The sequence below is a fragment of the Neofelis nebulosa genome, chromosome 4 (genome assembly GCF_028018385.1).
Source record: "Neofelis nebulosa isolate mNeoNeb1 chromosome 4, mNeoNeb1.pri, whole genome shotgun sequence".
Classification (NCBI taxonomy): Eukaryota; Metazoa; Chordata; class Mammalia; order Carnivora; family Felidae; genus Neofelis; species Neofelis nebulosa.
Window position 1 is genome coordinate 56,426,885 of NC_080785.1, and position 288,358 is coordinate 56,715,242.

A 288,358-nucleotide genomic window follows, 5' to 3' on the forward strand; every position below is an offset into this window, starting at 1 on the left:
ATCCACCAGGAGATCCAGTGCAACTAGATGTAGAGTCACTATTGCTTCACTGTGGTCAGCAAATACATCCAATTAAGCAGTATCAGGAAAGTAAGGACTCAGCTGTAAATGTGGCCGGACAGTTTGAAACCGAATAACCTCACTAATAGGGGCTATTGTTCAGCGTGAAAGTTCCCATTTTCCAATCAGGAAAATACAGCCCTCTCTGGGCTCTGGACGACTGATCCCTTCCCACCTACGGTTCAACAATCTGCCACCAGCAAGGGGCTTTTATTGCCTCCCTTCCCAGGAAATGTTAGGCAACTTCCTAGTAAAGCCGCCCTAAAGCAGGAGTGGACAGCAAAAGGGCACCCCTCAGGAATCCACAGGTTCACGCCTGGCCAGGTTTTCTGTGCAGCAGGAAAGTAACTTTGACCAGAGAGCTCCCGACCTAGAGATACCCCCCAACCTGGCCCAGCCCGCTCCTCCCTGCAGCCGGCGGCGGCGCTCGGCTGCCTCACCATCCCTCTTCACGCTTTATTTAGTAGCCAGCATGTCCGCGCGTAAGGTCCCCTCACAGTGGCCAGGGATTGGGGGCTGCCTTCCCGTTTCGGAAGCGCCTGCCAGGGACTCGCGGCGGGCTCGGCGTTCACTCGGTCTGCAGCGGGCACCGGCAGGTCAGCTTCCCGAGCTTGCGCATCCCTGCCAACGCTCCGGAAACCGAGATGCGAAGAGCCCGCTTTAAACGTACCCAACGGAGGTACGCGCCTACATACAATAGTTCATGTGCATTTTTTCCCCCTATTAGCCTTTTTCAGCGCTTTGTGTATACTGGACCACACTTACGTCCCCAAACAGTATTTGGTGTAGATGTGTTGCCGGACACTTGAAAGCCTGGATAACTTTGATGTTTTCGACTATAAATCCCTAATTGTACTTAATGGTTACAAATGGTTTTATTTACTTGTCGTTGTATCTACACATTTTAATCTACTTAACCAAACAGCGGAGGCATATTTCACTCCCCACTCCCTGAAAAGGAAAAAGCAAAGATCGAGGCCTCTAATTTGCTTTTAGGACCTTTTATTTCTTTGGTTGTGAAAGCGTGAGAGCTCCAAATCACAGCATTGATTAGTCTTCAAACCCGCCTGCAAAAAAAAGCCCCCGTTCTTCTCTCCATCTAAGGAGATGTTGATGTATATTGTAGCTGCAAGGTGTTAGATATACTCGAGCAAGTTGTTCCCAGGATGTAAATTAGGTCCCAAAAGCTGTTGTCCAAATCGAAGAAACAGAGAAATTAATCTGGGAGACTATCCATCATCACCGGTAATAAAGAGAGCGACATGGATGAGACAGATGATATGATTAAGGGGCTGTGGTCGTTTTAATTAACTTTTTGCTGTCCTGTAATGATCAAACTGGTCACCAGACCCGGTCAATAAGCATGTTAATATCAAACAAATAAAACCAGGGATGATTAAAAACCTCCTGGTTTATTAAATTTGAAATTCAAATGAAATTTATGCTGCAGATGCATACAGAATGCTAATAGATTTTAGCTTTATTGAAAGTGGATCCCACAGGTTTGCAAGAAACAGCAGAATATCTGTCTACTCTCCTTGCCAGCAGGTTAAACTTCACATGGGGTGGGGGAAACTTTTAATGTTAGGAAGTCTGCACTTCCCACCTTTCTTCCTCCTTCCCTTCAAAACCTCTATATTGTCATAGCATAATACCCAAGAGTAATGATCAAAATCACAGAGGGTAAACTGAACAGTACACGTTTAGGAATGCTTTGCAGGACAGGCTGTATCTACCATGGATTACAGATGTTCCTTCCTGTTGGGGGGTTTCAAGAATGATTGAGTCACTTCTCTAAAGTGGAGAAAGGGCTGCCATTAAGACCCACTCCCCTTAAACCAGAAGTAAGATTATTGCTGTTTTAATTTTTAGTCAATTATAGATTTTTTTTTGTTTTTACTTTTTAACTCTGTGGTCTTATGCCTTATGACAAACACTTCTTTTGGGGAGGGGTAGTAGAAGGAGCGTAGTATGAGAAAAAATGACCTTTGACCAATACTAATATGAAATAAACACCTAACTTTTGTAATGGGAGTAAGTGGAATATACATGTACGTACATATATGTGTGTCTATACACATCTATATCTCTGTGTATCTTCTAATGAAGAAAGATGCACATACAATCCTTTGTGAAAATCCCCAAATGCTGCAAACAACCTTATACAAATTGAGGAATCCAGTATGTTCATTAAATCCACACCAATGTTGTCACCCATTGTCATGGGAAGAATTACATATGATTCTAAAGTGAATTTATACAAATAAAAAAATTTTTAGAAGTAGGGAGCTCAAAATTGTAATCACATGATGCTAAGTTGTTCTTATTCCTAGCATTTTTTGAGGAAACAGTGGTTAATGCTTCTATTTACTCTCAGAATCAGCACTTATTTAACTTTTTAATAGTCTTGCCTCACTTCTTTCTAGAAGATAGGAGATAAAATAAATAACTACTTAAAGAAGGGAGTCTTCTTTCAAAGCTTTTTTTCCCTCCACCTTTGAGGATGATGGCATTGATTAGAATTAACCCCCAAATTTAAACAACTGTGTATTAGGTCCTTAAAATGAATATCATTATAGAAAGAGACCAAAGCAATGAAGTTAATTCTCTTTTATTTGTTAAACGGAGTTCCCTCCTTCCCCCACCCCTTCCTCCTTCTGGGCTGGCCTGTCACGCCTTCTCAACACGCTAAAATCATTCAGAGTGGCTTGCAGGGAGAAACACGACATTTATGGTAAGCGTCAGCCTTCAGAGAAAGAAAGCAGTTCATTAATTTACTTCACACTTACTTCAAAGTATGAGAATGTACCTTACCCCCTTAATCAATAGATATGATGTACAGTCAATATCCCAACACTGTTAAAAAGGGGTCAGAAACACACACTCTCACAGGACAAACATCAGCCTCAACCATGCTCAGTGAAACTTACACAAATGATACAACCTGACTTTGGAGTTTAGTAAACCCAAGAAGAATTTTTTTTCTTTTTTAAACATCTCCAGACGCTCTTGATGCACTTGAGGAGGGTCCAAAAACAATACAATAGTTTCCCCAGTCAAAAAAGACATTTCTTCCAGCTGGGAACATTTTAATCAATTCTGCCTTAAAAATTAGATTTCTTAGAGCATTGCTAAACTGCTTAAAACTATGAATTACTTTTCAAAAAGCACAAATATTCAGTGGTGCTCAAAAGGCTGTGAACTCCCTTGCTACAGTGTTGTGGTATTTACGTGGTTTAAGTTGTTCCCTCGTGGTGGCAGTAAAATTGTAATGATATTTCTGAAGGCAACTAATAACACAAATGGAAAGCAGGTTCTAAAACCCACCAAATTCGACTTAAGTGTATCTATTAACATGCACACATACTCATAGCTCTCAGACCCAAACGCCATTAGACACAGACCTCTCCATACATGTGGTAGATTTGCGAAAAGGGTTCTCTATGCTCTAATAAATAAAACCCAGAAATTTCAGTCAAAATCTTAATTTTTTTCTCAGATAGTGTCAGCGAGGTTTCCTGTAAAAATTTCTAAATTCCATAAAACGTTCCTCATTTTTTCACCCAAAGGAAAAAAACAATACTCTCCCATTCCCATCTCTATCTAATCCTTTTGTATTGAAATTTACTCTTCCTCGCGGGACAAACACGCCCTTTCCCTAGAGTGAAACTTGCACTTCCAAAGCAGATTCCCCTCTCAGGAGATTTAAAAAAAAAAAAAAAAAAAAAAAGCCACCGAATCAAAGTAACAACGCAGGCGCACACAAGCCCTAACTCACCCCTAAAAATACTCCTTAGTTACCCTAAGATTCTACCCTTCCGTTGTAGGGCTGTGAAAGTATAAAGATAGGTAGTCATATAATTTCCTTCAAAAATGTGGTGACAGTGTCCAAGAAGAAAAAAAAAATCACTCAAGACTTTAGGTACAAGGAATCAGAGGCAGTTGGCGACAAGATAGCGTTTGTTGAGTATTTATTTACTCAGTCTCACTCAACTTCGCGGTCAGTTTCACTCTTCAGATCGTCAATCTCTTTCTGTGTAGGTACACTTTCCTGCACCGTTCCTATTCTCCACCCCAGCTTTGTTGCACACACACGCACACACACCACCCTCTTCTCTCTCTCGCACACATTCACACAGCCTTCTCCCTCACTTCCTCTCCCGCACACATACTCATCCACCCTCCCTCCTCTTTCACACGCGCAAACCACATATTAATATTCCTCCCTTTACCCCTACACCGAGCACACTCACACCACCTTCTCCCCACACTTTACTGCCCTGTCCTTCACTCACAGTTACACAAGAGTACACTCACACCCTTCCCCAACACTTTACTGATCTGTCCCTCTACCCTCCTGTCACACATGGTTATATTGTCACCCATAACACCCTCTCTCTTCTCAGCACTGTCTGCCCTCCTCCCCCTCCGCCACAGTGTCCCTGCTACACTCACATCCACTACCCCTTACCCCCGCCCCCGGTCTGCACTGTCTTCTCCCTCTCAGCTTGGTCACACAGTTACATTGTTACACACTCACACACACGCCTTGTAACACGCGCAGCCACTCGCGCCCCTCCCGCTCTCGCTCCCCACCCCCCCGCGGCGGCCCGCGGCGGCGCCGATGACCTCACGGCGCGCGCGCGGCGCGGCCCGGCGAGGCCGCAGATTGGCTGGCCGCGCCTCCGCGGCACTTCAAAGCCGGAGAGGGAGCTACAATTGTGGTGGAATGGGCGGAACTGATCATTGTATTGCACACCTCTAAAAAAAACACTGCCTCTGATTTATCAATATAAAAAAGATCCTCTGAGAGGAGGAGGGCACTTTTGTGTGATGGCAACTTCACTTCTAGGGGTGAGTCTCAGGATTTTCTCTTGCTGGTTTAATTAGTTTCCTTTTATTGCCGATCGGAGGGGGTTAAAGTCGCCCCGGCCAGGCCACGGGCTATCAGTCTCTATTGAGAGCTTTTTTTTTTTTTTTCCTTTAAATACAAGTGAGTTTGGAGAAAAGAAAGAGGGGGAGAGGGGGGCAGAGTCACTTTTTTTCAGCGCAGGAAAAGGTTCGAAGGGCATTTAGACAAGCCACCTCGCAGCGCCCGGCCGCTCCCTGCCCCTCGGAGACGTGCGCCCGGCCCATTTTATACGCGACGATTTCGGGGGTAAAGAGAGCAAGTTTTTCCTCCTTGAGCAAACTGCAGATTTTCCCTCTTCCCCTTAAAAAATACCGCAGCCCGCCTTGTCTTGCAGGTACGTTGAACCCGTCTCTCTCTCTCTCTCTTTACTATTGTAGTTTTTTTTAAAATTTTTTTTTTTTTAAGCAAATAAAAAGGAAAGCAGGACAAGCGAGCAAGCCCTCTAGTTTGACCTCTTTTGGCCTGGGAGAAGCGACCCAGCATGGGTTTCTGGGGACCGGAACAGGATTTTCAAAGGTCTCTCTGGATTACAGGGGGAGCCCTCTTAAAAGCAATCCAATGGTTTTCCCCCAGGCTTCTCGGCAGAGGAAACTTCCTTTCTCCCCAATCTGGACTTTTTGCTTGCTTGTTTGTTTCGAGGTGACTGGGGCCTTGTGTGCACGAGTGTTGTTTTAGGTGAGAATACTTGTCAAACTCTTCTTTAGCATGGCGCTTTGCTCCCGAATCGGATGCCGGCAGCCAAACTTGTCCCCTCCCGTAGAGTAGGAAGCAGCCGGGCGCCAGGGCTGTTGGGGGAGCCAGGTGAGTTGGTGGCGGCGCGCCGCAATGAGAGATGGGGTGCCGTGGGGCGTTTTGGAGGCTTCCGGAGGACTGATGCACATTTCTTTCCTCCCTCCCCCACCGGCCTTTTGCCCACTTCCCCCTCCCCCACCCATTCTCCTCTCCTCCTTCTCGCAGGAAGAACCGAGGTTGGGATCCACTCCTCTGGCCATGCTTGCTGCTACCTGTAATAAGATCGGCAGCCCCAGCCCGTCTCCCTCCTCCCTCTCGGACAGCTCTTCTTCCTTCGGCAAAGGCTTCCACCCGTGGAAACGTTCCTCGTCCTCCTCCTCCGGCAGCTGCAACGTAGTGGGTTCCAGTCTCTCGAGTTTCGGCGTGTCGGGGGCCTCCCGGAACGGCGGTACGTCCTCGGCGGCGGCGGCAGCCGCGGCGGCCGCGGCGGCGGCCGCGGCCCTGGTGTCCGACTCGTTCAGCTGCGGCGGCTCGCCGGGCTCCAGCGCCTTCTCACTAACCTCCAGCAGTGCCGCGGCCGCGGCCGCCGCCGCCGCCGCCGCCGCCTCTAGCTCGCCCTTCGCAAACGACTACTCGGTGTTCCAGGCCCCTGGTGTATCAGGGGGTAGCGGCGGAGGGGGCGGCGGCGGCGGCGGCGGCTCCTCGGCGCACTCGCAGGACGGCTCCCATCAGCCTGTGTTCATTTCCAAGGTGCACACCTCGGTGGACGGGCTGCAGGGCATCTACCCGCGCGTGGGCATGGCGCACCCATACGAGTCGTGGTTCAAGCCCTCGCACCCGGGCCTGGGAGCCGCCGGCGACGTGGGCTCGGCCGGCGCCTCCAGCTGGTGGGACGTGGGCGCCGGCTGGATCGACGTGCAGAACCCGAATGGCGCGGCGGCGCTGCCCGGCTCGCTGCACCCTGCCGCCGGGGGGCTCCAAACCTCGCTGCACTCGCCGCTCGGAGGCTACAACTCGGATTACTCGGGCCTGAGCCACTCAGCCTTCAGCAGCGGCGCCTCCTCGCACCTGCTTAGCCCCGCCGGGCAGCACCTCATGGACGGCTTCAAGCCAGTGCTGCCTGGCTCCTACCCGGACTCGGCCCCGTCGCCGCTGGCCGGCGCTGGGAGCTCTATGCTGAGCGCTGGGCCGTCGGCGCCGCTGGGGGGCTCTCCGCGCTCCTCCGCACGCCGCTACTCGGGTCGCGCCACCTGCGACTGCCCCAATTGCCAGGAGGCGGAGCGGCTGGGCCCGGCCGGTGCCAGCCTGCGGCGCAAGGGCCTGCACAGCTGCCACATACCAGGCTGCGGGAAGGTGTACGGCAAGACGTCGCACCTCAAGGCGCACCTGCGCTGGCACACGGGCGAGCGGCCCTTCGTGTGCAACTGGCTCTTCTGCGGCAAGCGCTTCACGCGCTCCGATGAGCTGCAGCGGCACCTGAGGACCCATACCGGTGAGAAGCGCTTCGCCTGTCCTGTCTGCAACAAACGCTTCATGCGCAGCGACCACCTCAGCAAGCACGTGAAGACGCACAGCGGCGGTGGCGGCGGCGGCTCGGCCGGTTCGGGTAGCGGCGGCAAGAAAGGCAGCGACACCGACAGCGAGCACAGTGCCGCTGGCAGCCCGCCCTGCCACTCCCCGGAGTTGCTGCAGCCCCCGGAGCCCGGGCACCGCAATGGCCTAGAGTGACGCCCATTCCGTGGCTGCCCATCTCCTCGACCCCCTCCCGTCCCGGTCCGCTTGGGCCCCGTCTGCCCCAGCCTCTGTTCCAGCCTCTCTCCACTGCATCCTGCTCGCACTTTCTGTCTCTTTCTCTCTCACTTAACTCATTCTGTGACTTTACTTTGTAAAGGGCATATGGACATGTAAGTAACACGCTCTCCTGGGCCCTGGCTTTCCCACTCCACCAGGTAACACTGTCAGAACCCCGTGAAGCCGTAACCGCCGGGTCTTTATTTCTCATCCTCTCCTCGTCCTCTCTCTGCCATCCCCAGGTTGTGACGGGCATATCTTTTAGAGGGAAACGGCCGCTGGAGGTAGAGCTGGACGAGCATAGTGCCTGGGAGACCGGGGGCCTATGCACGAGCGGGAACAACTCCGCTGAGCACGGTGGAGCGACGCCGTGGGGAGGGCAAGGCAGGAGGCCCGGACAGGGCATTCCCACTGGGGCAGCCGCTCACTGTGTTCCGGAACCTCAGTATCAGGGGGCTCGGCATCTGAGAGTCCAGCCTGGCCGCTGCGTGCCGCTGCCCTCCTTGCGCAGAGCTGTTGCAACTGCGTCGGGGTGCCGATCTGGCGGCACCAAGACCCGAAGTTTGCGGAGTTAGCTCTCCCAACGTCAGCTCTGCCTCCTTTCCTTTGTTCCCTGAGGTGGAACCGATTCAAGTTTCAGCTAAGGGCAGTCTTGGCGAATCGCTGCAGCAGCCTTCTTTCATCTTTATAACATTTTTTTTTTTTAACTAAAAAACTAAAGAAAAAAATGACAGCATTCTTCCACTTCGTTTCCCTTCTAGATAGTTTTTCCTCTAAGCAGTGAGCAAGTCTTTCTCTCGAAACTGCTAATATCGATCCCAAAGTTATTTTGATTGCATTAACTTAACTTATGGGGTGGGGGTGGGGTGAGGGTAGGTGTCTTTTTCTTATGCAAAAATACCCCTTTCCGGTGAGACCAGATTAACTATCTCCGTGTTTGTCCTTTTCTACCTCGTTTTTCACCGCTCCTGAGCATAATCTCCCAATCTTTTTTTGGTAGTCCAGCCATCAATTTGTATTGTACCCATTTCTGTAAATTCTTGGAATTCATTCAAGATTCTTAGGGTTAAACTTTTTTGTGTGTGATTTAAACTTATAAACACGTGAAGAAGCTATCGTTTATTTAAGACGAGGCTGTAGTTTAAATGCCAAAAGAGGGAAAATAGGAAAAAAAAAAACCTTTGTAAAATATATCTGAACCTAATGGTTTGTACAACTGGAGAATCGTTCTAGATTAGTTACCAATTAATTATAACTCCACCAGTGTATGGGTGTGAGGTGCAGCTGTCCAGGAGACGATTTTGTATAGTATTTTTCTTGTACATTACTTCCAGTAAATATTTGAAAATATATTGAAGTAAAGTTGATTTTGTCACAAAAAATATTAAGAGTTATTGTGGCAGTGCTGAAGAGCTGCAGGTATTTTGAACTCACTTCTGGAGGTGCAGAGCCACAAACGCACTTTCGGGGCTTAGTTTTGCTCGAATATGAATTTAGATAGGTATCAAACTGTAACTACGACAATATTTGATAAATGTGGGATGACATTTAATTTAATGGAGCATGTACTTATTTGCATTTGCTGGCAGTTCAGGCATAGTTAAAGTGAGAGTTCTCCTATATTTCATAATAACTGGGTCTGCCAAAACCCATGTATTAAATAAATTGTCCAAGTGAAACTCAACTAACTTTGGCCTTTGTGTATTTCCTGAAGGTAATATTGTTAACTGTTAATAAACACTCCTGACACTACATTTAAATGTTTGCAGATTTTGCAAACTAATTGCTCATTGTAATGTTGAAATAATTTGGATATTTCACATTGAAATGAAAAGCCTTTCTCTGGAACATTTTAGACTTGCATTTTAAATGCATGAGATGTAATTGATTTATTTGTAATATTTTAAATGGTATTAATAAACTCAGATAAAAGACTAGGCCAGTTAATTTGTATTTTTTTTCTTTTAAAAATATGGACATTTGCATTTTATCTCAGTTAAATGTCTAATTTAAGCAAAGTATAACCCTGTTTTTGTAGGAATATTTAAATAATTGCCTTTAAGATATTACTTAGATGGAATGATCTATTTGGCAAAGCTGTGTTTCTCTATTTACCAAGATTAAGATTATAGTGTCTAAGAAATGTCATTAATTATTTACCAGTAGATTTAGCTCAAAGCATCAGGATTTACTGACCTCTTAAAATTTGTACTAAGTCACCAAACAATTCAAAGAAATTTCCCTGTTCTGCTTTCTTCTTTCCAGAAGGAGTCAGGTTATTGGCCATTGATTGTATTTGGTATTTAAAAGGCCAAGCCTTACATTGGAAGATCAATACATCTAAAATAAAAACATGGGTTTGGGGATAACTTTTGTTGTTAGGGGGTGGAGGAGGTCAAGCGAACAAAAGCTTGTTTTTGGCATTCCATGTCTTAGCTAAAGATTATGTAGAAGTAAATATCAGTAGTAGATTCCTGCTGAAATGAGTTATCTGTTCTTTTAAAGTCTCTAAACAGCCACCAAAGAAAAGGAAGGTTAAACCTTAATCTATTTACTAGGCTATTGTTCATAGGTGTCAATGATGCCAATAAAAAAATATTGTCTTGTTATGTCTAAGTGCATTTAAGCAATGAGTGTTCCTTGAGCCATACTTTGAAACATAAAATACTTTAAATGTTGACTGATGTTATATCAAACTATTTCATTATTAGATTAATATTATTATTTTGAATCAAATTGAATAAAAAGTTAGTGTGTTCAGATTCTTCTAAGTTTAGCTTCTTTCTTTCTCTTTGCATTCTCTCCCCGCCAAGTTCAGTCTTGGTGTACATCTGGACCTGAAAATTTTCCAATGAAATTTCTGTAAAGTCATTATTATCCATAGAAACTGAAGTGAAAATACAGAATACTATGAATATTGTAAATCCAGAAGAAAAAACAATTAGGGGTACAATATTTTAGAATAATGCAATTTGTTCCTAAGGAGAAGACTGCCTTAATCCTGTTTTCTATGTAGGTACTTGAGCCATCCATTCCCTATGGTTTTAGGCAAGCAAGTTAGCCCTATTTTTTGGTATGCTATAGCTCTAAATAATGGTTTTGAAAAGTAAAATAGTCTCTTTCTGTCACTTTCTTCCTAGGAATAATATGCAGAACACAGTTTAAGTGTTGTTTCTTTTTTATTGAAAGTTGCAATGCTGAGGGATTCGGAGAAAACGGTTCTGAAGGAGTTAAATGTAGTGGCAGGTAAGAGGAAAGCTGCTTGGTACATTTGTAATATAACTTGCATTGCATACAGAATCCCATTTGATTTAAGAAGTGGTTAATGACAAGAAGAGATATTTCTGAAAGGTTTCTTTGGGTTAGTTGAGGGGGGACAGATTACAAACTTTCACTTTTCTTCATCCCCTCCTCGTCCCCCTTCTAGCTCTGGTTTATTTTGTTTTGATGGTTACTGAGAGTATTTCTAGATTTACTTTGTGGAGGGTGGGCAGTATTCCTTTTGGGAGATGAACATCCTCTTCAGAGGACAGAAGATAAGGTGCAAAACTGTGATTTCTCTCTGCTTTGTCTGTGGTAAAGAACGTTTTAACCGTGCCTGAAGGCTCACTCAAATAAAGCCAAAGGCTGGATCTCACTTTGAACCAAGGGACAAGCTTCCAGGCTTGCAGATCAAGGTAGAGTTAAACTAGTTGTTGACCCAGAGGTCAGGCCAGTTTATATCAGTCCACCCTCTAGAGACCGGAACAGGGCTATGGCTGAACCCAGCCTTTCAGTTGATCTGCTTTATCTCTTCCCCAAACTATCTTTCCTCCCTTGCTTTATCCTTTGCTGGTTCAATTTCTCTCTCTCTCTCTCTCTCTCTCTGTCTCTCTGTCTCTCTGTCTCTCTCTCTCTCTCTCTCTCTCTCTCTCTCTGTGCTCTTCATCTTAGGGACATGACTGTGACTTGTTGATGTTGGACTATCAACAAAAATATTTTACGCTGGAAACTTAAGCCGATGTGATACTCTCCCTTATCAAATGATACTCGAAAAAGTTCTTAGATGGTTTTGCCTTCCATAGACTTTCCTCTTACCCCAGTTTTGATATAACTTCACAACTGGGCTTCCCTTGGGGAGAGAATGCTGAAATTAAAAATTAAAAAACAAACAGGTGATGAGACTGGACTCCTGAGTGGTCAGATCGATAATCCTGCCATCAACATTTTCATCTCCCAATGGATCTTTTGGTGAGATTGCTGAATGGAATGTTACAGAAGGCCTGTGAAGGAATTTCTTTAAAATAAATATTTTATTTTATAGGATTAGCTTTCAAAGGTTAAATGATATTTTAGGTTGGTAAATTAAGGCAGGAAATTTAAAGAAACAAAATAGTAGATATGACTATTCTCTGGTTGCCTAAAATGGTAGAGAGAGATATTATGAAGAAAGAAGTTCTACATTTTGTTCAATTTTTCTTATGAGTAGCCTCAAAGAGAGGTTAATTTGATGTAGGTATTTTGAATAAACTGGGTTTTTATATTCCTGCTGATTTTTGCTGCTTCTGTCCAAACAGGCATTATTATTTCTCCCTACATCTGTAAGAAAAACTAAGGTATGATCAATGCTTTTTGTTAAAAAAATATATATGATTTCCACAGTCGTCTTTCTTTCTTTCTTTCTTTCTTTCTTTCTTTCTTTCTTTCTTTCTTTCTTTCTTTCTTTCTTTCTTTCTTTCTTTCTTTCTTTCTTTCTTACATAGGCCAGCAGATTAATTCTATCACTGTATTTAAAGAAAATCGTGTTAAGTAAGGAATCAAAAGGAGTGGGGTGTGGAGTAATGGTGTACTCATTTTCAAGTTAGGACTATGGTTCTGGGCGGCATTTTTTGAGGACTTTGCTTGTTATACAATTGTTGCTGTTGTTTAAAAATAAGATTCAGAATTTCCTTACGCCCTATTTATTCCCTACTTCCGGATTAAAGGAAAGCCGGTAATTCCTTGCTGTCCGGGCTCCAATCGCAGCGGTTTAAGGGGATGCGCGTCAGTGGCCATCTCTTTAGGTTCGCTGCATTCCCGGTGCGCAAAAGTGTTGATTTGCTGTAGCGTGGGGGAGGGGGGAAATCTATTTTCTTTGGTCCCTAGGCGCGTGTTTAATTTAATTTAATTTTCTGCGGAGTCTCCTGGCAGTGAGGAAGCAGCCTTATATATTTAGCTTTGGTTCCTAAGGACAGTCGGGGCTTCCAGAGCTCTAGGGGCAGCGAGGAGAGCCTGCAGTGACTGAGAGCCAGGAATAAAGCGCCCGCTCAAAGCTGCCGCTTTTCACTGCTGTTCTAAAGCAATTCTTTCGAGCCCATCTAGGGGGGCTTCCTTTAAGCCCACTCCCTAACTATGCTTCTCAGGCAAGCACTTCTTGCTGCGCGGGAGGGAACGGCGGAGGCGCCCTGTGCTTCCCTTGCAGGGCTCTTAGCTGAGGTCTGGGCTGCCCAAAGTTTCCCTAATACTCATATTCGGTGAATTCACGGGGAGGTTTGAGCCCCGGAGAATTTCTCAGCCTTTCTAAACTCTACTTCCTCTTTCCTCTCTCTGCTGCTTGACGTGCCGGCTGCTCCTCAGAAAGACACTCCGAGACCTCCAGGGAAGAATTCCGATCGGGCGGGCCACGTCTTCCACTCGGGGACTGCAGCGAAGGGTGGGGCCGCGGTCTGGGATCTTCCCGCGAGCCCGGGCGCCCGCCCGCTGTCCCCCTAAGTGCTGCCTGCCGGAGCCGCCCACCTAGCGTCGGGGCACACAAAGGCGTCGCGGGCGCCTCCGCTGGCTGCGCGGACAGCTAGCGCCACCATGCGCCCGCGCTCGCTCTGCAGCGCGCCTGGCGCCTGCGTTGCGGGCGGGACCGGGCCTGAGCTTCCTAGAGACTCCGGCCCTGCTCGAGCCTGTGGGGATCGCGGTGGTGAGGCTTCCCGGAGCTCACCTCCTGGCTCTCCAAAGACACAGGGCCGGAGAGGGTTGGGGGTTTCCCTTCTTTCCTTGCTCTCCAAACTCTCAGCATCCTCGAGCGCCTGGACCTCTCTGTCCCCTCGAGCGCCTGGACCTCGGGCCTCTCTGTCCCACCCTGTCCCGGAGTGGCACGCCCTGCACTGCATCCTGCCAGTGCCACCCGCGCCTTCCCCGGCATGGACGCGACTAGGTCGTTCTCCCCAAACTTGTTTGGATTTCTCTTAGCGACGACTCCCTGCCCTCCTTCACCCCCGGTATTCTTTTCTGGCCAGACTGCTGCATTCACTCGCGCCCGCCCCCATCCCTCGCGGCGTTCCACAAAGTACAGCGTCCTCCGTCGGCGGGAAGTTTTAGTCTTGTCATTTTATTATTGGTTTGCCACACTCAAATCAGGGAACTTCCGCACCTTTAACCACACTGCTGTCATCAAGGAAGCAAAAATCAAGTCTGATTGGCTGTGAAAAAACTGCTCTTTTTGATTTTGGGAATCAAAGAACAGTATAGCCACCTCAGTGACTACTTAGGGGAGCATTTTACAGATGGGGAGAGAGAGAGGGAGAGAACGAAGGTGTGTGTGTGTGTGTGTGTGTGTGTGTGTGAGAGAGAGAGAGAGAGAGAGAGAGAGAGAGAGAGAGAGAAAGAGAGAGAGAGAGAGAGAGAGAGAGAGAGAGAGAGAGAATATGAATCATTGTACCTGTTGAACAATACTCAACTTTTCCTTACCTCCTTGTGCTAAAAACCCAGCAACTTCTCTTGGGCTTTCTTCTCCCACCTTGCCTCTTGACCCTTTGGCACCTAGGTATTTGGGGAGCGCTAGCAACATTCTCCCGGGCCCATATTTGGGTGACACTTGAAGTAAGGGGAGGACAAGGGCACCCTTTAAAAGGTCTTTACTGGAGAATGTTCCTGCCTCTCCCTGGGCAGCCTGAGGAGCTGGCTCGTAAGCGTCTTTCCCGCTGCTCTCCTAGGCTTCTCTAGGACTTAGTCCCTCTCGTCTTGGAAGTTCATTGTACAGGTTTGGATTCATGGGCTACGCTTTGTACTATGGAGGTATGCCAAGGATTAAATTTGGTGCTTATTGATGGTTATGCGTGCACCGTCTATCTGCGTTTGAGGCACCCTGTGATGCTGCTGCACCACGCTTGCGTCCAGGGAGTTCTCAGGGCAGCACACCTGCGCACGATAGGGCTCCATCCTCGTTGCGCCAGCGGCTAAATCCAGGAGCTCTATTGACGCCTATCCCCGTAGCGAGTCGAGTAAGGCAGGGGAATGACCTATCAGGTCTGCCGTGAGGGCCTCGAGTGCCAAGCCCCTGCAGCCCCCCGAAATAAAAATTCTGATAGCCAGAAGCTCCAGGATATACTTGCCGCGACCACCTCTGTATCCGCCACCACCCTCCTCCCTCAGAGTAGCCCGTGACTCGAGCCCCCGCCCCCCACCCCTCTCTCCGGGGTCCGGAAAGCCGGGAAGCGCTGGAATGCCGTGTTCTCTCACCCTATTGTGCCTAGGTGTTGCAAACCACTGGAGGACAGAGCTTCGCGCTTTGATCTCACGTCCCAGTCATTCTTTAGCACAGAGGGGTGAGTTTAAATTAAATTTCTTTCTTTACTGATAAGTTCTACTGGGCCTCAGAAGGTGAATAATTATGCAGTAACATTTCATGGGTTGTTGGAGTGGGGATTCCCACTGCGCTGCCACCAGGAACAGAATGTCCCCGGTACGCTCTCTGCTAAATGAAGCTTCTCAAGTAAGCTACAAGTGTCTTTCAGATCTCGGTGCAGATGATAGTTCTTCCCTGCTCTCACCTTTCTTCCTCCTGCAAAGCAGTTTGTCGTTACATTTTTCCATTTAAGTTTGTGGTTTAAAAATAATTTAAAACACTTTTCTAAAGATTTTATATTTGAGGGTTAGAAAATATTGCTTTGTTGATTAAATATGCATTCCTATTGAGACAGCATACACATTACTGAAAGCTGGGGCCACATTGTCCTGGAAAAAGGGAAGAGGCACCACCTGGGATTTGTCTCTGAATATCTGAACTTAGTTTTGCCTTTTCTCTTCGCTTATTTTAGTGAATTAGGCTTTTTTTGCTTCAATCCTGAGAAAAAGGGTCAAGACTGGGAGCTGCCACAATCAGTTTTCTGAACCTACCTAGTTTGCAAATTCAGAAATGGAGTTTTCACAGAGGGGTAGGTTAAAAGAGAAAAATACCTTTGCTGCTTTATTCAAAAATAGCCATCTACTATTAGAAAATGTGGACTTAATTTTTTAAGATTTTTAATCTCCCCCCAAGGTATTATGAAACAGCATTAACACTTGAATATTTAAATGGTGATGACGTTTTGGTGCTCAAAGGGAAATTAGACTCAACCTAAATCAAAGAAATCTAAATTTGTAATTTAAAAGCACAATGGAACTCTTTATTGTTTTTTTTTTCCAGAAAAGACTTTATGCCCCATTCTCATCAGTGTTTCATTGCATAGCATTTTCCTTGTTTACTTTTCTTCCCTTTACATTTCTTTCTTTAAATGAATTAAGCTCCCACAAGCTTTAAGATTTCTAAATCAACACATAGAAATTGGAGCCTGCTTATCAAGTTTTCACTTTTCTTTTGGCAACTAATTTGAAAGGGCCCAAACAATGAGTTGATTTACATTATGCTCATTTCACTCTGTACTCTATGTGAATGTTGAAAAAAAAAGAAAACTCAATAATTCACCCAGGGTTATCTTTATATCTTTGAGGCAACTGATCCTTCAAGCTTTAAGTTTTTAGCCACTCCATTTTAAGCAATGACATAGAAGGAAGAAAGTAGATGTTTTCCCCCCTAGAGTTCAGATGATTGTGTAGTTCAACTGAAAGTAAAGGATTTGTACTGTGCAATTTTGCACCCAATTTAATGTCCCTAATTATGCAGGTACCCTATCATCAGGTTTCCTATCATTTCAGGAAGTTTTGTGCTCATTCTTCTACACTGATCAATGCTTCATTTCTCTCCTACATACCTATCCTTTATTTTGGCTTTTTTTTTCTTTGCATAAGTAGTTTCTTTCCCCTTTCAATTTAACAAACAATGGCCTTTGTAAGGGAGGGGAACCTGGTGGCAGGTGGAAATGCATTTAAAAGATAATCACATTAATTTAGTGATGTTTTAAAAATATTAAGTTATAAATATACTCTTTAACAGAATTTGTCTAGAGATATATAGAGTTTCTATTTTAAAAAGTAAAGTTTCTATTTTAGGGAAGATAATCATTTTAGTAACATTAAATTATATCTTTCCCAAAACTTTTAAGAAAATAAAGTTCTTGTGGGTGACAATTCAGTACTTTTTATACTGTGATGCAGATTAAATTTTGTTCTTTCTCCTAATAAATAACTATTTTGCTTAAAACTGTAGTAGTTTTGAGTAAGGTACACATATATTTTATTTCCTATGCCTTTACTAGTGACAGATTTTAGTTCATTATCACAATGAAATGTTGTGATAGTAATGAAGAGAGAGCAGTAAAACAACCTTGTAAATATTTTGGCAACACAACATCATATATTCTTCAGTTGCATGCACTTTGTAGAAAGCATATGATATAATTTATTTAATATATGGGGTAATTATTAAACGTGAATATACTTTGCTTAGTGACATGTTCACTTGAGTGTTTTAAGTATGTATATCCAGGAAAATCAGAATCGGTGAAGTGTTCCATTCTTAAAATTCCATCTGTTGTTTTGCAGAGAAAATTTTAGTTTCATAAGAGGGGTATGCTAGTGGTCTCTGTTGCAAAGAAATGGGATTTATATCTGTGAAGCTGTTTTGGAACTACCTTTATTATAGTCCAAAAGCAGTGCATCATTCTTTTAACTTCATTTTTTAAAGTAAACTTTTCATTTTGAAATAGTTTTACATTTATATAAAAATTGTAAAAATAGTACAGTGAGTTCTGGTAGTTTTCCCTATTGTTAGCATTTTACATTACTATGGTATATTTGTCAAACCTAAGAAATCAATATTGGTATGTAATTTTTTAAAAATGAAGAATGAAAGGCAACATATGTTTCATTGCACGTCAGTCAGTGGCAGATTGTAGCTTAGAAAAATGCTGACCTCATAATCGTAAGTTATATAGAAAGCTGTTCCTCAGGAATATCCCTTTAAAGTATAGTTTCTTAGAATGAAAGTTTTTATTTCTTTCATAGTTAATTAAAATCGAAGAAAACATATCTAGCTCAATTTTTTTTCACATATAGAAGCATCAGATTAAATTTTGAAAGTTTGACAGTTTCACTTCAAATTATCAAAAATTTATTCTTAGCAATGTTTTATTTGCAGCCTAGACCTATTTTTTAGTTCTTCAATTTAAAATGATGTATTTATTCATTATTATTGTCCTTAATGTAGTAACTACAAAATACAAATAATTTAATAATTTTATTTATTCCCACCGTATTTTTCAAGTTAAATTTTAGGGTTATTTTTACGAAGGAACTAGTTTGTCAGTATAGAAAGCTTTAAAACCTAATGATTGTCTGTTTTTCTTTTTTTAAGCACAGATAAATGTATGTCCTGTAGGAGTAATACATTTGCATGGGTTTTTGTCCTAAGGAAGATTATAAGGAGTTTCATTAAAAAAAGGAAAGCATTCTTTATTTAGAATGTATTTTTACTATACCTAGGGTTGCCAGAGGAATAGAGAATACACAGTTAAATTTGAATTTTAGACAAACAACAAATGATTTCTTAATGAATATAATTTATTGTCAAATTGGCTTATATACAACACCCGGTGCTCATCCCAACAAGTGCTCTCCTCAGTGCCCATCACCCATTTCCCCCTCTCCCCCAGCCCCCCATCTACCCTCAGTTTGTTCTCTGTAACAAATGATTTTTTGAATAAGTATGCCCAATGCAATATTGGCAACATACTTACACTAAACAGGATTTGTTGTGTTTGTTTTTGAAATCCAACTTTAACTGGATATCCTGATTTTTAATTCTCTTCTTTTCAAATGAAATTTATATATCCATAAAGACAAAATAACCTGTGCCTATTCATGAAAATGCTATGGACATAATGAAATTAAGATTTACTTGTTACCTGAAGGGTGAAAATATAAATTTGATTTTCCTATTGCTTTTTTGTGTTTCTTATTTTTCAGCTCATTTGGCTTCATTCTGAGTTATCCTTACACATTTACAATACTAGTGCTATCCTGTGCACCAAGATAGTATGTTTAGCTAGCATTTCAAGCAAGTATTATTATGCTGATGTTTGCTGGTCAGTATCTCCACACTTCTTTGTAATATTAATGCTGTAAAAAAGGAAGTATCTGTAAAAAATCCTAATTTCTGGGGCACCTGGGCGGCTCAGTTGGTTGAGTGTCTGACTTCGGCTCAGGTCATGATCTCTCGGTCAGTGAGTTCAAGCCCCGTATAGGGCTTTGTGCTGACAGCTCAGAGCCTGGAGCCTGCTTCAGATTCTGTCTTCCTATCTCTCTGCCCACCCCCCCACCTCCCTGCCCCGAGACTCTGTTATCTCTGTCTCTCAAAAATGAATTAACATTAAAAAAAATCCTAATTTCTACTCTTTAGATTCATGCAGTTGAGACGCTAGCTATACTGAAGTTTATTCATATAAATTCTATTCCGCAGGTATTTTACACCCATCTCCTGGTTTCACTCTTATTTCATTGAACTGCACAAACATGGACACCTGTATTTCTAAAAGTCATGTATAAGTTGTAACAGCAGTACTGTATATAAAATTCACTTGCTAGAAGTGCCTGGGTGGATGAGTCAATTAGGTGTCCAACTTCGGTTCAGGTCATGATCTCATGGTTGATGAGTTCGAGCCCCACATCAGGCTCTCTGCTGTCAGCATGGAGCCTGCTTCAGATCCTCTGTCCTCCTCACTCTCTGCCCCTCCCCAACTCCCTTGCTTGCAGGTGCGCTCTTTCTCTCTCTCTCAAAATTAACATTAAAAAAATAAATAAAATTGACTTGCTAGGCATTCCATAAATTATAACTAAATAATAAGATGTTAGAGTTCTCTATCCTAGGAGAGTTTGTTTTTCCTTCTGTGGAAGCATTGCTATAGGAAATGGAGGTAATATTTACTCATTTATGACATTTTCTCTTAATATAATAGTTTTCTTCTTGTGGTTCATCTTGCTGTTAATTTTTCTAATGCTTTCTTATCTTTTGATAATTATTGTTTGTGATTATCCTCAGAAATAATGGGTAAAAGTCTGTGTGGCTTATATACAATACAGGCTAATAAGGGGTGAGGGGGAGAATGAACCTGGCATCTAAGGTTTATCCATCTTGCCTTCACGCAGCTCAGAAACTGAAAACAGTATTAACCCGGGCCATGTATACCAATCAGATAAATCATTAGAAATAGTGTATGCAGTTTTTTTTTATCCACAAACAGGAAATTTATCAAGGACCAGGTGTAAAGAGTAACCGCCTCTTCGGTTCTGCTTTCACTAGGCAACACAGTTATTACTGTGAGGCTTCAGAGAAACTGGTAAGTGGGAAGTTTAGGAAGTTTTGGAGGCTGGCTTGATGAGTATTCCCTGGCAAATTAAATTGTAAGTAGGTTCCCACAAACCGTTCTACTTTTTTTCCCTCTTATTTTATAAAACCAATTCATTTGGATTAATAAATATTTTTTAAATTATAATTATCCCTCCAAATTCTAAGAGAGGCATTCACATACAAGTGCAAATTTGTCAAATCATATTATATGCATTCTAATCCAAATACTTTCCATTTCAATAGAAGTTTTAAAAATCATTTGTTTTTGGAGATAATTAGATGCTCACTGAAGATATTCTAGAAAGTACAAGAAATTGTGAAGCAGAGGAAACAAATTATCTTAACCCTACTTCTGAGATGTAATAATTGTGTCTTTATGTGTTTTTTTTTCTTATATATATGTACAAGGGTATAACCCTTTTTCCCATTAATATTAAAATAAATTTCCCTATTAAAAATTATAAGCAAACATAATATTAAATGAGTATAAAATACTGTATTGACCATATATATCAAAATTTTACCTGCTTCCCTAATACTGGTCATTGAGTCGTTTCCAAATTATTGAACGTCCTTATGCACATTTTGTTCTAATTTCTGATTATTTCCTTAGATGCTAGAGGAGAAAGGAATTCTTGAAGAATAAGAACATATTAAAGGCTCTAGATAAAGGGCTGCCTGCCTGGGTCTGTCGGAAGAACATACGACTCTTGATCTGGGGGTCATGAGTTCAAGCCCCATTTAGGTGTAGAAATTACTGAAAGAAATAAATACAAACTTAAAAAATAAAGGTTCTAGATAGAGATGACCAGAATACTGTCCTGGAACTATGTAGACGTTTATACTCCAGGAAACGGATTGAGAGAACCAGCTTTAAATGCACTGAATTATTACTTTTTAAATGTTTATTTATTTATTTTGATGGGGGGAGGGCCAAGAGAGAGGGAAAGAGAGAATTCCAAGCAGGTTCCATGCCCAGCACAGAGTCCAAGGTGGCGCTCCATCTCACAAACTCTGAGATCATGACCTGAGCTGAAATGAAGAATTAGACACTTAACCAACTGAGTCATTAAGGTGCCCCTATATGCACTGAATTCTTGATCTTTGTTGAATTAATAAGGAAGAAATAAATTTCATTACTGTTTTTTTTTAATTTAAAAAAGTTTTATTTATTTATTTTGAGAGAGACAAAGACAGTGTGAGCAGGGGATGGGTAGAGAGAGAGGGAGAGAGAGAATCCCAAGCAGGCTCTACACCATCAGTATAGAGTCCAACATGGGGCTCAAACTCATGAAACCATGAGATCATGATCTGAGCTAAACCTGAGAGTCAGATGCTCAACCGACTGAGCCACCCAGGCTCCCCTGAATTTCATTACTGTTGTAAGCTTCAAATTTTAGATTCCTAAACTTTTTTCCCATTTATTTGCCATTTTAATTTCCTCTTTTGTGAATTGTCCTACTGTGGTTATGTGCTTTTTAAAATAATATTTTTGTTAAGATTTAATTTTAACTAATTTCTACCCACAACCCCAAGATCAGGAGTCACATGCTCCACTGACTGAGCCAGCCAGGCACCCCAGTTATGCCCTTTTTTGAATGAGAGTCCAGTTGATTGCAAAATGAAACAGATGATCTGGGCCAATAGAAAACATTTTGGGGAAAGAGTGCTGCCTCTGGAAGCAGAAATTCTTTTCAAGCCTTCGTACCATACAGTTTCCTTAAATTGGAATTTGAAAATTGTTTTCCTTTTATTAGTTACTGGATTAGCAACAGGAAGTGGGCAGAATAGAACCTTATTTATGCTATCATTTTACAGAAGAATTTTGAGAAAACAACCTGTTCTATTTCCCAAAGAATGGACATTGTTTTGTACTGTCATATGGTACAGAAATATAGATTCAGATGAACATGTTAGCTGTAACTGGTTGAAAAGTAAAAAAAAAAAAAAAAAAGAATCAATAGGTTTATAGAATAACCAAAAAAATAAATTAAGGTTTTTGTAATTTGTTAACTGAGTTAGCCAGGTGTTTTGGCATCTGGCTGCACAGAGCCACAGAACTGACGTTTAAAGAAAATTCATTTTTCATGGTAATCATAGATAACTCTGATTTGAAGGAGCCATGATAGCTGTACAAAAAGATCTATTTTAAAACTTTAATCTTTTATGGCTATTGGAGAAATAGTGTCTAAGAGTACAGTCTGTTCTACTCAATTACTAATTAATTCTAAGTTTTTTAAGTTTCTTACATAATTCTATATGAGAGTTATTCTTTAGAAAGCTTGAAGTTTTGTAATACCTAGGTGACATATACAACCACTGAAGAGTCTTAAACTCTTGAGTCGCAGGAAGGAAGGGAAGAAGAAGATGAGTAGACTGGATGTATATATCTCTAATATAGCTTCAACTTATAGGACAGACAACTGTATCTTATAGTGACGCTTTATTTATTTATTTAAAAAAAATTTTTTTTTAACGTTTATTTATTTTTGAGACAGAGAGAGACAGAGCATGAACAGGGGAGGAGCAGAGAGAGAGGGAGACACAGAATCCGAAACAGGCTCCAGGCTCTGAGCTGTCAGCACAGAGCCTGACGCGGGGCTCGAACCCACGGACCGTGAGATCATGACCTGAGCCGAAGTCGGATGCTTAACCGACCAAGCCACCCAGGCGCCCCTATAGTGATGCTTTAAATGATATATTTGCTTTTGTTCAAAAATTTTAAAAATCAAATCAACAAATATTAAATGCCAACTTTGTGTGCAGTACTTTGGGTTAAAAATATGCCTTGAGCATGATCATGAATCACAGTCATAATTTGAGAACTTACTTATAATTGTAAAACAAAAGTAAAATATTTCTTGAGTTAAGGGAAAAATTATGATTTGAAAAAAATAATCACCCCCTCTTCCTGCCCTTATGACTCTAAAATTAACTACTTAAAAATTTAAAAATACGCAGGCATTATAGTGTTATAATTTTAACATGCTCAGAGTGTATTAAAATAACTTAAACCTTGGAATATGAACGTATATGTATTTACCAGGAATTAAGCCAATCTATTTTCATCCTCACATTGTTACAAGGGGACAAAGATTAATTTTGTTTGTACTCCAAATAAAGTTACTTGATTATTAAGTAAATTTAAATATTCTGCTGTGTATAACAAACTAAGAGAGCTCACTGATGGTGCTAAGTAGATTTAGAAAAGTAACAGCTCTTTCTTTTCACTCTATACAGAAAATTCTAAACACACTAAAAAGAGACCAAAACATGAGGACAACAGCCTGTGCCTTTTTAAAACTGTAGTGCAACAGAGAAAATCAGTTAATACTTATCTGACTTCTTTAATAGTTCTATCCATGCTCAAGCTTATAACTAGTATTCATAAATTCTGTATATAAAGTGATTGGTTTTGGAGACTTTTTTTTCTTTGTCTAGAACAGTATTTTTCAACTTTTTTTTTTTTTTTTTTGGTTGTTTTTTTGGTTAACAAACTCCTTTGAGACTCTGATGCAGGCTGTGGATCTTATCTTTAAAAAGTGCTCATCTCAACACTTCTCTGATGACTATAAATGGACCTTAAATTTAGAGGTAGAGGTGTACTCTTGAGTCCTTTGTATGCTCGACTAGCATGTTACACATTTTAGCAGAATTTCACTTGAGTAAATCAAAGAAAGTGTCTTTCTTTTATCTTTGGTTCTGTCATCTACCTTGGTAAAAATTAACATGGAGAAAGGAGAAGGGTTAAGTCTTGGCTATCAGAATGTGGAGTTTCTGTGAAGATTCCAATTTTACTGGAGGAGCAACTTGAAATACATGAGAAAAACTGTGGGGGTGTTGTCCCACACATTTCACAAGTATCTGATCAAAATTTTGTGATGTTTGCATTTCTCTTGCTTGTTTGGCATATGCTAGGTTTGTGGTATAATTTAGTACTGGTTGCTCCAAATGTTTGAACTTTTTTCTAGGTTAATGTCACAAGGCCTTCTGCAAATATGAAAATATATATAGAATTTTACAGTTTATAATTAAATTTAAAAACTCCAGTTTTAAAACAATTTCATCACTTGAAGCAGTATTTATTTTAGAATATTTGGGAAGTCATTTGTATGAATGGGAGCCTGGGTTAAGCATACCTGAATGACTTTTAATGACTCCACATTAGCCAGCACATTACCCAATACATATGTTACTCCTTTTTTCAGTTACAACATTTGTAAATCTGTCTTGGTTTCTGCATGATACAGCTGTCAAGATCTTTTTTTATCTTAACCAAAGAAAGGAATGATGCATCAGTAAGTGGGTTGCAAATGGAACAAACGAGTTATGATAAACACCCTGAAAATAAAGATAGCAGGGATGATTCAACAATGAGAGACAATCTGTGTAGATACCAGCCAGGGTCTAATCTTCCCATATACTGTGTGTGTGTGTGGTGTGAAGGGGAAGACTCAAGGGCTGTGGGGAAAATGTGCTATTGCTGGAGCAGCTGTATTTCTAACTCTTTCAAGTTGTAACTGGGCTGTGTACAAGAACTTTTGAGTGTGGGTGGGCAGAAAAAACCCAGCTTCATATCAGAATGTTAACGAGGAACCATGTACCTATGTATTTTTGTAGTGTTAGGAGGAGGCAAATAGCAAGTTGTGTCCTATGTGAACAGCTCAAAAGTATCTTAACCATTTCCAGTTCCAGTTCCAGTTCCATCTTAGCAGGATAATAGGTTAGCCGAGTGTGGGCTATGGAATCAAACAGATTGATTTCTGTTGTTTCATTGGTGTTTGACCTTGGGAAGTTTCTTTAATTACTCTGTGCCTCACTTACCTCATTCAGTAAAATCTGAATAATAATAGAATGTATCCTAATGTCAGTAAGTAAGTTAACACCTATGAGGCTCAACCACAGTGCCTGATAGGTGAGTGCTCATTGAGTGTGAACTTCTTTTTAGTAGTTCTAGCTTTCTTTTTATTCTTGATCATATTATTGTTACTGCTGCTAACAGGAGCATTCCATTTTATTTTATTTTATTTTATTTTATTTTATTTTATTTATTTTTTAATCTTTATTTATTTTTGAGAAAGGGAGAGACAGAGAGCGGGGGAGGGGCAGAGAGCAAGGGAGACACAGAATCCGAAACAGGCTCCAGGCTCTGAGCTGTCAGCACAGAGCCCGATGTGGGGCTCGAACTCAGGGACTTTGAGATCATGACCTGAGCCGAAGTCTGATGACCAACTGACAGAGCCACCCAGGCGCCCCATTCCATTTTATAATGGAAGACATTTACCTTCTCTTTGTTATTTTGGAGGTTTTCTCCTTTCCCTATACTTGGGAATCCTGATGACCTTGTTGTTATTCTTGATGACTTTACTTTTGCTCCTGCCTTCCTTTGGTGTCCTGTACGAACCATCTGTGAGGGTCAGGCTTTTTCTTTTTGGCTACCATGTCTCATTAACCCTTTTCTCCTCAGGACACTTAGCTCTAGGAAACTGGGGACTACAGGAATTTAAGAAACTAATGTAGGCAAAAATATAATTCTGCCCGAATCGGGCCAAGGAACTAGGAATTTAAATTTGTATCTCTTTTTGAGGTTTTCTGAGGATATGATGGTGGAATATTTTTTCCTTCCATCCTAAACTGTTTGCTAAGGGCATATTACATTCTTTATTGTTTGAGTGTTTTCCAATATTTTTTTCTTCTTTTTTCTTTTTCTTTCTCTCTGTTTTCATTTCTGCTTCACAGTTGTCCAGAATGTGCTAGGAGTTTAACAACTTCAACCTTTTTCTCAGAATCTTTTCTTGACTTTCAACTGGGCAGAAAATATTTTAGTCATGTATTATATTACTGTGATGTAGGTAAAGTTGATGATCAAACAAAGTACCTCCATTCAATAACAAATTTTACTTGGCATGTAAAGAATAGCATTCCATCATTCTGTCACTTACATCTACAAAAATACAAATGAGTTTACTAGATCATATTTTTCCCTCAGTCTAATATGTAACAATAATTGCATTCATTATAATTTTTCACACCTACTTGTCTAACTTTTGCTTTTCTGAAATCTCAGTAAACTTCTTTAAGTAGAACCTCAAGTTGAGACACTGGGTGGCTCAGTCGGTTAAGTGTCCCACTTGATTTTGGCTCAGGTCATGATCTGTCCTGAGATTGAGCCCCGTGTGGGACTGTGTGTTGGGCGTGGAGCCTGCTCAAGATCTTCTCTCCCTGTCCCCCTCCCCTGCTCTCTCTCTCTCTCTCAAAAATACCTACCTACATACATGAATGAATAAATAAAATCTTAAAAAAATAGATCCTCAAGCAGTTTAAAAAGAAAAACATTTTAGTATGATTAAACTGAACCTTGATAATTAAGTACAAATCATTAATAAAATATGCCCAACAAACTCAGTTACATTGGTGATGCTTTTTGGCATATTTCCACAGACATTTTAATCAAAGATACTATGCTTTTGTCCAAGAAGTGTGTCTCTTAAAAACATTTTTTTTTCGCTTGGAATATTTCTGTAATTTTGCCCATGAAAAAGCATCCAAATCCACCATACTTGTATATATGAGTAAACACTAAAGGAAAAACAGATCCCCTACCTTGGGCTGAATTCAGTGTTCTTCCAGTGGTGTGGATGTAGAAAATATTTTTAGAGTGTGGCTAGTTTTACTAGACTAGGTAACTGCTGCCAAAACTTTGGTTTGATCCTCACAATGACCCAATGTACTTCTGTGAGCAGTGACTGCAACTCAATTCAGCTAGTCATTTTCCTGAATAAACTGTGGACAGAGGTCCTCGGGGCAATGATGGAGACTGGAGTTAGACAAGGGTATGAACCCTAGAGCTCAGGTCTCAACAAATTACTGAATTTCTTTATGCTTTAGTTTTCTTTGTTTTAAAGAGAGATAATATTAATAATAAATGTCATTATAATGTTGATATGAGGACTAATGAGATAATATACATAAAGTGCTTATCTCACACCTACATGGAAAATTTCAAAAAAAAGTCAGCTCACTAGAAGCAGTGGTTTAAAATGGTTTTAGGCAAATCCAAAGTACACTGGGTCAGAAGTGTGTGAAAGCTCATATATTTGCAGTATTAAGGATGCTGTTTTTACTTTCTGGCACATAAAGTTATTCAGTGGAAAGAGAATAAGGTTAAGAAAGTAGAACTTAGTATAAACTTCTATTTAATAAATCTAGTCTTAGAATAAAAGGAAATAGCAGCAATAGCAGAATCCCAGTAGCAAAAGTAAAGAGTGAAGGGCAAATATATCCCAAATCCTGGACTAGCAATGAGGATACGTAACTGTTACAATGGGCAAAGCACAGTGCTTGGAGGCAAGATATGTGAGTGTTTGCTCTCTCATCAACATATAATGATGTTGGGCTGGGTGTTTTCAGGGTTCTCTTTGGGGTGTTACTTACTGCAAATCTGAAGAATTGTCTTCTATGTGGAATAAATGTTTAAATAGTATTTAAATATTTAAATGGGTAGTTTAAGTAGTAGGCTGAGTAATGGCCTCCCAAAGATGTCCGTGTCCTCATTCCTGTAACCTGTGAATATGCTGCCTTACTTATCACAAGAGACTGTAGATGTGACTAAGAATCTTGAGATGGGAAGATTATCCTGGATTTTCTATGTGAGCCCAATGTAATCACAAGGGACCTTATAAGGGGAAGAGAGGAAGGTCAAAGGCAAAGAGAGATGTGCCAAAGGAAGGCAGAGGTCAGATAGATGTAGGCCAAAGAACATAGGAAGCTTCCAGAAGATGGAAAAGAACAAGGGACAGATTTGTCTCCAGAGCCCATAGAAACTGATTTTAAACTTTTGACCTCCAGAACTGTAAGGTAGTAAATCCATGTTGTTTAATCCACTAAGTTTCTGGTAGTTTGTTTGTTACAACAGCAGTAGAAAAGTAATACAAACTTTATCAGTGTGGTTTTGCTAAAAGGAGGCAAATTGTGTCACTTGTACTATATAGAGACATTTGGTGATCCACGATTTATATATCTATCTATCTATATATATCTACATATATATACACATATATATATCTACATATATATACACACACATATATATATATATATACACACACACACACACATATATATATATATATATATATATATATAATTTTGGCTTTTAAATGAACTTTGAAGTTTCTGCTAATTCTTACTAATGGTAGAAAAATTAATAAAGGCTTGAAAACTACTGTCTCCCAACACCTCTTGGCCTTTATTCTTTCACTTCCAATTCTTCCAGCTTCCTCCCTTCACTAGTTCTTATGAGTGAGCTTTCTAATTAACCTATGATTCCACCTCACAAATGTTTTAGAGTAAGAGCTCAGAATTAAAACAATGAATACATAGGTGGACACTAATGGGAAATATTTTCATACAATAGGTAATACCCAAAGAACTTTGTGTATATTATGAAACCACAGACTAAAAACCAGGTTAGTAGCTATGACCTAAGTTGACTTAACATAGAAACACACTACAGCCTATTTTAAAATAGTAGGATATAAAGTAGATTGGTTGGGTTATACAACAGACGTAAATGGCATTTTTTTTTTTTCTTTTCACTAACATTTGTGCCATACCTTATCCTTGTTAAATTGCTTGTATTCCATGGGTACCCTCATTAGTATCTCAATTATTTGAAGACTCAATTTTAAACTTTTAAATTGTGGCAGTCCCAAAGCAGCTAGTCTCTACTTACTTTCTGCCTTTATTAGCTGAAAAGCCCACAGATTCTTACAAACTGTTTGAGACACCAGTTCTCAGCATGGTTGCTTGTTCTGGTGAGCAGTGAGTTTAAGAGAATGCTGCCTGAGGAGCATCCTTTAAAATCTTTCATAATAAAATGCAAATAAAAATTAGGCGGCACTATTAATTAGAAAGGAAAGTGTTCTATTGACATCTGTAGGTATGACCATAAGATTGGTGTTGATAGGTTCAAGGGGAAAGTGGGCATTGCAGGTATAGGTATAGGTATACCTTGGAGATATTGTGAGTTTGGTGCCAGACTACTGCAATAAAGCAAATATCATGATAAAGTAAGTCAAATGAATTTTTTAAATATATACTGGCTTCACAGTACATATAAAAGTTATGTTTACACTATACTGTCGTCTATTAAATGTGTAATAGCATTATTTCCAAAAAATGTATGTACCTTAATTAAAAAAATACTTTATTCCTAAAAAATGCTAGCCATCATCTGAGCTCTCAGCAGGCACAATCTTTTTGCTGGTGGAGGTTCATGCCTTGATGTTGATGGCTGCTGACTGATCAGGGGGGTGGGTGGTTGTTGAAGTTGGGGTGGCTGTGGCAATTTCTTAAAATAAGATAATTTTGCCGAATAGATGGATTCTTCCTTTTATGAACGATTTTTCTGTAGCATTTTACCCATAGTAGAACTTTCTTCAAAATTGGAGTCAGGGGCACCTGGGTGGCTCAATCGGTTGAGCGTCTAACTCTTGATTTTGACACGGGTCATGATCCAGGGGTTGTGGGATCGAACCCCACATAAGGCTACAACCATGTTGTAGATAGATGTTCTTGTCATCCAGGCTTTGCCGTTCTACTTACAGAGCACAAGCAGAGTAGATTTAACATAATTCTTAAGGGCCCTAGGATTTTCAGAATGCGAAATGAACATTCACCTTAAAACTTAGTCACCTATTAGCTTCATTAGCTCTAATAAGAGTCAGTCTGTGAAGCCAGACACTGACTTCTCTCTAGCTATGAAAGTCCTAGATGGCATCTTCTTTCAATATAAGGCTGTTTCATCTACATTGAAAATCTTTTGTTTAGTAGACCTTGTCATTAATGAACTTGGCTACATCTTCTGGAGAATTTGCTGCACCTTCTACATCAGCACTTGCTGCTTCACCTTGCACTTTTATGTTATGGAGATGGCTTCTTTCCTTAAACCTCATGAACCGATCTCTGCTAGCTTCAGACCTTTCTTCTGCAGCTTCCTCACCTCTCAGACTTCACAGAATTGAAGAGAGTTAGTAACTTGCTCTGGATTAGGCTTTGGTTTAAGGGAATGTTGTAGCTGGTGTGATCTTCTATCCAGGACACTAAAATTTCCTCCCGAAGGCTATTTTACTCTCTTATCATTTGTGTGTTCATTGGAGTAGCACTTTTAATTTCCTTTGAGGACTTTTCCTTTACATTCCTAACTTGACTTTGTGGTGCAAGAGGCCTAGCTTTTGGCCTCTGTTAGCTTTCGACATGTCTTCTTCACTAGGCTTAATTTTTTCTAGCTTTTGGTTTAAAGTAAGACACGTGTGACTTTTCCTTTCACTTGAACACTTATGGCCATTGTGGGGTTACTGGCCTAATTTCAATATTGTGTCTCAGGGAATAGGGAGGCCAGAGGAGAGGGAAAATGATGGGGGAATGGCTAGTAGGTGAAGCAGTGAGAACACACACACACCACTTATCAAATAAATTCACCGTCTTAATGGGTGCAGTTTGTGGTGACCTGAAACAATTGCAATGGCAACATCAAAGATCAGTGATCACAGATTACCATAACAAATACAAGAATAATAATGAGAAAGTTTGGAATGTTGTGAGAATTAAAAAGATGTGACCCAGAGACATGAAGTGAGTAAATGCTATTCACAAAATAGCACTGATAGACTTACTAAATGCCGGGGTTGCCACAGATCTTCATTTGGTAAAAAATGCAGTATCGAGGGGTGCCTGGCTAGCTTAGCCAGTACAGCATATTCTTGATATCAGGGTTGTGGGTTCAGGCCCCATGCTGGGCGTGGAGCATAGTTTAGAAAAATACAATATTGAAGTGCAATAAAGCAAAACACTATAAAATGAGGTATGCCCATATTTGCTAATCTAGGAGGGATTACGGAATTAGAGCCTGAGGTTCTCCTGCTCTGAGGCTTTTAAGCATATCCATATGGTACTGCCCTTTTCCTCCTGCCCACTCTACTCTGGAAACAGAAACCACTAAGAGTTCTATATCCATGTATAATAGCAAAGTAGCCACAAGGCTTTCAGTGCTAATGCTTCTAAACAATACATCTGTCCCCAACCCCCCACTCCTATTTTTATTTTCCACTTAAAACAAAGAGGCATAATACACAAATGGTTTCAGTTTTTTTTTTTTATAATACTTCTGATCATTGGCATTGTGTACTTTAGAGAAGGTGGCTGTGTCAATAAATGGAAGAAAATACAATTAAAAATAGAGATAAAATCACTAGATGAAATTACATATTTAAGTAAAGAGAAAATGTGACTCAGTTTACCAATACTGTTATTTACACTTAACTTTTAGATAATACATACATTACATAAAATGAAGTACATATAAAATTTAAATTACTTGATTGAATAGAAAATGGCTTTTAAATTTTTCACCCATAATAAAACTAGCTTTTATTTTAATAAGTGGTCATACACTGGTATGCCTATAATTTATTCTGCAAAACTCAAAGCTTGGAATAATGAAATCTTCAGAATGGATCATGTGAAGCATTTCACTTACTGGCAAACTAGAAGATAACTACCTAATCCTGCTGGGAATTTTACATTGTAGTCCTTCTTATCCCCCTAACAAAGGGATATAATGGAGTTTTGGGAAACAGTGGATATTCATTAAGAGAAACATTGAGAGAGAGATTATGAGAGAAAGTCCTATGGTTTGGAGAACAGGACTCACTCAAAGTACTTTGATATGTGCTGCAAAATGCTGAAAGTTCCAAATTATAATCATTCTCTCTACAATGTCTGGCCCAATGACATCTTTCTCTTTACTAAAATCTTTCAATTTAAGTTAACTGGATAATTTTTTCCTTCTTGGAATATATTCCCAGTTTTATAGTAGAAGTTGATAGGAAAATAGGTTGATTTTGCAGAAAACTGTTTTATAAGCAAATGTGACAGAACATTTTTATAAAGGAGGGTTGCAGGCGTTATCTCACTTACGTGAGTTTAGCAAATTTTTGTTTCCTTTAAAAAATCTGAAGAGAAGATGGTGTGTACACAGAACATGTCTGTACTTGAATAACATGATTCTAGTTATTGATACATGTAATAAAAGAGATCAAAGCATGCCAAATAATTACTAAGTATTCTTTCTTTGCATTACACAAAGATCAAAATATATGCTAATTCTAACAGTATCACTGCACTGACTGTGCATTTACTAATTTAAAATATATATCTCGATTTCTCAGGAGCTCTTGATGAGTTCCCTGTTCCTTTATTTTTCCATTTTGCAGAACTACTATCAAATCTGCATTCTGTATTGTGGACAGTCTGTGAGCAACCACTAGGCAAGTCCTCCCCTGGCTGGCCTTATCAAGGGCGTGCTGAACCACCTAGAAGAGAAAAGGGCCCATGATTGCTAGCTTGAGTTAGATGCTAATATACTTATCCAAATCAAATTGATAAAGGTAATCTAATAACATTCTTTCTGTATTTGCTTATCCCCAAGGAAAACTGCCCAGCTCTGTGAAATATTCACCGTATTCAATAGGAATCTAGCAAAAGTAACCACAGACACATTAAGACTTTTAACTAGAAAAGCTTTTGTGATAATGAATAAAAATGAGATGGTTGTTTATATATATGTAAGCAGTTCTAAACTCAGAGTCAGAAAGTAGTATTTCTAAACCTAAGCAGAATGCCTAACTTACTTCATTTCTTCTCATAGCATTCATTTATTTTAGTAGAATTTAGCTAGAAAACTGTCCTAGCAAAAATCTCAGATGCAATGGGTTATAATGTTGTATAGAGGAAATAGGAGTGGAGGGTGAAAACCAAAATTTGTTGAACAAATTAAACAAATTTGTTCAAAATTTGTTGAACATACAAAATGTTCATTCCAGTGATGGATATCTCACTTAAATCCTTGCAATAACTCTATAAGGTGGGTTATTTATTTATTTTTTTTCATTTTTCTGATAAATAAACTGAGATTCCAAAAGTCCAGGTCACTTGACCAAGGTTACACTGCTAGTAACTGATAAATCCAGGATTACAACTCAGGCATGTCTGATTCTAAAAATCATGTTTTTCTCTTTCATAACAGACTGTTTCCTTAGAAATCAAGGATAATCATTTGTAAATAGCAATCATGTGGTGGTCAACCACATGAGCTCTTAGATCAGACATCCTCTCTTAAAATTCAGAGAAGTTACTTAACTTTTCTAAGCCTTACTGAGCTAGCCTATCAAATGAGCATGCTAATAAAATAAGCTAATTCATTAAGTTGTGAGGATTGAGATAATAGCATATAATGGACACTTGGTAAATATTAAAGATTGTCATTCATTCAACCAGTGTTCATTTAACAAGTAAGTGCCTAGTATGTGCAAGAAACTACTAGAGGACAAGGACATAGCAAAATTAAACATCTGAAGGAGCCTGCAGTGTAGGTCTATTGTCACGTGTCTCTTGGCTTTCTTGTTTCCTTCTCAAATGTAACTAATAGTCTATTAAAGATGGACTAACTATAGGTTCTGACACTGCAGTGTAGATTACTCTTTTATGCATGCAGATTGCCTTATGAATTTGTTTGGTATCATAAGAATAATAATAATAAAATAGGAAGATTATTTTTCTTGGGCTTTTACCTTGACTGGAGAAACATTTCAAGAATTGGGCCTTTTTGCTAAACCAATTCAAGTGAGAAAACCTTTGTAGAACATGAGCTGCCCTATGTCCCAACTCTTTCCCACCTCCCCACCAGCGTCTAACTTTTTTTTAAAGGCCAAAACCTTAATTAGAATTCGTGACCTATGACTACAGTTCTCTCCAGGTTTTTCTCTCCTCAAGCTGACCTTGATTTCTTCCACAGTACTCCACTCTCTTATTTGATATTATACTCTGAGATGAAATAAAGAGAATGTTACCTTTGCACTCTCATTATCAAGGGCTGAAGTGGCCTCGTCCAACAATAAAATTTTTGGTTTCCGGAGAAGAGCCCTTGCAATAGCTAGCCTTTGTTTCTGGCCTCCAGAAAGCTGTGTTCCTTTTAGTCCAATGTGTGTGTTGTATTTCTATTACAGGAACATGCAATTAAGAAAGCAAGGCTTGGTTGTTTAAATTAGCATGGCGACTGTGGGCGAGAACCATCTAAATATTTCAAATTTTGCTTCTCTTAAAAATTTGTGTCCCAACAAGTTCTGAAATCTATTCTTGGCCTTTGTTGCAAATAAATGCTAAACCAGCAGTAAGCACTACCATCTCATTTACATATCTAATCTGATCGCAAACAGCAGACCTTTGCCATCATGCTTCTACAAAGGAATTGTTCGAATTAAAGCATAAGAAAAAAATTATTGGCAAAAAAAGTTCTCAGTAAACACAAATCTTTTCCATTAAATTACATTACCTTCTATTTTCAGGTCAAAACAATTAAAGGAAATCACTGGGTTTCCTCACACTGCCTCTTGCCAAACATCTATGGGCACATCTCTCCAGGTACTGGGATGCTGTTCTCAATGGTACAGGTAACTTCCTGACAATAAATAAAGCTGATGTCTGGAGACAGTCTGTTCACCTTTTCAGGCCATAATAGTGACATCTGGCACTCCCAATGTTTCTACAGCCCTCCTATTTACTAATGTCCTCTTCTCCAGTGTTTTCCTCCATAGAAGGATAAAGAAACTAGGGGAGGAGTATCCTGAGGCTGTTGTAGTCTGCTAAATGATGACTGGCAGTTCAGTTGGTGCAAGCAGGCTCCCGATTGCTTTTTAGATTGTCTCATTGACTCTACTTCCCTCCGAGGTTTCACACTGCTTTCTACTAGCTCTTGCTAGTTGTCTAACAAATATATACTACTGGTATCCAGGCAAAAATGTGTGGATGGATCTGCCCTACTGGAAAAGCAAGGCTAATTATACAACTTTCTTTTTTTTTTTTAATTTTTTAAAAGTTTATTTATTTTGAGAGACACAGAGATGGAGTAAGTGGGAGAGGAGCAGAGAGAGGGGGAGAGATAGAATCCCAAGCATGCTCTGCACTGTCAGCATAGAGCCCCATGTGGGGCTTGAATTCAGGAAACTGTGAGATCATGACCTGAGCCAAAACCACTGGATGCTTAACCAACTGAACCACCCTGGCGCCCCTAATTATACAACCTTCTAAAGGTGGATCCTGTAGCAGCATCATTGAAAACATGCAGCATGTGATTAATATGCTATTCATTTTGTCTTAGTGCCTTAGAGAAGCTTGGATTAACTGCCTTTCCCTCCATATCTGACTGCCTTCAAGGGGTACCATTTGGGCGGAGTGGGTATTGGGAGAGCCTGTGACACAGCTTTATGATAAATGTGTCTACTTCACCTCAAAGTTCATTTTTCAATTTAAAATGTGATTTTTTGCTTCATATAAAACAATGGGTGTCTCAATTACCACAGCCCAGTAAAAGTGTCTTTTCTGAAGTGAATGCTGCCCAAAGAAAACAGACTTTATCATTTCTGTAATTTTATTTAGGACTGTCAGCAGGCTGGGACTCTTCCCTCTAAAATGCATTTTAGGGCCGCCTGGGTGGTTCAGTTGGTTATGCGTCCGACTCTCTATCTCAGCTCAGGTCATGATCTCATGGTTCCTGAGATTGAGCCCTGTATTGGACAGTGTGGAGCCTGCTTAGGATTCTCTTTCACTCTCTCCCTCTCTGCCCCTTCCCCACTCACATGCATACACACACTCTCTCAAAATAAATGAATAAATATTAAAAATTCACTTTATGAAATTTGGAACCATAGGGCAGGATAACAGATAAATCTATGTCATTCATTTCCATACACCACATAGTTCCCATCCAAATTAGAGAATCCAATCCTAAACCAAAAACGGAGAGAGGATTGGGTGGGAATGATAATGGTTTGTAGCTCTTTCTGCCAGTCTCGCTTAAATTGTACATAGATTCTTCTTGTGTAGCTAAAGAAGACACAATACTAGCTTAGAGGTCACTTTGCATTTCTTGGCCTTCTCTGGATTGCAGGAAGATATTAGTCTCAAGAATGAATTGGATTAAAATTAAATTCAGATGGTTTTGTCCATCTTTAAGTAGAACAGATTATAAATGGGGGTATACACATGGTCTCACTACCAACCTAAAAACATTTTCAGATACTTAAAGTGGAGGTTTTTATTTTTTAATGAAGAACTATAGACTTCTATTCTCCCGTTTAAACTGAAAATCTCAATCAATTTTTTGGCAATCAGTGGGATGAATGGTGAGTGTCCTGGAATATTCAACCTGTTTATGAGATGCTCAAGGAACAATGGCTCCTTCATAAGAACCTGGGGCTAAAAGCCAGTTGGATCCCGGAGAGAATATCCAAAAGGAGTCTGACCCTAAACCAACTACATTCTAGAGAATCCCTGCAGGCTCTTGGGAGGAACTTCAGGGTGATTTCAGTGGTTGAAATCTTACCCAAGGAGTCACGATGTGATTTGACTGAGAGCTGCAGCTACACTCGGTGTGTTTCTCAGAGGATCCCTAAGACCAAGGTGGGGTTGCTTCAACTCCCCTCCTAGGCCAATATTTCCAAATTTCTGTAGGTCATCTCCATGGCATATAGAATAGACGTGTTACCCTTAGCACACTCCAAACTGACTTGCTGTTTGCCCTCCTAGGTTGAGTTGCCAGACAGGTCCACAATCCTTTACTAGAACTTTCTCTCTCTCTCTCTCTCTCCCCACCCAATGTGGCGCTCAAACTCACAACCCTGAAATCAAGAGTCACATGCTCTACCAACTGAGCCATCCAGCCCCTGTTTGTTTAACATTAGAAAAAAATATACCATAAATTGTATATACTATGTATTATATATATTTAACACGTGACATGTATTAACACCCCCAGAAATGTCTGGGGAAGCAAGTGGTAATCAAATATATGAGTATTTATGCAGAAATATTGGATTATTCATTCTAAGTAGGATTAATAAAGGCTACATATAGCCTCACATCATTTTGGCCATCAAATATGCAAAATTTGTGTGTCAGGCATGGAGTTTAAGAGCTTTTGGAAATTGGAACTGGGGAAAAGAAAATGTGGACTTGCATTGTTCTCATCCAGAATGTTGTAAAGCACCAGGACTTGTACTTTTAATGCCAGTCTCTGCCATACCTCAAAGGCCACAATGGCTTCTGGATGAGCAAACAAAAGGCTGAGATCAGCAGCAATTTTTTTTTTTCTTTAAAATCTGATCATGGGGGCACCCGGGTGGCTCAGTCGGTTGAGCGTCCGACTTCAGCCCGGGTCATGATCTCGCGGTCCGTGAGTTTGAGCCCCGCGTGGGGCTCTGGGCTGATGGCTCAGAGCCTGGAGCCTGCTTCCGATTCTGTCTCCCTCTCTCTCTGCCCCTCCCCCGTTCACGCTCTGTCTCTCTCTGTCTCAAAAATAAATACACGTTAAAAAATAAATAAGTAAATAAAATCTGATCATGTTATTTCTTTGCCTAAAAATGTCTAGTGGTTTCCTATTTCCAATAAGACAGAGTCCAAACTTCTTAGCTTGGTATATCAGATTTTAAATTTCTTTCCCTCCAAACACCTAAAACTGTTTTATGTGTATATGTTTCCACGAGCTTATTCTGTCTTCTAAGAATGCATTTGTCCCTTCTCAGCCTGGTGAATTCCTCTCATTCTTCAAAACCCAGTTTGTTTGTTTGTTTTTAATGTTTATTTATTTTTGAGAGAAAGAGCACGAGTGGGGGAGGGGTGGGGGCGGGGAGTGGGGGGAGACACAGAATCCGAAGCAGGCTTCAGGCTTTGAGCTGTCAGCCCAGAGTCTGACACAGGGCTTGGAACCTATGAACCGTGAGATCGTGACCTGAGCCAAAGTCAGATGCTTCACCGACTGAGCCACCCAGGCACCCTTTCAAAAACCAGTTAAAAAAATTTTTTTTCAACGTTTTTTATTTATTTTTGGGACAGAAAGAGACAGAGCATGAACGGGGGAGGGGCAGAGAGAGAGGGAGACACAGAATCGGAAACAGGCTCCAGCCTCCGAGCCATCAGCCCAGAGCCTGACGCGGGGCTCGAACTCACAGACCGCGAGATCGTGACCTGGCTGAAGTCGGATGCTTAACCGACTGCGCCACCCAGGCGCCCCTCAAAACCCAGTTTAAAACAGCATCTTCTGTATGGTTTTCTCTGAGCTCCTAGAGACTCTGTCATTCCTTCTTTTGTACTCTCATCATATGCTCTGTTTTTATTCCAGCAGGCTGTCCAGTGTATCATACATTTTCTCACCCAGTTTCCACAATCCTCAGCCAAGTCTTGGCAATTCTACCCTTACAGTATCTTTTAAATCCTGTTCCTTGCTTTATTTCACTTTATAATTACTAATTCAGGCATTCATAACACTGGAAATAGCTCCTACGTGGTCTCCCAACTCCCTGTATTTTCTTCACTACAAATGATCATTTACATTACTGCTGGATATAATGTCCAATGCCCTATCTCAAAAAGATATTTTGGTACCATGGCTCTACTTTTTTTTTTTTGGAGTAACAGTGATAAGTAAAGTTAAAATTAAAAACACTGAGGGGTGCCTAGGTGGGTCAGTTAAGTGTCTGACTTTTGATTTTGGCTCAGGTCATGATCTCATGTTCATGGAATTGTGTCCTGTGTTGGGCTCCACACTGACAGTGCAGAGCCTGCTTGGAATTCTCTCTCTTCCTCTCCCTCTGTCCGCTGCTTGCATTCTCTCTCTCTCTCAAAACAAATAAATAAACATAAAAAAAACCCAAAACAGTGAGAAACTAGTTATTCTTTCTTTTAGGAAATAATATCATCTTGGTTCTCAAAGTTTTTTACTGTAAAAAGTTAGCACACTGAATCTCTGAAATATGTAGTTTTGGGTAAATGTGGGAACTAACACAACAAAAATAATGAAAGATAATAAACAGTTTAAGAATAAAAGTCAAATGGTTTAAATATAAAATGGTTAACATTTTACCACACATAAATTTAAGAAACAAACCTATCAGGATTATGGGGATAACAATCTGACCACAAATTGACAATACAGCGAATGCCTTGGTTAAAAAGGAGAATTACCACAGAAAGATACTCATAGGGTCACAATATTTATAAAAATACATCAATCCTTTCATTATAGTTAGTACTGTAGAATCTTACTGGAGCAGGAGAAATTGTATTATTTATGGCCCCTTTCTAGTTATAGGCACCATTTAGTGTGGACAGGAGATGGTGAGGGAAGATCTACTTTTCCTCATCCTCAGAGAGTATGGTGACCATTACCCTTCCCCAAAGAACAGGATACTAGATTGTTTAATGTTTATTAAACTTAGGCATTCCCTTTTAAGGTGAGCTAGAAAATAACGTTGTAGAAGTTTGTTTCTAGTTAAAAGAAGGTATGTATATTTTAATTTAATTTTGTTTTTGTAAGCATGTATGCAGGTATAAACATTCAGATATTGTAAGCACTTTAAGTTACAATTACTCATCTCTATTCACGACTTCTGGATTTGTATTAATGCTTGCCATACTAAAGCTCTCTCTACAGTTAGCCAAGATTTTAACTTTCCTGTGTCAGCTGTCACAGAGAAGTGACATTGTGTTTGTCATTTCAGAGAAGTGACAAAAATGGCAGGCAAGGACTTAACATTCTAGTGGGGAAAGAGGACACTAAAATAAGTCTATAATCCCTCAGGGTAACTTTAGATTGTGATAAGCACCCTGAAGACTATATGGTATGTGATGGGAGTGGTGGGGACACTTTTCATAAGGTGGCCAGGGAGAGTCTCTGCAAAGATGGCATTTCAGAGAGCTTGAAAGTTAAGGAGAGAGCTCTGCAAAGAGCCAGAGGAAGGGAGGTTACAGCAAGTACAAATGTCCTGAGGTAGGGAAAAACTTGGTGTGCTTCTGAGACAGAAAAGAGGACAGTGTGCCTGGAGCACAATGAACACGTGGAAGGAGATGGAGAGGCGAGCAGGACCACGTCACAGAAGGCCTTGCCAGCTACGTAAGAAATTTGGACTTTATTCTAAGTGCAAAGGGATGCCATTAGGAAGTTTTAAACAGGAAGGGACAGAATCTGATTTATGTTTTTAAAGGGTCCCCCTAGGTACTATGAGGAAGAAGAATTATGATGCGGCAGACTGGAAGCAGGAAGACAGATTAAGATGCTGCATAATCAGAGTGGGGGGATGATGGTGGTGTAGACCTAAGTAGAGTGTATATGGATAGAAGGTAAGCAATCAAAATAAGAAAACGAATTCGGTGAATATTAATACAGTTTGGTCTTGGAAAACTTGGTCACAGAAAAATCTCAATCTTCACTTTTTATGCATAATTTGATTAGATACTGGCAATAAATAAATTGTATAATTCAAGGAGCACATAAAGACAACCACTTAGGCTTACTTGGCAGTTTTGTAATTCAAGATTTCAGATATTTTTCTTACCGCAGGGAGACCCTCAATAAAAGAGTGGATATTTGCTGCATTTGCTACTTCTTTTATTTCATCGAATGGCACAACACGGCTGTTATCACCATAGGCAATGTTCTCAGCAATGCTACGGTTGAAGAGTACGGGCTCTTGAGACACAATGGCTATTTGGGAACGGAGCCACTGTACACTCAGTTCCTTTGCATCCACACCATCAAATAGCTGCCAAAAGCAGAATGGAGAGTGGCATGTGAAGATCCAACAACTGTATTCTGTTGCAGTTCACTGTATTCAGACAAGTACAAATTATAACAAGAAAAATAGGAATTCAAGGTATTTCACAGTAAAATGCTACCCAAGGACGGATCATAAATCATATGCTGTATAGAAGCATAGTGTAACTGCCTAAAATGCCAGCTCCTAAACTTATTTGACATTGCTGTGAATGGCCACATATTCTAGAGACTTGCCTGGAGTCTAGAGTCAAGGCTGGTGCTCTGTGCTGAAGTCTGATGGAAAACGAGCAACCTCCACTGTAATAGGACCCCACTTTATTAAAGCCCAGAGAGAGAAGGTAGGGACCTATACAGTAGTTTGCATGTAGGTGTATGTCATTTTGTACATAGCTGTACTTATTCACATGAACATATAATAACACTCAACCGACATTTGATAAGCATATCTACTAGCTGATGTGGACTCTTCAAGTGCCAGGGAAATAGTGGTAAGCAAGACAAAGCTCTTGCCCTCCTGCAGCTTACATTCTAGTGGAGACAGACAGACAGACAATAAACATACTAAAAAATAATCAACTCAGAAAAAGAAAGTGTCATGAAAACTGAATAATGGGATAGGGACTGACTGAGGATGTGGGGACAGTGTGGGAAGCAGGTGGGTGGATGCATTATTTTCTACAGAGTAATCTAAGAAGGCTTACCTAGGGAAGTAGCATTTAGATTGAGACATGAGTGATAAGAAGGAGTCCACAAAGAGGTTAAAGCAAGAAAATTCCAAGCAGGGGAACAGCGAGAACAAAGGCTGTAAGTGAGTTTAATTTTTTTTTTTTTAATGTTTATTTATTTTTGAGACAGAGAGAGACAGAGCGTGAGTGCAGGAAGGGCAGAGAGAGAGGGAGACACAGAATCTGAAGCAGGCTCCAGGCTCTAAGTCGTCAGCACAGAGCCCAGTGCAGGGCTCAAACCCACAAACTGTGAGATCATGGCCTGAGCTGAAGTTGGATGCTCAGCCAACTGAGCCACCCAGGTGCCCCACTAAGTGAGTTTAAAGAACACTAAGAAGCCAGTGAGACTGACACATAGTATACAATGAGGTGGGGAGTGATAGGGGAGTTTAGTGAGAGAGGGAGGGGCCAGATCATGGGATGGACTCCATTTTATACAAACCGCAGGAGGAAATCATTGGAGGGTTTAAAGGAGAGGGTGTGCTATGCTATGTGCAAATAGATGACTGTTACCTATTGTGGGACTCACTGTTAACTCATTGTTATCACTGGTAATAGGGAGCCATTCTGGACCATTTTATTTTGCAAATTGTTATTAAGAATCTGTGATGGGAAAAAAAACCCAACCCTGTAAATTGGAGGAGAATGAGGACTAATATGACATCCTTTGACTTTTGGGGATTAGAAGAGGAGGCAGAACAGGAAGTCTGTGTGTGTGTGTGTGTGTGTGTGTGTGTGTGTGTGTGGCGGGGGATGGGGGGTGGATGTGGTGGTTGTTGTGTTGCTGGGAAAGGATAATTGAAAACCTGAAAATATGGAGAGTAAGAAAGGCACTAGTGAGAATAAGTCACCGAATGCTAAGGATGAAGAGGTTGCATTTTTTTGAAAACAGGACGCAGGACTTAATGGAACTGATTCAGATAAGCCCTAACCATGCATAAAGTTTTGAGAGGTGGGCGGTAGAAAAGGCCGGTGGGAATAGCAGGAAGCCTGAATCAGCTGGCAGAGGAAACTTATCTCTGTTTTAAACCAGAATGGTATAAAAAGAGCCCAGGTATGGATATTAGACCCCTCCTCCAACACCTGTATTCTAGAAGAATTCTATGCCTTGTAAGATCAAAATTCCTGTTTTCTTTTTTAAAAATTTCTAATTTGTAAACTTTTAATTTTTTAATTTTCATTTTAATGTTTATTTATTTATTTTGGGAGAGAGAGAGAGAGAGAGATGGAGAGGGGCAGAGAGAGAGGGAGAGAGAGAGAATCCCAAGCAGGCTTTGCACTGTTAGCGCAGACACGGGGCAGAAACGCACAGTGAGATTGTGACCTGAGCTGAATAGACTTTTAAAAAATTTTTTTGAGTATTAGTTTCAGGTGTACAGCATAGTGATTTAACTTCTCATACATTATGCTATGCTCACCACAAGTGTTACTACCATCTGTCACCATTCAAGGCTATTGCAGTATTTCTGGCCATATTCCCTACGCTGTGCCCCTTATTCTTATGACTTACTCATTCTACAACTGGAAGCATCTCCCACTCCCCCCTTTATGCATTCTTCCCATCCCCCCTTTCCCTCTGGCTACCACCAGTTTGTTCCTCTGTATTTATAAGTCTAATTCTGCTTTATTTTGTTTATTCATTTGTTTTGTTTTTTAGATTCCACATATTCCACATATGTATTTATCTTTTACAGTCTGACTTATTTCATTTAGCATATTATCTTTTAGGTCCATCCATGTTGTCACAAATGGCAAGACCTCATCCTTTTTTATGGTTCAGTAATATTCCATCACATATATATATCTTTCATATACATATATTCCATTATATATATATATATATATATCACATATATATTCCTTATACATTTGTCTATCAGTAGACACTTGGGTTGCTTCCATATCTTGGTGCTGTAAATAATGCAGCAATAAACATAGGGGTGCATATATTTTTTGAATCAGTGTTTTCATTTTCTTTGGGTAAATTTCAGTAATGGAATTATTGGACCATATGGTATTTGTATATATAATTTTTTGAGGAACCTCCCTACTGTTTTCCACAGCTGCTATATCAATTTAAATCCCTACCAATAGGTCATGAGGGTTCATTTTTCTCCACATCCTTGCCAACATTTGTTATTTCTTATCTTTTTTTAAATGTTTATTTATTTTTGAGAGAGAGAGAGAGAGAGAGAGCATGAGCGGGAGAGAGCATGAGGGGGACAGGGACAGAGGATGCAAAGTGGGCTCTGCACTGACAGAAGAGAGCCCAACACAGGACCTGAATTCATGAACCATGAAATCATGACCTGAGCTGAAGTCGGACGCTCAGCTGACTGAGCCACCCAGGTACCCCTAATTCTTGTCTTTTTGATTCAGGTCATTCTGACAGGTATAAGGTAATATCTCATTGTGGTTTTGATTTGCATTTCCCTAATGATTAGTGATGCTGAGCATCTGTCCATGTGTCTCCTGGCCATCTGTATGTCTTCTTTGGGAAAATATCTCTTTAGGTCCTCTGCCCATTTTTAAATTGATTTTTTTTTTTTTTTGGTGTTGAATTGTAGAGTTTCTTTCTACATTTTGAATATTAACCCTTTATCAGATATATCATTTGAAAGTATCTTCTCTCACTTAGTAGATTTCTTTTTTGTTTTGTTGATGTTTCCCTTCACTATGAAAAAGGTTATTTTGATATAGTCCCAATAGCTTATTTTTGCTTTTGTTTCCTTTACCTTAGGAGACCTACTTAGAAAAATGTTGCTATAGCCAATGTCAGAGAAATTACTGCCTGTGTTCTCTTCTAGGACTGCTAGGTTTCAGGTCTCATGTGTATGTCTTTAATCTATTTTAAGTTGTTTTGTGTATGATGTTAGAAAGTAGTCCAATTTCATCCTTTTACATGTAACTGTCCAGTTTTCCTAGCACTAGTAATTGAAGAGACTGTCTTTACCCTATTATATATTCTTGCCTCCTTCATCAAAAATTGACTGTATAAGTGTGGCTTTATTTCCGTACTCTGTATTATGTTCCATTGGGCAATGTGTCTGTTTTTGTGCCAGTACCATACTGTTTTGATTACTACAGCTTTGTAATATAACTTGAAGTCTGGAATTGTGATGTCTCCAGCTTTGCTTTTCTTTTTCAAGATTGTTTTGGCTATTCAGGGTCTTTTGTGGTTCCATAAAAATTTTAGAATTGTTTGTTCTAGTTCTGTGAAAAATGCTGTTGGTATTTTGATAGGGACTGAATTAAATCTGTAGATTGTGGAGTTCCTGGGTGGCTCAACTGGTTAAGCGTCCAACTTTGGCCCAGGTCATGGTTCCATGCTTTGTGGGTTTGAGCCCCATGTTGGGCTCTGTGCTGACAGCTTGGGGCCTGGAGCCTGCTTCACATTTTGTGTCTTCTTCTCTCTCTGCCTCTCCCCTGCTTGTGCTCTATCTTACTGTCTCCCAAAAAATAAAATAAACATTAAAAAAATGAAAAAAAATTTGTAGATTGTTCTGGGTAGTGTAGACATTTTAACAATATGTGTTCTTCCAATCCATGAGCGTGGAATATCTTTCCATTTGTATCATCTTCAGTTTAAGATCAAAATTTCTGCCACTATCACGACAGAAGAATCTTTGAGTCTTTATATTTTCTATTTAGCCTCAAAGTCTTATCCATCATTTTTGTTACTGGCTTGCTTGTCTGATTAGTTAAGGGAGAGATTTTTTTTTTTTTAAACTACTGTCCTGTTTGCCCTATTCAAACCAGTAAGGATGATTAAGCCCAAGGGAATGTTTAAGAATAGCACCACCAAAAACGAAATAAGCTGTATTTAAAATCAGTCTTACCACTTGTCCTTTCATAGGGTCATAAAATCTCTGCAGAAGGTGGACAGAAGTGCTTTTTCCACAGCCACTGCTTCCAACAAATGCTACTGTCTTTCCTTTCTCAATACTTAGGGATAAGCCACAAAGGATGAGAACATCCTGGCGACATGGATAGGAAAAAGAGACCTCTCGAAACTCTATATTCCCTTCACATGTATCCTGGAAAAGAAAGTTAGCAGGGTTTAGAATGATGACTTAAAAAGATTGTAACACATTATAGCACACTGGCCGAGTGTTTTCTGAAAATTATGCATGTTTCCACATCATTTTATTTTAAATGGTATTCCTATTGAAGAGCTACTGACTGCATGATTGTTTCTTTCACTTTTGTATGGATCTTTATATCTGTACTTCTTGTCTTCATTACCGGACTTCACCAGCTTCCTAAAAAGCACTGGTTTCCTCTGGCTTCACTACCTAGACATAGTCTAATCTGCAGATTCACTGTTTGACAAAATAATTACATATGTATACATAATATATACATATATGTATATGTATATACATATATGTATATATATGTATGTATATATATATATATATACACATATATTTATATTTATATATGTATATATGTATATATGTATATATTTATATATACATAAATTTAGTTTGTGTTTTACAGACCTTTATCACTTAATTCATAATAGCTGGGATCCTCATAAACTATATGTACAAATGTTATTTTTGTAAGTTGGACCATGTTTTACAGTTAATATACATTATACTTTGAATTGGGTTTTTGTTTTTGACTGGTTATTATTTGACAGTGATGCCTAAAAGCTTATTTATTTTTCTCTATATGCTTTGATATTTTAGGGGTTGATAATTTGTAAACCAATACTTCTATATACCAGGGATGTTTATAAAAGACTTTCCAGAACTATCACTAAATGATTAACTTTCCCTTTATATATTTGGTTCATAGAATCTAGGTTCTTTTTGAACTTTATGTTTGCCCTAAATCAATTACATTTTAAATAGGTTTAATAGTCATGCTCAGCATATTCTGAGTGCAGCATACAGGTAGAAGGCAGAGGTAGGTGGAGGACAGGGGCATCAAAAAATGTTTGAAAATGATATTCTATTGTCAAAGAACTGTTAGGAGATATGGCAAAAAGTTAAGTGCAGTAGTAGTAATAGCTTATTTTTAGCTTATTCAGTGCTTTCTGTTTTGCCCCAAAATGAATATTGTTTATGCAATAATGTTTGACAAAATAAACCCAGAAATTGAGAATAATGAAGAGTGTATTATTTTGTGTATGTTCTGTGCCTTTGGGAAAGGCATAGAGATATTCTACACTTCTAGACTTTAATACATTTTAAAATTTATTCTTACTATTTTAAACACTTTATTATGGAAAATTTCAAACAACTGAAAAAGTAGAGGGAATAATGTAATGAATGTAATGAACTGTCTCCCAGCTTCAATAATTTCTGACATTTGCCAGTTTTGTTTTAGTAGGCTTTAATTTTTAAAAGCACAGTGAGTGAAATTTAGAAGTATCTGTATATTAAATAAAATGAAGATTAAGTAAATTAATTTTACAGTCTTTATTAGAAACGTTTCCATATTCCATGCCATGTAATGTAGTTCTAGGAAGACATTTATCAGTGAGATACTCAAATCCTCTACTGTAAGGTTCTGAAAGAAATGAGTAACAATGTTATTATCCATCTAAATCCTAAAATTAAAAAGAAGTTTTCTACAACCTTTACTTTCCAAAAGACAAGTATGAAATCTTATTTTGACTGTGATGCATCGTTGAGCATTCTATTTTGAGAATTTCAAGATCTTTTTATTTCTTTAGCTAATGACTGGCATTGGCATCCCTTTTAATAATTATGTAGCTTTAGTAGTAATGTACTATTTTAAGCTATCATATGTAAAATCGACTGTTAAAATTCGAGTGGGAAATATTTTTAAATGAAAAATTTCTTTTAAGTATATACCTAATGGCTATTCTTACTTTTAAATTTAAAATGTCTAGGGGGTGCGTGGGTGGCTCAGTCAGTTAAGCGTCCAACTTCAGCTCAGGTCAGGATCTCACTGTGGGTTCGAGCCCCGCGTCGGACTCAGTGCTGACAGCTCAAAGCCTGGAGCCTGCTTCAGATTCTGTGTCCCCCTCTCTCTCTGCCCCTCCCCTAGTCGTGCTCACTCCCTCTCTCAAAAATAAATGTTAAAAAAATTAAAATGTCTAGAAAAATCTTAAAGTTGAATTATATAAATATATGATATGTATTTAATATATAAGATACTATTAAGAGGCTTGTTTTGAAATTATATAATCTCACTATTATTTCTCTTTTAATATTCATGGTCTTTTAAAGTTTGTGGCTAAATATGTGTGTCTGTGTATATATGAATTTAATAAATATACTTCCTTTATTTCCCTCTTCTGTTTGCATATGTAAACTATAAAATATGGGGTCTGAACCAGGAGGCATTGTTCACTTTGTATATATTATCAGAGAAAAAAACGAATTAACTCTACTGCAAATCTTCATCCAAGACTAAAGCTTCTGTTGTCTAAATAAAATTAAATATATGTTAATTCTTTGTTCAAGAACATTCTCAAGGCATCAAGCAAATAAACCAGAAGTATGTATTTTTCAATATAAAATATGTAGAGGTTTCAGTAGCAGAGGTAAAAATTTGCTTAAGACAAAACCCCCTTTTTCCCTTTGTAGCTATAACAGTTACTTTATACAAGTTTTTAATTCTTTATAGCACGATCTTTTGAAAAGTTATCACATAATGCCTTCATTTAAGTCTCTAGAGAGCATGCATACAGATAATTAATAATGTAGATATTTAAAATCATAGTTGTGCTTACTGGTGTTTTCCCTTCTTGACTATAGCTGTCTATAGTTGGTTTCTTTTCCAACAAAGCAAACAGATGTGCAGCCCCAGATTTGGCTCTTGAATATTCAGGTACCAAAACAAGTGTTTCTCCAATGGCCATAGCTCCATATGCAATTGCAGTAAAAACTCTGTCAAAAGATAAAACATTTGAATCTTAGGTCCATTTTCAAACAATAGGACTCTAAAAAATAAAGGAAAAATTAGGCACAGGAATATAACCTTTTGGTCCAGACAATACCACTAATGCTAGAGCCCCAACCATGATATGTCTTTTATAATTTTCTACCAGACAGTGATCATCTGTAGCGTACATCAAAATAACCTTTGGAGCTCAGGTAATCTTAAAAATTTCTCTTCCTATTAGAGACCACGATCAAAGGCCCTAACAAGTAAATATAAAACTTTCTAGTCACTTTGATACAAGGCTTACTTGCTTGGAGATTTGACAGAGAATTCAACTGACAATGGGAAGAATGAGTCTGCAGTAATGAGATCTGAATTATATGAATGTTTTTTTCCCTTTTTTTTTCTTTTTTTGCATATAATGTAGTTAGAACAGATAATTGATGTCAGATGATTGGTTATCTGCCTGAAGTACTACATGGTTTAAAGAGAGCAAAGAATGGAGACTGCACTTTTTAAGGTCCTCAAAACAAAATAGGACTAAAATATACCTTAGCAAACCTGGATGAAGAGCTTTGATCTTTTAGGTATGCTATACAGATTATGATCTGTTTTAATTATAAAATAGCAAGTATGAAAATGATGTCTGGAAGCATACAGAATACTCACAGATATGTGGCATATCATGTGGCCATGGTTAAATATTTTTCTATGTTCATTTTAGCCATGAAAACATTTTACTATAATAAAAAATAACGTATCTCCATAGCAGAACTAAAGGTATAATTCAGCTAAGACTGGACAAGTTCTAGTGGCTTTATTTATTTATTTATTTATTTATTTATTTATTATTGAAGGGTAGTTAACATATTATTATATGTTACATTAGTTAGGTGTACAGCATAGTGATTCAACATTTATATACATTATAAAATGATCAGTATGTTATCTGTCACCATATAAAGTTATTATGTTATTGACTTTATTCCTTATGCTGTACTTTACATCTCTGTGACTCATTTATATTATAATAACTAGAAGGGTATATCTCATAATCACCTTCCACTTCTTTTGCCCATCCCCCTACCCCTCTCCCCTCACTGGTAAGTAAAAGGACATCACGGAACCCACTTGCTTATTTGCTATGCTGGATCATAGCAAGGTAAACATGTTCTGATCTCCTTGTGAATTTCTCTGGTGGATGTTGATGAACTTTCTTCAGTGACCTAGAACTCAGATCCTGAATCTTGTTGCCTTTGAAAGGTCAAGCACAGTATAAAATATAAAAACAACCAGTTTACTTGGATGCTTATTGTTCTGTGATGTCAAGGCATTTCTAGTACTAATGTTTACAGAAATTGTTTAAAGCTCAAAATGCCATTCAAAATACTCACTAAATATCAGAAGTGATTACTGAGTTTAGGTAACCCATCAGAGTTTTTGTTTTTGTTTTTTGTTTTTTTAATTTTGAGAGAGAGAGAGAGAGAGAAAATGCCTGTGTGTGTGAGTGGGGGAGGGGCAGAGAGCGATAGGGAGAGAGAGAATCCTAAGCAGTCTCCGCACCATCAGCATGGAGCCCGACTCAGAGGCCATTCCTATGAACTGTGAAATCACAACCTGATCTGAAATCAACAAGAATCTGACATTTAACCAACTCAACCACCACTCAACCTCCCCCACATTTAGACTTTCTAATGGGAGCTGATCCCACTGTCTCAAAATACATCCCTAAGGGGTGTCTTTGGGGATGAGGTGAAATTTTCCATTGTCTTCAGGGAGAGAGTTGACTCCAATGAAGAGAGTTGCTCAACACACCCTGACCTCCTCCTGGCTGGCTCACCAAAAAGGTGTTACAGGGTGGAGTGGGGAGACCTGGGCCCTGAGGCCTCCACCCAGCCTGTTCCAAGGATGTTCCTGGCAACTCTGGGTCTCATTGCAAGAAAGAATTCAAGGTCGGACCAGACACAGTGGATGCGTGGTAGAAGCAGGAACATTTATTAAAGTGAAAATACGCTCTGTGAGAGTGGGATGGCTCAAGGGAGAGCTGCACCTTGTTTTTGTTTTTTTAATGCAAGGAAAAATCTGAGTCAGACTTAAGTCTTAATCTGATGCAAGAGTCAGCAGGTGAGATGGAAAGATCATTGGATTGAGTCAGGAGACCTGGATTCTAATCCCAAAGAGATAGAGGCTTCTCAGAACAATACAGAAAATATTTCAGACATGGCAAAATATCTACCTGTCCTAAAATTTCCACCAAAAAAGTCACTTTAAGCATTAGGGATAAATATAAACAGGGCAATGTCTTTGTTACATCCCTCTTACAATGGAAGTTACTGAGATGGGGAGAAGGGCATTCCATTCAGAACTTTTATCTGTGAGAGATATACGACCTGAGGGATGCGCAGTAGAGGAAGGAAAATTTCAGTCGAAAAGGGAGGGAGAGTACCAGCTAAAAGCCCTGATGCTGTCTTTCTTAATGGAGGGGAGGATAACTCCAGATAGGGGTTGATGTTAATGAGGATTATACAGAGGAACCTAATTTTGTGGTGATGGAACTCTTACCATCAATCAGGGTGAGTCAGGGACATTCATCTATTTTTTCCCCAGGTGGGTTCTGTATAAAGATAGGCCAATGCTGGTCTGCCACAGAAGATGCCTTAGCTGACTATGGCCCAATTAGCTAGAATGAACTAACCTGCAGTTCAACTCTACTCAAAATGTATTTATTGCACAACTTTTTGCACAATTTATTGTAACTCTCTGGGTTGGCTAGGGTTGAGTGAGAAGAATATTGAGCAGGAAGAGGTCTGGGAAGGATTTTCAGGGGCTGGGCTTCTGCTTCCTTAGTTTTATGGGTTCTCCTGGGTTCATGGGGCCAGTGACACTACATCCTCACTATAATGATTCTTTTAAGCATGTCCAAACAGTGGTGAAATCCCCTTGCCCATCATGGCTGCTGAAATCAAATTGGAATTTTACAAAGATCCTTTGTCTAGGAATAACACAAAAAAGTATAGAAATGATTAATCCTAATTTTAACACAACTGATCCAAATAGGAATACCCTGCATAGTTACTAGCTCTAATCTGTTTCCCCTTAATCTTGCTTCCATACCCAGTTTGTATACCTTTGGTGACTTACTCTAATAGGAAGTATACTAGGAGGTTCAGAGCCTGGGCTCTGAAGTCAGACCAGCAGGACTGCATCCAAACTCTACTGTTTATTTATTAGCTGTGACCTTGGGCATGTTCTCTGTGCTTCTGTTTCCTTATTGGCAAACAGGAGATAATAGGGCTAGCTACATCTTACAGCATTGTTGTGAGAATTAAATACATTAATAATATAAGATGCTTAGTGAAGTGCTCAACAAATGTTTAAATCATTATTATTCCTCTCACAGAATTGAAAGTTAATGGGACACTTTCGGTTGAAAATCAGCTCTCACACTTCTATAGAGATACATTAGCACACCAGCACAACTTCTAAAGTCCTCGCTCAGTAAGTTTCTTCTTTTTTACTGGAAAGCAGAGTATTTTTCCTCACAGATGTGGCCATTATCATTATACCCACACTCATAACTCTTTTCCCCTAACATCCATATAACACTCCAAAGATCCTTTTCTTCTGACCCTAAATCCCTTCTTCAACACATGGGAGATAGAAAAATACACAACTTATATTCATTTGGCACTCTGGGTTTTAGAAAATGTTTTCATATACTTGTTACCACTTCATCACCTAGGAGATAAATAGGGCAGGAACTCTTATCACTTCTTAACAAATGAGGAGACTCTCGCTCAGAGAAATTAAACAATTTGTCCAGGATCACTTAGTTATAAAACTGTAGGGCTGGGACTGGAACCTCCTTATTCACTGTACTTTCCCTTACCTGGTGTTTGTTCCAGTGGAAAGCTGGCCCGAACTGTCTTTCCCTGCATATTGGGGCTCGTTACCACTTGTATCCCATTTCAGAATCTTCAGAGGGTCCTAGATATCAAACCTGCCTTGATTTGTCTCCTTTAGATACCTTCAGTGGTTGATCCCTCTATCTACTCTCCTTATCTTGTCTTCTTCTCTTCTGGATAATCCCTGGGGAGGAGCCTGGTACAAGTTGGGTGGCTGCCACAGCAATAACACTGAGAGAAGACTTTCCTGTTTTCCTTGTTTTGGTTAATTAAGGCTGCTCTCCTACCCAATTATAATGATGACACACACAGTTCTTCCATGGCTATTTGGTCTACCTGAGTAAAGATGGTGGTGGAGGTCTGGCTTGCTTCCTTCTATCCCTTAGTATTTCAAGATATCAACTAACTACTAATATTCATTGAAAACCCATCTATGTTGCTCTTTTGGCCAATAGTCACATTTAATATTCAAAGTTCAAAGGATTACTTGTCAAAAACTTTATTTGGCCTTTTGGAGGATTAGGCCACAACACAAAAAATACCTGGCTCTGCTTCTCAGCAAGTTTTCAAAGCTGTGGTTTTTATTATCACTGTACTTAAAGTTACCATGCCCATCTGCTTCCTGCTAATATGTAGAGCAAAGAAGGAGGAAACAGATATAGAGGGAAGTTCTGAAGTGAAGGTATGGAAAGTTACAGAAACCCTCTGCTGGACACTAAAAGTTTCTGAGCTATATTGCAAAGGGCAAGTCAGCTAGAAACAAACCTAAAGGTGCTAATGGAAAGTCAGACAGGAGAAAATAAACTTATTTTGTATTTCTCAAAATGTACACATTTATAGTGAAGTAAATTTAAAGTGTTGCCATGGTTAACAGGCAGAAGGGGAGAATTTTACTACACATATGTGTGTGAAAACCTAAACAAGAGATTTTCCAAATGCCTACACAGTGCTACAAGGCAGCAGAATGAAAATGCTCTCACCTTTTTAAAAATGCTTATCGGGCGCCTGGGTGGCGCAGTCGGTTAAGCGTCCGACTTCAGCCAGGTCACGATCTCGCGGTCCGTGAGTTCGAGCCCCGCGTCAGGCTCTGGGCTGATGGCTCGGAGCCTGGAGCCTGTTTCCGATTCTGTGTCTCCCTCTCTCTCTGCCCCTCCCCCGTTCATGCTCTGTCTCTCTCTGTCCCAAAAATAAAAAAAAAAAAAAAAAAAACGTTGAAAAAAAAATGCTTATCTCAGAGAAACGTTTACAGTAACCGAGATGGAGGAAGACAGCTTCTACCATAAGAATTGTATGTTGCCTTCTTTTAAGAGGAAAAAGCTAACGCTTATAGTAGCCTTGCTGATAGACTAATATTATGAGCACATCAAAAGGATTTTGCTGTTAACAATTATCCATTTTCCTTTAAAGGGCTCACTGTCATTTCTGACAGAGACAGCTCACCCATTCCTGTAGCTATAAATCATGAAGATACATTCACATTTATTGGCTGAATAACATATCTTTATTTTTTAAACAATAAACTAAAATATGACTTCACTAACTTTTATATAATTCTAGAAAAGTTTCTGGTAGTGGCCAATAGAAAACCCCATGGTTTTAAGCAGGTAAGGAGAGCAGCCTGGGATTTAGTCCCTATGCTCGTATTTCTTAAAGTGTGGTCCTCAACTTCTGTGCCTCAGAATAATCTGGGATGTTTCCTAAAATGTAGTTTCCTGGCCCTATATCAAATCTACAAATCTCTGGGTTAAGTTTGTGAGGGGAGATGCGGGTATCTGCATTTTTAACCAGCTTCTTGACTGGTGAGCTAGGAAACCACTGATTACAGAACACACAAAGTTCTTTTCACCTAAGGAGGTTCTAGGAGGAGGAGGTTTTCTTTGTAAACTTCTTCCATTCAGTTAGTTGATTAGATAGAAAGCTGTCTGTCACCCTAGATTCTGAAAGGCATAGAGTCTACTAGGCCAGGTATAATTCAGTGTGTCTAAAGGACACTTGTCACATATTCATGGTAGTTGGGGGCCACAATGGGTCTTTAAGAAGGCTGGAGACTTTGGTGTTGATGGCAAATCTCATCTATTCACATTTTGCATTGACCGGTATCCATATTTCCCAGATGCTCTCCTTTGTCCATACTATAAAAGTATGGATATCCCTACTTTGCCTGTAGTCTGGTTGAATGAAACTGAAATGAAAAATGATACCAGTGACCCTAGCTCAGATAGCTCCCTATTTCTTCCTTTCCTCAGGAAGAGAGGAATACCAATTCGATACTGTTCATTAACCACTGCCCTTATGTTAATAGTCCAACATAAGTTCTGACAGCTAAAAATGTCTCCATGGTTCCAGAAATGACCGTTTTTAATGAATTTAATGAAAAGAGATTCAGGAAGTGTGATAGGTTAGTAGTAGGAGGAGTTTTTGTATTGGAGCCTTTTGATTCCCCTCTATTTCAGAGTCATAAAATAACATTAAGCAAGTTACTTGTTCCATTTACGTTAGGAAACAGCCCAGCTCTGGGTATTCACATGTTGGAAAACTAAAGAAGAATAAAAAAAAAAGTTTATAGGAGATTCTACGAACTTTTCCTACAGAATTAGTAATAATAATGATCATAATGAGAATAACAATAAAAAATGTCTGCTAAGTAAAGCCTGTGGCATCTTGAATTGTGATTTTGGGCATGTTAGCTAACTGTTGTCTTGAGGCTTAATGTTCCCCATCTGTAAACTGGGAATCATACTGTACATAGTAGTTGAGAGGATTAAGCAGTTAATATATGACAAATCACTAATATTGAGTAAGGACTCAGTCAAGATTTGCTGTTATAGTGATTATTGTATGAAACAGAATGATGTCAATTGCAGGCATGACTATATTTAACATGATTTTGAGGCTGCATCATTCTTCAGCTAAGAAAATTCTTTGCTTATTTTTAACCTAAACAAATCTCAGTAAAGAAGTGGACTCCCAATTACAACCATCCTATTTTTATATAAAAGGTTGTCCTTGACTTAGACCCAGTCCTTCTGCCAAAGCAGCTGGTATTAGATGTATCAATGTAGAAGGGAAGAAAAATAGAAAAATCTGTGAAAAACAGGAGTAATATATTGACTCTGGAAGCACATTTCCAGGAAAACCTGGACTGCCTAATTATGCACCAATCCAAATTTTCCTCTTTATTTTTTTATTTGTATTTTTTTAATGTTTATTTATTTTTGAGAGAGAGAGGGAGAGACAGAGCATGAGTGGGGGAGGGGCAGAGCATAAAGGAGACACAGAATCTGAAGCAGGCTCCAGGCTCTGAGCTGTCAGCACAGAGCCCAACGCAGGGCTCGAACCCATGAACCACGAGATCATGACCTGAGCTGAAGTTGGACCCTTAACTGACTGAACCACCCAGGCACCCCCTCTTTATTTTTGATTCATTTATTTATTCAATAAATATTTACTGCATGCCTACGACATGCCAAGCTCTTGTTTTTGGCTCTAGGGAAATATTAATGACCAAAACAGGCTAAGCCCTGCCCCACAGAGCTTACAGTCTGTGCACTCAATACAGCAACAGAAAAGATCAATTCATGTAGTGATAAGTGCTATCACTAAATAAAACATGGTAATGGGATATAGAGTGATAAGGCAGATGGGTAAAGAGACTACTTAACAAAAGTCTCTCCAGGGAGTGGACTTACCAGCAGAGGGCAGGGTGGTGACAAAGAGGCAGCCTGGCAAAGACCTGGGGAATGAACATTTCAGGAAGAGGGAAAACCAAGTACACACACTGAGATGGGAGTTCTAGGGGCAGAAATGGCAAGTGTGTGCCATTTGCAACGATGTGGATGGAACTGGAATATATTGTGCTAAGCAAAATAAGTCAATCAGAGAAAGACAAATACTATATGATTTCATTCATATGTGGAATTTGAGAAACAAAACAGATGAACATATGCGGGGGGGGGGAGAAAAAAGAAAAAAGAGAGAGGGAAAGAAACCACAAGAGAATCTTAAAGATTGTTAAGAATTCTTAAAGAACAAACTGAGGGTTGATCGCAGTAGGGAGGTGGGGGATGGGCTAGATGGATAATGGGCTAGATGGATGGAGGGCACTTGTGGGTTTTTTTTTTTTTTTTTTACGTTTATTTATTTTTGAGACAGAGACAGAGCATGAATGGGGGAGGGTCACAGAGAGAGGGAGACACAGAATCTGAAATAGGCTCCAGACTCCAAGCCATCAGCACAGATCCCAACATGTGGCTCGAACTCACGGACCGCGAGATCATGACCTGAGCTGAAGTCTGACGCTTAACCGACTGAGCTACCCAGGTGCCCCAAAGGAGGGCACTTGTTATGATAAGGCTGGGTGTTGTATGTAAGTGATGAATCACTGAATTCTACTCCTGAAGCCAATATTGCACTGTATGTTAACTAATTAGAATTTAAATAAAAATTTGAAAAGAGAAAAAGACATTAAAAAAAAAAAAACTTTGGCAAATTAATGCAGGGACATCTTCTAACTGTATTTATGGTTGTGGATGTGTGATATAGTTAGTGTTCAGTTATTTGAATTTAAAATTAAACCAGAATACTTTTGAATTTTCATGAAAAAAAAAGGCAAGTATGGGGCTGACAGTTCACAAAAAAGAATGGCGATTGAGGTTAGACAAGAAGTCAGAGGCCTGATCTGTAGGACTTTCGGGTTAAAGTAAGGAATTTGGCCTTATTTAAATTTCAATGGGAAGTCATTACAATATTTCAATAAATTGATGGAATTAGATTTGTGTTTTAAAAGATAAGCCTAGCTACTGTGCCAATAATGGATTACAGGGAAGCAAGAATAAACACAGGGACATTAGTGAGCAGGTTGTTGGAGTGAACCAGTCACGAGGTTAGGAGGTAAGGATGAGGGTGACATGGGCAGACATGGTGAGGAGTATTTTGGAGTTAGAGCTCTCAGGACTTGCTGCCATATGTGGTAGGTAAAAGCGAGAGAAGCAACAAATATGACCCCAATATTTGGGCTGAGCAAATGCAATGGTGGTGCTATTTACTTAACATAGGGAAATCTTGGGGAAGAGAACTCTTGAGAAGAAAAAACCTAGAGTTCTGTTTTAGACATAATAAGATATTATTAGACATCTAAGTGGGATGTCCAACAGATAGCTGGATAAGCATGTGGTGTTCAGGGAGCTGGAAATAAACAGAAGGGAGTCCTCAGGACACAAGTGATACTATCAGACTGGATGAAATCAGTAATGAGAGTGGGTAGATGAAGAATGCTGAGAGCTCTAAAGCCCGCCAACATGTGGAGGCCTGGCAGAAAAATAGGAGCCAATCAAGGAGCAGAGGAGGAAGGGTCAGTGAAAAAGGAGAAAAGCCTAGAGAAGAAAATGTTTCAGGAAGGAGAGTGTCAAATGCTGCTGAGGGGGTCAAATTAGGTAGATGGGAGAATGACCACTGGATGACTGTCTGGGTGGGTGAGATGGGGGTCAGTGGTAACTTTGATAAATCTTTCTAGTGGCATGGTGGGAACCAAGGCTTGACTGGAATGAATTTAAAAGATACTGGAGATGAGAAGGTGTAGAGAACAAAAATAGGCAACTCTTTGGAATTTGTTTTGCTGCAAAGGAGACCAGAGAGTCACTAGAAGTAGGTAGAAGGGAACTTAGGGTCATGAGAGAGATTTCTTTTTCTCAAGACAGATGATTATAAAGCAAAAACAAAAAAAAAATAGTAGTGACAGAAAAACTAGTGTGAAGAGATGATTGCAGAACCTCATCATAAGCAGGGACAGTTATTTCTTCCATGGAGATGGCTGGCATGGTGGACCACATGGTAGTGGTGAGTTCGGTGATGGAAAGATGAGGTAGTTCTCCCTTGACTGCTTTGTTATAGTACCTTCAGGTAAACCCACTGGAAATCAATTAGGGTTACAATGTTTTTCAAATATTACATTTCTTCTGTGAGAATTGGTAAAACCATCAGACATCCTACATTAGTATGGATATACTTAACTGGCTTGTCTCTACTAATACTAAGGACCAGTAACCCTGAAGAAATGAGACCCTGTGAATTTAAAGATGGCTGCAGAAAGTTCAGAGCAAAACGAAGAAAATATGTTCAAACACTTGGCTTGCAAACAAACTTCTGGAATACAACCAACTTTTAAGCTTGTGATTGCTTGTATCACATTAGAACCAACGGAAAAATGCTAATTTAACAGGCTGGCAAGCTGAATAAATTACTGTAAGTGATTCTACATTTAGTTTCTTGTTAATCTAAGTAAATTAGTCTGTGTAATCAGAATGAAGTCCAATACTAAATGTTATACTGTGGTTTATATGTTTATACAGGCAATACTGTACACTGTTTTAAAGTGTAGGAAAACACAGAACAAGGAGCCTACACTTTCTATTGAAATTTTAAATATAGATATTCCATTTTACCAGGAGATCTGCTTCCAGGAAACTGCTAAGTGGACTTATAGTCAGTTAAGATTCAGGAATACTGGGTTGATGAACTGTGGACTATTTTCTTCTGAGTGCCAAGCAAAAAAGCTTCCTGGGAACTCAGTTAATATTTGATAAATAAATACATACACAATCATATGAATGGAAACCAAATATTGTAACTTATTCTGAAATTATTTGGCTTCAAATGATTTTTTGTCATCTCCTCATATTGAATATATTCTCAAAATACAAATATGTGCCATCACTGAGGAATTCAAAAGAATGTGCCTGAGTCTTGGGAGGTTACCCCCAAAGAGGAGTTCCCAACATATTTTGCCAAATGGCAGCATGTTTTGTACAGGTGTCATCTCCCAAGTCAGTGTTCTGAAGAGGCTGATCCTTGCTTTGATGTGTATATTTTGGGAGGCTTGTAAAAAAACATAACATTACATTTGGAGTCAAATATTGTATAGATTTCTCTAGCTCTAAATATTTAGCAGTGACATTTATTTTTCCTTTCTTTGTAGTTCCTTTTTTTCTCCATTTTTTTCTTACTATATTTATGTTTTCCTTTATATCCTTGAACATTTTTATAGTAACTTATTTAATGTGCTTGCCCCCTATTTTCATCATCTCTGTCATTAATAGATCTATTTTTATAACTGTTTTTTTTTCTATTTATGGATCACATTTTCCCTTTGCTGTGAATGTCTATAGTAATTTGTGTTGCAAAGTGGATGTTATAAATATTATATTGGTAAGTGTCTGCATACTGCTGTCCCTCTTTAAAGAACAGTGAATTTGTTTTGGCAGCCATTAGGTTTATTGTGGAGCAGCTTTATCAGTTGTAGGTTTTTAAGCTTTGCTAAGGTCGATCTAGAGTAGTTATTACTACAGCTATATTTTAGCTCTCTTCTGAGGTTTTATCCTTCCTGGATCACTACTGAATACTCTGTATTCAGGGAAGCTTTTTCACTTTGGCTGCTTTTTAAAATTTTATTTTATTTTTTCTTTTTAGAGAGACAGAGAGAGAGAGTATGGAAGCAGGGGAGAGGGGCAGAGGAAGAGAGAGAGAGAGAGAGAGAGAGAGAGAGAGAGAGAGAGAGAGAGAGAGAGAAAGAGAGAGAGAATCTTCAGCAGGCCCCATGCTCAGCATGGAGCCCGATGCAGGACTTGATCCCATGACCTTGGGATCATGACCTGCGCCGAAATCAGAGTTGACACTCAACTGACTGAGGCACCCAGGTGCCCCTGGCAGTGGCATTTATGATACAACTTAGCAATGTTTTGTTATTTTACAGAGTCTTAAGAAGTTCAGAATTAACATTCAAAATTAATTTTTCTGATTTCAGAGGTTGAAGTTAGGTGTTCCTAGAAAGTAAAGCAACTCATAACTGTGTGAACAGAATTCCAAAATGGAAGCTCCAACAAGTGCTTTGGGAAGAGGCAGCCTCAATGGGATGCCATGATTAATTCCAAATGTGATTTTTCTAAAGGGAAATATTTATGTGTATTTCTTCTGGAGCAATTTGCTTAGCAAAGAACTCAACCTTTACATCACATTTGATAATGCCATCTCCATCCTGGGAGTTCCATGAAGGCTTACAAATTCTCAAAGGAATGGATGACAAGAAGGCATATTTTACCCCTACATTCCCACATTCAGTAAACTGAAGTAGGGAGAAATTTATTTGGGTGTTTAACTTAGACTGCCTGTACTATATCAATATCAGTATTTTACCAGGTAGACTGCACTTAGAGATATTAAGTAACAAAAAACATTTAAAAATTTTCCCAGCATGTCTTTCCCACCATGTGATTTAGATGAGAATGCACTATAAACTAGGCATCTTTCTGGCTAATTTAAGTACATAACCCATTTACAGGGTTTAAATATTTGCACAACTTACATGAACATGCCCTCTGGGGTCATTCGTCCAGCTTGAATTAAATAGACTCCAAATCGAAACCCCACTGCATAGGCAAAATATACAAAAGCATGGCTGAATGCATAACAGCTTCCAACGATCTGTGCTTTCTTCAAAGTATTTCTGAAAAGCATAAAATTTACTAAATAATGGGACATGAGGTATAGCAAGGTAATTTAAATAAATGTAGAGTAATGAATACAGAAGATTAGCCATATTATCATTTAAGGCCATGTTATATATCATTAAGCCATGTTATACATTTTTCTAAGAATGAGAGAGAAAGTGAGTTTTTTAAAATAATAATTATTATAGAGAAAACAGAAAACATAATGATTCTCTCTATAGCTATACACTCTATAGCTCATTGTAACAGTTGCCTCTGTATACTTTCAAATGAGAGGACAAGTCTGTGAATGAACAGCTAATGAGACTTGAAGAGATTTGGTTTTGAAGCATTTAGAAATATTTTCTATTGTAATCTTTCACTAGCACAATAAATAGTGGAAATTAAAAGGTGGTATCAATCACAAGCATGAGTGTAAAATAAAATAGTACAAAGCTATCTCTCTGATAAAGTAATACAAATAGTATCATTAAGTAAATGTGATAAGGAGGACTAGTTTAAGATTAAAAGGAGTGATCACATTTGTTATGTATACATTCATTTTCAAATATGAACTATTTTGGAGATTCAGTATAAAGGGCTGAGCAATCTTATTTTCTTTGTTGAATATGTTATTTCCTCAATTTTGTTTCAGGAAAATAATAAAAATGTGCATAGTTCATAGCAATGTGGGAGGACCTAAAATTTTCTACTTGTGCTTGTTCTCAGTTCTCCTCTTGATGAAGTCATATGAGAAATTCTGATATGCCATTATTAGGAAAGATTCCAGAGCAAATGAATTGGCAGGCAAACCACTGCAGTCATCCAGGAAGGCTGCCTTCACAGGGACAACTATAGTTAGTGAATGGACTCAGTATGAATCTACAATCACCTGTGTTGTGTCTGAAGCATCTCCTCGTATGTTCGCTCAAAGGCTTTTTCTCTTGTTAATGACACTATAGTCCGAATATTTCCCACAGCTTCAGTTGCTACCTTATAAAATAGGACAATAAGATAGAGAAATAAAATTAGTAATGGTTAACTTCTCTGTCTGTGAATTCCAGTCACTTATACTGGGGGCATATTAAATAAAGCATTAAGTCAATTAAGTTTTCCTGACAAGTTTTCTTAGCTTCTTTTTTTCTTTCCCAAAAACATTACAGGAAAATAACATTTTAGGATAACAGGCTCAAGGAAAATTTTTAAAAAGATTTAGTCGGTTGATCTAAATTCAGTCCCCTTCAGGTCTTCACTGAATTTCTATTTAAACTGGTTCCAAGGGTGCCTGTGTGGCCTAGTCGGTTAAGCGTCTGACTTTGGCTCAGGTCATGATCTCGCAGTTCGTGGGTTTGGGCCATGCATCGAGCTCTGTGCTGATAGCTCAGAACCTGGAGCCTGTGTCTCCTTCTCTCTTTGCCCCTCCCCTGCTCACACTCTGTCTCTGTGTTTCTGTCTCTCTCTCAGAAATAATAAATGTTAAAAACAATTTTTTAAAACTGGTTCCATAGTCAGAGAGATCAAACATTAGCATTATGTCATTTGCAATTGTGCAAAGGAATTATGAGATAATTCAAGAAGACAGTAAAAAGAATCAAATACTTACTTGTAATTATTTGAGAAATTGTCTGACTCTAGCACAGAAATGCGAATAGCAACCCCCCAAAAAACTCAGAAACACTGCAGTAAAGTAATATGGGTATGACTATTAAATGCTGCATAAGATACAGCCATTTCTCATTTTGATGTTTGTGAACTTAAAAAGATATTTAATTCATATATAATTAATGATTTTCCATATTTATATAATTTTTGAAAAGAAGATTCCTTCTTTTAATCACATGGGATCCAAAATGGAAGAGACTTTTGGCTTAGAATAGCTTGTTGGACATGAGAACACATGTTGACTTGAAAGAGAAACTTCCTGCTTTCACATTGTTTCTAGAATGGCAGAGTGGATTGAGGGACAGAGGAAGACCTGGATGGACGCCCAGTGTTATTTAAAGAATAGCTTGGGTTACAGGAGAGAATCAGATTTCTGGAGGTGGGCAGGACATCCAGATTCTGCTCTCAATTTTGACTTTGAGTTGTTCTAAATTCTCATTAATTTCAAAGTAAACTCAAAGAAACCTCCATTTATAAAATACTATATAGTATGCAAGAAAAATAGGTGAAAGGGCTGAAACCTTGAGGAAAAAAAAATGAACAAAAAAATCTTTAAGTCTGAAAAGTAAAACATTTGATGATTTGTCCAAATCTACATATGCAGCTGAAGAAGGACCAATGTGCTTTATTTGGTATTTGGTAAATAGATTAAAAGCTACTGAGGAAGACACAGACTGTTTGATTAGAGTTACTGACTGTGTAGTCTGAAGTTATTCTAATAATATGAAAAGGAAAAATTAAGGATACATATACAATTAAAGCTCATGACATAAAAATTAAGATGAGTAAAATACAATCAATTAGGGCCCCATTAATTTTGGAATTTGTGATAATTTTCACCACAGGGAGGGCCAAACAACTTTTCACTGTCTCTGAGGGAAACATATGCTAAATAATTCAGTCTCTACTGCCCAGACATCCCAAGTGTCCTCATTTAAGTCAAGAAAGGTAGAAAGGTCCAAGGGTCACACAAGCCGAATTTTGATGAGTCATGTGCTTGGCATCCCTATTCATGAATATTCATGCTATTTATAGTGTGCCAATGGTGATAGTCACTATGATATAGACCATAACTGGTATTAAAATCATTTCTATAATCAGAGGATGTTCACCCAAGTGATAAAGCTCTTTGAAACTATATCATGAGAAGAATAGCTTAAAGACCTGGGGATGGGTGACTAAGAGGAGACTTGGCATTTAACGATGTGGCTTCCTAAAAGCTGCCACAAGAAACATGCTTTGGACCTCTACTGAGATGAAAGCCAAGCAATGTAGAAGGCCACCAAAAACAAATAAGTAAACAAACAACCTCCTCCAAAAAACCCCCCAAAACAACCCCAAACTGCCTACGAGCCAAAGGATATTCAAAGGTAGGCAGCTTGAGAAAGTAATGCACTGCCTACCACTGGAAGGAAAGGACAGGTAAAAGACAGACAAGGGATTCCTTCTTTAGGTAAGTGGTTGGATTAAATGATATTTCTTTTAATTCTTACATGTTATGATATGATAATACTAATGTTTCCCTAAATCTCCAATAGAATGATTTATTTTTATAAATAATGATTGATCCTGAGAAGCTTAAATATGACAAAGCATTTTCCCAGTATTTAAATTATTGTTCATTTTGATTGGTATAAAGATGGTCCTTGTTTCTAAAGCCTTATTTTAGGCACTATCAATAGTAGCAAATTGCCTTATTTTCAGTAACTGTTATATTTCCTCCTCATTTTGAAAAATAAAATAACTAAAATTATTTAAGAAAATTTAATTACCCAACAATCAGAGAATGGGGAATCATGATGTTAGCAAATTCCCCCATGATATGGTAATATGGCTGACACCACTGAGTGCTTACTGTCTTCCAGACACTATCCTAAAATGTCTTACATAGAATAATGCTAAATGTTATATGTACTACTTACAAAAATCTGAAAATGGTATTATTATTATTACCACTTTACAGAGGAATAAATTGAAGTTCAGAAAGGTTGACATAACTTGCTCATATCATACATTTGTTAGTGATAGAATCTGAATTCTAATTCAGCCAATTTGACTCTAGGGACTACGCTCTAAATCATGAATCCTACTACTATAGCATATCTACACCCCATCCTAAACTAGTCTGTATGCATTTCAATGAATGTACTTTACAGATTCCTAAGAAAGAAAGTTAACATACTGTAAAAATGGGAACTCTCATTGTTTTCCTCTTAAAATGTTATGATGGTAACAAGTCTTTATTTTACCTTCCCAGCACGCTTAAGTTCTTGCTTATCCTTATTGGCAAATCCAGTCATAGCTGTGGCTTCAATCACTCCTGTCAGAGCAAGTATTGGAGCAATACTCAGAATCAAGAGTGTCATCTCCCATCCATATATGAAGGAAATGATAACTGACAGTCCCATGTTAGTTGCATTTTGTGTTAAGACACCAATCCTTGAACCTGTTACCTATAATCAGACAGATTTGGGGGGAAAAAGTCAATTAATTTTATATTTACAAGAATTTCTATTATAGTTTCTTACAAAACAAGACAGACTTTCTTTTTTAGGATTTATACTTACATGTTTATTTTGAGCTTGTACTTAGAAATTAAATAATACCCATACTTTAAAAACTGTCCTCTACGAAGGAGTGATTATGCTTTGTTTACTTTATGTTGGATATTGTTGTCCTTTGACATGTCCCTGTCATTTTCTGAATATGTCCTTACTTTCTGACACAAAAAGGTTCTCCAGACTCTATCCCTGGAATCTAACATTTCTTCAAGATGTCCTAGTTTCTTTCGGTGGACAAAGTTATTTAGAAGTAAATATATGGTGTTAGTTGTGCTAATTATTAATGGAGTATCAGTGGACAGAACTGGGGAGTGTGTGTGTGTGTGTGTGTGTGTGTGTGTGTGTACAGATGTATGCACAAACTGAAATCTGTATTTCTCTGTTTATGTATCTTGAAGTCCATGAATTCACATCAGTATCTCCAATACCAATCCAACACCACAGTGTTATTTTCAGTTTTGTGCCTTCTTATATTTGGTACCCCCATCTGCAACAGTGATAAACCTGGCTCCCATTTTTAATAGATTTATGTGATCAAGCTCTCTGTAGATAACCAATCTGACATCACAGCCCCTATTTATCTCCTGTAGGGATACCCTTCTCATTCTGCTCTGGTGTGGCTTTCCCACACCAGGCTGCCACCACACAAGGAAGCGTAACTCACAATATGTGGACTCCAAAACCCAACATTCCCCTTTCTCCTACAATGATGGAGGGGCTGGCACTCTTGGTCACTATACCACAGTAGTGCTGAATTGAATGATTGATACTATATATTAAGAGGTATGCTTTGGATGTTGTATCTTGTATTCCATTTTGAGCATTTTATAATTTGATTTCCTTGAGAAAAAGTCTAAAGCAGCATTATCAAGATAGAAAAGGAGTTGGAAACATCATGGTAAAAGGTAACTTAAAGAAATTCTAAAAGAAAATCTCTAAGTAGAAATATCTTTATAACTATTTTACAAGAACTAAATGTCTTATGAAGCAACTTTCAGTGGGACACATGATAAGTAATAAACTGAAATGTTAAATTCCTTTAGTGCTAGGATGAAAAAATGAGAACCCCATTTACCTAGAAAAACAGGCATAATCAACAAAGATATCAATTCATATTTTAAAAGATTTATTTTATTATGATCATGAAAATATGACCATTGGAAAAGGTTTGGATTATGTTAAAATTTACATCCTTTCAAACAAATACACAAACATATTCAGATTGGATTATTGTGTATATGTAGCTTTGTATCCTGCTTTTATCCCTTTACATTATACTATAAGCTTTTTCCTAGGTCACTGAATAGTCTTCAAAAAATATTTAGATTGCTTCCAACTTTACTAAAACAGAGACGTAATGAGCACCTTTGTGCATAATTTTTATGCTCATTTTTTATTTCCTAATGTTGAAAACCTAGACTAGAGGTATATGTTAAAGGGTATACATTGTTACATTCTTGATAGATATTGTCAAATTTCTTCTCTAGAAGATTATACCAGTTTTTACTAAAGTACCCCCAAATTAGTATCATCATTACAAATAACAACAATAAAAAGCCCTACCTCCCTAAAGGCTCTGCCTTATTCCTAAAAAAATTTTTTCTGGCTTCAGCTTCAAGACTGTATTTGGTAATCTGTTATTTCCCTTTTTCTCGATAAACTATTAAAGTGAAAATGAAGCTGACACCAAAGTAAGTTTCTGAGTGGCTCATTCATTAGTTAAGCAAAGAAAATCAGTTATGGATAATGAGTTAATTAAATCATGTTTAATTGCAGCAGAGGAAGAAATGTGTTTAGTGAGCTTAAACCTATTATCAGATGATGATTAACCTTTTGGTAAGAACAGTTGCTCAAAAAGTGGACAACATTGCAGCAACACCAACAGCAATAAAAAACCAGGTAGCTTTTTTGAATAGTTTTCCCTGGCTCTTGATGAGTTGACATATGTTACTGGTACTGGTACTGGTAAATCAGGAGCCAATTCTGAGTTTGAAGTGACTAAAAAATTTGTTACTATGAATGGTCTGTGTGGAGCAACTACAGGTGATAATATTTTCAAAGAAGTTAAGAAAAAATGAAGTCAGTATAAACTGAAGTGGAATCTACTAAGATATATTACAACTGATGGTGGTAAGATTTATAGAGTAGGAAAAAAAGCTTAGTTGGACAAATTTACAAACTGTGAAAATGTAAGATGTTTAAAGCCTAAGTTTATTTCCTGTATTGTTTATCAGCAGGTATTTTGTGGAAAATAACATCACACTTTATTGGACCAGTATGGTCAATGGTGAAGTTCATTTACTCTTATAGATTTAACTATTTTTATTTCTATTTTTGTGAAATATGGAAGCTGAATATCTTGACTTGTCTTACCACACAACAGTTTGAGGGTTTAGCAGTGATAAGGTTTCACTGAAATATTTTGAGTTCAGGGTTGAGACTGAAATTTTCCTTTACAAGAACTACCTTTAACCACTCTGGCTTTGGATATTAGCTTTTGCTGTCGACTTGGTAATGTTTCTTAATGAATTCAACCTAGAATGGTAAGGCAAAACAACAATTACTTGCGAATGTTATACTATGGTAAAGTCATTTTGATGATTGCTAACATTTTTTTGAATCACAAAAAATATCAAACTGTTTTTATATACTTCCTATGTCAAAAAGTTAAATCAGGAAATGAGGTCATCCCTGTCCAGGTAATGATATTCTAGTTCTACCTAATCAATTCATCTGGTTCTTGGAATTAATAAATGAAGTTTTTATGATTTCTTGGGGCTATATAATTATAGTTCTGATGAGAAGAATTCTTGGAACTAACATTGTATCTGTCAGTGATGTATCAAGTGCACATTGTGGCATGAATAACACACTTTCTTGTGGACAAAAATGAGTTAACACTTTTGGGTGATGAAAAGGGGTTGCTAAAATATACAGAAATAATACCTTGTAATTTTGTGGAACCTAGATTCCCAAGGAATCTAAAACGGCTTTGTACCTTTAATAACACTATATGTTACACAGAAAATAGTCTGTTGACAGATGTATGGCAATAAGCCATAACCTTGGGCTGAAATAATATCAGTTAAATTGGTTGTATTCAGTAAACTATTTCAGGAATCATGTTGTTCCATGACTTTATTTTACTAACATGTTTTTCTCATGACTCTCAAAGTACCAGAGTTTCTAAAAATGGCTAAGGGTGTATATATTTTTGGCCATTAGTAAAGGTTACAAAATAATATTTACTATTATTAAGGAGCTAGTTTGTGAACACTTATGCTAATATGTATGATAAAATAAAATTTAACTGAAATTACATGATGAAGAAACTGAAATGGAATATGCCTTAAATTGATACAATAGGAAATATGACCCCAAATAATTATTTCCTAATTCATCTCTAGTCTAGTGTGTGTTTGTGAGAAAATACATAGTAGATAAACAGGATTGGTAAATAATTCTTCCTTCTGCAGAAAGAGTATCCATTCAAGTTAGATATGAACCTACCTTTATACTGCAAAGCAAGTGTTTGTGTAAATTAATTACATGGTAGTAGACATAGACTTACTCTTAAAAAACTTCTTTTCTTATTCTGCTTTCTAAATTCAACAGCTTTAAAATCTGCCATCAGTAATTCAATCATTTATTCTTTAGCTACTACTTTTTATTCAATGCAAATGGTCTTACTTGCCCAGAAATTATTATGAGACCAACATTTACAAATTGGAACAAGAAAGTTTCCAGTGATCAAACAGAATTAGTCAGATGCTTGTAAGCAATCAGGCTGACAAATGTTTTCATTAATTTTTCTCAATGAAAGACAACACTATTTGTTAAAAACAACTAATGAATGTAAGGAAAGTAATGTTGGTCTTTCAGTTCTAATTTGTTCTTTTGGCTGAAGCAAATACTTGCTAAAAGAGATGATATAATATATATAAAATATGGCTGCTAGCAGAATTTCACTGGGATTGTAAAAATGTTGAATGATAGATAGTAAGAAAAAAAGAGCACAGTAAAGAAAAAGAAAAAAAAATGGCAAATTTTGTGGAATGGGGATTCAACTGGAATTATAGGGATATTTCTGCCTAGTATGTGAACCCTATAATTCCTAAACATAGAAATTGTGATTCTATTATGCTATGTAAGATTAATGCTACGCTTCTTACTTAACTATTAAGTGAATATTATTCATGATTTTTTCCACTTACGCGAGTAAAATTGATTCCTTAGCCTTATTTAAAAAAATTAAATTTTTTTTTAACGTTTATTTATTTTTGAGAGACAGAGAACGACAGAGAACGAGCAGGGGAGGGGCAGAGAGAGAGGGAGACATAGAATCTGAAGCAGACTCCAGGCTCTGCGCTGTCACACAGGGCCCCATGCAGGGCTCGAACCCACGAACCAGGAGATCATGACCTGAGCCACCCAGGTGATTAACCGACTGAGCCACCCAGGCGCGCCTATTTTAAAATTTAAATTCTATCTAATAAATTTAGGGCATTGTCTTCCAAATAATGAAAAAGAGTTCAGAAAAAAAAAAAGATGATGCCACTTTTCCTCTTGAACCCTTTCTACATCAAAACATTAGTTTTGCAAACCATTATGGATGCACATGAATATTAACAACTGTAACCAACTTGTTCTATTATTTGGTAACACAAATCTACCCTTAGAAGGAAAAATTACACTTTCTTCTTTTATTAAAACTTCTAAATTGTGTGTGTGTGTTTTCATTTTGTTACTTTTTCTAGTCTTACTATTTAATTCGGAGCTCTTTTCTCTAACTCATTTGTAGTATCTTCTTTAGTCCTCTGGTTATCCTATTACAATTGCTAAATCTTTTTTTCCCCTTTTTTCCCTATTTTTTATATGAATATATATAGTTGACATACAATGTTATTATTAGTTTCAGGTATACAATGTAGTGATTCAATGAAATCTTTTTTTTGTTTTGTTTTGTTAAAAATATCCAGAACTGAAAGGTTTCCCTCTTTCCTTTATTGAGAGCTCCCAGTTAGTCTTGAGACTTGCCTGGTCCCCTTAAAGATGTGGGTAATCTTAGTATTGCTCACAAATATGCACTGACACATGTGTGTGTACAGGTATGTATGTGTCTACACATACACACAGAATACACACTCCATTTAAAAATAAAAACAATGTACATACTCCTTGGATTTGTGCTATATCCATGGCTAATATTGTTGTCAAGGCTCCTGTGCTGTTTTCCTTATCATCAAACCAGGAAATATCCTAGAGAAAAAGGAGAATTAATATACGGTTATCAGAAACAAGACAAAAGAAAACAAAACAAACATTGTTATCAAAAAGATTGTTCTCTGATTTATGATTCTGCTCTAAGTCAGAAGGCATTTACCTTCTCCCTCACTCACAGGTATTTAATTCTTATAAATAGTATGGATCAAATGACTTTTGTTTCTTACTTCACAAAGATCTATACTTAGATACAAAATGAAGAATGTAAGCCCAATATCTTGGAACCATTACCAATGCTACAGTACTGTATAATAATCAACATCAAAAATGGTCATTTTGAACCACTAAGTAAGTTGTAATTTCAGTGAAGAGCAGACTACTTAAAAAGGTAATGCACAACATGATTTAGAAATATTTCCAAAACTCTCTATCTAAACTGATTAATGATAAAAAGTCTATCTCCTCTTTAGGACCCACTTAGGCAAGATTTTCCCTGATACTTCATATTACTCCTGAGATCCTATAACCACTGGGCATTGTGAGAGGCTAAAGAGGCAAAGAGGCTGATGTAAAACCCCTGTGGCCAAGAAGCATGCAATCTGAAGGAGATAGGTCAAAAATACAAGCAATAAAAGCATAACATTATAGCCAATTTCATTTTCAACAGCAAATAGAGATAGCACTTCTTAGCAGTTCTCAACCTGAGGCATTCTGATTTCCTTTTATTAGCTATTGAATGTTTCCTCCCACTTACTCAAACCACTTAGATCTCTTGTGGATTAAAATCATATGGAGCCTGTCTCTGAAAAATGACTTATTTTTAGTAAGTGAAAAGCCAAAGAATTGTTGGCTTACACCTCAGCCAGAGCCCTGACACCCAGGTTACATGTTTCAGGCAACTAAGGAAAAAGAAGCATAACAGATAGAGGGCTGTGCATTAATCATACAGTTATGTGAGAAGAAAGTTCCCATGGAGGAATATGACAAGAGCAAGGGTGGGCACAACCCCAGCATGACAGCACTACTCTGTAAGCCCTTGCATTGGGAAGGTGTCCCAAAGAGTTGAGGGTCCAAGATGCCCAAAAGGGCATCCTACAGAAATCACAATCTGCACTACAAATTGTCCCTTTGAAAACACAGCCCCACTCATGAGCCTAACATATTGTGAACATACATCAGCAATGATAATAACTATAGCATTCTTGAACTGGACGGCATTACCTGTTTTTTTTTTATTGTTATACTAAAAAAAATTAAGATAAACTTTACATATTCTAATTATTTCTTTATTTAAACACGGTATGGAACACACAAAGAATTTTTAGATACAATATAAAGTAAAAATGTAGAAAGATAATTTATTATGGAATATTACATTCTTGATTCTAGAGTATCTTCCTATAACACACTAGGTATAGTATATATATATGACTAGTCTTAGTCATTATCTGATCTTCAATCAGCAAAATGTCCAAAATTACTTTCCAACAAGTCAGTATTGTGTACTCTAGGCACTGTATTCCAGCATATGCCATATGTGCTAAAACATTTAAGAGTTTCTGGAACATAGCTGGTGTCAAATAAAATTTGGCTTGCTTTCTCTTTTTCTGATGGTAAAATGATTGTAAGTAAGGCTATCAGGTTTTTTGATAGTAGTAAATCCATTTTTTTTCCCTGTCAGTAATACGCTAGAAGTGAAAAATACAATAACACTATGATGCCTACACATTTGGTATGTATTTTCTCAATCAATCATCATAACTGTATGAGGTAGATACTATGAATATCCATATTTTATAAATGAGGAAACCGAGGTACTGAGAGATTAAATAACTTGCCCAAGGCCACATAGCTGGCAAGTGCTAAGGCCAGGATTTGAACCTATGCAACCAAATGCCAGAGGTTTTATTCAACTATCCTGTTCTATCTCCCATTGAACTGAAGCATTACAGTTGAGTTTCATTACCTGTTTCTCCTGTGTCAGGACTTAATACCTCAAAAGCTTTTGGAAGTAGCTTTTTGAGATCCCTTAGTGCTTACCATTAATTCTATCATCTCATGATTTAAAGACCCCCCAAAGAAGCCCTAGCCAATCTAATGTAAAGAGAAATAGGCAAAAATACGTATCTGTTCACAAACCCAACAGATCTACAGGTCAATATTTATCATTAGGAAATATAAATTTAGCTTTGAACAATGAATTATTTACAACCATTGAAGTCAGCAACACTTAGAACATTCTTTTCAAGTGGAAGGATGTCAACTAATCAAATAAAATACAGATTTTATACCTATAAAAAGACCACACCTGATTCCATAAATACTTCTACCTCAAATGAGGTTCCAAACTAGTTATAAAAACAACACAAGTCTCAGCATGCCTTTTAAGCCTTAGAAAGCCTTAGGACAACAACACAGGTAATAAGAGTTAGGCTAAACTGCACATTGGGAGCACCCCTTACTATAGACAAAACTGAAATGGGGAAGATATTTATAAAGAAAAGGCCAAATACCCTATTGTTCCCCCTCCATTTTAAGAAAGCAAAGACAAGAAACAAAAAAGAATGCTGAAGGATACAGAGGGAAAACAAACAATCAGCTGGAAGGGGCTGAGTTGAATTTATGGAGGAATATAATAACATCTGATGAATAGTGCAGAGTTTCTGTGTGTGTCTTTGTGTGTATTTTTGCAGGACCAGAGTTTTTGGCTTAAAAACTGGGGGCTTCTTATGGGCAGAAGCTACTTTAGCCTAGAGTGTTACTATCCAGCTATTCACATGACTAATGTTAAGAAGAGGATTAATGTCTAGTATTAACCATCAAGATACTGGATTAACAATAACCACTAGTTAAACTGGGTGCTAGACTTGAGATTCTTCTACCAAAAGCACACTGAATCTCTAGAAAGGCAGTTCAAAGTAATGTTTGGTTAAGTTATATATTCTTTTGTTCAAAACATTCAGACATTCAGAGAACACTGTCAAAAATCCCTAGAAATTAAAAATAAATTTCCTTGAATATGGAAACATATAAACTCATAAAGAAAAACAAAAATAAGCAGAAACTGTCAATAAGTATGGAATTTTAATTAGTTAATTAAAATTCCACCTTATTTCAAAGATTTGAGGTAAAGACATAAAATGTTCAGAAGTAAAAAAAAAAAATTAAAGTACAAGTTTAGCTTGAGTGAGTTGTGCAGGCATTCACTGGTTTCATAATCCCTCAAATAGATTTTTTTCTGGCTTAAGGAGAGTCTCCAATTATCTCTGATAGGCCTTTGACCAGAATGTCAGGCACCAACCTCTTCAGAGCATCAAGTTGCTATGGGAAACCTTGCACTAGTGGGGTTGAATTTTGTATCTTGTAGTTTCCCAAGAGCACAAAGGCCTGGGCATTTTGTTACGCGGCAGTCCTCTGAGCGCTACTGCTAAAAGTCACAAGAGGTAAAAACTAGTTTTGACAACTCAGCTGGTGTGACAGTAATTCTATTTCTGACAAGAAATGAACTTAGCAGGAAGCTATTTGCTCTTGCACAGGGAGCTCTGGTGACAGAAAGTATGATGAAGGGCTCCAAATGATTACCGGCTTTCAGGGAACCCAATACATCTCAGCCTCCTGAAAGAATTTTAGAAGTGCCAATCTGAGACATTCCTGCCATTTGCCCCTAAGACTCACTTCTCAAGATTACTACTTGATCTACCTATTTTTAGTTATTTCACAGGTATGACTGATCATCTATATATGGCAGGCCAACCCGCCAGCTGGACTGCTACCTGAATTCAGGACTCTTCTGATGAGGACAGAGAGACTGACTGCTTTCAGAAGTGGGGAGTGAGGAAACTTAAGCAGTGCACATGGATGATAGCTAGAGGAATTAACTCCTCCTTTTAAAAGATGTTCCCCAATATACTGTAGCTCTTAATTCTTCTTTTCACTTTTTATTTGGTCTTTCAATCTGATCCTAGTACACTACATTATCCATTTAAAAAAAAAAAGATTTGTCAAGATAAATGCAAGGAAAAAGGAATGGACTCTAAATATTGTTTTCTGTAAGTTGTATTTTCAAACATAACAATTTTGGACTTGCTTCTATTAGAAAAATAAACTAAGAATTCTAATGTCAGGTGTTGATGGGAACACAAAAAGCACGCTTTCAAAGGATCAAAGGAAAGATTATGTGAAGAAATTGACTTGAAAAACTACTAGAATATTTAAGAACACATTTTAAATAAAATAAGAAAAAGATAAATGAAACACTGACCTGATATAACATGGCTTTAAATGCCAAATGTCTTAATCTCATGGTTAAAATTTCCCCTGCTCTGCCATAAAATAATCCCTGGAAAACAAAAGAAAGGTATATTTATTCTTAACTCTTTTTTCTATTTCTTTGTAACAGTTAATTACTATATTTACTTATTTATACTTTATTATATTTTGTTGTTATTTTCAACTCAGAGAGGATGACATAAAAAGTAATCATGTTCAAACTTGTTTAATTCATTAAAAGCTTACCTGAATGAAATAACTGACAAAGCAAATAACACCCAAAATGACAAATATCATGGAATAAATCTCTGAATCATGCTTTAATGTAGTTTTATCATCATTTTCAAACATCTGAGAAAAAAGAGATTTTTTATTCAGGTTATTGGAAGAAAATACAAAAGAAAGAGAAAAAACTAAAACGTCTATCCATCAGGAATTTTTGACTGGATTTCAACATAAGAAAAAGATTATATATACATTTTCTGGGGAAAAGAACTGCACCATTATTCTATTCACTACATTCATTACATATGATAAAAAAATGATTTGCTGTCAATTTTCTCACTTAGGCTATGTAAATATGAGATCAGACAATGAGTCTTCTATCTGTGATTATCACAGTATATTTTCAAAGAAACTACCAGTTTGTTTGAATTACTATTTCTATTAACTGCTAATAACTTAGGTTTCTTAATATTATTTTATTTAAGGTATTAACCTGTAGCATGAGGTCTTTATACATGTCCCTAGAAATTGTTCCTATAATTAGTAATTATACATATATTGCCATCTATGTTGACACAGCATAGCTGTGCAAATCTGGGACTGAAGACTTAACGTGGCTCAGTCCTTGAATCCAGCAACTCTCCTGAGTCCCTCAGCACAATCTCAAGCTCTTGTTATTTCCTCTCCCTCGTGAGCTGACTGGTAATAAAAAATGGCCATTGTTTGGACTAGTTGAAAGAAGAGTAGTCGTCTTTGTCTATCTTATTGCTTCAGTGCTTTGGAATGCTGATACAGCAGTGGAGTCAAAATTAGAAAACAAAGTAATTTCTTTACTGATTGCCCAGTCAACAAGGCCCAGCCAAGACTTCACAATAGAGGCTGGCTTATCCCCTGAGAACATTAGTTAACCTTCCTATCATGGATCCCACACTATGGGTGACCCACCACAAGTCCCAATTTCCCCATTGCTGAGTCAAAGTACATCAGGTCTGTTCTCTCAGGCTACACTTTGTTTAAAATTGTTAAAAATGGGGCGCCTGGGTGGCTCAGTCAGTTAAGCGTCCGACTTCGGCTCAGGTCACGATCTCGCGGTCCGTGAGTTCGAGCCCCACGTCGGGCTCTGGGCTGACCACTCAGAGCCTGGAGCCTGTTTCAGATTCTGTGTCTCCCTCTTTCTCTGACCCTCCCCCATTCATGCTCTGTCTCTCTCTGTCTCAAAAATAAATAAACGTTAAAAAAAATTTAAAATTGTTAAAAATATTAGCAAATTAGCTTTACTTACAGTTATGATTTTTGCAAAGATGATGGAAAATACTGGATGAACAGCTCCATTTAGAATAGAAGCCAATGTCCCCAGGACCACAGAAAGCCATTCAGACTTGTTTAATTTAAAAATTTTTAACATAGAAACTTCAGGAAGACTTGTCTATGAATAAAATACTTTGGTTAAAACCTCAGTTTGAGAGCGTAATGGAACCTAGAGAAGTTAACCAATCTTAAACAGAACCAATAATGTAAAATATCAAATATAATTAGGAGACAAGAGTAAGAGTAGAATATATCTTAAAAAAATTTCACCACCAATATTACCTGATGTCCTCAACACATACAGGAATCTTATCCCAAAGTGACTCTCTGAGCAATTTATCCTTTTGGTATTTCACTGTTACTATCATTTAAAAATTACAGATTAACTCACAAGTTCTGACAGCTAAGACTCACTGAAGAAATGACAGTCATATTTTCTTTATTCTTGTTAAACTAGATGGAATATTATACCCTAAGATAAGACAAAAATCTAGGTAGAAATGAAGCAAGACAGAAAGTAAGAATTTTACTAGCTAGCATTTCAAGCTTGAAAGTTTTCTAGTTTCATGACTTATTGACAGAAACATTATCTTAATTTAAAGCTTGTTTTGGGGTTCCCATTTGTAAATAAAATGCTGCAATATCTGAGCATATCACTTAAACTTACCAAGCCTCAGTTTCCTCATCTTTCCAAGGGGGATGATATCATTTCCTATCTTCTTGGATTGTTTTTAGAATTAAGCTTAACTCAGTATTATTACAGAAGAAGGATTATATGATGCAAAATCCTAGGTTTTATACAGAGAAAGCACAATGCAAGTAACCATTCTGTCAGCCCTCCCAGTGGAGAGGTAGCAGTCACAATGATCAGAGGATAAATAATATGATAATGATTTCTCCTTACTCTTGTCCAGCATGCATAGGGGATTTATTTCAGAAATCTAAAATATCTTACGGTTTTGTAGTGAGTAATTATTTTGAATAGCAAAGTAGACAGAAAACTACTAGGCATTTCTTTTTTATTTTAATTAAAAAAATGTTTTTATGTTTACTTATTTTTGAGACACCTAATGAGAGAGCACAAATTGGGGAGGGGCAGAGAGAAGAAGACAGAGAATCTAAAGCTGTGCTGTCAGCGCAGAACCCGATGCAGGACTTGAACTCACGAACCGTGAGATCATGACCTGAGCTGAAGTTGGACAATTACCTGACTGAGCCACCCAGGTGTCCCTAGGCATTTCATATGTTAAAATTGTCTCTTGGCATTCACTCTAGAAGTAATGACATTTGTGAACCTAATAACAGGAGAATTCTTCAGGAATGATTATAAAATAGTCTGTAATTCTTGTGTTAATCTTAGTCTGGCAACTATAATGAAAACTCTTTTGTTTGAACAATAGAACTTTTAAAGTTCTAAGGTATTTATGGTCTATTTTTAGGATGGGTAAACCACAATTATATTGGGTTACTGAATAATCTATTTCCTTTCTGAAGTTTTCTGAAGATCATCATCATAAAAAGCCTCACTTTTCAGTTAGGTGACTGTCCAATATACAGAAATTTATTTCATTTTTTATTTTTTGAAAATTTTTATTAAAAAAAATTTAATGTTTATTTTTGAGAGAGAGAGACAGAGTGTGAGCAGGGGAGTGGCAGAAAGAGAGGAAGACACAGAATTTGAAGCAGGCTCTAGGCTCCAGCTATCAGCACAGAGCCTGATGGGGGGCTTGAACTTATAAACCGTGAGATCATGACCTGAGCTGAAGTTGGATGCTTACTCAACTGAGCCCCCCAGGTGCCTCAGAATATACAGAAATTTAAAAAGTTGCATACCAACTCTGTCAAGCACTGAGCACAGATTTTCTGTCAAATTCGTTATAAAATTGCCTCATTTTGCAATGAAACTAAGACTTAGTGTGTGCCAGAACATAATACCAGTAAATTAGAGACAGTAAATGTAGGAGGGCTATCTCACTCCTACAGAATAATGTATCTTTTACCTTTTGAAAAATATACAATAACAGGTTAAATGAGTATTACTGAAATAATGTTATAAAGATAGAAAAGAATAAAGATAAGAACAAAATGAAAGTAAGATCATGAGTTTCTATGTTATGTAAATATGTTATAGGTTATTACATGTTTTAAGAGAATCTGATATAAAAATATATGAAATTATAGGCATTTTGTAAAGAGATACAAAAGGGCTTTAAAAAGTTAAACCTTCCTAAAGAATTTTAAATTTCATACATTTTATTTTATTTTATTTTTTATAAGTTCATTTATTTATCTTAAGACAGAGAGAGAGAGAGAGAGAGAGAGAGAGAGAAGCCCAAGGAGGTTCTGCACTGTCACTACAGAGCCCAACATGGGGCTCAAATCCACAAACTGTAAGATCATGACCAGAGCCAAGATCAAGAGTTGGATGCTCAACCAAAGGAGCCACCTAGGCACCCCCTAATTTCATGTATTTTAGAGCTATAATGAGCTATTATAGTCTTCATATAACAGGCTGTATATGTTTAAAATGTAGAACTTGGTAAGTTTAGACATAACTACACACCCATGAAACCATTACCACAGTCAAGATAATGAACATATCCACTACCTCTAGAAGTTTCCTACAGCCTTTTGTAATCCCCCTCTCCCACACCTCTCAGCTGCCAACCCTCTTCTCCTATAATCACGGACATGCTGTTACTACATATTATTTTTCATTTCCTAAAATTTTATGTAAATGAAATCATACAGTATGTACTCTTTTTTCCTCTGGCTTCTTTTGCTCAACATAATTGCTTTGAGATTTATTCATAATACTGAATAAATTAACATTTCATTATTTTTATTAGTGAATGGTATTCCATTGTATGAATATACCACAATTTATATATTCAGTCACCTCTTGATATGAATTTAGGTCATTCCCAGTTTTGGGCTATTACAAGTAAAACTGCTATGAATATTCACATTCAAGACTTTGTGTGGACACAAAGAAATGAGTTCATTTCTTTCAGGTAAATACCTAGAAGAGGAATGCTTGGATCAGATAGATGTATGTTTAATTCTTTAAGAAATTGCCAAACTGTTTTCCAAAGTGAGTTTGCCATTTTGTATTCCCACTAGCAAAATATGGAATGCTTCTGGCTTCATATCACTGCCAACACTTGCTAGAGTCAGTCTTTTTAGTTTCCACCATTGTAATGGTGTGTCATGATATCTCAATTATGAGTTTAATTTGCACTTCTCTAATTACTAATGATGTTTGGCATCTTTTTGTGTGCTTGTTTGCCATATGCACATCTTCTTTGGTAAAATGTCTATTCAAATATTTTGCCCATTTTTCTTTTTCTTTTCTCTTTTTTATTTTTTTTTAAGAGACAGAGAGGGAAAAAGTGAGCAGGGGAGATGGGCAGCAGGAGAGAGAGAGAATCTCAAGCAGGCTCCACACTCAGCACGAAGCCTTAATGTGGAGCCTGATGCAGGGCTCGATCCTATGACCCTGGGATCATGACCAGAGCTGAAATCAAGAGTCAGACGCCCAACTGACTAAACCACCCAAGTGCTCTTTTTGCCCATTTTTTCAATTGGGTTGTTGATATTCTTATTATTGTGCTTTGGGAGTTTTTGTATATTTTGGACACAAGTCCTTTATTAGATATGTGACTTATAAATATTTTCTCTCAGATTATGGCCTATCTTTTCATCTCTTAAAAGCATTTTACAAATAGCAAAGGTCTTGATTTTGGTGAAGTCTAATTTATCATATTTTTTTTTCTCTTTTATGAATTGTGCTTCTGGTGTTGCATCTAGGAAATTTTTGCTAAGGTTTTCTTACTGGATTTTCTTATGGAAGTTTTTGAATTTTAGGTTTTATAGTAAATTCTGTAATCCATTTTGAGTTAATTTTAATCTGTGATCTGAGACATGGATTGAAGATGATTATTTTGTATATTGTTGATACAGCTATAGCATCATTTCTTGAAAAGACCATACATTCATTATTCAATTGCCTTTACTGTACTTTTGTCTAAATACAATTAACCATCTGTGTGTGGGTGTATTTCTTAACTCTATTCCGCTCTATTGATCTATTTTAATATAGCTGTATATTAAGAATTGGAATTAGGTAGTACAAATTCTCCAACTTTGTTCTTTTTCAAAGTTGTTTTGATTATTTTGTCCTTTTGAATTTTCATTTATAATCAGTTTGTCGAATTCTACAAAAAAGCCTGCTGAAATATTGATTGGTATTGCCTTGAACCTATAGATCAATTTGGAGAGAACAGACGCCTCAATGATATTGACTCTTCTTATTTATGTACATAGTATATTCCTCAACTTATTTAGGTCTCCTTTCATTTTTCTTAGTAATATTTTATATATTTCAGTGCATGGATCTTATAATCTTTTATCAAATTTATCCCTAAGTATTTCATATTTTTGACAATATTGTACATGAAATTATTTTTAAAATTTCAATTCCTATTTTTTGATTTTTGTACTTTCTTTTTGGTGCATTCTATAGGATTATTTATATAGATAGTCATGTTGTCTATGAAGAAAGACAGTTTTCTTTCTTTCCTATTTGGATGCCTTTTATTTTCTGGCCTTATTGCACAGGCTGGAACTTGTGGCACAATGTTGAATAGAAGTGGTGAGAGTGTACATCCTTGTCTTGTTCTTGATTTTAGTTCCCTCACTATTGAGAGTGATGTTAGCTATAGATTTGTTGTTTATGCCTTTTATCAGGTTGAGAAAATTTCTTTTAATTCCTGGTTTGCTGAGAATTATCAGGAATAGACAGTGCATTTTGTCAACTGAATTTTATACATTGATTGAGATGATTATTTTTTTCTTAATAAGAGGTATCACATTAATTTCTTAATGTTAGGCCATACTTGTACTCCTTAGATAAATCCTAGTTGGTGATGATATAGCATTCTTTTTATACATTGTTGATTAGACTTACTAAAATTTTGTTAGTAAGTTTTCCATCTATGTTCATTAAGTAAATTTATCTATAAACTTATTTTCTTGTAACATCTTTGTCTAATTTTGATATCAGAGTAATATTGGTCTCATAGAATTGGTCTCATAGAAGAGAGAATCTCTTAGAATCTCATAGAAGATTGGTCTCATAGAATATTTGTCTCTTCAATTTTCTATTTGGTAGAATTCACCAGTTAAGACAATTAGCCCTGAAGTTTTCTTTAAGGAAAGGTTTTCACTACAAATTTAATTTCTTTTTAATAGATATAAGATTAAGTTATTAATTTGTTCTTGAGCGGGCTTTGGTAGTTTGTGTCTTTTAACGAATTTGACAATTTCATCTGAGTTGTAAGATTTATTTTCATAAATGTTTTCATAAGATCATCTTATTCTTTAGAGGAGGGAGAGAGAGAGAGAGCATGCATGTAAGTTGGGGAGGGGCAGAAGGAGAGGGAAAGAGAATCTTTCTCCTTTTTTTTTTTTTCTAATTTTTTTTTATGTTTATTTACTTTTGAGAGAAAGAGAGAGAGAGACAGAGGTGTGAACAGGGGAGGGGCAGACGCAGAGTCTGAAGCAGGGTCGAGGCTCTGAGCTGTCAGCACAGAACCCAATGCAGGGCTTGAACTCACAGACTGTGAGATCATGACCTGAGCTGAAGTTGGATGCTTAACCAACTGAGCCACCCGGGCTCCATGGGAAAGGGAGAATCTTAAGCAGGCTCCATGATCAGAGAGGAACTCTCACAACCCTACGATCATGACCTGAGCTGAAATCAAGAGTCAGATGCTTAAATGACTGAGCCACCCAGACACCCCTATTATTCTTTTAATATAGGTAGAACTTGTAGTGATGTTACCATGCTCATTCTTGATATTGGTAATTTGTATCTTCTTTCTTAAATTGTTCAGTCAGTCCAGTGGTTTTTCAGTTTACTGAGGCTCTCAAAGAACCAGTTTTGGATTTCACTGATTTTTTTTTCTTATTTTAAAAAAAAGTTAATTTATTTATTTTGAGAGAGAGAGAGTGAGAGCACATGCAAGTGGGGTAAGGGGCAGAAAGAAAGGGGGAGAGAAAATTCAAAACAGACTCTATGCTCAGAGCAGAGCCCAACTTGGGGCTCAGTCTCATGACCATGACATCATGATCTGAGCTGAGATCAAGAGTGGGATGCTTAGCCAACTGAGCCACCCAGGTGCCCCAACTTTTTTCTTTATAATTACCTTCTTCCTTATAGTTTCTTAAGGCGTAAGTTTATTAATTTGAGATCTTTCTTTTTATGTATAAATTTCTTTCTCAGTGATACTTTAAGCCTCATCTCACATTTTTTTTAAACTGGAGTTATTTTTATTTTTTTAAAGTTTTTATTTAAATTTCAGTTAGTTAATATATAGTGTAATATTAGTTTCAGGTGTACATTATAGTGACTCAACACTTCCATACATCACCTGGTGCTCATCATGACAAGTGCACGCCTTAATCCCCATCACCTATTTAATCCACCTCCCATCCATCTCCTGTCTGGTAACCATCACTTTGTTTCTATAGTTAAGAGTCTGTTTTTTGGTTTGCCTTTCTTTATCTTGCTTTCCTTCCCCCCCCCACCCCCCCCGCCTTTACTCATTTGTTTTGTTTCTTAAATCATACGGGAATTTGTCTTTCTCTGACTTATTTTACTTGGCATAATAGTCTCTAGCTCCATCCATGACATTGCAAAAGGCAGATTGCATTCTTTTTTTATAGATGAGTCATATTCCATTGTATGTATATGTATGTATTCATAGTAGTATTCATTTACTAATGTACAATTGTAGTGTTTTCATAAATTGGCAATTGTAGACAATGCAGCTATAAACATTGGGGTGCATATATTCCTTTGAATTAGTATTTTTGTATTCCTTGGGTAAATACCCAGTAGTACAATTGCTGGATTATAGGGTACATTTTAATTATGTTTGGTATCATTTTCATTCAGCTCAAAATACTTTGGAATTTCTCTTTTGATTTCTTCTTTGATCCATGCATTATTTAGAAGTGAGTTGCTTAGCTTCCAAATATTTCAAGATTTCCAGGCCACTTCTGTGCTTGATCCCTTCTCTTCTCTTCTCTTCTCTTCTCTTCTCTTCTCTTCTCTTCTCTTCTCTTCTCTTCTCTTCTCTTCAGATTTTACTTTTAAGTAATGTCTACATCCAAAGTGGAGCCTGAACCTACAATTCCAAGATCAAGAGTCGCATGCTCTACCAACTGAGCCAGCCAGGTGTCCCTCTGCTCTTGATTTCTGATATAATTCCACTTTGGTGAAGTAATATACATTGCATTACTTGAATTTTTAAAAACATATTGAGACCTGTGTTATGGCTTAGAATATGGTCTGTCTTGATAAATGTTTCAGACACATTTGAGAAGAATGTGTATTCTTCTGTTGATAGGTGGAGTCTTCCATAAATGTCTATTAGTTCAAGCTGGTTGAGAGTGCTATTAAAGTCATCTATACCCCTGCTGAATTTTAGTCTACTTGTTTCGTCAATATTTAAGAGAAGTATTGAAATCTCTGGTAAAACTGTAAATTTTTATTCTCTTTTTGGTTCTTTTATATATTGATCCTTTAATATAATTATGAAAAAAAACCCACTTTATCCCTGGTAATATTTTATTGCTTTGAAATATACTTTGACAACTATTAACATCACAGTCTATCTTCAAGTAATATTACATACCACTTAGGAGCCTTAAAATAGAATATTTCCATTTCTCCCTCCTAATCTTTTGGATACTGTTTTTACAAATTTTTACTTATACTTCTGTAACAAACCCTATAATGCAATGTTATTTTTTTCTTAAAAAAGTAAATTATTTTCGAAATACACTTACAAAAGTATTATTGGGGTGCCTGGCTGGCTCATTCAGTAAAGGATGTGACTTTTTTTTAAGTTTATTTATTTTGAGAGACAGTGTGCGTGTGCATGCATGCAAGTGGAGGTGGGACAGAGAGAGAGGGAGAGAGAGGATCCCAAGCAGGTCTGCACTGTCTGCACAGAGCCAATGCAGGGCTCTGTCCCACAAACCATGAGATTATGACCTGAGCCGAAATCAAGAGTTGGACGCTTAACCGACTGAGCCGCCCAGGTGCCCCAAGCATGTGACTCTTGAACTCAGGGTCATGAATTCAAGTCTCATGTTGGGCATGGAGACTACTTAAAAAAATTATTAATCACTGTTGACTAACTACTCCTGGTCCTTTATAAGCCTTTGTGAAAGGACTGTTCTCCTTCCTCCTTTCCGGCACATCTTTCCTCTGCCGTTGGCAGTTTTCTTAATGTGCTGATCAGTACTCAGATGAAGACTCAGTGGAGAACCTATGAAGATCTCTGGAACTCTGAGAAACTCTCTTCTTTTAGTTCTTTGTTCTAAGGATGCTGCCTAATTTGGCTTCCTGGGCTCTGCATGGGTTTCCCCTTCTAGCTCTGAGGCTTGGAAACTATCCAGGCAGTAACCTGGATCAGTGATAAGATTTATTTCATTTGTTTCTTCTTCCTCAGGGATCACCACATCCAATGTTAGAAAATTGTTCCACATGTTTTGTTCTGTTTCTTAGGTGTTTCAAGCAGAAAGGTAAACACAGTTCCTGTTAACCTATCTTGGCTGAAAGCAGAAATCTCTAATTTCATCTGGTTTTCATAGCATTTGACACAAATGATCTCTTCCTCTTTTGTGACACTTTCCTTTGTTGGCTTCTATGATACCATACTCTCCTGGCTTTCTTTTTATTTTCTAGCCATTCTCTAGATTCCTTTGTTGGCGACTGCTTTTCTACCTGAATTTAAATTTTGCTGGGTCCTGCTTCTCAATATCCTGTCCTAGTTGCTTCTCCATCTATAATTTGTTTCTAATTAGACAGCTTTAATCAGGTCCATCAGGTCTATTACTTAACCACTGTCATCTCTTCCCTGTCTTGTTCTCCCTGATCCCACTCTGGTTCCCAAACACCATTCTCCACACAGCAGCCAAATCAAACAGATTGGTTCATGCACTTTTCTGAATAAGACCCTCTCATGCAACAGTTCTTAACCTGCTTTGTGTCAGGGACTCCTCTGGAAGACTGATGAAATCTGAGGACTCCTTACCAGAAGGATTTATAACAATGTGCTAAATAACCCATGGGTCTCAAAGAAAACCAATAAATTGAAATATAGTATTCAAAATATTTAACAAAAAATTCAAAGTTGTGATACAGTTATGGTTGTGTTTCATTATTAGCATATTAAATAACAAGATATAATAGTGATGAGTGTAAAGATATTCTAACATGTCTATAACAACTGTAATGAGATATCAAAATTTCTGTGATTTTCATTGGTGATGTTATAGGCCCTGGTCATAATACTGTAGTTTGTTGTTCATATTCATAATTAAATTAATTTTTCATCAAGGATAGGTGTGAAAAATTTATGATATTTTTTTCTAATTCAGGTTAATTGCCTCTGAATTCCGTCCAGATTTTCCTTGTGGGTCACGGACCACTGGTTAAAAACCTCTGATGGCTTTCTGACAGAGTAAGGAAAGAATCTAAAAGACAAGATCAAAATCTTACTATGGTCTACAAGGTGCTGCCTGATCCAGCCCGAGTATCTCACACAACTCTTTGCTCCTTAGTCACTGTGACCCCAACTCCAGGCCCTTATATTAGCTGTTCCCCCTATTTAAAATAATACCACCTCTGTCCTGGCTACTGATTTATTACCTTTTGGGTCCAAATGCACCCTTTTGCCTGATAAATATTTTTCCTTTATCAGATAGTAAGATGTCAAGCTGTGTCAGTTGAGGGTACTGGAAAAACACCACAGGGGGGAGTTTTTCTTTCTGGTGGCTTACTGGGAAGGCTCCTGCAGGATGAGTTTTTCTCTCTGCTACTCTCCTTGCACAGTTTTTTTTCAGAGTTAATTGAGTGCAGTTTTCTCTTGTGTTTGGCCACCAAGTGCTTTGTCCAGCTCTTGGCTTGTCCAGGAGAGGCCTAACCATGGGACGCAGATAGCACTGGCCTGTGATTCAGCCAGGTCACTAACGCATGCACCTTACTACACGTGGGGCTGTACTTGACTCTTGCATAGGGCAACCTGTCCAGTTCCTGGTTCCAACAGTGCCCTGTAGCTTCTCCTGGCACCTAGGGGTTCTGGCATGCCACAGGACAGATTTCCAGCAAACCCCACCAGTGAGGTATCTTATCAACTTCTCTGCCATCCAGTGAACAAAAGCTGTGCCCTTTGAAGTAAGGCATGAATCTCAACCTTGGCTGGGGAAGAATCAGGGCTCTTCTTTGGGTCTCTATTTCAACCTCACTAGTGGTTGCTACTTTTGTCTGCTACCTCTGCATTCTTTAGAATTCTCTTAATTTTCACTAGCCAAATACTGCTACGTCTAAAGTAACTAGAAAAAGAAGAGCAAAGCCCATTCTTAAGAGATTTCTTGCCTCCAAAATGACCTGTGACATAAATGCAGTCTTATTTGAGGACCTCTTTCTTAGAGCATTACTGTAATACTACAGTGAAGTTTGGGAAAGATTTGCTTTATACACTTAGTGCTAAAGTAATATTTTATCATATATTCTAAATATTATAAGAATTAAATGAAAATTAATTGGAGAACATGCGGGTAAAACTTGTTGATATTTGTTAAACCATTACCTCTTTATATTGGATGGATTCCTCAGACTTGCCAGTAAAGTCTGACTTGATGTTACTCATAGAGCACAGAGAAAGTGAGCTGGTATTTTTTTCAGTAGAATATGCCATTGGTCCCATCTGTTCATCAGCTTTTTTAATGTCCTTAAATGAAGAATATACATGTCACCATTAGAATAATGCCTTCAAAATTCAAAAGAATTTTATTAAGCATCCCTCTAAAACTGTATTGCATCTGATACTGAAAGTGATATATTCTTGTGCAGTTCTTGCTAAAGTTTTCAGGCTTGATAGAGGACTAGTAAGTCCAACTTATACTAAAATGTTAGTGGGTGACAATAGCTTATTGTGCTTTCTTTTCCAAAGACCTGTATAATTAACTGGAGAGAACAATGCCTTAGTTGAAAACAACTATTCCACTAGAAGGGACAGATTTTAGTAAAAAGAACTTTGTGAGGGAGAAGACTTCAAAGATACTCTTTCTGATTCCTTATTCCTAGCCTTTCATGAAACTTATAAATTTATAACATATAGCTAGGCACTTAAATGTGATGCTGGCTCTAGGCTTGAGAGAAATGTCAGGAGACAATAACACTTGCTAGGCCTGCAACTGCTGCCCCTTCTAAACTGATTGGAAAGCAACTCAATGGGCCAGCTCCTAGAGAATAAGAAATCGCAGAGACATCAAGTTAACTTTAAAGACACTGTTTAAATGATAGGGCAAGGAGGAAGTTCTAAACCAGACTGCTCTAAGTCTAGTTTTTGGGCTTTTTGGCTACTCAGAGAAATGAGATCAGATTTAGTGAAATAAAGAAAAACTACACGTTCTCTGCTCAACTGAATATGGTGTGAGTAAATTTGTGACTTCCCCACGAAGAGATGAAGAGGGAGACAAGACAGAAATGAGGAGCCCAGTTTGGATGATGGTGTCCCAGACCAGGTTGGAGCAGAGACAGACAGCCTTAGGTGGATTTAGGTGCAAAAGAGCATATGCATATGGAAGGCTTTCCAGACACTGTGCTTCTTTGACAAGCTTAACAACTGTTAATCAGTCATTTCAAAGTATGGTAAGCTTTAACCAGCTTTATAGTATCTTAACATCTTTAATCAGACATTCTTTTATACTATCACTTTATTTATTTATTTATTTTTATTTATTTATTTATTTATTTTTCTATAAATTTCTCTACCAAGAAAGAAATCATTTACTTGGATTTTTTCAGGAGCTATTTATTTTGTGGCAGGCTTAAAATGAAATTTTGACCTCTTCTCATAATAAATTTTTCTAAGAAGGTGTTTAACAGGTCAAAGGCAATTTCTTTTCCTGAGAAGCCTGCTAGACAAAATACTTATGATAGGAAGTTTTGGTATGTATCTATCTACCAGTTTTTATTTCATTTCATGTGACAAAATCACTAAAGGAATATGTCTGTAAGTAATCATATATGTTTAAGATAAATAATTACAGCATTACTCTTCCTGGTTTGAACTTTTCTAAAAAGTTTGATTGGATAATACTAACAATAGTAATATAATAAAATTTAGTATGACAACAATAACTCTAAATACTTCACATGAATGACTCATTTAATACTTACAGTAATTCATAAATAAGTTACTTTTATTTTCTCCATGTTAAAGATTAGAAAACTGAGGCACAGGGAATTTAAATAACTTACCTAAGGGCCTAAAACTATTAAGTGGCATAGTCAGAATTTCAAATTACGGTGTCTCCAGAGCTCATAACCCTAACCACTGCTATGCTGCTTCTTGTGATTGATTCTCTTAACAACAGTAACTTTACAACACTTTTGAGCATCATGAATTCTAACAAACTGATTCATTTGGACATTACAGGTATAGTGGGAAATAAGCACTTTCAGAGTTTCAGAAATGCGTTACTGTTTAGGTAGATACCACACATGTTATGTTTGCTATGCAGTACCCAGAATATTGTAGTTGTTCACTGAGTATTAAAAATGGTATTGTTTTATTAGAATGAATCTTATTTTTGGTAATCAGAGACTACTAATCCATTTTGAATAAGGTGTTTTAAATACTTATACATTTATACCACAAACATTCAATTTTTGTTTTCCTTACATTGTGAAACTCTTTAACATAAGACCTAATAATGGAGTTTTAGTTTAGTTATAATGAAAAATAAAGGCACGTTACTTCAAAGAAAGATACGAGTGTAGTAGTTTTAAAAAACATCAAAATAGGGTTAATTTAACCATAGCTATTTGCTTTTATTGGTATCCTTATTAGTTTGAAAATATGGAACTTAATAATTTCATAAGTTATCAAGTCTACTCTGGAATGAAAATCATACAGATTCAACTGTCATATAATGGCTAATTTTATTTTTAAAGAAAAATATGGCCTAATATGAAATAAAATTGAAACTGGCAGGTTTTGAATCTATATAAGATTACATTTTCAAACTTTTTTTTTTTTTTTTTTTTTTTACTATGACTGCTTTATAGGAGGTGTTTAAAAATAATTCATTCTAGCATTGTGGAGAAAGCTAGGGTTCAGAATGTGAAGTTTTAAGTGTGAGGAGGACACGGAGGCTCATAACTTTCTAAATTTCATAATTTGTGAAATAATATTTTTAATTAAGTTTTCCATTATAATTCCAGTACAGTTAACATACAGTGTTATATTAGTTCCACGCATACAATATAGTGATTCAACAATTCCATACATCTTGACCTGCGTACTGACCTATTTTCACTGAGCATTACACTCTCTAGCTCTGTCCATGTCATTTCAAATGGTAAGATTTCATAATTTTTTATGGCTGAATAATATTCCACTGTATATATACACCACATCTTCTTTACCCATTTATCAATCAAAGGACACTTGGGCTGTTTCTATAATTTGGCTATTGTAAATAAAGTTGCAATAAATACAGGGGTACATGTATCCCTTTGAATTAGTGTTTTTGTATTTTTTGGGTGAATACCAAGTAGTGCAACTACTGGATAATAGGACAGTTTTACTTTCAACTTTTTGAGGACCCTCTATTCTGTTTTCCACAGTGGCTTAATCAGTTTACATTCCCACCAATAGTGCATGAGGGTTTTTCTTCACACCCTCACTAACACTTGTTGTTTCTTTTTTCTTTTCTTTTTTTAATTTATTTTGAGAGAAAGAAAGAGAGAAAGAGAGTGCGTGTGCAGGTGTGGGGCAGAGAGAGAGAGGGCTCTCAGTGTAGAGTCCGATGTGGGGCTTGACCCCATGTACCATGAGACCATGATCTGAGCCAAAATCTGGAGTTGGATGCTTAACCAAGTGAGCCATACAGGCATCCATTTCTTGTGTTTTTGATTTTCACCATTTTGATAGGTGTGAGGTGATATCTCACTGTAGTTTTGATTTGAATTTCCCTGATGATGAGTGATGTTGAGCATTTTTTCATGTTGGTCATCTGGATGTCTTCTTTGGAAGCCTGTTTGCAGTGTGCCTGGCAAATATTAGGTGCTAGGTACCCATTAATTCTTTAATTTTCATCATATTATCTAGCAAAATGCTGGGGATATTAGTCACATTGCATTTATTCACAGAGGAATTATAAATAAGCCTTGGTTGCTTTGTGAAATCTACTAAGATTATGATTCAGGACCTCTGTGGTATGATCTCTGAAAGGTTAAAAAAAAACCAACCCTGCTAACATAGCATTATGTTACATAAACATTACCTGTGACATTACAAGCGAATAATATAGACCTTGTTTTGCCATTAATTCAGCATGTATTCCTTTTTCTGCCACCATCCCATCTTGTATGGTCACAATCAGATCTGCACTTCGAATAGTGGAAAGTCGGTGTGCTATGACAATTGTAGTTCGACCTTTGCTTGCCTACAAAACAGTAAGTATAGAAAACAAATATGAAATTAATAGAAATAACAAACTTTGCAATATTCAAAAAAGCTTATTATTTTAAATATTAAGGAATCCTTGAATCTAGAAATTTGGACTTAAATGGATTAGGAAGACCAATAAAAATAATTTGGTAATTTAAAATGTAAACATACTCCTATCATAAGATTCATCCATTTAAATCCCAGATATTTATTCAAGGGAAATAAAAGTGCATATCCACAGAAAGGCTTACATATGAATGTTCAGAGCAACCTTATGTGTAATATCCCAAAACTACAAACAAACTTAATAACTTAAATGGGCATTGATACCAACAAGCTCAAACAGCGGTACAACCATACAATGGAATACTATTTACCAATAAAAAGGAACTATTGATACATTCCACAATACGGACAGGTCTGAAAACAAGTATGCTGAGTGCAAGAAGTCAGAGAGTATAGAATACATAATGTATGATTCTATATACATAAAGTTCTAGAAAATACATACTAATTTATACTGGCAGTAAACAAACCAGGGGTGGTCAAGAGCCAGGCAGAAGAAAGAGGGTTGGGATGGAGTATTTACAAAACGCATGTAAAAGTTTTGAGGAATGACTGGTTGGCTATGTTGATTGTGGTGGTTTCACAGGTGTACATTTATGCCCAAACTTTTCTAAGTGTATACTTTTATATGTGCAGTGTAAGTCAATTAAACCTCAAAAAAAGCTGTTAGGAAAAAGAATCTCAAACAAAAGAACCAGCTTATTTATACCACCCAAGGTGGCCATTCTTGAAGTTCTGTAAGAATCCTGAATGGGACTGAGGCATTTTAATGAAGGTTATGCAAATGTAATGATAAAGTAGATTGAGGAGCAACTAACTATTGTAGGTAGAAAGATTTATTTTTCTTAATTTTGGCAAAGTCTGATGAAGCACACATAATTATATTGTTAATTGGCAATTACTAGAATATGTGAGTTTCTCTAGGCGATATTTATGTGATATAGTCTGAAGAAGACAAGTCTAAACACTAAAATGCGTAGTGCTCCCTTTATTTTTCATAGTGCAAATATAGACTTCTTTTCCTTCCAAGATTTTATTTAAATTTGTTAGTTAACACATAGTGTAGTATTGGTTTCAGGAGTAGAATTTAGTGATTCCAAACCTATATATAACACCCAGGACTCATCACAAGTGCCCTCCTTAATGCCCATCACCCATTTAGCCCATTCCAATAAACAGTGGAGCTCATGCATCCCTTCAAATCAGTATTTCTGTATCCTTTGGGTAAATACCTAGTAGTGCAATTGTGGGGGTAGTCCTATTTTTAACTTTTTTGAGGAAATCTCCATACTGTTTTCCAGAATAGCTGCACCAGTTTGCATTCCCATCAACAGCGTAAGAGAATTCCCCTTTCTCTGCATCTTTGCCAACACCTGTTATTTCCTGTGTTGTTAATTTTAGCTATTCTGACAGATGTGAGGTGATATCTCATTGTGGTTTTGATTTGCATTTCCCTGATGATGAGTGATGTTGAGCATTTTTTCATGTGTCTGTTAGCCATTTGTATATCTTCTTTAGACAAATGTCTGTTCATGTCTTCTGCCCATTTCTTAACTGGATTACTTATTTTTTTGATGTTGAGTTTGATAAGTTCTTTATAGATTTTGAATACTAGCCCTTTAACCAATATGTCATTTGCAAATATCTTTTCCCATTCTGTTGGTTGCCTTTTAGTTTTGTTGATTGTTTCCTTTGCTGTGCAGAAGCTTTTTATCTTGGTGAAGTCCCAATAGTTCATTTTTGCTTTTGTTTCCCTTGCCTCCAGAGACGTGTCTAGTAAGAAGTTGCTGCAGCTGAGGTTAAAGAGGTTGTTGCCTGTGTTCTCCTCTAGGATTCTGATGGTTTCCTGTCTCACATTTAGGTTTTTCACCCATTTTGAATATATTTTTGTGTATGGTGTAAGAAAGTGGTCCTATATAAACATGGGTGAATGATAATTGGGAAGAGAGTTTTTATTGTTTGTTTTTTGTTTTCCTCAGTCTATTATTTTTATGTGGTAATTCTAAGTCTTGCTTATGAATGGTATAATACAATAGGCAAATTTTTTTGGTTTTATTTTTTCTTAAAAATTTTTTTTCAGTTTATTTATTTTGAGAGAGACAGAAGCAGCACACGTGCATGTGAGTAGGGGAAGGGCAGAAAGAGTGGGAGAGAGAGAGACAGAGAGAGAGAGAGAGAGAGAGAGAGAGAATATGAGAATCCCCAGCAGGCTCTGCACTATCAGCACAGAGCCTAATGTGGGGCTCAAACTCGTGAACCATGAGATCATGACCTGAGCCAAAACCAAGAATCAGACGCTTAACCAACTGAGCCATCCAGGCACCCCTAGTTTAGTTTTTTAAAATCAACTTTATTTTAGGATGGTTTCAATTTAGGGAAAATTTGCAAAGATACTACGGTATTCATGTACCCTGCACACAGTATCCCCCAGTGTCAATATCTGACATTTCTATGGTGCATTTTTTACAACAAATGAACCAGTATCAATATCTTATCAACTAAATTCTATACTTTATTCATATTTCCTTAATATTTACCTATTATCTTTTTTCTGCTCCCAGATCCCCTTCAAAATACATTGCCATTTAGGCATCATGTCTCCTCAGGCTCCTCTAGTTGTGACAATTTCTCAGATATTCCTTATTTTGTACAAACTTGGTATTTTTGAGGAATACCAGTCAGATACTCTGTAAAATGTCTCTCAATTTGCATTTGTCTGATGTGCCTAAGTTTCAGAGGTAAGACATTCAGCCTATACTAAATCCCACTTTTCTCATTTCAACTTCAAGTCTGAATTGTATTCTGGATCTTGGAGACCTGAGACTCGCCTACAGCACCTTAAAGGGGAATGAATGTAAGAATGCTGTTGTTGAGTGGGCATTCATTAGGACTACCAGTGCAAAGGTGAAAACACTCAAGACACCCAGGTTCCTGACCCATATCTCTCTCATTTATTCAATTACATTTCCTTGAGGTGACAAATGTTATTTCTTAAAAGCAACCACATCTCAAAACTTACTGATGAAGCTATAAGATGTTTCCAATTAGCTCAATGATTTCACAATACTATTAAATATTTCTCATAGCAAATTCATATGTATGAAATTTACTTAAAAATATAAAAGGGCACATATAACACATATACTCTATGGAGAATGTAGGACAGAAGGAGATGTAAAATCAAACAATGGGGAGACTGCAATTAGAAAAGGTTTGAGAAGAGTATGCAGTCTCGTGACATAATCAGAATTATAAGGTTTCCTGAAGCAGGTTGTATTGTTCTAGACCTTCTTTTCTTCATGGGAGACTCACTTTGCAGGCATTTTTACAGACCTATCTACTAATATTTCTTCACTTCTTAGGCATTACTTATGGAACAAGTTTACTTATTTTGCAAAAGTTCATGCTGTTGTCTGACATCTGAAAACAGACAGTAAGGGATGACATTTCTGCAGCTGTGCCTCAGTGAGCACTGATGTTCCCTCAGACTGGAATGGCCTGCACTTACTCATCTCTACCATCTTTACTCGGCTAAGCTCATGGTCTAAACTCTAAACATTTGATTAACTTATTATAGAATGATTAATGTCTGAGTGTATCAAATAAATTACAGAAATGCCTAATACTTTAAAAGGGAAAAATGCTCTATACTCTAAAAGCCTATAAAATGGGCCTAAAAGTATTGTACATACTCAAGGTACTATAAAGTACACTACAAAAATACCGCTCCACTACATCATACATGTGACCTTAAAACACAGAAGAAATTATGGAAGCCAAGCCCTCTTAGAAAACAGGTCAAAGAAATTTGAGCTGATGCTTTGTTTTCTAGCAAGAATTACTGTAAAAATAAGGGAGGTGCAATCCATTTTTCAGATGTCTCAGAGTAGATGTGGTAGTACCAATTTGAAAGAATTTCCTAATATCTTCTGTCCTTTATAGTTTAAACACAGCTAAGAGCCAAACAATTAGGTATTTGACCAAAAAAAGGTCAACAGGAAGGTAGGTCTCTATTTGACACTTTGCTGGCATTTTTCAGATTACTTTGCAATTCCATACACAACAATAAATCACCAAGCAATTAGTTTGCACTTTGAAAGAGAGGGTGCTTTAAAACATCCCTCATAGAATTGCTAGGGCAGAGATAAGGGCCTGAGGAAGGTAGCTATCATCTCACCAGTGGTGGTCATGTGCTTTGAATAAAGGTGGGCAAAAGGAAAAGAAAGAATAATGTAAAGCTGTGAGCATTTGAGAAGGCCTGAATTTGACTGATGGGTCAGTTAGCAGGGGTAATATACTCTCTGGAGAAGCCTGTAAACAGAGTTCTCATGTCTCACAGCAAGCATGGGATGGGAAACCAATGAGAATGCAAGTTCCCACTGACTGCCTGCTAGCAGGTAGGCTTAGGCGAACTTGGTCCTCACTGATGACACATACTCCATGATGCAATGCAGTCTTGTGGTCTTCAAATACTTTTTTTCTTAAGTGGCAAAATCCTTTTATCAAAAGACAGCACATATGGGAACTTAACAGATTTAAATAAACCATACAGGTTAATGGTTAGTTGGTATTTGAATTTTTGGGGGTGGTGGTGCACAGCCCTACTTGCTCATCCACCCCATCTCTCTACCCTCCTTCACTCTTCACCAGACACCTAAAAAACTCTAGAACACTAGTACTCCAAGAATACAGTCTGAAAAGCCTCTCACTACTATTTTACAAATTTTCACTTCTTTTAGCTACCGAATTTTAATTGACCATCTGCTATAAGAAGGTCTTTATGGTAGTTTTATGGGAAACACAGGAGTTTTGGTGTCTTTACTTTATTATGATGTTGAAAGCCAACTGGCTTGCCATTCCTGTGGGACAACACTGGTTCCATAGCTAAACAATGAAGAATTACTGTCAGGTCACTTCACCTGTTTGAAAATGCTTTGTCAGGGGTCCCTGGGTGGCTCAGTCAGTTAAACATCTGACTCTTGATTTTGGCTCAGGTCATGATCTCACAGTGCATGGGACCAAGCCCTGTGTTGGGCTCTGAGTAGACAGCCCAAGTCTGCTTGGGATTCTGTCTCCCTCTCTCTCTGCCTCTCCCCTGCTTGTACTGTCTTGCTTTTTCTCAAAATAAATAAATAAAATAACAAAAAAAGAAAATGCTTTCTCTTTTGTAAAATGGAGTGACAAATAGCAAAATGTCAGGTCCTTAGAAGCCATATTTAATAAGTGACTCACATCCTACTTGACCTCTTCTTTTCAACTTTCAGGGATCTACTCACATGAGTACACACACACACACACACACACACACACACACACCTAAGTTAAGACTCTTTAGAGAGTAAAGCATATTCAAAATCTAAACTCTTTGCTGAGATGAGGACACATGTAATACCTAATTAGGAATATGGAATAAGACCCTATAGTACAATGTTTTCTTTTTATAACCTGAAACATCTTCATTCTTACTTTTAAATAAGCTAACAAACAAGCTAACAGTTGTTAGTAATAAAATTATTTCTAGTCATTTAATACCTTTCTCCTTCACTGTGGAGAAATTATAACAAGTAAATGATGAAGTCAATGGTGGGCAAGAAGAGAAAAGCCTATAATAATTAGCTCATCTTTCTTCCAAGAGGGAATAATAGCTTATCTAGCCCAGATAAGACAGTAAGGGATGACATTTCTGCAGCTGTGCCTCAGTGAGCACTGATGTTCCCTCAGACTGGAATGGCCTGCACTTACTCATCTCTACCATCTTTACTCGGCTAAGCTCATGGTCTAAACTCTAAACATTTGATTAACTTATTATAGAATGATTAATGTTTGAATGTATCAAATAAATCACATTGCCAATTAGAAAATTAGCAATTAGAAAAATCGATATATAGAAGGTTTTCTTATTTTGGGGGAGGACAAGGCTTAGGAATAATTTAAATTTACAGAAACCACTCTTGTCTTGAGGGGAAGATGGCAGCGTAGGAAGACTCTGAGCTCACTGCGTCCTGCTGATCACTTGGATTCCACCTACACCTGCCTAAATAACCCAGCAAACCGCCAGAAGACTAGCAGAACGGAGTCTCCGGAGCCAAGTGCAGATGAGAGGTCCACGCAAGAGGGTAGGAAGGGCAGTGAGGCGGTGCGCGCTCCACAGACTGGTGGGAGGGAGCCAGGGCAGAGGGGCAGCCCACAGGCCAAGCAGAGCCCCTGAGTCTGGCTTGCAAAAGCGGAGGGGCCAGACGGAGTGTGTTCCGACAGCAAGCGGGACTTAACATCTGGAAGGTTATAAACTAACAGCTCTGCTCAGAGAATGGGAGGGCTGGAGGACAACCAGAGGGAGAGTTGTTGAGCCCCGGACGACAGAGCACAGCTTGGTGGGGAACAAAGGCGCTCGCCAGTGCCATCTCCCTCGCCCATCCCCCAGCCAAAATCCCAAAGAGAACCAGTTCCTGCCAGGGAACTTGCTTGCTCTGAGCAAACACCCAACGCTGTGCTTCTGCGGATCCATCCCTCCGGCGGGTCTGACTCCCTCTCGGTGCCACAGGGCCCCTCCTGAAGTGGATCACTGAAGGAAAAGCGAGCTGAGCCTGCCCCTCCCGCCCCTGTGCACCTTGCTGATCCACCCCAGCTAATACGCCAGATCCCCAGCACCACAAGCCTGGCACTGTGCAAGTAGCCCAGATGGGCCACGCCACCCCACAGTGAATCCCACCCCCAGGAGAGGGGAAGATAAGGTACACACCAGTCTGACTATGGCCCCAGCGGTGGGCTGGGGGCAGACATCAGGTCTGACTGTGGCCCCGCCCACCAACGCAAGTTATTCAAGACAGCACAGGGGAAGTGCCCCGCAGTCCCGCACCACTGCAGGGACTATCCAAAATGACCAAATGGAAGAATTCCTCTCAAAAGAATCTCCAGGAAATAACGACAGCTAATGAACTGATCAAAAACGATTTAAACAATATAACAGAAAGTGAATTTAGAATAATAGTCATAAAATTAATCCCTGGGCTTGAAAACAGTATAGAGGACAGCAGAGAATCTATTGCTACAGAGATCAAGGGACTAAGGAACAGTCAGGAGGAGCTAAAAAATGCTATCAATGAGCTGCAAAATAAAATGGAGACAGCCACGGTTCGGATTGAAGAGGCAGAGGAGAGAATAGGTGAACTAGAAGATAAAATTATGGAAAAAGAAGAAGCTGAGAAAAAGAGAGATAAAAAAATCCAAGAGTATCAGGGGAAAATTAGAGAACTAAGTGATGCACTAAAGAGAAATAATATACACATAATTGGTATTCCAGATGAGGAAGAGAGAGGGAAAGGTGCTGAAGGTGTACTTGAAGAAATAATAGCTGAGAACTTCCCTGATCTGGGGAAGGAAAAAGGCATTGAAATCCAAGAGGCACAGAGAACTCCCTTCAGACATAACTTGAATCGATCTTCTGCACGACATATCATAGTGAAACTGGCAAAATACAAGGAGAAAGAGAAAATTCTGAAAGCAGCTAGAGATTAACGTGCTCTAACATATAAAGGGAGACCTATAAGACTCGTGACCAATCTCTCTACCGAAACTTGGCAGGCCAGAAAGGAATGACAGAAGATCTTCAATGTGATGAACAGAAAAAAAATATGCAGCCGAGAATCCTTTACCCAGCAAGTTTGTCATTTAGAATAGAAGAAGAGATAAAGGTCTTCCCAAACAAACAAAAACTGAAGGAATTTGTCACCACTAAACCAGCCCTACAAGAGATCCTAAGGGGGATCCTGTGAGACAAAGTACCAGAGACATCGCTACAAGCAAGAAACCTACAGACATCACAATGACTCTAAACCCATATATTTCTATAATAACACTGAATGTAAATGGACTAAATGCGCCAACCAAAAGACATAGGGTATCAGAATGGATAAAAAAACAAGACCCATCTATTTGCTGTCTACAGGAGACTCATTTTAGACCTGAGGACACCTTCAGATTGAGAGTGAGGGGATGGAGAACTATTTATCATGTTACTGGAAGTCAAAAGAAAGCTGGAGTAGCCATACTTATATCAGACAAACTAGACTTTAAATTAAAGGCTGTAACAAGAGATGAAGAAGGGCATTATATAATAATCACAGGGTCTATCCATCAGGAAGAGCTAACAATTATAAATGTCTATGCGCCGAATACAGGAGCCCCCAAATATATAAAACAATTACTCACAAACATAAGCAACCTTATTGATAAGAATGTGGTAATTGCAGGGGACTTTAACACCCCACTTACAGAAATGGTAGATCATCTAGACACATGGTCAATAAAGAAACAAGGGCCCTGAATGATACATTGGATCAAATGGACTTGACACATATATTTAGAATTCTGCATCCCAAAGCAACAGAATATACTTTCTTCTCGAGTAGACATGGAACATTCTCCAAGATAGATCACAAAACAGCCCTTCATAAGTATACAAGAATTGAAATCATACCATGCATACTTTCAGACCACAATGTTATGAAGCTTGAAATCAACCACAGGAAAAAGTCTGGAAAACCTCCAAAAGCATGGAGGTTAAAGAACACCCTACTAAAGAATGAATGGGTCAACCAGGCAATTAGAGAAGAAGTTAAAAAAATATATGGAAACAACGAAAATGAAAATACAAAAATCCAAACGCTTTGGGATGCAGCGAAGACAGTCCTGAGAGGAAAGTATATTGCAATCCAGGCCTATCTCAAGAAACAAGAAAAATCCCAAATACAAAATCTAACAGCACACCTAAAGGAAATAGAAGCAGAACAGCAAAGGCAGCCTAAACCCAGCAGAAGAAGAGAAATAATAAAGATCAGAGCAGAAATAAACAATATAGAATCTAAAAAAACTGTAGAGCAGATCAATGAAACCAAGAGTTGGTTTTTTGAAAAGATAAACAAAATTGACAAACCTCTAGCCAGGCTTCTCAAAAAAAAAAAGGGAGATGACCCAAATAGATAAAATCATGAATGAAAATGGAATTATTACAACCAATCCCTCAGAGGTACAAGCAATTATCAGGGAATACTATGAAAAATTATATGCCAACAAACTGGACAACCTGGAAGAAATGGACAAATTCCTAAACACCCACACACTTCCAAAACTCAATCAGGAGGAAATAGAAAGCTTGTACAAACCCATAACCAGCGAAGAAATTGAATCAGTCATCAAAAATCTCCCAACAAATAAGAGTCCAGGACCAGATGGCTTCCCAGGGGAGTTCTACCAGACGTTTAAAGCAGAGATAATACCTATCCTTCTCAAGGTATTCCAAAAAATAGAAAGGGAAGGAAAACTTCCAGACTCATTCTATGAAGCCAGAATTACTTTGATTCCTAAACCAGACAGAGACCCAGTAAAAAAAGGGAACTACAGGCCAATATCCCTGATGAATATGGATGCAAAAATTCTCAATAAGATACTAGCAAATCAAATTCAACAGCATATAAAAAGAATTATTCACCATGATCAAGTGGGATTCATTCCTGGGATGCAGGGCTGGTTCAACATTCACAAATCAATCAACGTGATACATCACATTAATAAAAGAAAAGAACCATATGACCCTGTCAATCGATGCAGAAAAGGCCTTTGACAAAATTCAGCAAACTTTCTTAATAAAAACCCTCGAGAAAGTCGGGATAGAAGGAACATACTTAAACATCATAAAAGCCATTTATGAAAAGCCCACAGCTAACATCATCCTCAATGGGGAAAAACTGAGCTTTTTCCCTGAGATCAGGAACACGACAGGGATGCCCACTCTCACCGCTGTTGTTTAACATAGTGTTGGAAGTTCTAGCATCAGCAATCAGACAACAAAAGGAAATCAAAGGCATCAAAATTGGCAAAGATGAAGTTAAGCTTTCACTTTTTTAGATGACATGATATTATACATGGAAAATCCGATAGACTCCACCAAAAGTCTGCTAGAACTGATGCATGAATTTAGCAAAGTTCCAGGGTACAAAATCAGTGTACCGAAATCAGTTGCATTCTTATACACTAACAATGAAGCAACAGAAAGACAAATAAAGAAACTGTTCCCATTCACAATTGCACCAAGAAGCGTAAAATACCTAGGAATAAATCTAACCAAAGATGTAAAAGATCTGTATGCTGAAAACTATAGAAAGCTCATGAAGGAAATTGAAGAAGATATAAAGAAATGGAAAGACATTCCCTACTCATGGATTGGAAGAATAAATATTGTCAAAATGTCAATACTACCCAAAGCTATCTACACATTCAATGCAATCCCAATCAAAATTGCACCAGCATTCTTCTCGAAACTAGAACAAGCAATCCTAAAATTCATATGGAACCACAAAAGCCCTGAATAGCCAAAGTAATTTTGAAGAAGAAGACCAAAGCAGGAGGCATCACAATCCCAGACTTTAGCCTCTACTACAAAGCTGTCATCATCAAGACAGCATGGTATTGGCACAAAAACAGACACGTAGACCAATGGAATAGAATAGAAACCCCAGAACTAGACCCACAAATGTATGGCCAGCTCATCTTTGACAAAGCAGGAAAGAACATCCAATGGAAAAAAGACAGTCTCTTTAACAAATGGTGCTGGGAGAACTGGACAGCAACATGCAGAAGAATGAAACTAGACCACTTTCTCATACCATTCACAAAAATAAACTCAAAATGGATAAAGGACCTGAATGTGAGACAGGAAACCATCAACACCCTAGAGGAGAAAGCAGGAAAAGGCCTCTCTGACCTCAGCCGTAGCAATGTCTTACTTGACCCATCCCCAAAGGCAAGGGAATTAAAAGCAAAAATGAACTACTGGGACCTTATGAAGATAAAAAGCTTCTGCACAGCAAAGGAAACAACCAACAAAACTAAAAGGCAACCAACGGAATGGGAAAAGATATTTGCAAATGACATATTGGACAAAGGGCTAGTATCCAAAATCTATAAAGAACACACCAAATTCCACACCCGAAAAACAAATAACCCAGTGAAGAAATGGGCGGAAAACATGAATAGACACTTCTCTAAAGAAGACATCCGGGTGGCCAACAGGCACATGAAAAGATGCTCAACGTCACTCCTTATCAGGGAAACACAAATCAAAACCACACTCAGATATCACCTCACGCCAGTCAGAGTGGCCAAAATGAACAAATCAGGAGACTATAGATGCTGGAGAGGATGTGGAGAAACAGGAACCCTCTTGCACTGTTGGTGGGAATGCAAATTGGTGCAGCCACTCTGGAAAGCAGTGTGGAGGTTCCTCAAAAAATTGAAGATAGACTTACCCTATGACCCAGCAATAGCACTGCTAGGAATTTACCTGAGGGATACAGGAGTGCTGATGCATAGGGGCAGTTGTACCCCAATGTTTATAGCAGCAATCTCAACAATAGCCAAATCATGGAAAGAGCCTAAATGTCCATCAAGTGATGAATGGATAAAGAAATTGTGGTTTATATACACAATGGAGTACTACGTGGCAATGAGAAAGAATGAAATATGGCCCTTTGTAGCAACATGGATGGAACTGGAGAGTGTTATGCTAAGTGAAACAAGCCATACAGAGGAAGACAGATACCATATGGTTTCACTCTTATGTGGATCCTGAGAAACTTAACAGAAACCCATGGGGGAGGGGAAGGAAAAAAAAAAGGAGGTTAGAGTGGGACAGAGCCAAAGCATAAGAGACTCTTAAAAACTGAGAACAAACTGAGGGTTGATGGGGGGTGGGAGGGAGGGGAGGGTGGGTGATGGGTATTGAGGAGGGCACCTTTTGGGATGAGCACTGGGTGTTGTATGGAAACCAATTTGACAATAAATTTCTTATATTGAAAAAAAAAAGAAACCACCCTTGTATAATGGAAAAATATTTTACCATATGTTTGAGGCTTTTCTTGTATTGTTTTAAGACTCTGAAATTTCCTGCTAACTAATAATGTTTAAATCCATTCGTGAAAGAAAAACCCACTAGCTACAAATACAATAGGATCAAAATAAGTGGCTTAAGGGACAAAAGTGAGTCTATTACAAGCCTACGTGGGATCCTCAATTTCAGTGGGGTATGGTTTGAGTTTCTTTCCCAACGAGGCAATATAGTTTTAGAAAAAGGATAGTGTTTTTTATTCTTTTAATTCTGGTAAAATATACATAACATGAGATTTATCATTCTAGTCATTTTTAAGGGTAGGGTTCTCCTGGATCGGAGAGGCCAATTCCTTCTGTGTCACTATTATTTTATACTCAGACTTACACTGCTATTCTTTTTTTTTAGTGGTAAAATATTCATAACATAAACTTTTAACCAGTTTGAACCATTTTAAAGTGTAAAATTTAGTGGCATTAAGTACATTCATATTTTTGTGCAACCATCACTACTATCTAACTCCAGAACTTTTTCTTCATCCTGTGCTGAAATTCTATACCACTCTGAACCATAACTTCCCATTTCCCCTTTTCCTTAGCCCCGGTAACATCCAATATACTTTCTGTCTATGAATATGACTATTCTAGGTATCTCATATAAGTGTAATCACATAATATTTGTCCTTTTGCATCTGTCTTATTTTAGTTAGTATAATATCTCTAAGGTTTTCCATGTAGCACGTGTCAGAATTTCCTTCCTTTTTAATATTGAACACTATGACACTGTACACACATATAATGTGTTTATCTGTCAAAGAACATTTGGGTTGTTTCTAACTTTTGGCTATTGTGAATGATGCTGCTGTGAACTCTAGTATACAAATATCTGTTTGAGTTCCTTCTTGCAATTTTGTTTGGTATATACCCAGAAGTGGAATTGCTGGATCATATGGTAATACTATCCTTAAGAAGATGCTATGTTTTGAAGAATGATCCAGTTTCAGATTTAGCTTAAATCCCTAGCAGATGCATAATCTTGGGGAATATAGCATGGTGGTTATGTGAATAAGCTCAAGAAATGTGTCTGGGTCCACATCCTGGCTTCACTGTTGCCTAGCTGTTATTCGGCCTGTCTGTGCTTCAGTGTGCAAATCTGTGTAATAGGAAAATAAGTGTTCTGATCTCACTGGGTTCGTATAAGGATTAGCTATTATCACCCATTTGTTCCTTTATTATGCCTACAATAATGACTCATGAATGGCTTTAGAGGGGATCCATGAACCTCTCAATGTTTTAGGTAAATTTTTGTGTACAAGAGCATTTGTAGATTTTTCTGAAAAAGTTAGTGGTTTATTTTTCCCTTTCTTAGATTCTTAGATGGGGCCCTGATCCATCAAAGGGGAAGAAGCACTGCCCTAAAATAAATTAGTGGTCTATAATTTAACACCAAGCCTAACAAATGTGAGCTTGATTAGGCAGGCTTATAAAATGTTCCATGATGCTTTTAGGATGAGATAGTCTCTATGCTACCTTTGTTCTTCTGGCTAAATTCCAGCCAAGGAAATCCCCTTGCAGAAATTCCCTTTCTGTTCTCAACTATTATCATGTTGCTACACATGGTTTTGAAAAGAAAGAAAAAAAAACAAAAGAAAGAAAAAGAGAAAGGAAAAGAAAGAAGAAAAAAATGAATAAATCCCTAATTTCATATATAAAAAGTAAAATATTTAATTGTCATAGACGCACCAAAATGTGTAATAATTAACCTAACTTTGGATAACCACTTGTTTGGGCTTAACTTAATAAAGTAGCCCACAGCTTAATGCAGCATACCAATTTTCTTATTGTTCAATTTTTCAAGTTATATAAGTATGTTAAGATCCTCTGAGGAAGATCAACAGGATGCATCATAGTGAGAAAGAGCAGTAATGATAAAGAAAAGCCCATGAAGCCTGCAACAAAGCAGCTCTATCTCTTTAAAGAATAAAACTGTGATGGAAACCCTTCCCTCATAATTAGCAAAGGGTCTTTTTAAAGGTTCTCCATTGATGTGGTGTAGCTGAACCTCCCTTAATAATAATTATGCCTAGATTAGCATACCACTTTTAACATCTCAGAGTGTTCACAGGCTTTATCCCAAAGTCAGTGTGGGCTTCCTCTGCTTCCACAGGGGCCTACAGGTCTTTACTGCCATGCCTTCTGTACTGGGACAGAATAGAAACCTGCTGCATTGGCATGCTGGGTCCAAACCAGTAGCAGAGTGGTACCACATAGTCTGTGGCATAAATCTTTATCCACTGACACTTGATCCTCCTCATGAATAAGATAAGTGAAGCAAAACTAGTTTGCAGTAAGTCTAACTTAAGAATTCCAGAAAAGAGAACTTTAGACCTTGGAACTATTCTGTATCAAACTCATCCAAAATGCATTTAACAAATGCTTACTGGCTGTCTAAGGACCAGGCCTCATTCTAGTGCTGGGGACACTGCAGTTAACCAATCAAAGCCTTTGCCACTAGTGAGTTTACATTCCAGTAGGGGAACAGAGACAATAAAATAATCAAATACATACACAGTATGAGAGCTGATAAGAAGTACTATGGCATGTTTAAGGAGGAGCAAATGTGGAGGAGAATGATGGGGTGTGAGGTTCCAGGAGCTTAGAGACTGATTCCATAGAACCTTGTCACTTACTGTAAAGATTTTTTTTTTAAGCTTATTTGTTTGTTTGTTTAGAGAGTGAGTGTGAGCACACTTGCATGCATGCAGGGCAGGGGCAGAGAGAGAATCCCAAGCAGGCTCCTGACGCAGACCCATGCAGGGCTCAATCTCACCATGAAATCCTGACCTGAGCTGAAATCAAGAGTTGGACGCTTAACCCACTGAGACACCTAGGTGCCTGGTAAGGAATTTGGTATTTACTTAGAGTGAAGATTGAGTTAAAAAGCCACTGGAGGATCAGATTTACATTTTAGTGGCATCACTTGACTGATGTGATAAAAACAGATTGATTGGGCATGGGCTGAAGCAGGGAGTAACTGTTGCAATATTCCAAGTGAGGAGGGGAGCCTGGGGGGCTCAGTCAGTTGAGCGTCCGACTTTGGCTCAGGTCATGATCTCATGGTTCCTGAGTTTAAGCCCCGCATTGGGCTGACTGCTGTGCGCAGAGCCTGCTTCAGAAGCTCTGTGCCCTCTCTCTCTGTCCCTCCCTCTCTTGTGCTCTCTCTCTCAAAAATAAATAAATGTTAAAAAAAAATCCAACTGAGGACAAGAGTGATAGTTCCCTTATGCTCATTTTAGTCAAAACCTACCTTCTGCTCCAGGAAACTACTGATTTGATTTCTTTTTAAAAATCACTATAGCTTAGTTTTAGTGGTTCTAGAACTCAATATAAGTAGAAGACAATGGGGGTAATGGAGAGGAGGGGTGGGAAGGAACAAGTGAAGGCTGGGCATGGAGGGGGTGGATACAGCATTCACCAATAAGAAGAGATATATTTTATTGTTCCCTCTTTGTTCATTTTGTAGTTTGGAAGATATTTTGAGCTGGAACTGTTAACTGCTGTGGGTTAGGCCATATCATGCAGCAGGTCTGAGAGTTCTTAGACGAGCAGAAATGAGATGTGCTGTGTGCCCTACCCTCCTTAGGTAGGAACCTCTCCAAAGGTTTGATTCCACAATCGCCCTCTGTGTGGAATGTACAGAGGACTCTCAGGGCACTGGAGCTTTCATTACCTGGCCTTTTTTGAACTCTCCTCTTTGCTATGAGTCACTTTCCAATAAACTGATGCATATATAATTAATTCCGTTTATTGTGCTACTTGTCACCCCTTTGTTACCATTTACCTTCATCCCATAAAAGACCAGCAAACCAAACTTAAAGCAGTTTCACACCTATATGTCTCTACAATGTCAATAATTCTCTCACCTTTAAAAAGTGAAAAATAATAAGAGTAAGTACATTTTTAAAAACTTAAATTCCCTCATAATTCTGCCACACAACTGCTGGTATTTTCATATATGTTGTCTTCATTTTTGTGCACATGCACACCTATTATATATAATTGTAATCATAGTTTACAAACGATTTGTGTTCTGTTTTTATCATGATACAGATTTAATTTTAACCATTAGTAAAAAAAAAAAACTTTTATTAGTTTATTATGTCACTAAGCAACTACTTTAAAAGTCTGAACAATTTCTGATCACCTGAAGTGATTAACACATTGGTTGAAAAGATAATGGACACTTAAACTTTAACAACTCTGGAACCTATTACAATGTTTTTAAATATCTTATATATGTCAATTGTATCTCAAGAAAATGAAAGAAAAATCTTATGTAAGTTAAAAGATGGTTGGTTATATTAAGTGTAATAATTTTTTGGTACATTCAAGCCCTAAGTAACTAAGCATCACCATTACCGAATACAATTTGAGTGCATTCTGTAGAGCCCAGTCCCAGTTACTAAATTTAAAAAAATGAAAAAAGCATCAGCCATACCCTTGAGGGAATCATTGTTTCTTTTCCACTAAAATTAACCAAACTGGTAAAGTACCTACAATAAACATGGACTTTCATATCACTTCCTTACTTTATGGAAATAAGAAATATCATGAACAACAGGTGGCACTCTCATTGTGGGATGAAAACAAGGGTAAAAACATATACAATTTAATTTGAAAGTTTATAATAGTAACTAACAGATTATTCAATAAGCAGTGGGCACTCTGGCTGCCAGTATCCATTTCTGGTTGCACAAAGTTAGTATTTAACAAGAAAAGTCTGTAATTTTCTTAGACACAAAAACACAACACGTTTTCAAACAAGTTCAAAGTAATTTGTGTCATTAAGCCTTCTGAAAGGTCTGAAGGCCATGACTGATTGACTGATTTTTTAAAGAGAGAGAAAGAGGGGCGCCTGGGTGGCGCAGTCGGTTAAGCGTCCGACTTCAGCCAGGTCACGATCTCGCGGTCCGTGAGTTCGAGCCCCGCGTCAGGCTCTGGGCCGATGGCTCGGAGCCTGGAGCCTGTTTCCGATTCTGTGTCTCCCTCTCTCTCTGCCCCTCCCCCGTTCATGCTCTGTCTCTCTCTGTACCAAAAATAAATAAAAAGCGTTGAAAAAAAAAAAAATTTAAAAAAAATAAAAAAAAAAAAAAAAATAAAGAGAGAGAAAGAGAGAGAGAGAGAGAGAATGTATGCAAGTGGAGCAGAGGGGCAGAGGGAGAAAGAGAGAGAATCTCAAGCAGGCTCCATGCTCAGTGCAGAGCCCAACACAGGGCTTGATCTCATGACCATGGGATCATGACCTGAGCCAAAATCAAGAGTTAGATGCTTAACCTACTGAGCCAGCCAGGCATCCCTGAAGGCCATGATTTAAAAGAGGCGTTGGCTGGGGCGCCTGGATGGCGCAGTCGGTTGAGCGTCCGACTTCAGCCAGGTCACGATCTCGCGGTCCGTGAGTTCGAGCCCCGCGTCAGGCTCTGGGCTGATGGCTCGGAGCCTGGAGCCTGTTTCCGACTCTGTGTCTCCCTCTCTCTCTGCCCCTCCCCCGTTCATGCTCTGTCTCTCTCTGTCCCAGAAATAAATTAAAAAAAAACGTTGAAAAAAAAAAAAAGAGGCGTTGGCCATTGAAAAAAATATTCATGGTTTTTCATGTCACTGCCACCAACTACTGTCCCAAATGCAATGCAGTTTCATAAAGGACCATCACTGTATTGAAGTCCTGAAGCAAGTCAGTAGCATGCAGTAAGCAGGAGGTTAGTATGAAGTTAGAGGGCCAAGGGCTCTTACAGGAGAATGATTCAAGGGTAGGGCAAACCACACTGTATGCTTCCACCCTGGAGGTGAAATTAAGTTAAAATGATTACTTTGGGGTTGCCCTAAAGAGGAAAAGTGGTCAGAGAAGAGAATCCTACAGGTGTGTATGCAAGAGGCTAAGAATGGATGTGGTTATAACTGTGATAGTGGTAGTGGTATGGGGTTACTATGGGGAGGTGTAAAGTGTAGACCATTGGAAAGGAAGTATATATGGGATGACTGCGTGGATATCAGCCCTGTATGTTTTTAGCACCAACTATAGCATCTTCTTCTTTCATCCAAATCACTTCCTATAACTATCCTGTATAAGTTTTTACAAGGGTGAACATTCTGCATCAATACCTTAAAGAGGGCTCTGAACTCAAGAAATAATCCAGTGCAGAGCCATACTTTCTTGTATTTAAAAACAATGTTGAGCCAGGAATATGGAAATAAGAAATGATCTGCTCACTTACCTTCTCCAATGCAGCTTGAACAACTGATTCACTTTCTGTATCTAGGGCAGATGTAGCCTCATCTAAGATCAGGATCTTTGGGTTTCTAACTAAAGCTCGAGCAATTGCGATTCTCTGTTTCTGTCCTCCACTCATTTGTGCTCCTTTTTCTCCTACCAAGGTATTAAATTTCTAATGAAAAATAGGAAAGAGCACAGAAACAGAAGGCAGCATGATCAAATTATTAGAATAGGCAATGGCAGGCAATAACAGTTGTGTTTTAATACCACCTTAACCACTACTTCAGCCTGGCTGCTTTTGACCTTTGAGTTGTCCTTTGTGAAAACAAACAACTGTTGGAAAAAAAAAAAGAGTTCAATAAAGAGACGACCAAAGGAAAATTTGGCTAGGACTAAAAGAAATGAGAATGTATGATAGTCAAGGATTTTTAGGGAGATTAATAATATTTGAACCAATCTTGAAAGTTTTTAAAGACAATTTAAAATGTACCGGTATCTTTAAAAGAACTGCTGTAATACAAATACATTCTTAACTATCCGAAATGTTTAACAGCAATTTAATATATTATTCACAATTTCCTTCCTGGATATTCTGAAAAAAGGTATGAAAAGATTAATGCAAAACAAACTTCTCAAAATTTTTTTCAGTCTTGGGACACTTTTGGACCTTTTATTTCTTTTACTTTTTATTTTTTGGGATATACCTCTTTAACAAATGAGATATTTGAGGTTGGAGGTAATTTCTAGAACTAATGAAGCATAGTTGTAATATTGTATTGGGTTAGGTCCATGACCCAAAGCTCATTTCTTCAAGGATATAAATTTAAATAGTTTTCTAAACCTTTGATTTCTAGAGTTTGACCTTTACATTAAAAAAAAAAAAAACACATGGGGCACCTGGGTGGCTCAGTCGGTAAGCCTCCAACTTCGGCTCAGGTCATGATCTCATGGTTCATGAGTTTGAGCCCTGCATTGGGCTCTGTGCTGACAGCTGTTTCAGATTCTGTGTCTGCCTCTCTCTCTGACCCTCCCCTGCTCGTGTTCTGTCTCTCTTTCTTTTTCTCTTTCTTTCTCAAAAATAAATAAACATTAAAAAAATTAAAAAAAAAAAAATAATTGGTTTGTTGATATCCACAAAATAGCTTTCTGAGATTTTGATTGGAACTGCACTGAATCTATAGATCAAGTTTGGAAGAACTAACATCTGGCAATACTGAGTTTTTCTTTCCATGAACATGGAATAGCACTGCATTTTAAAAATTCTTCTTTGATTTCATTCTTAATATAGATCTTGTACATATTCTGTTAGATTTATACCTAAGTAATTCATTTTTTGGATGTTAATGTAAATGGCATTGTGCTTTTAATGTCAGATTCCACTTGTTCATTGCATATATATAGGAAAATGATTGATTTTTGTATATTAACTGTGTATCCTGGAGCTTTGCTATAATTGCAGTGGGTATTTTTTGGTCTGTCTTCTTTTATTTAGCATAATAGTTTTCAGATTCATTCATATTGTGTGTATCAGCAATTCACTCCTATTTATTTCTGAGTAGTGCTTCACACAATGTGAATCTACCTTAAGCTACCAACTTCAGCAAAAACAAATAAAAACACAAAAAAACCAAAGAGCTCAGTTAATTCTGATTTTCAGTTAACAGTGAATACTTTTCTTAGTGCAAGTATATTTCATACAATATTTGGGATATACTTATGATAAAATTATTCATTGTTTATCTGAAATTCAAAATGAACTGAAATCTTGTATTTTATCCAACAACTTTATATCAGTTGCAATTTATCTATTCAGCTGCTGCTGAACATTTGCATTATTTCCAATTTTTGAATATTATGAATAAAGCTGCTATGAACATTCATGTACAGAATGTTCTTGTGGTCACATTTTCATTTCTTTTGGAAAAATATGTGGGAATAGAATGCTGAGTCATAAATGTATTATAAGGTTATTATGTTAACACTATAATAAAGTGTCAAATTTCTTTCTAAAATGGCTGTACCAATTTCACTTTATTCAGAATGAATAAGAGATCTAATTGATTTACATTCTCATCAGAAGTTATTATTGCTTTTATTTTTAATTTTGGCCATTCTAACAAGTATGAAATGGTATCTCATTGTGGTTTTACTTCACATTTGCCTGGTGACTAATAATGCTGAATATTTTTCATTGGTATATTGTCCATTTCTTTGTGTGTGTGAAATGAAATGTCTGTTCAAGTTTTTGTCCATTTTTCTGTTTTATTATTGTGTTTGTTATAAGAGTTCTGTATATATTCTGAGTGCATGTCCTTTGTCAGACCTGTGTATTGTAAATATTTTCTTTCATTCTGTGTTTGGCCTTTTTACTTTCTAAATAGTGTCTTTTAAAAGGTTTTGATTTCAGTAAGGTTCAGTTTATCATTTTTTAAATAGTAAATGCTTTTCTACCTAAGAAAAGCTACCTTGGCTTGGTTAAATCAAGGTCACAAATGTTTTTCACTTAAGTTTTTGTTTTTGAAGTTTGATAGTTTCAGTTTTTATATTTGATTTAAGATCCATGCCACATTAATATGCATGCATGGTATGAGGGAAGGGTCACATTTTATTTGTTTTTCCAGAAGGATATCCAATTTTCCCAGCACCATTTGTTGAAAAGACTTTCCTTTCTCCCAACAAATTAACAATGGCCTTGTCAAAAATCATTTCACTAGATATGTGTGGGTCTATTTCTGGACTCTATTTTTTCCACTGATCTACATTGTGCCATTTCCACTTTCTTAATGCTGTCTTAAAATTATATATTGTAGGTCTTCCAGCTTTGCTGGGTTTTTTTCGTAACTGTTTTGTCTATTTTTAGTCCTTTAAATTTTCAAACAAATTTTGGAATTAGCAGGTTGATTCCTAGACACAAAAAAGACTTCTGGGATTTTGATTGATATAGCATCAAATTTATCAATTTTGGAAAAACATGTATCTTTAAAAATACTGAATTTCTAAATCAATGAATAAGTTACACTCTATTTAGATCTTTAATTTCTTTCAGCAATGTTTCATAATTTTTATACAGAAGATTTACACCTTACATAACATTTAGCCTATTTTAATATTTTTTGATGCTATTGTAAATGCCACTTTTTGAGAGAGAGAGAGAGAGAGAGAGAGAGAGAGAGAGAGAGAGAGAGAGAGTAGGGGAAGGGCAGAGGGAGAGAGAGAATATTAAGCAGGCCCCATGCTCAGTGCAGAGCCTGACATGGGGCTTGATACCATGACCCTGGGATCATGACCTGAGCCGAAATGAGGAGTGGATACTCAACTAACTAAGCCACCCAGGTGCTCTGTAGATGACACTTTTAATTTTGTTGCTATGATTTAGAGATCTAGTTGACTTTTTTTATAGTTATAGGTCTTACTAAGATTATTTCTTTTTTAAAAAATTTTTAATGTTTATTTTTGAGAGAGAGAGAGAGAGAGAGAGAGAGAGAGACAGAGAGATTGGGGGGGAGGGGCAGAGAGAGGGAGACAGAGAACTCAAAGCAGGCTCCAGGCTCTGAGTTGTCAGCACAGAGTCCCATATGGGGTTTCAACTCACGAGCAGTGAGATCATGACCTGAGCTGAAACTGGATGCTTAACTGATTAAGCCACCCAGGTGCTCCTAATATTACTTCTTTTTGAGTGACTTTTGGTAGTTTGTGTCTTTCAATGAACTGACCCACAGCTAAGTTGTCAAATTTATATAAAGGCATAGCCTTGTTCATAGTATTCCTACAACATTTTAATGTCTTTAAGATTAATAGTGATGTACTATCTTTCATTCTTCACATCGGTAATTTCTCTTCTGCTTTCAGATTCTTCATCAGCCTTGCTACCATGTATTGATTTTATTAATCTTTTCAAGGAAACAGCTTTTGATTTTAACGATTATTTCTAATATTTTTCTTTTTTTCTTTCACTAATTTTTGTTCTAATCTCGATTATTTCCCTTCTTCTGCTTGCTTCGGGTTTAACTTGCTCTTCTTACCCTAGTTTCTCAAGTTGGAAAGTTAGTTGATAGATTTTAGGTCTTTTTTTCTTTTCTAAAAGAAGAATTTAGTGCCATAAGTTTCTCTCAAAGCAGTTCTTTAACTGTATTCCGCAAATACTGATACATAGCAGTTTCATTTTTATTTAGTTAAAAAAGTCACTAATTTTCCTTGAAACTTCCTCTTTCAGCCAGAGATTATTTAGAAGTGAGTTATTTAATTTTCAAATATTTGTGGATTTTCCAGATATATTTCTCGTAGTGATTTCTATACTTTAATTCTATTATGGTTTGAGAACATATATTTATTGTATGTTTTCTTTGAAATTGCAAAGTTGTTTTTTTAATGGCCCAGAATATTGTTTACTTCTGTTAACATTCCATGTGTACTTGAGTAGAATATATTCTGCTGCTACTGGGCAGTGTTCCATAAGTGTCAGTGAGATCTAGATGGTCAGTAGTATTGTTCAGGTCATCAATAGCTGTACTGATTTTCTGCCTACTTGTTCTATCAAGTACTGAAGGTTTCAACTAAAATAGTGTGTTTGTCTGGTTCTCCTTTCAGGAGCAGCAGTTTTTGCTTCATGCATTTTGAAGATTTTCTTAAGTGCTTAAGCATTTAGATTATAATTTCTGGCTTATGGATCACAGTTTCCTATTTCTTTGTATATCTAATTATTGCAGAATGTACACTGAATTCTGTGAATGTTACGTTGCAGAAACTCTGAATTCTGTTTTCTTCTGAAAACAAAGTTAATTTTTGTTTTAGTAAGCAATTCAAATATTGCCTGATCATCTTGAACTTGTGTAATTCTGGTTTTACACTTTGTTAGGGGAATCTGTTGAAAGTCTCAAAATTTGGCAGCACCCAACCGGTAAGTTCTGTCTCCTCTGGGGATCTTGTCATGGCTTGATTTTGTTAGGGTAGGTCTAGAGTCAGCCTACTCTAAGGTATGGCTTTACTTTTAAGGTGTGTTTTTTTTGGTGGCTCAGCTATATGTCTGGGGTATTAAAAATGTTAATGTAATCTCTCCATTCTGGCTGGGCTGTGCTTTCAACAGACTTCCAGTATCTTTATTCTACTCTCAGCTTTGTAGCAGCTGCTCTCTAGTAAGCCTTGGGAAGTCTTATCTTCAGACAAGGATTTCCAAGTGGTGCTCACAGGGACTTCTACCCCCACACCTCACTCCACAGGTCTCTCATTGCCTCTCCAGTTGCTTACACTGTCCTGAAACTCTATCTCTGTCTTTCAGTTTAGTGAAGTGCCATGTTCTGTCTAGATTCTAGTTCACAGAGATGGGGGTCAGAGGTGTGTTCCTCTGCAGAATTGCTGCAAATTCATGCAGTTTCCTCATGAGTTTCCTTTCTCTCTGGAATCACAATTTTGTGCTACCTCTTGTCCAATGCTTGGAAACATACATCCTATGCTTTTCTGGTTGTTGATGGGAAAACGCTAGCAAGTATCAGTTAATCCTAATATATTAATTTTAAAATATGTGTATATCATAGAAATAATGGCATTTATTTAAACACATATTTCCCCAATTTTTCCACTGGGGATGTCTGGAACTTTTATTTATTCCTGTGCTTACTATTATTTCTCTGCTCAACCATGGCTGTGAAATTTAGTTTCCATCATGAGCCAGTATCTTTAATTTGTTCTTTGGATTATGTTTTTAAGATTTATTATTAATTATATAGCAAGGGGCATCTCTGTATAAATACTGGACTTTTAGTAAGGCAAGTAGTAACTTACAGAGTGTGATTTAAGATGTCCCAGAAAATTCCTAATTCCAAGTGGGAAACTAAAGATCTTTGGTGTTTGACGAAGGGAAGTCATTCAAAGTGCCAAAAGAAAGGTCAAAGAAGTTTGTTTTCGCAAACTACAAGGCAAAGGATGATCTTAAGCCATTAATGAGTTTGCTATTCCAATTATGACCATAAATAATGGAGATAAAAGGTAATTACTGATATAACAAAAGTTTTTATTAAAAGAAAAAGAAAGAGCAAAAATTATTATGACCCATGGAGTATGGTTTATAAAACATATACACTAAAATAAAGTTTTTTGTTATTGTTGCTTTTTGATATAGTAGAATTTTATTCTGTACTTTAATTTCAAATCTCATCCTTTCATATTTTACAGGGTGCTCCCCACAATAGTTTCACGTGATACTGAGGAATGAATACTTTGGGAAATGTAAATAAATGGCTTTATAGCTATCAATTTTAAATACCTTTTAGGATCTGATATGTCCTAATATCAAGAATCTTAGTTTACTATATCTCTTTCCAAGTATGATAATACATTTCTTGTCCAATATTGGATCTATGTGCTTCGAAAAATGGTCATAGTTTTCCTTTTGCCTTACCATTGTCTGTGACAGTCCCACTCTTAGCCACAAGATGGCCTTGCAAATCAACATTTGGCAGACATCAATTCTCAGCTTGGACTGATGAATTTGTTTCATATTTCTTTGTTATATTTTAATATATCCTTCATTTATTTTTCTTTTCCATTTGCAGTGAGAGCCAGTAAGAACTAAATATGGCTTTAAAAAACTGACCTTCAATGATGCATTTCTTCTTTTGGTTGCTGTCATGCTTTCTCATTCATAGATGTTTCATCTAGGACAATTCAGCAGTTATTCACACTCCTCCTACTCTGTAGAAGTTATTGTTTTGTTACCTTATTTTGGAACATTGAACTGCTTTAGCTCTAAATAAGGACACAGGTTACATAGTGTACTTACATTGGGAAACTCCATTATAAAATCATAAGCATTTGCTTCCTTTGCTGCTTTCTCAATCTCTTCATCGGTCACACCATCTCGTCCATATTTAATATTATTATTAATGGTGGTCCCAAACAAAACAGGCTCTTGGCTGACCACTCCAATATGTTCTCGATAATACTGAACATTTAAAGTTCTGATGTCATTCCCATCTACTGTGATCTGCCAATCCAAAGGAATAAATCATGTGGTGATACCTTACACTGCACTGGGTTTAGAGTCTTGTTCTTTAGTTCAAAGTTTAAGCTGAGAAGCAGGGTATTTCAGGAATCAACGATTGGCTTCTTTTGATAAAATATTTATAGCATGTGTACTGTCAACAGCCTTTTCTGGTAGATGTGAACCAATAAAACCTCAAAAAAAACACTGGCTTAAAATATTGCCAAACCACTTGAATATCCTTATTTTAAGATCCACAAATTAGGTGCTACATAGATCCCTGGCTATAGGAGCCACAAATGTTGTCATGTAGACACATGTAACAAACTTCAGTTTTGTTAACTTAAGACTGATGTGAACTTTGCATTTTTTTTTCTAGGAAATACCCTTTCTTCAACACCTCACTCTGCTGCAAAAGTCAAAAGTGTCTTCTATTCTTTCATATAAATAATAGTAAAAGAATACTGTCTTCTCCATAAATAGTGCCATTACCCATTACCCCACATATACCAATGACAGAAGCCAAGGTTTGATAATTATAACTCCCAGAGCTTCTCTTTATCACCAACTCTGGAATTCTCTCTGGGCATGAGTATTCTATGCAACTGCTTTATATATGGAATGCTTAACCATAATTTATTTATTTAATATTAACATGGGTACATGAATCTAGTATACTCCAAATGAAAACTTAGGAAGTCAAATTTAAATGAACCAGGCTCTAGGAGAATAGATTTTCTTTTAAAAATAACAGTTGAAAATTTGAATAGAAGCATTAAGATTTATGCTTCTGTGACTATCATAGTCTTGTTCTCTATGATATTTACAAGGGTAACAAAGTCAAGTGCAACATTATGGATGACAGAAAAAAATGAGAGAGCATATTTTCTGCAGATATTCTGCTGGGATGTTTTGAGAAATGGAAAAACTTGTAAATTCTGGGTACTACAAATTATGTCATTTTCCTCCACAGCTTTCATCACCTTCTAAAATACTATATAATTTACTTATTTGTGGTTCTCTACTTATTACAATGTAAACTCAATGAGGGTAGAGGTTTTTATGCTTTGCTCATCTATGTTCCCTAGTACCCAGAACAGTGCCTAGCAATAGGTGCTCAATAAATATTTGGTGGATGAATGAATATGCAGGAAAGAAAATGATATGGCTTCTCTCAGGTCCACTGTTAAATCAAAGTTGAGATAGCTGTAAGTTCCCTATAGTAGGTGGTATTTCCTAATTTCATCATGTGGGCTATGCACGATTTTGCTAGGTACACTTACAAAGCCGTTGTCAGGATCATATAACCTCTGAAGAAGCTGGACTGCAGTACTCTTCCCACTGCCGTTGGGGCCAACCAAGGCTACTGTCTCTCCAGACTTAATTTTGAGATTCAGACCTTTTAGGATCTATTGGGATGTAGGGGGAAAAATTCTATATAACTAGGATAAGTGAGAATATGATCCACATATTTTCAGAAATTTAATGTAGAATTATAAACAGAAAAAGAATTCTGTGACACTTAAAAACAAATTTAGACCTTGTTTTGTTTCATGTTCATGTATAATAAAAATCTACATAATTTTGGAAAATAATATTTAAAAATGTCTTACCATCTCTCTCTATAAAGAGGAGATCTAGATTAAAAGTACACAAAAAATATTAACTAGCCATAGCAAACTGTTCACATTTTCGGCTGAAATACTTTATATCAATTTCATGACTACTAAGTTAGTAAAAGTTTTTTTCTTTTAATTTGCAACAATTGAATGAAATCTTGCCAGATATCTTCATGAGCTATTTAAGGAAGTTCTTTCTTAAAAAAATATATATTTAACATTATTGAAAAATACAGTAAAACCTTGGCTTGTGAGCATAATTCATTTCAGAAACATGCCTGTAATCCAAAGTACTTGTTTATCAAAGCTAATTTCCCCATAAGAAATACTGGAAACTCAGATGATTCGTTCCACACCCCAAAGATATTTATATGAAAATGATTACAATACTGTACTATAATATAAAATAACAAAGTAAATACAAAATAGAAAGAAAAATAAACAAATTAAGCTGCACTTACCTGGCTGGTGTGGGGGAGATGAGAGAGAGGAGGCTTATTGTGCAGGACGACCTTCACTATCACTAATGGAATCACTGCTATCTATTGACTCAATGGAATCTTTTTCTGCATGGGGGTCACTGTTACACTTACACGGATGTCGACTACAGTAAAGTATTAATAAACTCTTGTCATACTGTATTTAATGTAACTGGCAATAAGGCAGCAGAGGAAAGGGTCTGTATCTGCAGGCAGCCTGACCTAGAATGAAGCAAAGCATTTCTAAGCTTACTCTTGTATGGACAAGCAAAGGGCTATCCATAGGGGCTTTGAGGTGACAAAAAAATACACTAGTGCCAGTTGTGAGTACCTTCCAATGTTCTGAAAAATCACTGATTTCTGCCAAACACTACAGCCTGACACTCAGCATCCAAGCATGGAAGATGATCACCCACAATCCCGCATCCCGCACGAGAAAGAGAGAGAGAGAGAGAGAGAGAGAGAGAGAGAGAGAGAGAGAGAGAGGAAACCATTGGCTCCATTGTGATCATGTGACATTTGGCCTCACATACTATTCGTATTGCAAGACACTGCTCATTTACCAAGTTAAAATTTATTACAAAGGTTTGCTTGTCTTGCGACATACTCATAGAACAAGTTACTTGCAATCCAAGGTTTTCCTGTTGAAAAGTAAGACAACTAGCAAGACTCCTTAGGTGCTCCCATGAATGAATTCCACTATTAGAAACCCTCCTTTTCTAGTGCTGGATCTCATGGGGACATTGAAACTCAGGGTAGCACTTTAAAATATTTCTCAATGCCTGGAGGTTGCTACCAGCTTTTAGTGTCCTAGGGACTTGCAGTGTGAGAGAAGCCTGACAAATAATGACAGAATGGCAGAAGCCCTACCAAAATGACAACAGCAATCTCGTTGAGAAACTCTCATCTATCTTTGCTTGCATTTATTATGTACTCAGCTTAAAAACATGGGAATCTCTCTTTGGGCTCTCACTTTGATCTCCCTGTTTGTAAATAAACAGACCCTTTAAATAACTTAAACATAAAACTTGCAAAGGGTCAAGCAGAGAAGAATTCTTTGAAGGAGGTGAGAAATTCAGGAATCCTGGTGGGAGTACCTCCTCTGTCATCTCCACTTTTACCCTGGAGTTGGTTTCTGTACTTTGGTTGGAAGAATATGTGTTTTATTTATTTAAAGTGGTAACGAATTTCTTTGTTTGAAATTATTCACTCTTTAGCTTAATAAAAAGGGATATATTTCAAATGTTCACTTAAAAATAGTTTTAAACCCAGAGAACCCTTTACCATGCAATATAATGGCACAATTGGTACTTAAATCTCTAAGAGCCAACCCAAATGTAGTTGCAAATGTGTGTTTCTGTTAAGAAAAATGGTAGAAGGCAACACTATGTCAATAATGGTGATTAAGTAACAAAGATTTCAAAAAAGAGCTTTGAAAAGAGAATTTCAAAGACATAGAGAAAAATAAAGAAGTAGGAGTAGGCAGATCTTTTCTGAATGCAAATTATGCAGGGACATTTGGGCACTTTTATAGGCATTAAAGGTTGATGGCAAGAGTAATTTTTATCAATTTCATTTAAAATAATATTGTCCTTTTTGGATAAAATAAGTGTTTTATTAGTAATCACTCTTTGCAATTTTTAACTGTAACTACTTTTTTTGGATAAATATACTAATAACATGAAAAGAGGAGGACAGAAGAGACAAACGTTTTCACAAGAACTTGTCAAAGACTGAACAATGGAGGGTAATAAACTGGGCTGCATGTGCACCTGTGCACACGTGTGATTGTCTGCATGTATCTAAAAGTGAGAAAGAAAGTACCTGAGACACAAATGCTGGTCCAGTAAAGCTCTTAGGAAAAGGAGAAGGAAAAGGCACAACACATGCATAATTCCTCAGGTTAGAGACTCCGAGGTTAAAATGAGTTACCTTTGTTGAGTGGGATAATATTTGGGGACCACCAATAGGTGATGCCATCAATCCAAGACATTTTGGTGTGCTCCCAAATGCAGTGAAGGAATTTCAGGGAGTTGAAAATGTTTTAGTAAGTTGAATGTAAAAAAGAGGCTGTGAAATGTAATTAGCTCTTCCAGAGTTATTTGTCCATTACTGATCTATCTTTCCTTCCTTCCCTCCTTCTTTCCCTCCCTCCCTACATTTCTCTTACTTTCTCCTCTCTCTTTTCAAAGAAGAGCAGCAAAATCTTGGTCAAAATAATCCTAAATACTCTCTTAAGAAGAGATCTTAGCCAATAAAAGACAATATCAGAGTACTGTACAATTCTGTAATTAAATTAACCTACCTTGATAGATGGTCTTGATGGATAACTGAAAGAAACATTTTTAAATTCCACAGTTCCTTCTATGCATTCTGGTTTATATCCTGTTGTTGAAAAATTATCTATAGCAGGTTTCTTAGAAAAACAAAGAGAATGTTACAAATCTTCAAGGGAGTAAGTTGACATTCTAGATCCTAAAAACAATTTAAAGATGGTTTACTTTTACAATGCTTTCTTTTCTGCTTCCAAACTACATTGAGTTAGACATAAAGGTTTCAATAAAACACAATGCCCTTGTAGAAGAGTTAAAACAATCTCTTTGCATATCTAATTATCCAACGTGGATTTTGCCCATCTTTTGTTTTAATGAAATGAATGTATGTATTTTTTTGGTTTCTTTCTTGCAGTAAGTGTATTTATCTTTCAAAGCAATGTGAAGTCTTACCTTGTCAATAACCTGGAAAATATTAAAGGCGGCTCCCCTGGCTATAGTGAAGGTTTCAAAGCTAGGGGCTGCTGTTCCAATGCAGTAGCTACTATGGATTACACTAAAAAAAACCTATAGGAACAAGAAAATAATATTTAATCTTCCTCAAATATATAAGAGACACAATAGAATAAAGTGTATATTTGGTTGGCACTCAGAGAGATATATTAGAGAAATTAGGTAGGAAAGAATGGAAGCTGCTGCCAAACATAAAGGAAACACAAGTTAATCCAATTTTACATGGCTTTTTCTTAATGTGGAACAACTTTTGATTGTCTCACAGTCTCATGATCACCTGCTGGGAAGCTTGAGCACGAAAATCTGTTTACTGAGGAAGGCTCACTGGTTGAGTGAGGAGGTAAGCTGCACTCTCTCCCTGCTGGTCAGTCAATTCCTTAAACTTTACAGAGAAAGATGGGATAGATTTCACTTACATAGAGACATTGTACTATTTCTGTCCAAACTTCTGAATTCTTATATTACTGGACATCTTTCAGTTTCAGACACATGTATCTCTGCAAAAAGTCAAATAAATAAACTATCCCATAAGCCAGGTGCTTTTTCCTTATTTTTACAAACGAGCAAGCTAAGGCTTAGTGAGTCATTGGCCCAAAGTCACATATAAATTGAGGAGTAAGGATGTGCCCCAAATTCTCATGCTCAAATTTCATTTATATAAAAGTCTTAATTATGAAAGTCTCAAATCTAAAAGATGACTTTAGTTGACAGAAATCTCCATAAAATGGGAAGGCCAAATGAGAACTGAAGTATATAGACCAGACCAATTCAGTTCAGCAAGACAAACGGTCTTTAATCCTGAACTGAATTGTTTATTGTTGAAGTTTGGGAGGATGACAGAATAAACTCAAATTCAATGCATTAACCCTAAGAGTTAAAAAAAATCTAAATTGTGATGTTGGAGAGAGCTGTAGATGATAATTCTGTTTTTAACATTAGTATATGCTGAAAGGACAGAGGAAGGTCAGGAGAGTTTTATCTACAGAATATTACCAGAGGAAGCCATTCAGTAAGGTGAATGTAGAGTCTTGTCTTACCTCAGCAAGCTTGGAAGGAGAAAGTCTCATTAGAGAATGGCCTTTTTGATTGCTGGATTAAGAAAACTCTATATCCCAGGGGAGAATTCAGTTATGATTCTTCTAAAAGTATGATGCTTTTAAAGATATGCTGGATGACTAAATCCTGCCAGTTCATAGATATAATTTAAAGATATACCCAGATAATTTGAAGGAAACAAGTATTTGTTTGTTAAAAACATCCATCTTTGAATATTCATAATTATTCAAAGACAGATTTTGTCTAAACTCTAGATAAGAAGAGATTATATAGGCAAGTTACCTTTGTTCTTAAATAAGACTTACAGCAAGAACAGTTCCGATGGTATAACCAGGTTCTCCACTAAGAATCAAGGAGGTGCCATACCAAAAAGCAAGTCCATAGGTTCCATTCATAAAGAAGTACACTGCACCAAGAGAGAGTTTTGAAGCTATAGCCTTTCTTATGCCAACATCCTTTGCATCTTTTAGATTCTGTGTATACCTTAAAAAGACAAGACACAATGTAATAGACTTTGGGGAAAATAAAACCAAGAAAATATTATCATAATTAAAGGAACAGACCTTTGAATTTCTTTTTCCTGGGCTCCAAAGGCTACAACTGTTCGGATGGATGACAAGACTTCTTCTGCCACAGCCCCAGCTTTGGAATAGGCATTTAATTCCTTACTGGACAATGAGATCATTATCTGTAACAAACCATGACCACAGTTAACCAAAAGATGACCCTGAGGCAGTAACAATGTGCAGAGAACTTAATTCAGGTGGAATCTAGAATAGCAGAATTTTATTATTGAAAAGGTACTTAGTATCATTTAATCTAATTTTCTCAGTTTGCAAACGGGGAAAGCAATGGCCAGAGATATTAAGTGACTTTTTAAAGTCTCACAGCAGTGAAAGAACATAGTGTGACATAATCTTCAATCTAAATCTTTACTCTGTCTTCTACAAGCAGAGCTTCCCTGTTTTCTCTCTGTATTTTTAAAAATTTAGAATATGGGTACTTATGCTAACACAATTGGGAAAGACGATTTGGAGATGGGTTTTAGGGACATAGTCCTTTTCAGGTGTACTATGGAAACTGGTGAGCCTGATTTGACTTGATTTATTATCATGTAAAAAGCAAGTCTTCCAGAGGCTATGGGTCACAGTACCAGGCAGAGGAAGATAATCCTGCATATGTCTGGAGTGTGACCCCTGAAACTATTATTGCATAACACAGCCTACCTAGTAAGTGCTATATCTCCAGCACTTAAGAGGTGAGATTTCAGAGACAGAGAGGAAGGAGAATATCATTCTTATCATTATTAGGCAGGTTTTAAAATTTTTCAAAATTTTAAAATCAGAATGTGGCTTTTACTCTATTATACATTCCACTTACTACTCCTTTAATTAGTAACAGATTTCATTTAGTAATTAGCACAATGGTTCAATGAAATGGAATAGGAGGAAAATTGTCCACTGAGCTGTGAGTCTTAAACTATTGCCTACTCACATAACAAATCTAGCCATTTTCAAAACACATTCCAAATAATTGGAGATGATTTTACGTAAGCCATGCTTGGACAGTTGTTAAAGTCAGAAGGTAGCATAAACTGAATAATACTTATTTTCTGAATTCACTTAAAGATAATTATTCCTATGTCATTGGAGAGGAAGCAGCACCTAGCAATAACCACTGTACATAGTGAGTGTTTAATAAATGTTTGCCAAATTAAATTAAACCAAAGGAAGCTGGAAACCACCCAGCCTGGCTTCTTTAGTCATTTGAATAACTTTGACCTTATTTGCTTCTTCCTTACAACCAGTTCATACAGTAGCAGAACTGTATTTCCCACTGTTGTTCCTTTGAAATTTCTTGTCCACGTTGCTTCCCTGAGCAATTTTAAGTTTAGGCTCTGATCTTAGTAACACATAGTGGGTAATCTTCCTACTGAGTGGGTCCTAATTTCAAATATGCTGGGGATGAAGATTTTGACAAGGGTTACAAGGTCAATCCTAAAAGCCATACTAAATAAAGATTTCTTGTCTAAACACTGAAGTCTATCAAGAAATCATTCAACTATAGAATATTTTTATTGCTGAAAATTCTTGTTTGATTGGATCTGTATATTGCTACCAAATAAACTCTGAATTTTATGACTTTGATTTCCATAAAGAACAATTGGCTTTGCAAAATTAAAAACCCCATCTATCCCTAAGAATACACGGTGCCTCCAATCTAGGAGATGGATATATACATTGGTCGAATTGTCAGGCTTGATTTAGAGAAAGATATTAGGGACATATTTGTTGCTTTTGGACTTCACAAAGAGCATTGCTTTCAAATACAGGCTATACATGGATTAATATCTTGTGCTATGCTCACACCAGCACTAGAAATATAATTTAACATGAAAATGCATAATTTATTTTAAAAATTGTATCAGATTTATATAGTACATAAAAGTAGACATTAAGCAGACATTTTCAATGTAATTCAAGTCTTATAAAAATATGAACTTGAAATGGCTGACATAAAAAAATGTTTACAGTTTTAGCAGTTTCTTATTCTGTTTTAATGAAATGAATTGCACACATTTATCTGGAAATTTAGAACACATAAGGCTCTTCCAAAATCCAATGTATAATGGCGTAATTCTTTATCCATGCTATCATTTGAAGTTGCACTAGGCTACCAAATGAAGAGGAATGCTTTTGTTTTGTTTTGTTTTGTTTTGTAAGTAGGCTCCACACCCCATGCATAGTCCAATGTGGGGCTTCAACTCACGACCCTGAGATCAAGACCTGAGCTGAGATCAAGAGTCAGACACTCAACCAATTGAGCCACCCAGGTTCCCGAAGAGGAATGTTTTTTAATGTTAGTAACCTCTTTAATGTTAGTAACTAACCTCATTGTAGCCAAATAACTTGAAGACAAAAGGGTGATTAATAGTGAACAAAATCAAAAGTATTTGTGATGCATAACATCCCTATTTTTAGACATAGGAAGTGAATAGAAATGACTTTTTTGACAAACTTGATAAAAAACCTAGTTCATATTCTTGCTTCCAGTCAACACTGCATTAGCCATCTTGCCTACCCTAGAAAACATGGCTGCTGAAGCAATTATAAGAGGTGATGTGGAGAGAGTCACCACGGTGAGTTTCCAGCCCTTGACCAAACCAATCGCCAGGCCAATAGAAAAAGTAGACATGTTTTGAAACAACAGAGCAATCTTGTCTCCAATACCATCATTGATTTTGTTGATGTCACTGAAACAAATAAATAAATGCATTTAAGTCATTGATATATCATATATGGAAACAAAGTTGATATACTACAAATCCATCCTCTTACTCAGTCATACGAGTGTTAAGTTCACCAATGTCACAACCATCAAACCAGCTCATGTCCTGTGCCAAAATTGAATGGAAAAACTGTTTTCGAATTCTTTTGGTCTGTCGTGCTGCAGTCATAACCCAAAAGGAAATCTGCATGTAGCCAAAAACCAAGGCAGCAACTCCAATTCCAATATAATATAGGGTCAACCTGAAAAAAGATTATTGGAAACATTAGTGAGACTCAAGTACAGTTTTTTCCCTTTGTTATCAACAACAACAACAAAAGAAATCTACCATAATATTTGATTGAGAGAATTTGTGCTTTAGCCTATAAAATAACTAAAAATAAACCTCCATAAGAAGAAATAAAATACACTGAATATAAAAATTTAGGTTTCCCTAGTCTAGAATATGTCTTTCTTACATTACTAGTAGAAATTAGTATTTTAAAACATTTGTTATTTATATCTTCTTTCGTAATTTTTAAAATTTTCATTTGAAAAGTTACATTGACATAATTAAGATAGTTGTATGTGGAACAGGTGGATAAAGAAATGAAAGTAGTCAAAAAACAGTGTATAAAATATTTTATATATATATATATATATATATATTATTATTAAATATAAAATTCAACTTCAGGAATTTACCATAAAATTCAACTTCAGGAATTTATCATAAGGAAATATATAAAAAAGGTTAATCTAGATGGATGGTCATGTTAGCATTAACAACAATAAAGAAAAGTTGAAAACGATCTAGCACTAGACCAAATAAATGCAGTCATTTAAAAAATGTATACTGGGTACCTTCTGTATGTGAGGTTTTAGAGATATAGTCATGAGCAAGATGATAAGGCCCTATTCATGAAAAATTTACATTCTGGTGGGAGGAGACAGACAATACACATAGAAAAATAATTTCAGGTGGTTCTATGAGGGAAATAAACAGGGTGATAAGTCACAGACTAACGAATGGGTAAAGGTGAGTCGGGAGAGCTGGTGCAAATAGAGTGGTTAAGAAAACATTTTTTGAGGAAGTGATATTAGAGCTGGGATACAAAAGGTAAAATGGAGCCACACATAAAAATAGCAAGAAGAGTGTATTCTAGGGAAAAGAAGAACAATAAGGTCTGAGGCAGAAAAAAGCTTAGCATGTTCCAGGAATAAAAGAACTCCAAAGTGGTATGAAATGATTAGGCCAGAGAATTTAGCAAATATTGTAGGGTGACCATGGTGCATTGCACAAATTTTATTTTAAGAGAAGAAGTAGACCATTGGAGGATCTAAGCATGGGATGACCTTATCAGTTCAACTTTTAAAAAGATCAGCTGGACCCTCTATGGAGAATGAATGGAAATGAATGCAATGGAAGCAGGCAGTTTAGTTAGGAGGGTATTGCAATGGCCAACGTGAGAAGGATAGGGCCTTGGATAAAGATGCAGCTTAAGTATAAAGAAGTGGAAAGATTCTAGTTATATTTTTGAAATACAACAAACTGGAATTGCCAATGTATTGGATGCGAGGAATGTAGGAAGGGGAGAAATTAAGGATAACTACTTAGATTTTGATTTGAGCAACTGGGTGAAAGGTGTGCCATGTACAGCCATTGATGGCTGGGGATGGAACAGATCTGTAGGAGATATCAAGGGTTTTGATTTAGATATTTTAAGACTGAGATGCTTAGTAAACATCAAAGTGGAGATCAAGTAAGAAGCTGAAAATGAGAGTTAGGAGTACTTGGAACAGGGTCTAGGCTAGAGATGTAAATTTGAAAGGCATTAGCTTACAAGTGGTAATTAAAGGATTGACTGAGACCACCCACAGAGGGAGAGAGAGAAAGTGTGTGTGTGCACGAGTTAAATGCAGATAAAAAAGATAAGAGGACCAAGGAATGAGCTCAGGTACTCTCCAAACATGGTAGTTTGGGGTGAAGAGAAAGAACCTGCAAAGAAAGCTGAGGAGTGGCCAAGGAGGTAGGTGGAAAGCCAGGAAAGTGAAGTACTAAGGAAAACAGAGAGAAACATTCAACTGATCCCCATTATTCCCAGATTCTGTGTTGGCAAATCTGTGTGCTCACTAAGGCTTATTTTTAACCCTGAAATGAATACTCAGATGTTTTCATTGTTACTCATGGACATGCATAGAGTGCCAAAAAATTTGAGTTGCTCAACAAAGATGATCCCAGCTGAAGTTGAACAAGGCAACACTCTGCCTGCTTGTTTTAGTTCTCACATTGTAAACAAGTATCATTTTTTGTGGCATATGTAGTACCACGTTTTTCTAATTTTTGTATTTTTTCTCGATGATTTCACTATTTAAAATGACTCTTAAGCAGCATGCTGAAGGGCTATCTAGTGTTTCTAAGTGTAAGAAGGCTGTGGTGTGTCCTATGGAGAAAATATATGTGTTAGATAAGTGTCGGGAGGTTCCGGAAGATGGCGGCGTAGGAGGACGCTGGGCTCACCGCGTGTCCTGCTGATCACTTAGATTCCACCTACACCTGCCTAAAGAACCCAGAAAACTGCCAGAGGATTAGCAGAACGGAGTCTCCGGAGCCAAGCGCAGACGAGAGGTCCACGGAAGAGGGTAGGAAGGGCGGGGAGGCGGTGCGCGCTCCACGGACTGGCGGGAGGGAGCCGGGGCGGAGGGGCGGCTCGCCGGCCAAGCTGAGCCCCCGAGTCTGGCTGGCAAAAGCGGAGGGGCCGGACGGACTGTGTTCCGACAGCAAGCGCGACTTAGCGTCTGGGAGGTCATAAGTTAACAGCTCTGCTCAGAAAGCGGGAAGGCTGGAGGACAAAGGGAGGGAGAGCTGCTGAGGCTCTGGACGGCAGAGCTCAGCTTGGCGGGGAACAAAGGCGCTCGCCAGCGCCATCTCCCCCGCCCATCCCCCAGCCAAAATCCCAAAGAGAACCAGTTCCTGCCAGGGAACTTGCTCGCTCCGCGCAAACACCCAACTCTGTGCTTCTGCGGAGCCAAACCTCCGGCAGCGGATCTGACTCCCTCCCGCTGCCACAGGGCCCCTCCTGAAGTGGATCACCTAAGGAGAAGCGAGCTAAGCCTGCCCCTCCCGCCCCCGTGCACCTTGCCTACCCACCCCAGCTAATACGCCAGATCCCCAGCACCACAAGCCTGGCAGTGTGCAAGTAGACCAGACGGGCCACACCACCCCACAGTGAATCCCGCCCCTAGGAGAGGGGAAGAGAAGGCACACACCAGTCTGACTGTGGCCCCAGCGGTGGGCTGGGGGCAGACATCAGGTCGGACTGCGGCCCCGCCCACCAACTCCAGTTATACACCACAGCACGGGGGAAGGGCCCTGCAGGTCCTCACCGCTCCAGGGACTATCCAAAATGACCAAACGGAAGAATTCCCCTCAGAAGAATCTCCAGGAAATAACAACAGCTAATGAACTGATCAAAAAGGATTTAAATAATATAACAGAAAGTGAATTTAGAATAATAGTCATAAAATTAATCGCTGGGCTTGAAAACAGTATACAGGACAGCAGAGAATCTCTTGCGACAGAGATCAAGGGACTAAGGAACAGTCACGAGGAGCTGAAAAACGCTTTAAACGAAATGCAAAACAAAATGGAAACCACGACGGCTCGGATTGAAGAGGCAGAGGAGAGAATAGGTGAACTAGAAGATAAAGTTATGGAGAAGGAGGAAGCTGAAAGAAAGAGAGATAAAAAAATCCAGGAGTATGAGGGGAAAATTAGAGAACTAAGTGATACACTGAAAAGAAATAATATACGCATAATTGGTATCCCAGAGGAGGAAGAGAGAGGGAAAGGTGCTGAAGGGGCACTTGAAGAAATTATAGCTGAGAACTTCCCTGAACTGGGGAAGGAAAAAGGCATTGAAATCCAAGAGGCACAGAGAACTCCCTTCAGACGTAACTTGAATCGATCTTCTGCACGACATATCATAGTGAAACTGGCAAAATACAAGGATAAAGAGAAAATTCTGAAAGCAGCAAGGGATAAACGTGCCCTCACATATAAAGGGAGACCTATAAGACTCGTGACTGATCTCTCCTTTGAAACTTGGCAGGCCAGAAAGGCTTGGCACGATATCTTCAGTGTGCTAAACAGAAAAAATATGCAGCCGAGAATCCTTTATCCAGCAAGTCTGTCATTTAGAATAGAAGGAGAGATAAAGGTCTTCCCAAACAAACAAAAACTGAAGGAATTTGTCACCACGAAACCAGCCCTACAAGAGATCCTAAGGGGGATCCTGTGAGACAAAGTACCAGAGACATCACTACAAGCATAAAACATACAGACATCACAATGACTCTAAACCCGTATCTTTCTATAATAACACTGAATGTAAATGGATTAAATGCGCCAACCAAAAGACATAGGGTATCAGAATGGATAAAAAAACAAGACCCATCTATTTGCTGTCTACAAGAGACTCATTTGAGATCTGAGGACACCTTTAGATTGAGAGTGAGGGGATGGAGAACTATTTATCATGCTACTGGAAGCCAAAAGAAAGCTGGAGTAGCCATACTTATATCAGACAAACTAGACTTTAAGTTAAAGGCTGTAACAAGAGATGAAGAAGGGCATTATATAATAATTACAGGGTCTATCCATCAGGAAGAGCTAACAATTATAAATGTCTATGCGCCAAATACTGGAGCCCCCAGATATATAAAACAGTTACTCATAAACATAAGCAACCTTATTGATAAGAATGTGGTCATTGCAGGGGACTTTAACACCCCACTTACAGAAATGGATAGATCATCTAGACACACAGTCAATAAAGAAACAAGGGCCCTGAATGATACATTGGATCAGATGGACTTGACAGATATATTTAGAACTCTGCATCCCAAAGCAACAGAATATACTTTCTTCTCGAGTGCACATGGAACATTCTCCAAGATAGATCATATACTGGGTCACAAAACAGCCCTTCATAAGTTTACAGGAATTGAAATTATACCATGCATACTTTCAGACCACAATGCTATGAAGCTTGAAATCAACCACAGGAAAAAGTCTGGAAAACCTCCAAAAGCGTGGAGGTTAAAGAACACCCTACTAACGAATGAGTGGGTCAACCAGGCAATTAGAGAAGAAATTAAAAAATATATGGAAACAAACGAAAATGAAAATACAACAATCCAAATGCTTTGGGACGCAGCGAAGGCAGTCCTGAGAGGAAAATATATTGCAATCCAGGCCTATCTCAAGAAACAAGAAAAATCCCAAATACAAAATCTAACAGCACACCTAAAGGAAATAGAAGCAAAACAGCAAAGGCAGCCTAAACCCAGCAGAAGAAGAGAAATCATAAAGATCAGAGCAGAAATAAACAATATAGAATCTAAAAAAACTGTAGAGCAGATCAACGAAACCAAGAGTTGGTTTTTTGAAAAAATAAACAAAATTGACAAACCTCTAGCCAGGCTTCTCAAAAAGAAAAGGGAGATGACCCAAATAGATAAAATCATGAATGAAAATGGAAATATTACAACCAATCCCTCAGAGATACAAACAATTATCAGGGAATACTATGAAAAATTATATGCCAACAAATTGGACAACCTTGAAGAAATGGACAAATTCCTAAACACCCACACTCTTCCAAAACTCAATCAGGAGGAAATAGAAAGCTTGAACAGACCCATAACCAGCGAAGAAATTGAATCGGTTATCAAAAATCTCCCAACAAATAAGAGTCCAGGACCAGATGGCTTCCCAGGGGAGTTCTACCAGACGTTTAAAGCAGAGATAATACCTATCCTTCTCAAGCTATTCCAAGAAATAGAAAGGGAAGGAAAACTTCCAGACTCATTCTATGAAGCCAGTATTACTTTGATTCCTAAACCAGACAGAGACCCAGTAAAAAAAGAGAACTACAGGCCAATATCCCTGATGAATATGGATGCAAAAATTCTCAATAAGATACTAGCAAATCGAATTCAACGGCATATAAAAAGAATTATTCACCATGATCAAGTGGGATTCATTCCTGGGATGCAGGGCTGGTTCAACATTCGCAAATCGATCAACGTGATACATCACATTAACAAAAAAAAAGAGAAGAACCATATGATCCTGTCAATCGATGCAGAAAAGGCCTTTGACAAAATCCAGCACCCTTTCTTAATAAAAACCCTTGAGAAAGTCGGGATAGAAGGAACATACTTAAAGATCATAAAAGCCATTTATGAAAAGCCCACAGCTAACATCATCCTCAATGGGGAAAAACTGAGAGCTTTTTCCCTGAGATCAGGAACACGACAGGGATGCCCACTCTCACCGCTGCTGTTTAATATAGTGCTGGAAGTTCTAGCATCAGCAATCAGACAACAAAAGGAAATCAAAGGCATCCAAATTGGCAAAGATGAAGTCAAGCTTTCGCTTTTTGCAGATGACATGATATTATACATGGAAAATCCGATAGACTCCACCAAAAGTCTGCTAGAACTGATACATGAATTCAGCAAAGTTGCAGGATACAAAATCAATGTACAGAAATCAGTTGCATTCTTATACACTAACAATGAAGCAACAGAAAGACAAATAAAGAAACTGATCCCATTCACAATTGCACCAAGAAGCATAAAATACCTAGGAATAAATCTAACCAAAGATGTAAAAGATCTGTATGCTGAAAACTATAGAAAGCTTATGCAGGTAATTGAAGAAGATATAAAGAAATGGAAAGACATTCCCTGCTCATGGATTGGAAGAATAAATATTGTCAAAATGTCAATACTACCCAAAGCTATCTACACATTCAATGCAATCCCAATCAAAATTGCACCAGCATTCTTCTCGAAACTAGAACAAGCAATCCTAAAATTCATATGGAACCACAAAAGGCCCCGAATAGCCAAAGTAATTTTGAAGAAGAAGACCAAAGCAGGAGGCATCACAATCCCAGACTTTAGCCTCTACTACAAAGCTGTCATCATCAAGACAGCATGGTATTGGCATAAAAACAGACACGTAGACCAATGGAATCGAATAGAAACCCCAGAACTAGACCCACAAACGTATGGCCAACTCATCTTTGACAAAGCAGGAAAGAACATCCAATGGAAAAAAGACAGTCTCTTTAACAAATGGTGCTGGGAGAACTGGACAGCAACATGCAGAAGGTTGAAACTAGACCACTTTCTCACACCATTCACAAAAATAAACTCAAAATGGATAAAGGACCTGAATGTGAGACAGGAAACCATCAAAACCTTAGAGGAGAAAGCAGGAAAAGACCTCTCTGACCTCAGCCGTAGCAATCTCTTACTCGGCACATCCCCAAAGGCAAGGGAATTAAAAGCAAAAGTGAATTACTGGGACCTTATGAAGATAAAAAGCTTCTGCACAGCAAAGGAAACAACCAACAAAACTAAAAGGCAACCAACGGAATGGGAAAAGATATTTGCAAATGACACATCGGACAAAGGGCTAGTATCCAAAATCTATAAAGAGCTCATCAAACTCCACACCCGAAAAACAAATAACCCAGTGAAGAAATGGGCAGAAAACATGAATAGACACTTCTCTAAAGAAGACATCCGGATGGCCAACAGGCACATGAAAAGATGTTCAACGTCGCTCCTCATCAGGGAAATACAAATCAAAACCACACTCAGATACCACCTCACGCCAGTCAGAGTGGCCAAAATGAAGAAATCAGGAGACTATAGATGCTGGAGAGGATGTGGAGAGACGGGAACCCTCTTGCACTGTTGGTGGGAATGCAAATTGGTGCAGCCACTCTGGAAAGCAGTGTGGAGGTTCCTCAGAAAATTAAAAATAGACCTACCCTATGACCCAGCAATAGCACTGCTAGGAATTTATCCAAGGGATACAGGAGTACTGATGCATAGGGGCACTTGTACCCCAATGTTTATAGCAGCACTCTCAACAATAGCCAAATTATGGAAAGAGCCTAAATGTCCATCAACTGATGAATGGATAAAGAAATTGTGGTTTATATACACAATGGAATACTACGTGGCAATGAGAAAAAATGAAATATGGCCTTTTGTAGCAACGTGGATGGAACTGGAGAGTGTGATGCTAAGTGAAATAAGCCATACAGAGAAAGACAGATACCATATGGTTTCACTCTTATGTGGATCCTAAGAAACGTAACAGAAACACATGGGGGAGGGGAAGGGAAAAAAAAAAAAAAGAGGTTAGAGTGGGAGAGAGCCAAAGCATAAGAGACTGTTAAAAACTGAGAACAAACTGAGGGTTGATGGGGGGTGGGAGGGAGGGCAGGGTGGGTGATGGGTATTGAGGAGGGCACCTTTTGGGATGAGCACTGGGTGTTGTATGGAAACCAATTTGACAGTAAATTTCATATATTAAAAAATAAATAAATAAAAAAAAAATAAAGAGAAAATCTTAAAAGCAAAAAAAAAAAAAAAAAAAAAAAAAAAGATAAGTGTCGTGTAGGCGTGAGTTATAGTGCTATTGACTATCAGTTCAATATTAATGAGTCAACAATATATATTAGATAAGATGTCTTTAAATGTTAATACACACAAAATGAGGTTATGTGTTGACTGATGAAAATGTTGTGACCAGAGGCTCACAGGAACTTAATTAACCCTGTGTTTAACCTAGGAACAACAGTTTAATATTTCTAATTCAGTATTCGTGACAACTTTAATAAAACAAAAATATTGCAAATAAACAGAACTGGATGTTTTCTAATGAGAGGCTTTATAAGGACAGCATAAAACACTAGAGGTTTAATAAAAATCACCTTACTGATTTTTTTTAATGTTGTGGGGAAAATGTTTATAATATTATAAGTAAAAATGGGTTGTAAAAACAAATGAGAAGAAGAAATGCAAGATCTGCACACTGGAAATTATAAAACATTGTTTGGAAAAATTAAAGATCTAAAAAAATTGAGAGGTAATCCATGTTCATGGATTAGAAGACTCAAAAATGTTTTCAAGGTGACAATATCCCCAAACTGATTTATGCAATCCAACTGATCAATGCAATCCCTCTCAAAAATCCCAGTAGGCTATTTGGCAGAAATTGGCAAGATGATCCTAAAATGTATGTAGAAATGAAGAGAACTCAGAAGAGCCAAAATGATTTTTAAAAGGAACAAAGTTGGAGGACTTACATTTCCTGATTTTATTTATTTATTTGTTTGTTTGTTTATTTATCCATTCATTCTCTAAAACTATACTAATCAAAACAGTGTGATACTAGCATAAGAACAAACATATCAATAAATGCAACAAAACTGACAGAACAGAAACCTTTACATTTGGACAGCTGATTTTTAGCAAAGGTGCCAAGGAAATTGAGAAAGGAGAATAGATAAATTTTTCAAGGACTTAGTGCTTGGGACAAATGGATATAGTCACATGCAGAAAAGTTAGAATCTTACCTCATAACAGTCACAAAAATAAACTGAAAATGGACCATAGACCTAAGTATAAAAGCTAAAATATTCAAAGTCCTAGAAGAAAACGTAGGAGAATATCTTCAAGATCTTGGGTTAGGCAAAGAATTCTCAAATCCAAAGGCACAATCCATAAAAGAAAAAAACCTGATAAATTTTACCTCATCATCAAAACTTAAAATTTTTGTGTTTCAAAAGAAACCTTTAATAAAATGAAAAGGCTAGCCATAAACTGGAAGAAAAAACTTGCCAATCATACATATGACAAAAAACTTGTATCCCAGAACTTATAAAATAGAACTCTCATAATTCAATAATAAGAAAAGGCACAATTAAAAATAGTCTAAATATTTGAACATTTAACCAAAGAAAATATATGAATGCTTAAAATGTATTGAAAAAAACTTCTCATTATTAGTCACTAGAGAAATGCAAGTTAAAGCCACAATATGATACCACTTGACACCTATTACCAAGACTATAATAAAAAAGACAGACAATAAACAAATGTTGACAAGGATATGGAGAAATTGGAATCCATATACATTGTTGGTGAAAAAGCAAAATGGTGTAGCCAGTTTGGAAATGGTTTGGCAGTTTCTTTAAAAGCTAAACATAAACTTACCATATGACCCAGCAATTCCACCTAGGTAACCACCCAAGAGAAATAAAAACATATATACACACAAAGATAACTATACTGATGTTAATAGAAGCATTATTTTTAAAATAGTAAAAAACCAGAAACAATCTAAGCGCCCATCACCTGGTAAATAGATAAAAAAAAAAAAAAATGTGTACCCCTGAAATGGATTACTACTAAGCAATAAAAAGGAATAAACTACTAATACATGTTACAACATGGATGAAACTCAAAAACACTATGCTGGCTCAGTGGGTTAAGCATTTGACTTTGGCTCAGGTCATGATCTCATGGCTTGTGAGTTCGAGCCCTGCGTGGAGCTCTGTGCTGACAGCTCAGAGCCTGGAGCTTGCTTCAGATTCTGTCTCTGGCTCTCTCTGGCTGTCCCCTGCTTGTTCTCTGTCTCTCTCTCTCTCAAAAATAAATAAACATTAAAAAAAATAAACAAAATGAAGTGTGTATTATAGATAAGTGCCCTGGAATGACTCAAGCCTTTTTTTTTTTTTTTAATGACACAGAATCCTGCGTCTCCATCTCCCTCTACCCCCCACCCCCTGCTTATGCACTGTCACCCTCCCTCTCTCTTTCTCTCTCTCAAATATAAATAAACATTAAAAAAAACACTATGCTAATAAATAAAAGAAGCCAGGTGCCCTACATATTATGTTTCCATGCACATGAAATGTCCTAAATGTAAATCTTTAGAGATAGAGAGCAGATAAGTGGTTGGCTGAGGCTGGGTGTGGGAATGCAGACTGACTGTAAGGGAGGGATCTTTACAGAATGATGGAAGTGTTCTAAAAATAGATTGTCATGATGGTTGCACAACTCTGTCAGTTTACTAAAAATCATTGAAGTGTACAGTTAAAACCGGTGAGTTTTATGATAAGTAAATTATGCCTCAAAGCTATTAAAATCATATAAACAGTATAATTCTAATTATATTAAAATTATGTATGTGTACTCATACATGTAAAAAGATTATAATAATAAAAACAAAACTAATGTTTATTATTCATTAGTGGCAGGATTATAAGTGATTTAATTTTCTTCGTGCATTTTTTCTTTTCATGTTATGTACAATGAAAATATTAAGCATTTAATCAGAAAAGGTAATTAAAATAATTTTTACAGAAGCACTGATTCACTTTTTAATAGGCTTTTCCTTAAGAACAAAGAAAATAACACATTCAATTTATTGCAAATTGAAGATACTATAGTTATTACCTCTCATTTATCTAGTAATCAAACTTCCAAACTACCTGGGACCCAGAAGAAGAAGCCCCAGTAGTCCCAAAGTCCAGGTACTTTATTTTGCACCAGTAAATGAAACTACCTTCATGGTCTAAGTCTTCTGATTCAAAACCACATGCAAATTAAGGCTGATTTAATAGCTTCATTTATTGAGCATTTATTTTGTGTTAAATATTATGTCAGGCCCTTGACATATCTGAGTATCATTGAATCTTCAGGAAGTATTAATATTTCATTTTGCATATGAAGAAACTGAAGCTTACAGAAGCTCCCCAACAGGTTCCATAGTTAAACTGGTTAAAAATCCATCACCTTAATCCTGAACCCATGATATGAATCCTGAATATATGATCTGAATCACTCTAGCAATATTTCTGAGGAGAAAGCATTCTCAAATAGATTCAGGAAACCCTGTATACCTAGTGTCATTCTTCCTTGGAAACATGTGAACATATCAAGAAATCAAAAACTAAAGATATTAACTTTGTTCAATGCAGGATGTCTCAGACCGATTAACTATGAATACTCACCTCCTTTTAAAATGTACCACATATTAACAGTCCCATTTTACACAATTTAGGAATTATTCTAGGTCCTTACTTGATGCAGCAGAATTTGCTATCTACTTAATCTATCAGCCAATATCCGGTTTGATCTTCCTTCTAAATAAGAGAACCTTCATTTTATTTGAAGTGGCAATATGCCCAGCTAAAATGGATGTGGTCCTATGACTAGAACAAAGACAGAAGGATGCTGAGTCCCTAATGCCTTTTGAACCATATTTCATCCTTAGACTACCAACTTTCAGATATTTACATGTAAGAGAAATAAATTTCTATCATGGTTAAACAACTATTACCATGGGTTTTACATTAAATGCAACTGAAGTAAATCTAACAGAGCCTTGGTAATCTAGTTTGCCCCTTCATTTTCAAGTAGATTATGAAAGATATATTAGAAGTAGCAAAAAGGAGGGAACAACTTGCTTAAAAGTTCATACAGAATTAATTAATTAACCCTTGACAGACGAGGGGGCATCATATTTACCATCAATCATCTTGGGACTATTTAATCATTATGATTTGGACTCGACAAGAAAATATTCAATTATTTTCAGAATATTTGGTAAATAAAATAAGGATACAGGCTGAACATCAAAAACATTAAACTTATATAAAGCTATGAGTCATTATCTGTAGATAATAACATAGGTAGAATAAAATTGTTTGGTTCCTGATGATTATAGCTGAAAGAAGTATTTTTACCTTATCCTCATCCAAAAAAGAGGATATAAAGTAATGATTCTCAGAAATGTGTTCATCAAAACATTAGTTCCACAGGATGTTACTAGATGTTTGGGGAAAAATGGGTTTTATAGTCAAATAGTAATAACTGGCAATAAATGGAGCTTTACTACACTTATCTGTCCTATGTATATCCAAAAGGAGGTTGTCATATGATATTGTCAAAATCAGTTTGACCATGAAATCTTTTCTCTTCATGTATCTCAAATATCCCAAAACAGAACACTGGTTTGAGGAACAATAGCATAACAAATACAACAGATCAAAAATGTTAAGAATGTTTCTTTATAAATTTCAAAGTCTTTTAATAACTGTATGCAGACATATCTCTTCATTTTATTCTCCCTTTTATTATCTGTTCTTTAAATGGATGCTACTATTTTTCAAAATTCCAAAATTCTTTGTAAAAAGCTCAAACCTCATCATTATACATCAGAACCTCAGTTTAATACTGTAAGAATAGAATTCAGTAAAAGGCAATACACTGGATCTCAACAAGGAATTTTCAAAAGACCCACTATAAAGAAATTTTATGTAAGAGTTGCTAAAAAACAGAATCAACATTCAAAGAGAGTTCAGGCTGCAGCAAAGTACAACTGGAGGGGGTGCCATTTACACTGCATGCTGTCCAATACAACTTATTGTGTCAAAGAAAATATTCCATATCTGTGATAGACAAGATGACACCAGCCAAATGTGGCTATTGAACACTTGAACTGTGACTGAAAATGAGGAACTAAATATGTAATTTTATTCAATTTTAATTAATTCAAATTCAAATAGGCATATGTAGCTGTGGCTAACATATTGGAAAGGGCAGGTCAAGGATTATGGCCCAGAGAGTTTCACTGCAATGTGATAGGTGTCCCTTGTGTTGTGCAACATGTAGGATTCACTTTTGGGAGTAAAATGAGGGATCACTTAGGTCCGTAGCAAAAACTCTCATAATTTTAGTGAGACACTACTAAGTCCATTGAATATACTCAATAAACAGCTTCGCTTTAACAAAGTCAACACATAACAGAGGAAATGATACCATTTAATATATAAAACACAAAAACTGAATGCCCTTATAAATTATTTACTTCAGACTTTACAATTTTTAGTTTGAATACAACATCACCATAATAGTCTCAATAATTAGTCTCCAAAATTAGTCAATAAAACTTTACTGTTATTGTTTTTAAAATTATTTCATTATTTGAGCAGCTGGGTGGCTCAGTTGATTAAGTGTCATACTCCTGATTTTGGCTCAGGTCATGATCTCATGGTTCGTGAGTTCAAGTCCTGCGTTGGGCTCTGTGTTGACAGCATGGAGCCTGCTTGGGATTCTCTCTCTCTCTCTCTCTCTCTCTCTCTCTCTCTCTCTCTCTCTGCCCCTCCCCCACTTACACTCTCTCTCTTTCTCCCTCTCAAAATAAATAAACATTTAAACAATTATTTTACTATTTTTAGTATTTGTTGCACATGATTTTTGGTGTTTAAGGTTTACAGAAGTAGCATTTTTCTCTAAGATTTGTAAGGAAAGTAATTTGAAAAAAAGAAAAAAATAAGTTCTTTAGTCTTTAGGATATGTACCTTCAGTTCTAGAAGGCAAAATTTGTCTAAAAATACAAATCTCAAAATGAATTTTCTACTGATGACAATTCTGTCAAATACAATTTAAGGCTTATGAACTTAGTGACTTTCAAATAGAAGAAAAATTATATAATAACTCTATTTTGTATATCCAATGAAAGAAAAGGACACATTTATGGAGTGTGCCTGGGTGGCTCAGTTTGTTGAGCGTCTGACTTAGTCTCAGGTCATGATATCGTGGTTTGTGGGTTCAAGCCCTGCATTGGGATCCCTGCTGATGGCACGGAGCCTGGAGCCTGCTTCGGATTCTGTGTCTCCCTCTTTTCCCACCCCTCTCTCACGCACAGTCTGTCTGTCTCTCTCTTTCAAAAATAAATAAATATTAAAAAAAAAGAAAAGGACACATTTGCTTTAATCACTTATATGTAATATTAATGATGAAACCTTAGTTTTTTTCTTGTAAGTACTGAATAAAGCAGCGTGCAATAAACATGATACTGATATTTTACATTACTTACACAGTAACACATTAACATTACTTACACAGTAATATCTTCATTCAGCTTCTCTTGAGACTGAGTACAATTCTGGTGATTTGCTGTAACACAGTTTTTTAAATTATGAAGGCAATTAATTTATAATTGGCCACACTGTTTCATACATAGCCCTCCAAATGAAATATAATGCACCCTCAAGAAAATGGACTTAATATCTTATGGTTTATGATCATCTTAACTTTCTATTCTTTAACCTAAAGTTTGAAACTATTATTGCTCCTCTCAAAAAGAATTCGTGCAATGTGAAAAATTGTAAGGAAATATTAACTATGTATCTCATATCTGGAAAAAATTCTTTAGGACATCTCTGATTCCAACAAAAGTTGTGTAAGTAATAGTAATAGAATTCATCTTTCCTGCTGAGATTATGCATTTAGAATTCAGTTTGAGATATCCCAGGGAATAATTTAGAAAGTCCAAGAAAAGCAGGAACACATGTGAAAAATTCTAGAAGTAACAGTCATGGTAAAAATTTAAGTGAAGCTCATTGAAATATGTTGGGTGAAACAAGGATAGCAACATAATAAAACAGTATTTAAAATAATCTTTGGATTATAAATTTTATATGTAAACTCTTCTAAGAGTTTTTTTTTTAAGTTTATTTATTTGAGAGAGAGAGAGAGAGAGAGAAGGGAAAATGAGCAGAAGAGGGACAGGGAGAGAATCCCATGGGATTCACAACACAGGGCTCGATTCCACGACCATGAAATCATGACCTGAGCCGAAATCAAAAGTCAGATGCCCAAAATATTGAGCCACCCAGGCGCCTCTACATGTACACTTTTCTATACATCTTCTGGTAAAAAATACACCATACATTAATTATTATATCAAGGTTGTGATTTCACAAACAGCACAAAACAGTGGTCAATATCCACTATCCACTATCATAATTTTCTTTCTTAAAACTTTTTCAATAAACATTTGAAATGAATTCTAGACATCTCATCTGTTCATCTTTTACATAACTGCACCATCATCACATATGATAATGTCTATGATCTTTATATGCGAACAATAATCTTTTCCTTATTCCATTTATGGAATTATGGTAAGAAAACATTTTAAAGAAATTTATTCCACATATTAGAATTAATACAGAAGTACTAAACTCTAGTGGAAAGTTTTAATGAAATTAACTGAGCTAATTAAGAGAATAAACATTTTTCGTAAAAATGGTACCTAAAATCACATAAAAATGGCATATTCTCATTTTGGAGATTATAGTAATAGAGGTAGCATATGCAAAAGTTAAGTGCTGGCACAAAAATGGGCCCTTGATCAGTGACAGTTATTATTCATATTTTCATTTGTTGGAGCAAATAATCCTCTTCTACATTTCTCCAGAAAATCAATGTTAAGTTGAAGGTATATAATTTAATGTCCTCACTTCTCTTTAATAATATGTTGTACCAATAGTATCCATGTATTTATCTAAACCTTTACCAAACCTCTTTTGGTATGGTTTGGTAAACGTTCACCACATTTGACAAACAACACAATGAAATTTAAAAAATCTGGAGAAGGCCTAACCAAAATCAAAAGTCAAAATTCAAAGCAATATCAGTAGTTATGTTCTGCCCATCCTGTCTAAAGCTGGTAAGAGAATCAATTATAGAGTAGCTCTAACAAAATGAATATTCCTAAGCATATTGGCTTAGGTTGCTAGATTGTTCCTTCCCTCCTTCTTTCCTTCACTCATTCATTTGGAGAGAGACACAGTTGGCAGTCAATAAATATTTACTCAGTGAATTGGTGGCTTCATTTGTTTAACAAACAGAATAGCATCCTTAATTTAGCTTCTATCATTAAAATACTAAAAATTAACTGTGTAGACAGGAGATCATCACATGAAAAGACAAAGAAGTGGAAGCAATGGCTTTATCCTGCTCAAACAAGACTAGGACACTTAAAAGATTAGCCTTTAGGTGGAAAACAAGAGGATATATGTTAGTATTTAAATTTAAATAGGACAGAGAGGGGAAGTACAGTATATAAAGCTAGGCTTATGTCTAAAAGACAGTCCAAGTTTTAATGACACATTTATCTCAGTTATAATAAACTGCTACAAGGATGCTTCTTATCGTATAATTTGTGGAAAACATAAAATCAGGGAATTACTAATATTTTTAATATCCTTCAGATTAAAAAAAAAGGCTATGGATACTATGTCAGTGCATAAAATTACTGGATTTACCTCTAAAGAATGTTACCTTGAAGAACACGACCCTGAAATAGGATACTACAAAGGTAATGATACATGAAAGACATCTATAACTATGGGAAATATAAAAACACCTTTTCCCCTATGCCTGATTATTAGATTTCCCTCCTATCTTTATTCAGGGTATTTGTCTCTAGTATCGTAATTTTCTGCATGCTCATTTTGGCTTCCTTGCTGCATTATGTTCTACAATCCCATGCATGTCTATATACTATTAATGAAACTTGAAGCAGTTATCTGAGAGATTTTGTCACTTTTGATTTCTTCTTTTTAAAGTGTGTATTATGGGGGTTCCTGGGTGGCTCAGTCAGTTAAGCGTCTGACTTCACCTGAGGTCATGATTTCATGGCTAGTGAGTTTGAGCCCCCTGTCAGGCTCTGTGCTGACAGCTCAGAGCCTGGAGCTTGCTTCAGATTCCATGTCTCTGGCTCTTTCTGCCTGTCCCCTGCTCATGCTTTCCCTCCTCTCTCTCTCTCTCGAAAATAAATAAACATTAAAAAAATAATAAAGTGTGTATTATAAATAAGTGCCCTGAAATGGCTCAAGCCTTTGATTAAATCACGATATGATGATCACTTTTGGTAGGAAATTATTTAATTTCCTGGAGAGACAAGTTGAGGTACACTCAGTCTCAGATGATTTTTTTTTTTTGAGAGAGAAAGCAAGTGAGGGAGAGGGGCAGAGGGAGAGAGACAGAATCTCAAGCAGGCTCCACGCTCAGCACAAAGCCTGACTTGGGGCTCGATCCCATGACCCTGGAATCATGGCCTAAGCCGAAATCAAGAGTTGGGTGCTCAACCAACTGAACCACCCAGGTGCCCCTCAGATGATTTTTATATACTATGAACGGAAATGGCTTTTGGACTTGAACTGCAACAATGGTTCTCTTCTGGGTCTTCAGCCTGCTGGCCCACCTGGCAGATTTTGTATATATCAGCTTCCATAATGGCATGAACCAATTCCTTAACAAAAATTTCTTTCTCTTTCTTTCTATAAATATATACACATGCACTCACATCCTTTTGGTTCTGTTTCTTTGACAAATACTAATACAGACTTTGGTTCTTTAGTCCCTGGCAATATGGAAGAATAAAGACTTATATACATATCATGTAGATATTGTTTGACAATATACAAATCTGTATTATGAGCTCTCTGTTTGTTTTATTTAATGCTTTTGAGTCCCCAGAAACATAGAAAAGTAAATACTGTGCTCACTTGTATTGGTTTTGACTAGACATCCACTAATAAGGTTATCACTCATTTCTCCTAAAATCAGTGACATTACAGGAAGACAGGCTCCGTTTACCAGTGATGCCAGTAATCCCAGGATCATGAGTGTGATGTCCAGTCTGTCAGCAAAGCGAAACTGAGGAAAACAAAACATAGTAGCATTACAGCTATAAAAAACAAAAATAAAACCAACCTACAGTTTTTGCCATCAAGTAAATGTTATTTCATAAATTAAGAGACTCAATAAATGTGTAAAATCATGGAAAAGTATTTTATATATAAAATTAAAAAAAGGATCCCTGATATTAATGATTTACAATGTATTTTGAAGAAGTTGTTGCTGGTTGTTGAAGAAGTTGCTATAAAGTAGCTCTATCTCTAAAATAAACATTTAAAAGATTTTTTAAAAATTAAAAAAATAAAGTAGCAAAATCTGTACAAATTATGCATCTATGACACAGGTCAGATAGATGTGGGTATGAATCAGAAACTTCCTTCCATTTGGTTGATTCTAAAATAAAATAATATATTTTGAAACACTGCAATGACAATATCTTGGCTTATGGACAGTTGAACTTCAAACTTTCAATTCGTTAGGTTTATCAACATCATAGCAATGATAAAAGTAAGTGCAGTGAATGGTAACCATGTGGTAAAAATTAGTTCACCAAATATAATAAATTATATTTTTCATTCTTATTTAAATTCCTTTGATTTTTTTTCTAGCTGGGGCAGTATCTATTCTATAAACTTATTTATAATAATAATTTGTAAGTCTGTTTGGAATAAGAAAAAGATAATTGAAAAAGAGAAGAAAGAAATCATTGAAAGCGAAATACTGAATGCTTTATATTCTATTCTATAGCAGATCCCAACAATGCTATTCCAAAACAAAAACATGAACAAAACTTGAAAATATGGATTATTTACCTTACTGAGAGGTCAAGATAAAATGTATAGTGGTACTGAAATGAAATTAGATTTGTATAAAAGAGGAACTTACTACATATTTTATGAGTGGAGACTGAAAAAATTTAATGTATTACCATTTATTCATATGATAGCTAATAAATATTTATGGAGTAACTGCCACAGTATTGTACTTGGTACTACAGATGATAAGAGGGCATCTGGGGGCGCCTGGGTGGCGCAGTCGGTTAAGCGTCCTACTTCAGCCAGGTCACGATCTCACGGTCCGTGAGTTGGAGCCCCGCGTCAGGCTCTGGGCTGATGGCTCGGAGCCTGGAGCCTGTTTCCGATTCTGTGTCTCCCTCTCTCTTTGCCCCTCCCCCATTCATGCTCTGTCTCTCTCTGTCCCAAAAATAAATAAAAAACATTGAAAAAAAAATTAAAAAAAAAAAAAAAAGAGGGCATCTGTTCATCCACCTTCCTCCATAACAGTGTGTTATGTCTTTGATAAAGTTTGTCATGTTCTGCTACTTCCCAGGTGTTTTAGAATTTGACTTTTGAAAAAGCAGGTACTGTTTTGTGTGAATTTCTAATGATACTGATAGCCAGAATGACATACAGATTAGAGTAGGTAGAGGAATTGTTTTGGGAACACATTCCTGAAAATGGTCCTTGAACATAATCCTAAAGACATATGCTAACATACTTTTTTTAGGTATATGTTTTGTAAAATATTTACATAATTATTTTTTATTTAAAAGAATTTACATACTTTGAAAATAACCAAGCGACTTTTATCAATGTATGCATCACACACACTTTTTTTTTTTTTTTTTTGCAAAATTGGGATCATTGTGTAAATACTGTGCTTTTTTTCTTATCCCTTATTATGGAAACGTTGGGTTAATTATATTTTTTCCTATGAGAGGTAATATTTTAATTACTTATAAAATTACCCTTCTTCCCCCCACAATAGATGTGAACTATCAATCATTTTAAGCACTACTAACAATTCCTTAAAATTGTATGATATATGTACTTTTTAACTGATTTCACTTACTATCTCAATAGGTCCAACAATTTGTTTTCTTACTTTGGAGAGTTCTTGTAGTTTTCTGGAAAATAAATGTTGAAGATGGAAAGGTTACAATGTAAATATAACTGCAGATTTTTCCAGTTAAAATTGTTCCTAACTATCAAATCTTACTCTTGATAGCAAATCCGCATCAACAATGAAATTTTAAAAACATGCTTAAGGATATACAGTACAAGGTTTTTATCATAATCGATGGGAAAACTAAGTTGTCACTGGCTATGTCTACATTAGTTAGGATAACAAGTGAAGGCAAACCTCTGGAATAGAAATTTTTTAATTGCGGTTAGTTAAGTACATTCATATGGTGCTCCCATCACCACCATCCATCCACAGAACTTTTATCTTGAAAAACTGACTCTATACCCATTAAACAGTAATTCCCCTTCTTCTCTCTTGGCCCTAGCTTCTGGCAACTACCATTCTATTTTCTCTCTCTATGAATCTGACTACCTTAGGTGCCTCATGTAAGTAGGACTATATAGTATCTTGTTCTTTTCTGTAGGGTTTATTCACCCTATTCTGTAGGGTTAAATACCTTCAATGTTTATCTATGTTGCAGCACATGTCAGAATTTTTCTCCTTTTTAAGGCTGATTACTATTCCATTGTATGTATATAACATATTTTATTTATCCATCCATCCACTCATCAGTCAATGAACACTTTCAGAGTGCTTCTACTCTTTGCCTACTATGAATAATGCTGCTATGAATATGGGTATACAAGTATCTTTTCAAATCCCCACTTTCAATTCTTTTGGGTAAATAACTAAGATCAAAATTGCTGGATCACATGATTATTTTTAATTTTTTGAGGAACCATCATACTGTTTTCCATAGCAGCTGCACTATTTTATATTCCTATCAACCATGCACAAGGATTTTCTACATACTCACCAATACTTGCTATGTTATATTTTGTTTTTTAATTATTATTTTTAATAGCATACATCTTAATGGGTATAAGGTGGTAGATTGGAATTTTTAAGATTTGTAACAAGAGGAAATGTAAGCTTTTAATGAAAGAAGTACTATTAAGTATGCATTAAATAAGTATAACATGAATTTTGTCCCCCACTGAAAATTTCCTTTCTTAGCTCACATTTCAAGTCCAGATGAAAACTATAGGTTTTATTCATTGCTTTCACAGAAATCTGTCAATTAAAGACACATACACATACAACATTCTTATACATTAAAGGAAGACTAGAGGGCAACATTAAGTTTTCGAAAAAAGACATCACAGAAGGATGAACTTCTGACTCTCCTCTCCAGCTTTGTAACATAGCTCCATCAGCTTTGATAAATGTCAAGTCACTTAATTTTATTCCCTCTGAGGTTAAAAATTCATTTAAATACTGGGCCATTTTGTTCTGAGATGTTTCACAGATGACAACAAGTGCTTTAAGATTGTAAAGCCCTTCCTTTACCTCAAATGCTGATTTGAAAGTTTTTATTTTATTATTTAAGTAATCTCTACCTCCAACATGGGGTTCAAAGTCATGACTCTGAGATCAAGAGTGGCATGCTCCTCTTGACTGAGCCAGCCATGAACTCCCCACATCCCCCCAACAAATGCTGATTTTAGCTAAGACTCAGTAAGCTCAGTTTTCAAATTTGTTTCAGGGAAATATTTCTGTCTTTCGTTGACCTTCATGAAAAGCCTCTGAAGGAGGGTTTGGGTGGTCTTTTGAAAGTCTCTTTTCTACCAGAATTTAAAGCAGAAAATAGTACATGAGGAGATATGGTGGGAACTGCCTTTCTGGCTATTTGTAGCCCTGCATTAAGGAAACAAGCTATCAAAAGAGGTCCTCTTGACTTTTACAGCTTATACATCTAAATGTAACGCCATTATTATAATAAAAGTGAAACAAATAGACTTTAAGCTATTTCAATTTTAAATCTGTAAATTAATGGATTATAGGTATAGGAAATTTTTCTAACATACAAACATACATAAACACACAGATATCTATTCAGTGAAAAAATAATCAGAATCCAGTATTTTCCTGCATTAAATGTACCACATGGACTGAAGGATCCCTAGAGAACTGAATTGAAAATATTCAGGTATTTCTTCTCTTGTATTGGTAAGCTACAAGAAATTCACTGATTATGTTGAATTCCAGCACAAAAATAGCACTGCTATTTTTGGAAAAAATTACAAACATTTTTGCTATAGCTTTGAAAAGGATAAAGCATATCTGAAATTGCAGAAGGCTTTCAGTAGAATCTAGACAAAGCTTACCCGTTTCTCAGACAATTTTCTTGCATCTCTTCAGCTCTTTCAGAATTTGCCATCTTTTCACAATTTAATTCTTCTGAAATATTAATAAATATATCATGACCATGCATTCTTTACACCCCTAACAGCTTCTGAAAAAGTATGATGCTGAGTTTCACCCTGCCGTCCCACTCTGCACCCTAATTGAAGTATCTGGTTAGGTAGCTCATTTATTCACATTTTATCATTGAATTTACAGTTTTGCTGCTTTATTCTCAGCTTAGATTTGAAGCTAATAAAAATTCTAGAAATGAAATAAAAGGAAAGCCAGATCCTGTGCACAATGCATGTTTTTTCAGGACACTGGATTGTATTCCTACACTGCCACTGATTTGATTGTAATTCATGACACTTTTAAATGTATCTCATGTTTAGTTTTCTCTATAAAAAGTTGATGAAACAGGGGGCACCTGGATGGCTCAGTCAGTTAAGCAACTGACTGGATTTCTGCTTAGGTCATGGTCTCACATTTCATGAGATGGAGCCCCGCGTTGGGCTCTGCTGACTGCATGGAGCTTGCCTGGGATTCTCTCTCTCCCTCTCTCTCTCTGCTCCTCCCCCACTAGCACTCTTTCTCTCAAAATAAATAAACATTTTTTAAAAAGTTGAGGCAACAGTTTCTGTTAGCCAGCAGTTTGAAATTTGTTTTTAATGTTTATCTTTGAGAGAGAGAGAGAGAGAGAGAGAGAGAGAGAGAGAGAGAGATTGGGAGGGAGGGAGGGAGAGAGAGCGTGCGCAAGCCAGGGTAGGGGCAGAGACAGAGAAGGAGACACAGATGCCAAAGCAGGCTCCAGGCTCTGAGCTGTCAGCACAGAGCCGGATGCAGGGCTCAAACTCATGAATCGTGAGATCATAACCTGGGCTAAAGTCTGCCTCTTAGCCAACTGAGCCAGCTAGGCACCCATATTAGCCACCAGTTTGAAGGAATACAGTATCTAATTTACCAAATATAAGCAAGTTAGAGCTTCTCTCATGTACAGTTATCAAAAAATTAGAATATTTTGAAAACCCATTCATCATTAAAATTATATTAAGAATAATGTATACTTCCTTGGGATGACACTTCAGAATCTTAGCCTGTCTTAAGATTGGAATTATGTACATAAATTTTCATTTCATTGCAAATGTAGAGATATTTTGACTGAATCTTGTTAGGAAATATACCATATTACCTATATTGAGATAATTATAAATAGTATGGATTTAAATTGTAGAGTAGAGTTACTAATGAAATATTACCCAAGTGTCTGAAAAAAGCAAACAAACAAACAGTACCGTTTTTAATAGTAAGCTTCTCCATGAAGGAATAAGGCTCAATGAGTCAATTTTTAGTGGCTGATAAATAAAGCATGATATGAATACATTGGCATACTTTTCCTTTTTCATAAATCAATGGTCATAATTTCACATAAGAAATATTTACAACTGCCATACTTGACTTTACATTATCTCCAGTTATTTGACATATATGTAAGGGAAATAATAAAATAGACTCTACCAATCATTTGAATTTTACGGAAGTTAACAGCTATACTAAAAACCTTACAAATTCATAAAAAGAAATCAAAACAATTTGGGCTTACCTCAGTGAATGCATGATCCGTTCATTTAAACCAAAATTGTGTGTGGTTTCTCTCCTCAGCAAATACCTAAGTGTACTCTTAAACTGTGCTTTACTAAGCTTATTTTCTGATCATGCTGTAATATCTGATTATGACAATGGTGACTTTCCAGGTAAAGCACACAATGTTCTTCATGCCATACTGCACATGGGAAACAAAGTGAGCAAAAAACACCCCCACTGAGCCAAAGAAATAATTTTTAAAGATCTGTAGTGTCTTTAATTTTCTTTTTTGCTTTTCTCAAATCTATATCATGTTCACTGACACATTCTTATATTACAATTCTTAGTTACCCTATTAGATTGTATTTCTTTAATTACTCCTTCATAAATTCCTTGAAAAAGGTGTTAAGATTGCATTATGTATCAGCTGCTAGTTTATAGAACTAAAAACATATGTTCCCTTCTCCTGAAGAACTCACATGCCCCCCTCCACTTTTTTCTCTATACTATGTCCTTGCTGCTCAGTGTGGTCCCAAGACCAGTAGCATCTGCAACACGTGGGGCTTTACTAGACATGCAGAATTAATTTTTTTAAATTATGGCAGAATATACATAAAACTTAATATTTTAACCATGTTTAAGTTACCATTCGGTGGCATTAAATACATACACAATGTGCAAGCATCACCAGTACAGAAATTTTTTATAATGTCAAACTGAAACTCTGTACCCATTAAAAAACTTTCCATTTTTTCTTTTCTCCAGTCCCTAGTCACCACCATTCTGCTTTCTGTCTCTATGAAGTTGCCTATTCTAGGCATCTCAGATAAGTAGAATGGTACCAATATTTTTCCCTTTGTGTCAGGCTTATTTCATTCAGCATGTTTTCAAGTTTCATCCATGATATGTCATGTATCAATGTTTCATTCCTTTTTTTTTTTTTAAGTTTATTTATTTATTTTGAGAGAGAGGGAGAGAGAGAATCTCAAGCAGACTCCACACTGCAGCTGCAGAGCCTGACACGGGGCTTGATCTCATGAACTGAGAGCTCATGACCTGAGCCGAAATGAAGTCGGACACTTAACTGAATGAGCCAGCCAGGTGCCCCAAAGTTTCTTTCCTTTTTAAGGCACAGTATATATGTACATATACCACAGTTTGTTTACCCATTCATTTGTTGATGGACATTTGGATTGTTTCCACCTATTAGTGACTGTGAATAGTGCTACTATGAACATTGGTATATGAATATTGGAGCCCTCTTTCAATTCTTTTGGAATTGAAGTGGAAATAATGGATCATATATCAATTCTGTTTACCTTTTTAAGAAACTGTCATATTGCTTTTCACAGTAGCTGTACCATTTTACATTCCTACCAGCAAAGCACAAAAGTTCCAGTTTCTCCATATCTTCACCAATACTTTTATTTTCTAATTTATTGGTAATAGTAATCCTGACAGGTATAAAGTGGTCTCATTATGGTTTTGATTTGCATTTCCCTAATGACTACTGAAATTAAGCATCTTTTAATGTATTCATTAGCCATTTGTATGTCTTCTTTGCAGAAATGTGTATTTAAGTCACTGCCCATTAAACATTTTTTTTATACTTAACTTGTAGTTCCTTATGTATTCTGGATATTAAATCATTATCAGATTATAGGATTTGCAAATACTCTCTCCCATTCTGTGGGTTGTCTTTTCAGTCTTGTAATTGTAGCCTTTGATGCACAAAAGTTTTTTATTTTGATGATGTTAAATTTATCTATTTTTGCTTTTTATTGCCTGGGCTTTGGTATCATAGTCAAGACATTATTACCAAATCCAATGTCATAAAGCTTTTCTCTGTTTTTTTTTTTCTTTTTCTAAAGGTTTGATAGTTTTAGCACTTACATTTAGATCTTTAATCCATTTTGAGTTAATATTTCCACATGGCGTAAAATAAAGGGTCTAGCTTCATTCTTTTATATGTAGATATCAAGTTTTGCCAGCACCATTTATTGAAAACACTGTTTTTCTCCACTGAATGGTCTTGACATCCTTGTTGAATATCATTTTATCATATATGTGAGAGCTTATTTTGGGGCTATTTTATTCCATTGGTCTATATGTCTTTATGCTAGTTCTACATTCTTTTGATTACTATAGCTGTGTAATATATTTTGAAATCAGGAAGTGTGACTCTTCCAAATTTGTTCTTTTTCAAGATTGTTTTTGCTATTTTCAAGATTATCTTTGCTCTTTGCCATTTTGCTACTGTTTTGCTATTGTTCAGCTATTTGCTATTTTTGCTATTTGCTATCTTTTTAAAGATTGTTTTTTTATTTGCTATTAAAACTCTATAGGATTTTTAGGATGGGTTTTCCTATTTATGCAAAAAAATGTTATTGGGATTTTCATACGGGTTACATTGAATCTGTAGATCACTTTCAGTAATACTTTCAGTCCTCTTAGATCTTTAGATCACTTTCAGTCATATTAATAATATTATAAGTCTTCCCAGTCCATGAACATAGAATGCCTTTTCATTCATTTCTTCTTTCCTTGACTAAGTTTATTTCCAAGTATTTTATGATAATGTTATAATGGAATTGTTTTCTTAATTTTCTTTCCTGATTGTTAGTGGGTAGAAAAGCAATTAATATTTTTTTAGATTCCACATACGAGATCATACAATATTTGTCCTTCTCTGTCTGACTTATTTCATCTAGCATAGTTCCTTCAAGACTCATCATAAATTGGTTTTTCCTTTCGTGAGGACTTCCTTTTTTATGGCTGAATAATATTCCATCATGTGTGTATGTGTATGTATGTGTATGTGTGTGTGTGTGTGTGTGTGTGTATGTATGTGTGTGTGAATACACACCACATTTTCTTTATTCATTCATCTGTTGATGGACCCTTAGGTTGCTTCCATTTCTTGGCTTTTGTAAATAATGCTGCAATGAACATGGGGGTAGAGATATGTCAAGATAGTGATTTGACTTCCTTCTGATATATACCCAGAAAGGTAACTGCTGGATCATATGGTAGTTCTGTTTTTAATATTTTGAGAAACTTCCATATTGTTTTCTACAATGGCTGTACTGAATCATACTTTTTAAAATCCATTCCAGAGGGTGCCAAGGTGGCTCAGTCGGTTGAATGACTAACTTCACTCAGGTCATGATCTCACGATTTGTGAGTTTGAGCCCCATGTCGGGCTCTCTGCTGTTGGCATAGAGCCCTCTTTGGACCCTCTGTCCCCTTCTCTCTCTGCCCCTTCCCTGCTCAATCTCTCTCTCTCTCTCTCTCAAAAATAAATAAAACATTAAAAAAAATTAAAATCCATTCCGGAAATGCAGAATTTGGATCCCACTCTAGAATTACTGAATATTTTAACAAGATTCTCCAAGTGGTTTGTGTGCACGTAAAATTTGGAGAAGCACAACTCTAAAGTATTTAACAAAAAGTCTTGGTAAATAGAAGGCACTAATTCTCTAGAGGAAGTTTTCTTTCTGTTAAAACTAAGAATATAAAAATAAAGTTAAAAATGCAGTGTGATGGTAACACATTGTTCTTATCTACTATCCACAGCAAGGTTTTAAAGTGTGAACAAAGGACCTCTGGTATCAGAATTGCATGGACTGCATTTTATTTATTTATGAAAAAATTTTTTTTTTACTGTTTATTCATTTTTTGATAGAGACAGAGCGTGAGTTGGGGAGGGGGAGAGAGAGAGAGAGAGAGAGAGAGAGAGAGAGAGAGAGAGAGACAGAATCCAAAACAAGTTCCGGGCTCTGAACTGACAGCACAGAGCCTGACGCAGGGCTCAAACTTACAGACCTTGAGCTCATGACCTGAGCTGAAGTTGGACACTTAACCGACTGAGCCCCCCAGGTGTCTTGCGTGGAGTACATTTTTAAAAATGACATACTGGTAAGTTTTAGCCATAGAATTAAAACAGGGCAATATCGTAAAGAATAATGTAGTAGATATACTGTCTAGTCAGAGAAAGCCTCTTATAGAAGATAATGTTTAAGGTGAATTACAAGAAGGAAGTTGCCATATAGAGATCAAGAAGAGTATCCCAGGCAGAGAGAGTATGATTTATATGGTAGAGAGAAAAAGTGCACTGAGGCAAAGGAATACAAGATGAAAGAAAATAACAGGACAGTGTGGAGGTCATCATTATATGGGAAGATATAGGATGGTCATGATGGCTGTACTTTTGTTCTTCCATATCACCCAATGTTTCAAAAGGAACAGGGGATTGGTTTGAAACATGTCAGGTGTGAGATACTGATGAGATAATCAAGTAGTAATATCCAAAAATCAATAGGTAATGTGAGAATAGAACTCAGAACACCTTATGTAGCCAAAGCAGAACCTGTCAGTCAGCCAATCCTTACCAATTAATAACTATGCAGAGGTTATCATATCAAGTAATACAGAGGATACAAAGAAATATAAAATTAGAAAGAAATATTTTGTTTACAAGGGATCTTGCTTTTAAAAAAAATTCTGACTTCATATGCCAAGAGGGAAAGTCATATGACAAAATATCACTACGGAAATAAATTTTTTGAGTGGCACTTAATTAAGCAGGCTGGATTAGAATAATCTGATGCATAGCTAAAAGAGACTGGTTGGATGGAAAACACAGGATTTCTGATTAGATAAAAGAAGATATGAACTTTATAGAAACACCGAAAGGAACATACTACTAGTAGTAGAAAGTATTAGTAGGGAGATTATTGTTGTATATGAACAAATTTCAGAAAATTTTTTTTGTTTCCTTTTTCTTCATAAAGCTCTTCTTTCTGAAATGGAGGAGTGTTTTATACTCTTCACAAGCTCCAACTGTTTTCATATCCTGTAATATTTATATACTGCAATTTCTCAAATGCTGTTCCTTTTTCCCCTCATATGTCTAGCTGGACTGTAGAGTTAAGAGCTCTAAAAATATGTAAATCCAAAGAGATGGTTGATTTTATGTATCAATTTGGCTAGGCAATGGCATCTAGTTGTTTGATTAAATACCCATCTAACTGTTTTTGTGAAAGTACTTTTTAGATGTAATTAACACTTAAATTAGTAGAGTCTTAGTAAAGCAGATCACCCTTCATAATGTAGGTAGTCTTCATCCAATCAGTTAAAGGAATTAAGAGAAAAGGCTGAGGTCTTCTGAAGAGGAAAAAATTCTGGCTTTAGACGGCCTTCAGTCTCAAAACATCAACTTCTTCCTAGAATTTCCATCCTTCTAGACTGCCCTGAGGATTTCAGACTTGCCAGTCACCATACTTATGTAAGTCAATGCCTTAAAATCAATCTCTCTCTCTCCACACACACACACACACACGTGCGCGCGCGCACACGCACACACACACACACACACACACAGCCAGATATACAGATGCCCATATATACAGATAAACCCAATGGGATATATATATCCTATTGGTTCTGTTACTCTGAAGAACCCTAATCCACCCAGTAAGACAGGAGCTTATATGATAACTAGTACATAGAGTGACTACTCTAGCAAGTGAAAAGAACATTATGACTTAAAATGGTTTTGCTCCATGGATAAGAAGGGCCCTGAGGTTAGTCCTTAAAATATGGTTAAGATCTCAATAAGTGAAGATGTGTGGAGGAGGAACAAGAATATTTTAGGATTGCAAAGGTGAATTATGTAACAACAGAGGAATGAGACCAGTCTGGTTAGAATGAACAGTTTATGCACAAATGGATAAACAGATAAGGTAGATAAGATTGTAGAAGGCATTTAATCAATTTTTAAGGGCAAATATAATTTTCTGACAATGAGAGGGACACAGCCACTGGTATTTGGTATTACTCTTTAAAAAATTAATTAATTTTTAAATTTACATCCATGTTAGTTAACATATAGTGCAACAGTGATTTCAGGAGTAGATTCCTTAATGCCCCTTACCCATTTAGTCCATCCACCCCCCCACAATCCCTCCAGCAACCCTCTGTTGTTCTCTATATTTAAGTCTCTTATGTTTTGTCCCCCTCCCTGTTTTTATATTATTTTTGTATCCCTTCCCTTATCTTCACCTTTTTTGTATCTTAAATGCCTCAAAGCAGTGAAGTCATATGGTATTTGCCTTTCTCTGACTAATTTCGCTTAGCATAATAGCTTCCAGTTCCATCCACGTAGTTGCAAATGGCAAGATTTCATTCATTTTGATTGCCGAGTAATACTCCATTGCATATATATGGTATTTGGTATTATTGATCTAATATCATGGGTAGACTGGAAGGACTTGGGGAAAAATAAGATTCAAGTACATTCATTATGGTGCAGTGTCATAGCAGTAGAAAAATTATATTTGAGAGACATTTTTAAGGGAAGGTTGACAGGATATAGATTCATAGAACGATAAAGAAGGAACAAAAAATAAAAATTCAATGACTAAGCTTCATTATCTGAAATAAATGAGAAGCAAAGATGGAAATGGGCAAGTCAATAGAGGGAGGTGATTTTGGGGAAAAGGTGATATTCAATTTAAAAATATGTTTGGGTTGATACTGGACTGTCCAAGTGAACATACCTGGCATACAGATGGAAATGTGGTACTGATAATTAGGAAAATTGCCAAGCTAGAGAGATACTTGTGATGGTTATCTGCACAGAAGGAAAAATTAAATCTTTGAGAATAAATTTGCTTTAATAATTTGACAATGGTATATAAAAGCACAGGTGACATGGTACAGTATAAATGCTCAGAATTTTCCTTCTAGAGTGGTGCCATCTAATAGAACTTTCTGCAAAAATGGGAATATTCTGTTTACTGTTCAAACAGAATATGGTAGCCAGTAGGCATGTGTAGCTATTGGGCGCTTGCAATATAGCAGTGAGAAAAATGATTTTCTATTTATATAATTTAATTCAAATTTAAGTAGTTACATATTGCAAAAGGCTATCATACTCAGAAGCATAGTTCTAGAATCAAACTGCCTAGACTCAAAATCTGGATTCCCCATTCACAATACACCTATAATTTTGGCTAAGTCATTTAATCCTTACTGAACAGCACTAAACACAGTGTTTACAACTCAATTAACACCTAGTGTCCTTTTTAAAATTATGTAACTACTTGTTTTATTTTGCCATTTTTCAGCAAACAACCCATATCAATTAACACAAAATGTGATTGTAACATCACTATTAAAAAAAAAAAAAAGCAAAGTCAGAGTTAGACAGGGATCAAAAAGATGAAATAGGAGCTTTCTACCATCTTCTTTTCAAAGCACACCAATCTAGACAATCATTCATATATAAGAGTGCCTTTGTAGAAGTCCAAGGGTCCAGTGGAAAAGTTCCAGCACACTGTTAGAGCAAAAAATTCTAAGATAGGATGGATTGAAGAAAGTTAGAGAAACAGTGTCACTTTCTCAGCTGGGTTGGAAGATGCTAAAGATACCTATTTCTTTTTTACCCCATCTACAATACTGAGGCATGCTACATAACTGCAGGGCAGGGAGTGGCTTGGGGAACAACATCCAGGGCTTGGAATGGAACATAAAAAAAGGAATGCAGATTCTATTAACTGCATGGCAGGAAGCCAACTCATGAGCTGCTGGGGACATCTTGCCTGCAGATCTCCCCTTAGGTGGCCCAGGGACACCCCAACATTCTGCATGACTTACCCACACCCACCAACCCCGGGGGTAGTGGAAACAAGTCTCTGCAGACAGCTAATGAGCATATACATGCATAAAAAGCTTGCCTGACTCTGTAGGACTGGGAGACAACACACAAAACTGAGCACTATTCTAGGGAAAGCAAGCAAACAAGAAGCTGTCAGCATCTGGCTTTGCAAGAGAAGGCATACAATCTTAGGAATTTCCAAGGGGACAAGAAGTGGGGAGCAGGCATATCCATTGAAAAGGCCTAAGAATGCCTCAGAATCTCTAATACTGCTGATGGAGGTATTTTTATCCCTAAGCCAGTCAGTAGACAGGAGGAGGTGACTGTTACTTTAAATATACAGATAGTATTCCAAGACTTTAAGGAGCATGAAAAATCAAGGAAACATGACATCACCAAAGGAACACAATGATTTTCCATTTCCCAAAGAAATGGAGAGCTACAATTTGCTTGATTAAGAATTCAAAATAGTTGTTTCAAGGAAGCTAAGTAACCTATTATTAGAAAATACAAAGAAAGTTCAATAAAATCAGGAAAACAATACCTGAACAAAATGAGAAGTATAACAGTGAGAGAAATCATAAAAACAAAAAACAGAAATTCTGGAGCTGAAGAATACAAATGAATAAAATTAAAAAAAAAATGCAATAGAAAGCATCAATAGACCACTGTATCAAACAGAAGAAAGAATCTATAAAGTAGAAGACAGGTAGGTCATATAAAATTACCAGTCAGAGGAGAACAAAGAAAAAGAATGAAAAAGAAAGCCTATATGAATAATAGGACACCATTAATAGAAACAATACAGGTCTTATTAGAGCCCTATAAGGAGAAGAGAGGGATAAAGGGACAGAAAGCAAATTTAAGAAGTAATGACTGAGAACTTACCAAATCTAGGGAGAGATCTAGACATCCAAGTTCATGAAGTGAAGAAATTCAAATTCTTCACATACAAGGGAATGCCCATAAGGCTATCAGTGGATTTCTCAGCAGAAATCTTGCAGGTAAGGAGGGAGTAAGATAATATATTCAAAGTACAGGAAGAGAAAAAAACTGCCAACCAAGAATACTTGAGCTGGCAAAGTTGTTCTTCCAAAATGAAGGAGAGTTAGATTTTCCCAGACAAACAAAAGCTGACGGAATTTGTCATTACTAGACCTGCCTTACAAGAAATGCTAACAGGAATTCTTAAAACTGAAATGAAAGGAAGCAAATATATAAAATTAACATAAAAATATAAAACATACTGATAAAGTATGTACATAGTCAAATTCAGAATACTCTATACTGTAATGCAATGGTCTGTTAATCACTTAACTCTAGTGTAAAATTTAAGATCAGAAGTATTAAAAATAATTATAGCTGTAATAATTAATTATTGGATACACAATATAAAAAGAGGTAAATTATGATGTTAAAACATAAAATGTTGGGGAGAGGAGTTTTTGTATGTGATCAAAGTTGCTATCTGTTTCAAATAGACTGTTATATCCAGAAGATGTTTTATGTTGATCCTCCCTAATTGCAACACACAGTAACCACAAAGCAAAAAAAAAAAAAAAAAACTACAGTAAGTATACAAAGGACAAAGAGAAGGCAATGAAACCATACTACTACAGAAAAAATCATTAATTCACGAAGGAAGAAAGAGAGGAAGAAAGGAACAAAGGAACTGCAACACTGCCAGAAAACAATTAAAAAAGATGGCATCAGGAAGTAAGTATCCATTAATGATTACTTAAATGTTTTCAATTCTGTAATCAAAAGGCACAGAGTGGCTGAATGAAAAAACAATTAAAAAAACAAGACCAAACTATATGCTGCCTACAAGAGATTCACTTCACCTCTAAGGACACACATAAGCTCAAAGTGAAGGGATGAAAATGGATATTCCATGCATTTGGAAATTAGGGGTGGCTATACTTATATCAGACAAAATAGACTTTAAGTCATAAACTGTAACAAGCAATAAAGAAGACCATTATATAATGATAAAGGGGTCAATTCATTAAGAGGGAATAAAAACTGTAAATATTTATGCACTCAACACTGGAACACCCAAATATATTAAGTACTAATAAATGTAAGGGGAAAAATAGACAATGGCACAATTATAGTTGGAGGCTTTAATACTCCACTTTCAACAATGGATAGATCATCCAGACAGAAAATCAATACTGAAACAACGGACTGGAACTTTAGATCTAATGGACCTAACAGACATCTGCATTATATTCCACACAATAGCAGTGGAATACATATTCTTCTCAAGTGCACATAAAACATTTTCCAGGTTACATCATATGTACACTCATAAAACAAGTCTTAACAAATTTAAGAAAACTGAAATGATACAAGCATCTTTTCTGACAATAGTATAAAATTAGAAATAATGGAGAAAAACTAGAAAATTCATGAAGGTGTGTAAATTAAACAACATACTCCTAAACAACAAATGGATTAAAGAAAAATCAAAAGAGAAATCCAAAAATATCCTGAAACAAATGAAATGGAACACGATATACCAAAAACTTATAAGATGCAGCAAAAGCAGTTCTACAAGAAAAGTTTAAAGTGGTAAATGCTTACATTAAGAGAAAGAAAGATCAGGGGCGCCTGGGTGGCGCAGTCGGTTAAGCGTCCGACTTCAGCCAGGTCACGATCTCGCGGTCCGTGAGTTCGAGCCCCGCGTCAGGCTCTGGGCTGATGGCTCGGAGCCTGGAGCCTGTTTCCGATTCTGTGTCTCCCTCTCTCTCTGCCCCTGCCCCGTTCATGCTTTGTCTCTCTCTGTCCCAAAAATAAATAAAAAAAAAACGTTGAAAAATAAAAAAAAAATTTAAAAAAAAAAAAGAGAAAGAAAGATCTCAGGATTCTTGGGTTGCTTTGGTTATGCATCTGACTCTTGGGTCTCAGATCAGGTCACAGTCTCAGAGTTGTGGGACTGAGCCCCACGTCAGGCTCTACACTGATGGCGTGGAGCCTGCTTGGGATTCTCTTTCTCTCTGTCCCTCCTCTGCTCTCTCTCTCGCTCAAAAGAAAAAAAAAAAAAAACAAGAAAAAGAAATATCTCAAATGAACAACCTAACTGTACACTATTAGGAACTAGAAAAAGAATAAACCAAACCCAAAGTTAGCAGAAGGAAGGAAATAACAGAAATCAGAATGAAAATAAATGAAATTGAGACTGGAAAAACAGTAGCAAAGGCAAAAGAATCTAGAATCTGGTTTCTTGAAAAGATAAACAAGGTTGACAAACAGTAGCTATACTAAGAAAAAAAAAAGAGAGAAGATTAAAATGTGTAAAACCAGAAATGAAAGAGGAGATATTATAACTGACACCACAGAAATACAAAAGATAAAAAGAAACAATTATAAAATAAACAATAATTGAACACCAACAAACTGGATAACTTAGAAGAAATGAATACATTTCTAGAAAAAATATAACCTACTGAATAATTAAATAGCAAAGGGACTGAATCAATAATCAAAAATGTCCCAACAAAGAAAAGCCCAGGACCAGATGGTTTCCCTTAAGTTCTACCAAACACTTAAGAAGAAGTAACACCAATCCTTCTCAAACTATTTCAAAAAATTAAATAGGAGGGAACACTTCCAAGCTCATTTTACAGGACAGCATTACCCTGATACTAAAGCTAGATGAGGATACTATAAGAAAGAAAACTACAGGGCAATATCCTTTTTGAATAGAAATGCAAAAATTCTCAACAAAATACTAGCAAACCTAATTCAACAGGACATTAAAATGATTATATACCAGGGTTTTTATAAGCCCTAGTAATCCATGTTAAACACTCAACCTGATATAACATGAATGATGAATAAATGCTAGCCATTTTGATTAATGTTTAAGAAAAACAAAACAACAACAACAAAAGGATCATATACCATGATCAGGTGGGATCCATCCCTGGGATGTAAGGATGGTTAATTATATCCCAATCAATAAATGTGATACATCACAATAATAGAACAAATGATAAAAATAATATGATCAGCTCAATAGATGCATAATAGAAAAAGTAGTAGACAAAATTCAACCTCTTTCATGATAAAAGCTCTCAACAAATTGGATGTAGAAGAAAATGTACTTCAACATAATAAAATCCATGTATGTTAGGCCCACAGCTAACATCATACTCAATGGTCACAGTTTAAAAGCTTTTCCTCTAAGATCAAGAACAAGACAAGGGCAGGAATGTAAATTGGTTCAGTCATTATGGAAAACATTATGAAGTTCCCTGAAAATATTAAAATAGAACTACCTAATGATCCAGCATTCTACTTCTGGGTATATATCCAAAGGAAATGAAAACAGTATATTGAAAAGATATCTGTACTCCCATGTTTATTGCAGCATTACTTACAATAGCCAAGACATGGAGACAATCTAAGTATCCCTAAAGAAGATGTGGTAAATGTATAAAATGGAATATTATTCAACTGTGACAAAGAAGGAAATCCTGCCATTTGGCTTTGAGGGCATTATGCTAAGTGAGATAAGTCAGACAAAGAAAGACATATCTCACTAAAAAATGGAACCCAAAAAAGCTGAATTCTTAGAAACAGAATAGAATAGTTGTTTCTAGTGGCTGGGAGGTGGGGTAATCAGGAAGATATTGGTCACAGAGTGCAAACTTGCAGTTAGAAGATGAATAAATTCTTGAGATTTAATGCACAGCATTGTGATTACAGTCAATGATACTGTATTACATACTTCAGGGTTGCTAAGAGACTAGACTTTTTTTACTCATTAAAATCACTTTATTTGAAGCCCAGATGGGATAATTAGCTTTTTCTTAAGGATTACAGTAAATACTTATTAAGTGAATGCAACAAGGTGGAGTCATTAAACTTAAGACACTACATCTTAAATGTTCTAAACACAAAATGAAATTATAATTTTGTGTTATGATGGAGGTATTAGCTAAAGCTATAGTGGGAATCATATTGCAACACATAAATGTATCAAATCAACACTTTACATTTATACAATGCTATATGTCAATTATGTCTCAATAAAAAAGAATAGTTAACAAAATAAGAAACTTCACTGAGGTGTTAATAGTAGAAAAGCTACCTTAGCTAGATAGATTTAAGAAGATTTTGAAAAATAATGACTACATGATTCAAAAGATAGAATACAGTAGAAATAAAGTAGTATTATTCTTTTAATCTTTATAGAATTATTGGATACTAAAATTTATCATAATAATAAACAATGTTACCATTATAAGACATATTTAATTTTTAACCTTTAAACTATATTTGAGATATGAGTTCTCTCAAGAAAAAGTCTCATCGGAAATTGATCACAACTTATGAGCAAGAATTAAAAGCAGAATATCAGTTTTCCATCTCAAATATTCCTGACGATGAAAAGTTCCAAAATCATATATAGTTTTCAGACATAATACATAATAAGAAAAGCTATGTAGAAGAGAAAAAAGTATTGTGAGAAAATATTACTGTCTTTCACTTACTTCAGATCAATGTCTACTTAGCAAAGCAAATATGCTGTATAGTCACTGTAGGATCTATTAGCAGCTGACAGTGTTTGGAAAATTATGGTTCTTCACTGTCATGTTAGACTTTAAAATTTTCACTGCCATTTTCAATAAAAATTTTAGAGTTATTCTTTTATACTGGAAGTTCATTTTATGATTTCATATTTAGGAAAGTATCAATTTTTATCACTCAACTTTTGGCATTGGTACAAAGTATATATGTGTGTGTGTGTGTGTGTGTGTGTTTATGTATACATGTATATTTATATATTCAAAACACCTCTAGTATTATGGGAGCATAGCGTAGTGGAAAGTTAAAAAAAAAAGTCTTTGTGAGAAAGTTTCTTTTAGTAACACCATAGTCTTCCTTCTGCTTTATAGTATCAACCCACAATATCAACTAAATTCTCAGTAGGTTTGCTTACCACATTTTCCCGTGAATTCTAACCCTTGTCCCTCTAAAATTCATGGGAATAGAGTGGTCAGTTTACTTTGGTCTGAGCCTAAATGAACACTTTAAAGTGCCTTGTTAAAAAAAAAAAAAACATTAAAAATCCTCCTACTCTAGAAGTGCTCTGCCAAGACTAACTCAAAGCCACAAAAGATTAAAGTTTGGTGCCAAATTGGGACCTGTAAGAACTGTGTGATCCTTTAACTCAGCAAAACTTCCATCTTTAACAGAAACTCAGAATATTAAACATAAGAATACAAAGTAATTTTCCAGACTAAGAGCATTCGGGATAAAACCATGGAACGCTATAAAGGAATTCCCCAAGTGAAAGTCTTTCTTTGGAGTAAAATGAAAGCATCATAGAAATCTCTAGAGAAGAGACAAGGTCTTGCACAGGGCAGAAAGCTGACCTTGCCATAGAGTTATTTTCTGATCTGGGACTCTCTACATGTTTGCTCTGTTTTCTAATAAAGTAAGTACTTATAATGGTGACTAATCATTTGTCCATTAGCTATCTTTTCACATTAGGAACAAATTCATTGTTTTACTCTTTGAGTTGGCAACTGTAATAAGAGCTCCAAACATTAGTGGTGCTTGTAGCATACGTGAATGGGTGGCTTATACACCAGCTCTGTTTTGAGCATTACCCTGCTGTGCACTGTGAAAAGTGTTTTATGGAAGCTTCAATAAATATTAGATATTATTACTACTATGCAAATGATCTTATTTAGTCATTGCTTTATTAGCCTTATTTTTACAAGAGGAACTTGAAGCTTTGAAGACTTAAATAACATTGTTAACACAACTATTAAAGTGGTGGAACCAAATTTGTCTATTCTAAAACCTAAACTCTTTTTAAAAAAATATTTATTTCGAGAAAGAGAGAGAGTGCAAGCCAGTGAGCAGGGGAGGGGCAGAGAGAGAGAGAATCCCAAGTAGGCTCCACGCTGTCAGTGCAGCGCTTGACATGGGGCTTGATCTCACAAACCACGAGATTATGGCCTGGCAAAGATCAAGAGTCAGACACCTAAGCCACCCAGGTGCCCTTAAAACCTTAAGCTCTTAACCAGTGAGCTATAAATTTGAAAGTCACCATGAACTCTTACTTTACAGCGGCATTCTGGGGCACACTAATTTCTTGGATTCAAAAGGCAAAAGAAAGTCCTACTCTTTCAGCTGCATTGAGGCTCATATTTTGTTTTACTCAGTCTGTGAGCAAACGCTCATGACAGCAGTCAGAAGTTGAATCTTACTTATAAATCGGAACATATCCTATACCCTCTATTTCACATACACATTGTGAGAATGTAATGACATAATGTAGGTGAAAGAGCTCTAGAAATCATAATGCAACTTCTTTACATCACAGGATTGTACTGTCTTCGTCCCTATACTTTAACACTAATATTATTTACTGAACTTTTTATTCTTCACTAGCTATTGAGCTAAATGCATTGTATATATATTTGCTCCTTCAATCCTCACCATAATTCTATGAGGCAGCATTGTAAACCATTTTAAAGATGAGGAAACTGAGATTCAAAGTATTTAGTTTGCCTTAACTTGGATAGTCATTCAGTGACTGATTAGGAGTTTTTATCCATTTATGTATGCATTTGAAGAGGAGGTATTAATGATACATCTATATGGAGATACATGTATATACTTATCTACATATAAAATAAATATTATCAGCCCAACATTTAGAGAGAAGCTGCTACTAGAAGATACCTTACAACCCAAAAGTTGATGGCTGATTGTAGACATGGCTCAACGATGAGTCTTTAGAAGGACGTAAGGTAGGCTACTGGTTTCTCTGTGATTATTAAACTATGATTCTTGCAGCACCTGTGTCAGGATGCAGGCTTCTTGATAAAAATGCAGATTCCGGATCCTCTGCTCAGATTATTGAATTGGAGTCTCTGTAGAGTATGAACCATGAATATACATTTTAACAAGCTCTACAAGTGATTCAATGCAAATTATAGTTTGAGATCCATTGCATAAAGTAATGAGCACTGTGGTTCTATCTTTGGTTGTTTTATATATAGAACTTTTTTTTAAGTTTCTCTTCTAAATGGAGGAAAAATAACTTCTCAGGGACAAAGATGCTTTTACTTCAAAATATAAACATTTCATAATATGAATTTATGAAAGATTACATTAATGTAGCTCTGGTGTGTAAAATATCCCAGCCAGACAGCCAGGCACTCATAAATGTATTTCATCCATCAATAGGCCATCAATTCCATTTTCATTTAAACATCAATTAAAAGGAAAGGTATAACTGGCCACAAGATTAATTTCCTCCATGCAAAGAAACAGCAGCTAGTCACACGTGGGGACCACTTGCTTGTTAATAGCTCCTTCTGTAAATAAATTACACAATTAAATCACAGGACCTCTAAGTGAACAATCAGGCAAGTTGATAGAAGCAATACTTTTTCCTTCTGAGTTTTATAAAGGTTTCTGAAATCATTTTTAATTCACAAGAGGGAAAATTACTTTTCCTTAGATGACTCACAGTATTTTATTCATATCAAAAACAGATTGTAGAGACTTCTGTATATCATGAATCTAGCTTAATGTACTTAGATTTTACTAATTTTTCCTAAGGGATATAGAGTGATTCATTCCAAAACAGTCTCAATGGAGTTGAATTTTCCTCTCTCCTGAAGTTTCACCTTAAAAGGAAAACGTATCTCAAGGAAACCTCTGAATATTGTCAAAAAGTATTAGATCAGTAATACATTTACTAATGGAAGCTAATTTGCCAAACAGTTAATGAGATTGGGGGGAGGGGGCTGCAGCTCAAAATGTACCTAGGATTTGTTTTAATCAGGTATGGTAAAACATCCAGATATGGAAATGATTGTCATGAAGAAAGAAGTTTATACTCATAGATCCCCAGAAAAATGAGGCATGCCACTCCACTCAGGGGACACAGGGAAGTACCAAAGCTGGCCAGGAGGCAGAGAAATCAGGGGAAACTGCACAAGAGACTTCACTGTGGTTTCCATGGGAAAGGTATAGCAAAACAGGATAAGCAGGCCTAGAATCGACTAGTTTGAATAATTTCATCAGATTCTGGGGGTTAGGGGCTGGCTGTCTCTAGTTGTCTGGTATTGGTCTTGGGGTAATTAGGGCAGGGGGATAGTGGCTTGTTCAGCATGTGATAGCCTAATTAAGGAGATGTTTGAAGGTACAGGCTCTGGATTTGTTCACACATGAAAGGAGCACTCCAGGATGAATTCTTTGCTATCTCTAGGAATTAGCTAACACTGGGAGGGGCAGTTCCTTCAGGGTCAGCAAGGCCCCAAGACCTCAAAGCATCAGAAAATACAGAAAATAAAAGAGCATGATCAATACAGCAGAAGGTCTTGTGCTGTGGCTGTAAACAGGAAAGTTACTGAATTCAAATGTTAGATATACTTGTAGCATGTGTGGGTGGGTGGTTTCCTACATACCATCTCTATTCTGAGGTCATGTGTTAATGTTCTATTACTTCTCAAAGAGTGAAAGGGCACTTTTTAACACTTGGCTTTAAATTCTTAACAAACTTAGTATTGTAATAGCATTTTAAATTTAGCAAGAAAAAAAATTAAAATCTCCAGCAGTATTTGGTATCCCGGTCCATCTGTTCTGAAATTCTATGTGTGGCCAAAGAGAAGTACTAATTGGTTTTCTTCCTTGCAGCACCAAACACTTGACTATCCTAATTAAGGAAGGAGGAGACCTGGGAAAACTTGTAAATCTGAGGAACAGCTACATCTCAACAGTAGCTACTATAGGCTACTTTTCCTTTTTCTGTTCTGGAACACCTATGACTGATTCTATGTTTCTTGGAAGACTGGATTCTGGTACTACAGAAACTTCTGCAGAAGACTGAAAGACTTCAGCATGAGGAACAGCAGTAGTATGGCGTGAATTATTTTAGCACTGATAGTCTGAACTGGGTTACCTACTTGGCTTATTCTTCAAATTTTATGTATTAAACAACAAGAACAACAACACAATTTTTCCCGAGGGAAGTATATTAACTAGGACTATTTAGGTTAAAAGTGATTGAGATGTCACACATCTCTTTCTCTAGCTGAGCAAACTTTCATTATGTTTTCTTATGAGTAAATCAGTACCTGTTCCTCCCTGGTTAAAATCAGTGAACTAAATTTGTATTAGATTGAGATACAAGTAATAAAGCTTAAAACAAAGTTTATTACATAAACAATACAACAGCAATTGGCTCTCCTTGCAAAAGGGGAAGTTATTGACTATAGATTGCAGAATTTTGTTGCCAAAAAGGATCCTAAAGCTCAAGGGTTCCCTGCTTAGTTTTATATCAGAGTATCTCCTGGGGATTTTTGAAAAATACAGAATCTGACACTCTATCTCAGCTGTACTGAATCAGAATCTTTGGCAATCTTTGGCATAATGCCCAGAAGTGTGTACTCTCTAAAAGCTCTCTGGGTTTCTGAGATGTGTGGTTGGGTTTGGAGTTGACTGATCAGAACTTTACCAGAATGCCTCTTAATACTGGAGCATTAAACAAAATACAGACATCAGAGCTCCACATGAGACCTATTGGACTAAATGTCTGGGAAAGGATATAACAACATGTATGTATTAACATACACACACATATAATATAATAGTAGTCTTACCTAATCCTGAGCTTAGGCTAGAGAGAATTATTATATTCAAGTTTTGGATTCAATCTTAGAAGACCACAGTGGTCTGTTTATACTCAAAAAAGCGGGTATATTTCATTATTTGTTCAAAATATTTGCTGTGCCTCCCTACTATGCCCTTCTCTGGAGCCCATCCAGAGAAGTACAGAAGAGTACATTTACTGTTTCACTGACATTAGCCTTGATTCTATAACTTGTTTTGACTGACAAATGTGAGTGCAAGAGGCCTGTGCCTCTTCCAAGAAACTCTGAGCCATCGCAGTCAATTTATTTTTTCCCTCTGCCACCAGACTAGGATGTTGTTAGTGGCTGCTACTTCAGCCTGCATCACTGAATACAAAGACTTGGAACAGAGCTCTAGCCAATCTATAACGATTGTTAATGTGAGTACAAAATAGACCTTATTTAACTCCCTTAGATTTTGGAACCCCCACCCCCATCCCCTATTCCCTCTTCTGTAACAGATGAAAGAGTGAGAATTAGAACCCAGGTCTCCTGCCTATGCCTTGCTGTTTCTATAGCACTCAAAAGGAGAAGATAACTGCATCTGTCCTAGGTGAGGAGGGGATTATCTGCTCACATTGCTAGAGCTGAAACTGGGGAGAAGTGTGTTTTTGGTATACTCAAGTGGAATTTAAAATAGAGATCTCAAATTTCTTCCAACTCAGATATTGTATTGCTCTTTGACATTCCTAATAAAATATCACTGCCCATTGCTGTTACCTGGGCTAGTAATATTTGTGGAGGTATATAGTTGAATCCTAACTGGCATTAATCTGTGGGGCTGGCTGGGAAATAAACCATGGTATATAACATTCCTTATATGGAAACAAGTTTGCCAAGTTCCAAATAGTAGGCACGAAAGGTGAACTTCTGAAACAAGCTCTTGCTTTTTTACTTCAGGCTTCAGATAAAATAGAGAATACTCAGATGTTGTTTTCCAACAAAATATATACATTTTAAAAGGGTGATTGTGATTCACATTCTGCCCACAGGAGGGCCACAGAAGTTAGCACTTCACAATATTTTCTTGCAATAAATTGGTTTACATATTCATTCCTACAGCTTTTTTCTCCCTCCACAAATCCAGATTAACTTTACAATTTATAACTTGAGTTAAAAAATTTCAAGGTTTCTATATAAAAATTTCAGTCTGTTCCAGTTCTTCTAAACCCTTCATTACCATTCAAATTGTGATGTCTACAGATCAGAATTCCTATTTCATTTTCATAGACTTAGAGTATTTTCCCCAAATGCATTATTTTGAAGTTTTAGTATCTGAAACCAAGAGAGATGATGGAGAAATAATTTTAATCGGAATAAAAATTAATTACTGACAACTCAAAATTTAAAAGCCAGGATTTTGGTATTTTAAAATATCGAATTGGAAACATGAGGACAATTATTCTTAGTAAAATGTAAATAATCATCATTATTTGACTATCATTTATTGGCCACCTACTCTGGACCAAAATTTTATTTTACATGATTCTAATCCTCCCCAAAGCAGCCTGGCAAGGTATATGTCACTCTCACTGTTTGGGATGCGGAAACTGAGTCCCAAGGGTGTCAGTCTGTCATAACGACTATGTGACTTTAATGGGAAGAATTGGCATTTGATCCCAAGTCCCTCAGAAGCCAAAATCCACAAGCTTTCCTTATACCACATTGCCTTTCTCCCATTTGGCTTTGAAATGAGTTTCTACTCTGGCTATCATATTTATCATCTCAAGTTTCTTCCTCAATTACATATTTTATTTCCAAAATAAATATTTATGCACATAAAATTCTATCCTAACAGGAAGCAGAGAATTAAAAATCACATAATCGCCATGAAAGCTCTGGTGATCTTCCTACGGGAAAGGGAAGTTGTGGTTTGCAAGAAGCACATGCAGGGACCCTTTACAGCAGTTTGTGGGCCGTTGGACCACAGAAGGTTAGGGGAAGGCACTTGGAAGGCAGAGAAAATAATATGTATTTGAGATATCTTTTTAAGCAAGCACAAGTTATGGGAATAATTTGATTTATTAAATAATCTGCAACATTTTCTCTATAAATGTCTTGTCCAATAACTAAAAAGTCAGAAGCCATGAAACCTTCTAACCACTAGATGTCACTGTTGCTCATGAAATAGAATTGCCCAAAGAGTAGTTTGAGGAATGCCTCCTGTCATCTTCCCTGAAGTTTACCCTTCATCTAAGAGCTATGAGAGATATAAAAGAGATCAAACATATGGGCCCTGATGCGGAACTTGTGTTTTCCTTGGAAGAAGAGAGAGAGAAAACATATGAATAATTACAGAGTATCACAAAAAATGGCATTCATTTGTGTATACTTACAAATACATATACTGGGTGGAGGTAGTAGGAACTGTAAGACCTCAGTAATAAATGTAAACAGGAGTGGCTGTGGATGGTTCCACAGAAGTGGGACTTGGGTGATGTTCTAAGGGATAAAAGATGGCCTAGGTAAGAAGAGAGCAAGATCATTCCAAAGAGGCATGGCCTGAGCAGAAGCACGGAGGTGGAAATAGAGAGCTGGAATAAAGTGGAAGAGGGGGAGTTGGCTGTGGAGGAGACAGATTGTATAGGACCAGAAACAACCAAGAGGAGCGTTGTAATTTACCCTCCCTCCTGAATTTGCCTCTAAAACTTTCTGAGCAGAAGAGGGATATGAAAAATACTCCATTGGAGGAAGATTAACTGTTTGGATATTGGGGTGGGGTACCAGCTAAGAATCACAATTTATGTCATTCCCTGGTAAATCATTATTTGAGGTTTCTTCACTGTGTAATTACTTTATCCTGGTCCCTTGGTCATTTGTTATGGTTCCCCTCCCGCCAAATCTTGATCCGGGTTTAGGAATAACACTGGTACCTGTTGGTCTTCATCTAGAGCAGAGGCTTCTGCTTCTGGTCTGGTCTTGTCGCCAGAGACTTGCCTTCCTCTGGCTGATTATTTACAAAATCATCTGAATTTGCTCTCAGGGACGTTCAGTCAGGCAGCTCCCTCTGAAAAGCATCAAAGATATGCTTTCACCTCAGGGAGAGCACGTCTCCAGAGGCTCCTCTCTTCCAAATGTCCTAAAACAAGTGGGTGACTGTTTCACGAGGTTTTCTCTTTTGCTGGGAGTCCACATTATAAAGTTCTGAGAGCAAGGAAAACAAGCCTTTCAGATTGTCAGGCTCTTTAATGAGGTGCTCTGAGGAGGGAAGAACGGCAGACACAGGCTGGAGGACGTGGCGTGGCGCTTTTAGAGGGTCAGCCCGCATCGTCGGTCTGGTAGCGGGATTCCACCATCTGGAGGCCATCTGCCTCTCCGCGTCTCACAAGCCTCCCGGCAGCCCCACTGCTGCATCCTGTCCTCAAGTAAATAAGCCATAAAGGTGCTGGAAGGACCAACACGATGAAGACTCCAAAGACGCCGCCGCCCTGTGTGAGCAGAGGGCCAACGACGGGGTCGCAGCCCTGTGGCGGGAGTCTGGGTCCTTCCTGCGGAGGTTTGCGCCCAGTACATCCGGGTCCTCCCACACGGTATCTTCGCTTCCGGTGGCGTTGCTTTCCCGCCACAGCTGACTGAGCCGTCACAGCCTGGGGAGAAGCTGGGTTCCTGCACGTGGTGTGGAGGATGGAAGCGCCTGGGGGAGGAGTTCACGGTAAGGAGAACGGGGTTGTTAAAAGAGGTGGCGGGCAGTGGTAGTGTTTGTTTGCCGAGCTATGGCAGCAAACTGTACACGTAATGCAAGAACTGCACTAACCTCGCTTGGTTTCCTCTAGCTGACGATTATGTGATCCTGAATGGAATGAGCCTAAAAATAGGCTTACTTTTCAAATTTTTAAAATGTTTGTTTGTTTGTTTATTTAAATATAATTTGTTTTCAAGTTAGCTAACATGCATTGTGTATATAGTGTGCTCTTGGGTTTGGGAGTAGGTTCCCATGATTCATTGCTTACATATAACACCCGGTGCTCATCCCAACATGTGCCCTCCTTAATGCCCATCACCTATTTTCCCTGCCCCTCTTCCACCATCAACCCTGTTTGTTTTCTGTATTTAAGACTTTCTTATGGTTTGCCTCCTTCTCTGTTTGAAACTACTTTTTCCCTTTCCTTCCCCGTTGGTCTTCTGTTAAGTTTCTCAAATTACACATATGAGTGAAAACATATGATACCTGTTTTTCTTTGACTTATTTCACTCAGCATAATACCCACATTGTTGCAAATGGCAGAATGGCAGAATTTAGTTTTTTCTCATTGACAAGTAGTATTCCGTTGTATATATAAACCACATCTTCTTTATCGACTCATCAGTTGATGCACATTTGGGTTCTTTCCATAATTTGGCTATTGTTGAAAGTGCTGCTATAAACATTGATGTACATGTGTCCCTATGCATCAGCACTCTTGTATCCTTTGGGTAAATTCCTAGTAGTGCTATTGCTGGGTTGTAGGGTAGTTCTATTTTTAATTTTTTGAGGAAGCTCCACACTGTTTTCCTGAGCGGCTACACCAGTTTGCATTCCCACCAACAGTACAAAAGTATTCCCCTTTCTCCACAGATGTTCCTCACCAACATCTCTTGTTTCTTGAGTTAATTTTAGCCATTCTGACAAATGAGAGGTGGTAACTCATTTTGGTTTTGATTTGTATTTCCCTGATGATGAGCAATGACAAGCATCTTTTCATGTGTCTTTTGGCCACCTGGATGTCTTCTTTGGAAAAGTGTCTATTCATGTCTTCTGCCCATTTCTTCACTGGGTTATTTGTTTTTTAGATATTGAGTTTGATAAGTTTTTTTATAGATTTTGGATACTAGCCCTTTACCCTATATGTCATTTGCTGATATCTTCTCCATTCCGTAGGTTGCCTTTTAGTTTTGTTGTTTATTTCCTTTGCTCTGCAGAAGCTTTTTATCTTGATGAGGTCCAAATTGTTCATTTTTACTTTTATTTCCCTTGCCTTTGGAGACATGTTGAGTACTAAGTTGCTGCAGCTGAGGTCAAACAGGTTGTTGCCTGTTTTCTCCTCTAGGGTTTAGGTCTCTTATTTAGGTCTTTCATCCATTTTGAGTTTATTTTTGTGTATGGTATAAGAAAGTGATCCAGTTTCATTCTTCTGCATGTTGCTGTCCCGTTCTCTCAACACCATTTGCTGAAGAGACTTTTTTTCCATTGGATACTCTTTCCTGCTTTGTCAAAGAGGAGTTGGGCATACATTTGTGGGTCATGTTTATTTATTTTTGAGAGAGAGACAGAGTGTGAGCAGGGGAGGGCAGAGAAAGAGAATCCAAAGTAGGCTCCAAGCTCTGAGCTGTCAGCATGCAGCCAGATCGCGGGCTGGAACCCACAAGACATGAGATCATGACCTGAGCTTCTTAACAGACTGAGCCATCCAGGCCCCCCTAGAGGCTTAAAACTTGTTAATGGCTTCTCGTTCTCCAACCTCACCTGATTCCACACCTCTAAGCATCCTGTGTGTTGGGCCTTCTGTCCTTTAACTTCCTTGAGTTCACCATGCTCATCCTGTAAGCCCCTTGCTCATTTGTTCTCTCCAGAACTCCCCGTCTATCTCTTTGCCCCTCTCACCCCTGACTGAAGATTAGCTCATACTCATTCCTCAGCATCACCAACTATCACTTCCTTGGAGAGGCCTTCCTGGGCCAGCTTTTTTATAATAAATACTTTTATATGTGCTTTTCCTTTGTAGCATTCTGTGCATCCCCCCCCCCCCCACCCCTTCTCAATTACATCTCTTTTTGTGTGACTATTTGATAAACCTTTGTCCTTTGGTAACAGGGTCCATGTCTGCATTTGCTCATCATTATTTCTGTTGTCATCACTATGAGAAACAATAAAAATCATTGCTTCTCTGTGTCTTTCATGATTGTGTGTGTTGGGCAAGGGGGAGAAGTGAGGTGGTTAAGAAGCTGAAAAGGCAAGTTAAATTTTTCTAGATAAGAGAACTCTAATCCTTTTGGCTTCACTCCACGTTGCCTAAGTAAAGTAACTTTATATTTCATTACTGAGCCACTTGCACTCTGAGACCTGTAGGGCATGGAAATGATAGGGTCTTAAAATCTGACTGTTAAAATTAAATAGTATATCCAGTAAGTGAGATAAAGCTAAAAGCATTCAAGCCATTCTGAGAACATTTCCACAAACAATAAGACCTTTCCTGAAACTCTGCAAAATCATTAGGGATTCTTGGTTAAGACTTCACAGATTACTGCCTAGAGAAGTAGAGGCATCTGTAGCAATGTAGAAAAAAATAACTTGAGATGGTCTTTGAATTGCAAGAATGAAATTCAAAACTTTACACAAAATTTGTAGCTAAGTCTTTGTTTTTTTGTTTTGTTTTGTTTTTCAATTTTGTATTTAAATTCTAGTCAGTTAAGATACAGTACAATATTGGTTTCAGGAGTATAATTCAGTGATTCATCCCTTACATACATAAGTGCTCTCCTTAATACCCATCACCCATCTAGCCCATCCCCAACCTATCTCCCTCCATCAGCCCTAAGTTTGTTCTCTATCTTTAAGACTCTCTTACAATTGGTTTCCTTCTCTCTTTTTCCTTTTTCTCCCCCTCCCATATGTACATCTGTTTTGTTTCTTAGATTCCACATATGAGTTAAAGCATATGGTATTTGTCTTTCTCTGACTTATTTTGCTTAGCATAATACAGTCTAGCTCCATCCACATTGTTGCAAATGGCAAGATTTCATACTTTTTGATGGCTGAATGATATCCCATTGTATATATACATATATACATATACAATATACATATACATATACATATATGTATATCTTCTTTATCCATTTTTCAGTCAACGGACATTTTGGCTCTTTCTATAGGTTTGCTATTGTTGACAATGCTGCTATAAACATGAGGAGGCATGTACCCCTTCAAATCTATATGTTTATATCCTTTGAGTAAATACCTAGTCGTGCAATTGCTGGGTCATAGGGTAGTTCTATTTTTTACTTTTTGAGGAAACTCCGTACTGTTTTCCAGAGTGGCTGGACCAGTTTGCATTCCTACCGATAGTGTGGGAGGGTTCCCTTTTCTCTGCATCCATGCCAACACCTATTGTTTCTTATGTTGTTAATTCTAGCCATTCTGACATGCGTGAGGTAGTATCTTACTGTGTTTTTGATTTGTATTTTTCTGATGATGAGCGAGCATCTTTTCATGTGCCTGTTGGCCTTCTGGATGTTTTCTTTGGAAAAGTGTCTATTCATGTCCTCTGCCCATTTCTTAATTGGATTATTTATTTTTTGGGTGTTGAGTTTGATAAGTTCTTTGTAGTTTGGATACTAACCCTTTATATGTTGTTTATATGTCATTTGCAAATATCCTCTCCCATTCTGTAGGCTGCCTTTTAGGTTTGTTGATTGTTTCCTTCAGTGTACAGAAGACTTTTAACTTGATGAAGACCCAACAGTTCATGTTTGCTTTTGTTTTCTTTACCTCCAGTGACATGTCTAGTGAGAAATTGCGGGGGCCAATGTCAAAGAGGTTGTTGCCTGTGTTCTTGTCTACAATTTTGATGGTTTCCCGTCTCACATTTAAGGTTTTCATCCATTTTGAAATCATTTTTGTGTATGGTGTAAGAAAATGGTCTAGTTTTACTCTTCTGCATGTTGCTGTATGGTTTTCCCAAGACCATTTGTTGAGGAGACTGTCTTTTTTCCATTGGATATTCTTTCCTGCTTTGTTGAAGATTAGTTGACCATAGCTGTGGGTTCACTTCTGGGTTTTCTGCTCTGTTCCATTGATCTATATGTCTGTTTTTGTGCCGGTATTATACTATCTTGATCATGGCAGTTTTGTAATATAGCTTGAAGTCTGGAGTCATGATGCCTCCTGCTTTTTTTTTTTTTTTTTTTTTCTTTTTCAGGATTGCTTTGGCTATTCCAGGTCTTTTGTGATTCCATACAAATTCAAGGTTGCTTTTTCTAGCTTTGTGAAAAATGCTGGTGGTATTTTGATAGGGATTGCATTAAATGTGTGGATTGCTTTGGGTAGTATGGATATTTTAACAATGTTTGTTCTTCCATGAGCATGGAATGTTTTTCCCTTTTTTTTTTGTTCTCTTCAATTTCTTTCATAAATGTTCTTTAGTTTTCAGAGTAGAGATCTTTTGCCTCTTTAGTTAGGTTTATTCCTGGGTATCTTATTATTATTGGAACAATTGCAAATGGGATCAATTCCTTGATTTATTTTTATCCTGCTTCATTGTTTATATATAGAAATACAACAGATTTCAGCATGTTGATTTTATATCTTGAGACTTTGCTGAATTCATGTATTAGTTCTAGCAAATTTTTGGTGGAGTCTTTCGCACTTTCTACATATCATGTCGTCTGCAAATAGCGAAAGTTTGACTTCTTCCTTGCCAATTTGGATGCCTTTTATTTCTTTTGGTGTCTCATTGCTGAGGCTAAGACTTCTAGTACTATATTAAATAGTAATGTTGAAGGTGGACAGGGCTGCCTATCTTATTCCTGACTGTAGAGAAAACACTCTCAGGTTTTACTCATTGAGGATGGTATTAGCTTAAGGTCTTTCATATATGGCCTTTATGAGGTTGAGGTATGTTCTTTCTATCCCTACTTTGTTGAGTTTTTTTTTTTTTTTTAATCAAGAATGGATGCTGTATTTGTCAAATGCTTTTTCTGCATCTATTGAGAAGATCATATTGTTCTGATCTTTTCTTTTATTAATGTAGTGTATCACATTGATTGATTTGTGGAAATTAAACCACCTTGCAGCCCAGGAAGAAATATCACTTGTTCGTAGTGAGTAATTCTTTTAACGTACTGTTGGGTTCAATTTGCTAGTATTTTGTTAGAAATTTTTGCATCCGTGTTCATCAGAAATATTGGCCTGCAATTCTACTTTTAAGTGGGGTCTTAAAAGGTTTTAGAATCAAGGTAATGCTGGCTTTGTAGAAGGAGTTGGGAAGTTCTCTTTACATTTATATTTTTTGGAGCCATTTGGGAAGAATGGGTATTAATTCTTCTTTGAATGTCTGGTAGAATTCCCCTGGGAAGCCATCTGGCCCTGGACTCTTGTTTATTGGGAGATTTTTGATTACTGGCTCAATCTGATTGCTAGAAAAGAAATTTTTTATTTCTTCCTGTTTCAGTTTTGGTAGTTTGTGAAATTCTAGGAATTTTTCCATTTCTTGCAGATCACCTAGTTTGTCGTCGTATAATTTTTCATCATATTGTTTTATATTTGTTCGTATTTCTGTGGTGTTGGTTGTGATTTCTCCTCTTTCATTCATGATTTTATCATGGATCCTTTCTCTTTTCTTTTTGATAAGTCTGGCTAGCATTTTATCAATTTTATTAATTTCAAAGAACCAGCTCTTAGTTTAATTGATCTATTCTGCTAATCTTTTCTGTTTCTAGATCATTTATTCCTTTTCTCATTTTTATTGTTTCTCTTCTTCTGCTTGTTTTAGGGCTTATCTGCTGTTCCTTTTCTGGCTCCTTTAGGTGTAAAGTTAGGTTGTGTTTCTGAGACCTTTCTTGCTTTTTGAGGTAGGTCTGTATTACAATATACTTCCTTCTTAAGACTGTCATTGCTTCATCCCAAAGGTTTTGCACAGTTGTGGTTTCATTTTCATTTGCTTCTATGTACTTTTTTTTTTTTTTACCTCTTTTCTAATTTCCTGGTTAACCCATTCATTCTTTAGTAGAGTATTCTTTAACCTCCATGTATTTTGTGACTTTCCAAATTTTTTCTTGTGGTTGACTTCAAGTTTCATAGTGTTGTGGTCTAAAAATATGCATGGTATGTTTTCTATCTTTTTGTTGAGGGCTGATTTGTGACCCAGTATGTGATCTGTTTTGGCAATGTTCCATGTGTACTCAAAAAGAATGTGTATTCTGCTGCTTTAGGATAAAATGTTCTGAATATATTCATTAAGTCCATTTGGTCCAGTGTGCCACTTAAAGCTATTGATTCCTTGTTGATTTTCTGCTTAGATAATCTGTCTATTGCTGTAAGTGGGTTGTTAAATTCCTTCACTATTATTGTATTATTACCAGTGAATTCCTTTATTTTTGTTGTTAATTGATTTATATATTTGGGTTCTTTCAAGTTTGGGGCACAAATATTTACAACTGTTAGATCTTCTTGATGGATAGACCCCTCAATTTTGATATAATGCCCTTCTTCATCTCTTGTTACAATCTTTGTTTTGAAATCTAGTTTGTCTGATATAAGTATGGCTACTCCGGCTTTCTTTGACATCCATAAGCATGATAGATGGATCCCCATCCCCTCACTTTAAATGTCAGGTGTCTTTAGGTCTAAAATGGGTCTCTTGTAGGCAGCATATAGGTGGATCTTGTTTTTTTCATTTTTTGGTTTTTTTTTTTTTTAATCCATTCTGATACTCTCTGTCTTTTGATTGGGACATTTAGTCCATTTACATTCAGAGTGATTATTGAAAGATAGGAATTTAGTGCCATTGTGTTACCTGTAGAGTTGTTATATCTGGTGATGTTCTCTGTTCCCTGCTAGTCTTCGTTGCTTTCATCTTTTTTCCCCCACTCAGAGAGTCCTCTTTAATAATTCTTGCAGGGCTTGTTTAGTGGTCTTGAACTCCTTTAGTTTTTGTCTGGGAAACTCTTTATCTCTCCTTCTATTTTTTTTTTTTTTATTTTTTTTTTATTTTTTTATTTTTTTTTTTTTTAAATTTTTTTTTTTCAACGTTTTTTATTTATTTTTGGGACAGAGAGAGACAAAGCATGAACGGGGGAGGGGCAGAGAGAGAGGGAGACACAGAATCGGAAACAGGCTCCAGGCTCCGAGCCATCAGCCCAGAGCCTGACGCGGGGCTCGAACTCACAGACCGCGAGATCGTGACCTGGCTGAAGTCGGACGCTTAACCGACTGCGCCACCCAGGCGCCCCACTCTCCTTCTATTTTGAATGACAGCCTTGCTGGATTAAATATTCTTGACTGCATATTTTTCCCATTCAGCATGTTGAATACATTCTGCCATTCCCTTTTGGCCTGCCAAATTTCTGGACAGGTCTGTTGCAAAACTGACCTATCTTCCCTTGTAGTTTAAGGACTTTTTTCCCTTGCTGATTTCCAGATTATTTTCTTGTCAGTGTATTTTGTGAATTTGATTATGATATATCTAGGTGTAGGCCGATTTATGTTGAATTTAATGGGAGTTCTCTTTGCCTCCTGGATTGTGATGTCTAGGTAAGTTTACAGCTGTAATTTGCTCAAATAAAACGTCTGCTCTTTTTGTCTCTCTTCATCTTCTGGACTCCTATGAAATGAATGTTGATACATTTTAAGAAGTTGCTGAGTTCCCTAAGTCTACCTTTGTAATCCAAAAGCTGTCTTTTCCTCCTCTTTTCAGCTTCATTATTTTCCATAATTTTATCTTCTGTGTCACTGATTCGTTCCTCTGCTTTGTCCATCCTCACTGTCATGGGATTCATTCAGGTTTGCATCTTGGTTATAGCATTTTTAATTTTGGCCTGACTAGATTTTAGTTCTTTTATTTTTTAGTAATGAATTCTCTAGTGTCCTCTATGCTTTTTTAAAAGTGCAGCTAGTATCCTATAATTGTTGTTTTAAATTCTAGTTCAGACATCTTATATCTGTATTGATTCATTCCCTTGTTGTAATTTCTACTTCTTGTTCTTTCTTTTGGGGTAAATTGCTCCACCTTGTCATTTTGTCCAGAAAAAAACAAAACAAAACAAAACAAAAACAAAAAAAAAACAAAATAGATCCTGGGTGTGTTTTGGTCTGCTTGTTAAATGAAGCTAGATCCAAAAAATAACAGTAAAAAAAATACATATATATAAAATTAAAAAAAAAACTAATAACATTAAAAAATAAAAATAAAAAGGAAGTTAAATCCTATTTCCCCTAGAGTTGGAGCTTGCAGCACTCTATGATCAGTAGACTTGATGTGTGTGAGGGGTTTGTGCTGGTCTTCTGGGGGAATGGCTTGTTGTGCTGATTCTCAGGTGGACTTGCTGTAGTGGAGATGCCCAGGAAGCGGGCAGCGGGGCAGTGGCTTTGTGTAGCTGCTGCATTTTCCACTTGGTGGCACTGTTAAACTCACTGAAGTAGGTCACTACTGGTGGGGGAAGGTTGAAAATCACTTTGCCTTGCTCTCTTGTCTCAGGATTGGAGAGCTGTGTCCACCAGTCCTCAAGAAGCCCTCACAGACCAGCAAACAATCACCCTTCCTGTGTCCTCAGTTTCCTTCAGATCCCCTGCACCCTGTCTATGTCTGAGTTGTATGCCTGCCAGGCGGCATAGCCCTTTTTTGTATTTTATCTCTGGCTTGACTGTGTTTCTACACTCTAAACTTTGGAGACCCCTGCAGCAGGGCCCCATGTTGATCTTCTAGGAAAGGGTCTCATTGCACTGTGATGGTGCTGGCTTGTCCCAGAAAACAGTTGTGTGAGCAGCTTGGAGTTTATGGTAAATCATAGCACAAAGGCAGTGTCAAGGTTTGCTGTCCTCAGCTGGTGTCTCTGTTCCTATGCTGGTGAATGGCACAGCTCTGTGGTGCCTGCTGGGTCTTTTGTCCCTGGAGAGGCCATATCACCTCTACCAAAAGCATTCCAAGCAGGGGAACTGTTTTCCCCCATGTGACTTAGGGGATTCTCAGACCCCTCTGCCTGCTACCAGGCCTCTGCCCTCCCTCCCCAGCAGAGCACCACCAGGTGTGACCCTAGTGATGGCGCTGACATCTGAGACTTTAGACTCTGTGCTCTGCTGTTTATAAAAAACTGCGGTATTTAAACCCTTTCCTTTTTCCCAGTCAGTGGTTTTGGGGAAGAGTTTTCCTGTGAATTTCTCCTCGTGTGTTTTCATTCTTTTTTCACGCTTTCTCTCTCAGCGATCATGGCTCCCATCCCTTTGCAATGCCTTTGGCTCTTTTCTCTCCCAAATCAGCTCTCTGCAGTTCCTACCTTCCATAAGGTGGTTGTTTTGTTTTTTTCTTTTTTGCTTGTAGACATGTAGCTTTGCTCTCAGTCCTCAGATCAATTTCTTGGGAGGTAAAAATAATTTAATATTTATCTAGCTGTGTTTGAGGTAGAAAGCAGGGTTGGTGCTTGCCAAGCAAGGTGCCTTACTCCTCTGCCATCTTAACCCCACCTCTAGGTAAGTCTTTGTTGCAGACAGTTCATAAATATATTTTTTGCCACGTGGCCAAGGTAACACAACAAGCATTTTGTGTAGTGATGACAGGATTTCCCTATGTCCAGTCTACTGTGTGGGTAAGCCATGTTAAAGCCTTGTGAATGACTTAAATTATATTCTTGACATTATGCTGGTAACCCTCACCTAGTAAGCAATGAGTAAATAAGCTGATGAAGACCTCATGCAGCTAATAGTGTGATTAGATTAGGAAGAGCATGGTTGCAGGAGATGACTATCTGTATTTTTATATATATTTTTATGATTAGAATTGCATTGGATTATATGTTTTATTTTTTAATTTTAATTTTAATTTATTTTTAGAGAAAGGGAGAATGCACATGAGTGGGGTAAGGGGCAGATATGGAGAGAAAATCTTAAGCATCTTAAGCAGGCTCCACATTTAGCATGGAGCCTGACAGGGGGCTTGATCCCACTACCCTGGGATCATGACCTGAGTTGAAATCAAGAGTTGGATGCTAACCAACTGAACCACCCCAGTGCTCCTGGATAGTATGTGTTAAAAAAGATTGCAACCATGTTTCCCATTTCCATATGCTCTTCTAAAACCTTCCCCACTCAAGGTTTGAGGTCTTTACTCCTCTCTTTGAAATTGGGTGGCATTTTGTGGTTGTACTGACAAAGAGAATGTGGTAGAAGTAACTCTGCGTGGTTTACAAGGCTAGGTAAAAATATGTGATGTGGCTTTCACTTTTTTTGCTATATCTCAGGATGTTCACCTTTGCAACCCAGTGACCATGTTGTGAGGAATTTGAAGCCACAGGGAGAGGCCAGGAGTAGGTTTATCAGCTCATAGACCCAGCTAAGGTTTCAGCCTATGGCCATTATCAATTCACGTATGCATGAACTTTCAGTTGATTATAGCCCAGCCTTTGAGCTGTTATGAATGATGCCAGGTAGAGCAGAGATAAGTTGTCCCCACAGAGCCTTGTCTAAAATACAAGTTCATAAGCAAAATAACTACCGGTATAAGACACTAAATTTTTAGGTGGCTTGTTAAACAGCAGTGGATAGCTAGAAAAATAGTCCTAAACATGGAGCAAACCATTCCATTTCAGCTTGCCTCTGAACTCTTTTTGATGCTATTTCTTGTGACCGAAATACCCTTCCTTTCCTTCCGCTCCTTCCTCTCCCATTCTTTGCACTTGTTTAATCTTCCTGTTTATTTTTCTTGAATCAGCTCGGTGTTAATTTATTTAGTGAGTCTTCTATACTTGGTCAAATACCTCTTCAATGTGTTTAAACCTTAATAACAGTTTTGGTCACAAGGACTTTCAGAATCCATTTAATTGTCTAATGTCTACACTTGTTGGTGCATTCATCTTTGTATTACTCATCCTTGTATCGTTAATCTTTGTACACCATGGTGTAACAAAGTGCCTGGCTCTACGATCTGCTACCTGTGTGAACTTGGCTGAGTTAATAAATTTACCTAAGACTCCCTTATATTATCTGTGAAAGGAGATGAAAGTTCCAACTCATAGAATTTTGTGAATTTTGGAGAATAAAGTCATCTAAGCTGCTGGCACTGAGTAAGTACTACATAAATGTAGCTATTACAATTATTTATTTATTTTTTTTTTTAAACTATTTTTTTTTTTTTTTTTAATTTATTTTTGGGACAGAGAGAGAGCATGAACGGGGGAGGGGCAGAGAGAGAGGGAGACACAGAATCGGAAACAGGCTCCAGGCTCCGAGCCATCAGCCCAGAGCCTGACGCGGGGCTCGAACTCACGGACCGCGAGATCGTGACCTGGCTGAAGTCGGACGCTTAACCGACTGCGCCACCCAGGCGCCCCGTAGCTATTACAATTATTAAAATAACCTCAAAATAGGAGAAAACACTCAGCATTCAAGAAAGCATATCCAACAAATAATATTATGATATACATTAGTGAGAGTTCTTAACCCCACTCTTCTGCTCTTCCACTGAGCAGCTTGGAACCCATTACCTTTCCCCACAATATGATTTTCTTTATACACTGCTCACAGAGGGAGGGTAGGTATACAGCTTAGAAAAGGAATATCAGTTGGACTGATGAATGGATTTCAAAACTTATAAAAGAAACAAAAGTCTTGAATACCAAGTTCTTCAGGCAAAAAAGCTTGGCTTTGGATATCAGAATCCAAACTCCTGCAGGTAATGAGACATGGAGATTATGCCAAAATCAACAGAATGTATGATGATATAAGGGTTAATGAGAGATATCCAAATCCTGCTTTGTATCCTGTCACTCCCACCTCCCAAGCAGAAGGGAATTGGTGCATTCTATTCCAGGTTTCCATGTGTAGCTATGGTAGACTGGAAGCCTGTTAGAAGCCCCTTGGTTAACAGGGGGCTGGTTAGCAGACCAGCTTTGGCCTGATGAATAACCTGAGCTAATAACTCTGAGGACCTCTTCACAGAATCCTTTGTACCCTGTGGGTGAGAGAAAAGATCCAATGAGGGTACATAGTGTTGAAAGAGATACAGTTAACTTGAAGGAACCTGGCTCAAGACAAGAAAGATATGGAGTATGTGTATATTTGTGTGTGTGTGTGTGTGTGTGTGTGTGTGTGTGTGTGTGGTGGGGACAATGGCTAGAGGCCATTATCATCAGGGCCTACCAACCCATGACAGTAAGCTCCTGTTGAAGAGATTTACAGCTTAGCAGATACCAAACACTGTAGTAGTTACATTTTTTTCCTGGTATGATGTATAAACTCCCAGGTGTGGATGACTAATTTGGATACAACTAATTCATTTAGGCAGAGACTCCTTTTTTTTTTTTTTTCAATTAATCCCCCTTTAGAATTCAAGTGAATGGACAGCATGGTGATGTCCAGACTATTGAAGCAGCACCCCACTGCAAACTCAGTGGATTTAGGACAATCTATTGACTATTTCCTGTTGAAAGCCCTTCCAACAGCATGAATCTCATCAATGTGGTTTCCCAGTACACTCAGCCAGCTCTCCCCACCAAGAAGCCAATGCACAGGCTTTTGTGGAGGCCAGCAAAAATATTCCTCTCCTGGAGACGTGCTGCCTTGTCAAGACTTGCAGCTCTCAGCAACATCGAGCTTCTTATCACTATAATCTGGAAAAGCACATGCTGTTCTCAACAATCTTGGCAACAGGCTTTATGAGAAAATTTTGTGGAAGTTGTCTTTTCCAGTTATAGCTAAACCACCAGGGTCAAATTCTATTTTGTACACAAGATCCACTGATGAATACTGTCGCAAAACCTGCAATATCCAGAGATAAAATGTTTTAAATTCTGAATCATGTGCTATTCAGAAGAGAAGCACAACAGGGGAAACAGAAGAGAGGAGCAGTTCTAAGAGGGGATATTTATCAGATGGTCTAAGTTATTGTCCTAGTTCCAACAGTTACTAGCTCTAAGGCCCAGAAACGTATCTTACTTCTTTGTTCTTCAGTTTTCTCTTTTGTGTAATAGACAAAAATACCCACTTACCCTGTGGGATTTGGGGATTAAATGAGAAATGCCTACAAAGCATAGTGCCAGGCATTTTGTGACTTCTCAATGAACATTGACTACTATTGTCATGTTTATTATTATTTCTGGCATTGATGGTTGACAGGAAATGTTGGTTGCCTACCCTGCATCCATTTCCTGCTGCCCCATCTTTCTTGTAAACTGAGTATTGATTTTGTGTATTTGTCTAGAAGCTACATACTGTGAAATTTTGACTGAAAACTTGCTCACTAACAATAGATTCCCTTCTATTTCTGGGCACACAGGAGAATGGCACTTCCTCACTTGCTTGAGGGCAGGCATTGCCATGTGACTTGCTGTGGCCAATGAAATAAAAGAGATGATGCTTGTCACTTCAACCATTGGCACTCCAGATAATAAAAGTCCCAAGAGAAGACAATTAATGCAGAACTTTTGTCAGAATATGATAGGCATGTAGCATGAGTGAAAAATAAAACTTTCCAGCTTCAAACCTTTGAAATGACTATAATTAGCTGTCGTCTGTTACCATAACTTTACTTAGCCCATCCTAGCTGGGCTAGGATAGAGAATAAACTTCACAAAACCTGTTTTACTCTTTGATAGCTATTTTGTACAGTATCCTTTGATTTATTTTTCAGAAATTATGTTTACTACAATCAACTTTTTTTGTACAAATTCCCAGAAATTATTAGTTTATAATTGTTTTGTTCTTATCATAATGCACTCATTTTAGCTTTTGCCATTGTGAGTTTTCTTTTGTGGCTATTTTTTTTTTTTAACAAGCTCACTTTTCTTTTGTCAAAATTTGCAGATCTAAATTCCAATAAGAAGAGGTAGATATTCTGTAATTTTCTAATCAATAATGAAGGCTTATTAAAAAGGCAGCTACATGGAAAGGACTTTAGGACCAAATTGATAGGTTCCAAACCTGTCTCTGCCATGGCCTCTGTGTCACTTGGGATAAGTTGCTTCTTTGTGCTTCACTGCTCTCATCTATAAAAAAGGGTAATATTAGCATCTAACTCATAGGGTGTTTTATAATATCCTATTATAATTCTATAATTAATTTTCTGATGAGAGTTAATAAATCACTTTTCAAAAACTCAGAATGGTGCTAAGCTTTTAAAAACTATACATTTTTAAGTGAATAAAATGTACAAGCTTAACTAGTGTCCATTTTATCTTATTTTTTTGTTTATTTGTACAAAATATAATTCTTATTTGCTCTGTTCTTGTGGCTGTAAATTCTATCAACAAGATGTTAGTTTTTGTTGGTTTTAATCTGTAAAAATTTCACCAAGAATAGAATATCATGTATGAATGTTACTAGTGGTATATGTTATAAATTATTTTAAAAGTTATATTTAAATTTTAGCTAAACCATGTGAAAACTGTGAATCATTCTTCACAAATATTTTAGGATTATTCTATGTCCAAGATTGGTCTATTGTATTACAAGTATAATTTTCTGTATACTTTGAATCACTGTAGTCTGGGTCCTTTGAAGTGAAAAGCAAGCAGCAGAGTAAATATTTCAGGTCACATAGCACTGGAGTTAAAAAGGCAATCTAGAGAGAGTAGAATCAACATTTTCTACTTCCTTTTTTTCCCCCACACAGGGATGAATCTTTTACACATTCATACATTGTTATTCAGTTGTCCAACAGATGGTAATTGAGTGCCAGCTACATACTAGCAATTGTCTAGGCACTGTATATGTAACAGCAAACAAACAAACAAACAAACAAACAAAGCCCTTTCTTCATGGAGCTTGCATTTGAAACAGGGGTAGGGGGAAATAGACAAAAGCAAAGAAATACATATTTAGGTGATAATAAGTGCTTTGGAGAAAAAGCAGACTAGGGAAGATGGACAATGTCTGAGTATGAAATAGGGAAAGCAAGAGAGCAAGATGAAGTGGTGTATAGAAGAAGAATGCTCTAGGTGGAGGGACAGCTTAAAGACCCTGAGAGGGGGCGACTGCTTGGTTTCTCTGAGGTAGACTAGCGATGTGTAGGCCATAGTAAGGCATTGTAGGGACTTTGACTTTTACTTTGTGTGAGATGGGAAGACAATGGATGTTTCAGGCGGAGGAATGACACTGTCTGAGCTCATGGACCATGGAGCTGGACTGCTTCAGTGGAGGGTTGGCTCCCTAACCTGTTAGCTAAGTGGCTTTGGGCAAATTGCTTTTTGTTAGGGTCTGTGCTTTCTTTCCTGTAAAATGGGATGATCATGGCACTTTTAATGTGAGATTAGAATAAGGACCAAAACAGTTAATATTTGTAACATGCTCTGAATGGTTCCTGGTACATACAAAATGCTGTGGAAATGTTTGCTTTGTGAATTAAGGTATTTCAAAAAGTATCACTTTGTGGTATGGATTATTTATCATGTGTATGACTGTTACATGGAAAGCACTCTGTAAATAACATTCAACTCCAGCATTTTAGGTTTGTGTGTTTATGTATTTATGCATTTATTTATTTATTTGAGAGCCTGTGTGTGAGAGCAGGTGAGGGATAGAGAGGGAGAGAGGGAATCCCAAACAGGCTCAGCACGGTCAGCACAGAGCCCGATGGGGTCTGGAACTCATGAACTGTGATGTCATGACCTGAGCCTAAATCAAGAGTTGGATGCTTAACCAACTGAACATTCCATGTGCCCCTCAACTCCAGTGTTTTTAAAATACGGATTGTGGTCTGATTCATGAAGTATCAAAGACATATTTAAGAAGGCAGGAAGCACTGTAGAAAGAATGATGAACTTGCAAATGGAAGACCTATAGGTCTGGTGTTACTTTTCCACTGAGATTCTGATTCTGACTTATTTGAAGTGATGTAGGTGGGCTGTATTTGGATTGTGTGATTTTCATATTAGAATTTAATTTAGATAATATGAGATTTTTTTCTATAAATGATTTGAAATGGAGCAAAGGGCAGTATCTTTGCTTTTTCCTTTCTTGGGGAATATTGTGGTAGTGGCATGGAGATGAGGAGTGCCATTGTAACATTCAGATGAATATGCTTAAGTCTGAGATGTCTGGGATGGTGGCCTGCTTTCCCAGGCAGGGCCTTCAGGATACTCTACACATTTACCCCAGAGTTACATATCCTGATTCAGAACCAAAATGCAGCATTGGCAAAGGAGATTTCTAGATATATGAACTGGAGGTAAAGTCTCCTAGTTATTCATGGTTTACTCTGGCATGCAAGGGATTCAGAGGGAATGAGGGTATGAGGAATCCTCATGAATCTCATGTTTGTGTATGCATATGAATGTGTGTTCATGTGTGTATAGCTTGTATTACTATTCTTTTAGACCAGAAGGAATTTAATACTTTTACTTGGAAACGTTAATTTTTTTTCTCTTGATAACGAGCAGTGGATGGCTTGAAAATAAGATCGGTTATAGAATAAAATCAGTTATAGAACAAATGAGCCTACCTTTTCTTTATACATGTTCTCGTAAAAGAAAAGTTGCTGGACATCTCCATAAGCAGCCATTTTAATTTATATTTATCTTTATATTTGTAGTAGTGATTATATAAGCTTCCCTTTGTGTGAAACATAGCTAGATATTCATTTACTTGCAAATCTCAAAAAACATTTTGAACAATCTAATAAAGGTGTAAGTATTTAACGTATTTAAAGAGTCAAATAGGGGCACCTGAGTGGCTCAGTCGGTTCAGTGTCCAACTTCGGCTCAGGTCATGATCTTGTGGTTCATGGGTTTGAGCCCCCCACATCAGGCTCTGTGCTGACAGCTCAGAGCCTGGAGCCTGCTTCAGATTCTGTGTCTCCCTCTCTCTCTGCCCCTTTCATATTCACACTTTGTCTCTCTCTCAAAACTAAACATTAAAAAAAAAATTAAAGAGTCAAATAATAGTAAGTACTGAAATATCAGCAATTTGTGGAACATGTAAATTAGTGGCAGAAGATTTTATGTACATACATATATACCTATTATTTATATTTGATTCTAAGCATTTCATGTATAACTTCACCAAAATGTATCTATCTTAGAAAGCCTAATTCTTAGAATTTGGGGTTCATCCAACTTTTTGAAAATATGATAAAAGGTAAGGTCTCTATTTCTAAAAATGAACATACCCACCAAATTTTGCATATATTTTTAGTGATCTTCTGAAATGCAGCCATATATCCACAGGATACCCCTCTAGCAACCATAAACAAGTTCCAATTCATTTTTTGGTTTGTATGCATTTTGATGCTATGTTAGCTAACTCATATTTGTAACTGTTTTGCTACAAGTTTAAGTACCAGGGATCTCTTTTATCATTACTGCTGGGAAATGTTTACCTTTTAGAAAGGTCATTGGGTCTTCCCTTTTCCATTTATTACCCTGTATTCTACATGTCAATTTAAATGTGTCTCTCCTCATTTAAACCATAAACTTTTCAAGGGCTGAGACAAAGTCTAGTTTCAAGAGGTGTCTCCAGCCTATAAGACCATGTCTGGCCTTAGTAGGCCCTCAGTAAATACTTGAATGAGCAAATGAGCAAAGTATTACTCTCATTAAGCACTCAAGAAACCAAAGTATTATGAGGTTCAGTGATTTGCCCAAAGTCAAACAGTAAATAAGTGGTATAGTTGATATGACACTCAAAGCTGCTGACTCCCTGTCCAAGGACTTTTTCAATACATTACATGCCAGGGATAAAAAGATGAGCTGCAGAATAAGTCACTGAAAATGTGTGATACCTTGTTAGAAATAAAATCTAAACAGCTTGGGACTGACCATGAGGATGGAGTATAACTGTGCAAAGTCCATGATATGGGTCCCAAAGAGGAAAAGGAAGGGAATATTCAGGTTGAGAGAGGCTTCTACAGAGTAAGATAATACATATATTAGGGAACTCTTTTATATTCTTCAAAACATTGGCACATTTGGAATGTGTAGAATATGGATTTAAAAAGTGGTTTAATCTTTAAAATAAAAGTATTTAAGAATGTGAGATTGTTAAGTATTCTCTTCTTCCATTAGTTTAAGAAATACCTCTGATATCAGATTGCAAACCCAGTTAACTGATTAACTGGTTGAAACCTATTATATATTCTTATATATAATAATCATTTCTCTCAACCACACACCAACGTCCACAAGAGAACTCAGCAATGTCTTTTGTTCATGACATGTCTGTGTTGTTTCTGTAATTTTTATGTAGAGTAATAATCATGTTCCTTGTTTTATAAATGAGAATTTTAGATATTTGTGAAAACAAAAGGTGGATTTCATTGATGCCTTTTTTTTTTTTTTTTATCAACTTCTTAACTTCATCCACTCAAGATGGTTGCTTCATGGTGAGTGGCACGGAAGACCAAAAATGTCTTGTTTAATAGCTGAAACAATCTTTTGAGTCACTGATTGATTTTTAAATTTTATTTCCATTTAAATTTGTACAAGATAGTCCTCCTGAAATTTGCCATATCTTTCACTGTAGAAACAAGCCAATAGAAGGTGTTTCTTAGTAAAGCCTGCCACTAGTGTGAGCAAAATCAACTTGAATATATTACTCTAGATTTTTTTTTTGAAGAGTGATCTCATAGTTAGCATGAACAACTTCTAAACGGGAATGGTTGTGGATATGCTGTTTAGAGAATAGCCTAACTTTTAGAGGAATTTAAGTAATTTCCTGTTTTGGGGATACATGAAATATGCAGGGAAGTTGTGCTTTTGTTGACATTGGTTGAAAAATCTATTTGGTTATAAGGATCTTTTCAGTTTTTTGGATTCATTTTGAAGTCTGGCACTAAGAAAGCATTAGGAAAATACTGAGGAAAGAGAGGCTTGTTACATCTAGCCCTATGGCATTTGACTTCCCTCTATTTTTCTCTCTTTTCAAAAGTTAATTTATTAATCTTTAGATACTCATCTGTTGACAGTGAACAATCACCCTCAAAAAGCAGCAGCAGCATTTGTGAAATATATCCTTTAGTATAAGTATGTTCATAGCATGAGATCATAAATATATTTGTATTTAGAATTGGAGAAGGCCACAGATGGTGTGAGCTTTTGGGGGTAAATACCGTTATTAAGATATGTCACACGATTTCATATTGAGAAGCCCATATCACACCAACATCCTCCATTGTCTGAAATTGCCATCATTGGCATTGTAAGGAATGATGGCAATGCCATCATTGGCATGTCTTCTTATTAACAGACATGGAAGTCTGTGATGTCCTACACACACACACACACACACACACACACACACACACACACACACTGAATTAAGGCAAATATAAAGAACTAAGCTAATTAAACTAATAAGCATAGTTATTAAGATACCTACAGGGAAAAATCATGTGTTCTTAAAGACCTCAAGTCATTTCAAGCATGTGTCAGGGTTCTAAAGTTGGTCTCAAATGTAACATTTTTTGCTACTTGGAAGGGTAAAAAATTAAACCATTAGTTCCCATTAGCTCAACAGCAAAAGTACTTTGTCACATTAGCTATCCAATACCTGATCAGACAAGGGCACTGACAAAAAAGAAGATGGATTACATGCATTTATTTTTCTATTTTCTGTTGGGGCTTAGGGGAAGCTGGTGTGGGGGGAAGAGTAACTGTAACAATCTAGATTTTGCAATGCTGAGAGGGGATTAAAGTCTGGGATGAGGAGCCTAAAGTAGAAATTCCAGGAGAGAAATGGGCAGTGGCAATCAGCATTGTAGTCTTCTTTAATACTGTGCTGAGCTTCAGCCTACAGAGAAGGTAGACGTCAGCAAAGGGATAAGTGAAACTTGAGTATGTTATCACAAGCCATAGAACTATTTGGAATTATAGCAGCATCACTGCCGTTCTCTCTCTCTCTCCCTCTGTCTCTCTCTCTCTCTCTTTTTGCTAGGCAGGTGAAAAAGGCATTGTGACAGGATAGTTTGAACAAAAACACAAATGGAGGGATGATGATGGACTCAGAGAAAGAAAACTTCTCATATACGATGCTGAGAGAGGATACTTGAAGAAAGGAGATCTTTATAATAGTCAAGGGGGCACTGTCAATGTGCTAAGCACTTCTATAAGTGTTTTTCTCATGAAATACTTAAGATAAACCCTATGAGATAGATACTATTTCCATTGCCATGTTATAAGGGAAGACATTAAGGCTTAAAGATAGTAACTTTCCCAGGATTTTTAATGTTTCTTAGGGCATTTAAAGCCAGAATGATACATAAAGCTGGCAAGTAGCAGAATTGAGATTGAAACCTAAGGAAGGGCAAAATAATTTTAATTATATATTCAAAGGGGGACCATGGTGTGTTTTGTAGTTCTAGAGGATAGAAGTAGGAATGAATGAGAAGTTAAAAGAAAGTGTAAATTTCAGTACATTGTAAGGAAGGGCTTTCTGAAGTTTGATTTAATCCTAGGGAAAAAGGACTCCTTTGTAAAATAGTGAGATTCCTAATATCAGACACATTAAAGTGGAGATTATATGTCCATATGTTAGAGAAGCTACAAAGGAATTTCAGATGTGAGTAGGAATGGTTAACCAGGAAAACTTCCAGTCCTTGTGATTGAAAATTAACATCTTGTGAGCTTTTTAACATCAGCATTCTTAGGTATTTTGGGGCCTAGGAAGTAAGAATTCAGTCTTAGGTAACTCTGCTTTTTCTGGTAGCAAAAATAAGAAGGGAAAACGTAATCTCATTTCAATAAAAAGGTAGAAAATGAGTTTATTGGTTGGGGGGATAAACCTTTTCTTTGCTCTCAGGGGGCAGAATGCAAGTATCTGTATTTGGTTGTTAGGCTCAGTCAATGAAGCAGGGGCTTTAAATGATTTTAAATTATAAATATTGTCAGTCTCATTTGCATTTGTATCTTTGTATCATTGATCATCACCATCTTTAATTGGCATCCAGTGCTCAGTGTTTGACACATATCTGTGATTTTGTGGGCCTGAGAAATATACATGGATAATCTTTAAAAACTATGTATTTGTCACATATTTATACATTATCCAAATTTAATCACATATGGTAATGACTTCTCATTAGCACTATTTAAATATAGTCTTAACAGCAGAGTGATAAAATGCGTACTAGCCTGGTAGTCCCAGCAGATGGAAGACCAACGAAGCTTCCTCTCTTATAATTATTTGTCAGCTGGATCTACTACTTTTCGAATAAGAAAACACGCCCTACTTTCTCCACAAGACTTTTCTTGTTTACTTACACTGAAGATGTTGGAGAAATGAAGACCTATATCATGAGGGATAGACTAACTCTGTAAGACAAAAGACAAAAGGAATCATATTTAACCCTGCTAGGTTGAGCAAAATGAAAGAGTGAACATATGTCTTATGGTTTATACACCTAATAGCAATGGAGAAGCAAAGTAAATGGAATACGTTGCAGATTAGAAATGTAATTATTAATTCTAATTTTTGGCAAGTAGCTAGAAAATAGAAAATTTCTTATTGATAAGCTTCCTAAGGAATAAGGAAGGCTTTTAACCACAAAAATCTAAAGCATCTCCTTTGGGAGTGATACCTACTGATTTAGTTCAATTAGGTGAGTTACAAAACATTGTGGGGGCACCTGAGTGGCTCAGTCAGTTAAACATCTGACTCTTGATTTCGGCTTAGTTCATGATCTCATGGGCTGTGAGATTGAGCCCCTCCTTGGACTTTGCTGACAGCTCTGTGCTGGTTTGGGGTTCTTTCTTCCTCTCTCTCTGCCCCAACTTCTCTCTCTCTTTCTCTCTCAAAATAAATAAACTTAAAGAAATTATTCTGCAAAAACCCCTGGATTTGGCTTTGCAGAAGACATAAAATGAGACATAATATCCACTTTAAGAAGTTTACCATCTGGTACAGGATCAATCAAATGAATCAATAACATTAATAAAATGCAGTATATCACATGTATTATAACTGGAGTATAAACAAAATACAGTGGGGTTCAAAGGAAGGAAGGCTCACTTCTTATTTGCTGTGGGGAAAAGATACGACTTCTTGGAAGAAATTATATTTGAAAAATGGATGGAATATTTACAGCTGGAAAAAGGAGAAAGGGCGTACCAGGCAGATAAATGATTAAGGGAAGATGAGAGGCAAGTGTGAGTCAGTTTTGAGAAAGTGTGCCAGATAGAGTGGAGCATAGATATGTGAAGAGGTAAGAAATAAGAAAAATACTGGAGGGGCTGGCTGAAGCCAAGCGTGGTAAATTTCCTGTATTAGGTTGATGGGTGTGTGTATGTGTGTGTGTGTTTTTTTCATAGGTGATGAAGGGTCATTAGAATGTGTGGAGTTGAGGGATAGCAGGGTCACAGGGCTGCCCAGTGTTGTGTGAAGATTGTGTGCTGCAAATCATAGAGGTTGTCACTCACATGGTAACTTTATATTTTATATGTACTACTATTATATTTCTGTATTTAGAACTATGATCATGTTTAATATATTACATTATGGCAGGTTACCTGACGGATGTCAACTTCATCTTGAAGGTGAAGATGCCTTTTTTGATTTGTACAAAAGCACATATAGGTTAATGATAGCTTGTGACAGCTGTGCGTAAGTGGGTACAGCTTTAAGCAGAAGATAGGACGTATTACTTCAAGGAAAGACAGGAGGCTTTGACGAAAGTAAACACTAAGGAGCTTAACTTGGAAAAGATAGGCTGGTGTAGAATCTAGTTGGGAGGCAATGGAAAGACCCATACAGGACTTCAAAGATGGTGACAGATAGTGGTGACAGATAGGAAATAGAAAAGTAAGATGGGAGATTTATTGAGGTAGGCGGAAGGGAAATAGATGGAGGGCAGAGCTGAGAGGCTTCATTTTGAATACATTTTGGAGCTGGAGGTGTTAGCTGAACATCTAGGTAGAAGTGTCAGCCATTAGACTGAAATGTTGATCTGAAGGGCAGGGAGGAGTTGGGCTAGAGTCATCCACATAAATGTGATTGCTGAGGTAACCGGAGAGCCTTTAGAGAGAGGCAAGTGGAACATTACTGGTGTCAGAAGCAATCCTCCTTATCACATTTTGCTCTCTAAAGCCGAAAGAATTAAGAATAAACCTTGCAAAAAGAGCTTGCTTTCTTGGTAATGTGGTTGTTGGATAGTGTGTTTCCTTTCCCATTCCTGCCAGTCATCAAATACAGTCAGAACACTAACGTTTATACATAAATATGTCATTTTTTCTTTTTAAGATTAGATAGGGATATCAGCAGGAGAGGCTTTTAAACCAAAGGCAGAATCGTTGATGTCTTGGTAATGTTTTAATGGAGAGATAGAATCACAGAAGTCAGTTATAAAATACAGTTAAGAAAGAAAGCAATGTCAAAACCACCTAAAAACATTTTTATTTGACCCTTTTATGGACCTTGTATGTGGCTCCATATTTTCATCTCATTCTGATATTTCCATCTTAATCGATGCTAATATTAATTTACATTTTATAAGGCCATAAATTTGACAATAAAAGATAGTCCAGAAGTACATTGTGTGGCAGAGAAGCGATTAGGAAATGAAGATATTTGACTTACGTAAAGAATGAAAACTTATTCTAATGTCTGTCCCGAGCTTCTCTTATGTTTTTAGGCTGTCTGGCAGGAATATTTCCTGGTATTAGCACTCTTATTTTTACTTTGTTAGGAAGACCCTGGCAGCCAACAAGGCATTGATATTTCAAATGTTACATGGAAGTTGACATTTAAACACAATTTATCTCCAGCTTACCCTTTCCTCTATTTGATGCTATTTTAATGTACAAAGGGTCCCAGTCTAACCTGGGAGTCCTAAAATATTGGTTGTTATGTGTTTTCAGGAATGTTTTTAAAAAAGCAACTTATGGATCATCATTAGTATTTCCTTGATACATCTTTTTAAATTCCTAAAATGACAATGCTTTGTTTTCTGGACTTTTCAGGGAAGTAGAAAAGTATTATGTGCCAACATCTGCAGGTTGGTAGAGGAAAATTTGATATTACATCAGTCTATTTGAAATTTAACAGTCTGATAACCACATCTGAATATTATATGACTATTATTGATCCTCAGTTCTTTAGCTGATATTCCCATTGAAGTAGAGTAACTTTTCTTTTAATGTAGTAAGGGGTATTTAAGAGTGTTATTGATAGTAGGGAAATTAAATGAAATATTTAATCAGTACTTTGACCTACAATAGAAATATGTAACTTTTTGAAGTAGATCAATATTCAAGGAAGAAAAAACTTGGGCCTTTTACAGTATTTGGGGGTGAACCTGGATGGCTCAGTTAAGCATTCAACTCTTGGTTTTGCCTCTGGTCATGAACTTGGAGTTTGTGAGTACGAGTCCCGCATCAGGCTCTGCACTGACAGTGTGGAGCCTGCTTGGGATTCTTTGTCTCCCTCTCTCTGCCCCTTTCTCTTATCCTTAAAAATAAATAAATAAACATTTAAAAAAAACAGTATTTGGGGTGTAAATTTTATGAATTTGTACTTTAAAAAATTATAGTAGTTAGAAACATTAAACCTATATAAACAAAATTGTTCTTATAGTATGGTGAACCAGTCTCTGAAATGCTATTTAAATTTGAACAATCTAATTTTCTTAACTGTTTAGAAATAGTTCTAAATTGTCCTATATTTTTTCTATTTTACAGATTAAAAGACATGCCAGATCTCATACTATTGAAAAGGGAATGTATTTGATACATAGCTCCTCATAAATTATAGAAAGCTTTTAATTGAATTGTTCCCCTCAGTTCTGTGAATTTCCATTAAGAGAACCTAAACTGACAAATGCAAACACACACACACACACACACACACACACACACACACACCCCAAAATGCACTTAAACACACCAATTAGGTCCTTGAATTAAAAACAGCTCCTGAGCTGTGTATTGTCAAGAATATAATATATGTATGTATTTAGTTAATGCAGTTTATCCACCTGGTCTTTTATAAATATTTACAGATGTTAGTGACACCTGAGAAAATTAGTGTTACCAGAATATAATTTTCATAAGAATTTAAATCAGGTAAAAATTCAGATGAAAAAAATAATGGCTGTTCAGTGTATTACAGAAATGACTGTAAAATGAACCTGGAAAAAAAGAAAGCATATCTGGTTCCCAGGGGACAAAATTAAACCACATTTTCATTTAGAATATAAAAAAATTTTTTTGAAATATTTGTAGATGTCTTTTAAATTTTATTTTATAATACTTAGGGATTTACCAGTCCAGAGTAAGCCTGCAGGCCAGAATATTAAAACCTTTTGAGGAAAAGTTTTGCTTTCAGACTTCCCCAAGGATGTTGTGAAATCTCTTGGGAACAAACTTGCAGAATTATAGAGATGTTCTTCCAAACTTTCACTTGGCCTGACAGACTGATTTTTGATGTTTTTTCCTACTACTGAGTAAAACTCAGAACAGCTGACGAATCAACCAACCAACCAAACAAACAAACAAAAAAGGCTTGGTCTGGAGAAATGTATAATTTGTGAAATTGCCGATAGTGAATGCTTCAGAAAATACGGTTTGAAGCATAAGTGGCTGTGATGCTGAGAGCATGAAAGAATTACATTCTTTTATTTTCCCTGGTTTAGCATATGACCTGAACTATTTATCCATAGCTCTTCCATTTTTCTTTAGTAAAAACCACTTGTACAACTAACTAGGAAATTAAATTGTTTTTGTGATTGCTATGGGTTGAATTGTATCCCCCCTAAATTCATTTATTCAAGTCCTAAACCCCCATTACCTCAGAACATGACCTTTTGGAGATAGGGTTTTTAAAGAGGTAATTATGGTTAAATGAAGCCATTAGGGTGAGCCCTAATCCAATCTGACTGGTGTCCGTATAAGAAAAGGGGATTTGGACATAGAAAAAGAGACATCGGGGATGCATGGTCACAGAGAAAGGCCATCTGCAAGCCAAGGAAAGAGACCTCAGGAGAAACCAAACCTATTGACATCTTGATCTTTAGCTTTCAGCCTTCAGAACTGTGAGAAAATTACCAATTTGTGGTTATTTTGTTACGGAAATGTTAGCAAACTAATACAGTGATAATGAAGTAAGTGCTAAATCTTTGAAGAGAAAGGATTGAGTCATTTAAATCTCTTATAAAAGTACATATCCTAACATTTGAACTACATGCTCCTGTGTGTACTGGTACATACGTAACAGTTCAGGTTTCCTATCATGTTACTCTCATTTAACACATATAACTGTCGACACTTGCTCATCTAACCATTTCCTTCATCCACCTGGGCTGCTTGCCTTTCATCCACTTCCAAGTGTGTATGTTGCAGGAAAACATCTGTGGGGGGAAAAAAAAAAACTAAACTGGATTTGAATTCTGTCTCCACCTTTTAAAAATCATGATAAAAGACTCATAAAATGTACCATGTTAACCATTTTTAAGTATACAGTTCAGTAATATTAGGTGTATTTATATTTTTATGCAATGAATCTGAAGAACTTTTCATATATAACTTTTCATATGTGGCCTTTATTATGTTGGGGTTGTTTTCTGTTTTTAGTTTGTTGAATGTTTTTAATCATGAATGGGTGTTGAGTTTTTTCAAATGATTTTTCTGCATCAGTTGAGATCATGTGGTTTTTGTCCTTTATTCGATTTTTGTGTCAATAGTAATCAGATATATTCATTTTTACTTATCTTCTTTTGTGGTGTGTTTTCTGCCTTTGTATCAGGATGAAATTGACCTTATAAAATAATTTTGGAAGTCTTCCTTCTTCTTTTATTTGTTTGAGTTTAGGGATTGGTATTAATTCTTTTTAAAATGTTGGGTAGAAAACACCAGTGAAGCTGGTCTTGGGCTTTTCCTCGCTGGGAGGCTTTTGGTTACTAATTAATTCTCCTTAGTAGTTAAAGGTTTGTTCATTTGTTTTTTAAGTAGGCTTCATGCCCAGCATGGAGCCCAATGTGGGGCTTGAACTCATGACTATGAGATCAAGAACTGAGCTGAGATTAAGACCTCAGCTTAATTAACAGAGCCACCCAGACGCCCCTGTTCATAATTTTTATTTCTTCATGATTCAGTCTTAGTAGGTTTATGTTTCTGGGAATTTATCCATTTCTTCTAGGTTTTCCATTTTGTTGGTGTGTAGTTATTCATGATATAGTCCCTTATTATCTTTTTTATTTGTGTGGCATTGGTTTTAATATCCTCTCTTACATTAAAAATCCACTTTTTATTTTATTTATTTATTTATTTATTTATTTATTTATTTATTTTAACATTTATTTATTTTTGAGACAGAGAGCATGAACAGGGGAGGGTCAGAGAAAGAGGGAGGCACAGAATCTGAAACAGGCTCCAGGCTCTGAGCTGTCAGCACAGAGCCTGACACCGGGCTTGAACCCATGGACTGCGAGATCATGACCTGAGCCGAAGTCAGACGCTTAACCGACTGAGCCACCCAGGCACCCCAAAAAATCCACTTTTTAATAGTTATGAGAACATGTTACTTAAACTCTTGGAGTTTTCATCTGTTCATCTGTAAAATGGGCATGTTATGTACTGTGCCAGAGAGCTGTTCCCTACTTAACATTATTTCATTCAACTCTTTTTTTTTTTTTTAAGTGGTAAAAGCAAATTTTATTCACGATGGTTGTGATGGGGAAAAAGAGATCTCCGTACAGAACAAGGCTCAATTCCAAATACAAGACAGGTGGGAATTTACAGCCAAAGAGCAGGGTGAGGTCAGTGGATGGGAAATCACTGAGGAAACATCAAAGATAAGGGGGGATTCTGGGTAAATCAACTTACCATGATTCTTGCTGAAGGTGGGCCAATGTGATCAGATATCATTTGGGGAACGGTGGCGGATGAGGACCTCGATCAGATATCAAGTTGTAGGGGGGGATTTCTGGCTAAACTGATTTAGCAGGATTCTTGCTAACGGTGGATAATGCAGAGATGAATGTAGAAACCTGAAAGTTGAGGTGTAGTTGGAAGGAGGATTTGGAGTAGCCTGACTGAAGTCTGGTTGAGGACTCTGTCAGTTGGGGCACCCCACCTGTGTACCCCATATTTTAAATATGTTATAGTGCAGGGATAGCCAGGCAGCAGGCTCCCTTTGGTCTCTCAGGGGTGTCAGGGCTCAGTGTGAATCAAAGATGCCTGGAAAAGGAGTCCACACTGGCAGCCTGGCAGCAAAGCTGGGGAGAGGGAACCCCAGAAACTGGGATCTTCCCCAGGGTGTCTTGGCTCTTGGAGAAGTTAGGTCTGTGCCTTCCTAGGATGCTGTGATGTGCATCCCCCTTTCCTTGTGGATTACTTGATGCTTTACGTCGATGGGTTTGTCATGTAAAGGCAAAAAGTTTCAGTTTTCTGGGATCCAGGCCTTCCCTTGGGCCCTGCAGCTCTGCAGGCATCATTCAACTCTTTATTGTCAGATTGTCGGTGTTTAATAAATAATAGTATTATTTTTCATTATTTAAGTAAGAGAATTTCCTCTTCCTCTGTAGATCACAAATCCCTTTCTCATTCCTTTTCAAAAGAATCATGAACTCTAAGCTTCACATATATTATTAGCATTCATTTCTTAGGAATTTTGAATCTTGCTGCTGTTTTGTCTCTTACTACTCTTATGCAATTCTCCTTTTGATTGTATGGCCCTTCTTTGCACATATTTAACTCAGTCAGGATACATTACTTCCAGAAGTCTTTCACTATTCACTTCCTTATACATAACCATGTGTTGATACCTAACTAGTAGAATTTTTCTCTGAGGTAAGTATTTTTCCAACTGTATTTTCTATTAAGTAGAGTAATTCCATGGTCATTCCATATACTATGGGATACTGTTTTCATATAGCTGTTCTATAAATTTAAATAACTTGAGTCAAGTGAAAACTTATTAATTCCCTGTGTACCTGTTTTTAGTAGATGTGGTTTTAATTTTTAGGATGGAAGTAAATTTAGCTTTTTTCTTTTTTTCTTTCTGGACTGCTTTTCATGTGTTGGTTGGGAAGGCTCTTGTTTGATTTATAGCTTATTAAACATAGCTGACTTTTAATTTTGACCTGATTAAGCTTTCTGAAAACAATTACAGGCATGGTTAATGCATATACAAATTTTTTTTATTAAATACCAACCCCAAAGCAGTATTTGGCTTTATGAACAAAGGGAAAATCCTTTGATTCCCCTTGTGGAAAACTATATACACAGTTTTATTGGCATTGTTGTTAACTATTGATTGTCCTATAAATCATGGAGGGTAAAGAATGGGATTTGGGTATAGAGAGAGGCAATAAAGCATTGTACTTTTTTTTTTTTTTTTTTTTTTTTTAAGAGAGAGAGCAGGGGAGAGGGGCAGAGGGAGAGAGAAAGAATCTTAAGCAGGCTCCACACTCAGCACTTGATCCCGGGACTCTGGGATCATGACCTGAGCTGAAATCAAGAGTTGGACACTCAACTGACTGAGCCACTCAGGTGCTCTGTACCTTCCTAAAGTTATACAAAGTAATTGGGAAACTATTAGCGAATTCACCAATTCTTATCTTAAAACTGTCTAGTCTAATGTTATTCAAGGGTAATATTGAAGACATTTGCTTTGGAATTTGATCAGTATATATTTGGCTTAGAACTTTTTATCTTTTTTGGTGTCAATAATCACTCCATTTCAGAGGTTTACAACAATAAACATTAATTTCTTTCTCATGTTACATGGGAACTGTCAGTTGACCATAGCTTTGTTGGTATCAACTGAGCTTTGCATGTCTACTAATTCCTGGGCGTTGGCTGGTTAACAGCCATTTTCTAGGGCATGCTATCCTTGTGGTGAAAAGAAGTCAAGGGGGATACAAGTAAACCACACAAGTACATTAGACCCTCACATCCCCTTTACCAAAGCAGGTCAGATGGCCCAGCCCCAGTCAGTGGGGCAGAGAAGTGTATTCTGCCTCCAGGAAGACATAGCAAGGGTAGGGAGGGAATGACATGAACAGTAATTCAACCTACCATAAGAACCTATCTTGGAAATACTGTGACCCCTCTCTGGGTATTCCCATAATAAGCTTAATATGTCAATTCAGATTAGGAATAAATCATTTCTAAATCAGAGATTTTTAGAAACAAAAGGTTTTTTTTTGTTGTTGTTGTTTTTAAGCCATGGATTCCTTTCTTCAAAGTGATATTGTATGTTGAGGCCCCAAAGTAAAAATGATCGAAGTTGGGGGTGGGGAGACCAATGTCCTACCTGCTGACTGCTTTCTTTTTGCTTCCTTGCTTTCCCTCACTGTGGTTCCTGACAAACCCTAAGATGATTTTGCAGAACACAGTTTGAAAATCACCAGTGCAGCATTTTTCAATGCAGTCTCTATAGATGTTTAGGGGTGTTAGGTTACAAAAAAATGTTAAACATTATGTGTGGGTTGCACAAAGTTAAGCAGAACTGCAAGAATTCTCAGAACCTTTACTATGTTAATGTTCCTCGTGAATCTCCAAGATGATTGTGTAGGATTATCAAACTCAGAATTGCCCTAACTTTTTGTGAAGCAACTTGGTGCTTTGGAACACATCTTAGGAACAGCTGCATTAGGCAATTGTTCTTTTATTTAAAATATATATATATATATATATATATATATATATATATATATATATCTGGAGTAGAGATCTGAGATGGAACAATTGGCTGAGTTTTTCTTATCTAGTTAGTTGTAGTGATCAGATTAAAATTCAGGTCTCCCCACTCCCTCCTTATGGGTCTTTGGTCATGTTGCTGAGTTTGTTCATATGACCAGGACATACTTTCACAATGATGTAGTGGTTCATGAAGTATTTGAACCTTTGAGAAAAGTGGGCCTAGTGAATGCCTTTATTAGGATCCAATGAGAAAGAAATTGAGTGACCATGAGTAACTGGTTTCACAAACAAAGTGAATGAAGGATTGTATGATCTGAACTGAGGCAACTTTTGGGATAAACCACAACATTAGCAAATGCTTAGGGATTTTTTTTTCTCCAGTGAAGAAATTAAGGCTCCATTCATGAAGAAAATAATGGGTATTGAAAACTATAATTTTCCATAGTACACAAACTCAGCTCTTTTATTTTTTTGTTCACAAATAAATGCCTATTGTGAATCTGTATAATTTATGTCCTAAGATATTGTTTGATACTTCTCTAGGACTTATGACGTATCACTTAGGAGATAAATTTGACCCCAGTTCTTATCAAGAGCTTCATTGACTTTATACAGTCAGAGGGAGTGATCACCATCAATCTTATCTAAGGAAAATCCATGGTATCAAATGGTGGTGGAGCACAGAATGGAGGAGAGTCTTATTCTTATATAACTACCTGTGATTTGAAGATCCAAAATTTCAAGGGGGTTAAGATCTAAAAAATGCATTAATAAATGGGAAGTATCCAAAAGAATTAGGATGAACACTTCGTAGACCTTGTTTCATGTCTCAAAATAATTGTAAAATACAAACAGTAGAGAAAAGAACAGTAAATTGAATAATAAAAAAGAGAAATACTTTTTAATTTAGGTTGTTTCATGAATATTGAATAAGTGTAACTTCAGATTTTCCTTCATTGTTCTTATAGAGTAAGCATCCTCTTTCTTTTATTTTTTACTTTATAGCTGAAAGAAGCAGTGCAATGTTTATAGTTTTATGAGCGCTTGCCTCAGGCACCAGTGATTGAAATTGTGAAAGAGCAAAATAAAACTTTCCAGGTGTGTGTAAATGAAAACCATATGTGAAGATAGAGTTATGATTAGAATACAGATTAAAGGATGACATTGATTTTTAAAATGTACAGTTAAGGTCAAATTTTGTTTTAAGTGAATACAAAGATCTCTGATGTTATTAGCTTTTGCGCACCCACAAGATGAAAACAAACAAACAAACAAACTTAATTTGCATATGATATACAAACAGAAAAGTTTGTACAAGTCACAAGTATACACATACTGAAATTTTCACAAATAGGTTACACCGTATAGCCTACACCCCAGAGACCCCTTAGTTTTCTCTTCCATATGCTTGCAAACTTTTGTAAACAAAAGCAAAATTTGGGGGCATGTGAACTTCCAATTGGGTCATTTCACAGTTCAGAATTTTCAACTTCACCCTCATTTAGGAATTGACATTTCAAATGTGATTATGCATTATAACCCAATGAGTTTGCTTATTCTCTAAATACTTGAAATTAGTTTGATTTTTCCCAGAGCTAGTTGCATCCACTAATGCTTGAAATTCTTCTGTCATCTTTTAAGTCTCTGATCTTGAACATAGGTGCCTATTGATTTTGTTTGCCCGGATTTCAGCTATTATATTTGGGTTGCATTAGTAGTAACCAAGATTAAATATTGCTTCTTAGAAATACATATACTATATGTAAGTAATATTTGAGAACTTCTCTTCTTATATCTTCTGGGTCTTTGTTTTTTTTGTGAAAGGTTAATTTCTATCATATGGGAAGAAAGTTCATTACGAATTTAGCACTAGTGTGTTGTATTTCATAGTAAAACCAGTTAAAAAGAAAAGTTGATTTTAGTTTCTTGCCATTAGTCATCCCTCTATAGTAATGTATGTTTTTATATTATCATGTAGTACTACATATATATTATATAATATTAGAGTTTAAATTTGTATTATATTAAAAAAAGACTTGCTTATGTTTTTCTGTAACATGTTGTTGGGATACCTTCCTTAGAAAGGTCATTTTTGTTTTTTCAATTTACATCCAAGTTAGTTAGCATATGGTGCAACAATGATTTCAGGAACAGATTCCTTAATGTGCCTTCCCCCCTCCCACAACCCCTCAAGTAACCCTCTGTTTGTTCTCCATATTTAAGAGTCTCTTATGTTTTGTCCCCCTCCCTGTTTTTATATTATTTTTGCTTCCCTTCCCTTATGTTCATCTGTTTTGTATCTTAAAGTCCCCATATGAGTGCAGTCATATGATATTTGTCTTTCTCTGACTGATTAATTTTTCTTAGGATAATACCCTCTACTTCATTCCACATAATTGCAAATGGCAAGATTTCATTCTTTTTAACTGCCTAGTAATACACACACACACACACACACACACACACACATATATGTGTGTATATATATATATACACACACACCACATCTTTATCCATTCATCCATCGATGGACATTTGGGCTCTTTCCATACTTGGGCTATTGTTGATAGTGTTATAAACATTGGGGTGCATGTGTCCCTTCAAAACAGCATACCTGTATTTCTTGGATCAATACCTGATAGTGCAATTGCTGGGTCATAGGGTAGTTCTATTTTTAATTTTTTAAGGAACCTCCATACTGTTTTCCAGAGTGGCTGCACCAGTTTGCATTCCCACCAGCAGTGCAAAAGAGATCCTCTTTCTCTGCATCCTCACCAACATCTGTTGTTGCCTGAGTTGTTAATGTTAGCCATTCTGACAGGTGTAGGGTGGTATCTCATGTTGGTTTTGATTTGTATTTCCTGGATGATGAGTGGTGTAGAACATTTTTAATGTGTTGGTTGGCCATCTGGATGTCTTCTTTGGAGAAGTGTCTGTTCATGTCTTTTGCCCATTTCTTCACTGGATTATTTGTTTTTTGGGTGTTGAGTTTGATAAGTTCTTTATAGATTTTGGATACTAACCCTTTATCTGATATGTCATTTGCAAATATCTTCTCCCATTCCATTCATTACCTTTTAGTTTTGCTGATTGTTTCCTTTGCTGTGCAGAAGCTTTTTATTTTGATGAGATCCCGATAGTTCATTTTGCTTTTGTGTCCCTTGCATCTGGAGATGTGTTGAGTAAGAAGTTGCCATGGCCAAGGTCAAAGATTTGACCTTTCTTCTCGAGATTTTGATGGCTTCCTGTCTTACATTTAGGTTTTTAATCCATTTTGAGTTTATTTTTGTATATGGTGTAAGGAAGTGGTCTGGGTTCAGTTTTCTGCATGTTGCTGTCCAGTTTTCCCAGCACCACTTGTTGAAGAGACAGTCTTTATTCCATCGGATATTCTTTCCTGCTTTGTGAAAGATTAGTTGGCCATATGTTTATGGGCCATTTCTGGGTTCTGTATTCTGTTCCATTGATCTGAGTGTTTTTGTGCCAGTAGAAAGGTCATTTTAGGTTTCCTATCTAGTTGGCCATCCGGCCCTGTCATTCTCTCTTACAACTCTGTTCTTTTCCCTTATAGTACTTACTGCAATAGATAAGAAAAGATTTGGAATTGTTACTTAATGTCAGGCATCCTCTGTAGACTTAAGCTCATAGGTTAAAGAGCAGACCATGTCTATTTTTTTCTTAAATGTTTTAAAATTTATTTTTGAGAGAAAGAGAGAGAACGCGCACAAGTGGGGGAGGGCAGAGAAAGAAGAGGAACAGAGGACTCAAAGTGGGCTCTGTGCTGACCGCAACGAGCCTGATATGGGGTGCAAACTCATGAACATGAGATTATGACCTGAGCTAAAGCTGGATGCTCAACTGACTGAGCCACCCACGTGCCCCCAGGCCATGTCTATTTTTGTTTGTTTGTTTGTTTGTGGGTGTATCTGTAGTGCTGAATCCTAGGCTTGTCATATGGTGCAGGTTCAATAAATATTTGTTTCAGGAACAAATGCTTGAACAATATAATTATATATTTTTAAAAAGGATATACCGTAGGTATTGGGCCTTCTCTTTGTGTAACAGGAGTCATCTGCCTTCTATTTAGATCTCAGCCACAACTCTAGGTACCCCCCCTAACCTTCTGAGTCTGAGCTTTAAGTCCAACTTACTTCCTTCCCTGTGGCTCTGACCTTGGGCCCCACTGAAAGAACCTGCCTTTAGTCTTTTCTCTCTGTTGGAGCTTCCCATCTAGTTTGTTACAGGCGTGCTGAATGCCCAAGGCCAAGTCTATGAGCAGTTGCACCCATTTTCTTTGTAAACCAAGAGTCAAGAAGGTTGAAATTCACTGTCTTAAGTCTGTTTCCTGTCATAGTAAGCTTTCAAACCCCAATAACTCTATGTTTGAATATTGGTGCTACTTTTCATAGGCCTGGACTCAGAGACTGGCACCTAGTCTTGAGTCCTGGCTAGATGGGTAGGGTCCTACTTTCTGCTGATAGACTTTTCTAATGCTAGTTGTCAGCCTTTCTGCCTGAAGTTTGACCACTGCTATCACTGGATTTCCCATGACTGTTCAGTATGTCTTAAGGGATGGCCAGTAAATAAAAGTCAGATACCTGAATGTGAGCTGCTTGCACACTGTAGTTGCCATATCCCCTTGGCTGCTGTGCCTTGGCTGCCAAATTATCATTCTTTCTGTATTCACAGCTTGGTCTTTTCTCCCCCTAGGCAGTATCACCTTCAAATTGTGGTTTGCTCGTGTCTACATTTTGGGCAGCAGGGCTGTGTGGGGTGATGTTCAGACATGACATTTGTGTTATCCATGTATTGGCTACTTGATCCTATACTCCACTCGTGATCTGTCATAGTAAGAAAGCACTCTAAACTTATTCACACTAAAGTGGAATTGATTAATATCATTTTACAAGATCACTATTTTCAGTGGTACTTGCCTTTTGACATGGTTCAGTCTTATATCATGAAAATGGAACCCTAATAGTGGAAATACAGGCCTCTCTGTTTGTAAGAAGGGCTTGTTTTTCTGGGCAGGTGGCTTTCATGTTATTTCTGAAATGTACTCTGAAGTGTTAATTTCCATGGCCCAGGCTAAGGTACACTGTGGTTATGGAATTTGACCTATATGTTTTCATTTGAGATACTGAAAAGGGCCTGTGGTTCTAGATCCCTTTAGGAAAGAAGCTGTATTTATTGGCCTAGTATTGCCTATTTGAATATAAAAGCAAATCCTCCAGAAGATGGGAATAAAGATTAAGCATGTGTGGGCTAGCAGAAGTAACATGCAAGGCATAGAATCAGGTTTTGCAGCCTCAGGCAGCACATCTTACCATATTCAACTAATTACAGCGTAGTTATTTAAAGGAAACACTGTATGTAAATTACTTCATTTTAATTAAATAATTAAGTTATTAAAAATTAAAATTTTAAGAAATTGCTTTAAATAAAATAATTGCATATATATATATATATATTTTTTTTTTCTTTCTTAGGGTGATCCTGTGACATGCTGTTTTGGTTGTTTTGATGGCTGTGCCAGGTTTTACAGAAGGCAGGTTTATCAGCTTTTGTGAAAAAACACATGCAATCACTTGCTACTGAGATCGGAGTGAGGGAGGCTTTTGAGAGCTGATAAAATAAGCAACCTCAGGACAAAAATAAATGGACACTATGTAAAGTAAAAACAGAATATTTTGTTATAGGGGGATTTAATAACGTTACTAACATACCGTTTAAAATTCTTCAAAGGAAATATGGTAGATAATGTTGGTTATTATTTCCAATACCCGTTCCCACCCCTCTCTCTCTTGGGCACTTTCACTATAGAAGCTGCAAAAGCTAATACTTCTCTAGCTTCTCTCAAAGCTAAGCATGTGACATATTTCCAGTTAATGAAACCTGGGAGTGGGGAGGTGGGGTTGACTAGAGAACCCTAATGTAACCATCAAAACTAAGGAAGCCATCTTGTCACCATGAATTTACAAACATGAGAAAAAAGCCAAGAGACCAATACTGATGTGGTCCCGATTATACTGTCACTGAACCATGTGTGCACCTCTTCACCTTTAGCAACTTGGTGTACATGCTAAAGATGCTGTTATTCAGAGAATCCTGGTACCTGAAGTTAAAACCATGGTTGAATACTATTATATGTCAAGAAAGTTGCATACATTATACTAAATTTCATCTTTACAACATTGTGACCTAAGTATTACATATTAATGAGGTAAAAGAAATGGGGAATGGTTAAGTTACTTGCTCTTCTGTGATCTTTCTCAAATTAGAGTTGGAATCAAAATCAAGTTGTCAGATTCTAGCACATAATTCTGATAAACACTCTGGATGGAATTCATACACACTTATGCCTGTTATGGAGTCTAAATGCAGTAGCACCTTCATCATTGGGATTTTCCTCCATAAAAGGCCCCATGACAAAGTTACCCACATTTATGCAGTTTATACCTTTAAAAACAAATTATAAAAACTCTCAATCTTCAGAAAAGTGCACAGCAGAGGTGTGATGATCTAGATTAGGAATTTATTTTATGAGTCAGAAAACAAACAGTAATCAACATGAGTTTACTTTAAATTGCAGGTCCTTTTTTGAGAAAAGAATTGGTTAGAGAAGCTTAAGTAGCTTTGGAAACAGAAAACTCATCTTGTTTTTATTTAGGGTGTTTGCTCCTAAGCCACTCTAGTTTATGGTGAAGTCAACTTCTACCTCACATGGTTCTTATTGATACAAGTTTGAAAAGCTGAAGGAAGAACTAGGGATTTGAAATCTGAGGAGAAATTAAGAGAATGTAGCACTTTTAGTCCATTCTGCTTATTAAGGTCTTTAATTTCTGCTCCCAGTAAATAGACACCAAATAAATGTTAAAGGCAGCTGCTCCCTTCATGGGGGATGCAGTAAAGCTTTTAAACAGCACTGAAAATCACGGGTGTCTCTGACTCTTCTTGGAATCTTTAGTGGTTTTCTACTCTGGATAAAAAACAAAAAAACTTCATCTGGGCCTAAGAGCTGTTACCATGCTCTCACATACCTTATACCATTTCACATTATAAGGAGCTTTGAATTTGTTTTTTTTTTCCCTAAGTGACCATTCTTTTTAAAACTTTTAACTTGAGGATTAAATATTACAATTTAAAAATATGGATTGGCTGGATGAGTTACTCAGGGAGGGTGTAGGTTAGGCTGCTGGGAGGTAGGATGGCTCTATGAATATTTTAATCCAGAGTTGTTGGTAACAGCATCAGCAGACTGTTTTATTTTATTTATTTTTTAATTTTTTAATAAACAATATTTTTTAAAAGAATTTTTAAATTGAAACCTGGCTTAACTATCCTTAAAAATAAAACTAAGAATGAAGTAAGCCTTAACATTTATGTACTGTGTTTAAATTCCTTCTTCCACATTTTTTTATGTGAACATGATGCATACATGATCTGGTTTGGACATTTTGCTGTTTTGTTTTTTTTGTTCTTCTGCCAAGTCCCTTTAAATTGTCATTTTTATCTGTAACTTGGCTAAATGCACTTTTGTTAAAAAATATTTCCAATAAAAAATATGTATAATTACACAATATAAATAGAAGACTTCTTTACATATCCATACAGAGGGGATTGAAATGATTATGAATGTTGTTTGAGTATTTCTTTTAAAAGAGGTCTCTAAATGAAAACAAAACCAAAACAAAACAAAAACCCTGAAAACCTAAGTAACCATTAAAAAGAAAAAAAAAACTGTTTAAATTGAGTCAGAAATAGATAAGAACTTTCTAATTGAATTTAAAAAAAACTGGCTGAAAAACATACATAATCTCATTTTTAAGGGAAGGCATGACATCTTTTTTAAAAAATTACTCTTTTAGGGATGCCTTGGGTCACTTAGTCGGTTGAACGCCCAACTCTTGATTTTGGCTCAGGTCATGATCTTGAGGTTCATGAGCTCAAGCTCTACATTGGGCTCTGTGCTTATAGTGCAAAGCCTCCTTGGAATTCTCTCCCTCTCTCTCTGCTCCTCCCCCATATATGCGTGCCCCCCCCACCCCCGTCTCTCAAAATAAATAAACTTTTGAATTTTGAATTGGTAGAAAAGTTTTTAAATAAATAAAGTACAGTAGCAGTTATAGTGAAAGTTCCTTGGACAGATATAAATACCTGGTATGTATATATTCTTTATTTTTTTCTTAGAAATTTTTGGGAGTTCACTGTACATAAAGCTTATTAAACTATATAACATACATATTATAGAATATATTGGTGATGCAGTCAGTAGATATAGACTCAGTTATTTTTCTTTATAAACATATAAGATATTCTAATGCAGATATGAAGAAATTTGGTATTTTAGTGGCTAAAATTCTGAGAGCTGCTTCACCAGAAATGAAAGATTTTATCCAAAGAAGAGAACTGACATTTCCCCTCACATTTGGCCCTCACAGGCTTATGCTTTTCTCAATACTATTATACTTTATTTTTATTTATGTATGTATGTATTTACTTTTTTAAAATTTTAATGTTTTATTTTATTTTTGAGAGAGAGACAGACAGACAGAGCATGGGTAGGGAGGGGAAGAGAGAAAGGGAGACAGAATCTGAAGCAGGCTCCAGGCTCTGAGCTGTCAGCATAGGGCTCGAACTCAAGAGGTGTGAGATCATGACCTGAGCTGAAGTTGGATGCTTAACTAACTGAGGCACCCATGTGTCCCAATACTATTATACTTTAAGTTAAACTTTATTCTAGTATTATTTTTATTTGACTAGAATGCTCTAACTTTATTGAGAAGATTTATCAAATATGGCATTTATGCATTTACAAAGTCAAATATTAACTGTCTTTTACTGAAAGCTGCTGGAATTTCCTGTTCTCCCAGTCTTCTATTCAGAGAAGTGCCTGTGGTGTTTGTATTTTGTATAGTTGTCCAGGAATTAGTCTTAACATGAGTACTTTTATCTTTTGGGATATATTCCAAGTTTTTCTGAGCAGTCTGTACAGCCATGCAAAGAATATTGTGGTTTTTCAGATTGCTCCCAGCAGTTCCCTTGACTGAATTGTTAATCTAGTTTCTCCCACATTGGTTGATATCATTGTAAACTGTGAAGGCTATGAAGTCTAGGTTTTAAGTTAAACCCTAAGAAAACTTCAGGGGAAAGAAGTCTTGTTTTCCCCCAAGTACTGCACTCAAACTTTAAGAAAATACTTGTTCTTTAGTCTTTGCTGTGCTACTGGCAGATTTTCACGCTGTTAAATTTTGAAAAATAGCAATAGGTGAGTTGACTTTATGAATCTACGAGGTCAAAATCTATAGACTCTAAATGTGTTTAAAGTCATTCAATGAGATTGCAAGAGGGAAAAAAAAGACCTTTCTTTCCATTTTTCTTCTGTTATTAGAATATGGCAAAAGAGTTCATTAAATATTAATGCATCTGTTATTTATATATTCTCCTACTTACCCATTTCTAGCAGGTTGCTAGGTTGTTTTACTATAGTTCAGGTTTTTTTTTTTTTTCCCCTGTGTGGATAGCAGATGACATTTTATTACATTTGTTCAACAAATCAGTTACATATCTATGTTGATACCTATATGCATTCTGGGAAATGAAATAACTTTTTGTAACTTCTGATTGTCTACTGCCTTTAAAGAAGATAGAATGTCAAGTTTATTTTTTTTAATTTTTAAAATATTTATTTATTTTTGAGAGAGACAGAGTGTGAACAGGGGAGGGGCAGAGAGAGAGGTAGACCCAATTGGAAGTAGCCTCCAGGCTCTGAGCTGTCAGCAACAGAACCCCATGCGGGGCTCGAACTCACGAACTGTGAGATCATGACCTAAGCAGAAGTTAGACACTCAACTGACTGGGGCACCCACACACCCCTCCAATTTATTCATTAAGACTGCTAATAAGAGGTCATCTGGCTGAATAATTACTGAAATTTGAATATGGACTCCAGGTTAGTTGACAGCATCAGTGTTAAATTTCCTAAAATTGTTCATCATGTTGGAGCTATGAAAGAGAATGTCCATTTCTGAAGAAATACACATTGAGGTATTAAAGAGGGTAATAAGTACAATGTCTGATTCACTTTCAAGTGGTTCTGGAAATTTTTTTCATATACATACACATACATATAAATCGAGAATAAGAGGAATAAGGCAAATGTGGCAAAAAGCTGACAATGCACTGGGGATGAAGGGTACATGAGTGCTTTGTATAATTCTTGCAACGTTTCTGTAAGTGTGAAATTACTTTAGAACAAAAAGATAAATGTGGTTTCAAATTAAGATTTAAGCAAAAATGAATGTATGTTTCTGGTCACCAAAGAGCCATACTCCCTTCTTTCTAATCTGTGCATTTCATTTTTGTATTTTAAAATAATGAGAAACCATATCTATGACTTTTTAGGGCATCTGAAGCAAGGACAGGTGAGAGACTTCCATTATGGCTGTGGAGACTGCTGATAGTAGCTGCAGGGAATGGATTCCATGAGCTCTTCCTGTCAGGACTGAAAATAAGCAACCCTGGAGAGCTGCCTCTTCAACTCAATTCTGCGGAGAAGGTAGGGGTTTTATTTATTTCTAGTTTCTTCCTTCTAGAAAGAAATCAATTATGTGAATGTGCTGATCAAATTCCTTCATACACCATTGTAATCTTAAGGAATAAATAAGTGGAACACCTTAAGCACCTTATACTCTTCTGACTACTCAAAAATCTCGATTTTTTTTCTAATAAAATATAAAAACTTTGCATTTAAATTAGGGTTTGCACATAATGATATCAAACATTTTTAATCAGTTATGCATCAATTATTTGACTTCAAAAATAGGATTAACTGTGATTAACAATCTTAGTTTTTGTTAACCTTTATTTCACGTAGTTTTATACTTTTCAATAAAGATAATTTCTTACATGCTTTGATGAATATATTTAATATTTACACCTTTGCAAGACTTTCAAAAATGAGGGAAAAAAATCCCCATTAGACTGTATGTTGGAAAATAGGACCATTGTGTCATTAGCTCCTACGAATTAAGCCAGGTAATATGAGGGTTAGTAATCAGCATTAGACAAATGGGGAAAAATGAGATGCAGAGGACTGAAATAACTTTTTCTAAGTAAAGTAATCAGTATTTGAGTTTATATTGTAATTTATGGCATCAAGCAGTAGAATTCTTTATAAGGCTTATGAATTCTCTTAGTTATAATGAGTTTGTAATTAGACATAATATTGTCATCCTTGGTCATTCCTTCTATTTGTTTGTACTAAGCTTCAATTTAAAGGACCCAATATTTTTTGCAATGGAAAGCTATAGAATCCAAGCTGCTTTGTAATTGCCAATGGTAAAATATTTTGATGTCAAATTGTGGAGCCCTAATAGTATTGTGATATTTTAATTGTTATGATATCTTATACATTATGTTTTTGCTTTTAGCAAAACTGTTCCGAGTTCTTCCCATTTAGAAATGCTTTAAAAGAGCATCACTTTGAATACCGACTCATTTTCAAATCAAAGTATGATACTCAATAGTGGTAGTCTCATCCGATGTTGCAGGAAGCTTTGGATGGCCTACTTTGTGTGCTAAGAAAGGATTTGATTCCTCATATCTCTCTGGATGCAGGTCTACAGGGTTCAGTCTTGTCATATCTTTGTGACTATTTCCTTACTCTTGGCTACCCCAAACCTTCTGAGTATTGAAATCTATAGTTTCTATTCTGTGCCTTCCTGTATCGTCTGAGTTGCCATTATCCTACTGTATGGAACCCTGTTTCTCCTCACTCTCCTCTTTCATCTTTCTTCTTTTAAAATGGGTTTTAAAATGGTTTCCATCTTTACATCCATAAGCAGAGCCCCAGCTCACTGTGAATATATTTTTTATTATTTCTTCACAGTAATGGGTCACACAGAATTGGGAATTTCATAAACAGCTATATAATGAAAAACATTAGGAAGGAGAAGTTTCCATGGTGACTCAGGTCAATTTTAATGAAACCATCAATATTTTCAGGTTTAAACTGCATCTTCAGCCTTTTCCTGGCTAATAATCCTAACATCCCCATATTTATTTTTTCAAGCAATACTGTAGTCAAAGTGAATGTCCAACTGGGAACCTATGTAGTACACATTTAGCCTCTTAATGGCCATTTCAAGTATTGCATCACTTCTAAAAAAAAGCTTGAGAGGGAGGAAAATGAAGAAGAGAGAGAGAACAGAAGCTTGATGAGGCAGTGTGGGGGCTGAATCTCAAAGAGCCTCACATGCTTTGTTCTTTGGAAGTTAAAAAAAAAAAAAGTATAAATGCTAAAAGGAGAAACCTCATAACATCAAATGGAATTATAGAAGAAGTCAATATTTGGGATAGATCAAATGACATAACAGTTGAATTAAACATAAATATTCGATGATGCTTTTCAAAATTTAAAGTGTATACAGATCACCTGGGAATCTAATTAAAAATGCAGATTCTGATTCAGTGGGTTGAGAGTGGAGCCTGAGACACTGCATTTCTAACAAGCTCTAAAGTGATGCCGGTTGCTCCTGGACCATGGGCTACACTTTGAGTAGCAAGGTTTTAGAATACCCTAATCTTTTTGCTTTGAGATATACATTTTATGTGAAGACCTTATGTGAAAACTTTTTAAATAACTTCGAATATACTCTGATTTTAGTGTCTAGATTAAAAAGAAAGAAAGATGTGGAGAATCAAGCAATTAAACATGCATTTTAAAGGATTCAATTAAGATGATAAGAATCCAAAAGAAAGTAATTAGGTTTGAAGTTCTAGAGAATATGCCACTGCATTTCCATCAAAGGAAACAGAAACAGCATACATTCTGTTTATAAATAGTTTTACACTTCTAGAGAAGAGAATCTGAATCATTTGTTTTCTCATGTTGTCCTGCCAAGGTTCATAAAATTTCTTCAGCAGGTAAATTGATGTGCCCTTGTCATAATCATGGCCTTCTGCTAACACAAGTCTTTGTGCTCTAGAAAATTGAAAGTTGGGCCTTGAGTAACTTTTACAACTAGTCTTTTTAGGTTTATAATATTGATATTTTTCAGCCCTATGTTTCTTTCAAATTTGGTCTGTTAATACTAAATGATGATAATGTATATTTACATATGTCCACATATATTTTTTTTAACGTCTATTTATTTTTGAGACAGAGAGAGACAAAGCATGAACGGGGGGGGGTCAGAGAGAGGGGGACACAGAATCTGAAACAGGTTCCAGGCTCTGAGCTGTCAGCACAGAGCCCGACGCGGGGCTCGAACTCACGGACCGCAAGATCATGACCTGAGCCGAAGTCGGCCGCTTAACCGACTGAGCCACCCAGGCACCCCTATGTCCACATACATTTAATCATTTATATTTGTACAATACTTTAAAATACTCTCCAAATACTGTCATTTGATGCTAATGTGAGTTTAGCTATTTTCTCCCATTTTATTAACAAGGAAATTACATCAGGAAACTTGTCCACGATCATGTAGTTAATAAGTGGTAAAATCAGGATTCAAATCTATGTCTTTGGTTTAAAAATCTCAATTTCTTTCCACCATTAAATAAGATATGATATCTTATTATTATATAGACCATATATAGAGATGAAGTTATTGTCAAGCCAAGAGGATAACTCATAAGGTAGTTTAAACAAAGACTGTAAGATGAGAGGAGAGAAACAACTTCCTGAAAACTTTGGCCAACAAATCAACTCCAGAGTTGAGTTGCATAGCTAAAAGAGATATATTAACTCTGATTAAGTAACAAATTTTGACATTCAGTAGAGAGCAGACAACAGGAAGAGACCCAGAGCTTCTGAGTGTAGAGGCTGGAAATAACATTACTGTGTCAGTGAAATACCATTAATCTAGGATTTCCTTTATTAAGTTTTTTTTAATGCTTATTTTTGAGAGAGAGTGCGTGAGCAGGGGAGGGACAGACAGAGAGGGGACAGAGGATCCAAAGCTATTAGCACAAAGCCAAGTGTGTGACTCGAACTCACAAACTGTGAGATCATGACCTGAGCAGAAGTTGGATGCTTAACTGACTGAGCCACCCAGGCACCCCTAGGATTTCCTTTAAAGTTCAATCTCCCATAGAAATGAAAAAAAAAGAGGCAAACTTTATTAAAATTATTAAAAATAAACAGTATTGGCTGAGTCAGGTAACTGTTGGTATTTGTGGTGGACTTTTATATCTTGTTAAAAATTCGAACTTCTGTTTATGTATGTTTGGTTTCACAGTTTACTATGTATGTATTATGTAACTTATAAATGCCACGTATTACTTTATTTAGGTTCTTGTTCTCTTTCATTTTCCGCTTGGTGAACTCTTTGAGACTTAGGCATTGTTCATCGTCACTTCCCTGTAAACATCTCTGCCACCTAGTGGACCATATGAAATCTGTCAGGTTGGCTCAGTAGGTGCTTGGTTAAGCATCAGTATATAAAGTGCTCATATGTCATACTAAGTGAACTAGGATGTAGGATTGGAGATGTCTGTAAATCTCGGATTTGTATGTTAAGCCAGGTATGCTAAGGTGAGTTGAATAGATACTTTGTACATAGGTATTTTGTACCTTGAGATCTTCATGCATGGGGAGAAGTGGCTTCTGCTTTCTAAGTAGCTGTTTTGGTTAGCTCTGCTGAAATGAACTGTGAAGGACAGGTCCCATAAGAAGTGCAAAGAAAAACTCTTAGGACCAGGGGTAAGGTGCTTGAGGAAGAAACTCTGACCTTTGGTGTTGCTAGTAGGAGATGATAGGACTCTGGAAATCTGGAGTTACTGGGGAAACCAGCTGGAAAATTTCTGTTTGAAGAGCCAGCCCTTGGGTCATGTCTTTATCACAGGTGTAATGAAATAAAACTAAGTCATTAGATTACCAACTTAATAAATAACATTATTCTTAGTTAAAATTATCATCTGATTTACATGTTTTATGTTATCTTTGTAACTACAACACAGGTTGTTATTAATGCTTTTGCCTATTCATAATCTGAGATTAATTATTATGAAAGTGCTAGGACTGGAATCCTTGTGATATTGAATATATTAGTGCTAGGTTCACTTTTGAACATCTGATTTGCAGAAAAATTGGGCAAATTCAGAGGCGAAAACAAAACAAAACCACTTGCCAGTCAGTATAAAAAGTTTATTTTAATGTAGAGGTAAAGATATAAAATGAATCAAGTAATTATCTCCCGCTATAGCTATAGTAAAATGGGAAGAGCTTTCTTAGTTGGGGAGCACATTATGAGGGCATTTTTTTCAATGTTTTTATTTATTTTGAGAGACAGCACAGGAGCGGGGGGAGGAACAGAGAGTGAGGGAGACACAGAATCTGAAGCAGGCTCCAGGCTCTGAGCTGTCAGCACACAGCCTGATGTGGGGCTCGAACCCATGAACTGTGAAATGGTGACCTGAGCCGAAGTCGGCTCAACCAACTGAGCCACCCAGAGCCCCTAACAGGGCATTTTCAGGCATTGTACAATCTCATCTGTGCCTCATAACATGCACACCAAAACCATTCTGGATTTAGAGACTGAAGTTTTGCTTTGGAGTTCAGAATTTAGATTTAGGCCATCAGTTTTCTCTAGAATTTAAGGCATTTTATTTTAAAGTTGCCTTTCCTGGTATAATTTTAGAAAAATTAGAGTTCCCTAGAATTCTGTTAAATTCTGACAGGCAGGAAGACAGACAGACAGGCAGACACACGCTCATATACAGACTCTTTAACATGAAGGGTGGAGCTGGGCAAGAAACAATTGCCTTTCACTGCTTGGGCTTTGGTTTCTGGCCCTTTGATATCTGGGATGACCTGTGTAATGTTCTCTGGGTCCCCTGTATTCTGACTTTGCTCTCATTCACTAGTTCTTAACTTACTTTGGCCTTTGTTAAGGTTTATTCCTTGACTCAAGACTTGGCCCTTCTAGAGATTTGATCTGGTTGGACATACCTGAATACTCTGACATGACTTTGAAATCAAAAATGTCAATAGAGAAGTAGTCTGCTTATTTGTAAAAAGGCAGTTGCTACTACTTATATATAGTTTTTCCATTTACATTATTATTATAATAAATATTTTCTTATCACAAAAATAATAAATATATACATTGCTAGAAGTTTTAGAAAATACATTAAATTTCAAAGCAAAAAAACTCTTATAAATCTATATCATATAGAAAAACACTGGTGAATAGAACTAAAAACCAGTTTTTCAGAGCATAAGTACAAATTTTTAAATAAAAATAGGATGACATTATTTATTTTATATACATATTTGGTAGGCCCACAATATTTCTATAAGATATATTCCTAAAATTTAATATTTTTTAGGTATGAATTCAGAGGTGGACACATAGCATTAATAATATTTCCAAACTGCAGCTATTTTCATATTTAACAGTAAACTTAGGGATTTTGAATCTTTTGTGGGGAAGACCACTTTGTTGTGATTATAATTGGAATGAGCAGAAAACATATTATATGGTTGCTTTTCCATTTAACGTGCAAATCATAGTTCTAATTTCTCTAATTAAAAATGGTTTGGTCTTTGTTTGGTTTTGGATTTTTGTTTGTTTATTGTCCAAAAAATAAAAATTCTTCAAGCAGGACCTTTTTTTCCCCCAAATCTGGTGCAAAATTGATGATATATGAAACAATAGAGCATGTGAAATATGTTGCTTTTATATGGAAAATGTCTCTAGTTTGTTTCATTTGATCATTTTTCCTATAAAAAATTTATTAAAACCTTCTCAAGCATATCTGGCATTGAAACTAAAACAGCAACCTCAGCATGTAGAGTGAATGTATAGACTTGTTCAGCCTTCTCATAAAGGCACCAGATAAAATCCAGCTTGTAAAACGAGGTAACAGTTAAAATTATTCCATAGCAAATGTACTGTGCCAGCTCTGTGTGCCAACTCATAAATATTTCTATCCACATACACTTTCCAAAGGATAGTTTTCCAGTTGCAATTAAACTCCAAGCTGTTGCATATTTTGGGGCTTCAGTAATTTTGCCTATAGACAATTAAAATTTTGGAAGAGTTATTCTCATAGTTATTAAAATTATAATAAATTATTTTTAAAGAAATTTGCCTTCAAATCTTAGGTATTCTTATGTAGTAGGCTATATTCTAAATCTGAAGACCTCCTCTTTAATAAGGTGATAGTACTCTCCACTTTTCCACAGCTAAACCCATAGGGGAGAACTTCAGACACATACAGTGGTTCTAGTAAGAAACACTAATAAATTCATTAAAACCAAAGATTAATGTGTTGATCCCAACCTCAAAATAGCAAGAGCTCGACCATTTGATTCTAAAGAAATGCAAACATTTTGACTTCCTGAGTTTTCTGTGGCAATTAAGTTTTTATGATTTTATGCCCCAAACAGCTAGACATCCTGTGAAATGCCCTGCCTGTATTTCTTTGTGGATCTATGACCTGTATTGTTATTTATTTTTAAATATTCATAGTATGTTAAAAATTCTTATTTGTTGAGTGCCCACTGTGTTCCAGGATCTGTCCTAGATGCTTACTTAGTTTAATCCTCGCAATTATTCCTGTATTGCACATAAGAAAATGGAGGCTCAGGGAAGTTGAGTAACATCACCAATGTCACACAGCCTAGAAATAACAAAGCTAGCTAAGTTTCAGACTTAGTTCTGGATGAAGTAAGTACTATGAATTAGATTAGTGAAAGTAGCCTCTTGTCTAAAAGAAGTAAACTACAAAATAAAGCACTAATAAATATTTTATTTCATTTTTATTTCCGTATATTTATGTTTTGTTTCTAAGAAAACTGTAAGTGAAAGATGGCAAAATAAATCCTAAAAATAAATCCAAACCTGCAGTAAGGCTACTCTTCTTCTATTTTTGTTGTTGGTGGTTGTGGTGCTGATGAAATCTAAATTTGGAAACAAGAATCAGAGCTGTAAAGATACTTAAAGGTTAAAGATTCTTTCTAGCTACTTCAGTAGTCAGTTCAAATAAGTATTTCATATTCCTTCAATAATGTTTTAATGACTATACCATTCTATCCTTTCTTAAAGTTTACTACCATTTGCTTTCCATTAGAAAATCATTTTAAATTAAGAGCCCCTTTAAAATGAAAAGTCCATAGGCTGTAAGAAGCTAATAAATGAGAGAATATTCTTTTGTATTTCACCAACCTGAACCTTGAAAAAAAATATATATATATACATATATATATGATTAAAGTATAAATTATCCAACTTTTTACATTTCTTTACTGTCCTCTTCCACAGCACAGCTATTACCCAATGTAGAGAACGTACTCTTTTAGCCTCTTCCAAGGCACTTATGTCTCCTGAAGTGTGTCCAGTAATAGAAGGTAATTTACTTCTTTTTGAAGCCAGAGTAAAAGCTGATCAGGCCAGGATAGCTCAAGCTACCTGCCAGCCACTTTCAAAGGCATCAGAAAAACAGTAAGTCTCCATGACAAGGTTCAGGTGAATTCTTGCTGCCCTGGAACACAGGACCTTATAAATTGTTTTGTAAAGTGTTGAATTTCTATCCTTATTCTAGTTTCTCTGAATAAATCGCATTATTGCCCAAAGAAGGTTTGAAACGCCAAAACGAACTGGTGCCAATGGAAAATTCAACTAGTGATGAATAGAAGATTAATCATCAAGGAAATGAGTAGTCTTGGTTTAATGCATAGGAGTTTAAGAAGACAGCATATTTGACCTGCAGCATTTTTCAGCTACAGCATTGCTAGAAGGCAGCATTTTGCTCTTTCTTAGTAATGTTGTGGAAGAGAAAGAAAACTGGATTTGGAATACAAAGATTTGAGTTTTAAAAGGGGAGAGAAAGGGAGCAAATGTTTTTTGAGGACTTTGGTAAGCAATAGTCACTGAGTTAAGGGTATTCACGTTTTATCTCATTAAATCCTCACAACATTGGGACTTAAAGAGCTTAAGAGACTTGTCCTAGATCAGAGCTAGAAAGCAGCAGAAGTAGAATATAGCTATATGTTAATCCAAACGTGGAGGTCATCTTGCCACTCTTCTTATAAACATAATCAGTTTATCATGGAGAAGAACAATCCATTCATTTTTCTCAGTGTCATCTGAGTGTCACCTGCATCAAAATCATTTGGAAATCCCCAGTTGCATTCCAGAACTATGGAACCAGAATCATGGAGAAGGGCCTGGGATGTGGCAAGTATAATAGGTCCCATGCTGTGCTTTATCATGCATATTAAAATCTGTGAGCTGCTGCTCTAGAAGAGGGTATGGAAGACTGGAATAATACAAATTGCAAATGGTACTTGAACAATTTCCTCTATTAAAGTTATTCAAAACCAAGTATAACACATAGGTTCTTGTGACTGGGAAGCAATTTGTAAATATGCCAACAGCCCCAATGCTATAAAGGAAGCCTGAGGGAATACATGGATATTTGCTGGTAGGTACAGTCAGCCAAATGCCAGACAAGAAATCTTTTGCTCAAGATCAACACAATTCTTGTTGTCCGAAAGACTGTCAACTATATATTTTATTTTTTACATGCTGGGGTATAGACATATCTATTTGGAATTTGTTTTGTAACTGACTGATCAACAAGGAGATGCAAATGGAATCATGGAATAGAGGAAAGATCCTGGATTTTCGAGAACTACAGACTTGGGACTGAATGTTTACTGAGTGGATGACCTAATTAAATTTTTGTGGCCTCAGATTTGTTATCTTCAAAATGAAATAATAATAGCAACTAGAACCTTATTATGTTGCCATGAGGATTAGAGATAAAACATGTAAAGCACATGACACTGAGTCTGGTACAAAGAAAATAGTTAATGATAACCTATGTCATCTTCATTATTAGTTACATTTGTTATCAAGTAAATAGAAGTGAAATGTGTTCATTACATACATGTATACTCTTTAAGAGAATCACCTCTAGAGTATATGATGGTAAACCATTCAATAGAGAGATATACCTAGTCTTGAAAATTGTCCGTAAGAAATCAGTACATTCTATAAATTATTCTTCATCATCTGTCTTGAAACATTACTGAGAGGAATTCTAGGGAAGATGGCGGCGTAGGAGGATGCTGGGCTCACCGCTCATCCTGCTGATCACTTAGATTCCACCTACACCTGCCTAAATAACCCAGAAAACCACCAGAAGACTAACAGAACAGAGTCTCCAGAGCCAAGCGCAGATGAGAGGCCCACAGAAGAGGGTAGGAAGGGCGGAGAGGCTGTGCGTGCTACATGCACTGGCGGGAGGGAGCCGGGGCGGAGGGGCGGTCCCCCCGCCAAGCAGAGCCCCGAGTCTAGCTTGCAAAAGCGGAGGGGCAAGACGGAGTGTGTTCTGACAGCAAGCGGGACTTAGCATCTGGGAGGTCATACATTAACAGCTCTGCTCGGAAAGCGGGAAGGCTGGAGGACAATGGGAGGGAGAGCTGCTGAGCCCCCGGACGGCAGAGCTCAGCTTGGCGGGGAACAAAGGCGCTCGCCAGCACCATTTCCCTCACCCATCCCCCAGCCAAAGTCCCAAAAGGAACCAGTTCCTGCCAGGGAACTTGCTCGCTCCTCGCAAACACCCAACGCTGTGCTTCTGCGGAGCCACCCCTCCAGCAGCGGGTCTGACTCCCTCCCACCACCACAGGGCCCCTCCTGAAGTGGATCACCTAAGGAGAAGCGAGCTAAGCCTGCCCCTCCCACCCCCGTGCACCTTGCCTACCCACCCCAGCTAATACGCCAGATCCCCAGCACCACAAGCCTGGTACTGTGCAAGTAGCCCAGATGGGCCACGCCACCCCACAGTGAATCCCGCCCCTAGGAGAGGGGAAGAGAAGGCACACACCAGTCTGACTTATGGCCCCAGCGGTTGGCTGGGGGCAGACATCAGGTCTGACCACGGCCCCGCCCACCAACTCCAGTTATACACCACAGCACAGGGGAAGTGCCCTGCAGGTCCGCACCACTCCAGGGACTATCCAAAATGACCAAACGGAAGAATTCCCCTCAAAAGAATCTCCAGGAAATAACAACAGCCAATGAACTGATCAAAAAGGATTTAAATAATATAACAGAAAGTGAATTTAGAATAATAGTCATAAAATTAATTGCTGGGCTTGAAAACAGTATAGAGGACAGCAGAGAATCTCTTGCTACAGAGATCAAGGGACTAAGGAATAGTCAGGAGGAGCTGAAAAACGGTATAAACGAGATGCAAAATAAAATGGAAACGACCACGGCTTGGATTGAAGAGGCAGAGGAGAGAATAGGTGAACTAGAAGATAAAGTTATGGAGAAAGAGGAAGCTGAGAAAAAGAGAGATAAAAAAATCCAGTAGTATAAGGGGAAAATTAGAGAACTAAGTGATGCACTCAAAAGAAATAATACACACATAATTGGTATCCCAGAGGAGGAAGAGAGAGGGAAAGGTGCTGAAGGTGTACTTGAAGAAATAATAGCTGAGAACTTCCCTGAACTGGGGAAGGAAAAAGGCATTGAAATCCAAGAGGCACAGAGAACTCCCTTCAGACATAACTTGAATCGATCTTCTGCACGACATATCATAGTGAAACTGGAAAAATACAAGGATAAAGAGAAAATTCTGAAAGCAGCAAGGGATAAACATGCCTTAACATATAAAGGGAGACCTATAAGACTCGTGACTGATCTCTCTTCTGAAACTTGGCAGGCCAGAAAGGATTGGCAGGAGATCTTCAATGTGATGAACAGAAAAAAAATATGCAGCCGAGAATCCTTTATCCAGCAAGTCTGTCATTTAGAATAGAAGGAGAGATAAAGGTCTTCCCAAACAAACAAAAACTGAAGGAATTCGTCACCACTAAACCAGCCCTACAATAAATCCTAAGGGGGATCCTGTGAGACAAAGTAACAGAGACATCGCTACAAGCATAAGACATACAGACATCACAATGACTCTAAACCCATATCTTTCTATAATAACACTGAATGTAAATGGATTAAATGCGCCAACCAAAAGACATAGGGTATCAGAATGGATAAAAAAAACAAGATCCATCTATTTGCTGGCTACAAGAGGCTCATTTTAGACCTGAGGACACCTTCAGATTGAGAGTGAGGGGATGGAGAACTACTTATCATGTCACTGGAAGCCAAAGAAAGCTGGAGTAGCCATACTTATATCAGACAAACTAGACTTTAAATTAAAGGCTGTAACAAGAGATGAAGAAGGGCATCATATAATAATTACAGGGTCTATCCATCAGGCAGAGCTAACAATTATAAATGTCTATGCGCCGAATACGGGAGCCCACAAATATATAAGACAATTACTCACAAACATAAGCAACCTTATTGATAAGAATGTGGTAATTGCCGGGGACTTTAACACTCCACTTACAGAAATGGATAGATCATCTAGACACACGGTCAATAAAGAAACAAGGGCCCTGAATGATACATTGGATCAGATGGACTTGACAGATATATTTAGAACTCTGCATCCCAAAGCAACAGAGTATACTTTCTTCTCGAGTGCACATGGAACATTCTCCAAGATAGATCACATACTGGGTCACAAAACAGCCCTTCGTAAGTATACAAGAATTGAAATTATACCATGCATACTTTCATACCACAATGCTATGAAGCTTGAAATCAACCACAGGAAAAAGTCTGGAAAACCTCCAAAAGCATGGAGGTTAAAGAAAACCCTACTAACGAGTGAGTGGGTCAACCAGGCAATTAGAGAAGAAATTAAAAAATATATGGAAACAAACGAAAATGAAAATACAACAATCCAAACGCTTTGGGATGCAGCGAAGGCAGTCCTAAGAGGAAAATACATTGCAGTCCAGGCCAATCTCAAGAAACAAGAAAAATCCCAAATACAAAATCTAACAGCATACCTAAAGGAAATAGAAGCAGAACAGCAAAGACAGCCTAAACCCAGCAGAAGAAGAGAAATAATAAAGATCAGAGCAGAAATAAACAATATAGAATCTAAAAAAACGGTAGAGCAGATCAACGAAACCAAGAGTTGGTTTTTTGAAAAAATAAACAAAATTGACAAACCTCTAGCCAGGCTTCTCAAAAAGAAAAGGGAGATGACCCAAATAGATAAAATCATGAATGAAAATGGAATTATTACAACCAATCCCTCAGAGGTACAAGCAATTATCAGGGAATACTATGAAAAATTATATGCCAACAAATTGGACAACCTGGAAGAAATGGACAAATTCCTAAACACCCACACGCTTCCAAAACTCAATCAGGAGGAAATAGAAAGCTTGAACAGACCTATAACCAGCGAAGAAATTGAATCAGTTATCAAAAATCTCCCAACAAATAAGAGTCCAGGACCAGATGGCTTCCCAGGGGAGTTCTATCAAACGTTTAAAGCAGAGATAATACCTATCCTTCTCAAGCTATTCCCAGAAATAGAAAGGGAAGGAAAACTTCCAGACTCATTCTATGAAGCCAGTATTACTTTGATTCCTAAACCAGACAGAGACCCAGTAAAAAAAGGGAACTACAGGCCAATATCCCTGATGAATATGGATGCAAAAATTCTCAATAAGATACTAGCAAATCAAATTCAACAGCATATAAAAAGAATTATTCACCATGATCAAGTGGGATTCATTCCTGGGATGCAGGGCTGGTTCAACATTCACAAATCAATCAACGTAATAGATCACATTAATAAAAGAAAAGATAAGAACCATATGATCCTGTCAATCGATGCAGAAAAGGCCTTTGACAAAATCCAGCACTCTTTCTTAATAAAAACGCTTGAGAAAGTCGGGATGGAAGGAACATACTTAAAGATCATAAAAGCCATTTATGAGAAGCCCACAGCTAACATCATCCTCAATGGGGAAAAACTGAGAGCTTTTCCCCTGAAGATCAGGAACACGACAGGGATGCCCACTCTCACCACTGTTGTTTAACATAGTGTTGGAAGTTCTAGCATCTGCAATCAGACAACAAAAGGAAATCAAAGGCATCAAAATTGGCAAAGATGAAGTCAAGCTTTCACTTTTTGCAGATGACATGATACTATACATGGAAAATCCGATAGACTCCACCAAAAGTCTGCTAGAACTGATACATGAATTCAGCAAAGTTGCAGGATACAAAATCAATGTACAGAAATCAGTTGCATTCTTATACACTAACAATGAAGCAACAGAAAGACAAATAAAGAAACTGATCCCATTCACAATTGCACCAAGAAGTATAAAATACCTAGGAATAAATCTAACCAAAGATGTAAAAGATCTGTATGCTGAAAACTATAGAAAGCTTATGAAGGTAATTGAGGAAGATATAAAGAATGGAAAGACCTTCCCTGCTCATGGATTGGAAGAATAAATATTGTCAAAATGTCAATACTACCCAAAGCTATCTACACATTCAATGCAATCCCAATCAAAATTGTACCAGCATTCTTCTCGAAACTAGAACAAGCAATCCTAAAATTCATATGGAACCACAAAAGGCCCCGAATAGCCAAAGTAATTTTGAAGAAGAAGACCAAAGCAGGAGGCATCACAATCCCAGACTTTAGCCTCTACTACAAAGCTGTCATCATCAAGACAGCATGGTATTGGCACAAAAACAGACACGTAGACCAATGGAATAGAGTAGAAACCCCAGAACTAGACCCGCAAACGTATGGCCAACTCATCTTTGACAAAGCAGGAAAGAACATCCAATGGAAAAAAGACAGTCTCTTTAACAAATGGTGCTGGGAGAACTAGACAGCAACATGCAGAAGGTTGAAACTAGACCACTTTCTCACACCATTCACAAAAATAAACTCAAAATGGATAAAGGACCTGAACGTGAGACATGAAACCATCAAAACCCTAGAGGAGAAAGCAGGAAAAGACCTCTCTGACCTCAGCTGTAGCAATCTTTTACTCGACACATCCCCAAAGGCAAGGGAATTAAAAGCAAAAATGAATTACTGGGACCTTATGAAGATAAAAAGCTTCTGCACAGCAAAGGAAACAACCAACAAAACTAAAAGGCAACCAACGGAATGGGAAAAGATATTTGCAAATGACATATCGGACAAAGGGCTAGTATCCAAAATCTATAAAGAGCTCACCAAACTCCACACCCGAAGAACAAATAACCCAGTGAAGAAATGGGCAGAAAACATCTGGATGGGCAACAGGCACATGAAAAGATGCTCAACGTCGCTCCTTATCAGGAAAATACAAATCAAAACCACACTCAGTTATCACCTCACGCCGGTCAGAGTGGCCAAAATGAACAAATCAGGAGACTATAGATGCTGGAGAGGATGTGGAGAAACGGGAACCCTCTTGCACCGTTGGTGGGAATGCAAATTGTTGCAGCCACTCTGGAAAGCAGTGTGGAGGTTCCTCAGAAAATTGAAAATAGACCTACCCTATGACCCAGTGAAAGCACTGCTAGGAATTTACCCAAGGGATACAGGAGTGCTGATGCATAGGGGCACTTGTACCCCAATGTTTATAGGAGCACTCTCAACAATAGCCAAATTATGGTAAGAGCCCAAATGTCCATCAACTGATGAATGGATAAAGAAATTGTGGTTTATATACACAATGGAGTACTTTGTGGCAATGAGAAAGAATGAAATATGGCCCTTTGTAGCAACGTGGATGGAACTGGAGAATGTGATGCTAAGTGAAACAAGCCATACAGAGAAAGACAGATACCATATGTTTTCACTCTTGTGTGGCTCCTGAGAAACTTAACAGAAACCCATGGGGGAGGGGAAGGAAAAAAAAAAAAAGAGGTTAGAGTGGGAGAGAGCCAAAGCATAAGAGACTGTTAAAAACTGAGAACAAACTGAGGGTTGATGGGGGGTGGGAGGGAGGGGTGGGTGGGTGATGGGTATTGAGGAGGGCACCTTTTGGGATGAGCACTGGGTGTTGTATGGAAACCAATTTGACAATAACTTTCATATATTGAAAAAAAATTTAAAAAAAGGAAACATTACTGAGAATCTTGAAATTGTATCTTAATATTGTTGAAACTTTTCTTAAATCTTTATTCCATATAATACTTCATATTTCTGATACATGTATAGAACAAAAATCCTATCATGCTCCATGGCTAAATTTTAGCATCTAGATTTTAAAGTTTTATTCTAAATGTCAAAAGATAATTTAGACTCTAGAAATTTTAGTTTGGTAGCTTGTCGTATCTATCAGATATATCATTGACATATTTTAGCCAATCACTCTTATTCTAAAAACAACTTGTAAGTTATAGGTGTATAAGTTAAAAAAATACATAGAATATTTTAACTTGATGGTATTCCTAACTACCTATACTTAAATCATTAGTTCTGTACAACTTGTCTTGTATGGAACATACCATTTTTTTCCCAGGAAAAATGTATTTTAAGTTGGGTCAATAAAATATCTATAGCATTTATGCAATTATTGTATCATCCAGTGCTGATAAAATTGTGAAATAAATTTGTGGGTATGTTTTTGTTTGTTGAAGTTATGATACTGTTTCTGGGAGGGCTATTAAAATGGATGTATTTAAACTTTGAATGATTTAGGTGGGGAAAGGAAAACCTTAGGAAAAACCCATGTTTATAAAGCTCTGTTTATTTAGGCTCTTCATATCTGAATATCTTTTTAATTGGAATAATTTTTGCTGGGTGAGTGATGACAAAAATAAGTAACTCTCTGACACTTCTTCCATGAAAATGGATACTGAAAATTGTGTATTTATGGGAGAAGAGCTTAATAAGTCTGACTTTGTTAGCTTTTTACATAAAATCATTCATAGGGGAGTCTTCAGCAAAATCCAAATTTTTGTGTATAGCTGAGTAAAGTCTCTTGTCAGCTAAAAATTTCTTTTTATTCATTGCTTTGATTGTGATTATATAAGCCAAACAATCCTTGAGAAACTGCAAGGCCTCAATCTACTTATTTGTGACATTTTTTATTATGTTATAAGTAGCACTTATTATGTCTTTACTACATTTCAGATTTCTTAAAAATGGGTAAAAATATATGAAAATGTTTTTAAAATTTGTTATGACTTCTTTTTTGACTAATGAGTTAGTTTCTAAATATTTGGGATTATAATTTCTTTTTGTTATTAATTTCTTACTTAATTGCTTTCTAGTCACAGAAGGGGGTTTGTGTGACACATTCAACTTTGGGGAGTAGTTTTATGGCCTTATACATGATTGATTTTGTAAATGTTCCATGTGTGCTTGAGAAAAATGTGGACTCTAATATTTGTTCCATTCATTCAGTATTAGTTATGTCATTGAAATTTCTATAGTAGCTGATTTTTAATCTGCATGATCTGTAAGTAGTTGGAAGAGATGTTAAAATCTCCTTTTATGGTCTAATTCTTCCCCTGGTCTAATTCTTCAAGATGGTCTAATTCTTCCCCTGGTACTTTTTTTCTATATTATTAATTTTTGTTTGCTGTATTAGCAACTTTTTTGCTGTATTATCAATTCTTAAATAGATTTCTTGAAATACAATTAATATATAATCCTCCTATTTAAAATGTACTATTCAATGGTTTTTAGTATATTTACAAATAAATATAAACATCACCACTGTCAATATTAGAACATTTCATCTCAGAAAGAAACTCCATACCTTTTATCTATCACCAGCCTGCCTACCCACTACTCCTTCCTTCCTATCCTAAGCAGCCATTAATTTACTTTCTATTTCTGTTTACTTTCTATTTCTATTCTGAACTTTCATGTAATTGAAGTCATGTTTGCTTATCCATTTGTTCACTGATGAAGATCTGGATTGTTTCTACCTTTCAGCTATTATGAATAATGCTGCATGTACACCTTTCTGTGTGGGTATATGTTTTCATTTCTTGGGTATTTATCTAGGAGTGAAATTGCTGAGACATATGTTGCCTCTGTGAGCAAATGCCAGACTTTTTTCCAAAATGGTCGCACCATTTTACATTTTTTCTATCAGTATATGGGGGTACCAATTTTTTCAAATGTTTACCAACACTTGTTAACATATAACTTTTTGATTTTAGCCATCCTAGTAGGTGTGAAATGGTATTTCGTTGTGGTTTTTATTTGCATTTTTCTGTTGACTAATGATGTTGAGCATCTTTTCATGCGCTTATTTGCCATTTTTTTTAAACTCAGTTTTTTGTTCATTCTGCTTTCTGTTACTTATCCAATGCCTGACACATAGTGGCGATTAATAAATATTTGTTGAATCAAATAATAAATTTAATTAGATTTAAAGTGCCAATAATTTATGTAAAATTCTGGATACATAGTAGACACTAAAATAGTGGTTGTAACTGATTTTTTTTTTTAATGTTTCAAGTTTTTAAATAAATTCCAGTTAACACACAGTGTACTGTTAGGTTCAGGTGCAGAATTTAGTGGTTCATCCCTTCCATACGGCACTCAGTGCTCATCACAACAAGTGTACTCCTTAATAGCCATCACCAATTTAACCCATCCACCTGCCCACCTCCCTCCATTGGCCATCACTTAGTTCTATATAGTTAAGAGTCTGTTTCCTGGTTTTCTTCTCTTTTTTACCCCCATGTTCATTTGCTTTATTTTTTTTTTAATTCCACATATGAGTCTTTCACTGACTTATTTTGCTTGGCATAATATACTCTAGCTCCATCCATGGCATTGCAAATGCAAGATTTCATTCTTTTTGATGACTGAGTAATATTCCATTTCATATGTATGTGTATTCCATTTCATATATATATATATATATATATATATATATATATATATATATATATATTTCACAACTTCTTTATCCATTCATCAGTTGATGTACCTTTTTTAAAATTTATTTTATTCATTTATTTTGTGTGGGGAGGAGCAGGAGGGAGAGAAATAGAATCCCAGGCAGGCACTGTGCTGTCTGTCAGTGCAGAACCCCATGCGGGGCTTCAACTCACGAATGGTGAGTTCATGACCTGAGCTGAAATCACTTAACCGACTGAGCCACCCAGGCACCTCAGTTGATGCACATTTGGGCTCTTTCCATAATTTGGCTATTGTTAATGCTGCTATAAACATCAGGGTGCATGTATCACTTTGAATCAGTATTTTTGTATCCTTTGGGTAAATACCTACTAGTGCAATTGCTAGGTCATAAGACAGTGATCTTTTTAACTTTGTGAGAAACCTCCATGCTGTTTTCCAGAGTGGCTGCACCAGTTTGCATTCCCACCAACAGTGTAAGAGGATTTCCCTTTCTCTGCATCGTCACCAATATCTCTTGTTTCCTGTGTTGTTAATTTTAGCCATTCTGACAGGTGTGATCAGTCATCATAGTTTTGATTTATATTTCCTTGATGATGAGTGATGCTGAGCATCTTTTAGCCATCTGTATGTCTTCTTTGGAAAAATGTCTATTCATGTCTTTTGCCCATTTCTTAACCAGATTATTTGTTTTTTTGGATATTGAGTTTGAGAAGATCTTTATAGATCTTGGATACTAACCCTTTATCTGATGTGTCATTTTCAAATATCTTCTCCCATTCCGTAGGTTGCCTTTTAGTTTTGTTGATTGTTTTCTTCAGTGTGTGGAGGCTTTTTATCTTGATGAAGTCCCAATAGGTCATGTTTGCTTTTGTTTCCCTTGACTCTAGAGTTGTATTTAGTAAGAAGTTCCTATGGCCAATGTCAAAGAGGTTGCTTCCTGTGTTCTCTTCTAGGATTTTGATGGTTTTAGGTGTCACATTCAAATCTTTAATCCATTTTGAGTTTATTTTTGTGTATGGTGTAAGAAAGTGGTCCAGTTTCATTCTCTGCATGTTGCTGTCCAGTTCTCTCAACGCCATTTGTTGAAGAGACTGTCTTTTTTTCCATTGGATATTCTTTCCTGCTTTGTTAAAGATTAATTGACCATATAGTTGTGGGTCTACTTCTGGGTTTTCTGTTCTGTTCCATTGATCTATGTGTCTGTTTTTATGCCAGTACCATGCTGTCTTGATGACTACAGGTTTGTAATAGAACTTAAAGTCCAGAATCATAATGCCTCCAGGTTTGCTTTTCTTTTTCAAGATTGCTTTGGCTCCTTGGGGTCTTTTGTGGTTCCATACAAATGTAAGGATTGTTTTTCCTAGCTCTGTGAAAAATGCTGGTGGCATTTTGATAGGAATTACATTAAATGTGTAGATTTCTTTGGGTAGTATGGACATTTTAACAATGTTTGTTCTTCCAATCCCAGAGATGAGATGTTTTTCCATATTTCTGTGTCTTCTTCAATTTTTTTCATAACTGTTCTATAGTTTTCAGACTATAAATCTTTTACCTTTTTGGTTAGGTTTATTCCTAGGTATCTTACGGTTTTTGGTGCAACTGTAAGTGGGATTGATTCCTTGATTTCTTTTTCTGTTGCCTCATTATTGATATATAGAAGTGCAAGAGATTTCTGCACTGTTGATTTTATATCCTGCAACTTTGCTGAATTCACGTATTATTAGTTCTAGCAAATTTTTTGTGTCAGGTTTTCTATATAGAGTATCATGTCATCTGCAAATAGTGAATGTTTGACTTTTTCCTTGCTGATTTCAATGATTTTTATTTCTTTTTGTTGTCTGATTGTTGAGGCTAGTACTTCCAGTAGTATATTAAATAATAATGGTGAGAATGGACATCCCTGTCTTGTTCTTGACCATAGAGGGAAAGCTCTCAGTTTTTCTCCATTGAGGATGCTATTAGTTGTGGGTCTTTAGTATATGACTTTTATGATGTTAAGGTATGTTTTATCCATCTCTCCTTTGTTGAGGATTTTTATCAAGAACGGATGCAGGATCTTGTTAAATGCTTTTTCTGCATCTATTGAGAAGGTCATATGGTTCTTATCCTTTCTTTTATTAATGTGTTATATCATATTGGTTGATTTGTGAATATTGAACCACCCTCACAGCCCAAGAAGAAATCCCACCTGTTCCTGGTGAACAATTCTTTTAATGTACTGTTGGATTTGATTTGCTGGTATCTTGTTGAGATATGACCATTACTTTAAAATCTTTATCAGGCATACTGCTTATCATCATTTCCTTCAGGTCCCTTGCTGTGATTTTGCCTGATTCTTTTGTTTGAGAGATACTCCTTTGTCTCCTCATTTTGTCTAACTTTCTATCTGTTTCTCTGTGTTAGGAATGTCAGCTATGTCTCCTGCTCTTTAAAGTAACGACCTTATGAAGAAGAGTTCCTGTGGTGCATTGTAGTACAACATCCCCTGTTCACCAGAACATAGCACTTCAGGAATGTCTCCTGTGTGTGTTATGCGCACACCACTACTTTCGTGGCTGAGTCACATCTGCCTTCATTCCAGTTGTCTGGGGCCACCTTGGGCTTGAGTTGGGTCAGACCAGTCATTTGCCATATTGTGGTCGCACCAAACTGCAGGGCACTCTCCCTAAATTGTCTCCTGAGAAGCTTTTTCTGGTGGGTGAGGACCATAGCCAGATCAGATGTCTGTCCACAGCCTGCAGTCAAACTGGTGCATGTGGTTTCCTTCCCTTCTCCCCAGGGCAGAATTTACTTTGGGGTGGTTTTGATCTCTTAAAGTTGCTTGCACACAGCTACTTTTTTCAATTTATCTATTTTTAAACTTATGCTTTTGATTTCAAATCTAAGAATCCATTGCCAAATTGAAGGTCATGAAGATTTATCCCTATACCTTTTTAATAGGTTTATAGTGTTCTTTTATATTTAGATGTTTGATCCATCTTGAAGTAAGTTTAGTGAATATGTGAAGTAAAGGTCCAACTTCTTTTTTTTTTTTTTTTTTTTTTTTGCATGTGACTATCCAGTTGTCCCAGCACTATTTGATGAGAAAAGCATCCTTTCCTCATTTAATGATTGTGGCACTCTTGTCGAAAAACAGTTGACTATAGATGTATAGCTTTATTTCAGCACTCTCCATTTTATTCCATTGATTTATATGTCTACCTTTGTTATAGTACTACATTGTCTTGATTACTATTGCTTTGTAGTTAAAATTTGAAGTCAGGAAGGGTGATTCCTTCTACTTTGTTTTTCTCTTTCAGTTTTGTTTTGGCTTTTCTAGGTCCCTTGCAATTCTGTATGTATTTCAAAATGAACTTTTTAAGTTGTTCAAAAAAGTCAGCTGGGATTTCAATTGTGTTGAATTTATAGATCACTTTGGGGAGTGTTGCCATTTTAATCTGTTCAGTCTTCTGATTCATGAACGTGAGATGTTTTCCCATTTATTTTTATTGTCTTTAACTTCTTTCAACAATGTTTTGTGCTTTTCAATGCAGTCTTCTTGAGCCAGTTTTGTTACTTTGTATCTTTCTAGGAGTTGTCCATTTCCTCTTAAGTTATCTTATTGGTGTCTAATTGTTTGTAGTACTCCTTTATTATCCTTTTTATGTGTGTAATGTCCCCTCTTTCATTACTTATTCTGGTAAATTGAGAGTATGTCTTTTTTCCAGGTCTACATAGTTAAACATTTTCCAATTTTGTTATTTTCATAGAACCACCTTTTGGTTTCATTGATACTCTCCATTGTTTTTCTATTTTCTATTTCATTTGTTTCTCCTATAATCTTTATTATTTCCTTCTTTCTGCTTGCTTTAGGCTTTGTTTGTCCTTCTTTTCTAGTGTCTTAAGGAGGAAAGCTAGGTTTTCATTTGAATTCTCTATTATTTCTTAAAATAGACATAAACAGTTAGAAATTTCCTTCTAAAGCTCTGCTTTAGCATCCCATAAGTTTTGGTATGTTTTCTTTTTTTTTTACCTCAATATATTTTCTGATATCTCCTTTGATTTCTCATTTGACCTATTGGTTTTTCAAGAGTGCTTTGCTTAATTTACACATATTTGTGATTTTACCAAATGTTTTCCTGCTAAAGGATTTTAATTTCATTCCACTGTGATCAAAAGAACACACTTTGTATTGTTTTTACCTTTTCCTTTTTGCTGATGTTTGCTTTATGGTTTAACATATGGTCTATCCTAATGAATGTTCCATGTATACTTAAGAAGAATATATATTCTGTTGTTGTGTTGAATGTTTTATAGATTCTGTTAGAGCTAGTACTAAGTTTGTACTTTAATTCAAGTCTTCTGTTTCCTTGTTGATCTTCTCTCTAGCTGTTCTATCCATTATTTATAGTGAGATATTATTATTGACTGTCATCTTTGCCCTTCATTGCTATCAATTTTGCTTCATGTATTTTGGTGCTTTGTTATTTAAGGTGCTTATATATAGATTAATGGCTTTGTGTCATGAACTAACATATAACATTAATCCAATTCTGTTCAATACATTTCTAAAGAGTGGAGGTTTCTCAAAAAAATTAAAAATAAATCTACCCTATCACCCAGTGATAGCACTGCTAGGAATTTACCCCAGGGATACAGGAGTGCTGATGTATAGGGGCACTTGTACTCCAATGTTTATAGCAGCACTTTCAAGAATAGCCAAATTATGGTAAGAGCCTAAATGTCCATCAACTGACGAATGGATGAAGAAGATATGGTTTATATTTAATGGAATACTACTTGGCAATGAGAAAGAATGAAATCTGGCCATTTGTAGCAATGTGGATGGAACTGGAGGGTAGTATGCTAAGTGAAATAGGTCAAGCAGAGAAAGACTGATACCATACGTTTTCACTCATATATGGATCTTGAGAAACTTAACAGAAGATCATGGGGGAGGGGAAGGGGAGAACAAAAAAGTTACAGAGAGGGAGGGAGGCAAACCATCAGAGACTCTTGGATGCTGAGAACAAACTGAGGGTTGATGGGGGATGGGGGAGAGGGGAAGGTGGGTGATGGGCATTGAGGAAGACACCTGTTGGGATGAGCACTGGATGTGGTATGGAAGACAATTTGACAATAAATTATGTTTAATATAAAAAAATTTCTAAAGAGAAAAAAATATATATTTAAAAAAATTTTAAATGTTTTTATTTCGTTTTGAGAGAGTGTGTGAGAGAGAGAGAGTGCTTGCATGTGAGTGGGGGAGGGGTAGAGAGAGGAAGACAGAATCCAAAGCAGGCTCCAGGATCTGAGCTGTCAGCACAGAGCCTGATGTGGGGCTTGAACTCATCAACAGTGAGATCATGACCTGAGCTGAAGTCAGATACTCAACTGACTGAGCCACATGGGTGCCCCTAAAGAGAAAAAAATATTAATGGAACCCTATATCTTTGATTTTAAGATGTCATCAGTTATAATATTTACTGGTGAAAAAAAGGAACATATCAAATGATCATGTTCATTTTATAAGTGGCACAATTTCTAAAAAAGAGTCAAAATAATAATGTATTTAATAGTTAGAATTAATTGGACCTTTAATTAATCATAATATTCATTCTCAGCAATGATAGATATGGAAGAATTTCCTTTGATTTGGTTATATTGGTGGGTTAGAATTGGGACATATGTATCAAGAAATAGGCCGGGGGCGCCTGGGTGGCTCAGTGGGTTAAGCCTCCGACTTTGGCTCGGGTCATGATCTCGTGGTTTGTGAGTTTGAGCCCCGCCCCACGTCAGGCTCTGTGCTGACAGCTCAGGGCCTGGAGCCTGCCTCCAATTCTGTGTTTCCCTCTCTCTCTGCCCTTCCCCTGCCCGTGCTCTGTTTCTCTCTCAAAAATAAATAAAACATTAAAAGAAAAAAAAAAAGAAATAGGCCAGACTGTTTGTCTCAGAACCCTTTGAAAATTTCATGTAAACAACAGTGGTGGCTCATTTGCCTGTGAATCTTAGAAGTTAATTGAATCAATGAAACAATTTGGTCTCTGCCAGGCAGAAACTGTTAGCATTCACCTACTCCATTGTGATGAATCACTCTGAGTGTATTTTCCTACTTTGACATTACCAATTTTTTTTTTTTTTTTAGACAAATGTGAATAACTATCTGAAGGCAAATTTCTTTTAAAAAAATGCAGGTTACATATTTTTAAATTAAACAAAATCAACCCAGTTTTTAAAAATAGTTTATTTATTTATATTTGAGAGAATGAGAGCTAGAGCTCAAGCAGGGGAGGGACAGAGAGAGAGAGGATCCCAAGCAGGTTCCGCACTGTCAGCATGGAGCCCAACTCGGGGCTCAAACTCAGGAACTGTGAGATAATGACCTGAGCCAAAATCAAGAGTCAAGCGCTTAACTGGCTGAGCCACCCAGGCACCTCAAAATTTGACTAATTAAATCAAATTAACTTCATATCTCACATATCTTGCTCTGCTACACTTTAGAGTGAAGGCTGGTAGGAAAATATACCACATAAAACTGTAAAACTACCAATTCATTTGAAAGGGTGAATGCCTCACTTGACTTCATACCATTTTGGATAACTTTTTTTCTGTCTGAAGTGTGTACGGTTTGTGCTAATTGTTTTTGGCATAAACAGTCACAAAGCTAAAATGGTTGCCAAAGGATAGGGGCCAGACCTCTCTGAGTCCATCATCTTTTTGATGAACTGCTCACCTTTCTCAGTGAGGAGTAATTAGAGTCAAGTCATGCTGACAGAAGTTCCTTTTTTGTTCTTCATGCTGCTTCTTAACCTAGTTCAGGAGGGCCATTACTCCATTACAGATAAATGCCAAACATTCTTTGGAAATTAACAATAAGGCTGAAATGTAAATTGGTGTATGTGCTATAGCATTTAGTATGGTACATGCAGTTAGAGAAATATATAATCAATTAAGTTCTAAGAGGTGGTATATTAAAATGACTAAATATACTGTTTTGCTCAAAACATCAAAATGTTATTAAGAGAAGGGAATTCTTTGGCATTCTATATATCCTTTGGCATATATATCTGTTTCATCACTACGTAGCAGGGTTTCTTTGTGACTCCCTATTCAAAATTATAGTCCCAAACTTTATATCATAACATACTTGCTAATAATTCTACTAAGGGTTTCATGGTCAGATAGGTTTGAGAAGTGGTGAATTTGATAGAATGAAATAGTTGTGTTTTTTAATTTTTTTTTTTTACCTGTAGGATTTATTAGGGCCTTTATATATTTATGTAAACTTTTGATCCCTCAGTATATGATAGAGAGTGCAATATTTTCAAAATCCGTATAGTCAAGAAATGCTTGTAATAAGGAACATCTACAGAAGCTAGTGTTCCAAGGAGATCATTCTGGGAAACACTCCTGTGGTCTACAACAACACATTAAAGTGCCTCTCATTCAAGACTTATTCCTTCTTTAGGATTTTTGAGTAGCAATAAGATAAATTATCCCTCCTAAGGGACATAGATTCAGACTTTCCCAGGCACCTGCTCCTCCTCTTTCTCTGCTCATAGTAAATAGTGTGGTTTACCAAATTGTGCTTTGGAACCTTTGCCTCCCTGAGAAGCAGCCTCTTAGCTTAGGGGAATTCTGTAAATTGGTGGGGTCCCAGTATAATACCATATGGACCCATATGTACTCTGAAATCAAGTTCCTCAAAGGGGTTCTCCTCAAGAGAAGGAGTTACTGGCACAAAGGCTTTCTAAGTAAGAATTTTGTCTTGTGAGTCTGCCCTAGAGGATTGCTTCTACATTGATGCTAAAAGAGTTCATCTTAATTGGGAAATTGTAAGCCCCACCATGAATTATTTATAATCCTGAGTGATCTCTTAACCACTGGGGAAAAAAAAAAAGTCCCTTGGATAGGTTGACAGTCTTGGCTCACAATAAATTTCCTCAAACCATTTTATTTTATTTTATTTTATTTTATTTTATTTTATTTTATTTTATTTTATTTTTTTTAATTTTTTTTTCAACGTTTTTTATTTATTTTTGGGACAGAGAGAGACAGAGCATGAACGGGGGAGGGGCAGAGAGAGAGGGAGACACAGAATCTGAAACGGGCTCCAGGCTCCGAGCCATCAGCCCAGAGCCCCACGCGGGGCTCGAACCCACGGACCGCGAGATCGTGACCTGGCTGAAGTCGGACGCTTAACCGACTGCGCCACCCAGGTGCCCCATCTCAATCCATTTTAAAGAAAACCAAAATTTTCTCAGGAATTGGGAGAGAATGTTTTTGAAAACACTGAGATACAAGATTTTAGTAAACGTGGTATATGCTAGTTTGCTTGGGTTACCATAATAAAGCAGCACAGACTGGGTGCCTTAAACAATAAAGATCTATTTTCTCACAGTTCTGGAGGCTAAAAGTCTGTGATCACTGTTTTAGCAGTGTTTCTAGCAAGTGTTTTAGCTTGATTTCTTCTCAGTCCTCTCTACTTAGCTTGTAGATGGCTGTCTTCTCTTTATATCTTCACATGGTTTTTCCTTTTTGGATATCTGTGTCTTAATCTCTTGTAAGGACACCAGTCATATGAAATTAGGGCCCACCTTAATGACCTCATTTAATCTTAATTAATTTAGCCTCTTTAATTTAGCCTCTTTGGAGGTCTTCAAATAGAGTCACGTTGTGAGGTCACATTCAAATTCAACATATAAACTGGAGGAGACAGTTTAGTTGATAACAATGAATAGCCCTTTACCAACAATCTTCTGAGCGTATTTCATTAGGCTAAACATTTTAAGAACATCTCAGAGACCAGCAAAATTTCATAGCAAAAATATTGCAAATTTTTATGGTCCATGGATATTTATATATGATGTTTAAGCCTCACTTTGCTTTTAAATGAATTTCTCTAGAGTTTTGCAAATCTGATGATCTATAGAAAAGGGAACTGTGAGCTGCACTATAAGATACTGTAAAAAAAATCAGGTCTAAGGATTATTTTTATACTGATGTTAGTATTTCTTATATTTTCAGGTCAGAGCATGTGTAGGAAATGGTAATATTGGTCCTTCACACTGGGATCCATGTAACAGATGCTTGTGACTATTGAGGCCTGAGGGGATCTTTATCTCAACATACCCATAGCTTTTTCCTCAGCAAAAACATGGGTCATACGTGGTTATTTAACTATAAATGGCTTACCTGACACTGAGGAACTTGAGGGAAATCAGACTCATTTCATAAAGTGATAGAATTTTAACTTGGAAGGGACCTTAGGTATCACACTTCAGTCATTCAAAAACCTCCTTCCAATTTGTTTTTACCGTATCAGTGAAATCCAGTGCTAGTATTGTTAATCATTTGATGTCTCTTTTTATATTGACTTACTCTATAAAAAACATTTAGATTTGGCCACATCTTAATAAATTTTTTTTTAATGTTTATTTTTGAGAGAGAGAGAGAAAGGGAGAGAGAGAGTGAGTGAGCATGGGAGGAGCAGAGAGAGAGGGAGACACAATCCGAAGCAGGTTCCAGGCTCCGAACTGTCAGCACAGAGCCCGACGCGGGGCTCAAACTCAGGAGCCGTGAGATCATGATCTGAGCCGAAGTCGGACACTTAACCGACTGAGCCACCCAGGTGCCCCTGGCCACATCTTAATAAAAAATGTATTTTGAATTAGAATTCAAAGTACGTTGAAAATATCTTCTGATATTCTGATATACATTTTCACATTTGCTCTCTTTGATCATCTAGCAGTGGGAGACATGGATCAAATGAAGACCTTTGAGGCAATAGGGAATGGTGGAGTCACTAACTGGAAGCAATGTGGGTCCTTGAATGACTGCAAAAGAATGTGACATAAGTAAGAAAAAAATTATGTTAAGTCTCAGAGATATTAGTGCTGTTTGTTACAACCATTAGCCCATGCTGACTAATGTAGTCAGTTCCATAACACTTTAGACATTTCAACCTCCAGTGATCTTTTCTTGTATTTAAATTGTAGACATTTCTTTATCCTCAAATAGTTTTTCCTAAGGTCAGTACTTTTTATGAAAGCACTAGAATTATATTTTTGGTTGTGAACCTACATTAAAGGTAATATTGAAGTAAGTGTATTACTCTGTCTCATCATTCCTTTGCATGTTAAATATCCTAAACATTTATATATATATATATATATATATATATATATATATATATTAAATATATATATAATATAATATAATATGAATATAATATTAATTATAATTAATGAATACTATATTAAATATGTATATTAGAAATTTAACATTCAAATGAAAAAAAGGCAAGTGTAGTTATATGTAGGATTATATGGCAAACTGCAATTGCCCTTGCCCACACTCTGGTTGAAAATCCTAGAATCTTACTTTTGGATGAATTCTCACCACCTCTAGGCACTTAAAGTTAATCCTTAACATGTGAAAATTGAGAATAGCTAAGAATTGCTCCTCACCAAGGATTTAGGCCAATTTGAAATCACTATTACAAACAAGAAATAAAATTTGAATATAAATACATGACACTATAATACAGAGGGGATTGATAACTTGAAAACAAGATCCCTTCTATTTTCCTTTAGCAGTTTAAAAAAAATTTTTTTTTTTAACATTTATTTATTATTGAGAGACAGAGAGAGACGGAACATAAGCATGGGAAGGGCAAAGAGAGAGGGAGACACAGAATGTGAAGCAGGCTTCAGGCTCCGAGCTGTCAGCACAGAGCCCGACGTGGGGCTCAAACTCACAAACCGCGAGATCATGACCTGAGCTGAAGTCGGACACTTAACTGACTGAGCCACCCAGGCACCCCATTCCTTTAGCAGTTTTTAAAATGATTTTCAATCTAATTGCTTTTTTGGGCTGGGAGTTTGACAAAGCTACTTTAGAGGTATGTGTGTTGGGGTAGATGTATTTGTTTCCAGGTGCCACTTGCAGATGAATGCCAGATATAACCATCCTGGGAATGGGGGTGCACTAATAGATACAAACCAATGTAAACATTCTAGATTTTAAAGCAAATATAGTGGCAAAATGTTAAAATGAAGTGGAATCAATTTGCTCAATAATATTATTGAGTGCTAGTAGAGTAGTGGCCACCTCAGTAGGTTATACTGTGACGCAAGGGTCTGGACTAAAAAGCACCAGAGCCTCTCCTTTCATGGGGCTCATAGACTATGCGTTCAAGTATAAACAATAAAACACAGATAATGGACCACTCACTCAATACTTGGTCATGTGAGGACCACCCCTGAGTGTGACAGTCCAGTATGTTCCTCAACACTGCACTAAGGTATCCTCTCAAGACCCACAGAAGTTTCTCTCCTGCTTGTGTCCTTACCTTTCCTTATCCCTTACCATGGCAATTTGACCTTATTTGTGGAACTTGCTCCTGTTCCCAGAGCTGTGTTTCACTCTTCCTTTGGGTTTCAGGATCTCAGTGACTTGCTTAAGAGTTGAAAATTATTTTTATCAACCTCATTATCATGGTTGGTCAATCCTGAAAACTATTGCATTTTCATTAAATAAACCCTAAGCCTAGTTAGATATACAAAACATTTAAAAATGCCATCAGCAGAGGAATCTATGTGATACCTTAAGAAGTTGTAAAGATGGAATCAAATCAAGTAATAAAATCTTACTTTTTTATACAAAGGAAAATTCAGCCTTAAAATATTACTTAAATGTCCTTATAAAAAGTCATAAAATGGGGCACCTGGGTGGCCCAGTAGGTTAAGTATCCAACTCTCAGTTTCAGCTCAGGTCATGATCTCACAGTTTTGTGGGTTTGAGCCCCACATCGGGCTATGCGCTGATGGTGCAGAGCCTACTTGGGATTCTCTCTCTCTCTGGCCCTCCCCTACTCATGCTATCACTGTCTCTCTCAAAATAAATAAATAAACTTAAAAAAGAAGTCATAAACTAATGACAAAAATTCCAAGCTAAGGGATGAGAGAGTAATAGAGGTAGAGATAAAGATTCCAATAAAGAATTATGTACATTAGATTAGTTGCTCAATAATAAGCAAGCAAAATCTGGAAAGAGAATTTTAAATGTAGCAAGAGTTTCCAGTAGATACAAACATTAGATTATAAATCATCTTAATTTTATAATCTAGAAAATTTAACTCTTTAACTCTCTATTCAATTTTATTAGAAGATTCTTATCTTGGCCTCAAACACTTTATGCCATAATTATTATTCCAGTGCTTAGTATTTTCAATCTTTAGCAGAAATAATTATTAATCATATTCTAATAGGTTCTTCTTTGATTTCCTGACTAAGAACATAAGCATAATATTATCAGTTTATTACAAATATAGCTTAAGAAAAAAACATAAAAAAGTAGTATTTATCATTAGATAACTGTATTAATCTAAAGAATTTCTAACGATAAAAATTGATGTAAATCAATTTTGGCCCTGAAAACAATGATGAAAGAAAGTGAAGAGGACAGAAAGAAATGGAAAGACATTCCATGTTCATGGATGGAAAAACAAACATTGTTAAAATGGCCATACTTCCCAAAGCCATTTACACATTTAATGCAATCCCTATCAAAATACTAATAGCATTTTTTACAGAGCTAGAACAAACAGTCCTAAAATTTGTATGGAACTAGAAAAGGTCTCAAATAGCCAAAGAAATCTTGAAAAAGCAAAGCAAAACTAGAGACATCACAGTTATGTGTATACTTGTATATTAAAAAGGTGTAGTGATGAAAAAAAATTTAGTGATCAAGACAGTATGGTGCTGGCACATAAACAGCCACATAGAGCAATGGAAGAAAATAGGAAAGCCAGAAATAGACCCACAGTTTTATGGCCAATTAATCTTCGACAAAGCTGGAAAGAATATCCCATGGAAGAAAGACAGTCTCTTTAAAAATGGTGTTGGATGCTAAGTAAAATAAGTCAGTCAGAGAAAGACAAATATCATATGATTTCACTCATATTTGGAATTTAAGAAATAAAACAGGTAATCGTAGGGGAAGGGAAGAAAAACTAAGATAAAAACAGAGAGGGAGGCAAATTATAAGAGACTCCTTATCCCTTACAGAGATACAAAATGATGGTTGCTGGAGGGGAGATAGGTGGGGAGTGGGCTAAATGGGTGATGGGCTTTAAGGAGGGCACTTGTTGGGATGAGCACTGGTTGTGATATGTAAGTGATAAATCACTGGGTTCTACTCCTGAATTTAAATGAATAAATAAACAAAAACAAATGGTATTGGGAAACAGCAACATGCAGAAGAATGAAACTGGACCACTTTCTTACACCATACACAAAAAATAAATTCAAAATGGATTAAAGACCTGAATGTGAGACCTGAAATCATCAAAATCCTACAAGTGAACACAGGGAGCAGCCTCTTTGACATTGGCTGTAGCTATTTCCTACTAAATCTGTCTCCTGAGGCAAAAGAAACAAAAGCCAAAATAAACTATTGAGACTTTATCACGATAAAAAGCTTGTGCACCCTGAAGAAAACGATCGACAAAACTGAGAGGCAACCAATGGAATAGAAGAGGATATTAGCAAATTACATACTGGATAAAGGTTAATAACTAAAATCTATAAAGAACTTATCAAACTCAACATCCAAAAAACAAATAATCTGGTTAAGAAATGGGCAGAAGCCATGAATAGACATTTTCCCAAAGAAGACATAAAGATGGCTAACAGACACATGAAAAGATGCTCAACATCATTCATCATCAGTGAAATAGAAATGAGATATCACCTCACACCAGTCAGAATGGCTAAAATTAACAACACAGGAAATGACAGGTGTTGGTGAAGACATGGAGAAAAGGTAACCCTCTTACACTGCTGGTGGGAATGCAAACTGGTGCAGCCACTCTGGAAAACACCATGGAGATTTCTCAAAAAATTAAAAATAGAGCTTCTCTACAATTGCACTAGTAGGTATTTACCCAAAGGATACAAAAATACTTATTGGAAGGGATATATGCACTCTGATGTTTATAGCAGCACTATTGACAATAGCCAAATTATGGAAAGAGCCCAAATGTACATTGGCTAATGAATGGATAAAGAAGATGTGTGTGTGTGTATATATATATATATATATATATATATATACACACACACATATATATATATGTATATATATGTGTATATATATATACATACATATATATATACACACACACATATATATATGTATGTGTATATATATATATACACATACATATATACATGCATGCAATGGAATATTACTCAGCCATCAAAGAGAATGAAATCTTGCCATTTGCAATGACGTAGATAGAGCTAAAGTGTATTATGCTAAGTGAAATAAGTCAGTCAGAGAAAGACAAATACTATATGATTTCATTCATATGTGGAATTTAAAAAACAAGACAAATGAACATAGTGGGGAAAAAAGAGAGGCAAACCAGGAAACAGATTCAACTATAGAAAACAAACTGATAGTCACTGGGTGAGGGGATAGGTTAAATAGGTGATGGGTATTAAGGAGTGCACTTATGTTACATACTGGGTATTGTAAAGAAGTGATGAATCAACCACTAAATTCTACACCTGAAACTAATATTACACTATATGTTAACTAACTGGAATTTAGATAAAAATTTAGAAAAAAAATCAATTGTGGACTTGAAATGAATCAAATAACTTTCTTTTTAGTACCATTCAATTTTTAAAATATATATTTAGACTTTTTTTTTTTAAGCAACGTCAAGAAATCTCAGAGTTTAAAAGGAACAGGGCTTGGTCAGTATTTGAAGAGTAGACAAGTAAACATTCTTTTAAAAAGCAAACATTCTTGTTAGAGATACCATATGCTGATTTTCTTCGAAGTTGTATTTTATCAACTGAATTTATCAAATATTCACTACTTTTCAGTGTAATGCATGAAATGCAAAACAAAATTAGTCACTTCCTTTCTGATAATGCATTAGACCTTGTGTGACTTTTCAATTTATATTGTCTTTCTTTTCAATTACTGATCAATTCTATAAAATGAATCAATATGTTAAGAGTTTCTAAATGTGGTATATAAGACCTAAGAGTGAATAGTGATACTGCTTCTATAAGAGAAAAGAAATTGAATTTATACCTACATTGAAACTTAGTTTCTATGATTCTACTTCCTTTATTTTATTTATTTTTGTTTCTTATTTTTTTAAACTGAAGGTTAACATGTTTCTTAAACAAAATACAGAAAATATAAACAGAAGTAATAAAATAAAATTTATCTATAGCCTTACCACTATCCAAAGCCAATTATTGTTAAGATTTAGACATATTCCTTTCTGTATTTTTAAAATAAAGTTGTAATTGTGTGTGTGTGTGTGTGTGTGTGTGTGTGTGTGTGCACGTGTGTGTGCGCATGTGCGTATGTGTGTACATGTCATTTTGGATCCTGATGTTTAACTTTATGTTTGTTGATGAAGTATTTTTCCCAATATTATTTCATAGTTTTAATACCCATTTTATCTTTAATGGGTATATTTTATCTACTTTTGGGAGTCCCTTCCCTTCCCTTCCCTTCCCTTCCCTTCCCTTCCCTTCCCTTCCCTTCCTATCCTTCCCTATTCTTTCCTTTCCTTTCCTTCTCTTTTTCTTAATAGCTCTGCAGTGATCATTTTCATGTATAAAATGTCTAAGTTTTATTTCTCATTTCAAGAATTCATTGCCAAAGCACATAAATCTTTTTGAGACTCTTGGTGAATATTGTCAGTTTTATTTTACAAGAGAATAGGACCAAATTAAATTCCTACCAGTATATATGAGAACAATTGTTTTGTCATGTTGTCAGTAGGTTTGGAAATTACCTGATTTTTTTTTTTGTTTCTGCTAATTTGATTGCTAATTTGTGGTTTAAAATATCTCAATTCAATCTGCCCATAGCACTTTATATTTCTAATGCATTAATAATTTTTAATTACTTCTATTTGCTCTTGTTTATTTTATTAAGAAGATAGCCATTTTCAGAAGCTACATGTAATATACATTATTTGGAATATTCAATTACTTAGATTTCAAAAACACAACAAAATAAAATGTGTTCTTTCCTGAAATAAATCTTAAATTAGCCTTCTTGACATAGATGCTGTTTTTTGACATAGTGCTTAACTGTTGATAGACAATATATTTTATTTATATGAAACCTTTTGGCCTTTGTAGAAATGGATTTTTAATTTTATTTTTTTTTACGTTTATTTGTTTTTGAGAGAGAGAAAGAGAGACAGAAAGAGAGAGAACATGAATGGAGAAGGGGCAGAGAGAGAGGGAGACACAGACACAAAGCAAGTTCCAGGGTCTGAGATGTTAGCATAGAGCCAGATGTGGGGCTCAAACCCATGGACCATGAGATCATGACATGAGCTGAAGTCAGATGCTCAACCAACTGAGCCACACAGAGGCCCCAGAGTTTTCATTTTAAAATTTAATTTAAAGTCAGGTTTGTCTTAAGGTTAGAAGCAGTGACCCAGAGGCCCCAGATTTTTCATTTTAAAATTTAATTTAATGTCAGATTTGTCTTAAGGTTAGAAGCAGTGATATCCTAAAAAGAATCCGTTTGTAATTTCAATTGAGCATAGGATAGTATTATGCAGGATGGGGCACAATTCAGTGAGTTGTTTTATTAGAGCAAAAATATTAAACTTTTACTAAGTGTTCAACTTCAACAGTTAGATGTATACTGTGATTTCTAGTCTTTATTAAAATACTTCATCTATTTTGTGCTTTCCTTTAATTCTCACTTTTGAAACAGAATGCACTAGGAATTTGCCTATAAACTCATGTCTGTTCATTTTAAATATTACTTGAGAATTTTAGTATTTTGGATCTTTATCAACCAGGTAGGGTTAAGTCAACATATGGTACTGTGATTAGTTGCTCTCCCACATTAGTCAAGGCTGGTCAGAGCTCTAAGGAGGATTGAAGAGGCCAGTCAGCCAAAATGCCACACCCCTTAGTTCTTCAGATCTTCTCTTACTTGGCCAGATTTCCTTCTTTAGTGTCACTGCATTGGGTAGAACCAAAGCAGAGATGATCTGTGTCCAGCAGCCTGGTAAAGTAAATTCATTGTTTACCTGGGAGAGGAGGAGAGTACTGAGAAATCTCCCCTGTTACCCTTTATCATTGCCTAGATTGTTAAATCTTCTTTTGGGAGTACTCTCTCTTTTAAAAACAATTCCAGAATGTTTCAGGGAGTGGATAAAACATTTTTCCATTATGTTCTGTGATTATAAAAATTAAAATACTTTTGTACATTTTTTTTGTTTTGTAGGAGAGGAATTGAGATTGCTTTTTATTTAGAATTTATTTAGAAAATGCATAAATGAGGGGTCCCTGGATGGCTCAGTCCATTAAGCGTCTGACTCTTGATTTTGGCTCAGATCATAATCTCACAGTTCATGGGATCGAGCCTTACATAGGGCTCCATGCTGACAGCATGGTACCTCTTGGGATTGTCTCACTTTCTCTGTCTCTGTCTCTCTCTTTCTTTCTCTCTGCACCTCCCCCACTCATGTTCTCTCACGCTTTCTGTCAAAATAAATAAATAAACTTAAAAAAAAAGAAAATGCGTAAATAACATAGAGCAGGGACTTTCGAAATCTGTTTTTGCCATTTATAAATTGTTTTACCCTTGAACAAAATATTTTTTCTCTAGGAGTTTTTATGATTACTTTTGTAAAATGAAAAAAGTAACATTCCACCTATTTGACAGGATGGCCAGATGACTTACTGAGAGTAAAAATATTCCATAGATTGTAATATTTTATTTCTAAGGGAAAATCTTTTGAATTTATATTTAAATATTTTTTTACAATTTAAATTAGGAAAAAAAAACATTATTTCTTAAACATCTTTGTTCATTGTTACCACAGCTATTTTAAGACTTGCTTTTATGAAAAGGAGTGCAAATAACTTTTTTCCTACTTTATAGATAACTCTTTATGAAAGAATGTTCACTTATGGAAAATATAGGTAAGAAATTTATTTTATAAGAATAATTTATAAAAAAATATTTATAGCCCGCTATTCAGAAATAATAATAACTCATGGTTTTACTTAAGGTGGTGTTTGGGGTTGGGGTGTATGAAACATATTTTGCAAAGTGCTGTCATGTAAACATCATGGAGGGTTTTTTAGTTTTTTAAATCTGAATTTTTGGATCTGTTTTTTGAAAACAGTAGAAAATGTCTGCAAAATTTTAATCTAGACATTTGTAATCCTGTGTTTTTGGTCTTAAGTGTGATTAGTCTGTCCTTGTGGGAATGAAACTTAGCTGCCTGCATTTTATAAGGGAAAAATTCAATTTATCACTATAACTACATTCAGTTATCCATCTGGTTCACTGCCAACTCTTTAACACTTAACTGAGGCTGAATTAGACTAATAGTTTTGTGCACGGAACAGTGAGACTTTCAGCTCCTTATAATGATTCATGTGTTACAGCTGCAGTCCACGTTTGTTAATAACATCTGACTTTTCATTGAACCACAGAGCTTCCTTTCCTCTCAGCTAATCTTTTGATAAAATTTCAACTTTTCAGTTTTCTGGATGAACATTTGAAAATTAACAAAATTCATGGACTTGAAAAAAACATTATTTAGAAAAAATTAGACCTTAAAAAATTAACTGTTTTTAATGTTTGCTAAGATTCACATTTAGGAAATATTATATACCTTCCCTGGGAAAGTACTTTTTTCATATTTTCAGAGAAATGTTCCCGTTTAAAATAATTTTTTATGCAGGACAGAAACTCCCCCAATATGTCCTATTCTAGAATTTTTGCTCCACATAAGCCAAAATTGACTTTTACTGTTTCAGGAGTATTTATGGGTATTATTTCATCTCGCACTTACCTAATTTTCTGTATGTTATGTGAGCACAATATGAGAGAAAATGACGATTGGTTCAAACCAAGAAGTAAGGTACCTAAAATATTCTGATTAATATCTCTGAAATATTCTATTTTAGAATAATAAGCTTATATTATCAAAATATGTAACATATATATAATATGTAACACATATGTAATATGTATATATTAATTAAAATGGTAGACTGCAAAATAACATCAGCAAGCAAGAATTTTAATATTTCTCTGGCAAACACATATCAGGATAGATTCAAATTTTATAACAAAAAGCAATTTGGTAAACATAGATGAGGAAATGATTGAAGTATTATGTTAGTTTTAAAGAAGTAGAATATGTGTTTGTGTCTGTATTTTCAAGAATTATGTTCATAGTTTTTTAACAACATATTTAGTATTAAATGTATATTTTGAATTTTTTAATGCTTATTTATTTTTTGAGAGAGAGACAGCGCATGAGTGGGGGGAGGAGCAGAGAGAATATGAAGAATTCAGAATACGAAGCAGGCTCCAGTCCATGAACTGTTGGCACACAGCCTGATGCAGGGCCTGAACTCTAACTGCGAGATCATGACCTGAGCTGAAGTCAGACATTTTACTGACTGAGCCACCCAGTTTCCCCTTAAATGTATATTTTGAATTAAATGTATGTTTCCCTTGGTTCTAGTAGTTTTGGATATGGTTCCTACACATGATCTTCACTAACACAGCAGATAAATCAATCTGACCTTCTCAATGTTCATGACTGAGTGAGGATAAGTATAACTTCTTCAGTTTGAGACTTTAACTTCTTTATTTGGTAAAATCATAGTAAGCCTTTGTGGTAGATCCTATGGTTATTTTCTTAAACACGAATTCCAACTTCCTCCTCCTGTGACTTCCATTACTACAGTAACTGCAGAACAAAATATGCCACATATGTCCTTTTTGCTAAGTTTCCAGGTGTGATTTGTGTTCCTCCAGTCTGGTAAACTTATGAGAGACTTTAATTTGGAATGAAGTTGGTTGGGATAGAGACCACAATTCTGCTGTTCAGATGATGTCAGTGACAATATGGGTCCAAGTCACCAGCTTCTTGATTCAGCAACTTTCTCCAGTGGCAGGTGCAACATGCCCAAACACAGTAACAGTGGGACAATTCCTGGGACTGGGAACTTTCTTAGACATTGTACCTAGAGCTTACTTATTTTATCATAATTATGTATATATAGGAAAACCTATAATATATATGTAGGATTTGGTACTGTCTGCAGTCTCAGAAACCCACTGGGTGTCTGGAATCTTATTCCCTGCAGATAGAAGGGGGAACTACTGTACATATTAATGGACTTCATTCATTCAGAACTAATGAATCAGAATCTGTGTACTTGTCCCAGGAATCTGGGTTTTGACAAGTTCTTTATGAAATTTTTATGCATACTGAAAGTTGAGAAGTGCTGGTATAGAATCCATCAGAAGTAAAAGAGTAAGCGGTAATGTAAAGCAAAGTAATACTGCCTACTGGCCATACAATTAGTCAAAAGAATTGGGTGGAAGTATGATTAAATCCCCCCAATTCTCATCTCAACCAAACATACAGGAGTTCTGCTATTACCGATTCATTATTTGGGTTCAAATCTGAGAGTTTAGTGTTGGAAGATAACTACTCAAAAGAGAGGAAGAACATAAGCAAACATTAAAACTATGGCAGAGATAAATTTACTTCATTAGCTTTCTGAAAACCACTTACCAAAACCTTAAGAACACTGAACGCCACACAATAATTGATCCATATGATTTTACATCTCCCTGAAAAAGAAGGAAGATCCAAAATGGGACCTCTGGGAGTGAGGAAAAAGGTGTGGGGTGGTTTTGATAGCTTGAGAGAGAAGGGGAGTGGTATAACATAGATAGGAGAGATGAACAAAGTAGAATTGGAGTGGCACCAAAAATAAAAGCTACTTATTCTCTCATTTGGCTCTGGGTCAGCCTTAATGCCTGTTACCATGGAGATGGATTATGAAGTTGCTCAAAAACAATAGAAAAAATGAAGAGAGGAAGAGATCAGAGAGGAAAAGGAAGGGAGTGTGAGAGACAGAATATGAAGAGGAGTGTTTGGAGCTGTTTACAACAGCTAAGAGAAAAGAAGCAGCAGCAAATAATCCTTTAAAAAATAGGACCTTTTGCCTTTAGCACTCTCTATCCATGGCCTAAATATAATTTGGAGGCAGGAAAATGAGAGATTCAATATTGAAAAATTCCCACATTCTTTTATTTGGAACTTAGTTACTTGTGCCCTAGCCCAGCTGCAAGGGAGGCTGGGAAAAAATTCCTTGGGAGCTCTTTGCCTACAAAGAAAAAGAAAGGTAATTTAATGAATATGCAGCTGTCTCTATCACACAGATACAAATAACATATGGTTAAAAAATGATTTATTTCAAGTCTATCCTTATAGCAAAGATGAATAATTGTAATAAAATTAAAAGGACAGTTATAACTGAAGTTTATAAAAGATTATGAATTTATCTGTGGTCGCTTTGATATGAAATAAATGCATTGGTTTTCCTAGAAGCTTGCTTAATTTCAGCTTTAGTTGCATTTACTTTTCCAAGTGGAATATTATCTGTTGTTGACATTACAAATAATGTAGACCGATGGCTTATAATATATTATTTTTCTTAGCTGTTTTATATTAAATGTTCAAATATCATAGCCATCTAGGTAATCTCAAAAAAGAATGTTGATGGAAGAAAAAATTATTTAACAAACTATAATTTGACTTAAATTGGGTTATTATTAAAATTTCCAAACATGATGCTGGAAAGTTGGGGAAAGATAAACACAACACTGCTAAACAGATATTAAATATATTACTGAATGTTTAAGGGAATGGTGGGATATTCAATTCAAGAGCAACCTCATACACTTTCCAGTTGTTTAACTTTGAGTAAGTTACTTAGTATTCTGGGACTCAGTTTCCATATCTGTAAAATATGGAGGGGGTTGCAAATTTGGAGTAATTAATTTCTAACACCCTTTCTAACTCTAAATGTTTAAAAGGCACATCAGAATAACAGAAGTCTTTAAGTGTTTTGTGCACATCAAAGTATACCAAAAACCTGCCTTTCATTAGGACTAAACCAAAAACATTTCAGATATTTTGGTATCTGTAGAATTCCTTTTCTGGGAGAGGAAATAGACTTACTGGAAGCATATTTAGATAATTATTTTTTGTACCTGTAAAGGTCCTTGCATAGTGCTTGATACAAAAAGAGAGCTTAATAAGTAAATTAATTTTAGCAATTAGAAAATCATTTCAGAGCGCTTCATAGGTTTTAAATCCCAAAACTTGTTTCTTCTTCTTATCCTATTACCTAAAAAAATACTTGCAAATCACTTACTGTTTGGACTACAACTTTACAATAAGTATATCCCAAGGAGTTAGGCTGCCAGGAAAGGAAGAGGAAAATTTTATGTTGATTGACCACTCTCTTTCTCATTACTTACCCTTTTCTCCTTTCCTTCTTTCCCTATTTCTGCCCTATAAATCCATGGTTATGAATTAAACCTAGGTAGTCCGATTTCAGAGCCCAAGTTCCAGACTTTTCTTCTACGCTGACTTTTTCTAGAATCTTTGACAGTGCTTTGCACATAAATACTCTGTAAATATTAACTGATGCTAAAATACTATTTTTGGCTTTTTTATTTTGTCTACTTTTTAAAATTTTTTGTAGGATTCAAGATTTAGAGAGTTTACAGATATGGGTAGATGCGGGTTTCAAGATGTTTCCAGTTATCTTTATCAGTATCATAAGCAATTTTTTGGCATATGTGCTTGCTAATGCAGCATTGCTTGATTTCTTTCAATCAGCATTTAATTTCTTTTGTTTACCGAGTAATCATTAAATCCTTTAAATCTAATCATTAAATCTTTCTTGCTCCTAAATCACATCGATGGCCAAATCTTGCTTTTTACCTTTCAAACAGTTCTCAGATCTGTCATGTCTCTCCATCTCTATCAACAATACTCTAGTTAAACCTGCCCAGAATCACATCCTTGGACCTCTACAGTAACCCCCTAATAGATCCTTATGACACTCTTGCTCATCCCAATTCAATGATTTTCCTCAAAGGAGCTACATTGATCAATTGAAAAAATGCAAATGGATTTTGGCTGTTCTGTTGAGTATCAGTCACAATTCAGACAAGAAACAGACTTCAGTTCAAATAGTTTAAATGCAGAGATTATAATGAAAGACCGACTTTGCAGTATGGTTATGGTTAAATAGTAGGAGATCCTGAGGAATATAAAGGTAGACAAAAGTGGAAGTTAATTACTGTCTCTTAGGTTGAAAAAGCAACTGGAACAAGTTGTATTAATTACCAGAGCTCACTGAGAGGGTCCATACAGCAAGGACTATAGTTGTGGAGAGACCACCAATACCAGTGATATTGCAGTGAAACAAGAAAGAATTAACTTGCTCTTCATTTCTCCTCTAGTCTCAGCTCTTTTGTCAGTGCCTTCTTTTGGACAAATTTAACAAGAAACTGAAGTGCAAAGAGCCAGCATAACTTAATCCACGGGGTCAGTCTGAGGGAGAAGAGAGCTGAGCAGATACCATGAGGATTAACCAGTGCACCATAGCACCAAATCCTTCATCTGACCTGCAGAACCCTGCACAATCTGACCCTTTCCTACCTCATCAGGCTCATCCTTAACTACTATCCTTCGGTTTCACTGAGCTTCGGCAATATTGAGATTTTTCATTTTCTTGCGTGTACTGTGCTTACTCCCACCTCAGTTCTTTATAGAAGCTGTTCCCTCTGTCTGATGAGTTCTTGCCTAACTTTTCACTTCATTAAAGCTTAATCGTCTTGCAGAGCTCAGCTCAAGAGACACTTCCTCAAGAAACTCTTACGTGATTCTCCAGACTGTGTCAGATCCTTGTGAAAAATGTCTGACTGCATCCTGCTCTCTTCTTGGTAGCAACTATCATTGTCTTTCTTTCTTTCTTTCTTTCTTTCTTTCTTTCTTTCTTTCTTTCTTTCTTTCTTTCTTTCTTTCTTTCTTTCTTTCTTTCTTTTCTTTCTTTCTTTCAAGAATATTTGTATTCCTGGATATGAACACAAAGATTTTTGTTTATCTTGTTCGCCACTGATTTCCCACTGCCTTGGTTAGCGTTTTGCATATGGTAGGCGGTCAATAAACATTGAATGATTGAAAGAATAAACAAGTTAATGAATAAACATTTTTCGTAGTTCATCTAAAAATGTAAAAACTTCATCTATGCCTATTTAACTTATACAAAACCACATATGAAATAGTATGGAGGAAAGTAATCTTGAACTGGCTTTCTTCTGTTGCATCTATTACTGTAGTGTTCTATTTATGTAGGAAACTGAAAAAAACAAAAAAAAAGACAAGTTGCATTTAATATCATACTTCTTTCCTGCCTTTTAGGATAGACTGGATGATTACTTTTTGTAAAGTCAAAGTGTAGCAGAGTGCTTGTGAGTTTAGTATTTACAAGGGCAGGATTGCAATAGAATGTACTCTAAATGTCCTTATTGTACCTTTCCCAATTCCTCATTATTATGTTATGTGCATCCCCCTCTCAGTATGTAGCAGAGGATCTCTAAGCCATTCTGATTCATCCCTCACCTCCAAATATCCCTGCCCCTCACCTGCCCCAGAAGATTATTTGCACTTACAAATTAGGTGAAGAAAGGGAGGTTTTTATGAGGTAGAGGTATACTGAAAATGTGTTACTTTTCAACAAAGTGAGTGTTATCAGGCAATAATTTTAATATTAGGTGGTGTGCAAACATTAAGCACGGTTATTCTGCTAAATCTGTTGTAGATAAAATTGTCCCATTTGATAGCCATTTAAAGTACAATAGTAAAATAATTCTCTCAGTGTCACCACAAAGTGAATGTGTTAATATCCCTACATTGCAAATAAAATAGCCAAAGGATGAATCTGTTAAATCTCTTGAATGTTGGGCTCCTCAGTCTTCATTTCTTAGACCTTTTTTTTTTCTTGTTTGCCATAGTTGGGTCTAGCCTTATCTGCTCCCATGGCTGCTTCTTTCTTTCTTTCTTTCTTTCTTTCTTTCTTTCTTTCTTTCTTTCTTTCTTTCTTTCTTTCTTTCTTTCTTTCTTTCTATCTATCTATCTATCATCTATCTATGATTCTTGAATAAAACAGGGATTAGCGGCACTGAACCCCCACAAATTGAAAAGCTGCATGTGACTTTCTTTGCATATAGCTTTTGACTCCTCAAAAACTTAACTACTAATAGCCTACCATTGACCAGAACATAACTAATAACATAAAGAGTTGATGAACACATATTTTCTATGTTATATGTATTATATATATGTGTGTATATATATATATATATATATATATATATATATATATATATATATAATATATTGTATTCTTACAATAAAGTAAGCTAGAGAAGAGAAAATGTTATTAAGAAAATCATAAGGAGGAGAAAATATACTTTCTAAACTGTAATTTATTGATAAAAAAAATCTGCGTAAAAGTGGACCCATGCAGTTTAAACCCAGGTTATTCAAGGGTCAACTGTGTGTGTGTATACACACACACACACACACACACACACACACACACACACGACTTCTAAGTCTTTATCCCAGCCCCAGGTCTCTCTTTTGCTCGAGTTCTGCATTCCCAAGTTCCATTTTCCTTTCTCTCCCACCACCCCTCCTGTTAAACTTCTTATATTTTCAATTTCAGTTAATGGATCACTACTTATGTAGTTTCCCAAATCCTATTTCTTGGATTCATTTTTTTTTTTTTTTTAATTTTTTTTCAACATTTTTTATTTATTTTTGGGACAGAGAGAGACAGAGCATGAACGGGGGAGGGGCAGAGAGAGAGAGAGACACAGAATCGGAAACAGGCTCCAGGCTCCGAGCCATCAGCCCAGAGCCTGACGCGGGGCTCGAACTCACGGACTGCGAGATCGTGACCTGGCTGAAGTCGGACGCTTAACCGACTGCGCCACCCAGGCGCCCCACTTGGATTCATTTTTGACTTCTTTTTCCAAATCTAACCAGCCACCAAGTCCTTTCAATTTTAATTCCAAAATGTTCCATTAACTACTTTCAACATTTTCTCCCCATTGCTATTTCATTGGTCATTTTCTTACTCTCCTAATATAATAGTTTTCTGTGACCTTCTTGCCCCATTTTCCCTCTTCATCATGGTCTGTCTTCTGGGAAGGGATAGTCACCTACCAAAACAAGATTTATATCACTTTTGCTCAGAAATATTTATTGTGCCTTAAGCTTCACTTTGCTTACTCCTTAGCTTGACATAAAAAGTTAAGTATGAACCATGTAAATCCTCTCTACCATTCTATCTATTTTAGCTTATCACTTGCCATCTCCTATCTTACCCAAGGATTCTATATCCACATCTTGACAGCAGTAGTTACCATGTGCTTTCCATGACTTTGTTTAGTGATGGAAGAGCTAAGTAGTCCTTTGAAAGCTCGCATTTCTGTGCTTATCTTCAAGGCAGCCTATTGGCTAATTCTTGGCATATTCCAGACCTCATTTTATCCCACCCACCATCTTTCAAGAAATAGTACTAATGAGAATTATACTGAAATTACTCATATTCTGGTTTTATTCATTTATAAGGCAATTTGTTTAACCATTTATTCAGTTATCAGTAAACTTTTATTGAATACCTACTATGTACCAGACACTGAATATGGAGTTAAAGACTGTTTCATCAAGGAACACAGTCTAGTAGAAGAGATGAATATGTAAATAATGTAGGGATTGATCCTATTTTGGGTCTAAGATATAGATGTGTTTGTGTATAGCACATGAGTAGGTCTGGGCTTCTTATAAAGAAAACAAATATGTAAATTGCTGCTAATTTTTCAGTCTTTGAAATTTATTATTTAAAGGAAAGACTATTTCAAGTTTCTTTTTGGTCCAAGCCCTTACATTTTCAAAATATGTCTTAAAATTTCAAATGTTTTGGGTACCTGACTGGCTCAGTCAGTAAGCATCCAACTCTTGATTTCAGTTCAGGTCATGATCTCACAGTTCATGAGTTCGAGCCCTAGAGGATATTATGCTAAGTGAAATAAGCCAGACTAAGGAAGGCAAATGCCATATTATTTCACTTGTATGGAAATCTAAAAAACAGAATGAATAACCACACAAAAAGCAGAAACAGACCCATAAATACAAAGAACAAACTGATGGTTCCCAGAGGGGAGAAGGATAAGAGGATGGGCAAAATGGGTAAAGAGGAGTAGGAGATACAGGCTTCCAGTTATGGAATGAAAAAGCACAAGAATAAAAGGTACAGCATGGGAAATATGGTCAGTGTTATTGTAATAGCATTATATGATGAAAGCTGGTAGTTACACTTGTGGCGAGCATAACATAGTGAATAAACTTGTCAAATTTCTGTGTCATACACCTGAAATTAATGTAATATTGTATGTCAACCCTACTTCAATTAAAAAAAAAATTCTGACTAAAAAACATCAAATTCTTTGTTCACTCATAAATTTGTATTTATTATATGTCATATATTATAAATACGAATGTGCTTGTTTATAATAGATAAGAAACATCAAATTTTTTGTTCACTCATAAATATGTATTTATTATATATCATATTATAAATACAAACGTGCTTGTTTATAAGGAGTATAATTAACTATTTAGCACATACAAGTATGTATGCACAAGATGTTCTAGTATTCTTATAGAAATAATGAGTTGTGTTGTTTAAGAACTTAATTATTTCTCAAAAAAAGACCTTAATTATTTCTCTTGGAGATTGTGTTTAAAAATACTGACAAATTCTGTCTACAACCATTTGCTTTTCACATGACAAATTTTTTCATTATGATTGCAACTTGGACAGGCAGCTTGGGAGTAAATGTAACCCTACATATTTTTCCCTACTAATCTTTATACAAATGATTTTTTGAGATACTTTCATTAACCAGAAAGATCCATATTTCAATAAGGCCCAGTAAAAATCTGTCAAGTTCAAAGTTGCTATAATTTTTCAATGTTTAGTTTGTGGTTTCAAATTTGTTCTCTAAGGGTTAGTTATGAATCAAATAGCTGGAAGGGACTTTGCAGGGTCATTGTTTCCACTGTTGCCTAGACATGCAGTAGCCAAACTTGTCTAAATTGACATTCTTATTTGAATCTCCTCTGAGGAAACAGGGACCACAGCCTTGCCTGAGTGAAGTACTTAATCACCCTTAGATTAAGTATATTCATTCTTAAGATATTCATTCTTAAGAGTGTGAACACTATTTGGCCCCTTTGTTGAAAATTAAGCCCAATTCCTTTTCGTTTTTAGGCAGATGCTTATTGGTCACTATCTTTCATTAGACTTTAAACTTTCTTTATAGAACCTGTTTTCCTATTTATTTTCTTGAGTCTCTTTTAAGTTTTGCCATAATTTAAAACAGTAAAAGAAAATCTGAAGATGTTTCTCTTAAGCAAGGTCAAGAAGAGTAGGCTTCTTCCTACCAGCTAATTGGCAAAAATCCGTTGAAGAAGGATTTCGTTCCACGCCGGTATTCTGGATGTTAAAGTGCCAGTGCTGAGCAAGAGGGAGTCTCTGACCTCTAGGAGCTAACATCCAGTCAGGACAGCAGAGAAGGAAACAGCAATGCAGAGGCAGAAATGCTCAATAGGTTAGTGGGAGCATTCACAAAGGGGTAGCCAGTGGTGGCTTTAGGCTACTAAGGCTGACTTAATACCATATTTAAGAATTTTGTACATTTATGCAGTGTAAAAGCCTTAAAACAGGTGAGAACTTCAACTTCTTTTCATGTGTACTTAAAACAAACAAATGAAACCTTGATTTGTTCTGTGGCATTGTCCGTAAGAACCCTTTTGATCTAGAGAAATTTACAGTTTTCTGATTTATTGCCCAACCCTTTATAAATGTTGGGAGATAAGAAAAATATGTTAGGTCTTATTCTAGTACAAATGCAAATATAGTCCCTAAAATAATTCATTTTTTTAAAAAAATGTAATCATAAATTTTAAAACATATTATACTTTTCCAATATTTACTCTTGACAAAAGATGAATGGCTTTGGTTTTCTTTTTTCCCCCATGACTCCTTTACTTGTAGATGATTAGCTGTATACATAGATGTATACATGTGTATATAAATACCTATTTTGTTGATAGGGTTGACAGCTGACTGCCATATAGTCACTATATATTCAACTTCTACTTCATGAATACAGTTCTTAAATTTATTCTATTCTTATACTGAATGGAAAACCAAATTTTTAGCCCTTGTTTAAGTGATATATGATTATTATGGCACTTATACCCTTTTAGTATATGTATAAATATGACCATATATCCTGATTTTCCCAGGATAGACCTGATTTTCACGTGCAGTTCTAGCATAATTTTTAATAGCTTCTTTTTTCATACTCAAAAGTCTCCTAGATTGAATGATAAATTACATTTGTTATATATATGATGAGCTTTACGTCAGTCAACTTCAGTAAAGAGAGGATAAGGAAGTAGTTAGCATGAAGCAGAAAGTGTGTAAGGGTTTAAAGCTATCTTTGAAATTAGTAAAAATCACACATCTCTTCCTTTTTTCTGAAGAGGTCTGATTATTTTCTTGTCTTGGGACTTATTTATGATTGCATTTAAGTAATGTGAAGGAGGTGAGGGTGTTTTTGAGAGTCAGCGTTCCTATAAATAATTCATATAAAAGATAATCAATAAACAAAGTTGGCTGCATTTGAATACAATAATTTAGAATTTTCAAATATCCAACTAATTGTTTATGAAAACAAACAAAAGCTCTGTCTTCTATCAAAATCTCAGCATATAGATCTCTAATGTAATAAAGTAATTGCACTAATTAATGTTTTAAGTACAAAGATTTTCTGGATATTGGTATGTTTTGTATTCTCCAAGTTACCATGTCTGTATAGGTCTAAAATTACTTTTATTTTAGATACACATTAAGTTTTCATTGATGTATTTATATATTTATGCATCTTATATGGGGTTATTATCATGGCATGAATTAGAAAGTTTGCCTGGAGATGAACTGGGGATGTTAGGTTGCTTGAATTGGAGACAGGCCGGGATGATATAGGCAGAGTCTATGTTACCATATGTTTTATCTTCTTGGAGAAATAGAATGATTGGAGAGCTACTTCTGAAAACCCTGTAGATTAGTTTTTTAGGACTGCCATAACAAAAGACTATGGAGTGAGTGGCTTATACAACACAATTGTATTTCTCACAATTCTGGAGGCTCAAAGTCCAAGATCAAGGTGTTGGCATGGTAATTTCTTCTGAGTTCTCTCTCTGACTTGTCAGTGGCCATCTTCTTCCTTTGTTCTTTACAAGGTCATTCCTCTGTGCATGTGCACCTCTCGTGTCTCTTTCTGTGTCCAAATTTCCTCTTCTTATAAGGACACCAGTCATACTAGATTATGGCTTATCCTAATGACCCCCCTAACCCTAATTACCTCTAAAGATCCTAAATCTCCAAATACAGTCACATTCTGATTTACTGGGGGCTAGGGCTTCAACTTATAAATTTTGAGGGAGCACAATTCAGCCCATAACCCCTGGAAGGACACATTTTATTTGCAAAAATGAGTGAAGCTAAATCCTATAGCACAAAAATTTGAAGGCAATGATGAGACAATGTCTCAACTACTCCAGGAAAATTCTGGGAAGTTGTATTACAGTTCAGGTGGAATATATTGTTGGAACAAAAGTTCCTTTCACTGCTTATGCTCTGAAAAGGTCAGGTGCCTTTGAATAATTATGTTACCTGAATATATGAATAACTCATGTGTTAATGGTTTCTATTTGGTATGTTTTATGCCTTCCCAAGATACCTTGTTTAAATGTTAAAATAAAGAGGCTAAGACTCAGAATACATGAGTTGAAATCCTCATAAACAATAAGTTCTGTGGTCCTATGGAAACTGAAGTTAGGTTTTTAACTGATAAATTCTTCATTTAAATTTTATTATTGTTTTAGAAGATATGTTCCTCTTCCCCTCACTTCCTTCACTACACCCCTCACTTCCAATTCAAAAGGATTAAGTTAATTGGATGCATAAAATGATCAGATCACTTAGAGAAATAGAGAATGAGATCTTGAAATTCGTAGATCATTAGAGCAGGAATTAATATTACAGATAATCTCCTTCTGATTCTTTGATTTTCCATGTGAAGAATGTGAAGTCCATGAAAATATGTTTATTAAGAGTTTAAACTCTGGGGTCAAACCAAACTGGGTTTCAATCAGTCTTGGCCACTTTTTAACAGTGTGACTTGGGATAAAATACTTAACCTCTCTAAACCTTGGCTTCTTCAACTACAAAATGAAGAGAATGACAATACCTTCTTCACAGGATTACTGTGTGTTTCAAGTGAAGTAATAATTGTAAAGCACTTAGCACAGTGTTTAGCCCCTGTTAAGTGTTCAGTAAATCTTAATTCTAATAATAACTTAGGATACCATTGCCCAGGATCATGGAAATGATATTATTTGAAACCCTGACATTTCTCAGTTTTAAAGGTATATTTCAAATTTAGCAAGAAAACCATTTCCACTTTCAAAACTTTATAAATACTATTTACTTCTATTCATGCCTTCTTTTGATGGCTTCCACCAGCCATTAAGTGCAATAACTTTCTTTGGAGTAGCTAAAAACTGCTTTAGCTTTCACTCCTGCTTTGACATAAGCAGGCAGTTTTGTAGCAGTTGGGATTGTCAGAATTCTAGAAATAAATTCTGCTTTCTAATTCTAGAAATAAAAACACATTTACTCTTTGATAGCATACTAAATACAGTTATTTAGGGTTGAGGGTCCATTGACTTTTAGAATATTTATCAGGTTTGGGGATAAATTTATAGCCCAACAAACAGAAACTCTTTTGAACTATTTCAATGGAATCATATTTGTTTAAAAATCGACAAGAACTGGCAAGGAGCTTGATGAAATGATCCGAAAAGTCCTAGAGATATAGGTTTCTTAAAAGTCAATTTTACTGTAATAAACCTAAGAATAGGCAATTACATATGTATAATTATAAACTGATCAAACAATAGCATAATGTAAGGTACAGTTTAGGGCTGTGTTTTCCATGCAGAGGGATAGGGTTGGGAGGAATGGGGGCACAAGGGCATTTTTCAGAATGTTGGGGGTATGTGGGTAGGTGGCTTAGTGTGAAAACACCTGCAGTGTGTTTCTCATTGCTATGACTTGCTTTTAGTCATGCATGGTATTTAATGTATAGTCAAGTAGGAAATGAGATCTTTGTTTATCAAATGAGGGCGTTGGTTACAAAAGGTTGAGAAAACCTGGTTTGGGTGAAGGGGAGAGTAATTATGAGTTACTGTAGTAAAGTGAAAAAGGCTTTGTTGTCAGTTACATATTAATTGAAATTCTGTCTCTTCAATTACATTTTGCCTCAAGAAAGGAGAATGTCAGTGAGTTTCTCAGTGATAAGATGGGCAAAATATCAACTGTCCTTAAAATAGGGTTGCTATAAGAATTAAATGTGTTAACTTACTCAAAGGCCTAGTACACTGTTGGTATTCTCTTAAGAACAACTATTATAAATAGCATATAACTTCTCCTTGTGTTCTGTGGTTACTGTCTTAGTCAGCTTAGGTTGCTATGACAAAATGCCATGGACGGCTTAAATGACAAACATTTATTTCTCACAGTTCTGGATGTCAGGAAGTCCAAGATAAAGGTGCCACCATATTCAATACCACTTTCTCACTGTACCATTACATTGCAGAGAGCAGGAGCAAGCTCTTGTGTTTATTTTTATAAAGGCACTAATCCCATTAATGAGGGCTCCACCATCATGATGTAATTATCTCTCAAAGTCCCTACCTCCATATACCATCACATGGGAAGTTAGGCTTGAACATATGAATTTGTGTGGGGGGGAGGGAGATGGGGACACAGACATTCAATCCATAACAGCCACAAACAACTTCATTATTCTCTATAACATTAGGCATCTTAGCTAATGCTACTATGTAATCACTTTTATGGTAATAACTTGCTTTGATGAAGAATCTAGAAAAGTGAAATGATAAAGAAATAATATGAAATTTCTTTAAAGGAAAAAGGAATTATATATATACAGGAATGAAATCTCTGTGGGTATTTCATAATAATAGTTAGGCATGATTGTATTAAAGTGGGAAATAAGTCAACAAAAACATAAAAAGTGAAAAAACATAAGAAAAATGTCTGAAATTTGCACATATGAAATATTCATTATATTTTTAATTGTAAATTTATTTTTATTAAATACATTTTATAATGGTTTATATTAGCAAAATTTTGTGAAATCTCTAGAAATCTATAAAATGAGTTAGACTGGTTTGCTTGGGGTGGCTTCTGTCAGTTAATTTAGAATGAAATAAGAAAATGTAGCTTCTATGCAAATTTTCATTGGAGAAAAAAACAATACGTTTGAATTGGTACCGCTTAAGTCTGTCACTTACTAATTAATATTGGATTTTATATTGAATAGAGATGAAGTGTTCTACTAAAAATAAAATTTGTTATCACATTTTGGTAATAGATGCTGTATAAAATGAAACTATAATTGCATATAGAATGTATCATGCATCATAGCTACTTGGTTTCATATAATGAAAATACTAATGATATTAAAATAATTAACATTCATATGAAAATGTATTCTATAGTTTATTTTTAAAGATTCTTATTATAGTGATATGTTTGGTGACAACTCATATCAGATTATGTCTATTGTCCTGACACGGTTATTTTTATTTTTTTTTAATGTTTATTTTTTTGGAAGAGCAAGAGCACAAGTGGTAAGGGGCAGAGAGAGAGGGTGGAAAGAGTCTTCACTGTCAGTACTGTCAGCGCAGAGCCTGATGCAGGGCTCAATCCCATGAACCATGAGATCATGACTAAAACCAAGAGTTGTATGCTTAACCAACTAAGCCACATAAGCACCTTCTGACACAATTATTTTAAACACCCCTTCTACCTGTTCAATACTGTTTTGATTTGAATAATAAGTTATATCATCACCTTAATAATATTACTGAGAGATTTAAAAAATGTTTTCTAAAATATTTACAGTAGAAGTTTCATTCATTTAGTTAACTAAAGTTTATTTAGAGTCTGTGTGGATCATGTGCAGATGCTATGAGAAAATAAAATAAATGAAATAAAATAATTAAAGAGAAAGAGAGAGAGAGAGAGAGAGAGAGACATGGTCTATATTCTCCCACAACTCATAGGGCTCAGAAAGAAAAGAATTTTGTGTACAAATATGGAGACAAATGTATAATTGCAGCATGGTAAGTGTTAAGAAAGGGAGGTTCATTGTATTATGAGGGAGTGTAACAGGAAGAATTGTCTTGGAGATATACAACATTAAGGTATCTGATCCTTAACACAACTAAGATTCATGGGGTGTAATCATTAAGTCTCTCCATTGGGGAGATCACAACATGGAAATTGACTTGTCTTGGAGTGAGAAAGGGAGAAATCCTAAAAGCGTTCCTAAACCAGAAGTCACAGGGTTTTGTTTTGTTTGGTTTTTTTTTTTTTTTTTTTTTTTTGTAATCTAATGTCTGGAGTTATATCACTTACACCATATTCTGTTAGTTAGAAGGGGTCATTAAGATTAGCCCACACTCAAGGGGAAGATTTTACATAGAATGTGAATACCAAGATGGGGGAATCCCTGGGAGGCATTTTAGAGGCTGCCTATCAAGTTACCAAGTTTTCCCACATTTATCAAAAAGATCATATGTTTTTCTTTTAATCTCTTAAGGTACAAATGATAAATCCAATTTAGACATAATATTTTAATTTTTTCCTGTACATTGCTAGATGTGATTTGTGGATAATTTGGTTAAACTACCTTTATGGTTATGTTTGAAATTTGCCTATAAATTTCATTTGCTTGTGTGGTTTGCAGTCAATGTTGTGTTAGTGTCATAAAACAATTTGAGGAGTAGATTTTAATCTAGAATTGTGTAAGACTGAAATTACAAAAAACTTCTATGACTGTGAGAACTTCAATTTGCGATTGAGAGTTTTTATCATGAATAGAAACTAAATTTTGTCAAATGCTTTTTGTGCATCAATTTACATGATCATATGATTTTTCTTCTCTAGCCTGTTGATATGGTAAATTACATTTATTGATTTTTGAGTATTGAACCAGTCTGTGTCTCAAAAATAAATCTCACTTGGTTATGGTATATAATTCTTTTTATATTTTGGTGAATTTTATTTGCTAATGTTTTGTTAAGAATTTTCACATTTAGGGGCACCTGGTGGCTCATTCGGATAAGTGTCATCTCAGGTCATGATCTCATGGTTTTTGAGTTTGAGCCCTGCATGGGGCTCTCTGCTGTCAGGGCAGAACCTGCTTCAGATCCTCTGTCCCGCCCCCACCCCTTACCCCTCCACTGTTTCTCTCTCTCTCTCTCTCTCTCTCTCTCTCAAAAAAAAATGAACATTAAAATAAATAACTTTCACATTTATATTCATAGTGGATATTAATCTGCATTTTTTTGTACTACTTTGTCTGGTTTTGATATCAAGATAATATTGGCTTTATGGAATTAGTTCCTCCTCTTATTTTCTGGAAAATATTGTGTTGAATTTGTGTTAATTCTCTTAAGCATTTGGTAGGTTCTTCCATGAAACTAACTAAGATTTCTTTTTTGGGAGATTATAAATTCAATTTTCTTAATAGTTGTAGGTCTTTTTAAATGATCCATTTTTATAGTGGGTGAATAATGGTACTGTGTACTTTTCAAAGACTTTGTTTCATCTATGTTATCAAAGTTATGGGTGTAGAATTTTTCATCATATTCCCTTATTTCCCTTCTGATGTCTATAGAGTCTATAGTGGTATACTCTGTTATATTCCTGATAGTACTGATTTGCATGTTCTCTCTCTCTCTCTTTGGTTAGTCTTGCTGGAAGCTTGTCAGTTTTATTAATCTTTTCAAGAACTGCATTTTGGTTTTGTTGATTTCCTTTATGTTTTTCTGTTTTTAATTTCACTAATTTCTGTTATTATATGTTATTTTCTTTATTAATTTTATTTGTTTTGTGTTTATTTTACTCTTCTTTTCCTAGATTCTTAAAGTGGGAGTTTAGATGGTTGATTTAAGACTTTTCTTCATTCTAATATAGAATTTAATTCTATAAATTTCCCTCTCAGCCCTGTATTAGTTGTGTCCTACATACAAATCTAGATTTGATGTCTTTTCATTTCCATTAAGTTCAGTGATTACCTGGAGGGAAGATGAACATTCTGGCTCCCAGGTTGGTCTTCTCTGACACCAGTTCAGTATGGGATGGGTGGAAGAGTTTAGGTGCTTGATAGGTGTCTAGGTGTATCTTTTTCCTGGTCTTTTAATTTGAGAGAGAAGGTTGGACCTTTTTGGTCTGTACCCATTGGCGTTTCCTAGTTGTCAGTTATGCAATGTTTAGCCTGGGATATATGTGGCAAAAAAAACCCCTAGGGAACTCATAGTATTGTTTCTTGTGTTCTGGGGTCGATGGCCAGACTGCCTTCAGATTCTTAGGTTTATTTCATATATAATATCCCGTTTTAATTGTGGTTGGTGGGAGGATTAGGGAAAAGTACATCTATTCCATTTTCCCAAAAGCAGAAATCTTCAACATGTCTTATTTTAGGTATGTAGTATTTTAGGAGTTGCTGGAATGGCTCATTTGGTTGAGCATCCAACTATTTATTTATTTATTTATTTATTTATTTGATTTATTTAGAATGAGCAGAGGAGGGGCAGAGAGAGAGGGAGAGAGAGAATCCCAAACAGGCTCCGCACTGTCAGGGCAGAGCCTGATGCGCATCAGGCTCAATCCTGTGAGATCATGACCTGAGCTAAAATCAAGAGTTGGACTCTTAACTAACTAAGCCACCCAGGTACCCTTCTCCCTGACTCTTTCTTCTATGTGTTTGAAGAAGATATGCATCCTCCAGTTATTCGGTGGAACTTTCAATATGATTAGATTGAGGCTGTTGGGTGGCTCAGACAGTTGAGCATCCAACTCTTGATTTTGGCTCAGGTCATGATTCCAGGGTCATGGGATCCAGCCCTGTGTCAGGCTCCACCCTGAGCATGAGACCTGCTTAAGATTCTCTCTCCCTCTCTCTTTCTCTCTCTCTCTCTCCCCCTCCCTCCCTTGCCTCTCTTTCCAGCTTGTGCTCTCTCCCTCTTTCTTCCTCTCAAATTAAAAAAAAATGTATATGTGTGTGTATATATATATATCTATATATATATATATATGTATGCGTATATGTGTGTGTGTGTGTGTGGGTGCGCGCATATGATTAGATCAAGTATATGTTACTTTTGTTCTCAGGTCTCTATATATCTTTCCTGCTGGATATATTGTTTACTGAGAGAGATATATTAACATATCTCATAGAAATAGATAATTTTCATTTTATTCTTATACTTCTGTTAATTTTTCTTTAAAGTTATGTCACTAGGTGCATAAGGTGCATATAAGTTAAAAATTGTTATACTTTTCGAATTCAGTGTTCAATTTTATAGTGACCGTCTTTATCTTTAATAGTTTTTTTTTGCATTTGTAATTATTTTATCTGATTTTAATATAGTTACTCCAGCTTTATTTTGCTTAGTATTTGCCTGGTATATCTTTTCTATTCCTTTGGCCTTCACTATTTTGCTTCTTTATGATATATTGGTCACATAAAATTTAACAGGACTTTAAATTTTTTTTTTAAATTTAGTGCAATGAACATTGTTTTTAAATTTGTTTTTAATGTTTATTTATATTTTGAGAGAGAGAGGGAGAGAGATAGAATGAGACTGTGTGAGCAGGGGAGCAGTAGAGAGAGAGAGATGGAGACAGAATCTGAAGCAGGCTCCAGGCTCTGAGCTGTCAGCACAGAGCCTGACGTGGGGCTTAAACTCACAAGCTGTGAGATCATGACCTCAGCCAAAGTCAGATGCTTAACCAACTGAACCACCCAGGTACCCTAGGAACATTGTTTTTAATAAAGAATTCGTCTATGTCTATAATGATTACTGATAATCTTTTGATTTGTTGTATCATTTTATTATGACTATCTATTTGCCTCAGCTTCTCTCTTTCTCCCTACCTTCTTTATTGCTACTTAGTGCTTTTTCACTTTCATTTTTTTGTTTATGCAAAAGTTTTTAATTTTTATTGATTAAATTTAATAATTTTTGGAATTGCATCTAGATTTTGAGTTCATAATTGCTGTTTCTCATTTTCTTTTTTTTTTTTTTTTTTTTTTAATTTTTTTTTTAATGTTTTTTATTTATTTTTGGGACAGAGAGAGACAGAGCATGAACGGGCGGGAGAGGGGCAGAGAGAGAGGGAGACACAGAATCCGAAACAGGCTCCAGGCTCCGAGCCATCAGCCCAGAGCCTGACGCGGGGCTCGAACTCACGGACCGTGAGATCGTGACCTGGCTGAAGTCGGACGCTTAACCGACTGTGCCACCCAGGCGCCCCTGTTTCTCATTTTCATAATTAGTGTGTTTTAACATTTCTGGAAAACGCTTCATCTTTACCTCCTTTAAAATTGTCTTGTCCTAATTCGTTCTATGATTTCCTTTGGAGCTCTTAGATATGTACCATCTTAACTTCTCATTTTTGTTTACCATAGTTTTCTTTCTCTTTACTAAATTCTGGATAATTTCTTTGAACTTTCCTTCCTTTTACCAACTCTCTCCATAGATTTTCATTTGCTTCTTTCAGTCACCTTTACATTAAATTAAGTTGTTTAAATTTTATTCTCTAAGATTTTTCACACAACAGAGGTGTTAAAAATTCAACTGTAAATCCATGAGGGTGACTGTGTCGTTATGAATTCTCTGGAGAGATTCTCCGTTCCCTCCCACCTTCACTATGTCCTCATCTGTGTCCTGGCTTGAGGAAGATGAGTATCCTTGTTATCTCCTTATGGGTAGAAGGTTTTATTTCTTCTTCACATTTATACTACTACTAAGAAATCTTACTAGATTTCTCACTTTGAGCAAGTGCTAAACATTATCCCTGTCCCTGTATGCTATTCAGGCTTTAGAGAGAACTCAGGTGTCTAGGGTTGGGTAGAAGCACTCAGAAGGAAAAGCTACCTTTGGCACTGGCTTGTCTCCCAACTTTCCTATGCAGCTATGAGGGACTCCACAAATCCTTTTGTTGGTTTCTTAGTTTTTAAACCAGCAAATCATTTAAAATCAAAACTGTACATATATATTTATTCACCATTTTAGTTGATTTTTTCTAGAGAATAAGTAGTTCAGAGTATCTGATGCTGCTAGAAATGAAAGTTTAGGCCTAATCTTTTGTATCTATAATTTCGCTTCCTTTACAAGTCATTATTACTTACTAATTTCTGTGTTAGTGGGTGGCTCTATTACAAACTGATGTTACCATACCCTTCTGGTGATGAGTCAGCTATTTGTGGGTTAAAAGGAGAATTATACTTCCATCTGCTTGTCACTTAGGGTTTAAAGTAGATAGTTTCATCTCCTGACTTAACAAAAAAAATCTATTCCTATATTTCATAAACAGAGTGTTAGCTGTGGTAACATCGTATTTCTAATTTTTTCTTATATTTTTTAAGCATTGTCAATATTTTGGCTGGGAGATGATCAGGTCTCCCTCGATATTAGATATGACTTGTTTCCCATTGTTGTTCTGGCTTGTCACTGTTTGAGTACCAAATTTGGAGACCATTTTAGGATTTGATAAAAGAGCACTAGATCTGGCCACTGTATAGAAAAGAGTCTGTAAGAAATAATTTCTGTCCACATAGAGTCACAGATCAGATTCCTTCATATCAGGCTGAGATTCTATTGCTTTCTGGTTAGCTTTTACTTGAACATCTGTGTTTATGGCTATGGCTACTTTTCTAATTAAAAGTATAAGGAAGGGAGGAGAAAGGGAGGGTGGGAGGAAGAGAAAGAAGAAGAAGGAAAGAAAAAGTTTCCCTGAAATTTTCAGTTATTCTTATTTAATCACCCAATATATGTTGATTACTTTCAAAGAAGTCACATAAGGCTTCCATAGAAATTTGTTATTCTTAACTTAGTTTCCCATTTGCACCCACTCTACCCACTTACCCAAATAAAACAATCATCCTGGTTCTCATTCATGAATAGATAGTGAAACTATGGAAGGCAAGAACCATGCATTTCTTTCCCTATTTCCCTTCCCTTCCCTTCCTTTCCTCTCCTTTTCTTATTTATCTTAAAGCTTGAGGGTTTAGCATTTAGAAAGTCTTCAGTTAAGTTTTAATTCAAACCCCAGCTCCAGCACTACCTCCTCTGGCTATACTGTCTGTGAGAAAATTTACCCTAAATACTGTACTACAGGATAAGTACAAGTTACCTGTAGTCGATACCTTAGGGAGAGTTAATTAGTAGAGAGTTCCTTATTCTACATAAGTGACTTGGGGTTAATTAATAAAATGTTGAAGTCAATGGTATTTAAGTTATTAGGTTGGTTGGAATGGTGATAAAGGACCCAACAGCACCTTGGCTTGAACTAATATATTGGAGAAGACCCCCCCCCCCCCCAACCTCCGCCCCAGCCTAGCAGTGTGTGTCAGTGCAGCAGAACTCCAGGTTTGCACTCTGGTGGACCTGCAGTCTCTTCACCCCAGTGATGAGGATGAGACTACAGGAGCCAACGCTGAGTCCTCTTTGAAGTGGGCATTGTATGCAAAAGGCATATTTTTTAGGTCAGGGATAGGAACTCTGCACCTTCAGAAAGGTTACGCTGGCTTGCTAATAAATGCCTTTGCATTTGGCAAAAGGTGGTTTGAGATTTCTTTTATTGAAAGTGATTCCTTGGAAGTGACACATAAGCATGGGGACTACTGTCTGTACTTCTACATCTAAATATTACAGGTCTCCAAAAAGAAGTGGACATTTGTTAGATAGGCATGCTGACTAGTTTGCAACGCTTTAATTTTATGATTATGTACATTCCTGTTGCTTCCCTAGGTATCTGAAATTCTCTGAGAGCCAGATTCCAGAATACACTGTGAGCAGCCAGGTTATTAGGGTGCTACTTTGACACAGCACATGGTAAGCTTTAAAAAAATCCAGTAGAGGCTTTTGAACTAAGTGATTGTGATAATACTTTTCTCATAAGAAACAATTGAAAAGGAAAAAGAAAGATTGCATTTTCAAGGTTACATTTCCTTGGGTGTATCTTTGTTTTCAATCCTTTCCCTTGACCTACCAGCAGCACTATCTTTCAGACTAAGGAAAAATGATCACATGTCTCTTTTTGCAAGCAAAATGGTGACACACTTGTTTGGTGTTTCATGAAACAAAAAGCCCATCAATTGCAAATCGTATATCATTCATTGTTCTTTGGAAGTTAGTTATACATGAATTATAGCAATGCAGCCTATGTGTCAGTTTCTTCTGTAAGTTGCCATATTAGTTTTCCTGCGTAGACATCCTCTTCAATTGCCACATACTCTTTCCCTGAAATCTTGCTGTGCTGTGTAGCAAATATGTTAAAAAGGCTTTGTTCTTAAAAAGCCACCCATTGAGTAGGAGTAGGAATTCAAATGCTAAGGTCACCATGGGATCCAATAATTACTCAGCTCAGTAAGATCTGTGTGACATCACACTTTTGTTAAATATCTTAGGGGAAAAAAAGAGAGAGGGAAAGAGGCCAACACTTGCTGACTCTAAGTGCTGAAAGAACTTTTGTTTTTTGTTTAAATTATCTCTCTCTCTCTCTCTCCTCACCTCCAACCAAGGCAAAGGAGCATTTCCCAGCATAATAAACTTGTTATATAAAATGGGATTGAGGCTGTAACAAGAGATGAAGAAGGGCATTATATAATAATTACAGGGTCTATCCATCAGGAAGAGCTAACAATTATAAATGTCTATGCGCCAAATACCGGAGCCCCCAGATATATAAAACAGTTACTCATAAACATAAGCAACCTTATTGATAAGAATGTGGTCATTGCAGGGGACTTTAACACACCACTTACAGAAATGGATAGATCATCTAGACACACAGTCAATAAAGAAACAAGGGCCCTGAATGATACATTGGATCAGATGGACTTGACAGATATATTTAGAACTCTGCATCCCAAAGCAACAGAATATACTTTCTTCTCGAGTGCACATGGAACATTCTCCAAGATAGATCATATACTGGGTCACAAAACAGCCCTTCATAAGTTTACAAGAATTGAAATTATACCATGCATACTTTCAGACCACAATGCTATGAAGCTTGAAATCAACCACAGGAAAAAGTCTGGAAAACCTCCAAAAGCATGGAGGTTAAAGAACACCCTACTAACGAATGAGTGGGTCAACCAGGCAATTAGAGAAGAAATTAAAAAATATATGGAAACAAACGAAAATGAAAATACAACAATCCAAACGCTTTGGGACGCAGCGAAGGCAGTCCTGAGAGGAAAATACATTGCAATCCAGGCCTATCTCAAGAAACAAGAAAAATCCCAAATACAAAATCTAACAGCACACCTAAAGGAAATAGAAGCAGAACAGCAAAGGCAGCCTAAACCCAGCAGAAGAAGAGAAATCATAAAGATCAGAGCAGAAATAAACAATATAGAATCTAAAAAAACTGTAGAGCAGATCAACGAAACCAAGAGTTGGTTTTTTGAAAAAATAAACAAAATTGACAAACCTCTAGCCAGGCTTCTCAAAAAGAAAAGGGAGATGACCCAAATAGATAAAATCATGAATGAAAATGGAATGATTACAACCAATCCCTCAGAGATACAAACAATTATCAGGGAATACTATGAAAAATTATATGCCAACAAATTGGACAACCTGGAAGAAATGGACAAATTCCTAAACACCCACACTCTTCCAAAACTCAATCAGGAGGAAATAGAAAGCTTGAACAGACCCATAACCAGCGAAGAAATTGAATCGGTTATCAAAAATCTCCCAACAAATAAGAGTCCAGGACCAGATGGCTTCCCAGGGGAGTTCTACCAGACGTTTAAAGCAGAGATAATACCTATCCTTCTCAAGCTATTCCAAGAAATAGAAAGGGAAGGAAAACTTCCAGACTCATTCTATGAAGCCAGTATTACTTTGATTCCTAAACCAGACAGAGACCCAGTAAAAAAAGGGAACTACAGGCCAATATCCCTGATGAATATGGATGCAAAAATTCTCAATAAGATACTAGCAAATCGAATTCAACAGCATATAAAAAGAATTATTCACCATGATCAAGTGGGATTCATTCCTGGGATGCAGGGCTGGTTCAACATTCGCAAATCGATCAACGTGATACATCACATTAACAAAAAAAAAGAGAAGAACCATATGATCCTGTCAATCGATGCAGAAAAGGCCTTTGACAAAATCCAGCACCCTTTCTTAATAAAAACCCTTGAGAAAGTCGGGATAGAAGGAACATACTTAAAGATCATAAAAGCCATTTATGAAAAGCCCACAGCTAACATCATCCTCAATGGGGAAAAACTGAGAGCTTTTTCCCTGAGATCAGGAACACGACAGGGATGCCCACTCTCACCGCTGCTGTTTAATATAGTGCTGGAAGTTCTAGCATCAGCAATCAGACAACAAAAGGAAATCAAAGGCATCCAAATTGGCAAAGATGAAGTCAAGCTTTCGCTTTTTGCAGATGACATGATATTATACATGGAAAATCCGATAGACTCCACCAAAAGTCTGCTAGAACTGATACATGAATTCAGCAAAGTTGCCGGATACAAAATCAATGTACAGAAATCAGTTGCATTCTTATACACTAACAATGAAGCAACAGAAAGACAAATAAAGAAACTGATCCCATTCACAATTGCACCAAGAAGCATAAAATACCTAGGAATAAATCTAACCAAAGATGTAAAAGATCTGTATGCTGAAAACTATAGAAAGCTTATGCAGGTAATTGAAGAAGATATAAAGAAATGGAAAGACATTCCCTGCTCATGGATTGGAAGAATAAATATTGTCAAAATGTCAATACTACCCAAAGCTATCTACACATTCAATGCAATCCCAATCAAAATTGCACCAGCATTCTTCTCGAAACTAGAACAAGCAATCCTAAAATTCATATGGAACCACAAAAGGCCCCGAATAGCCAAAGTAATTTTGAAGAAGAAGACCAAAGCAGGAGGCATCACAATCCCAGACTTTAGCCTCTACTACAAAGCTGTCATCATCAAGACAGCATGGTATTGGCATAAAAACAGACACATAGACCAATGGAATCGAATAGAAACCCCAGAACTAGGGGCGCCTGGGTGGCGCAGTCGGTTAAGCGTCCGACTTCAGCCAGGTCACGATCTCGCGGTCCGTGAGTTCGAGCCCCGCGTCAGGCTCTGGGCTGATGGCTCGGAGCCTGGAGCCTGTTTCCGATTCTGTGTCTCCCTCTCTCTCTGCCCCTCCCCCGTTCATGCTCTGTCTCTCTCTGTCTCAAAAATAAATAAAAAACGTTGAAAAAAAAAAATTTAAAAAAAAAAAAAAAAAAAAAAAAAAAAGAAACCCCAGAACTAGACCCACAAACGTATGGCCAACTCATTTTTGACAAAGCAGGAAAGAACATCCAATGGAAAAAAGACAGTCTCTTTAACAAATGGTGCTGGGAGAACTGGACAGCCACATGCAGAAGGTTGAAACTAGACCACTTTCTCACACCATTCACAAAAATAAACTCAAAATGGATAAAGGACCTGAATGTGAGACAGGAAACCATCAAAACCTTAGAGGAGAAAGCAGGAAAAGACCTCTCTGACCTCAGCCGTAGCAATCTCTTACTCGGCACATCGCCAAAGGCAAGGGAATTAAAAGCAAAAGTGAATTACTGGGACCTTATGAAGATAAAAAGCTTCTGCACAGCAAAGGAAACAACCAACAAAACTAAAAGGCAACCAACGGAATGGGAAAAGATATTTGCAAATGACACATCGGACAAAGGGCTAGTATCCAAAATCTATAAAGAGCTCATCAAACTCCACACCCGAAAAACAAATAACCCAGTGAAGAAATGGGCAGAAAACATGAATAGACACTTCTCTAAAGAAGACATCCGGATGGCCAACAGGCACATGAAAAGATGTTCAACGTCGCTCCTCATCAGGGAAATACAAATCAAAACCACACTCAGATACCACCTCACGCCAGTCAGAGTGGCCAAAATGAAGAAATCAGGAGACTATAGATGCTGGAGAGGATGTGGAGAGACGGGAACCCTCTTGCACTGTTGGTGGGAATGCAAATTGGTGCAGCCGCTCTGGAAAGCAGTGTGGAGGTTCCTCAGAAAATTAAAAATAGACCTACCCTATGACCCAGCAATAGCACTGCTAGGAATTTATCCAAGGGATACAGGAGTACTGATGCATAGGGGCACTTGTACCCCAATGTTTATAGCAGCACTCTCAACAATCGCCAAATTATGGAAAGAGCCTAAATGTCCATCAACTGATGAATGGATAAAGAAATTGTGGTTTATATACACAATGGAATACTACGTGGCAATGAGAAAGAATGAAATATGGCCTTTTGTAGCAACGTGGATGGAACTGGAGAGTGTGATGCTAAGTGAAATAAGCCATACAGAGAAAGACAGATACCATATGGTTTCACTCTTATGTGGATCCTGAGAAACGTAACAGAAACCCATGGGGGAGGGGAAGGGAAAAAAAAAAAAAAGAGGTTAGAGTGGGAGAGAGCCAAAGCATAAGAGACTGTTAAAAACTGAGAACAAACTGAGGGTTGATGGGGGGTGGGAGGGAGGGCAGGGTGGGTGATGGGTATTGAGGAGGGCACCTTTTGGGATGAGCACTGGGTGTTGTATGGAAACCAATTTGACAGTAAATTTCATATATTAAAAAATAAAAAAAATAATAAAAAAAAAAATAAAATGGGATTGATTCATCCATCTTTGGAGTATAAACCACTGACCGTTTCACTATGGAGTGGCTTCTTTTATAGATTTTCCTCTCTTACATGTGCTTTTTCTAGAACACTATTGAGGCAGATGTTAACTTTATTCTTAGAAAAGATCTTGTGAATTTCTTTCTTTTTAAAAAATTATTGTAAAAAATACACAACATAAGATTTACCATCCTAACCGTTTCTAAGTGCACAGCTCAGTAATATTAAGTATCTTTACATTGTTATGTAGTCAACCTCCAGAACTTTCTCATCTTGCAAAACTGAATTAAATAACAACTCACCATTTCCCTCCTTCTCAGCCCCTGGTAATGACTGTTCAGCTTTCTATCTCTATGAATTTAACTATTCTAGATGTCTCATTTAAATGGAAAGACCCAGTATTTCTCTTTTGTGACCGGTTTATTTTACTTGGCATAAAGTCCTCAAGGTTCATCCCTATTATAACATGCATCAGAATTTCCTTCCTTTTTAAGGACGAATAAGATTCCATTGCATAACACATTTTATTTTTCCATTCATTCAGTGGACACTTGGGTTACTTTCACCTATTGGCTATTATGAACAGTGATGCTATGTACATGGACTTGCAAATATCTCTGTGAGATTCTGCTTTCAATTATTTTGGATATACACTGAGAAGTGGATTTGCTGGATCATATGGTAATTCTAACTTTTGAGGTACTGGCATACTGTTTTCCATAGCAGCTATACCATTTTATATTCCACTAACAATTCATAAGGGTTCCAATTTCTGCACAACAATGCCCATACTTGTTATTTTCTGTTTTTCTTTTTAAATGGGTATGAGGTTGAAGTCACATTATGGTTTGGATTTGCATTTAACTAATGATTAGTGTTTGTCAGCTATTAATGTATCCTGTTTCCATGTGTTTGTTAGCTATTAATATATTATCTTTGGAGAAATGTCTGTTTAAGCCCTTTGCCCATTTTTTAGTCATGTTATATTGTTGTTGGGTTGTAGCAGTTCTTTATATGTTATAGATAATAATCCCTTATCAGATATATGATTTCCAAATAGTTTCTCTAATTTTGTAGGTTACTTTTCCACTATATTGATTTGTGTCTTTTGATGAACAGAAGTTTTTAAATTTGATATAGTATAACGTATATAGTTTTGCTTTTGTTGCCTATGCTTTTGCTGTCATATTCAGGGCATCCTTAACAAATCCAATGTCATAAAGCTTTCCCTTACATTTTCTTATAAGAATTTTATAGTTTAAGGATATATGTTTTGGTCTTTGATCCATTTTGTGTTAGTTTTGTATATGGTGTAATATAAATGTACGGTCTCATTCGTTTGCATGTGGTTATCCAATTTTCCCATCACTCTTTGTTGAAGAGACTGCTCTTTGGTTTTGGCAACTGTATTAGTTGGCTTGGGCTGCCATAACGAACTACCTTGGACTGAGTGGTTTAAACAACAGAAGTTAATTTTGTCACAGCTTTGGAGGCTGGAAGTCTGAGTTGTCTATTTTGTTGGTCTATATGTCTCATTTCTTGAATTTTTGCTTTATTATTGTAACTATAAATTTCAGTACCTCTTCTTTATATCTGAAAAAAAGAATAAAAGTTTACTTGGGAATTTTAAAATATCAGGTAAATAAATTATCAAAATATTTAGTAGCTGGGTTAATTTCAAAGTGGATTTTCTTGGTAACATTGCAATATATATATATATATATATATATATATATATATATATATATATATATATATACTTTTTACTTTTCAGCAGTGCCTGTTACTAAATAATAAGTTCTGCTTTATTTTTATCAACAAATATTCTTGGATTAATTTATTCAAACTTAAATACTATATCCACTGTGTTCTAGCATAATCCCCATTTTGATTTAATTATTTTTATGTTAGTCTTATTTCTAAATGCTATAGAAAGCACACTATATGTTTTTAAAATTAGATCTACCTAAAGTTTTAAGAATTTCCTTAGATAGTGCTTCCATTTTTTTCAATATTTAAATTCTAGTTTGCCTTTAGTTTGTAAACAATTATTGCTTTCCCCCACCTGGAATAGAGTTGTATGTATTCAAAATAGATCCAAGCCAAGTCACACAGTAGCTGGGTATGAAATGGCATCAGGTTCGTTTTCTTCTAGCTACCTGATATCTGAGAGTACATAATCCATGAACTGTCAAAATAGAAAAAGTTGAATAAATGTGGGAGTGAAGAAAAAAAATGAAAGAAACTGCTCTGAAAGAAATTTTTTATTCTGAGAAATAAGGCATAAATTTATAGAGTACATCTTCCAATTTTCTTTAATTTCTTATAAAGAGAGCATCTTTTCACGTCATAAACTGGTATTAATAAACTAAGAAGGAATAGAAAATCAAATGGAACCAGTGAAATACTAGATTCACTACAAAAACAAATTATCTTTCAGAGATACGTATCTTATAATTACAGCTGCATTTAAAGTTATGAATGTATGCACAGTTCAACCTTTGTGCTAAAACAGACCCCAGTCACAACATTGACTTTTCAAACCTCTGGGTCTTTATTCAGGTTTTCTCCTGAAAAATTTGAATGTGAAAGTAGCATTGTCATTTGGGCACAGCAGAAACAGCACAGGCTGGAGTTTGAATCCTTGCCCTGCCTATTACTAAATGTAGTGCTTTAGGCGAGTTATCTCATCGCATTGAGCCTCCATTTCCTTACCTGCTTGCATCATTATAAGAAAGAGATTGTTTTCTTAAAGAATTTAGCAAATGATAAGAATTAAAAATGAACAGCTGTTATGGTCAATACTAAAACCTAAAACCTATATTTATGCTAAATATGGAGATATGTCACTGGGAAGGGACTGTGGTTATCTGTAGAGTTTGTACAGTTATTCATGGACTTTAAAAAATACATTTTCTGGGGTGCCTGGGTGGCTTAGTCAGTCACGCCTCTGCCTTCGACTCAGATCATGATTTCACAGTTTGTGGATTCAAGCTGCACATTGGGCTCTGCACTGACGACTGTGGAGCCTGCTGGGGATTCTCTGTCTCTCTCTCTCTGCCCCTCCCTTGCTCTCTCTCTGTCTTTCTCTCAAAATAAATAAATAAACATTTTTAAAAATAAATAAAAAATACATTTCATTGGTATGTAAGCTTGTAACTCATTAGATATCTTTAAAAGTTGGTTTAACAATGTAAAGCAAATGCAATTTGCTTAGAATTCCACTCTCTCTCTCTCTTTTTTTTAATGTTTATTTTTGAGAGAGAGCATGAGCAGGGGAGGGGCAGAAAGAGAGCAGGACAGGGAATCCACAGCAGGCCCTGTGCTGACAGCAGCGGGCCTGATGTGGGACTTGAACTCACAAACTGTGAGATCATGACCTGAACCGAAGTCAGACACTCAACTGATTGAGCCATCCAGGTGCCCTTAGAATTCCACTCTTTTGCTAGGCATCCCTCACTTAATATGAAGTGGGGTATATCTTAATTATTTCCTAATCTCTGATATACTTGTCCACCTGGGAAAATTTCAGGATTGTTTGAGTTTGGATGTATTGCAGATCTGTGTATGTTTGAAGCCAACTCTAGGGTTACTGTTCACTATGGGGGTGAGGTCTGGTGATAGTTTTTCTGTGGCCCAAACAGATTTTGAGTTTAAGAGGTCCTTAGGGTATTTGCCCAGGACCCCACTTTAGTGACTTGTTTTGTTTTTGTCTTTGTTTTGGCTAGAGAAGAGCAAGCATACCTCAAGAAATTCTGTACAGTGATCCAAATAGCTGGAGATTTCTAAATGTTGAATGTAAGAAGCATAAAAATATAAAATAATACTTTCAATAAAGCTGTAGCCTGTACAAATTTCCCTCAGTTACTTTCTGCTAGTGACAGAACCAAGTTAGGAACCTTTCAGTAGGGCATATTTTACAAGTGGTACTTCTATTTTGATTTAATATGGCTTCATGAAAAAGTATATGGGGACAGAAGAGATGAATTTGAATATTTAGTTTAGTTTTGATGGAAAGGAAGAGAATCATTCCTTTAAAAGTTTCTTTTTTTTGTCATCTAAAGTTCCATGTAAATGTCAGTGATTACACATATCATAACTTGAGAATCTTGAAGGGAAGCTATTGAATACACATAAGTCTATCATCTATATCTATTATAGAGCAAATCATTTTCAAAATGGAGCTGGATTCTTGACACTTTTATTGGTAGAAAATAAAGTGTGTGTATCCATATCTGAAAATAAAATGGAGCTGGATTCTTGACACTTTTATTGGTAAAAAATAAAGTGTGTATCCATATCTGAAAATATAATTGAGCCTTTCCCACCCCACCCCACCTCAAGTGCCCCAGTGTACATTGTTTCAATATCTTCCAAGGAAATTATAAGAAGAGTGAGGAGTAAAGCAAGTGGCTGGCCATTAAATGTTCCTATAGATGCCAATAATTTCATTTTACTAGGTTAAGTGCTTTAAAAAGGGAAAGTCAAAGTAAAATCTCTTTTTCTGCTCATTGCTCCTTTGGGAGACAATTGTCATTTCTTAAGCATTTTTGCATTTCAATGTAAAAAAAAGTTCTGATAAATCATCTATTCATTTAGAGGAGGGCATGTACCCTGGGTTGTTTTTCTGGTCACGCTAATAGATTTTTGCTGATTCATGCACACCCTCTTGCCCTGTACCCATTGTGAAATAATCGCTTTTATTTGTAATGTGACTAACCAGGGTTGGGGTACATTCTGCAACCACAGAACAAAATGAAGCCATTGGCCTAAATATGGACTGAAACTTTGACATTGATTGTATAGTATTTTAACCAATGTAGAAACTACCAGAAGCTTGTACCTGGAATTTTCCAAGTATCTGCTACATGATCTAGTAGATAACACTATAAACATCATTATGATTAAAATGCCCCTGTTTGTGAAATAAAATATAAGAAAACAGCCTACAGTTAAATCAGTATTGGTGCCTTACTTCCTCTTGAGATTATTATTTAACTATTTTAGTAATAATAACAATAATAACAATAGCAACAGTGGCAACAATGATAGCTAACATTTATTGAGTGTTTCTTTTAGGCCAGTGTTATGGGTTGAATTGTGTCTCTTAACCTCCCACCACTTCAACAAAGTTATGTTGAAATCTTAACCCCTAGTATCTCATCACATCACTGTATTTAAAAAGTCTTTAAAGAGGTGATGGAAGTTAAGTGAAGTCATTGGGGTGAGCCCTAATTCAGTATGACTGCTGTCCTAATAGGAAGAGGAGATTGAGACACAGACACAAGAGAGAAGAGTACTTGAAGACACAGGAAATGGCTGTCTACAAGCCAAGGAGAGAAGCTGCAGAAGGAACCGACTCTGCCAACACCTTGATTTTGGACTTTTCACCTCCAGAATTGTGAGAAAATAAACTTATGTTGCTTAAGCCACCCAGTTCACAGAATTTTATTATGGCAACCCTAGCAAACTAATAAAGAAAACACTGTGCTAAGTGTTCTACATTCATTTTCTCTTTTAGTTTTCATCATAACCTATGGAATGCATGCCATTATTATCCTTACTTTGCAAATGAAGGATCTTAGGATAAGATAATTTTTCAAGGGCTAATGAGTAGAAGAACCAGGGTGAGAACCATTGCAACTGGATTCTAGTCTCCACAGATTTATTCATGCAGACATATTGCCCCTCTCCTACCATATCTCAGGTGATATAGGCAGTAGCACACATGGGGAATTTGAGACTCATTTGAGACTCATGAGTTCTTATCTAACATCACTCTGCCGTCAAGTACCTGAGTCAGAATCCCATGTCTGATGTGTCTGACTCCATGATCATAAATCATAACCATCAAACTGCCCTGCCTTTATTTCCTTTTGTCTAGATGAAAGGAACTATCTCTTAACTTATTTTGGGGTCTTCAAAGCCTGGTTTAATGCTTGAACACAATTAAAATTGATGAAAATAATCTACTTTGTACTGCTTACTTTAGTGCAGCATTTGAAATTTTGATAGTTATTCATTATTATTTAGAACTAAGGGGAAGAAAAAGATCTAAAAGGAAATCACAAACAGCATAGTTGCTTCCTGCTGGTAAAAGCAATAATTTATGACAATGACCAGCTATTTTGTACTTCGGTACTATTGGCAAAAGGATCAGACTGTTGTATGGTAGTGCCTGGTTGAATGATTGTCCTTTATTTGATTATTTTGTCTTTAACTCATTAGGCTTCTATATTTTGTATCTACATAAAGGCAATAACATTGTATTTTAGCCTGCTTAGTAGAGGTTTTATAAAAATTACAAAATAAAATAGGAGTTAGAAAACAATTTTAATTTAATGGAACATAATATGGAAAAATCCAAATAACCTAGAGGCAGTTGTATTCAATTATTAAGTGACCCCTTTAAACTCAGTACATTTACACAACATATCTTTAAAAGTATCACCTTTTTGGGGTGCCTGGATGGCTTAGTCGGTTAAGCATCCAGCTTAGGTTCAGGTCTTAATCTCATGGTTCATGAGTTCAGGCCCTACATCGGGCTCATTGCTGTCAGTGCAGAGACTGCTTTGGATCCTCTGTCCCCCTCTCTGTCTGCCCCTCCCCCACTCACACTCTCTCTCTTTCAAAAATAAATAAAACATTAAAAAAATACATATTAAAAGTATCACCTTTAAAAACCATTCTGTCATATTTAAATAGCCCATTATCATAAACAACAACAACAAGTTCATAAAAATTCCAGGCAGATCCAGAGAGATATAAATGTGGATGGACATACTTTAGTTATCTGACAGTTGCTTATCTGGTAAATTCCACTCTTCAGAACTTGTCTGAAAACCACAGAGTTTGTAAGTACAAGCCTTATGCTTCAAAAAGCGGCTTCAGAGTTCATGTGTTAAAATTCCTGTGCTCACAGAGCAGGTACACTAGGTCCTTGGCCAGAGCATATTTCCTCCTAATCCATCTAACAAATTGTTTATTTGCTTTCCTCAGTTCACTACTTGTTAGAACCAGCAAATTAAAAAGGAAGGCTTGGAGTATTACTATACACAAATTATTAGCAAGAAATAGGGCTTCAACATAGGAAGAAATTTTTAAAAAGTAAATTTAAAACATTATTTAATGTCAAATGGAAAGTGTGGTTTTTACACACTGTGTAAAGAATCTGCCCTATGTACAGAATCTTTATCTACCTGTTTAAAATCTTAGTGTCCATCTTATCAAGTGTCGGATGAAATAATACAGTCTAATTTGTAGAATGGTCCAGGGATTAAATGAAATAATGTGTGAAAAATGCCTGATTAATTTTGCTTCATTTTCAGGCCCAAAAGCACATCTCTGTATGCACTTCCATAGCTTTCACAACTCAATAGATCCTAAGGTAGTTCATGATCCATAATAATGACTGATACTGGGTTGTTATGAAAATATTAAAAGTATGTCCAGTATATTCTACTTAAGAATTTAAGCCAATATGTATTTCATGTTGAAAAACACATCAGAATTATTATTGTTGGAATCATCAATGGAATGGGCTACTTGGTCCATTTTTTTCTTTGGTTCTTGATACTACCCTCTGGGGAATCTGAGTACACTGTTGTCCTCCCAGGACCCAAGATGACAGCCCATATCTCAAATGTTGCCAAGCCATCAACACTAGGGAAATAAGCTCTGGAAAGCCTCACGCTGGCAATTAAATGCTCTAGCCAGAAGTGACACACTGCTTCCACTCACAAATGCATCATTGTCATATGGTTTCATCAACCACAAGGAGCCAAGATATGCAGTTTTGCTCTCTGCCCAGAAGGTGGAGGACTGGAGATATTTGAGGAACAGCCATATGACTAAGCCCAAAAGAGACTGATGTATCAACCAAGTTTCCAGCATATTTATTTGTAAAAATAAAAGAATGGATCAGATTGAATATTAACATTCACCTATGAAAAAATCTGTACCATTGCCATCTTATTTGTTTAAAATGGGGAGTATCTATTTTTAGTTTTTGGATTATTGATGTCAGCTTTCCAAAGAACTCTCTTACCCATGTCCGAGCTGAGAAGCTGTAATTAGAAAGTTGCTCGGCAGTTGCCAAGCTGAATCAGATCAAATGTGTTGGATAATTCAGAGAACTGTTTCATCCATGTTCTGATATAGCCTAACGAACTATCCTTGCCTCCCAACTGAGAACACTTCTCTAGGAGTAGTAATGCTAGATTCAGTGTCTCTCCTTGTTAGATCATGGTAAATAAACATCAGTAAATTTTATATTTCTGACTTCTGTTTTTACCTTCCTCAATCTGCCTCATCTTTTTTAGACAGGTTTCCCTCAAGTTTATTAAAACCTTTGGTGAGGCTCCATTCAAGACTTGCTATTTCTGCTTTTTTTTCTTCAATTTATTGAGGTATAATTGACAAATAAAATTGTAATATATTTAAAGTGTACATGTGATGATTTGATATATGTATACATTGTAAAAGGATTTCCACTATTGAGTAAATTAACACATATTCCATCTCCTCACATATTTACCTTTTTTTTCTTTGTTCTGTGAGAACACTTAAATTCTACTCTCTTAGCAAATTTTAATTATACGATACAGTGTTATCAACTATAGTCATGATGTTATGCATTGGATCTTCAAGTCTTATTCTTCTTATAACTGAAAGTTTGTGCCCTTTACCAACCTCCTTCTATTTCCCCACCCAGCCCACTGCCCATCCAGCTCCTGGCAACCATCATTCTCCTCTCTCTTTCTGAGTTTGACTCTTTTTTTGTTTTTTCCCATGAAACATTAGTCTTTCTTTGTCTGGCTTATTTTACTGATTCCCTTCTAGTTCATCCATGCTGTTGCAAATGGTAAGATTTTCTTCTTTCCCAAGACTGAATGACATTTCATTGTATATATGTGGATAGATAGGGAGGGAGGGAGAGAGGAAGATAGATAGATAGATAGATAGATAGATAGATAGATAGATAGATAGATAGATAGATATCACAGTTTCTTTATTCATCTATTGGCAGAGACTGAGGTTGTTTTCTTTCCTTGGCTGTTGTGAATAATGCTGCAATGAATATATGAGTACAGATATCTCTTTGAGATAATTTCATTTCCTTCAGCCATAGACCCAGAAGTGGGATTGCTGAATCATATGGTAGTTCTAATTTTAATCTCTTGAGGAACCTTATTACTGTTTCCATAGTGGATATACCAGTTTACATTTCCATCAACAGTGTACAAGGGTTCCCTTTTCTCCACATTTTTGCTAGCATTTGTTGGTACTTGTCTCTTTGATAATAAACATCCTAAAATATGTGAGATAGTATCTCATTGTGACTTTGATTTGCATTTCCTTGATGATTAGTAATGTTGAGTACCTGCTGGCTATTTGTATGTCTTCTTTGTAAAAAGTCTATTCCGATCCTTTGCCCATTTTTAAATTGGGTTATTTGGGGTTTTGCAATTTTGTTTTATGAGTTCCTTGTATATTTTGGATATTACCTCCTTATCAGATATGTGGTTTGCAAACATTTTTTTCTCATTCCATATGTTCGTTTTTTATTTTGTTGATGGCTTATTTATTTTAGCCTCTGGTTCAATTTATACATGTACATATATATATCATTGTTAAGACCAATGTCAGAGAGCTTATTGCCTTCTGTTTTTGTGTTTTAATTGTTGGTTTTTGTGTTTTGTTGTTGTTTTAATTTTTTTTAATGTTTATTTACTTTTGAGAGAGGGAGACAGACTGTGAATGGGGAAAGGCATAGAGAGAGGGAGACACAGAATCTGAAGCATGCTCCTGGCTCTAAGCTGTCAGCACAGAGCTTGACATGGGGTTCAAACCCACGAACCATGGGATCATGACCTGAGCTGAAGTCGGACGCCCACCCAGGCGCCCCTGTTTTATTTTGATTAAGGTATATTTTACTTAAAAGTTGGATTGTGTATGACTGATCTCATTCCTCATGTTTTACTTAGCCAATTTCATTTTAGGTTTGGGAGGTGTCTCTATTTGAGATAAATGGAAATATTAATTACATTTTTAAAAGTCTCACGTGCTGGATCTTTTCACTAGGTTATGGGTACTAAAAGCATTTGATTAAAAAGGATTTTGGAATCTAATATGGGTTCATTGGGGGAAGAATGGTGAGATGGATTAGCCATGAGGCCATCAATTCAAGAGGGGGTGATAACTGTACATGAGCCTCATATCTGACATATTAGGACTAAAGTAATAATGGGATCAGATTAGCAGTGTGCCCATATCACATCTCCACATAATAGTGGTATTATTAGTCACCATAAGTATCAGCCCAGAAGGAGGAGAGAGTGTATAATTTTAGAACAGAAAGGGCCTTATTGGCATTAGTCAGTATTATTTGGAGGATTTTTATGTCCCTGACTCTGATCAATAAAGACCAAAAAAAGGCATACTGATTAAATACATTTTATTTAAAAAAACAAATCGTATTTACCTTTCCACATTTAATTATATGCTTGCTGAAGAAAGAAAGAATGTTCCTTCTTTTATAACTCCAAAGATGTAATCAGAGCCAAAAAGGAACTCAGTACTTACAAGGTCAATACTAGTTGATATGTTTCCAAAATAGTTCTCCTCAACATTAGTGTACAAGAAAAAAGTTTCAATGTTTCATTGAGCAAAAATATACAAACTGCTCTCTTGGGAGCTGATAGTCCTTGACTAGGGAAAATATTCAAGGGTAGAATGATCTGTATTCAGCTCTCCTGCTAACATGAAGTCTAGAGATAAGGGTTATGATAGAATATTGCCAGTAGGAGTGCCTTTCTTGAGGCCCACCATCTGGAGCGTCTTATATACGGCAAGCTTCTACCTCTATGGTGGAAATATCATGGATTAGGTGGTCAGGGTATTTGACTCATTTCCTAGCAAAAATGTCATGATAAGAGGTTATAAGAAAAGTTATTGTGTGGTGGAAACTAATGTTTATGTTTCTAAAAATGTTCTTAGTATCAATGTTTAAGAAGAAAAGCTTCAGTATTTCATTGCACAAATATATATTGCTGCTTCAGGTATCTGATTGTCCTTGGCTAGGGAAAATTTTTCTCGGGAAGAATTGTTTATTTACTTTAGGAATCTCTTGTTTCCAACACTTCTACAGACAATTTAATGTGAGCAGATAGAGCATCAGTTAATCATTGGCTATAGTTCCTACCTTCAGACATTTCAAGTTCATTACCCTGTCACATCTGGAACAAAACCTCTCAGATTTTCCTGCAATTTCTTATTTGTAATAGTTTATAGCAAATCACATCTTAGCAGTTAGTGTTTGTGAACTGGCCTTCTAATGAAGCTGACTAAAAAGAGGAAGCCTAAAGCTTTAAACCAACTGCCAGAAGCCTCAGGATATGTTATCTCTCCAGCTTTCTTTGTTCATAATGCCTGTGTCCAGTCTGGTTTTGAATCTGAAATTATTCTGGGATGTAGTGAGCTTCACTGAGTCATTAATCCTGTTCTAAATCTGATTCCTCCCAGATCTATCTTTGGGACTGTTCCTTCAACCAACATTTATTTAACACATACTTTGTGCTAAGCAATGCCTAGAATATAGTATAAACTTCTTAAAAAAGAAAAGACATAGGAGATAATGGTTTCTTGAGGGGGAGGGACAGATATATAAGGAAACAATTATGATAAAATAATTTATTTAGCTTGGTTCAAAATTCTGAGAAAACCCAGAGTAAATGGGATGTTGAGCAAGTTTCTAGTGGAGAGGTGATGAAAATGCTAGATCTTGAAGATGGGCAGGAGTTTGTCAGCCAGAAAAAGTAAGGTGCAAATTACATCAAAAAACCTGGAGAATTTAGTGCAGAGAAAACAGGAATGAGGTCAATGCACAATGGAAGACAGATTTGTGTGTTGGGGGGTGGGGGGCATAGTTGGTGAGGAACTGGGGCAGGAAAGGGAGATTCGCATCATGTCATGAAGGCTCTGAATTTCATGGTGAGGGTTTGGGATGTTATTCTATTGACAGTGGGTAAGACACTGAAGTTGTGAAGCAGAGATATACTATGATCAGACATCTTCTTCAGGAGTAACCCTCCTATTTACATGGAGGGTAGACTGGAGGTGGGGAAGAACCTGAGCAGGGAAGATGGGTTAGGAGGCCATCACAGTATCCCTGTGAGAGTTAATGGAAATCTGGTAATTGACTCTTAGAAGACTGAATTG

General features: G+C 36.7%; 2 protein-coding genes across 3 annotated transcripts; one reads left to right on the forward strand and one right to left on the reverse strand.

Moving 5' to 3' along the window:
* The first annotated feature begins 4,789 nt into the window (after window positions 1-4,789).
* On the forward strand, window positions 4,790-10,111 carry SP8 (Sp8 transcription factor). Of its 2 annotated transcripts, none has more exons than XM_058724864.1 (2): window positions 4,790-4,914; window positions 5,930-10,111. In XM_058724864.1, the coding sequence occupies exons 1-2, from the start codon at window positions 4,894-4,896 to the stop codon at window positions 7,430-7,432; spliced, it is 1,524 nt and encodes a 507-aa protein (XP_058580847.1). In that variant the 5' UTR covers window positions 4,790-4,893; the 3' UTR covers window positions 7,433-10,111. The 2 variants fall into 2 exon arrangements, with proteins under 2 accessions (XP_058580847.1, XP_058580848.1); XM_058724865.1 differs by lacking the exon at window positions 4,790-4,914 and adding an exon at window positions 5,088-5,306.
* Window positions 10,112-31,409: 21,298 nt separating this feature from the next.
* ABCB5 (ATP binding cassette subfamily B member 5) lies at window positions 31,410-170,833 on the reverse strand. Its single transcript, XM_058724866.1, has 28 exons — window positions 170,151-170,833; window positions 147,348-147,420; window positions 145,066-145,120; window positions 143,082-143,232; window positions 139,626-139,680; window positions 124,911-125,102; window positions 124,654-124,825; window positions 122,136-122,260; window positions 121,878-122,055; window positions 120,457-120,570; window positions 120,036-120,146; window positions 116,916-117,041; window positions 115,432-115,635; window positions 108,658-108,828; window positions 90,276-90,437; window positions 86,570-86,710; window positions 75,877-76,020; window positions 74,616-74,720; window positions 74,362-74,439; window positions 70,053-70,136; window positions 64,566-64,769; window positions 61,547-61,647; window positions 60,531-60,671; window positions 48,118-48,274; window positions 45,242-45,439; window positions 40,457-40,663; window positions 33,920-34,066; window positions 31,410-32,383 (listed from the first exon to the last, which is right to left on the reverse strand). The coding sequence occupies exons 2-28, from the start codon at window positions 147,398-147,400 to the stop codon at window positions 32,186-32,188; spliced, it is 3,774 nt and encodes a 1,257-aa protein (XP_058580849.1). The 5' UTR covers window positions 147,401-147,420; window positions 170,151-170,833; the 3' UTR covers window positions 31,410-32,185.
* Window positions 170,834-288,358: the final 117,525 nt, after the last annotated feature.

Coding starts and splice junctions, on each gene's coding strand:
- ABCB5 (XM_058724866.1), bottom strand. CDS start 147,400: ATGGCAAATTCTGAAAGAGCTGAAGAGATGCAAGAAAATTGTCTGAGA. Junction 145,121..147,347: donor GAAAATTGTCTGAGAAACGG/GTAAGCTTTGTC, acceptor TTTATTTTCCAG/AAAACTACAAGAACTCTCCA. Junction 60,672..61,546: donor ATGCTTCAGACACAACACAG/GTGATTGTAGAT, acceptor TATGCTTTTCAG/AAATACTTTGAAGAAAGCAC.
- SP8 (XM_058724864.1), top strand. CDS start 4,894: ATGGCAACTTCACTTCTAGGG. Junction 4,915..5,929: donor TGGCAACTTCACTTCTAGGG/GTGAGTCTCAGG, acceptor TCCTTCTCGCAG/GAAGAACCGAGGTTGGGATC.